We start from the raw sequence: 236,781 nt of genomic DNA, 5'->3' as shown, positions 1-236,781 counted from the left end.
GCAACATAAGTTGTAAGCATAGAACAACAGAATGACTGTCTCCAGAGTCTTTAGATGTGGAGCACTTTCAGCCATTAAGTTGCTCAGCTGTTCTCATCGCTGTGGTTGCATTAACTTTTTCATTGGCGAAAGAACAAAGAAATCCTTTATATTGCACAAGGACATACATGTTGTGTCAAAACTTCAGCCCCGCTTGTCATTCAGACTGTATGAGGCCTGGTGTGATTCCAGGTCTCGGTAATGACGTGTATGGGTCTCCTAATCTATGGAGTAGTCAGCTGATTTGAAAAGTCATACGTGGGTTGAGTGCTTCATGCACAGGGTTTGTGTGCAGCAGAGGCAGTACACTTGCCAAGACCAACCTACGAATCAGGATGATTGTGGATTTCATGTGTGGGCTCCACTCTGGGATGCTAAAATATGAAATAAAGATCAAACTTGCAGTTCATATCCTACAACATGCCTATTGTTACTCAAGACTTGTACATCTTGTTATCCGTCTGGGACTGATTGATCAATGCTCTGGTAATCAATAGAGACTTTTCATTGTCCTGTCCTTGGGAGAACCTTTCAACATGTCCTTTGAAGATTAAAATACTTGATCGATGAAATGCACGCATGCAACCAGCTACCTCAACTTAGATCTGATTTGTGTGAAAATAAACCACAACTGGTGCAATTTTAACAGCTGTTGGTTAAGAGGCACCAAACTATGTCTGAGCCATGACCTTGGCAGCCATTCGATTTGTTCGCTTGTTGCTCACCCACTTGTGTTTTTGTATAACAAAAAAAAAGGAAGAAAGTCCCTACAGTGGGTGCTTAAACAGCTGCATCATAACCTCCTGGCTTTACTTTGTCGCCACTGTGTTGCAATGAAATACAAACAATCTGGTCCAAGGTATTAGAGTCAGTGCAGCATGTCCAATAAACTGATCAAACAACACTAACTATATGTGGTGATGTGCTTGGACTAACATTGTCCCGCAGTATTATTAGCTCAAAAAACATATGCCACTCATAACATACCAATCAGCCAAATCGTTAAAGCCACTGAGATGTGAAGCAGATAGCATTGAGCATCTCACTGTAGTGCAACGTTCTCTTGGGAAACCTTGGTTGCAATCACGTGGCTCTTTCTTTGATACATAACAAATGCACCCACCGGTCCCACTGCAATTTCATCTGCTAACGGTGGGCTCCCTTAGCAGGATAGTGTGCACACACATTCAAATCCAATTCAGGATCCACAGAGGCTCAACTGTAAAACTCATAGGTTCCACAGAATCTGCCTGTCTGCCAGTGTCAGGACCCCAAAGGACTGGTGTCCATACCCTGATGTGTTTTTCAATTTTATTTATAATAGCGCCAAATCACAACAACAGTTCCCTTAAGGCCCTTTACGTTTCAGGTTACAGACCTAGCAACAATACAGAGAAACCCCCAACAATAAGACAACACTCCATGAGCGAGCACTTGGCGACAGTGGGAAGGAAAAACTGCCTTTTAACAGGAAGACACCTCTGGTAGAACCAGGCTCAGGGAGGGGCAGCCATCTACTGCGACCTGTTGAGCGCGTGGGGAAGGACACAAGACAAAAGACACACCGTGGACAAGAGTCAGAGATTAATAATACCTCATAATTAAATGCAGAGAGGTAAATAAAACACAGAGAGTGAAAAAGAATCAATCAGTGCTTCATGTGAAGTTCCCAGCAGCCTAGGCCTATTGCAGTGTAACTAAGGGAGGGTTCACCGTCACCTGATCCAGCCTAACTATACGTTTCATCAAAAAGGAACGTTTTAAATTTCTTCGCCTGTTCTGGTGTAACAAAGAGGGAACCTATACAATATTAGGCCGTATGACATCAGGGCTACATCCAAAATGCCTGCTCAAAACCAAAAGAAAAACGCGTGCAACCGGCCGTTCAGCCCTAGATGAGGGTAGTTAGGAGAAGAGCATGCCACAGAAGGCTTCCTGTCAAAGCAGGAGGACAGGTATGGTTGCCTTAACAACCGGTGCAACACATTCTTGGATATAGCTACATACATTACTGCTATAATTACTGAGCTTCCGGTCAGACAAACTGAGCTCAGAAGAGACAAAATCCTGCTTCAGATTGTTTTTGAACTACCTATTATACATCAAAAGGACTTTACGATCTAAAACTCTATACTTGAAGTGTCTGGAATTAACTATTTGATCATAATTTCAACCAGTGACCAGGGAAATTCAGATAGTAACGCTTTTGCATAAAGGCTCGTCACTTACACTGCCACCAATTATACAGGATATGTAATATTAGTCCCATCGTCCAAATGGTCTGCATTATCACAGGGCTATCTTAAACCCCAGATGATAAAACATCCCTTGAAGTCAAACGCTGATAAGTGATTTCAGCGGATAAGACTAAGCAGATAGGCAGAGGAACGAGAAACCCAATTTTCATGTGACTTGGAGATAGCTAAATTGTTCACGGTGTTGACTTTATGTTTCTCTTTTTTCCCCCCTCCTGCCTTATTCTTTGAATATAAGCGATGGAAAAAGTCATAGTCTTCTAGCATCAAAAAGAATCTGGCATTTATTCTGAGCTTTGAAAATGGGCTTAGTTCTTATCACCAACGGTGTGCATGGTAATTTGCACCTTGCCTAGCGCTCATTCTTCTGAGATGGGTCACATACGCCCTGTGTGTGTGCGTGAGTATATACGTGTGTGAAACAGCAACAGAGAGTTAGAAGAACTGAGCGAGACGCAGCAATAGCATACGTAAGTGTGTGTGTGTGTGTGTGTGTGTGTGCCCATGCATGCTTGTGTCTTCTGACAGCCCGAGAGTAAACAGAAACGATATTAATCCCCCCCCTTTTGCTCCCCCTGCCCTTGTGTTTTCGTCATTTTTAATAACACGGTTTCTATTCAACAATTAATCCAATTAACAAGGATCCAGATAATTAATGAACATGCGTTTAGGCCCTTTTGAAGAGAGGCTGTTAGCTCCCTCACAATGAGCTGTGAGAGCACCTTGGGTTCTCGAATGAAAGTATGCTGCTGGAAACAATCGAGCCCTCGGTAGGGCCCCTGCAGCTTTTCACGGCTTGCCTCGGGGGCCACAGCCACAGGAACGCGAGTCAGAGCTGGTGACTCTGTCGAGGCAAGGCTGTCTGCGATAAAGACTGCAGCTCTGGAGGAGGCGAACAGAGAGAGACCCACGGGCTCTGATAACACGCATACATACAAACAAGTACAACATCTCTCTCTTTTTCTACCGACTTGCTAGTTTGGGGACTGTGGGGAGAAACTGCCGGCAGAATCTGGGTCATTTACATTTTGAGGAAGGTGTGAGCACAACGAGAAAGAAATAAATGTCCTTCTAGCAACCACAGCACATACAGAGAAACGCATAATGCCCCTATTATTCATTTTAACTTGTATCATAGGCGTGACATGACAAATGCACTATTCTTCCTTGTGCATTGTTTCCCTCACACTTGTTTGTGCTTGGTGGTACTAAACAGTGTCCATGCAGTATTTTTTTTTGTCTTCAAATAATCACCTGATGTAAGCATTGGAGATACAATGGACAAAGAGTAAGCGAGTGTAAGTGAAGCAAAGGTGGGGCATGTTCAGATGACAGGCTAATAATGAACTTCCCCTCTAGGTATACTTTAGTGGTCTGTAAAGATTTGCAAAGGTCAATCAATTTACAACCTCTAAACTGCTTTGTAGGCACTTATTTTAAATGTCAATATTGCCACATATGTTGATATTTAACTGTATCTGTGTTTACCTCTCAGTAGCTCCTATCGCCTATTGTTAGGAGAAGCTCCAAACATTTCTGGACAGAGTAATTAAAAACTGCATTTTAGCAGTAAAAGTAGTTCTTAACTTTGAGAAGCTGAGAGGTAATTTGACTTTTTCTGGACAATTCTTCCAAAAATACAGCCATAATTTATTATGAAAAAATATTTCAATGGTGGAGAGTTACATTAATGATTAAATTGGGGCAGCATCACTGAAAATACTGGTTTGAACAGCCATTTTGCTACTAAAATGTGTTTCCAGTGCTGCTAAACATCTCTGCCATCTGTCAGAATTCTTAATGCTCATCAGACTCAATTTTTCCTGACAGTATAATAAGTGAACAGCAGCACCGGTTGCATTAAAACTGTTCTGCTAATTTACATCATCTTTTTAGTTTCGTGTAATATTAAAAATGCATTCACTGAAGCACACAGCATACACTATAGTTAAAAAACAAGAAGCCCTCTTAGCTCTGAAAAAGTGAAGCCATTGTGAAAGTAATGAATAAGCCCGATATCCTTCTAATGACCAACAGGGGGTGACCCTGCATGTTGGAGTCATAGATGGTACAAAATATGGATATGACACGCGGGCTGGAAGCTGCAGTCTATCTAAAGCCCAGCAGATGTGGTTGCAAAAAGACCTCTGTTTCTATGTGACATCATGCGCACATTGCTCAAGGGTTGTCCGCCATATTCGATGTGATGGAGCCAGTGGTTGCTAGGGAAAAATTATATTGGCAGAGGTTTCTACCTCTTGAAATTAATTGCAATTTCCCAGATGGTTGTGGACCAGTGTCTTGGCCTTCGTGACTGGGGGCCTTAGTCACTTGAACCTGTATGATTTTTAGATCCAAAATGGCCGACAAGTCAACGTCACATGGTCACGTGAATGTAAACCCCCAGTAGAAGGCTTTGGAGCACCAGTTTTCTTTCTGTCGTGACTCTGTAAAAGCTTTCCCGCTAGGTTTATGGGCTCAGCCGCTTATTTTGGGTCAAACTGAATAAAATGAAAGTTGCCAATCACAAGTTGTTAGCCAATGAGTTTCACAGACAGACCCACTCTTTCCATTCACATTTCGAAATGTTCAACTTGAGGCTTCAACTTGAGAGACCAGTGGCTGACGACATCATGGTTACATCCATTTTTTATACTGTCTGTGGCTGCAAATAAGAAGACATTAAAAAACGAAGACCCCAACTTTGACTATTGCGAAAGATGCTAATTTTGGGAATTATGTCCCCTTTTGGATTAAAATAAATGACAGACCAGATAAAGAAGGACATTTTAAGGAATCAGCTGCTGTTTTTCTCTGATAAGTACATTTTAAGTGCCTTTCCCTATCCAAAACTATCATGTCATTAATATCACAGGGAATCACTCATAGCCAAGCTAGCTAGCTAGCTAGCATTAGCTTTGGCTCAGTCTTCTTTTCCAAACATGGTCACGTCCCATTTCAACTGAAATGGCGCTGGCCAAATGCCAAATCAATGTGTAATGACATGGTGGCTGCATTCATCTTCTATCTACAGTCGATGACACATAACAGTGGACTGTCAGTCAGTCACTTCGCACATCAGTAGGAAATGAATTCACAAAGTATAATGTCATTCATGCTTGAAGGGCCTTTCCCTTTGCTTGTTTCATTCTTGTTTATTCTTTACTAATAGTTGCTCTCAGCAGCTTTCGGAGTATATCTAAAGAGGAAACTCATATAAACTTTCAGAACAGTTTACAATGATTCCTCTAATCTACAAATATAAACCCTGGTGCTTTGGAGTGGTTTCTATATATATATATATATATATACACTTAGCTAGACTGGTGTGAGTGCGGTCTCATTTGTGTGAATTTCTAGCTCGAAATACCTCGACTGCATGTCGCCCTGTGATCTATTACAGATGCGAGCGATGGGGTCAGAGACCTCTATACATCACGTTATATTTGACGCCTGCCTACTCAACACGTTATAAGGTTAGTAAAGGGCAAAATGCATGTTTTGAAACTTAGCTGACTTAGATTTGTGCTCTCTAAGTGGTTGCAGAATTCATGGACAGGAAACCAGACCAGGAAAATATCCATGTGCTAAAGAAAGAAAAGCCAGCTGCTGAAGTGCTAAAGCATGGGGCAGCATGAGGAAAAAAAAATCTATCACAATTCAATCTGACACTGCAACATTCAAGCTCTTGTGTGTTTCCACAGCCCCTTCTTACCCCCACCACCCCCCTTCAGCTATACACTATTTTCTATTTTGTTAAAGGTCACCTTGGGTGTTGTAGCGTAGATGGTCCAGTGGTTTGGCAATCTGGTGATGGAAATGCCTGTTGGCTCGCCTGTTGTCACTCAGACAGAGAAAGGGAGGGAGAGAGGTGTAGGACAGCTGGAACTACTCGTGATAGTGGGCTGTGGATGGGAAAGCATCGCCTCCAAACTCCCACCTTGAACCTGCTGATCATCAATCAGACACACAAAAACCACTCTTTACCATTTTGCAGGATGAGGCACTTGTACAGGCCGGAGGATATGTTTCGCAGGCCGCCCGCTCCTCGTTTCATTCCTCGTTGAGATCACACCGGTGTGAGCGCAGCTTAAAGAAGTCCAGCTGATGCTTCATCTGTCCGTACCAATTGTTAACAGCGTGGACTCGTTGCCGCTCCTCCCGAAGATGCCTGTATTTGTTTACTTGCTTTTTTGCCTGTTTGTTTGCACCTGCCAAACTGTAGCAGGGAAAAGAAATGAGTGTTTGTGAGTGATAAGACCTGTAGGAGAGGAAGAGGAGAAAGATGAACAGAGAAAGTGGGAGACGGATAGTAACGGAGGGGAGAGAGGCAGAGAATCCTCATTGATCACATCTGCAAAGAGAGGGATCGATCCCGTGCGGTCTGGGATATAAACACATGCGCAAACACACAGGATCACACTGGCAATCATGAGCACTGGTAAGAGAATCACTATATACATATATATATATGTTCTCCCTCTACACCCCCCCCAATTTTTTTGCACATGTTGAGGAGCGTGTCAGGCTACATTTCACTGTGTGTTATACTTGTATAACTATGCATGTGACAAATAAAGAACCTTGAACCTTGAACCCTTGAACACTTCAATCAGGATGTGAGTTTTTAGCATATTTTTATTCATATTTAAGGGGAGTTTTGTGGAGGGCTGCGAGAGGGAAACAGAATTTGAGCTTTAAAGTGTTTACATTATTTCTCCACTCTTGAATTAAGCCTGTGAATTAGACACCTGGCACATGGAGAGGCAGATAGATAAACCATTGTGCTGTCCTGTCTCGCACATGCTCAGTAGCTGCCCGGATGAGCAACGGAGTCTGCCAGGCAGACGAGAACAAGACGAATCATTCCCCGGGGGGCATTTATTTGTGTTGCACAGCACAATCCCTTCATTGCCGGTTCTAACAATCTGCCTTTTGAGACTATAACACTGCAGTAAGAGAGACAGGACATCAGAAAAAAAAGGGACCAGATGAAAAGAGGAAGGAAGTGATAAAGAGGAAGACAGATGAAGACTTCCCGAGTGCTTAATCAATCCTTCAGTGTGCACAGGGCTACATTACTGCATGCATCACCACAACACAGCTTTTTATCATATTAAGTGTGACCCACATGGCTGAATTATTTGATTTCCAACACGCGGAGATGTTGCACACAAAGTGGGACATTCGCATTCAGCTTGTTTGTTCAGATAAGGGAGCGTGGTGATGTTGTTAAGTGGCAGTTGTCGCCTCAATTCTCCTCTGTTTTTCACTTGCGAAGGGGGGAAAAAACAGACAAACAAGTGGTTTCTTCTTCGGTCTCTTATTTCTCTTTTCTGCAGCTGACTGCTCCTAAATCTCAGGTCTGGCTGGAGCTAGACAGCTCTCTCTACCAGGTGACACAACATCCCCCTTCCCTCCATTCATCCATCTCGACGTGGCCCACACAGCCTCTCTTTCCCTTCATTTCTCTGCGCGCTGGATTCATCTCAGGCTGCCCGTCTGTCTCCGAGCTCAGGTGCAACCAATCTCCCTGTCCTCCTCTTTATTCAGCGTGCTCTCTCTCTCTCTCAAACAGACAGCACAGGCATTGTCATGGTGCCTTTTCCTCTTCATAATTGTTCCCTTCCTCTTCCTTCCTCAGCCTTTTCTCAATCTCCTTTTTTTCCTCTCCGTCAACAAAACGCTATCAGCGTGTTTGTGTAGCTTTTGTTGCGCAGCTCACTGCAGTATAAAAGCCTTTGTTGGCCTGCCACCACTATGATGTGGCGAGACGGAGATGCACAAGGACAAACTTGAGCTCTGTGGAGCCGGCTCTCACGACGTCACTGTTCATTCTGAGAGAAGCGTCTCATCCTGCTGCTGCTGGGGTGCGAGCTAGACACGCACCTACTCACTTGACTGAGTAGTCAACTGTGTTGATCTGTGTGGCTGGATGACGTCTCTGTATGTATGGTCCCATGTCGGCGTACCGAAGTGTTTCCGACAGTGAAATAGCTCGCGCGTGCTCCTCGGTGGGAGTAGCTGCACGGCGGCGGCAGCTGTTGTGAGTGGCTGAGCTTGCTAAGCTAATAATAAACCTTGGAGCGGAGCGAGTGGCTGTGGGCCCCACACCATCTATGGTTGACCCGTGAAGTTGAGCTGTAACAGAGAGTGGCCATCAGGAGAGATCCTGGATTAGAGAAAGCCATCCCAGTAACATGTGACTTACTGGAGTCAACCTAGAGCCTGCAACGTAACAACGCAGCTGGACGACATTGTTGCTTTGACACTATGTGGTTCTGTCCCAGTGTAGAAAGTCGGGGTAAGTTTGTAAGGGATGTTTGATTGATGCTGGACCTATACAATTAGCTTTCATGAATTAGTTTCTCATGAAAACACGACAACACTTTGGAAGAAGAGACAAGCAGATATATGGACACATTTTGTATTTGATGTCTAGAAAAATAAGACACTTTTTAAAACATGCGAAGCAACTCTCACTGGGAAAAACACTAACTTCACCTACAATAATCTTATGATTTTGTCAACTAAAATTAGACTAAACTAAATGGTGTTTTGTTCAAAAGACTGTGATTAAAGCTAAATCAAAATTTACTGTCAAAATTAACAGTGGTTCAGAGGAATTTGTGGTTTTCATCCCCACTAAGGACAAAGGTAAGTGTGCAGGAATGGTTAATGTTGGGTTTGTGACACCTTAAAACAGCACAAACCTATAAAAAACATGCCAGTGAGCAGTACGATGTTTTTCCAAAATGCAGTCAGAAGGGTGTTAGACTTGTGCAGAAACTGGGATAAACACATCTAACCATGATTCAAACAGAATCAGCAGATTTCCCCCTCTATCTCTGCAGCTATCTCTGTTAACAACAACAGGATGGTTGGTGTGAGGTCGTTAAGTAACACGTTAGATTAATACCACTGACTCCACGAGCTATCAGCAAAATCTTTCAAAATAGACAAGGAATACCAAAGGAGAGCAACAAAACAATTCGGAAATCCGCTCAACTGAAAATAATAATGTGGCTCTATCAGCGGCAGATAGTATCTGCTGTAAGGAAGAGGAGCAGATTGTTGTAACCTGCGCTCTATGACTGGAGGAAATGCACCGAATGGGTGGCAATTTATTTCTTTGTGAATGTTGGTGCACCTGCAGTCATAAGATGATCAATTGCTTATTATGACTGAGGGGAGAAGGGTCAGCATATTATGATCAGGATCATTTCAGCTCCGTGCTAAATTTGTTGCCGCTGTGTTTTGTTTTGTTTTTCCGTGTCTGAGAACAGGACGAGAGATAAGGTGGGGGGGAAAGAATTCGGGTAATGTCATGCATGTCTTTCTGGCCTGTAGGTCTGAACCAGCCATGCGGCGATGCTTTTGATAGAGCAAATAACCTCAATGGCTGCCTTCATTCCTGTTCATTTCGCACTTCACTCTATTACTTGCATGAGCAATTACAGCAGTGTAGCTGCTTGGCGTTGGGTTGCCATTACTGCGTGTGTTCGTTTGGTTGTGTTACTCGGATTGTGGGGGTGTAAATATGTTTACACGTTCACATTGTGGGGAAAAGCAAGGAGATGATTCGATTTTTAAGGTGGAAGTATGATTTAAGGTTAGTTTGGGGTTAGATTTAACCTATGAAGATAAATTGAGTGTTTCTGTGCAATTGCAAACTCTGTGTTAACCATCCTGGTATCAAAATAAAGGTAACACTTGTGAGATCTCCTCATAGGTGTAAGGATCACAGCAGATGCTACTGTATCAAAGTAACTGAAGGTGGAACATAAAAATATATATAAGATTTTCTTCATATTTCATATCATCTAACACCTTTAAAAATATGTAGCTGTAGACCAAAAGCTCAAGAAATCCATGAATCTGCATACGGACATTATCTGCTGAAATTACTTGCTTTGAAGGTCATTTTTGCAAAAATTAAAATCATACCAGCAGTCACCTCGAGGTGCTTTATATGCAAGGTAAAACTCTTCAAGAATAGACAGAAAATCCCAACAATTAGACGGCCCCCTATGAGCAAGCACTTGGCAAATGTGGGAAGGAAAAACACCCTTTTAAGAGGAAGAAACCTCGTGCAGCTATCGGTTGGGGGTGAAAGGGGTTTAGGAAAGTAGAAGTTATGGTTAGGCTCACTCTGAATTGATCTTCTTTTTGAAACCATATTCTCAAGCGTTCCTTTCCACACTGTCCCCTTTCTTCCCGATGAGTATGATTAGCGCCTGTGATGTGACCTAATTGGAAAAAAAATCACATTGCCTGGCCCTTTAAGTGTGACAAAGCAAAGTGATCCGTATAATATCTCTTGCATGACACGGTGTTCAAAGATGGGAGGGGGCGGTGGTGAACAAGGGAGAGAAGTCCCATTTCTAAAACCAAGATTTGAAAAAAAGCTTAACAAAATTGTTCGCCCTGTTTCACTTTGTCCTTTTCTTCTAGTTCTCCTCTTTATCTCTAAGCTCTTTGCTGGCCAGCTGCTACCCTGTGGCTCAGTAAAATTGGACAGGTGAAGCGGGACAGCGGGGCGTCACTGATACAGTTCGACAGAACTGCAGGCTATTCAGAGTTCGATATGCTCATTAAGTGAGAACACGGGTGAAATTGTATGCCCCCCACCCCCTCCACAACGCACCCCTTTAAAAAGTAGTCAAGTGGCTATACCGTTGCTATCTTTGTTTTGCTATGCAGCTGCAGTTATTAAGGTGAAATATGTGCTTTGTCTCGAAATGGGACCTCTCCGCACTACCTTACGTCTTTCACTTCACAGATCAAGCACGAGGCAGGAGCAGCTCGACTTGAGTTCAGCAGTGTGGAACACCTATTCAGTAACGTTCCTTTCAGGATGTGCTGAGGTTGAAATATGAGCAATATGAACCTGTCTTCTGCTTGAGAATAGATTCCTCCGCAGGCCTGTAAAGCTGCTTTCGCTGGAGACATGACTTACAATAAGAGATGGCGCAAGTGTCCTTGCGAGTTTCAGAAATCAATTACGCTGTGTTTTCCCCCATGGGTCGCAGTGTTGTATATGTATATGTGTCAGTGAGTGTATGTGCATGTGCGTGCTGAAATATGGCTGCTAAAACTTCTGCTGCGTCTGTGAAGAAGTTTACAGCAGAGGATAGAGAGCGAGAGAGGGGAGCTTCACTCAGTGTGAGAACAGAGAGCTGGTTACTGAGTTACTGGCTGGTCCGGATAAACAACGAGGCAGGCGTGTTGTCATGCACAAACACCAACAAATAAGCCCGCATACACACCAAGTGTTCCCTAAGATCACTGTGGGGTATTTGAGTTCAAATATCCAACATAAATGCACGTTCAGACAGGCTGCGTCTCCAGCTGGGTTAGTGACAGAATGAGTGCAGTAGTACAATACGATACAAAAAAGAAAAAAAAAACAACCCCAAACCCCTCCGCAGTTTCTGCGTTACTGAAACCAATCTTTTCTATATCTCAAACAGTATTATCAGCTTTTCAAAGGAAACCTTTGTGGTGAAGCGATAACGGCTTTCAGATCTGGAGATATAAAATACTTTATATTTATATTTCGAAATATCATAAATACACACGTGCTTCGGAGACAGCTGCTGCTGGAGCTGTGGACGCCAGCGTAAGTCTTGTCGCTGTACATTGGCATCTTCTTTAGCCGACATAAATCCAAGATGGCCAACGCTTCAACAGCAACATAAGTGTTTGAAAGGCGAAAAAAATAGATTCTGCGGGATGATTTACTTAGATGCAACAGAATTTTTAATGTTTTCATACATTTTAAAAGAGGCTTTGAAACAAACGTCAGTATGCACCGAGGACTTTCCATCAGCTGTCTAAATAAGTCACTAAAGAAACGGGAACAGAACAACAAACTGATAGCACTTTAAACATGCCGCTGTAAATTAAATCTTAAAGACGTGGACATGGCTGACAGCCCCTTCCTCTCTCCTTAGTTCGTCAGGCAGGACTGATAGGTGGGGATCATGTATTTGATGTTTATATAGGCGTCCGGTCCTCCGTAGCGCTCAAAGATCTGGAGAGTCTCGTTGATCAGTTTGCCAATGTCCTCTTTCTCCAACTGGTCGTAGTCGATGCCATCTCCGAGATTTTCTAGGGGACGAGCAAAGACATAAACCAGACAGAATGAGGAGAAACAAAACAAAGATGGCGTATATTCTAGGAGCGCCCGGGTCATTTCAGACTGTGAGGCTGATGTCAGGGCTCACAAAGCACCACCTGTGGCCACAGCGCATTGCTTTGAGACTGCAGACCGAGTCGGCAAATGCCATCCTTCCATCTGACTTCAAACCCAGTGGACAGACTGAATTTAATTTACTCCTCTTATGCCGAGGGACCGAACGGCAAAAAGAGTTTTCAGCTGAAAGTTTAATGAGGCGGCCTGCGGAGGGGAGAGCGGCGGAGAGGACGCACGAGGTAGTGTGTGCTCTGCTGCTGCACAGAGCACGCGCCGGTGCACATGAGGCATGAGCAGTGAGCTGGAGTCATGCTCCAAAGGTAGGAATGTGCTCGGTGTGTGTGTGTTTGTGCTGTTATCTTCTTTCACTGATGTGATTGTGTGATTTTGATTTGGAGTAAAATCTGAGACAGTAAAAATCCTCAAAAACACACAAAGGAGCTGATCCTCTGCATTTCAGTTAGGACCCCTGCAGTTTATAGTTGTGGATCACGGCTTTATTCTGGGATGTCGGACACAGTGGGTTGCAAAGAGGCTTGCAGGTAATGCTCAAAATGACATTAGCTGAACTGGGATTGTAACTGACCTGGAGTCTTTGGTTTACTGAATTTAAATAAATTCCACAGCTGTGGACGTACATCTGTATGTAATTAAAACTCGTTCACTGCACGATGAAAAAATCTACATCTCTCTGACCCAACTGGACTCCTTTAATGCTACGCTTGGCTGCATGTTTGCATACTCCACTGTGATTAAAAATAAACTTGTGGCTAACTGAAAAGCAGTGAAACCTGCCCTCCACTATCACACACACACACACACACACACACACACACACACACACACACACACACACACACACACACACACACACACACAGTCACAGTGCAGTAAAACACATAAAATTACAACAGCCGAGCACACAGCGCAGGAAGAACTTGTTATCAGGAAAACATTCCTGAGGTGTCCAGGCTGCACTCCTCCTTCCTCCTTCCTCTTCACCAGCAGGCACACTTAAATGCGCGCGCGCACACACACACACACACACACACACACGTTGACTTTATCAGCACACAGCAAACTGCCAATCTCATGCCAGTGCACCGGAGGCTCAAAACACTTTTCAGAGGAATGACACACACACACACACACACACACACACACACACACACACACACACACACACACACACACACACACACACACACACACACACACACACGTTCAAGTTTGTTGCCAATTTAAGGCCCTGCTCAACTAACATATCCTGAAGAAAGAGTGTAGATTTTATTTCTGGAGGCTATAAAATAAAACAAAGAAAAACAAACCGGTCATTTGACTTTAGAGAGATTTGAGAAGAGAAGAGAAGAGAAGAGAAGAGAAGAGAAGAGAAGAGAAGAGAAGAGAAGAGAAGAGAAGAGAAGAGAAGAGAAGAGAAGAGAAGAGAAGAGAATCATCAGGATGTGATGTGAAAAATTAAAAGCAGCACTTAAAGGAGGACCCGGCAACCCCTTCTTTCACTCCTAATTAGACGTGGAGAGAGAAAGGGGACACTAAACCTCACGATAACCTCTTCCAAACACTCCATCCTTTATTCTTTCTCAGTCTTTTCTAATCACTCATCTTCCCTTACAACCCCACCAACCCTCACCACCCCTCCATCTTTCTCCTCTCCTTTCCACTCGTCCATGGCCTCCTCATTAAAACACAAAGACAGCCAGTCCCATAAAGTGGACTGTTAAGCAGTAACATGTCTATGATCTCAGTCTGCAGCTCTCGCTTTTTGATATGTGGGGGGTTGGTTTCCAGCTGTGCTTTGACCAACAGTTAGCCCAGATACACTTAAGATTTTTACAGCTTTGGCTTTATTTAGCAGCTATTTACTGTTTTCCTTTTAGAGATACAACAACTACAATAGTCGCATACGCTGAGGAATGCATCATTCGAGAAAAGCTCTTATTCACATCAAAACTCAGGCAGTGGTTCATTTTGGAGCGGCCCACAACACAGGCGTCCGCACCCTACTAGTTAGCAAAGTTTTAAATAGCATCTATAATGCAGCCAGTGAAAGAAAATCAGAGATGTGTGTAAGCTGGGCAGTGAGAGGTAATGAGTACAGTGACTCTTACAAACTTGCAGTCTGCTTCAGCTGCGTGTGTGTGTGTGTTTGCACAAAAGCATGTTGGTGTAGGTTACAAAGCCAAGTCTGTGGAGAGTTGCCCCCTGTTACTGTGGAAATGAGCAGCCAAAGCCAGCCCAGAGGGGGAGCTTGGCCTTCAGACAGAGAACACAGGGAGTCGGGGAAGAGGTGCAGCTTGGGAGCCAGCGGAGCTCCGACCAGTTTCCTGGGGCCTGGAGTTGGGGCAGAGAGGTTGTGCAATCTGGGGCCTTTCAGCCCATCCAAACACATCTCGCCTGGTGAGCTGTTGGGAGGCCAGTAGCATCTAAAGGCAGAGAGCAGAAGAATTTTCAGCGATTCTCAATATTTAAAGAGCAGAAAGGGGAGAAGTGTGTTTAAGCAGGGATGGAGGAAAAGGAGTGAGGAAGGAGAGGAGGGGTGAGGGTGTTAAAAGCAGCCTCTGCAAATGTCCTTCAGCAAAATAACTTCTCTTTCTACTCTTGCTTTTTTCCCCCTTCTCTCCCCTCCCTGCTTTTTTTCTTCTTCTTTCCTCTCTCCTTTTGGCAATATCCGCAACCCTGGGCAAAGAGCGAGACAGAGGGAGAGCGAGGGGAAAAAAATCTTTAAAAACAATCATAATAAAAAAAAACTCCCACCCCATGAACAGAAGGAAAAGGGCCCTAGCAGGAGCCGGCTCTATGTTCCTCTGAGGAAGACGAAAGGTCGATACAGAGGCAGACAGCGGAGGATTCTCGGTGCAGCGACATTTGCTACACAGAAGGTGGAGGAGGAGGAAACGCAAGGTGGCTTGGAGACGCCGCTTTGTTTCTGCCTTTTATGCTAAATCCCCGGGTTTAAAGGGGGCCTTTAGCACATAAAGCGAGGTGAGGAAGCTGGAAGGAAGAGGTGAAATTATCTATCTATCTATATATCTGTCGATGCCTCTCTGGCTCTGCTGTGATTTCTGCCAACCCACAGCAGACCAAATCTAAACTACACACAACAACAGCTGCAGCCTTCCTCCTCCTCCTCCACCTCCTCCTCCTCTCACACCCTGGTCTTTCTTCATCCCTCAATCCCCACGGTCCTAAACAACCTGTCTTCCCACATCAAGCTGAAGACGAGCTGTCACAGATGGAGGCAGCGCTCGCTGTTTCTCCGAATTACCTCCAAATGTACAGACAGCGGCCTTTCGAGGCATATTTACTGCTGGCAAACTGGGTCTAATGGGTTATAAGCAGACCTCCTTATTGCTTCATTTTTCCCTCTGAAGCTGTAACAGAGCTGCGCTCTTACCCAGCCCAAAGATTTCTGACTGAGGTTAGTGTGCATTATGTGTATGCTGTGAGGTTATAATCCCCTTCTCCCCTCTGCTGCCAGGGACTGAGTGACACACACAATGCAAAGGCTTTGGGAAGTTTAGCTCGAAATTCCAGTGCTGGCTCAACGTAGCATCATCCCACCTGCTTTGTTTCTAATCAACTTACGCCTGGTTATGGAGGTTCCTAATGAAAGCAGCTTAGAGAACAGACCCCCCAACACAATAGCCCTTTGATCATAGCAGCCAGATGCTGAAGAGACTCAATGAATGTGAGAGACTTGTTTTTCTTTCCTTCTTCTTCTTTTTTTTTTTTAAATTTCCTCTGAAGGGCTTTGGCCTTGCTGAAAAAGGGAAATGGAAGAATGCAGGTTATGAGTGTGATGGAGCAGCTTGAGTTCCAGGAATATTTTGAGCATTGCTGCACAGCTGACTGTGTTACAAGAGTGCATGTGTTGCATATCTTTCCTGCTCACAAACCCGATAGCACTCGAAGTCCATTTTTTCAGGCAGACTAAAGAGCGTTTTCATTCAGAAACAAAACCAAACAGAACAGAGTAAATTCCATGAAATTCAATTTTTTTTAAAAACCATCAATGTTTGTAATTGTTCTTTCATAGTTATATAGTCGCAGTTTAATGTGACTGTTTACAGAATTTGAGCTTAAAAAGGGCTAGAGAAAGGGGTCGTGCATTTTCTTCGCCTTCTGGGTACGGTGTTTAACGCCTTCAGGTCTCAAAGGACAAGGAGTGAAGAGAGCACAGCGGCGGTCTGTGTGCAATGGAGGGTGTGTGGGTTGGAGGAAGGAGGTGATGGGAAGTGGATGGGACCATTGGAGGAGGTCTGTGCTTAACAGCAGGGCTCTAATTAAAAGTGCCTCACAGTTGGGTGCCAGGCAGGCCTCGCATAAAGGGACTGTGGTGGAGAGTGTGAGACTTGATGTGTGTGTGTGTGTGAGAGAGAGTGAACGTATGCTAGTGTGTGTGTAACCACAGGTGTCTGTGAAGGAAAGGCAGAAAGACAGAGTGAAAAGGGGCTTGTATATGCTCTTATATGTGTAATTCTAAGTACTGTATGTAGTTTTATGAGTTTACTGCATGTGCGTGTAGATGACATAAGCATTTTTAAGTGATTACATGTGACAAGGACAGAAAGAGCTAGAGAGCAAGTAGGAAAAGGGTCCTTTCTTAAAAATATATACTTGCAAAATCTAAGAAAGGCTCACAGGATGTTCAAAAATACAACAAACACCACCTCACCCTCAAATACTGTTCTTCCCCTCTCACTGTGCCATTGTCCCCCCCCCACCACCACAATGGATTAGGCTAGGCTGATGGACAGCATAGCTGTGGCTCACATATACATCCACCTACACACACACACGCACGCACGCATACATATACATAAACATGCACGCACCTGGAGCTGGGCTCATTCCCTGGCTGTTGCTTTTCCATCACAACCTCTGTGTGTAATCAATAATAACATTTCAGCTTAACACAGCTAGCCCCAATGAGGGCTGCAGCTCCAGTGGCATTACATTAAACACATACACACACGCAAACACACACATGCACAGATATCCAGAGGAGAGACGTAAAACAATAGGCTTATGGTCAGCAGTAGTTTATTAAAGCCCCGGCTCCTGCACCGGCCCTCATCTGAGTGCTCGTGCTTACTGAAGTCTAACCTTTGCTGTAGGTCAGCGATCTCATTTTCCATGTGTTCACCCAGCCCAGCAGTGCTCAATCTATAGGCTAGGTGAAGCAGAGTACCACTTCAACCCTGTGAAAGTTGGACATCAGCAAAGCAGCAAAGCAGGCAGATGAGAAAACGTGTCAAGGTCAGGTTGCAGCCCAGAAAGTAACGCCGGAGGAGTGTGTAGACAAGGCCGAGACTAAGACGTAACCAGCCGAGGATGCTCCTGAGCTGCTCAGGTGCTAAAACTGTTAGATTCCTATTGATCTGGGTCCCACTGGCTTAGTAAACTACATCTGTGCGTGGATATACAGAAACTGAATTCCAATTCCACGCTTCCGCCAAAATCATGCCGTGTCTTCGGCTAATCCCAGGTTGTGCGAGGGATTGAAAGCCCGAGCGAGGCAAGGTGAGAGGCTCATCACACTTCCACACATCACAAAACCCTCATTTTACTCATTTCTTTTTCAATTAGCCCACACGACCTAGCCATGACCGAGAGCAATATCAGTTTGCACCATTTAGTCATGCTTTTAATGCACAAAGAGGGCTCATCTTAGATGATGGATCAATGCTATTTGCCAATCTGTTATCATGTCCATTATTGTTTCAATTACCACCACTCAGATAATGGTTATCCCAGGCTCATCGTATCCAATTTTAGCTTGATACATGCATCTCGAAATCAGCCCCAGCATGCTTATCACAGGTTTAAAGGAAAGAGCCATCCCATAATATGTGTGCAGGTACATTACACTGATGGGCAGTATATGTTTTAATTCTTTTTAGATCAAATTTCACATTGTTTTAGGCGCATAAGTGATCCCTTTTGGCTTGCTGAGGTTTTAATCTGGGCCAGAAAATATGCTTTTTACCACGAGTCTGGTTAGACAGTGGGTCATACATAACCCAGCACCGCCTACAGACAAATCCCACAGAGCAGCAGCAAAGCTACACTCTGAATTCAACTGTACTGAACTCTAAGAGGCTGCGGCGGCTCAGGCTTCAATAATACAGAGGTCGATCCTGAAAATTTGGCTTTCTCGTGGAAGAAGAATGCCAAACGTACCTGCCGTTCTTTTCAACATCTTCCACAGAGATTTTATAGTAAATGATTGTGGACCACGGACATGTTCACCCAGCTTCCGTCTCCAGTGAAAGGTTTCATAAACTGCAATAGGTTTTATAGAACAAAACAAAGCTTTTAACAGTATAGCCGACCACAAAGGACCTACCCTTTCCCACTCTGCCCGTCTGTGTCGCTCCCTGGCTGGGAGCTGAGTGTCAGTGCTGTCAGGTGTGAGTCAATGCCGTCAGATGTGATCTCATTACGCCAACTTACCTCAAGGTTAGCAGCGGGCTGCTAGCTAGGCACAAAATCGATCTGCACCAGGGACAGGCGTTAAAGGCCACCGCAGTGTGCAGTGCGAACACCCGGACACAAGCCAAACACGCACTGCGCTTTGAAATGCAAAGGCCACTTAAACAGGAGTAAGCACATAACATACGTACACAGAGAAACTGAATGTGTACTATAGAGTCTGAGCCCACAGGAATTTGGCGTAGCTTATATATAGATAAAAGAAAGACTTTATAATGGCTACTGTTAATAAATAATCAATTATTCATATCTAAAGTTTAGTTAATAATGATTTTATTATGAAAATAAAATAATAACAATGTTGCTAATTTTTATTAATGTTACATTTTATGATGCTTTTGCCATTAGATTAGTGCAACAATGGTTGCAATGTCAAATTATTATTTTTTAATTTGTGTGATACATATTAGCAGAATTAAAAAACAAATCTAAATCTCTGCAGCATCTTTACAATAGGTATATAAACAGTGTTTAAAAATGACGTACTAAATAAATAAAATAAAAAAGTATTTATTTGATTTAAAATTTTAATTTTAATGCAAAGAATATATATAGTTTATGGCTATTTTACATGGTTATCAGCCACCCCATAATGACTTTAAATATAGATGAATAATACTAACAATCTCTTTAAAAATAATTTCATTCTCAAATACTAAAATAATAGAAGCAATAATAAACTGGTAAGAAATCATTTTCAGAATAAAGAATAAATATTTTCAGAATAAAATAGCTGTTTCTAATCAGCTATGATACATTTATAAATATTTAATATTACACAAACTACTGAAAAACTGACATTAAAGAAATCATTAATAATTAGCAAAGATAAATAATATCAGTTTAATTGCCTGATAACAATTAAAAACAGACTACAATTGAATAAATTAAATAAAAAAATACAGAAGAATATGGATGGATTCACCCTTTTTAAGGAGTGGAGTGTTTGCCCACAATTTAAAAACATGTCCCCGCGCATTTACACATCTGTGGAGGTCACAACACCACGCATTCCTTACATCTCAGCATGCAGAGAAGTTAAATTAATCATGGTGCAAAAAATATACAAACAAAATGGAATAGTTTAATTCCTATTCAGGGTGGCTGATGACTTTCAGAATACTGGAGGAATTAATATTAATAGCAAACAGCTTGGCTCGTGCACTTTTGCTCTGGTAGCAGGTGTCTATATGTGGGGGATACAAGCGCCTTGCTAGGGCTACCTGCCTTCCCTTCCTCTCATTTACACATCTTAATGGGTGCAGAGAGCATATGCTTTAGCCGATCATTTTTTTAAAGATTTACTTTTTTTGAGAACTACTAAGCTATTGAATAAAACATACTGCACAGCTCGGGAACAGTGTGGCTACTCCTTTCCGTTAACACCTCCATGGTGAAAATCTGGATGCACAAGTATTACATTTAACCTCATATTATAGTCTATAAACACTGTGAATAAACAGATTAATACAATCCTATGTTTATGTCTCGTGGTTTATGTCTAAGGATAAGAGCCACACACACACACACACACAGACACAAAAGGGAAGGGAAGCTGAAAGAGTTTTCTAAGGTGCTGCTGCTTTTGATCAATTTAAACTGAATTTGTTCTGTAACAAACTGAATTCATCTCAACTTTAAAGGCATGAAAAGAACAGACTCGCCAGACCCACATCAAGGCCAACCATTAAACATCTATTTAACTATTTAACAGAAAAAAGAAGATGAGAGATATTTCAGTGGGAAAGGACAGTTCAGATGATGGAGCAAGCCCCTGGTTGTTACAAAACAATTCAAAGACGGGTCCCGGCACTCACTCACTTGGACACTAGAAGGGGGAATTATGTTAAAATGCTCTTCATAGACTACAGCTCTGCATTTAACACCATAATTCCCTCCACACTCACCACCAAGCTGGAGCATCTGGGACTCAGCTCATCTATGTGTCAGTGGATCTCCAACTTCCTAACTGGCAGACCACAGGCAGTAAGGATGGGCGGACATGTCTCAGCCTCCACCACTCTCAGCACTGGAGCCCCCCAGGGGTGTGTTCTGAGCCCCCTGCTGTACTCTTTGTACACATATGACTGTGTGGCCACTACCAGCTCCACCACCATAATCAAGTTTGCTGACGACACCGTCGTGGTGGGCCTGATCTCTGATAACAACGAGACGGCCTACCTGAAGGAGATTGGGAATCTGGAGAACTGGTGCCAGAGGAACAACCTCCTTCTAAACGTCAGTAAGACAAAGGAGCTGATAGTGGACTTCAGCACTAAGCAGGAGAGGAACTACCAGACCCCCGTCATCAATGAGTGCCCAGTGGAGAGAGTGGACAGCTTCAAATACCTCGGAGTTCACATCACGCAGGACCTGTCATGGTCCTGTCACATCAGGACCATGACCGTGAAAAAGGCCCGACAGCGTCTCTACCACCTCAGACGCTTGAGAGACTTCCAACTGCCCTCCAAGGTGCTCAGGAACTTTTACTCGTGCACCATAGAGAGCATCCTGGCGGGAAACATCTTAACCTGGTTCGGGAACAGCACCATGCAGGACAGACGAGCTCTACAGAGGGTTGTGCGGTCAGCTGAGCGCACCATCCGCTCCGAGCTCCCTGACCTGCACTCAATCTACAGCAGGCGGTGCTGGACCAAGGCCAGGAAGATCGTGAAGGACCTCAGCCATCCCAACAACAGACTGTTCTCTCTGTTGAGGTCAGGAAAGCGATTCCGCTCCCTGAAGACCAACACAGAGAGACTGAGGAGGAGCTTCTTCCCGCAGGCGATACGGTCTCTCAATCACACCACCACACAGTACTGACCCACACATATGGTTCTTACACACACACTGGACTTTCTGGACATTGTTTTTGCACACATTGTTTTTTTGCACAACACTGGTCACTATATTCTTCATTTCCGGTTAATACTTGTACAGCTGCTGTTATTGTGTATATATTTATTTATATTTATATTTCTTCATACATTCTTATATAGTTCTATATTGTGTATTGTGTATTTTGTTGTACAGTTATTTTATTTTCAACTTTAATTTATATATTTATCTTATTCCTTCCCAGTTAAATTTACCCTTCATTCTAATTTGTGTTGTACAGTTATTTCATTTTTAACCTTAATTTATATTCTATTCCTTCCTAGTTAAATTTACCCTTTTTAATTTTCATATTTATTTCCTATCTTATTCATAGCCTTTCCTTTTTTGTTTTCTTTAGGTCACGAGCAGTTGTCCAAGCATTTCACTACATATCGTACTGTGTATGACTGTGTACGTGACAAATAAAATTTGAATTTGAATTTGAATTTGAAAAATCAAAAAAATTGCTAAAACGGACTCGAATCAGAGGAATTGCGTCCTGTAAACGCAGCAGAAGTCCAGACGGCAGCCCGTGTGGGTTTCAGGCGGAAAAACTGACAAACAGAAAGCGATGGAAAGAGAGAGGAGGAGAGGAAGAGCGAGACGCAGAGGCAGGAGGTCGGGCGGTGCAGCAGATTCCAAGAGCATTTCCCTTTGTCCTCTTCGCTCGTCACAAGAGGAACATTTGAAGTGACGTGCAAATTTAAGTCAGTGACAAATCAAAGTCCTTCATTGATGTTACTCTGAAGTTTGCTGAGTATTCTCCCTGCACTTCACGTTTTTTGCAAGTCACTGAAGGAATGTGACTGCAGTCGAAACATTAAAAAAAATAAGGTGGGTTTATTTCTGTATTTTCTCCTCACACCTAAAATAGCACCTGTACAGCCTTATGACTGTACAGACACACACATGGACACACACACACATACTTATGCCCATACACAGTGATGGGCTATGTGCCTGGCTAATAAAATCACTTTAGCCTTCATAACCACTTTAGCCTTGGAAGCTGCCATCAGTGGAAGGACAAACACACACACACACACACACATTCACGCACAGGAACGAACAGTGAGCGGTCCAGCCCTTCCATTAGCCTAATGAAGTGGCTCCCTGAGATGGATGACATGACATCACCTCCACCACCAATCACAATATCACCCCTAAAAAACCTTCCACTAAAAGCCCCACCCCTCCTCTGATACCGCACCCCCCCACACCGTTGCTTACAGCACCAAATGGACGGCGAGCTTTCCAGGACCCATTCGGCCCGCTCACAACACTTTTATTGGTCTGGTTATTTATCTCTTTAATGCAATTGGCTGGAGCAGAGGCCTCATGGATGGGGAGAGCTAGTAAATCACGGCGGGTTGAGGGCAGCGGTGTGATTAAAAGAACTTTGGCTCAACAATGACAATGGCACCAAGCGGACGGCACTGAGTCCACTTACATTCTAAGCAGAAAGAAGCGCAGGGGAGGGGAAGCTGTTCACTGATGACATTTACAAGAAAGGACAACGCACATAAATACAAAAGTGCATTATTGTTTTTTTCTCCATGCAGACAGAAAATCAAGTTTTTCAGCCAGTGAAAAATGAGGATGCTTTCTCCTAATCAGATAAATGGGAGCTGCATATATATCTGTTGTGTGATATTATAAGCAGTACTTTTGGATGTAGTCCTGTTATGAAGCTTTGAGTTGCCATCTTGGCAAACCGTATGCTGTCCAGTGAGCAGCCAATGAGCATATCCTGAATAAAGGTGTCAGTATACCTGCCGCATTGGTCCAATGGTCTCTATTTATGCTCACCATTAAAGCGCAGTAAGCCACTGCAGCATTCTCCTGGACAACAGGTGTCGCAAGTCACACAATACCGCCACACCTGTTGTCCAGGAAGAGAAGAAGTTAAAACCCAAAACAAAGACATTTCTGAGAGTTTGTTTCAAAGTTTTTTCCACAAAGTCTCGTGTTTCCAAACTGAAATATTAAAATCATGGCAAAAATCTAGTGTACATCTACACTTGTGTCTTCAACTCAGCTGAGACCGGGAGTGAGCGGTAAGCACAAAAGCAATCAAATCCTCCTGACTCAGAATGAATAATTTACAAAATGGACTTCATTATCTATTCGATATGACCCGACACTAGGGAGTGAGTCCATGAAGTCATGAAGAAGGTGCTCGCTGAGGTCTCAGTGTGAGGAAGCTGTTTTCCCATATACGTCTATACAACCGAAAAAGCAAGCCAAAGGCTTTTGGCAAAAACAGGAGTCGCCCCCTTCTGGTTACTGAGATAAATGCGTATTTCTTGCATTTCTATGACTCTCCGCTTCAGACCTGGAGGTTAGCTCCATATTTCAAAATATCGATGTTCAATATCAAGTGTTTCCTTGCCATTTTGGAATGGGATGAAATCTTTAGTAGCTCTTAAGATGCTCTGCGTTAGTTGGTTAGAAAAGAACAAAACAAAAAACAGATGCTATCAGTGTCACGGTTCAAATGTCATTTACTTGCAGAAACTTACATGCCTCTCCACTCATTTAGAGTTTTATTGCAGATGGCAAACTATCTACCAAAACTACAGACAGGGAACACTTCCTGGTTAAAGTCACACAATCTAGTCCCCTTTCGCTCCCTTTCCTCCGTCCACTTCCCAGAAGGACAAAGGAAAGCGTTTATTGGTGGAAAGCTGCAGGTACAGGCATCCATAAACAGTCAGTGTTTTATAGGGAGTGGTAAGGCCTGGGGTTCTGTCACGGTTTATGACTCCCCAAACTCTTTAAAGCAGGAGAGTTTAAGTGTGGTATTTACATAAAACAAGCCAAGGTGTCTGTGTGAAGCAGACCTCACTGCAGCATGGGACATGCTTAGCATTTCTTACAGATCGATAATCTGAGCGTGACAATCACGAGTAAGAATATTACTCTATATTTATATTTTTCCTCTATTTGTGGATCTAAACTAAAATTTGTCTTGTTTAAAGAGTATGTTTTACACCTGAGCAGCTGTGTGTAATAAAGTGTCGCAACATTTTATACCTTTGTAGCACCAGCACATTCAGTACACAGTCAAACTTATTTCCAGCATTAATACGGCCTCATCACCTTTTTTCCAATGGCATCTTTGCCTCCTGTCAGCTTTCCCCTTTTTGCTCCAGCTTTATTTATTTACTTATTTATTATCACACTCCACATGGGAGGGAAAATAGGAGATGACTGATTAAAACACAGTAAACTCTATATAGCTATCCAACGGGCCTGCACAGGTATCTGTGTGTGCGTATGTTTACTTATTATTAGTGGATGTCCCCTACCTAGTGAGGAAGGTGCATCCCAAACCGAAGCAGAAGGGGAGAGTATAGGAGGCATAGGAGGATGCACATAGGGTGGCGGGATGAGGGGGTGTAGAGATGTGCTGGGACAGCAGTACCACCCTGATGTGAGTCATAGGACACACTGTCAGCAACCATCCAGCATCACACACTGAGTCATTACGCTACAGGAGAGAAGGCGACAACAGTAGCCATGATCAAGGAGAATGGAAAAAGGCCCATCAGTGATAGATGGAAAGAGAGGAAATAGTCAGCATCAGCAGTAATGGTGGCGGCCTGTCTGTCATCGTCAGTGATTATGATGACGATGATGGTGCGAACACTTTCAAATGTTTACAAGTGCAACGACAACATGGTAAATTATTGATGCTCTGAACTCCATTTCTTCTCCATTTTAGGTGATCAGATTAGGCTTTATCTCATTTAGACATATTTAATTTTTTTATTTGGCGACTGCCTTTCCAAGAAGCAAATGTCTTTGTTTTTTTTAAAAAACACCTTCAGGGTAAAGGAGGTGGATATGGGCTTTCACAGAGCACACTCTCACTTTTGATTTCTTACTGCCACTCAACTTTTTTTCTTCTAATCCAAGCCAGATTTTTTCCGTGACCCTAAAGAAATCATAATCAAGCCTTAATCACAGCAAGATGAGAAACCGGCAATGATTGCATCTTCCCCATCTGTGATTTGCAATGTCCTTTTTAGTCCTTCCAATAAGGTCATAAAAAACTTTCTTAAGGACTTAAAAAAGTGATGAGGACAATAAACAATTAACTGGGATATTCAATTAAAGGGAAAAAAAAGTCAAGCAATCTGCCTTTTGCTTTTTTTAAACAACAGTGGAAAAAATGAATCTTTGCTACATGTATTACGTACTATATTTATAGTTGGAGGGACTATAAATGCAAGTTCAGAAGAGCCAGATGTAGGATATTCTTACTAGCATGCAAGCAAAACTTGGATACATTACAACCAAATTTGGGTTAAAATGAAGCTAAGCTGATACACTTGTGTGAAAAAGAAGTCTTATGAAATACTAAGTATGCCGCATGATTCAATAGCATGTAGCATGTTATGTAATTGTTATCACTGGTTTCTGAATATCACCATTTTGGAAGGGTTTCCCTCTCATCTTTGCAACGTTGTTTCAGTTCATTGAGGTCTACAGATATTTGCAGAGCGCTCTTAAGGTCCTGCCACAACATATCAATCAGGTTGAAGTCTGGACTTTGACTGGGCCATTGCAACACCTTAATTCTTTTCTTTTTCAGCCATTCTGTTGTAGATTTGCTTTCGTGCTTGGGATCATCGTCCTGTTGTGTGACCCAGTTTAGGCCAAGTTTTAGCTGTTGGACAGATGCTGTTTGACTCTAGAATACTTTGATATACAGAGAAGTTAATGTTCAACACAATGACTACACGGTGTCAAGGTCCTGTACCTGCAAAACAACCTGTAGTCTACTGCGATTCATAGTTGGTTTGAGGTGTTTGTGCTCATAAACAAATCCATTTTGGTCTTGTATGTCCAAAGGCGATTGTCCCAGAAGTCTTGTGGTTTGTTCAGTTATAATTTTTCAAACAGTCTGAAATGAAGCTCTAACATTTTTTGCAGTTTCTCTGAACATTGCACAGTCTGACCTTGAGGCAATAGGACATGAACTCCTGGGAGGATTGTTCTTTTGAATGCTCCAGAACTGAACAAACTTCCAAAACGTTGCCTTTTATAGAGGTGCTCACACTCCCTGATCATCCTTTAACCAAACACATTTAATTAGCATGATCTCACTGCTACACACCCTCATAATTCTTATGAAAACAGCAATGGTGTACTTAGCTTTTCTGTAGAAAGCTTTTGCTTTTCCATGACGATGCCTAAAATTACAATATTCTACATTTTTCTCCATAAACGCAGACTTGCAAAATGACAAAAGAAAGAAGGAAAAACTCGTTTTATGTTTTTGATAGATAAACAGTATAGCAGTAATAATATATTGATGTCATGTTGTGATACACCCTGATAGCTCAATAATTATAACTGCTTAATAATCCCACCACCTGGTGCGTTGACAGAGGAGACAAATTCATAACATATGGCATAACTATCTCCAGTGAGAACCACAAATGAAATGTCACAATGCAACGGATTTTCCGGACTTGTTTAATTATGCAGTCTCCTTACACCTCGTTCTCGTTGACAATATTTAACACGCAGCTGCGCTAAACTGTACTACGTAAAATGCATTTTCTTTTGACATCTTGTTGGGTTTTTTCCCCCCTGAACTTCAGAATAAGACGCACTATTTGAAATATGTTGGCATCTATCGCCGATCTGCAAAGGTTATAGAGTGCTGCATGCGTATGAATATTAGCGTATATGTGATAGCGCTTTAGATGTGATTAGGGCTTTGAGATTTGAATTATCTCCCCGTTATGTACTCCTGCAACAGACACCTTCATGTCACATTCATACATCACCATGCAAATAGCACAATAAACATCCCCCCGATAAGCACTGTATTTGTCTAGGGATATGTTGACAGCTGACAGGCTTTATTCATAAGGTGCCTGTGAGGCTTGTGAGTTTTTCTCTTTCCAAGCGGACGTTTGTATCCATGTAGTACCCAGGCTAAGCACTGTCCTCTAGCCAAGTGGATAGCAGGACCATTAGGTCGGCATAGAAGGGACCATTTATTTGGCTCTTTTTCTGGCTGTGGCTGTATTATCTGCCATGATGCTATTTGTCTGAGACCAGCCAAGCCGCCAATGCGTCAGGAGTTGGGGGGGGGGTGTAGATGAAAGATGGCTCCAAGACTCAGCCAGTTTTGCTTCGCTGACAAACTGGGGCAAGAGCTGGAGGGCTGAGGCGATGAGAACGATGACAAAGAGCAAGGATGGAGGCAGGCGCAAGGGACACTCTGGGGTGGCCGGTTCACCAGAGGACACAGTTTAACAGCACCTGTATGCAATGATTGATCAAAAGAGGAGGAGAGAGGGCAATGGTGTTTGAGATACTGCATGATATAGGATGAAATTATGTGACAGACATACAGAAGAATACAGAGTTCGAGAGGTGTAGGTGTGGAGGAGGAACGTAAAGACGGAGAGGGAATAAAACAAACAAAAGAAAAACTACAAAAAAAAAACCCCCCACACACAAAGAGCAAGGGCCCCAGATGAAGTCATAGCAAGAGAGTGGGAGACAAATAAAGAGAAAAGGTCGCTGGTGCAGGAATGTGTGAGCAAAAGAGACAGAGAGAATATATATTTGTCCCCTGATGGGAGTGTGTTAGGAGTCCATCTGGGGAGAAATGAGATCAGTAGCTGACTTAGTGGTAGAGGAAGACTTTGCTGCCCTGGAGCTTACACAACACCTTCTCCCATTCTCTCTGCTTGGCTCTCTGGTCTCACACAACCTGCAGCGCATTTAATCTGCTGGACCATTTTGTGCATGTGCTCAGGCTTCTGTGTGTGTGTGCCCACGGACACCTGTGCAGTCTTATTACCCAGTCCTACTCCACCTCTCCATCAAATGACTAGGGCAGTCTGGCCCCCGCCCCACTCTCTCCTCGCTATCTTTTTCACTCCATCCCAGCTGAGACCACAGAGGAATCTCCTCATAGAATCACCCACTAAATCATCTATCCACCAAAGAGACACCTTGGCAAACACTCTTACTGCCAGCTTTCATTTTCAATCCAAACACACACAGGATAGACAGTGGGTGGGTTTGAATTTGGGGGGAAGATACGTGGAAGAGCTACTTTCATGTTTCACTTTATATATGGACCCCAAATGTATCAATTACAGGAAGTTATCAGTAACTGCTGTTAGCAATCAGGCTCTTTGGTGGCTCAGAATGAGCCTTTGGGGGTTTACTACATGTGCATCATGTGAGTAAATCTCAGGGTAATTTGGGGTTTTATTGATTTTTTTTGTAACTGTTCTATACACAGGCTCAAATATAAACTCACACTCCTACTATGTACCTTAGCAAGTTGCCCCTTCAAATTAATGTCAGGCTTGAGCTTTGGTAGTTCCTTGATTTCTCCTGAACATCCTAACCAAAATTTCCTCTCCTTGTGTACAATTATTTGAACTCATGATCTTGGAATGTATAGTTCTCCTCCTTAGATTTTCACTGAGTTCCTTGAACTTTCCCTTTGTTCCAAGTATTGGTCAATCCAATGAGTGCTGTCAAAAATATATTTTATGTTGCAAAGTGAAACTAACACTTGTAGTCAAGCATAACCACTAGGATAAGTTAATAGGCCATGGCTAAGATTTAGGTGAGTGTATATATATTTTTGAACCTGTGTGGATTAGTGGTTTGTCATCAAAGATGAATGTTGTACAATTATTCCAGCCTGGAAAAAGCCCCAAATTACCATGACATTCACTCCCATGATGAGTGTATTTATGTACTTCTGACCACAAATGTATCATAGTGATGAATGTGTGTGGTTCAGGTTTGGGGAAGACTGTTTTCGTATTTCTCTGTGTTTGGTTGCAGGTGGTTTGATCCCGCCTGGTTTCCGCCCTCGGATAGAGCAGGTTTGCTGTCACACACCTGCAAGCAATCTGCTCAGTGAAGGCTGTTTGTTTAAAGCTGCCTGTGACGGGCTCTGCACCAGACTGTCCTCATCACTGTGGTAGTAAATTAGATTTCTGAGTTGGTTCCTGTGCTTATTCATCAATGTTTAGTAACTCCTGTCTCCTGTGTTTCCTCCAGTGCCCAGTCACCTGATCAACCCTCTTAAGAAACTTGCCCTCTGGATCACAAATAAAATTTCTACAATCCCCCCCCCCCCTTTTTTTTTTTTAACCATACAGCTCCTGTATGCTGACCCACTCTGAACTTTGCCTCTCCTTTTTCACAGGCCCTCCCTGTGTGCCAGTGTTGTGTTTAGGGACAACTCGGGTTTTCTCTACATATGTTTCACAGTTGTTTTAGCTTCATCAGCAGCCTCTGTTAGCTATGAAAATGAATGTGTTTGTGTATGTGGAACCTGTTTTAACCAAGTGACAGTCTTCAGGGCTGCATATTGAAGCGCCTAAGACATTTGCTCTCTTGGCCACTTGAGGCTGACTCCACAGGCAAGTCGATCCCCACAAACCCCCCAGCTTCAACCATGAAACAAACTTCTTGGTACAAGAAAGGGTTTGATCTACAGGCAATTTCACCTGCTAGGTTCCGTTATGCTAGTCACATAACTGGACCTCTGGACTGTGTTTGTGGTGGTAATGCCTTCTGGAACACATTCAATGGAGTTACCTGAATCATAGTACGACTTTCTCTGTTGATGGTTATGAATGGGATTTGGTAAAGCTTCTCTCTCTCGTTCAAACTTAATCTTGCTTGCTGAAAAAAACAAAAAACAAAAACAAAAAATAAAAAACAGGCAGCATGGGATTAGCAAAAATGCTTATGCTGAGTCACAGTAGCAATGTAGTCTACACTATATTAACTTGATGTGGTCTGGTGCAAACAGGTGACACATGTACTGTGTGAGTCCACTGTGCAAAGGATCCTTTTTATACAGCATAATCACAGGGTGCACTCAAATCCACTGACGCATATCAACATCCCAGATGACACAGCACGGATCTTTTTCTACCCAGGAAGCCAAAGGAAGACAGAAAAAGGCTTATGTATAGTTCTGGTGACGCTGAGATGAAGTGTGCCAGAGGGGAACCAGATGAGGTAGGAGAGGAAGGGAAGCCATCGGGGAGGCAGATTAGAGAGCCTGGAGGCTGCTGAAGAGGGGAAAAAAGGAAAGAAAAGCTAGAAAAGGGATGAAACACAGAAGGAGCTCTGTGGAGGAGTTAGCTAGTGGTTAACAGTACCTGACAGAGATAACACTGCCGGTAGGCTTACCTGATTACAGCAGTGTGCTGGAGGACAATAAAAAGACGTATGCACATGGCGCGTCATGCACATACACAAACACTGCAAACACACACACAGACACACACACACACAGTGCCAAAGGGCTCAACAGGAAGCAGTAGCTGCAAAATTCTGGATAGATTCGTACATCAGAGTGGACTGTTTATATCTTCAAGTACTTCTGTATTGCATAAGGTGTGCGAGTGCATTACATTCAAGAGGAAGAAATACATCAGATGTATTAGCGAGTTCGCCAAAGCTATTCCTCCCCCTCACTCTTCTCTGGTTGCAGAGCAATCAAGCAGAGGCTCATATAATACAGTCTCTCCGCGCTCAAACTTTCCTCTTGATCTATGTTTCATGGTGTACGAGACCGAGCCGGAGCGCACAGCACTGCGGCAGTCGTATAAAGTCACAAAATTATCCTGGCCTTACAGGACGAGGAAGCGAGAGGAGTTAATTAATCACTAGTGCCTCATTTTCTCTTTATAACGCTCTCATTTACTCTGTGGCTCATTTCTGTGTGTCACTCTTCGCTCACTGTCTTCTCCCACTGCTGATCTGTGTAAGGTGTTTGATGAGGGTAGCAGTGGCTAAAGAAATAACTGATAGTTTTATTTTATTTTTTTGGTTAGCTCTAATGCCAGCTTTACTCTTTATTAATGGATGGACCCAACTTTATGCAAGCAGCATAAAGCTGAACGATTAGCTAATTAGCTGCGTGTGATATTTCGTGTCAAAGAAGTCGGTTTTCTCTCTACGCAGGCGGTTCTTTTAAGTAGAGATGAAATTAGTTTATCAACAGGAAATTAATCAGCAACTATTTTGATAACTGATTAGCCTTTTTTTTCTGTTTCCAAAAAAAAGACACATTTTCTGATCCCGGCTTTTTTTTTTTTAAATTAATTATCTAGAGGTCTTAGAGGCTGTTTGGCAGACAAAAACAACAATTTCAGGACACTGCCTTTTTACACTGAACTGAAAAGTTGATTGCTTAATTAAGAAAATGATCAATTATGGAAGTAATTACTAAATTCCTGGTCTACTTACAGCTGTTGCAGCTTTTTAAAAGCTTCGCCTAGAACTGAAGACGACGGGAAAATAATCCCTTGTAAATTTGATCATAATTGGGATTTTCTTTCTTTTCTTTTTTTTAATTATGCTACATGTTCAGAGAAACTCATTTGACTTCCTGGCTCAAGAGAGAGGGACAGAGTTGAGTCGATTAGTCATTTTTGGTGATCATTTATATTAATAACAAGCAGGAGTGTGTCTGCAGCTCTGCCTCAGCTCATGTTCCTGTGATGAATGGTTTATTAGTTGGTGTCCGATCTTTCTTGAATATTCATTATTAGTGTACACATATAGATTTTTATGCAGCCGCGGGTACAGTGATTCCTTTTAATCACCAGGAGTGTTATAAAATAATTAAACACTGAGAAAAGTTAACACATTCATGTGCAGTTGCACAAATCAAGGTGATATGTTGTTAACAAACTGCGACCAAAGTGAACAAAGTCAAAACCTCCCTGTATGAACTTCCTTCAAACTGCAATCTGAAGTTACTACATGACCCACGGGCCTCCTTCTGCGGTATCCTGCAGAGCCGCAGCTGGACATGGGCGTGAGATAGAAAGAGCCAGATGCACGGCGAGAAAAACACAGGAGTGGGAGGTGGAGAAAAGCCAGTCAAAAGTTATGAAACGTGCCCCTTGAATAATCAACGCCCAAATCAATTTGTTCAACGTCCAAGGGAAGCGGATGGACTACAGAGGAATGCGTGGAGTGGGCGGTCGCTCGGTGCATCCAAGTCCATATCTCAGACAAACACACAACAGCCAGAGAGACTGCCTGAGTGTAGAGAGAGATGGCCAGGGGGGATGGGACCGAGCTGAGACACACACACACACACACACACACACACACACACACACACACACACACACACACACACTCACTCTCTCTCTCTCTCTCTCTCTCGCTTCTTCTTCCTCTCATTCTTTCTCCAGTTTTTGATAGATACTGCAATGCACATAAATTTCCATATTTCTTGGATTAGCGAGCACTTCTATGTTCATACATTTTTAACAATACTTGCTATTTGGCCAAAAGTATGTGGACACTGACGCTGGAACATTTCACTCATTAAGTTTAAGACCGATACAACTTGGATATCTCTATCCATTCATTTTCTTCTCCTTATTCAAGTAGAGAGGAGAACAGCCGAAGTAAGGGCGTCCAGACCTCGGTCTCTCCAGCCACCTCTTCCAGCTAATCCTGAAGTGTTCCCGGGCCAGCTGAGAGATGTAATCTCTCCAACATGTCCTGGGTCTCAGTTAAATATAATACCATGTTCCCCGTGCCTTCACTGCTGGTCGGCAGTTTTGTTTCCCTCACCTCTGTCTGTCTGCCTGGGCGCGGCAAGTTGCAGTGCACATATATCCCTGGTCCTTCCATTCACTCTTGCCAGACTATTCTGCTGCTAGGGTGTAACGCTTAGGCTAATTCCTAGAGTTTTACTTGTTTGTTAAGTTTGAATTATCCTTGGCTCTTTCTCCTTGTACTCTCCTTCTTTTGTGCCAGCCGTCACATCACAGGCCCAGTCTGCCAGACTAACGCCAAAGAACGTCACCTGCCAGTCCACCCCACCCTGCCTCTGCTTTGGCGGCTAAAGACCTAAACATCATTTTCACAAATAGAAATCAAAAATTCCATTTCTTTAATTTATCGCCTTACCCTCCCACTGTTACATTTTTACTCAAAATGTCCTAACAGGGAAGCTTCATTGGACCGAACTGAAGTATGAGTACGACTTGTGGAGTTGCAGTGCAGTACAAGAGTAGAAAAGGCCCGCAGGCAGCAACTGGCCCACTGTGCCCCGCTCAATAAAGGCAGTCGTTTTATGACCCCGCCTCTTGGCATTTTGATTTTAATACTCTTCCTCTTTTCCTTGTGTCTTTCTCACTTCCCCTTTCACTGTTTCTTTTGTCGCCAAAAGATCTGTATTTTCCTTCACTTCTATTTGAATTCCTGCCTCGTCTCCAAGAACGGCGTGTCTGTCTACTGTCTCTGCCTCCTCGCTCCTGAACACTGGCAGAGAGGCGGCCGAAAGTGGCGGTGGGAGGGGGTGGGACAAATGCTGGCCTAACCAGATTAGCAAGTATCCTATTTCTTACACTGACAAATTAATTTCCGTACAAATTAAATGAAGGGACTCTCCCTTGATAATTCCCTTGGAAATTGAAGATGGTTTGGAAGAATGTAATAAAACAGCATCTTCTACAAGACACGCACACAAAAAAATCTAATTACTAGCAGAGAAAAATAAAGGTAGGCTAATAAATTAGGGGAAATATAAAGGCAAGAAGCCAGAATACAATATGGTCTCTGAAACCAAGTAATGTGAAACAGAGCGGTTACTAGTCAGGTGGAGTTAGGCTGAGCAGAAATCCAGAAAAGGGTGAGAAAAGAGAAAAACAAAGAAACAAAAACCAGCCATGTCTATTACAGGATCTGCTATATTCCTGCAGGCAATGGCAAGGCAAAGGTAAAAGACAATAATGAAAGTGAGAGGGAGAGGGTGGGTGGGATAACAGAGGATGGGGAAGGAGAGGAGAAAATAAACAGCTCCCAGACAGAGACAAAAAAGAGAAGGATGGATAAAGAAGAGTGTGAGTGGCAGGCGACGGCACAAGGCTGTCTGGGCTCCGGCTGTTCAGATCCACTGACATTTACAGAGTGGCCAATCGCTCCTTGCCATCCTACCCTTGAAAAGTTCAAACGCACACTGATCCACAGAGGAAATGCTACGCCATGTGGATTAACACACTCTCTCACATCTCTCTGCAGGCCTCCCCTCCGTCTTTGTGTGCTGCTGCTGTCAGTCTGTCTGTTTGCGCATCTGTCTGGTTTCACGTCTGTCTCTTACCCGTTTCTGCATTTTCGACAGCACAGGACCAATTCCCCCTCTGATTCAAAAACGTAGCAAAACTTTCCGTATGTGTGACGATGTGCTGCAAGCTTGTATGTGTGTCTATATTCTCTCTAATGCAACCTTTAACCAGCTTTTAGCACATTTCTTCGAAATAATCTCTGTCAGTAAATGCATCACGCTGAATGAACACGGGGGCATGTGTGTGCTGGTGTAAACAGGTAGCTATGGGTTGGATGTCTGCAGAAAACACTACAGAAGCAAAACAGCAATGGTATTTTTTTTTTTTGCTTGGACTGACAATGGAACTGTCACTGAAAGTAACACACAAGTGACATGGTGGAGAAAATAGATTAGGAGTCTTTGCAAAACAAATTTGGTGACATACCAAAGCTGTACCGGGAGTATTATCCATTTCCAGGACAATGGGAAAGGAGCTCCCACATAAGAAGGATTAATTTACAAAGGGTTTCTGAGCCTAGCTTTAATGTTTTGGCTCAGTTTCAATGTCAGGAATTTGGGAAGAGATAACAAAAGTCCCTTTTTTCCATAGTGTACCTAAAAGATGGACTGGAGATGAGAAATATGTAGGGTGCAAGATAAAGTTTTATCAATTTCCAGGTGAGCAACAGAAGTGACTACCAATGACACTGAAGAATACATTGATTGACATATGACCTAGCAGTAATTGCATAATAAGGTTCCTTAAGCAACCGGAGCCTGGAAAGTCCATAAGCAATCAGCTGTCAGCTGCAAAGCAATGTGGGACGAGTGGGCCGCTTCCAGTGTGGATGCAGCTTAAGATAGCAACAGCCAAAATCCTCAGATCGACGCTTCACAGGACCCGGCTAACAGATGGTTGACCTTGTGGTCGCTATGTCCTTCTTTTATAAACAGTCTATTGTTTCTGACAGTCCACACTAAAACAACTAATTCAACATCAAATAAAATTATAAGAAAAGAAAGTTAAACTAACAGAGAGACTATTACTTTGTCTTTGACACATTTCACTGTGTGAGATAAATGGGCCTTATGTATGGGCATTGCTGCTCTGCTGCTCATTGGGCCTGTAAGCAGGGGAGCAAGTCCCTAAAGTCCTCAGAAAAGTCATTGCATTACAAGTGTTGCATTGCAACACAGGCACTAAGCTGGCAACAATAACGCGTACTGAAGCGTGAGGTCAGTGAGAAGGATGCTAAGGGAATCCCCTAAATTTAAAATCCTACCCCCCAAAAAAACATAAATACAAAGGTATAAACATAATAAAATGTAAAATATTAAAGATGAAAACATTAGTTCAGAAGTACAGTGTGCATGAGGACCTGCCTCAGCTCTGATTGGCTGACAGACAGACAGAGGGTGATGAATGGGAACCCCCGGCTGCGGAAAGGTTACTAAGATAGGTCCAATTAGAGATGAGCAGTCGCTCAGGTTTTTACCCAGCAGAGGAACTCCCCAGCACCATATCACTGACATTTAACCCTCACACCCTAATCACCAACACACACACATACATACACACATGCACACAGACATATGTTTATTGATACTCTGATGGGTGGGCCATTCTCCCACGACAATGACAAGAGAAAATAGTTTTCCTATCACATGACGTGCACCTTAAACAGAAGGCCAAGCCTGTAATAGTTCATGTGAGATGAACATTTATAAAGATTAACATTAAATGGTGCAAACCTGTCTAAACACTGTACTTCTTAAACCTGCGCAACACGTTCTCACGTAGCGTAACATTTTACGCTAGGTGACAAATCGTCGACATATTACGCTTTCGGCTACCCACCACGTTCCTAAATGACGACCTCGGAAAAATGAGGAAATATGAGAACCGTCTGGACTGAATCTACACATGTTCGCTCTTTTTCTTCAAATCGCTTACAAACACGCTATTTAACGTCATTAAAGTCCTGGATAAGGTCAGGATTAAGGTTATCGTTAGAGCTAAGGATAAGGTTAGGTTTAGGGCTGGAATACAGGGCTGGAACGTCTATTACCGCGGGAGCGTCATTGCACTGGATTTCAGCCGCGTACCATAAGAACGCCGAAGGTCTCCTTTCGCGTTCCTGAGGAACGGGACGTGACAAAACGTCGGTATATTACGCCTCGGGAGTGAGAACGAGCTGACCTGCAACCATGAAAAAAGGCCACGTTCCTTGTGGTGTTAATATTTACCAGCTAACTTAAGCTCCTGACCACAGCAAATCAAACAATGCTTAAGCTTGGGAGCGATACAAGTGGAGCAGACGTGCGCCTTTGTTATCTGGCAATATTTGGATAAGGCAAATACAGACAACAGCTCAAAAGTAATTTTAGCGCCTTTGCTGATTATCCCTCTGGCTACAGTGCTTGAACTTTCAGTGCCGCCCCCTCCCAGGCCCACATGCATCCCAAAGTGAATCCACCTGTGGAGATGATGGTCGGCCTGCCCTCTTCATCACCTCTTAATCAGAGTGTTGGCACTGGCTGCCCAGAATTGGATCAACCTCTGTGACCCCTGCTGCTGCTTTCCTTCCAGAGGTCAGCCTCACATCGCTGCGCTCTGCGTCTGCGAGGCAGCGGCGCGTTCTCTTAAATAAAATCTTATTTCTCTCTCTTTCCGCCTCTTTGTCTTTATCTCCCTCTGGCTTGGTGTATTAACCCAGGCCTGATCTTTTGCAGCTCAGATTTGAGTTTTTTTCTTTTTTCTTTCCCTCTTTATTCGGAGTTTTGCGTAATAGCTCGTGTTAGTCTGGATAGAATGTTTGTTTATTTATTTATTTTTGGTTTTGAGTGCGTCAGTCGATATTACCACGACCAATATTTATGACAAATGATTAACAAGACAAGCTGTTCTTTTAACCACAGGTAGAGCAGGCATGCAGAGGCATAGCTTTCTTGATTGGATTCGATTGCAGGACAGCTGTAGTGTAAACAACACTGATTGCACATTGTCTGCAGAAACTCTTACTTAGTGTCCAAGATTAGGGTTTGTTCACCCTCCAAGGACTGGTAAACAATGACAGAAAATAAAATAAATAAACCCACCAGCTGCCAAGAAAAGTTTCACTGGCTGCTTTTAATGTAAATTTGTTACCCAGACGATTTGCAGCCAGAAAGTTAAGGACACCAAAACAACTACTTGTAACTGGAATAAATCTCTCCCGGTTACACCCTGCATTTAGCTTTAATAACTCTGACTTTCATTGGTCAGAGTAATTTTCCAGACACAGGATGAGAAGATGTTACGTCATGTGTGCTCAAAGTGTCAGTATCAGCGTTGTGTGAATATACAGCAAGGCTGCTTTTAGACATTAATCTGATGTCTTAATGGGGCATCTGCATGTGACATCTGCATGTCTAAATGAGGACCATAGTAAAAGCGGTCCCACCAACAAGCTCACTCAGCCAGACCTAGTCATCCCTATCATAATGGCACAGGTCTAAAATGCTGTCAGGGGTTGTGGTGCTAGAGAGAGGACACAAATGCACGGCTTGGAGGCAGACTGTATGAAAAATGAGCCTTTACTGGCCAATTAAAAGAAGCAAGAAACACAAAGCCCCAAAATGAAACAAAACATGAATCTAAAAAGAGGAGAATGACGAGGATAAACAGACCGAAATGACAAAGACAAAGGGAAAGACGGGATAGCGGGCTTTTCAATTTCACTAATTTGACCCTCTTTGTCTCCTCTGTCCTCAGGCCTCCTGCCTGCGACCAGGAAATCAATCTTAGTTTGCCATGCTGAAGGAGATCTCTTTCTGAAATGCATGTGAAGGACAGAGGAGGCTTGCTGGCAGAGCTATAATTGAGGACGCACAGGTGCATCCTTTGCAGAAGTGTGTGTGTGAATGGGTTTGCCTTTTTTTTATTTTTTACCTCAGACAGACAAATGAAGTGTAGCAAGAGGGGAACTCTAAACAGCTCCTTTTTATTCATACGCTGTTTCACTTAGGTAATCAAACTTGGCTTCATTTGAGGAATTCACGGTGTGCAATTTGGGAAATGAGAACAGATACAGAGGGGTGATTGGTGATTAGGCACATGTGGGAATGAAACACAGGTGAAACAAATGGAGAGAAAAGAGCAAAAGGTCAAGAAAAAAAGAAAAAAACCCCATAAAGACGCACAAGCGACCCCCCGAAAGTGAAACTCTTACAAATACAAATGCCATAGTGCCACAAAAATGCTCCTCTCCATACCTTTCAGTTACAGAACTGACACTGTGCCTCTTTAGTAAATTCAGCAGATTTTGTATGTCAAAATACGTTTTGTGCTTCTGCAGACGTTAGCAAATCTGTCCCAAAATGTTCCTGTTTCTTTAAAATTCCAACCTTTATAATAACGGGATATTTGTCATAGCATGTTCTTGTTTACATGACCCGCATTAAACAGCAAGGTAAGAGGACGCTGGTGAAGTAAGATGCACATTTTGTTTGCTATCTTCTGCTCACTGTAGTTTCGACACTGGATGGATGTCCAGGGTCACACGTCAGATAAGGTCGTTCAAATTCTCAGTGCACCGCTCTTCTCTTTTCCTAACTCCTAATCGAGTCTCCTAACTACCTTTCCTTGATCTCGATGACGTATCCATCTAGATCAAAGAAAGGTGGCTAGGAAAAGGATCTAGGACGCACCCTTACTCTTGTTTGAATGCATCCTTCACATTGTCAGAGAAGTGTTTCTGTTCTCACCTTCCTGTGTTCACTGACCTGCTTACATATTCAGTATAAACACTACATTTACGTTTCTTTTGCTTCTTAAAACTAACTCAACCTAAACTAAGAAGGCATCAATAACACATACACGCGCATGCGCACACACACAAATAATGTAAAACTGTGCTTTTCTTGACTTCCATTTTAGAGCCACATCCAATAAGTTGCCTGATGCTTTGCTCCTGAATCATTCCCCTCAGGTATGTAAGCTCTTCATTAAAGCTGTGGCAATCAGAGGGGGGGGGGGGGGAGTACTGCTCCTCGTAAAGAGAATAGATTACTTCCCCATCTTTCACAGAAAGCTGTTTGCAAGAGTAGACACTCTCCTCCATTTTCATTAGCGACCTGACTACTATATATTCTCCATATAATTGAGGTTGAAACCTTCTGCACTGTAATGGGTCTTTCCATAACAGTCTTTTAAAAGTGAAAGTCTGCCATCCTTGGGCACTGTGTGATACGGGCTTGTGTCGTGCAGAGTGCATGTGGAAGTGCGTTGCAAGGTGTGTGTGTGTCCTGTTATCAGACTCATCAGTCCTTCTTATGCCACTTTTCAAAGGCAGCTTTGAAAAAACAAAGGCACATCCTCACGGTCTGAGAACTAATATCGGAAAAAACTAGATGGACAGAGATATTTTACACACACATATGTGTATATCTGTCTTTGTCATGTGCAACCAAGCGTTTCAGCTGGTGCAATTTGGCAAAAATAAGCGTAATCTTCGAAAATCCAATTTTTTATGCATGAGTTTATGCATGAGTTTAAAATTCTCCTAATCATTATTTTATTGGACTCCTTTTATGTTGCTTTTATGTTCTGTCCTTTAATGAAGTTTTATGCCCGCTGTTGTTTTATGATAAGATGTTTGTGCAAGAATGAGATTATAATGTTTATGATTATTTTATACACTACAAACCACTTTATAGGCCTAACAGTAAGCAATAACTGCAGGGCTTTCTGAAAAACACAGGCTTTGATACATTCACCCACTGTAGCTACTAATCCTGCCTCTCTGCTCTGCATGCAGCGCGCTGGGCTAGTTGAACTCACGTGGCCAGGGTTTTATTCAAACTAGTTTCCTTAAATTATCAGGCAGGGGAGATATTACCGCACGGTGAGCTCAAACACAACGCAGGTGACACTTTCCCCTGTAATCTCAATTTTCTCTCTGTTTCTCAATCAGACTGAACATCTGAGAAGATGACATCTAAGGGAGACTTAAGCTGATGAAAGGCAGCTATCGGGAGTCGTATTTAAAGCGAAGTCAAGATGGTCAGCGGTAAATGCAAGGTAAATTACTCAGCTAGAGCAATTTAAACGGCTAATGAAATGAAACATGTCGAGTATGCCATAAAGCAGCAATTTTAGATCAGATCTCATTCAGGGCCTTGGATGATTTGAGCTTTGCTTTCCACTATAGATGGATAAAAGTATAGAGCAGACACTGTGCCATAATATGAAAAAAAGAATGATCTGCTTTCGCCTTCAAGTAGATGAAAGTCATATAACCCCCTCCTACTGCCCATCTGGCTTTAGCTTGTGGTATCATCATCTAAACCTTTGAAAACAAGTTCCTCATTATCTGAAAAACCCACCTGCACTCTCCCTGCATCTCTTACTTCCAGCCTATTAGCCTAGCTTACACCATCAAACCTTCTTTGAACGTGGACAAGTCAGCATCCCGAAGTTAGTGTGGGTGATTTGTAGCTCTGTGGAAATTGGAAGTTGCAGCCTGAGTCAAAGATGAGTCGTAAACGGGCGGGAGAAGAGGACGACAGCACTCAGATTCAGAGAGGGAACTGATGAAGGCCATCAGCCTCCCGTAGATCAGAAGCGCATTCTTAATAACCATCTCGTCAAAACACAACCCTCTGCTCACACCCCGGGTCAAAGTGTACAAAATAACAAATCAGAGCGTCTACGGGGAGGACTGACTTACAAACTGCATTTCTGTCCCTCTGCTGAGAGTAAACCCCACAATTCAAATTCTGCTCAAATTCTCTCAAAATCTTTTACACTTACAGAGTTTGTTTTACTCAAGTTCACCTGTGTGGCGATGTGGGGAATTCATAAAAAAGGAGGGTAAAACGATTGTTCTTCAATTATTTTTGAAGCCCAGCTTTTAGCTTATTCATCCAGGTTGATGTGGTGTGCAGTGAAGTGACGAGTTTGAAAGGTCACTGCTTCAGAGGTTGTGAAGTGTATTCAGACTGAGTGCAGAGTTAATTAATTTTTCTTCACTTTTGTTATTTTCTCTTATTGGGGTTTTTTTGTTATTTTTTTAGGGCTGAAGGATTTCAAACGTCTGCGTTTAAATGGAAAACACTGCAAGCTAGCAATAAACACACGGATTTAAACCAATCTACATTTTTATATAAACTGTGTATGGCTAATGCTCTAGACCCGGGAAGGGCAATTAATTTTCCCAATGGACCACCAATAAGCTGGTAAGAGCACACGCCACAATTAGGCACTGGAAATGTGAAATGAACCTAGTAAAAACACCAGCATTTATTATCACTGTTTAATCAATGTTCCTAAAATCAATTATGAACAAAATGTGCCTGTTTTTACAAAATCTGTGCTAATTCTATGTGCTAAGTGAGAGAAATCTGGTCTGTTTTGGGCTTAAACAAACGCATTAGAGTCAGGTTTAATGTCTGAGGTTAAAATATGAAGGACAGCAGACACGTGATCTCCACTGAGAGAGGATCTGAATCTGGATTTGTTAAACTTTGTCTTGAAAGAAACTGCAACCTTCTTGTGAAAGCTTCCACCTTGCCTTGCAGTTTGGTATTTAGCTCATTCATTAGTGCAGTCACATCAACAGCAAATGCAAGATGTGGTGAGAGCTGTTCCAACACATTTTCACATTGCTTTCAAAATGAAAGCAACAAAGTTGTATGATGAGTTGGCAATTCCGTTTTCTCATTGACCTCATGAAGTCCAGTCAGGGACAACCCAAGAGCCTCAACACACACAGATATCATCAATATCATTTCTGCTCCTTTTGGGCTGAATTCATGTCCAGTGAAAGAGACTATTAGTGTCTAACACCCTGCCTGAAAAGTGATAAACTTCACATAACACCTGCTCTTTATTAAGTTAATTAGCATATTGATAATCAGGTCATAATTGGGTGAAAGTGGGTTATGTTTATGTATCAGCATACGTGGTGTCAGGACTGTAAACCTATGCAGGTTAGAGAGACTTTAGAGAGGACATCTAACTGAAAGTACATTAGTGAAGAAGTCCTGCTCTCTTGTTTCACAGTGGAAATGACCCCAGTGGTTAAGAATGTTGCGTCGCTGTTCAAAAACTCTCCTGCACACATGCTTTTCTTTCTGCCTTTCAGACACTGAAGAGCCACAGATTAGAACAAACTGAAGATTTTACTCAATTTCATCACACACGTATCTTTACAATATTTGGTACTATGGCCATCACCCACATCTTTTAGCTTGTCTGTGTGTAAGAACGCCACCTTTGAAAATTCTTTATTGCTATAACCAACATGTCCTGAAGGACCGCCTTTTCTATCGAAATACAATATTTTCACTTAAGATTAGGGTTACATCTCTCATCATGGTCATTATATAACCTCCTACATCTCCACAAGGCTGACAAAACTATGCCATCACTGATCCGCATAAAGCTACACTGTTACCAGCAGACGTGAAATGCTGACTCAGACCAGGATCCCCCAGCTTATTCTGGTTTCTGTGTCAGAGGGTGTCTGTGTTTGCTTAAATTAATGCGCATGTGTGAGTACATCTTGCTTTTAGTCTCTGCATCTATAATGTATGAGGCAACACTGTGCATGTTATCGTGAGCATGTATGCCATTGTTTGTGTGTGTTTCTCTACAGTGATGTGATAATGCATCAGCATCTAAAATTGGTTGCGTATGTGTAAGAGTGTGTGTGTGTGTGTGTGTGTGCACGCGTGTGTGTGTTGGTAGCTGTACAACCTGGCCCTCCAGGGGACCATCAGTGTGTGAGTCTTTCAGAGAATAATAAATTTGTGCAGGGCGAGGAAAAGAGAGGCTGGGACCGCCAATCGATCCCACCACTGTTTCTCAAATTAGGAAGGAGGGATGAGCGCGAGAGACAGGAGGAAGAGGAAGACAGGAAGAAGAAAAAGTCAGACAGTAACAGAAAGACTAGGGGAAGGGGAACTGAAGTAGACAGTGGCAGAAAGCATTTTAATTTGAAAACGTACGAGCAGAAGGGAAGCACGTGTGCAAAAAAAGCATAAAGAAAGGAAGAGCAGCAGATGCAGGTACTGTTGCAGTGATTGAAGGAAGTGAATAAAGAGAAAGAGCCAAACAATGAGTCCAATTAAGTATCATCCCAGTGGGGAAGAGTGTCACCATCCTCCTCCATCCGGGCTACACGGCAGCAGCTTCCAGGGACACACTGCTGGTCACGTGGCTCAACACACAAACCTCATGACACATCCACTACAACTATTAACACGTACACGGCTGCACAATTTTCTCACAGCTGGAAAACACATATCTTAACGGATTGTTCACACAGAAAAGACATTTACACACACGCACGCACACCAATGTGCAATCGTGCACATCTCCTGAGGGACACAGCCTTTGGAAGACCTGGGGAAGAAGAGGAGCCAAAGATGGCTGGCGCCAGCAGCTACTGCTCCCAGGGTGCAGATGTGTGCCAGGGGCTAACCCACTCATCTCTGCTCTGCCCACCCACCAGCTGCTGCTGAGGGGTAGCAAACATGCTGCCCCAGAGTAAGCCAAATCGATTACAAACACACAAGTTAAGAATACACTCGCATACACACAAGGGAACGTGAGCACACACACAGACGCACACACACAGATTCATACAAATAATCTAACTCATGTCTCACACATAAACAGGCGATGGCCTCGGGGATGGCTTCCTGTCTCTTAGAAAGGCCAAGTTAATGAGTGAGGCCTCCGGCTCTACAGGCTTTGGACTATAGCAGACAGAGTGTCTGAATGACTGACTATGGCACTACAGTGGGATTAGAGGGATGCTTCATATTGACACAGAGAACAAATTGACATACTCTAATAATTCCCTTTCACATTCTGCGGCGGTGTGAGAGGAAACAGCAAATGGATAGGAATAATAGAGGTCGAGGCTGACGGTCCCCTGTGAGTGCTTTCACCCCGCTCCCCCTCCTCAGCACATCCCACGTTCAAACAGACAGATACGTTAATGCACACATCTGAACACATGCAAGTGCGCACACAGACACAAGAGACACACACTGAATAGAGACAAGTGATCCTTTTGACTGCAGGCACTGAGTCCTGAGTTACAAGAGAAAGACAGCGCGAGAAATACGATTTTTTGGTGGTGATGGTGGTGGTGGGGGGGGCGTATGAAAGGCTGAGCGAGGCAGACTGAATGGCAGGAGGGAGGTGACGAAGGAGGAATAGAAAGTGTAAAAGTGTGAAAAGAAAGCCATGTCTGCATTTCAGCATGTGTAAAAGGCAGCAAGAGAAGAAACCCTGCTTCAGATTTAATCTGGGCCTGGATGCAAACAACACCCAAAGCCCAGCCTCTACAGGGTGCTGCGTGCACAGAGAGTGTGTGTGTGTGTTTGTGTTTGTGCATGCAGGGGTGGGGGCGGCTGAAGGATTGGTTGCCAGGGAGATTCTGACATATCGGGCCCCACTCCCTGCTGCCCTCAGTTTAGCCTCGACAAGTCGGAGAAAACGCTCTGCGGCGGCCCGGCTAATTTACAATCTTTGTTCTTTCCCACCTGTCTCTCCCTCTTCCTCCTGCCGCTGTCTTCCTTTGTTTGCATCAAGGTTATATGATTCTCTGCTAAGAATGCTTACTGGTCTTTGTACTAGTCTTGACAAATTTTCTTAATCAGTTTTACCTGGACCACTGAACGATTAATTTCCCTTTCTCTTAGTCTTTCTAGCACCTCTTCTCATTTCTTCCTCTTCCTCTTCACAAGCCTCTGTACTCACTTTCCTCTATTCCCCTACTTTATTCTCACTCTAAGGTAGGCTGATATGGTCGGGACCTGTTGTTCTCATCTGGTGACAGCCAAACAGGGCCTGTTGTAATTAGTGTGGAATTCTAATGAGCTTATCAGGTCAAAAGCAGCTTAGTCCTCCAGGACCCTAGCAGGGTGGAAATTAGCCCTGCTCCCCTCCCAGACAAAACGCACACACCCGCCTGCACATTACACAAAAACACATTGTGCATACCGATGATACAAGCTCGATTCATTAACAGACACTCGCTGACAAATTCAGCCTCACTCTCTCCCCTCATAAAGGGATTAGCCCACTTTACATCAGCCGGTTAACAAAAAAGCGAATTATTAATGCGAGTGGCAACAACAATAAAGAAGGCAACAGCACTGATGTGTAAGGCTGTCACTGTGCAAAAGGAACAAGTAGCTGGAGGGGTGAATAAGTTATCTGAAGACAGGATTGTAGGCACAGATAAATAAACAAGCAGATGCTCAAACAGGCGCATGCACGCAGTAATTGCCAGCATGTACACAAAAGCAGTGCAACCTTTTCTTTACTTCTCTGTGATGGTGTGGAAAGGAGCAGCAGCTTTTAACATAAAAGCTCACGCTCTTATGGTCAGCAGTCTGCTGCTGCAGCCAGACATCTCCATTAAGTATCTCCACAATTAGTTCTGTGGAAGTTGCGCTGATATGCAGAAAGCAGAGGGGGAAAGGCGAGGTACATTGATTAAGCACTGCAACAGCTGCACCAACTGAATTACACTCAAGAATTTCAGTTGCACATTTCAGCCATCCTCAGATTTGATATTTCCATTAAAAGGAAGCCTATTTCAACTTGGAGGGCCTTAATAAGCCTAAAATGTGCTCTCTTGCTAAATTACTCTGTAAAACAGATGAATTGTTTTATAAATCCTAAATGTTTGACCCACAGAGTCAGCCATAACTATGCCAAATGCATTTTGGGTTAAGGATATAGGTGTTATTTCTGGTGGACTGAGGTAAGAAGTATTAACATTTTTTTCTTTTTGTTTTTAGTGAGCAAAGTGGGCTTCACAGCCAGAAAGAAAAAGAAACATGGCTGTGTTTTTGGTGCTTCTCTCTCGCATTTTATTGAACTAAAAGAACTCATAAATGCTGCTGTCTATAAGCAACGACTAAGATGTATTCTTCTTTTCACAGCAGCTCATTTTCCTCCATGTCCTCCTTCACTACATCCATGAACTTTCTCTGAGGTTTTCCTCTTTTCCTCCTGCCTGGCAGCTCTTCAACATCCATTGTACAAAATATCCACTATTCCTGCTCCGCACATCTCCAAACCAACCATCTCAGGCCTGCCTCTCTAACTTTGTCTCCAAACCACTCAGCTCGTCTTTTCTAATCCTGTCCATTCTGCTCACTCCCGAATAAAACGTTAACAACTTTAGCTCTGTCTTCTATCTCTTGGTCAGTTCCACTGCATCCAAACCATACATCATAGCAGGTCTGACTACCCTCTTGAAAGCCTTCCGTTTCACTCTTGCTGCTGTCCTTCAGTCACAAATCACCCCTGACGCTCATCTCCACCCACTCCACCTTGCTTGCACTCTCTTCTTCACCTCTCTTGTGCACTTTCCATCGCTTTGGATGGTTGACCCCAGGTACTTAAACTCATCTACCTTCTTCTTCTTGCATGTTTTCCTTTCCACTTGTCTCCCTCTGATTTGCCCACATACATACTGACTGACATGCTGACTTTCAGTCCTCTACTCTCCAGAGCATACCTGCACCTCTCCAGGCTCTCTTCAACCTGCTACAAAGACACAGTGCAACTCGTTCTGACCTCCTCTATACTTCTCCATCAACACTCTCAAAGCAAACATCACATCTGCAGTGCTCTTTTTGGGCATGAAGTCATACTGCTGCTCACTGATCATCGCCTGGCTTCCTGTGATGTAGAGTCTGAGTAATTTCTTGTAATGTATTTTTCCTAATTTACATTACACCCAGTTTCAAATTGAAAAGGCGGGACAGAAAACATCGTTATGGCGCTAATTAAACATTATTCTTACATAAACAGCGATGTTGGCCCATGAATTAAAGGATTATTTCAAATCCCTTTCAAATCTCTTTCAGTAACAATGTCTTCATAGTGGGGAAATCTGTAAAAAAAAGTATAATGAATGTACATTTGATACAGTGGTGAAATGGTTAAATGCACAAAGATCAGCTACACTACTAAAACGTTTGCTTGATATTGTGTAGATCCAGCTCATGTCGCCAAAACAGCTCCGACCCAGCAGGGCACAGACACGGGACCTCTGCTGGTGTCAGCAAAAATATTTACGTGGGTGGTGTGTGTCACCTTAATGACGGGACTAAAGGTTTCACAGCAAATGTTGCATTGTAATGAGATGATTAATGTTATCCCCTTTACCTGTCAGCGCTTTTAATGTTGTGGATGATCAGTGTATCATTGTATGTCAGTGTGTAATGGTGGGAGGCCAGAAGACAGTAAAGGATTATGGGAAAAAGGAGGAGGGGGGGCTGAATAAATCCATTTCCTGTGTTTGGTGCTGTAGCGCAGCCCTTCCATCTGTTTTATTCCAGACTGGTTAACATCCAATCACTTACTGTGATAGTCCTGGGTGTGTGTGTCTGTCTGCATTTCCGTACCAGGAGAAAAATGGGATGCAAAAACTCCTACACTCAAAATGCTTAGATCTTGAAAGCAGATCGGTGAAGCAATGCGTTTGAGGCAGAAACGAACGCTGCATTTCACCCTTTGCTCTCTCTGAAATACAGCACGACCCGCTGAAACAAGCAAAGCGTATCGCCAGGCACACGACACAGGAGATCATCAAAATGCAATCACACAGCCACGGGAAAATATTAAAGTCTGCAAGGTGAAAACATTAACCTACCTCTGTTAAAACAATAAAAACACTGAGACATTGTTATTTTTGTAAGATACAAATAGCTTTCTTTTCATGCTTTAGTCTTGGGTGCTACAGTCTGGATTTAAAGCGCATTAGAGGAGTCTAAATGGACCGTCTCACTTGCCTTTACTCTGTAATACACACATCCAAACGTCATCGTGTTATTTAAAACCACAATGTCATGTGGAAAGTTGCCCGAGTTATTACTTATAAATGTCTTCCTGTCAGAGGTGGGACCAAGTCATTATTTTGCAAGTCTCAAGTAAGTCTCAAGTCTTTATCCTCAAGTCTCAAGTCAAGTCTCAAGTAATGTCAGGCAAGTCAGAGTCGAGTCTCAAGTCACTGGTGTAAAAGTCCGAGTCAAGTCACAAGTCTGAAACTTTGAATTTCAAGTCCTTTCGAGTCTTTAAAAAAAACAAACGAAAAAATAATGTTGCAGTTATGCTAAATGTAAATATTAGACCATGTAATTTTAAAATCTGTGTTTTTCTCAACACATACAAAATAGTGAACTTAGAAAATATACACAAATTGTGAAATTGCACCTCTTTAAAATGCAGCTCAATTAAACCTAGCTCCAAGAATAATTTTCACCGACAGTTCTGAGATAAGCTGCATGTTATTCTTGGATGCGGTTGTAGGACCAGCTTTAAAATCGCATGACAAAAATATCATACACATTAAAAAAAACTGTATCACCAACGTAGCCTGGAAAACATTTGCTAGTTAGATGAAGTCAGCTATCTCATCTTAGCATATTTATATGCATATTTATAATTATACGGTTCTTGGAGTGAGTGCATACACTCATGAAGTTTAGTAACTTCCGGTCACTGCAACAAGCCCAGGTACAGTTTACCGACGGATGGGTGCAGGACCTTGAAATGCACCGTGTAGAACGAAAGACCATCGTACGTATCATAAGTTTACCAGTCTCACAAATCGTCTTCATAAATACACATTCGTTAACCGTTTATTAATATAACCTTTGAGCTCAACGGTAATTAATTAGTAGTGGAAATAATTTCTGGTAGCATCACAGAAATGTAGCAGTGACAATAATACTGTATGCTGTAATCGTACTGGACAATTGGTGATACAAAAAACCTGTTTTATCCTGTGAATAAAAGTATGTGTTTTTGTCAGTGTACCATAATAACAGAAGCGAAACGCAATATTGTGTCAGGACAATTTACTATTTATGCACAATAAATAAAGGAGCATAGCGCGACAATTTCTGTTCAGCGCCAGACTTGCTTGTAACCTATATCACCAATTATGTTAAGAAAAATGACGCATTAACTACAACAGCAGACTGACCTTTGTGTAAATGCTTGGAGCAGACTAACCTGTGAGCTGGAGTGTTCTAGGACGTTATATTTGATCTTTGAATGGCTGCAATCCAGTCGCCTCTTTGTTACTTCGGAAACATGGCTCGAACAATTTCTCTTCAACGACGTAATCCGATAACAACCGATCTCTTTACCCGTCGGCTTCCCGTGGCTGTCATGCGACCGGCTATTGCAGTTAATAATACAACAGCTTCTTGACATTTTTGTGTTTCTTTTTATCGCTGTGTGACTGATTTCAATTGAAAGCCTGCGTGCGCTAGTACCGCTTGCCACGAGTTCCCAGAATCCTTTGCGGTTCTACCCGTGAATGACGTCACATTTTCAATCTCCATATAATATGCATGTTAAATTTTATATTTGGGGTAAAATATCAAGTCTTTTCAAGTAAACCGGTTCAAGTCCAATTCAAGTCCCAAGTCATTGGTGTAAAAGTCCAAGTCAAGTCACAAGTCTTAGAACATTTTTTCAAGTCAAGTCTAAAGTCATAAAATTAATGACTCGAGTCTGACTCGAGTCCAAGTCATGTGACTCGAGTCCACACCTCTGCTTCCTGTTGGTAGATTAAGCCATCCATCTTTATGTAAGTGAAATTTACACATCTATCCAATACATCTCGCCTAGCGCCCCCTGTTATTAATGCAAATCCTGGCCTTAAAGGGGGACCAGAAAGGGCCAGACACAACTGAGAGCAAGAGGGAAAAAAAGAGCAAGAGTAGCAGTCTTCCAAGGTGAGCAACACAGTTAGCCACAGCGAGACCACATGGCTGTGGTCTCTGAGAGTTAATGAAGCAGTCCTTCCCTAATATCTCAGCCTGCATCCACTACAGCACAAGGTAAGAGACTGGCAGATAACCCTCTCCTCTGGCCTGAAAACTAATCCTGCACACAACTCATCCCTCACCACTCACCCTGTAAACCATACCTACCTCTGTCCCAGACAAAGGCATAAATCTGCTCTTGTTTCCAGGTAATAAAGAACTTCTGATATAGCAAGAGAGCAAGAGTGAGAAAGAGGGAACTGCAGTGGCAAAGAAACAGATTTATTATAGGAGTGAAAACACATCCTGACTAATGACGTGAGTAAAAGATTCATGGTGTTGTTGTCAAATGATCTAATGAGCATGGTGAGAGAGAATTACAATTAGGGAGTCTAATGCAATCGCATAGTCGGACAAAATACCGAATACCAAAAATCGAATGTTTTTCTAGGGGAATGTTGTTCAGAAAATAAGCAGAAAGTTATTTTGCCATTAAGTTGAAGCGAACTGAAATAGTTTTTATTGCACAATATTAAGTGCATAAACACAACAACAGTAACAAATGAAACAATCAAAGCTTTATATGTTTGAAATACTATGTTCCCATATGGAAAAGATATATATAAATCTTATAAGGTTTGTGTATCTGTCTTGTGTGAAACTTGTATGAAAAGCATACAAGAGTAAAAACAGATATAAGATCCCTTGAAAAATTATATAATGAAACTTGTATGTTTTGGATACTTACTAAAACAATATATGAAAGTAATGTGAAAGTGGCCACTTTCATGAGTAAATCATGTAAGCCTTATATGATTTAGTCATATAAGTTTATATGACATATAAGTCATATAAGTTTTTACTATTTCTTTTCCATATGGGTTCCTTCACGGGCAGTTGTATCCATGAAACACAGCAATGGATACGTTACGTTACTCCACTGATTAGCTTTTGACTGTTAAAACAAAGCTAAAAGAATCGTCTTTGATCAGGAACCAGTTAAAACAGCTCTCTGTGCTCTGTTTGTTCTGTCGGGTAAACTGACACCACAAATCTAATCACACATTTATTTTAAGATAGCATCACTGCATCAGTCTGGATTTATATAGTAGGAGTGGAAACTCTCTTTTTCTTTTACCTGAGTACCAAAAGTAACCTCTAACTCTATCATACCAACCTGTGATAATACCAATAGTAATAACAATGTCGTATCGTGATATATAAATGATTGTGTCTTAGGAAGTAGAGCAAATCATCTAATGATCAGCAGGTTGGTGGTTCAAAGCATCCTTGGGCAAGATACTAAACCCTGAGTTGCTCGTGATGCATTCATCAGAAGCGCTTTGAGTGCTCAATTAGTGCACTCAAAGCACAATAAGGAAATGGAAAGACCTAGTGGTTAAGCAGGGCTTGAAGGAGATGGTTAAAAAGCTTGACCCAAGATAAAGTATCCCAGGTAGAAAATATCCTTATTATGTGGCAAATACTGTTCAGCTTCTGAAGAGTTTCAAGGTTAAATTACTTTAGTTATCATTAAACTCAAGTGTTAGGCAGTTATTTTATACTTGTACTTTAAATTTCCATGGAAAACACTATCTAGGCCTAACATGTCATGTGCTGTGTCACTGTCACTGTATATAATAGTGAGTCACTGCTATTGTCTTATAAAGCTGCTGCTGGCACCTTGTTTCAATTGATTCACATTTTGAATTAGACATTCTGCCATCAGCGACAATCGCTGCTGCCTGCAAGTTACAATCACTGTGTATCTCTCTGTATTTTACTTTCTATATTGTCACAAATATCATAATCGTAAATAAATATCGTTATATAACTTTGAGGCTATGTCGCCCACCCTTTACCAGCATCTTACCTTACCTAAGATGCTCTTAAGTGCTACAGAGTAACTCAATCAACCTACTGTGGTGTTATTTTCAGTTAAAACATTACCTGCTCTAACCAAGGCAACCCAGAGGAAGCACCACAAGCAGTAACCGGGCCACTGGCTAACATCATTATTCTGACTGCCCGTCACCGGCAGCAGTCGACACTGTCGCTATGACTTGCCACCTCAGTAATGCCGGCGCGCCAGATGGAGGAACGCACAAATTAGTCACCGGACTTGTCTATTCCTGCCAGACTAACACATCTCTTGAACCAAGAGGGATAACGTTTCTGTATTTGCATTTCCAGACCCAATGTGCATTTTGTCAAACTAACAAATGTGTTTTTAATCGGAATATTTTTCTCTGTGTGCAGAGCAGAGGCAGCCTTAAGACTGTCAAACTGCTGAATGTGCTCAGGTTTTTTTTCATGGTGGGGATGGGAGCTGTGCAACCTTACTTAACTCTGAATAAATAAACACTACTTAAGAAAATGATTACATTTTACACGTTTTTTTAATAGGAAAACCCTGATGCTTTGTTGCCAAATGCTTTGTTGATTTGCTTGGGGTTCTGCTTTGGTTATAGTTGTGTTGGCTACCAAAAAGGTTAAATAACACTTACTCTTTGAGGTCTGCTTAAATGACTTGCTGGGATCTTTTCCTTTTTTTCCTTTTTTTTTTGAAAACTGCCTACAGCTATACAGAAGCCTTTCAAGCTGTGTGAGTGTCTGAGGATATTGCCTTACTACTGCTCGTCCCCTGGGAAGCCTGGGTTTCTGCACTGCCTCACACATTGTATCTGATAACATTTCCACTAATATCAATATTGTATAACTCAAATGCTTGTCACATCTCATTTTTCTCCGTTTCATCAGCAAAACAGACCTGACGAATTGTATTTCTTGTAATACGACAGCGCTCTTCACTTAATATATATTTGATCTGGATATTTGTCTTTCACACCAATGCACCAGACAGAGAGGGTGACTTTGTTATTGTTGTGTTTGATTTATGCCTATGTTGTGTTCAATTCAGGCGCACTTATACATCCATCTGTTTCCAAGAGAGTTTGTTAATTAATATCTTTGGTTCCCTCCCTGGTAGCTGCACCTGTATTCTCACCCATTCGTAGCACCTAGGATTTTACAAATCTGTCTTCAGCACAGTCAAGTATAAAGCAGAAATCAATGCCATCCATCCTGTTTCTTGTGGAGACAAAGTAAAGTAAAGCCATAAAGGTTAAGTCTGCCCGTCTGTCTGTCTTAATGGCAGAGTCGGTCCTCTTTAAGTAACGCCAGCTACTCAATTACACAAGAAAACTCACACAGGCAACAAAACAGGAGCAAACTTGTTAATGTGCACGTTTAGTTTAGTACATGATCGAATGATTCATCAGTTTTCAGGTTTTCCGTTGTTTCCTCCTCGCAATCTATTTGACTGTCAGTTGGCCCGCGGCACATTTAAGGATTAAATGTGCTCCATTTCCATTCCACCACGGCAAAAATCACATCTCATGTCTTGACGCCTGGCTGTCATTTCACAGCCATGCGTGGAGTATACCAGAGATCTCAATCTTTAATGCGGCTAATGTCAAACAGGGAGAAACGGAGAGGGAAGGGAAGAGAGGGAAGGAGGAAAAGACACAGAGACCAAGAAAGAGATGACAGCGGAAGAGAGACAAAGGCGAGAGAAATCAACAGTGATATTCTTGGACTGGATGTGAGGCGGTAAGTATGAGAGGATGGGGGGGGAGGGAGGGAGGGAGGAGGAGGAGGAAAATGTCACGGCCAACCTCTAATGAAGGGCCTTGCGGGAACTATAGTTAGATAAATTATTTAAAGGCTTTCATTTAAAAATGTCCAAAAAACTGTGCTGCGATGATTTGCGCAGGGGCTGGGGAAAGGTCAGCTGTGTGTTGGGAGTGCTTCATTAACCTCCCACCACCTCCCCACCTCAATTATTTCTGTCAAAGAGCACCTGGAGGGGAGGGGGGGGGGGGATAGGGAAGACTGGAGACAGGGAGGGAGCGTGACTGCTGCGGTCGAGCTGATACCACTCTGCTGCTGGTGTGGCTGCCGCTCAGGAGATGAGAGCTGAGGGGCTTCGACTATGTTCAGCTTATCTCAGAACCTGGTGGCGGTCGTTTCCAGGTGGAATGTTTATGTGACTTCAGTGTTATAAAATCCCCCGAGACGTGCAGGGGTAAAGGCTGGATGAACTAGTACATGTCCTAGTATGTCTGTGTGTGTGTTTGTGTATGTAAGTGTGTGTGTGTGTGTGTGTGTGTGTGAAGAAATGGGTTGGGAGGAAGCTGGCCTAGGGCTCGGGAGTGTTAAATGCTTTGATCTTGTAAAATGTTTTCTACAACCGTGGAGCTGACGGAGCTGCAAGGAAGTTTGATCGCTTAAACACATGCACACACACACACACACACACACACACACACACACACACACACACACACACACACACACACACACACACACATTCATATAAAGTAACTTTTTTCACATGTGTAGCAGGAGGTCGAAACTTTCTGCCATTTTTCACTCCATCACTTATCTCATCTCTCACGTTGCTCTTTTAACAGTCCATATGTTGAAAAACGTTACTTTCAGAGTAAAGTGTATGCGTTTATGAAGAAGAAGAAAGCATTTAATGGTTTAGCTGAATTATACTATTGGAACTGCACACAGTTTCAACAAACGTAGATACATTTGTGGTCCGAGGTTTACACACACCATACCCATCATCAAGGGTAGGACTGTCATGGTAATTTTGAGCTTTTAATGAATTCTTTGAACCGCTCTTTCTCCAGGGTGAAGGATTGTACAGCATACATATTTAATGTTTTTTTAAAGAAATGGACAGTTAAGTTTGTATTTATTTTGTATTTTCTAAAAAATACCTTGTGTTTTTATTCATAACCGCTTAGCAAGTGTTTGCAAACCACTTGCCATCTTCAGTATAAACACCATGGGACTGTGGCAATCTGCTCACGAACAAATCAGTCGCAAGGATGTTTTTGGTGTAGCACCGTATACGTCTCTTAGATAGCTTGCGTTAGATAACCGCTTTCAGCAATGACTCACAATTGGTCAGGAAATATGCCTTTTCTGTAGTGACTGGTGGTTGCTAGGTGGTCCTCAACAGATCTCTAGGCTTTACCTCATGATGTAAAATGGAAAGCCGTTCAATTTATATTTCCAGTTATCTACATGCCAGCATTATTGCTAACTACTACATAGTTTTATGTGGATTTGTTTGTGACTGATGATGTAATTTGGAAATGGTAAGCTAGATTATTAGCCACATCAGCACTGGATCTTTTACAGAGTGTTTTGCTACAAGACAAGTCTTGAAACTGGGTACTGTTAGCAGAAAAGCTAGCAATAATTAGCTAACATTAGCCAAAAAGAAAACCAATTTGATGCCAGCTTGGAGAAGAAGCTGTCACTAGCTGTCTCCCATCAACTTATTTTATCTTACCCTGCTTTTCTGGAATATATATGGCTCCATAAACAACTGAAATAATTGCATTAGCTTGCTGTAGGGTCAGTATAGCATTGCATATTTTGCCAGAGGGTTAAGATGAAGCATGTGAAATAAAATGTCACATACTGCTAAGGTCATGATAATGCTCCACTTTGGGAAAAAAGGAAAACCCTTAATAGGTGTCTTCAAATGTTCCCAAGGCAGGAATTTATCTTAAACCTGTCTATCTTCCTCTCTTTTGCTCTTTGTCTTGTTATTCTGATCCCATCCCAGTGAGGCAATAGCAGACTAATTGTCAGGCTGTTCCTCTAATGCCTGATTTCAGGGTTAGAGGGCAGCTGTCGGCTCCCCTGAGCTTGTAAAGATGATAGTACCAGGGGGAGAGACAGTGAGAGAGAGAGAGAGAGGGAAACATGAAAAAAGTAGATGGACAGAGAATCATTTTGCTTTGATTCCCTGAAATTTTACAGATTTTCTAAGAATCCACATGCAGGACTGACAACAGTCCAACAAGCTGCAATACATTCCAAAAGTGGCAATACGGAAGTAAAAAAAGTGTTGAAGCTTGGCATATGATGGAAGATGGTGTTTCAGCATTATGTATTATGAGCCCTATTCAGCTAGCAAGTGTCGGGCTGTCTTCTACTTAAGAGCCTTAATATAGGCTGCTACATCAAAGAGGTGACTAATCAGGCAGACGGAGAGAGGTGTCACAGAGTGTCAATCCTTCAGGGCCGCTGCACGTCTCTCAGGAAGCCCAGTCCATCAGCTTTGACCTCAAATACCCAACACGCAGCACATGCATGTGCTGTGTATGCAAAAAGCACACAAGCACACATAGTAGCGTGCAAACACAAATGCACATATATGCCCAAACACATGCATACGTCCATGTTCGTTTGCTAACATAAGCGCATACATGTACTGTAGGCATGCTAACCCAGCAAAACTCATTTAACTGCAAATCAATGTGAAAGATGACTTGGTTCAATGATAGGTCTCTGTTGATGAGAGCTGATTAAAGAGGTAAAAAATGGAAACTCATCTTGATGTATTTGGGTCAATTTCACGTCCACAGCCGTTGCTTGGTCAGGCCTATTTCTAGCAGAAGTGGTGGCGGTAATTAATGGGTGATAACGGACACATTTAATTGGCTGTAATCTATCCGATGAAGCGAGGAGCTTCCATTCTTTTGAGGACAAAGGCCCGTTGGGAGGGCGGAAGAATGTAGCTTCATCTTTAATGCTGCAGGCATACAGTGCAGAGTGGACCATACATCAGCATAACAATACAGCAACTCTGCAATGCCAAACAATTAAAAGCTACACTGCGCATTTAAGACATTGTAAATACACATCCTTCACTGCGTGAGCATGGCTGCATCTTTCTCCATGAACAAAGTGCAGGATAAAAAAGTCCTTTCTACTTAACATAAAACTCAGCAAATCAGTTCAAGCAGGCGATGCACTATATGTACTCATAGCTGTTTGGTTCTGCCCGAGAGCTCACTATACAATCTAGATCTTCCATATGATAGAGAAGAGAAAATGCAGTCTGCCAAGAACTCCTCCCAGAAGAGGGGTGAACACTTATTTGCATTGAAATGAACTGTCTGAGGCATGTGTGTGTATGTCTCTGCGTGTGGCAACAATACTTGCTCTGTGTGTTTTGTCAAGAGGGTGCTGGCTTGTGTGCATGGATCACTAGTGATGGGGGTGACTCTGCAATCTCACCACCCAGCCTCCAGCCCCAGGGGGACATGTGCATGTAGCTGTACTTACAAATAGTCTGTGTTTTCTGTCCATTCCAGCTCCACTGCCATGCCTTCTCTCCCCATTAACCCCCTATAGTACTGGCAAACATAGCAGTGTCAATGCCATTGAAATGACGGTATCATAGCTAATTCTTCACTCATCTGTAATTGTTCTAAATCAGATCCTAACCTTAATTACCATGGTTTGGACGATTTATTTTTTTGATTGGGGATCTATTTTATGTGAGAGGTCATGGGGATGTAGAGCACATATTTCACCTCCGGCTCTCTTATAGCTAAGAGACAAAACAGTGGATGCTGCAGCATAAGCCTTCTGTACCTTACATGTAGTTTTGCACAAGCCAGCCTAAATCTTTTAAGCCCCAGGTTTGCCACAACATTAGTTTGGAGAACATCAAACAATAGTTGATTAAGTCTGGCAGCAAATCTGCTACGGGGCATGGTTTTACTTAATACTCACAACAAGAGAGATTGTGTTATGATTTCAACTGACAGTGCTGTTATTCTAAGAAAATTTCTATTGAATCTTGCCAGTTTACACTTGGTCTCAATACAACATCGCTCTCCTCTTCCCCCCCCTCCCCCATACAAAATGAATACTCCATATTTTTCTCCACTGAGAGCAATCAGCTCAGATTAGGGATGGGTACCGAAACCCAGCATTAAACAAGCACTGGGGCTAAAACACTAAGGCTCATATTGATAAGCTCTGACATTATCAGCTCCGCTGTCATTACTGAGAAATTATGATGCATTTTTACTGTTCCCTCTCCAGCAGAGAGAACCCTTTCTTGGAGTCTGTGTACAAGGAACGGACGCAGCTGTCTTTCTTACAGGCTTCAGCATCATGCAGCAATCACACACACAAACCCACAGAGACCCTGCTCTTAGTTAGCGGGCTATATGTTTAAGAGGGTGGTTAAGATATTATAGCGATGGTTATACTTCTCATAACTGGGCATTATGCAGTATACTTATATGCTTCACAATCTGCCACACAGTTATATTGTAAATGAGGCCCAAAAACTAAATTGTTTGGGGAAAGCCACACCCCTTCACCTTAGGTCTGACACGTTTGGAAAAAGGATTTAATCAGCATATAGCCACTTAAAATATTATCAATTGATTAAACTGCCACTTATTTCTCACTCCACTGATTGTTCTGTAAAAATGGTTCATTAACCTTGTGAAACAGATAAACAATGAGAAATTTCTCAGTGACACAGCAGTCTGACCCATACTGTTGTTAGCCAAGCAAGAAAAGGAAAGAGTAAACTAGCAAAAACATTAAAAAAAAGTTAGTTTAGCTATGATCTTTAGCACTGTATTTTTATTAGTCATTGTGTGATAGCAAAAATATGTAAAGCAATTAAGATCTACAGCAGTAAAAACAATATATTCCAACATTTGCCTCAAAATTCTGGTGGACTACAATTATAAAAAACACTCAAAAGCATCTTTTGGTAGTAATTGCTAGTAATACATTAATTAAACCCTTTAACAGAACTAATATTTATCAAATGCGATAAACAAACACAAAAAAGAAAATAAAAAAGGGGGGAAATAATGTGGAAATCACAGACAGTCAAATCAATTATAGACAGTTCCAATAACAGAGGAGCATTTTTACCATTAGGCCTATGCAAACATTTTCTAGGGTAATAGAAAAAGTCATTAATGAAATTGCCTCTCTGCTCAACATTATATGGAAGACATTATGTGCGTTGTCTAAGATGAATTAAATTTAGGCTCTAATAGAAATTCAAGAAGGAAACTTTGTTTAGATTCATTCCCAGACTGATGTCGTCCTTTGCTCGGTTCTATTTTGTCACAAAGGCAAAGCTTGCAGTGGTCTTACAAACAGACAAGCACAATGTCACAGACTCACCAATCAATCATCTGTTTGTTAGCAGTAGGCCTCAGAACACATTAGCATAGCAACATTCACATGTAATATTGCTTTTATTTTTTTATTGACACAAGAATAAATGTATTTATTCTGTGTGTTGTTCCTGGCTCTGTGTGTATGTGGATGCCCACGAGTCTCTGTGTGTCTTATTGTCGTGACTTCAAAGCTCAGGCCTTATTGGTACGGTAGCTGAGCCCGCACTGATGTTCAAATTGAAAGCCCATTTTGTTACCACTCCATTATTCTGCCTGATTGCCTTCTTGTTAGCTGCTTTCTGTGGGAGGTTTTGATTTTGCCCTGAAAAACATGTCTGGCTGCTTTGACGTCATTTTTTTTCCAGCACTGAGGCAGCATTAGCAGGGATACTGCTGTTTGTAGCAAGTCCATATCCGGTCTATGACTATGTGGCTGTTAAATGAGCTACAAACTACCAAATAAATAGCAATTGTGTTTTAAAAATATTTAACAGCTGATTGTAAGTACGTTTAATCTCTTAAACTGACTCACTACCACTCTGCTGTGTACTCCTGCCTGCAAAGGCTCATTCTCCAACCTGTTTGCCAGATCCATTTGAATTGCTCAACAAAATTTGAGATGTGGCTGGCGATGCAGAGGTTTGGAACCAGAGTAAGTTGAGCCTCCCTGTGCAAAGCATTATCTATGGATCACAGCACGTCTCCACTGAGTGCTCTTTATAGGTAATCAATAGGCAACTGGCTTATGATGGCTCTCACTCATTACAACTCTTTAATAAAAGCCCACCCTGCGGTGACTGCGGCATTGAGCAGTATGAATACTGCCACATGGGAACCCAAGTCTCTGTTTACGCACAGGGAAGACTAAAACTCACAAACAAATATTGAGCACATCATACTTGCTAGCAGGCAGTTTAATCTAAATCATCTATAGCTGTTCCGACAGCATTAAGAAATCTAGCCCTTTCTTACGTATCCTGTTGGTGAGGACTTCTAAAGTATCTCTGACTTAATCAATATGCACATCACCCAATTGATAGGGCGCTGTGTCATGAGAGTTTCCAGGAGACTCTCGAGAAAAAGGTGGCGCACCCGCTTTAATGCTCCAATCAATGCACTGCTGCCTGCATTTATCAGCGACTAAACTGCCAGACTACAATTCTCAAGCTGAAAGCATCATTCTTGTGACCAAGAGAGCTGAGCTTCAATTTGCATGGTCTCACATAACCTTCAGCAACATATGGCTTCCTCTCTTATTCGCCCCTAAAGCTGGAGGTGTGTATCGTAGTAGCTATTTTCCAATGGCTGAAAAGCAGCTGTCCCATCTCTCCGCACATATGGAGCCAGGTGATGAAATTCATACTACACCAAAGTTGTTGTTTTTTTTTAAATCTCTGTACTTTCTAATGAGGGGAGGCCTCATGTTAATCTATAGGTGGGTCACTTTGTTATATATAGAGGGTCAGGGGAAGAGGTCCCGCATGGATCAGTTTCCCATTACTTTGCCTTCATATGTCCAGGAAACACAGGGAGACAAAACTAGAGAAGGAAGTAAGTGACCCTGCTTCTACTACTGCATACGTCAGTACTCAATAAGCACAGATGTTCTCAGTCTACCTTAAATTACCCTACAGCATCTGTTTCAGCTTGCCATCGGCCACCCACACACACATATGTATGGATGCAAATACACAGCATCCTAAATGAAAACACAACAATATAAAATTAGGGAAACCTACTGTAATAAGAAGTTTGCCTCCACTACTCTCTACTCTAAATACAAATATAAAACAATACAAAGCAAAGAGGCTAAAAATCATCAGCAGAGAACCTGCTGACTTCTTCTGTAGACAGTGTGCAGTTATGAGCATCCTTAAGGTGCCAGTATCCGAGGGGAAGATGACCTTTCTCTTCCCAGAATAGCAGGCCTGTGGGAAACAAAGACTATGGTGACAAACACAAGAGAGTGACTGTGACCCCTCAGGGGCCAACACACATGCTCTGAACACAAGCTCAACTCCAGAGCTTGCTCACCTGCGTGCAACACACACACACACACACACACACACACACACACACACACACACACACACACACACACACACACACACACACACACACACACAATATATATATATGCATGCTATAGCCTTAAAACTTTTGTTTCAAATCAGTGATTTCTTCAAAATTGGATTTCAATGATAAAATGAACAACAATCAGAGCTGAAATAGTTGAAGGAATATCTTTGTGGACCATGTTATGCTATAATAGTTTTGGCATTAGATGAGAAGAGTTAGATGAGTCACATAAGAAGTAAAACACCACACACATACGTTGGCAAATAAGCCACAACCGTCTCACAGGTAGCAAAACTTAACAGAAAGACTAAAAATCAAAGAGTGAATGATAACAGTAGCAGCATTTTTCTGTATTTCATTGCTTTTGAAGTTCACGTGGCTGTCTACTTCTTGACCGCCTATAGTGACGTCCGGGATTCTCGTTGTCATGGTGCGGTTGCCAGGCAACTCCAAGATGAGTGAGCTCACAAATAACCATGAGCCCTACCCAGTTCAGACTACAGAAAACAACGAAAGAAAAGAAAAAGTGTTCAAAACTTTAAGAGAGAATTGTGTTATTTTAGAGTCACCTCTCAAATAAAAGCCCCCTTCTGCCCCCAGGCCAGCAGATATCATATTACATAAATATTTTAGCCTAGCTTAAAAAATAAAAACAATTCAAATTTAACTCCATATGATTCATAAGATTATGGGTAGATTTATGTATTTAACCCTGTGTCTGCACCTCCTTACTGCTGCCTCTTTCCAGTGAGTTGTGTGTGTAGAAGCATCAGCTCCACCACATATTACACTTGCATCAGAGTCACTGTTGTTTTGTGAACTTTTTTTGTTGAGAAAAACAGATTCTCCTTGGGATGAATTGTACTACTACTTAAAAGATGCTGTATTTTTAGTAGCCTTGTACACCTCTGTTGAAGTGAAACCTTTAGAGTACTAGCTAAAATGGAAACTTATTAACTTGTCATTGGTCATTGAGTTACCTTGAATAAGGAAATAGTAAGTTTCCCTGGACCTTTAAGATAAAATGTCCCTGGTGTAGCAGCATATTTCCATATATTCGTTTTTGTTTTTTTGTTTTTTTTAAAAACAACCATGAAAGAAAAAATAATTTTTTGAAGAAAAATGTGAGAGGAAGATACTGAAACAGTTTGCTATCAAAGCACCGTGAGACCACATCTGTGTAGTATAGATGTGGTTCACAGTAAAGGAGAACATCGAGGCTTGTAGAGAAATGAGGCGAGAGAGGCTGGGGATTTGCTTCTCCATCCACGCAGACTAAATATTTGATGGGAGGAGGTGGTGGAGAAGACAGAAGCTGAGGGGAGAGGAGGAGAACCATGGGTGCATCTCCTTTGGGAGTAATGTAAAGTGTCCCAGGCATGCAGAGGGGTTGGCGGGTCAGCACGTTACAAGAGCTGCCACAAACCTCAAGGTGAATAATTCATCTATCTTGGGTCAACAGTAGAGCAGAACAAAGAAGCCAAGGCTTTTAGCACTTGGGCTACACTGAAGGAAAAAGCGAAAACTATGCATCAGCTCGGTTATGAAAAGGAGGACTGGGAGCAAACACGGAGCATAAAAGATAATGTTAAAGCCTTGGCTGGTACTGAAAGTCAGATAAAGTTAATTATGTGGCCACTGTTGCAAGGCGTTAGATGAAGGGTCCACCTTGCATTGTTATCACCAACACATACATAGAAAAGAAAACTAGGAATACTGGATTTGTATAAATCACCACAGCAGTGTTTTGTTTATGCTCCTAACATCTTTTGATCCTGTGTTTCCAAAGCGAAGATGTTAGAAAGTGCACAGCATGTGCAAAGCTTTCACCGCAGAGGTCAAGAATCTGCCTATAAAATATGATCCCAAGCAGACTGCATACTCTACATTCCACGTGACAGTGTGACGTAGACGTTGATGTTTATATCCCCTCTATTGACTTTGAAGGGCACAGAAAGTGTGTGTGTGTGTGTGTATCCTGCACTCACGCTTGTGTGACAGAACAGATCCTGAAAGTAAATAAGGCACTAAAGTGGGAATTTTCTCAGTGTTTGCGCAGCAGTGACAGTGTGCCCTATTGCACTCGCACGCAAGCACACACACATATCCTGATAACGGTCTTCTGTGTCTGTGCAACTGGTGTGGTAACAATATTATTTACAGATGAAGCTGCACTGAATTAATTATGCAAACAATGTGCAATGTGCATTCTAAATGATAATACTGTACATCGCCAGCAGCCTATTTAAATATTAATCTTTCCTTTATTAAATGAAATTTAACCATTAGCAATGTTGCAGCACTGAAAAGGCAACGCGCTTGAAGCGTATTCCATGGAGAAAAACATTTCAAGTGATGCTACTGATTTCTGAGCACACCGTTAGCTCGTAGCTGAATACTGAAGTCATGTGCTACATTTGAGAGATTTGTTTCATGTACGTCTTTAACACCGTGCAGCTTACAGATGACAGTTTATGTCAGGGAACTTATTTTACATGACAGGCCACACATAGCCCACTTTAATCCTAAGTGGGCAGAACCAGTGAAACTCTCCTTTCTGTAGACAAAACGAAGTTTAACTGCTAATTTGATCCCTGCAATATATGATTGCAAGAAAAAGCAGCATTTCTTTATCAGGTTTTTCTAGCAGATAAAGAAATGTTCCTGTATTTAAAAAAAAGCATCTGTCAGAATGACTCTTTGAGTTTAAATTGTGAGAAATTATTGTGTAAAACAACATAAAAGGTTTTGATAGCACATTGCTCGGACTGTTCTGTAATTATAAATCAAAAGGTTTCTGTTAATTCACAGAAAACAGCCTTTTAAAAGAAATAGTGGAACATACAGGACTTTTTCTGTCATTTAATTGTTAAATTGTATTATTTTATTACTTTGGTGCAGTATGAATGGCCATGTAGGGATGCTTTTATCAGGATGAAAAGCTGTAAAACTTGAAAATATATGAAAATTAAACAGTTAAAAGTCAATAACATGTGCTGTCGTTCACATTTTCCAAAGCCATCTATTGGAGTCTGTATAAGGCTGATTATTATGGCATTATTGGAATATGAATTCTGGAGTCATGATAAAACAAAAAAAAAAATTGTGAGTGAACCATGATCTTGACTGAACATCAGTTGATGAAGAAAATAATGGAAAAAAGTTCCCTCGAGCTGTAAATGAGGATAAGATGGACAGACAGATCAGACAGACTGACAACAGGAAAAAACAAAATAAAAAACAACAGAATAAAATAGAACCTACATGGTATAAGTAAATAAAATTCCAGTGTTCATACCACTCTTGTATGATAGAAACATGACAAAAAAAAGCTGTGTTATTGACTGTATGAGCAAAATACATCAGTTAGAGACAGTGCAGAGACTGGCTGGCATATGATGAGATAATGGGGTATATCTGTCAGTGAAATATGCCCAGAAGGGGCAGTAATGGGGTGTGGGTCTCTAAAGGGGTAGGGTTGGGGGGGCACACTGTGGCAGCATTACTCTGGCTTTGTTTGGTTCAGTGAGAATGACTATGGGTGACCGAGTGGTTTTCCTGGCCGCATTAAAGTGGAACTTCTGTGTGAAAGAAGACAGAGGTGACAAAAAATGACAGTCGCAGATGTAATATGACTGCCACAGCAGGGACGCCTGAAAATCTCAAGTGCTTTGCAAACAGTGACCTGTTTGAAATGCGGGTGTATCACACGAATCCAGACAGAGGTGATAAAATCTTTTTTATTCATTGTTTATTATGAGTGTCCTTGCCGGAGACAACAAAATCAGAAGCCTGTAGAAATGCCATTTGTTATTTATTTTGCAAAACTGTGCTTTTTTCTCTCTCTCCGTGTTCAAGCGGCGGACCCATTCGTGGAGGTGCGCTTATGAAAGCCGACAGCCAACCTGACGCAGGGTGCGAACGCTGATCCAAAGCGGGCCGGACAAATGTCTGCACACACACCAGCACTCTGTCGCTGCCTGCCCGCGGAGATGTCAAACACGATGATGTGGGAAGAAGCTGGAGGAGAGCTCTCTGCTTGCCACTACCAAGTCAGGAAGCCCAAAAAATTCTCATGCGAGGACGCGGATTCATACGTATGAATACACGGGAGCCATCGTCACACATGCACTCTAATCTGAATGACAACAAAGTGGCCCACGAATCTAATCCAGGCTGTGACTGGAACGATCACCTGTTTTTAGCAAACACAGCTAATGCTGGCCTATTCATCTCACTCTTTTGTCTGGTTTCGACAACTCGATAATTGTGTTACACATGTCAGGCCCCCGGAGCCAGGACAATCCTGCAAATCGTTTCACAGTGCCCCAAATTCATTAATTACAGAGTGTGTTAATCTCATTGAGATGGGAGGGAATCGGGTGAGGAAAGGACCCTCATAACTCATCCAATTAAGTAATTGGGTGCTTCTTGGATTTAGAGGGAATGAAAGGAGCAGCTCCACTGAAAGTGAAGACTTATGTTTCATCACTAAGGATACGGTACCTACACATTCATCTACAAAGCAGAAGTTACTGTGTTCAGTAACCCGATCTTAGCTGTCTAAAAGCTAAACATTCAGCTTTTAGAAGACTGATCTGGAGCCTAAATTCTTGTCCAATAAATATCCAAGATTTAAATTTTAGTGAAGATTGCTGAACTAGCTACTCCAAGGAACCATAGGGAAGGGAATTACTGTGGATGTATTTCTATAATGAAAAACACCCATTCTACTTCATCCATCAGCTTAAAAACATTTTCTGCATCTTCTGTTGCAGTGATTCCCAGGGTGTAGGCCAGGTTCCCCTGGTGGTAGTTTGTAATATTATTCATTACTCATTGCTCTGACTAAATTTGACATTTGTGTCCTACTGGCAGGTGGGTCACACATTAGTCTTAACCTCCTAAGACGCGAACTCTTCCACAGCATGCATTTTTAATTAGTGTGAATGCTTGAAAAGCATTCACAGTATTGTTCTTCTAATCTTTATTATTATTATTATTATTAGTGTGAATGCTTGAAAAGCATTCACAGTATTGTTCTTCTAATCTTTATTATTGTGTGGATGCTTTAAGCATCCACACTATTGAGTTCCTGTTTCTCTTTATTAGTGTGAATGCTTGAAAAGCATTCACAGTATTGTTCTTCTAATCTTTATTATTATATTTTATTCTGTATTCCGTACGTTTTTTGAAAGCCTACTCCTTCAAAACCGTTCAACTTAGAAAAACCATTCAAACATCGTTAGATTCCTATTATTTTGGACATGATTGCTTCTATTTTTCTCATTTTTAACATTTATATTTTTAATTTTATTCAACTTTATTCAACAAAAATTTCCCATGTATTTCAATGGGGAGACCCTTCAAATTCTCATTCAACTTACTCATTTTTAAACTCTTACTACTTCCACATACATTGACATAGAGCCACCATTCAAACTTTAAAACGAAGACAAGACATTCAACTATTCAACTTGTATTTATCTTTTCAATATCTATTATACTTTTTCTTCAGTTCCAGTTTAAGTTTCATGATGTTTTTTCACCCGTTTCAGAGTTTATAATGGGTGTGTATGGGACGGAATGTTGGGGCTAGAGTGAGGCAGCTCAACTGCTAGAGTGAGAGGAGCAAAAAAAATAATCTTAAAATCTTTTTTAAAACTGCTGCTGTGTCCGCAGCGTTTGCTCTACAGGTATGATTTTACCCTCAAAACGTAGCCATGGCTGTCCTCTTTCATCCAATGTGTTTACTATTGTCCTAGGTGTTATGGTTCTTTCATAAATGTCACCAATGCACAGCCTCCTCCCTCCAACTCTTCCATAGACTCTAATGTTAAAATGGCTCAGAAGGTTCGTTTGAAAATCAGAAGAGCATGGTGTCTTTCCACTGTCACCACGTCCATATAATAAACTCCACAGGCATGAAAACTGAGAATTAGGTAGACTAGACATTGCTGTCGCTCACGGTGAAAGAATTTCGTCAATACGACTTTTACTTTTCATTTGGGAACGATTTGTTTCGGCCTGACTTTTCTGTTCATTTTAAGCAGCAAAAGTGAGGCGCATGTCTGTGTACGTGTGTATGGAGCCATTGGGTGCGGTCACTATAGCAACCAGGCTCACACCTGCCTGCTTAACGAGCTCTCTCTGCCACTCTGCCAAAATTCATCTTAAACACTTCTCTTTCAACTGCTGCTGTGTCCACAGTGTTAAAGCCATCATTTTACCCTCAAAACGTCGCCATCGTTGTTCTCTTTCCAACATCTTGTCTTTCAAAGCTCAGACATTTAAACTTTTTAAACTGTGTGGATCCAAGTGGAGGGATCACATTTTAGTCATTCAGTGATTCAAAGAATATGACCTTTTAATATTCTTTCAGATGTTTTCTGACTCTAAATGTTCTTTTCTCATTTCTTAGGGTTTTCTAATTTACATTTAAAACATTTTCAGCTTTTTTCCAACTTCTTCTTCTGTGTAACCTTCAGCTTTTAGCAGTTCAGCACCTTTGTTTTCAGGTTAAATTCGTTTGTTTTTTTTTGTTTTTTTTTAATCTCATTCAATATGTTTAACTCAAAATTCAGCAATTAATTCATTTCAGTGCATACATTCAGATTCAAGCATTCACACTGCAGTTTCTTCAGAAAATGCACTTTCTAGTTCTTTATTGTGTGGATGCTTTAAGCATCCACACTATTGAGTTCCTGTTTCTCTTTATTCTTTATTATTATTATTCCGGGTGTTTCCGTACACTTTTCGCCGTTTAACTACTTCCACAATTTTTGTGCTATTTTCACCGTTCAAACTTTAAACTATTCAGCTATTTTTGCTAATTCCTGCTACGATTTTTGCTATTTTTAACTATTATACTTTTTAAAATATTAAGCTTTTTTCCTTTAATTTGTCCCATTGAAATGAATGGGAAACTTCTGCAATTCTGCTAAATTTTGCCTGTTTTTGAAACTTAACTACTTCCTCATATTTTCACCTAGAACAACCATTCAAATTTTAAAATGTTCACAAATTATTTGGCTATTCAGGTATGATTCAGCTTTTTCAAATCTTCTACTGTTTTACTTTTATGCCTCTTAAAGTTTTGAGTTGCAAAATTGTGATTTTTCACAAAATACATGTGTTGTTATGGTTGCTATGCTCTTGGCTTCCAGTGTGCCACTGAAGGTTTTGCAATTTTCACTTCATGTCCGAACAACTTCCTGCTACTTGCTCAATTTTCACTCAACTTCCACAAATTATACATCAAAACGTAGGTATTTTTGCTGGCTTTCAGAAAATGTCACCATCATTGTTGTGGGATTTATAGAATTTTTGCAAATCTCCTCAGACTAACACAAGGTCAGAAAACTCTCCATATAAAGTGAATGGAGAGCTTGTTCAAAATCACCGCTGGATTTCTGTAATGAGAGGCATATTCGAATCGTCATATCTCCTTAACGAAGCAAAGTTAAGACATGAGGCTTGTCCCCGAATATCTTCAGACACCCCTGACGCTCACAATTCAAGAATTTCTTTCTCACCTATTACCGTTCTGAAATGAGTTGGACTTGTTTGAGGGTAGGAAATTCGTCCTTCGCTCAGATTTCTTCAGATTTCAAACTGTGGAAATGAACCACTTTTTTCTCTCGTCATAACTTTTTGTTGGATTTCCACAGAGACCTGAAAATTTCCATGATTGTTCACCAAAGCCTGCTGTCTCTTACGGTGAAAGAATGATATCGATACTCCAAATAGATTTCGAGTTAGAAAGCGTTGTTTGAGGGCAAGTCAAGGCAGTTTTTGCTTCGCTCTACTCAGTTATGGTGCATTACAAGTCAAATATCTTTAATAATTCATATTTTAATGATAAATTGTAAACACTGGAAGATTCCCCCATCTCTTCTGAACAAAACGGTGTAAGAATGACCGCTCTAGCCCCTACGGTTTGGAAATTATGGTCATTTGTTTGAGGGGAGTCCTCACTATGAGAAATAGGCTGCAATAATCCTGTGCCTCTCTGTGCTGCGTGTGTAAAAAGAGGCACATGTTTTGGCGGGAAAAAGTACACAGGCTCTCTGATTGGTGGATTCAAATTCAGCAGCTCCCAGGCTGACCTAGAAACTTACTTCTCTCTCCCTGTGCATTTTTTTGCTGATTTTTTCATTTAACAAGTATATTTGAGGGACCCTCAGCATGTTCAGCATTTTTTCAGCTGTCCATTTTGCTTTTCCAATTTTTCTGTTTAACTTATTACTATTGTGCTAAATAATACTATTTCTGCTATTTTATAAGATTTGTGCCTAATATAGTATTTCTGCTAAATTACAATATTTCTGCTTTTTATACTATTTGTGCTAAAACATAGTATTTCTACTAAATGTAGTATTTATGCTTAATCATACTATTTCTGCTTTTTATGGGATTTGTGCCTAATATAGTATTTCTGCTTTTTATAGTACTTTTGCTCAAACATAGTATTTCTACTAAATGTAGTGTTTATGCTTAATCATCCTATTTCTGCTTTTTATAGGATTTGTGCTTAATATAGTATTTCTGCTAAATTATAGTATTTCTGCTTTTTATAGTATTTGTGCTAAAACATAGTATTTCTACTAAATGTAGTATTTATGCTTAATCATAGTATTTCTATATATTTCTGCCAGGTCCCCAGGCAGCCAATCCTCTGTGAGGACTGAGAAATTCAAATTTTCAAATCAAGGCCTGCACGGCTTCCCAGCCAATCATATATGTGTCCTGAGGCATTCAAATTTGCATATTGGGGCCTTCATGGCTTCTAAGCCAGCCAATCATATCTGAGGGCTGAGGAATTCAAATCCACAAATCAGGGCCTGCACAGCTTCCCAGCCAGCCAATCACATATGTGGTCTCAGGCATTCATATTTGCATATTGGGGAATTCGTGGCTTCTAAGTCAACAAGTCATCCATGTCATATATCTCTAAAAATTCACATTTTAATGATAAACTGTTAACACTGGAAGATTCCCCCATCTCTTCTGAACAAAACAGTGTAAGAATGACCGCTCTAGCCCCTACGGTTAGGAAATTATGGTCATTTGTTTGAGGGGAGTCCTCACTATGAGAAATAGGCTGCAATAATCCTGTGCCTCTCTGTGCTGCTGCGTGTGTAAAAAGATGCACCTGTTTTGGCGGGAAAACGTAAACAGCCACTCTGATTGGTGGATTTAAATTTGGCAGCTCTCTCCCTCTGTGTGTGTGTGTGTGTGTGTGTGTGTGTGTGTGTGTGTGTGTGTGTGTGTGTGTGTGTGTGTGTGTGTGTTTAGTGGGAGAGAGAGGACCCTGCCCTTATTTGGCAGCATGTCATTGTAGGATTTAAATTGAATATAGTTAGACTGGTTGACTGGATTAGAGCCTGTGTTTGTGTGTCCCTCTGTGCATTTGTGTTTCAATAAGTTATTACTATTCTGCTAAATCATAGTATTTCTGGTACTTTTCGGTACTTGTGCTAAATACAGTATTTCTGCTAAATTATAGTATTTCTGCTTTTTATAGGATTTGTGCCTAACATAGTATTTCTGCTAAATTATAGTATTTCTGCTTTTTATAGGATTTGTGCTTAACATAGTATTTCTGCTAAATTATAGTATTTCTGCTTTTTATACTATTTGTTCTAAATTATAGTATTTCTGCTTTTTATACTATTTGTTCTAAATTATAGTATTTCTGCTTTTTATAGGATTTGTGCTTAACATAGTATTTCTGCTAAATTATAGTATTTCTGCTTTTTATACTATTTGTTCTAAATTATAGTATTTCTGCTTTTTATAGGATTTGTGCTTAATATAGTATTTCTGCTAAATTATAGTTTTTCTTCTTTTTATAATATTTGTGCTAAAACATAGTATTTCTACTAAATGTAGTATTTATGCTTAATAATAGTATTTCTATATATTTCTGCCAGGTCCCCAGGTAGCCAATCCTCTGTGAGGACTGAGACATTCAAATTTTCAAATCAGGGCCTGCACAGTTTCCCAGCCAATCAAATAAGTGTCCTGAGGCATTCAAATTTGCATATTGGGGCCTTCATGGCTTCTAAGCCAGCCAATCATATCTGAGGGCTGAGGAATTCAAATCCACAAATCAGGGCCTGCACGGCTTCCCAGCCAGCCAATCACATATGTGGTCTCAGGCATTCAAATTTGCATATTGGGGAATTCGTGGCTTCTAAGTCAACAAGTCATCCATGTCATATATCTCTAAAAATTCATATTTTAATATTAAATTGTCAACACTTGAAGATTCCCCCATCTCTTCTGAACAAAACGGTGTAAGAATGACCGTTCTAGCCCCTACGGTTAGGAAATTACGGTCATTTGTTTGAGGGGAGTCGTCACTATGAGAAATAGACTGCAAAAATCCTGTGTCTCTCTGTGCTGCTGCGTGTGTAAACAGATGCACCTGTTTTGGTGGGGAAAAGTGCACAGCCTCTCTGATTGGTGGATTCAAATTCACCAGCTCCCAGGCTGACCTAGAAACTTACTTCTCTCTCCCTGTGTGTGTGTGTGTGTGTGTGTGTGTGTGTTTGTGTGACAGAGAGAGAGAGAAAGCCTTTAAATGGGATGATCTCATTGTAAGATTCAAATTCAATATATTTAGACTGGTTGACTGAATTGGATCTTGTGTGTGTGTCTCTCTGTGCATGTGTGTTTCCTCATGTGTACATATTTATAATTGTGTGGCTGTCATAAATTTTTTTGCAGATTTTTGTCATTTAACAAGTATATTTGAGGGAACCTCAGCATGTTCAGCATTTTTTCAGCTGTCCATTTTGCCTTTCCGATTTTTCTGTTTAACTTATTACTATTGTGCTAAATCATACTATTTCTGCTATTTTATAAGATTTGTGCTTAATATAGTATTTCTGCTTTTATAAGATTTGTGCTTAATATAGTATTTCTACTAAATGTAGTATTTATGCTTAATCATAGTATTTCTGCTTTTTATAGGATTTGTGCTTAATATAGTATTTCTGCTTTTTATAAGATTTGTGCTTAATATAGTATTTATGCTAAATGTAGTATTTATGCTTAATCATACTATTTCTGCTTTTCATAGGATTTGTGCTTAATATAGTATTTCTGCTAAATTTAGTATTTCTGATTAATTATAGTTTTTCTACTAAATCATAGTACAGTATTTCTGCTTTTTATGGGATTTGTGCTAAAACAAAGTATTTCTACTAAATGTAGTATTTATGCTTAATCATACCATTTCTGCTTTTTATAGGATTTGTGCTTAATATAGTAATTCTGCTAAATTATAGTATTTCTGCCAAATTATAATATTTTTGCTAAAACATAGTCTTAATTTAAAATTACAATATTCATAGTTCATCACAGTGTCTCTGGTAAATCACAATATTTCTGCTCTGTTGTACTATTTTTCTAAATCATAGTGTTTCTGTAATGTTTAAGTATTTTTGGCTAAATATATTCTTTCTGTTATCTTATACTATTTCTCCTAAATTCTTGTATTTTTGAGAAGTTATCATGTTTCTGGTAAGTTACAATATTTCTGCTAAATTCTGCTATGCTATTGTATTTCTGCCAAGTATTATGTTTCCTCTAAGATATTGCAGTTCTGCTAAGTTATTCCATTTTAGCAAACTTCTTTTGCTTCTGCAAAGTTTTTACAATTTCTGCAACTTTTCAGCTTTTTCAGCTACTTTTTGCATACAGCTTCAGCTTTAAAGCATCCACACTGCATTTTCGCAGGAAATGCAAATTTTTCTAGTTATTATTATTATTCCGGGTGTTTCCGTACACTTTTCGCCGTTTAACTACTTCCACAATTTTTGTGCTATTTTCACCGTTCAAACTTTAAACTATTCAGCTATTTTTGCTAATTCCTGCTACGATTTTTGCTATTTTTAACTATTATACTTTTTAAAATATTCCACTTTTTTCCTTTAATTTGTCCCATTGAAATGAATGGGAAACTTCTGCAATTCTGCTAAATTTTGCCTGTTTTTGAAACTTAACTACTTCCTCATATTTTCACCTAGAACAACCATTCAAATTTTAAAATGTTCACAAATTATTGGGCTATTCAGGTATGATTCAGCTTTTTCAAATCTTTTACTGTTTTACTTTTATGCCTCTTAAAGTTTTGAGTTGCAAAATTGTGATTTTTCACAAAATACATGTGTTGTTATGGTTGCTATGCTCTTGGCTTCCAGTGTGCCACTGAAGGTTTTGCAATTTTCACTTCATGTCCGAACAACTTCCTGCTACTTGCTCAATTTTCACTCAACTTCCACAAATTATACATCAAAACGTAGGTATTTTTGCTGGCTTTCAGAAAATGTCACCATCATTGTTGTGGGATTTATAGAATTTTTGCAAATCTCCTCAGACTAACACAAGGTCAGAAAACTCTCCATATAAAGTGAATGGAGAGCTTGTTCAAAATCACCGCTGGATTTCTGTAATGAGAGGCATATTCGAATCGTCATATCTCCTTAACGAAGCAAAGTTAAGACATGAGGCTTGTCCCCGAATATCTTCAGACACCCCTGACGCTCACAATTCAAGAATTTCTTTCTCACCTATTACCGTTCTGAAATGAGTTGGACTTGTTTGAGGGTAGGAAATTCGTCCTTCGCTCAGATTTCTTCAGATTTCAAACTGTGGAAATGAACCACTTTTTTCTCTCGTCATAACTTTTTGTTGGATTTCCACAGAGACCTGAAAATTTCCATGATTGTTCACCAAAGCCTGCTGTCTCTTACGGTGAAAGAATGATATCGATACTCCAAATAGATTTCGAGTTAGAAAGCGTTGTTTGAGGGCAAGTCAAGGCAGTTTTTGCTTCGCTCTACTCAGTTATGGTGCATTACAAGTCAAATATCTTTAATAATTCATATTTTAATGATAAATTGTAAACACTGGAAGATTCCCCCATCTCTTCTGAACAAAACGGTGTAAGAATGACCGCTCTAGCCCCTACGGTTTGGAAATTATGGTCATTTGTTTGAGGGGAGTCCTCACTATGAGAAATAGGCTGCAATAATCCTGTGCCTCTCTGTGCTGCGTGTGTAAAAAGAGGCACATGTTTTGGCGGGAAAAAGTACACAGGCTCTCTGATTGGTGGATTCAAATTCAGCAGCTCCCAGGCTGACCTAGAAACTTACTTCTCTCTCCCTGTGCATTTTTTTGCTGATTTTTTCATTTAACAAGTATATTTGAGGGACCCTCAGCATGTTCAGCATTTTTTCAGCTGTCCATTTTGCTTTTCCAATTTTTCTGTTTAACTTATTACTATTGTGCTAAATAATACTATTTCTGCTATTTTATAAGATTTGTGCCTAATATAGTATTTCTGCTAAATTACAATATTTCTGCTTTTTATACTATTTGTGCTAAAACATAGTATTTCTACTAAATGTAGTATTTATGCTTAATCATACTATTTCTGCTTTTTATGGGATTTGTGCCTAATATAGTATTTCTGCTTTTTATAGGATTTTTGCTCAAACATAGTATTTCTACTAAATGTAGTGTTTATGCTTAATCATCCTATTTCTGCTTTTTATAGGATTTGTGCTTAATATAGTATTTCTGCTAAATTATAGTATTTCTGCTTTTTATAGTATTTGTGCTAAAACATAGTATTTCTACTAAATGTAGTATTTATGCTTAATCATAGTATTTCTATATATTTCTGCCAGGTCCCCAGGCAGCCAATCCTCTGTGAGGACTGAGAAATTCAAATTTTCAAATCAGGGCCTGCACGGCTTCCCAGCCAATCATATATGTGTCCTGAGGCATTCAAATTTGCATATTGGGGCCTTCATGGCTTCTAAGCCAGCCAATCATATCTGAGGGCTGAGGAATTCAAATCCACAAATCAGGGCCTGCACGGCTTCCCAGCCAGCCAATCATATATGTGGTCTCAGGCATTCATATTTGCATATTGGGGAATTCGTGGCTTCTAAGTCAACAAGTCATCCATGTCATATATCTCTAAAAATTCACATTTTAATGATAAATTGTTAACACTGGAAGATTCCCCCATCTCTTCTGAACAAAACAGTGTAAGAATGACCGCTCTAGCCCCTACGGTTAGGAAATTATGGTCATTTGTTTGAGGGGAGTCCTCACTATGAGAAATAGGCTGCAATAATCCTGTGCCTCTCTGTGCTGCTGCGTGTGTAAAAAGATGCACCTGTTTTGGCGGGAAAACGTAAACAGCCACTCTGATTGGTGGATTCAAATTCAGCAGCTCCCAGGCTGACCTAGAAACTTACTTCTCTCTCCCTGTGTGTGTGTGTGTGTGTGTGTGTGTGTGTGTGTGTGTGTGTTTTTGTGTGTGTGTGTGTGTGTGTGTGTGTGTGTGTGTGTGTGTGTGTGTGTGACAGAGAGAGAGAGAGAGAGAGAGAGAGAGAAAGAAAGGCTTTTAATGGGATGATCTCATTCTAAGATTTAAATTCAATATATTTAGACTGGTTGACTGAATTGGATCTTGTGTGTGGGTCTCTCTGTGCATGTGTGTTTCCTCATGTGTACATATTTGTGATTGTGTGGCTGTAATAAATTTTTTTGCAGATTTTTGTCATTTAACAAGTATATTTGAGGGACCCTCAGCATGTTCAGCATTTTTTCAGCTGTCCATTTTGCTTTTCCAATTTTTCTGTTTAACTTATTACTATTGTGCTAAATCATACTATTTCTGCTATTTTATAAGATTTGTGCTTAATATACTATTTCTGCTTTTATAGGATTTGTGCTTAATATAGTATTTCTGCTAAATTTAGTATTTCTGATTAATTATAGTTTTTCTACTAAATCATAGTACAGTATTTCTGCTTTTTATGGGATTTGTGCTAAAACAAAGTATTTATACTAAATGTAGTATTTGTGCTTAATCATACCATTTCTGCTTTTTATAGGATTTGTGCTTAATATAGTATTTCTGCTAAATTATAGTATTTCTGCCAAATTATAATATTTGTGCTAAAACATAGTCTCAATTTAAAATTACAATATTCATAGTTCATCACAGTGTCTCTGGTAAATCACAATATTTCTGCTCTGTTGTACTATTTTTCTAAATCATAGTGTTTCTGTAATGTTTAAGTATTTTTGGCTAAATATATTCTTTCTGTTATCTTATACCATTTCTTCTAAATTCTTGTATTTTTGAGAAGTTATCATGTTTCTGGTAAGTTACAATATTTCTGCTAAATTCTGCTATGCTATTGTATTTCTGCCAAGTATTATGTTTCCTCTAAGATATTGCAGTTCTGCTAAGTTATTCCATTTTAGCAAACTTCTTTTGCTTCTGCTTTCTGCAACTTTTCAGCTTTTTCAGCTACTTTTTGCATACAGCTTCAGCTTTAAGCATCCACACTGCATTTTCGCAGGAAATGCAAATTTTTCTAGTTATATTTTCTTATTCCGTACGTTTTTTGAAAGCCTACTCCTTCAAAACCGTTCAACTTAGAAAAACCATTCAAACATCGTTAGATTCCTATTATTTTGGACATGACTGCTTCTATTTTTCTCATTTTTAACATTTATATTTTTAATTTTATTCAACTTTATTCAACAAAAATTTCCCATGTATTTCAATGGGGAGACCCTTCAAATTCTCATTCAACTTACTCATTTTTAAACTCTTACTACTTCCACATACATTGACATAGAGCCACCATTCAAACTTTAAAACGAAGACAAGACATTCAACTATTCAACTTGTATTTATCTTTTCAATATCTATTATACTTTTTCTTCAGTTCCAGTTTAAGTTTCATGATGTTTTTTCACCCGTTTCAGAGTTTATAATGGGTGTGTATGGGACGGAATGTTGGGGCTAGAGTGAGGCAGCTCAACTGCTAGAGTGAGAGGAGCAAAAAAATTAATCTTAAAATCTTTTTTAAAACTGCTGCTGTGTCCGCAGCGTTTGCTCTACAGGTATGATTTTACCCTCAAAACGTAGCCATGGCTGTCCTCTTTCATCCAATGTGTTTACTATTGTCCTAGGTGTTATGGTTCTTTCATAAATGTCACCAATGCACAGCCTCCTCCCTCCAACTCTTCCATAGACTCTAATGTTAAAATGGCTCAGAAGGTTCGTTTGAAAATCAGAAGAGCATGGTGTCTTTCCACTGTCACCACGTCCATATAATAAGCTCCACAGGCATGAAAACTGAGAATTAGGTAGACTAGACATTGCTGTCGCTCACGGTGAAAGAATTTTGTCAATACGACTTTTACTTTTCATTTGGGAGCGATTTGTTTCGGCCTGACTTTTCTGTTCATTTTAAGCAGCAAAAGTGAGGTGCATGTCTGTGTGCGTGTGTATGGAGCCATTGGGTGCGGTCACTATAGCAACCAGGCTCACACCTGCCTGCTTAACGAGCTCTCTCTGCCACTCTGCCAAGATTCATCTTAAACACTTCTCTTTCAACTGCTGCTGTGTCCACAGTGTTAAAGCCATCATTTTACCCTCAAAACGTCGCCATCGTTGTTCTCTTTCCAACATCTTGTCTTTCAAAGCTCAGACATTTAAACTTTTTAAACTGTGTGGGTCCAAGTGGAGGGATCACATTTTAGTCATTCAGTGATTCAAAGAATATGACCTTTTAATATTCTTTCAGATGTTTTCTGACTCTAAATGTTCTTTTCTCATGTCTTAGGTTTTTCTAATTTACAATTAAAACATTTTCAGCTTTTTTCCAACTTCTTCTTCTGTGTAACCTTCAGCTTTTAGCAGTTCAGCACTTTTGTTTTCAGGTTAAATTCGGGTTTTTTTTTTAAATCTCATTCAAGATTTTTAACTTAAATTCAGTAATTAATTCATTTCAGTGCATACATTCAGATTCAAGCATTCACACTGCAGTTTCTTCAGAAAATGCACTTTCTAGTTATTAGTGTGAATGCTTGAAAAGCATTCACAGTATTGTTATTCTAATCTTTATTATTAGTGTGAATGCTTGAAAAGCATTCACAGTATTGTTCTTCTAATCTTTATTATTATATTTTATTCTGTATTCCGTACGTTTTTTGAAAGCCTACTCCTTCAAAACCGTTCAACTTAGAAAAACCATTCAAACATCGTTAGATTCCTATTATTTTGGACAACATTGCTTCTATTTTTCTCATTTTTAACATTTATATTTTTAATTTTATTCAACTTTATTCAACAAAAATTTCCCATGTATTTCAATGGGGAGACCCTTCAAATTCTCATTCAACTTACTCATTTTGAAACTCTTACTACTTCAACATACGTTCACATAGAGCCACCATTCAAACTTTAAAACGAAGACAAGACATTCAACTATTCAACTTGTATTTATCTTTTCAATATCTATTATACTTTTTCTTCAGTTCCAGTTTAAGTTTCATGATGTTTTTTCACCCGTTTCAGAGTTTATAATGGGTGTGTATGGGACGGAATGTTGGGGCTAGAGTGAGGCAGCTCAACTGCTAGAGTGAGAGGAGCAAAAAAATTAATCTTAAAATCTTTTTTAAAACTGCTGCTGTGTCCTCAGCGTTTGCTCTACAGGTATGATTTTACCCTCAAAACGTAGCCATGGCTGTCCTCTTTCATCCAATGTGTTTACTATTGTCCTAGGTGTTACGGTTCTTTCATAAATGTCACCAATGCACAGCCTCCTCCTTCCAACTCTTCCATAGACTCTAATGTTAAAATGGCTCAGAAGGTTCGTTTGAAAATCAGAAGAGCATGGTGTCTTTCCACTGTCACCACGTCCATATAATAAACTCCACAGGCATGAAAACTGAGAATTCAGTAGACTAGACATTGCTGTCACTCACGGTGAAAGAATTTTGTCAATACGACTTTTACTTTTCATTTGGGAACGATTTGTTTCGGCCTGACTTTTCTGTTCATTTTAAGCAGCAAAAGTGAGGCGCATGTCTGTGTACGTGTGTATGGAGCCCTTGGGTGCGGTCACTATAGCAACCAGGCTCACACCTGCCTGCTTAACGAGCTCTCTCTCTCTCTCTGCCAAGATTCACCTTAAATACTTCTCTTTCAACTGCTGCTGTGTCCACAGTGTTAAAGCCATCATTTTACCCTCAAAACGTCGCCATCGTTGTTCTTTTTCCAACATCTTGTCTTTCAAAGCTCAGAGATGTGTGGGTCCAAGTGGAGGGATCACATTTTAGTCATTCAGTGATTCAAAGAATATGACCTTTTAATATTCTTTCAGATGTTTTCTGACTCTAAATGTTCTTTTCTCATTTCTTAGGTTTTTCTAATTTACAATTAAAACATTTTCAGCTTTTTTCCAACTTCTTCTTCTGTGTAACCTTCAGCTTTTAGCAGTTCAGCACTTTTGTTTTCAGGTTAAATTCAGGTTGTTTTTTTTTTTTTTTATCTCATTCAAAATTTTTAACTCAAAATTCAGCAATTAATTCATTTCAGTCCATACATTCAGATTCAAGCATTCACACTGCAGTTTCTTCAGAAAATGCACTTTCTAGTTATTATTATTAGTGTGAATGCTTGAAAAGCATTCACAGTATTGTTATTCGAATCTTTATTATTATTATTATTATTATTATATTTTATTCTGTATTCCGTACGTTTTTTGTAATCCTATAACTTCAAAACCGTTCAACTTAGAAAAACCATTCAAACACCGTTAGATTCCTATTCTTTTGGACAACACTGCTTCTATTTTTCATATTTTTAACATTTATATTTTTAATTTTATTCAACTTTATTCAACAAAAATTTATAATGTATTTCAATGGGGAGACCCTTCAAATCCTCATTCAACTTACTCATTTTTAAACTCTTACTACTTCCACATACATTGACATAGAGCCACCATTCAAACTTTAAAACGAAGACAAGACATTCAACTATTCAACTTGTATTTATCTTTTCAATATCTATTATACTTTTTCTTCAGTTCCAGTTTAAGTTTCATGATGTTTTTTCACCCGTTTCAGAGTTTATAATGGGTGTGTATGGGACGGAATGTTGGGGCTAGAGTGAGACAGCTCAACTGCTAGAGTGAGAGGAGCAAAAAAATTAATCTTAAAATCTTTTTTAAAACTGCTGCTGTGTCCACAGCGTTTGCTCTACAGGTATGATTTTACCCTCAAAACGTAGCCATGGCTGTCCTCTTTCATCCAATGTGTTTACTATTGTACTAGGTGTTATGGTTCTTTCATAAATGTCACCAATGCACAGCCTCCTCCCTCCAACTCTTCCATAGACTCTAATGTTAAAATGGCTCAGAAGGTTCGTTTGAAAATCAGAAGAGCATGGTGTCTTTCCACTGTCACCACGTCCATATAATAAGCTCCACAGGCATGAAAACTGAGAATTAGGTAGACTAGACATTGCTGTCGCTCACGGTGAAAGAATTTTGTCAATACGACTTTTACTTTTCATTTGGGAGCGATTTGTTTGGGCCTGACTTTTCTGTTCATTTTAAGCAGCAAAAGTGAGGTGCATGTCTGTGTCGTGTGTATGGAGCCCTTGGGTGCAGTCACTATAGCAACCAGGCTCACACCTGCCTGCTTAACGAGCTCTCTCTCTCACTCTGCCAAGATTCATCTTAAACACTTCTCTTTCAACTGCTGCTGTCTCCACAGTGTTACAGCCATCATTTTACCCTCAAAACGTCGCCATCGTTGTTCTCTTTCCAACATCTTGTCTTTCAAAGCTCAGAGATGTAAACTTTTTAAACTGTGTGGATCCAAGTGGAGGGATCACATTTTAGTCATTCAGTGATTCAAAGAATAGGACCTTTTAATATTCTTTCAGATGTTTTCTGACTCTAAATGTTCTTTTCTCATTTCTTAGGGTTTTCTAATTTACATTTAAAACATTTTCAGTTTTTTTCCAACTTCTTCTTCTGTGTAACCTTCAGCTTTTAGCAGTTCAGCACTTTTGTTTTCAGGTTAAATTCGGGTCTTTTTTTTATCTCATTAAAAAAGTTTTAACTCAAAATTCAGCAATTAATTCATTTCAGTGCATACATTCAGATTCAAGCATTCACACTGCAGTTTCTTCAGAAAATGCACTTTCTAGTTATTATATTTTATCTATTCCGTACGTTTTTTGTAATCCTATAACTTCAAAACCGTTCAACTTAGAAAAACCATTCAAACACCGTTAGATTCCTATTCTTTTGGACAACACTGCTTCTATTTTTCATATTTTTAACATTTATATTTTTAATTTTATTCAACTTTATTCAACAAAAATTTATAATGTATTTCAATGGGGAGACCCTTCAAATCCTCATTCAACTTACTCATTTTTAAACTCTTACTACTTCCACATACATTGACATAGAGCCACCATTCAAACTTTAAAACGAAGACAAGACATTCAACTATTCAACTTGTATTTATCTTTTCAATATCTATTATACTTTTTCTTCAGTTCCAGTTTAAGTTTCATGATGTTTTTTCACCCGTTTCAGAGTTTATAATGGGTGTGTATGGGACGGAATGTTGGGGCTAGAGTGAGGCAGCTCAACTGCTAGAGTGAGAGGAGCAAAAAAATTAATCTTAAAATCTTTTTTAAAACTGCTGCTGTGTCCGCAGCGTTTGCTCTACAGGTATGATTTTACCCTCAAAACGTAGCCATGGCTGTCCTCTTTCATCCAATGTGTTTACTATTGTACTAGGTGTTGTGGTTCTTTCATAAATGTCACCAATGCACAGCCTCCTCCCTCCAACTCTTCCATAGACTCTAATGTTAAAATGGCTCAGAAGGTTCGTTTGAAAATCAGAAGAGCATGGTGTCTTTCCACTGTCACCACGTCCATATAATAAGCTCCACAGGCATGAAAACTGAGAATTAGGTAGACTAGACATTGCTGTCGCTCACGGTGAAAGAATTTTGTCAATACGACTTTTACTTTTCATTTGGGAGCGATTTGTTTCGGCCTGACTTTTCTGTTCATTTTAAGCAGCAAAAGTGAGGCGCATGTCTGTGTACGTGTGTATGGAGCCATTGGGTGCGGTCACTATAGCAACCAGGCTCACACCTGCCTGCTTAACGAGCTCTCTCTCTCACTCTGCCAAGATTCATCTTAAACACTTCTCTTTCAACTGCTGCTGTGTCCACAGTGTTAAAGCCATCATTTTACGCTCAAAACGTCGCCATCGTTGTTCTTTTTCCAACATCTTGTCTTTCAAAGCTCAGAGATGTAAACTTTTTAAACTGTGTGGGTCCAAGTGGAGGGATCACATTTTAGTCATTCAGTGATTCAAAGAATATGACCTTTTAATATTTTTTCAGATGTTTTCTGACTCTAAATGTTCTTTTCTCATTTCTTAGGTTTTTCTAATTTACAATTAAAACATTTTCAGCTTTTTTCCAACTTCTTCTTCTGTGTAACCTTCAGCTTTTAGCAGTTCAGCACTGTTGTTTTCAGGTTAAATTCAGGTTGTTTCTTTTTTTTTTTTTTTATCTCATTCAAAATTTTTAACTCAAAATTCAGCAATTAATTCATTTCAGTCCATACATTCAGATTCAAGCATTCACACTGCAGTTTCTTCAGAAAATGCACTTTCTAGTTAGTGTGAATGCTTGAAAAGCATTCACAGTATTGTTATTCGAATCTTTATTATTAGTGTGAATGCTTGAAAAGCATTCACAGTATTGTTATTCGAATCTTTATTATTAGTGTGAATGCTTGAAAAGCATTCACAGTATTGTTATTCGAATCTTTATTATTATTATTATTATTATATATTCCGTACGTTTTTTGGCATCTCACTCCTTCAAAACCGCTCAACTTAGAAAAACCATTCAAACACCGTTAGATTCCTATTCTTTTGGACATGAATGCTTCTACTTTTCTCATTTTTAACATTTATATTTTTAATTTTATTCAACTTTATTTAACAAAAATTTATAATGTATTTCAATGGAGAGACCCTTCAAATTCTCATTCAACTTCCTCCTCTTTAAACTGTATCTACTTCCACATACATTGACATAGAGCCACCATTCAAACTTTAAAACGAAGACAAGACATTCAACTATTCAACTTGTATTTATCTTTTCAATATCTATTATACTTTTTCTTCAGTTCCAGTTTAAGTTTCATGATGTTTTTTCACCCGTTTCAGAGTTTATAATGGGTGTGTATGGGACGGAATGTTGGGGCTAGAGTGAGGCAGCTCAACTGCTAGAGTGAGAGGAGCAAAAAAATTAATCTTAAAATCTTTTTTAAAACTGCTGCTGTGTCTGCAGCGTTTGCTCTACAGGTATGATTTTACCCTCAAAACGTAGCCATCGCTGTCCTCTTTCATCCAATGTGTTTACTATTGTCCTAGGTGTTATGGTTCTTTCATAAATGTCACCAATGCACAGCCTCCTCCCTCCAACTCTTCCATAGACTCTAATGTTAAAATGGCTCAGAAGGTTGGTTTGAAAATCAGAAGAGCATGGTGTCTTTCCACTGTCACCACGTCCATATAATAAGCTCCACAGGCATGAAAACTGAGAATTAGGTAGACTAGACATTGCTGTCGCTCACGGTGAAAGAATTTCGTCAATACGACTTTTACTTTTCATTTGGGAACGATTTGTTTCGGCCTGACTTTTCTGTTCATTTTAAGCAGCAAAAGTGAGGCGCATGTCTGTGTACGTGTGTATGGAGCCATTGGGTGCGGTCACTATAGCAACCAGGCTCACACCTGCCTGCTTAACGAGCTCTGCCTGCCACTGTACCAAGATTCATCTTAAGCACTTCTCTTTCAACTGCTGCTGTGTCCACAGTGTTACAGCCATCATTTTACCCTCAAATTGTCGCCATTATTGTTCTCTTTCCAACACCGTATCTTTCAAAGCTCAGGCATTTAAACTTTTTAAACTGTGTGGATCAAAGTGGAGGGATCACATTTGAGTCATTCAGTGATTCAAAGAATATGACCTTTTAATATTCATTCAGATGTTTTCTGACTCTAAATGTTCTTTTCTCATTTCTTAGGGTTTTCTAATTTACATTTAAAACATTTTCAGTTTTTTTCCAACTCCTTCTTCTGTGTAACCTTCAGCTTTTAGCAGTTCAGCACCTTTGTTTTCAGGTTAAATTCGTTTTTTTTTTTTTGGTTTTTTTTTTAATCTCATTCAATATTTTTAACTCAAAATTCAGCAATTAATTCATTTCAGTGCATACATTCAGATTCAAGCATTCACACTGCAGTTTCTTCAGAAAATGCACTTTCTAGTTATTATTATTATTATATATTCCGTACGTTTTTTGGCATCTAACTCCTTCAAAACCGTTCAACTTAGAAAAACCATTCAAACACCGTTAGATTCCTATTCTTTTGGACAACACTGCTTCTAAATTTCATATTTTTAACATTTATATTTTTAATTTTATTCAACTTTATTCAACAAAAATTTATAATGTATTTCAATGGGGAGACCCTTCAAATCCTCATTCAACTTACTCATTTTTAAACTCTTACTACTTCCACATACATTGACATAGAGCCACCATTCAAACTTTAAAACGAAGACAAGACATTCAACTATTCAACTTGTATTTATCTTTTCAATATCTATTATACTTTTTCTTCAGTTCCAGTTTAAGTTTCATGATGTTTTTTCACCCGTTTCAGAGTTTATAATGGGTGTGTATGGGACGGAATGTTGGGGCTAGAGTGAGGCAGCTCAACTGCTAGAGTGAGAGGAGCAAAAAAATTAATCTTAAAATCTTTTTTAAAACTGCTGCTGTGTCCGCAGCGTTTGCTCTACAGGTATGATTTTACCCTCAAAACGTAGCCATGGCTGTCCTCTTTCATCCAATGTGTTTACTATTGTACTAGGTGTTATGGTTCTTTCATAAATGTCACCAATGCACAGCCTCCTCCCTCCAACTCTTCCATAGACTCTAATGTTAAAATGGCTCAGAAGGTTCGTTTGAAAATCAGAAGAGCATGGTGTCTTTCCACTGTCACCACGTCCATATAATAAGCTCCACAGGCATGAAAACTGAGAATTAGGTAGACTAGACATTGCTGTCGCTCACGGTGAAAGAATTTTGTCAATACGACCTATACTTTTCATTTGGGAGCGATTTGTTTCGGCCTGACTTTTCTGTTCATTTTAAGCAGCAAAAGTGAGGCGCATGTCTGTGTGCGTGTGTATGGAGCCATTGGGTGCGGTCACTATAGCAACCAGGCTCACACCTGCCTGCTTAACGAGCTCTGCCTGCCACTGTACCAAGATTCATCTTAAGCACTTCTCTTTCAACTGCTGCTGTGTCCACAGTGTTACAGCCATCATTTTACCCTCAAATTGTCGCCATTATTGTTCTCTTTCCAACACCGTATCTTTCAAAGCTCAGGCATTTAAACTTTTTAAACTGTGTGGATCAAAGTGGAGGGATCACATTTGAGTCATTCAGTGATTCAAAGAATATGACCTTTTAATATTCATTCAGATGTTTTCTGACTCTAAATGTTCTTTTCTCATTTCTTAGGGTTTTCTAATTTACATTTAAAACATTTTCAGTTTTTTTCCAACTCCTTCTTCTATGTAACCTTCAGCTTTTAGCAGTTCAGCACCTTTGTTTTCAGGTTAAATTCGTTTTTTTTTTGTTTGTTTTTTTATCTCATTCAATATTTTTAACTCAAAATTCAGCAATTAATTCATTTCAGTGCATACATTCAGATTCAAGCATTCACACTGCAGTTTCTTCAGAAAATGCACTTTCTAGTTATTCCATTTTATTAGTGTGAATGCTTGAAAAGCATTCACAGTATTGTTATTCGAATCTTTATTATTATTATTATTATTATTATATTTTATCTATTCCGTACGTTTTTTGTAATCCTACTCCTTCAAAACCGTTCAACTTAGAAAAACCATTCAAACACCGTTAGATTCCTATTCTTTTGGACAACACTGCTTCTATTTTTCATATTTTTAACATTTATATTTTTAATTTTATTCAACTTTATTCAACAAAAATTTATAATGTATTTCAATGGGGAGACCCTTCAAATCCTCATTCAACTTATTTATTTTTAAACTCTTACTACTTCCACATACATTGACATAGAGCCACCATTCAAACTTTAAAACGAAGACAAGACATTCAACTATTCAACTTGTATTTATCTTTTCAATATCTATTATACTTTTTCTTCAGTTCCAGTTTAAGTTTCATGATGTTTTTTCACCCGTTTCAGAGTTTATAATGGGTGTGTATGGGACGGAATGTTGGGGCTAGAGTGAGGCAGCTCAACTGCTAGAGTGAGAGGAGCAAAAAAATTAATCTTAAAATCTTTTTTAAAACTGCTGCTGTGTCCACAGCGTTTGCTCTACAGGTATGATTTTACCCTCAAAACGTAGCCATCGCTGTCCTCTTTCATCCAATGTGTTTACTATTGTACTAGGTGTTATGGTTCTTTCATAAATGTCACCAATGCACAGCCTCCTCCCTCCAACTCTTCCATAGACTCTAATGTTAAAACGGCTCAGAAGGTTGGTTTGAAAATCAGAAGAGCATGGTGTTTTTACACTGTCACCACGTCCATATAATAAACTCCACAGGCATGAAAACTGAGAATTAGGTAGACTAGACATTGCTGCCGCTCACGGTGAAAGAATTTTGTCAATACGACTTTTACTTTTCATTTGGGAGCGATTTGTTTCGGCCTGACTTTTCTGTTCATTTTAAGCAGCAAAAGTGAGGCGCATGTCTGTGTACGTGTGTATGGAGCCATTGGGTGCGGTCACTATAGCAACCAGGCTCACACCTGCCTGCTTAACGAGCTCTGCCTGCCACTGTACCAAGATTCATCTTAAGCACTTCTCTTTCAACTGCTGCTGTGTCCACAGTGTTACAGCCATCATTTTACCCTCAAATTGTCGCCATTATTGTTCTCTTTCCAACACCGTATCTTTCAAAGCTCAGGCATTTAAACTTTTTAAACTGTGTGGATCAAAGTGGAGGGATCACATTTGAGTCATTCAGTGATTCAAAGAATATGACATTTTAATATTCATTCAGATGTTTTCTGACTCTAAATGTTCTTTTCTCATTTCTTAGGGTTTTCTAATTTACATTTAAAACATTTTCAGTTTTTTTCCAACTCCTTCTTCTGTGTAACCTTCAGCTTTTAGCAGTTCAGCACCTTTGTTTTCAGGTTAAATTCGGGGGTTTTATGTTTGTTTTTTTAAAATTTCATTTAATATTTTTAACTCAAAATTCAGCAATTAATTCATTTCAGTGCATACATTCAGATTCAAGCATTCACACTGCAGTTTCTTCAGAAAATGCACTTTCTAGTTATTATTATCTATTCCGTACGTTTTTTGAAAGCCTACTCCTTCAAAACCGTTCAACTTAGAAAAACCATTCAAACACCGTTAGATTCCTATTCTTTTGGACAACACTGCTTCTATTTTTCATATTTTTAACATTTATATTTTTAATTTTATTCAACTTTATTCAACAAAAATTTATAATGTATTTCAATGGGGATACCCTTCAAATCCTCATTCAACTTACTCATTTTTAAACTCTTACTACTTCCACATACATTGACATAGAGCCACCATTCAAACTTTAAAACGAAGACAAGACATTCAACTATTCAACTTGTATTTATCTTTTCAATATCTATTATACTTTTTCTTCAGTTCCAGTTTAAGTTTCATGATGTTTTTTCACCCGTTTCAGAGTTTATAATGGGTGTGTATGGGACGGAATGTTGGGGCTAGAGTGAGAGAGCTCAACTGCTAGAGTGAGAGGAGCAAAAAAATTAATCTTAAAATATTTTTTAAAACTGCTGCTGTGTCCACAGCGTTTGCTCTACAGCCACCATTTTACCCTCAAAACGTAGCCATCGCTGTCCTCTTTCATCCAATGTGTTTACTATTGTCCTAGGTGTTATGGTTCTTTCATAAATGTCACCAATGCACAGCCTCCTCCCTCCAACTCTTCCATAGACTCTAATGTTAAAATGGCTCAGAAGGTTCTTTTGAAAATCAGAAGAGCATGGTGTCTTTACACTGTCACCACGTCCATACAATAAACTCCACAGGCATGAAAACTGAGAATTCAGTAGACTAGACATTGTTGTCGCTCACGGTGAAAGAATTTTGTCAATACGACTTGTACTTTTCATATGGGAACGATTTGTTTCGGCCTGACTTTTCTGTTCATTTTAAGCAGCAAAAGTGAGGCGCATGTCTGTGTACGTGTGTATGGAGCCCTTGGGTGCGGTCACTATAGCAACCAGGCTCACACCTGCCTGCTTAACGAGCTCTCTCTCTCTCTCTGCCAAGATTCATCTTAAACACTTCTCTTTCAACTGCTGCTGTGTCCACAGTGTTAAAGCCATCATTTTACCCTCAAAATGTCGCCATCGTTGTTCTTTTTCCAACATCTTGTCTTTCAAAGCTCAGAGATGTAAACTTTTTAAACTGTGTGGGTCCAAGTGGAGGGATCACATTTTAGTCATTCAGTGATTCAAAGAATATGACCTTTTAATATTCATTCAGATGTTTTCTGACTCTAAATGTTCTTTTCTCATTTCTTAGGGTTTTCTAATTTACATTTAAAACATTTTCAGTTTTTTTCCAACTCCTTCTTCTGTGTAACCTTCAGCTTTTAGCAGTTCAGCACCTTTGTTTTCAGGTTAAATTCGTGTTTTTTTTTTTGTTTTTTTTTTAATCTCATTCAATATTTTTAACTCAAAATTCAGCAATTAATTCATTTCAGTGCATACATTCAGATTCAAGCATTCACACTGCAGTTTCTTCAGAAAATGCACTTTCTAGTTATATTTTATTTTTCCGTACGTTTTTTCAAAGCCTACTCCTTCAAAACCGTTCAACTTAGAAAAACCATTCAAACATCGTTAGATTCCTATTATTTTGGACATGACTGCTTCTAATTTTCTCATTTTTAACATTTATATTTTTAATTTTATTCAACTTTATTCAACAAAAATTTATAATGTATTTCAATGGGGAGACCCTTCAAATTCTCATTCAACTTACTCATTTTTAAACTCTTACTACTTCCACATACATTGACATAGAGCCACCATTCAAACTTTAAAACGAAGACAAGACATTCAACTATTCAACTTGTATTTATCTTTTCAATATCTATTATACTTTTTCTTTAGTTCCAGTTTAAGTTTCATGATGTTTTTTCACCCGATTCAGAGTTTATAATGGGTGTGTATGGGACGGAATGTTGGGGCTAGAGTGAGGCAGCTCAACTGCTAGAGTGAGAGGAGCAAAAAAATTAATCTTAAAATCTTTTTTAAAACTGCTGCTGTGTCCGCAGCGTTTGCTCTACAGGTGTGATTTTACCCTCAAAACGTAGCCATCGCTGTCCTCTTTCATCCAATGTGTTTACTATTGTACTAGGTGTTATGGTTCTTTCATAAATGTCACCAATGCACAGCCTCCTCCCTCCAACTCTTCCATAGACTCCAATGTTAAAATGTCTCAGAAGGTTCGGTTGAAAATCAGAAGTACAGGGTGTCTTTACACTGTCACCACGTCCATATAATAAACTCCACAGGCATGAAAACTGAGAATTTGGTAGACTAGACATTGCTGGTGCTCACGGTGAAAGAATTTTGTCAATACGACTTTTACTTTTCATTTGGGAACGATTTGTTTCGCCCTGAATTTTCTGTTCATTTTAAGGAGCAAAAGTGAGGCGCATGTCTGTGTACGTGTGTATGGAGCCATTGGGTGCAGTCACTATAGCAACCAGGCTCACACCTGCCTGCTTAACGAGCTCTGCCTGCCACTGTACCAAGATTCATCTTAAACACTTCTCTTTCAACTGCTGCTGTGTCCACAGTGTTACAGCCATCATTTTACCCTCAAAATGTCGCCATTATTGTTCTCTTTCCAAGACAGTGTCTTTCAAAGCTCAGGCATTTAAACTTTTTAAATTGTGTGGATCAAAGTGGAGGGATCACATTTTCTTCATTCAGTGATTCAAAGAATATGACCTTTTAATATTCATTCAGATGTTTTTTGACTCTAAATGTTCTTTTCTCATTTCTTAGGGTTTTCTAATTTACATTTAAAACATTTTCAGTTTTTTTCCAACTTCTTCTTCTGTGTAACCTTCAGCTTTTAGCAGTTCAGCACCTTTGTTTTCAGGTTAAATTTGTTTTTTTTGTTTTTTTTTTATTTCATTCAAAATTTTTAACTCAAAATTCAGCAATTAATTCATTTCAGTGCATACATTCAGATTCAAGCATTCACACTGCAGTTTCTTCAGAAAATGCACTTTCTAGTTTCTCTTTGATATTTGGGCATATTGGGGCCCAATGAATGTAAAAACAAAGAATTACCAGATTTATTTATTTTTTTTACCTTTTTTTTTTTTTTTAAGAAAAATAAGAGTCACATATGAGAATATTCATTTAAAATTTTGATAGAACAGTAGCAGTATAATGTCCTCGTAAGTGGATATCAGGCCTGTGTAGAGCAAAATTGAGTATTTTGGTCTAAATAACCAAATTCTATTTCATTTTAAGCGCACTGCCAGGTTTTGTGCTTTGTTAAAGATCCCGTAATTCCCCTAAGTGCTTCACATCGCAAGAAAGGCACTATGTACCAAATGATGAACAAATCAACAAACATAAAGCCGGGCTCTTTCTGAGATGCTCCTCTCAAACAATTAGTAAAAGTACATTATGTGGCTTGATGGAACAATAGAGGCAGGCATTTATTCCGGCGAGAAAAGGGCACGTGAAATACATCTTCTTCTTCGTTTTCTGAGGGTCGATCAGACCAAGAGAATGAGTTGTGTATGCTGGGTGTGGATATGTGTGTGTGTGCATGCTCATTGAGCAGTCTGCCTGTCTGACTGCGGAGCAGCCCAGATTATGCATGAATCTGGCTGCTTATCAGCTGACCTTTAAATTGGAGCCGCGGAGTGACTGCAGGCCCAAGGGCTGACGCTCGCAACTGATTGGCTGCTCCGCCTCAGACCTGCTGACAATAGAAATTAACAGAGACAGGTGGGCATATCCGCAGGCGCAAGGAGTATTGGAGTGGAGGGAGATAGAAAGAGGTAGGCGGGAGGGGAATGGGGGGAGTGGGCGGCATTAATATAAAACCATATTTCTACTATTTTCCTCAACTTTGTGTCTTTTCTTAAGCTTTAGGAAAGAAAGAAAAAAAAGTCATTATGTGCTGTGAAGCATGCTAACAATGCAGCAGGTAAGGACAGGCAACTCGGTATACCTGGATTTCATCTCTTGCTCACTCATGCTATATCTTCTTCCATTTCTCTTTTGGCTCTCTGTTTCTCCCATTCATCTCGTATTGTAATGGCGGAGGGGTTTCGGCAGGATGTGATGGTTTGATAGATATCTCCAGTTGGAGGGGGGCTATGTGGAAAGAGGAGCTGAAGATGAGGTGTGTGTTCTGATGTCCACTGGGGGAAAAGGAGCTCTCCGTGCCTGTGGAAGATGATGGATTATAGTGGGGGCATAGGCTTATGTGCGTGTTTTTGTGTGTTTGTGCGAGCGCGGCTCCTCCATAGCGTTGCTATGTACACAACGAAAGCGTGGCAGTGAATTAATTTTTCACAACAGCAGCTGGAAAAGGTCATTAAATAAAGCAAATGTTTGTGACTGGGAATCCCCAGGAATTAGCTTCAACATCATACACGCCACAGTGCAGTGGTGTGGCAGTAAATGGGAGTATTATGTTGTATTGTGGACAGGAGCACAGGTGGTTGAGTACACAGGCATACGCTTGGCCTTCTGTCTTATTAAAATGAGCCGAGGAAAAAAAAAAGGATTTAATTTCCTTGTGTTTCTGCTCAAGATGGCCTTTTCTCTTAGTATCATAGTTGAACACAGTGGAATAGGTCTCCTTCCTCATGACTCTCCATGTCCTTGTATCAGGGTGTGATGGAGGGGGTGGGGGTGGCGGTTGTCTGGTGAACCACCTACCCGTGTTTATTTCCATTCAATTCCAAACATCGGCTGTAACTGAGCCGCCGTATAAATAAAAAAGGCCCAACGTGACCTGTGAGTGTGCCTGTGACCACGTCATGTGATACTCAGATAGAGCGCGGTCATGAGATAAGATACAGCCACAGTGCTGCATCTGTCACCAACACAAAAACCTCACCAGTTGTCCAGACACAGAAGACAGAGAGCCACTATCACAACTTGTAGAGTGTGTGTGTGTGTCTGTGTGTGTGTCTGTGTGTGTAGGCTCAGCAATGCATGTGGGCGAGACCCTATCATAGCTGGCCACATTCCTAGCAGAAAGATAAAAGAGGCTAAATGAACCAGATCACTGGTGTGTGAGCAATAAGTGTGAATAACTGTGTTTCTATGGGTGTGTGTGTGTAAGAGAGAGAGAGAGAGAGACAGCGAGAGTGCGCTTGTCAGTGATGAATAGGTGTTTAAGGACCTACACCTTACAGATAAGCGAAGAAAATTATCAGGGCAACAACAACAATGCTACCCTGGGAACCAGACAAATCTGCGAGCTCATGTTTCATTCACTGTGGCAGAGCACGCCAGGCCCTCCTCCTGGTCGTACAGATTTCTAAATGCTTAGTCTCCGCTACACCAAACACAACAGCTTTAATACGACAGCTGCATATAAAAGCTATATGATTGAGCAATTTCGATAAACACACAACCAAGATGCTTGCCACTGATGTGGAGCACCCTGTTAAATCCACTTTTGTCTCTATTAAAGGAGTTGGATGGATAGAGAAGAACAAAAAACTGAACTTGAAGACTTCATCTGAAGCCAAGCACCAACATCTGGGGCTGAAAAATGAAGCAAATATGAAAGTCCAAAAAATGCAACTTAAATAGCCACTTGAGGCTGGCTGTGAAAATAAGCCATCCCCAATAAACTCACAGTTTGAAATCCTTCGCTCTCGCCAGTCCTTCTTAGTTTGTCCTTATTTTAAGTTGTATCTTTTCCCTTAATAACCAACCGGTTATAACAGAGGGCTGCCCCTCCCTGCACCTGGCTTTGTCTTCCTGCCAAAACAGAGTTCTTCCTTCCCACTGCTCCCCAGTGCTCGCTCATAGGGGATCATCAGAAGTGCTTTGAGATGGCTGCTACTGTAAACTGAAAACCGATGTTAATTTTAATTGAATTATAAATGCACAACTTAACAGCAGAAATGTTTAGGGAGTATACTGTGGGGTGATTATTTAAATAACCAGTCTGTTGAATTGTTTTAACGTCCCAGCTATGCTTCGAGCACTGAAGTGACCATTTTTGGGTCCCACTAGAAGTGATTTGTGTCGAAAAGACACCATGTATTTTTTAAAATTTAAACTCGAGTTAGTGTTCATAGTTTTCTTTACATCTGCTCAGCTCACCAGGTCCTATTTATCATAAGGTAACATAACCGACTGTGAAAAAGTGGAATTTAGTAATAAAGAATCTGTATTCACTGATCTAGCCAACATCTAATCTACTAAATAAAATCAGTACTGGCATACATTTCATCTTCATTCACAACCCCGCAATATATTTTCGATGTTGTTTACTCCGCTGCAGAGTCCCTTCCTGATATGATATACAGTACGTCAGATGAGTTCCCATCCTTTGAGCTCAGAAGAGGAATTTGCTGGATGAGGGAGCACATCTCTCCTTCTTAAGGAACATTGTTGCATTTCATTAGGGATAAGATTCATCACATCAAGAAAACAAGAGAGCCATGCAAATCGTATTGGAGAAATTCCTACACTGTCCTCAACATTGTCTCTAAAACACACACATGCACACACACATGCACACGTAGACAAATACACAAAGAACAGTTGATAAACAAAAGACACAAAGCAAACAAAAGCTGAGAGCGTTGATTCAGGAGACAAAAGGGTACATCAAGGATGGTGATACTATGTGATTGCTCATTATTGTGCACTTCAAAATGACGCATTACTGTGACAGTGGGAAGAATGGCAGCCAGCAGCCTGGAGTTAAACAGGCATATTTTTCTCTCTTTGAACAATGACAGAGGCCTGGACCCCAAAAAGACTGAACATGTGGGTTGGTGGGTTGTAACGCTGTTCTTCTGGTCAGAGGGCCAGCGCTCTGTCTGAGTGAAAGGACACCCGAGGGTCCATTCTGGAGATGGCTGTTAAGTTCCGTCTCTGACCTTGGAAAAATGGCTCAGATAAGGGCTGTATACAGACCAATTTAACAGGTCACAACCCTGTCTCAGAGTGGGAGCGACACAGCGGAAGCATGGGAACACAGCCTAAGGGATCTGTCCCGCCATGAGATGTCGGTGATATCTAACTGTGGCCCTGACCCTGCAGCAGTGGCTGTCAGCCTATTGATTTGGAGCTCGAACAACTGGGCAGACAGAAACAGAGTCAGGTTGTGTAGCCTCATCTGGACCGGCGTGCAATGGTATATGTGCAAGTATATGTGGGGCATGTCATAGATGTGTAGTAAAGCATTGTGTGCCCAAGGCTGGCAAACAGACAACAGTGAGCAGGGAGAGACAGAAAGCACTGAAGGCAACAGCTGCATATGGGATACAACAGATCTATTCATGACAGACGTACACAAATGTGGACACAGACACACACATTTGGCATGAAATGGACAGTGGTCCCGTTGTGGCGCAGGAGATAAGAGGGATGCCATGCAAGCTCTGTGAGTTACAGTGTGGGAGTTACCACACACAACTAGCCGGCCTTCTGTGCCTTCTACTGTATTAACACAATGATCGTGCCTGTCTGCTAGAGGCTCGGTCTGAGGCACTGAGACAGCCGACTGAGTGTGGGATGGACCTGGAGGTGTATATAAGTAATATTAGATAATAGATGGACTTCAATGAAAGCTTTGATATTGATATAAACAAGCCATAAAACAGAAGAGAGAAACAAAGACAAAGGCACACAGAGAAAGACTGTGAGAGAACAACAACCCTGAAATATTTGTGGATTAGGCAGAAAGAACTCTAGTTCTAGTTCACACCGTGTTTGTTCCCCCCTCCCAAAAGGGAAGCATCTATTCTCTGTATTTGAAGTTATATCTTTCTCTGCTAGAGGGGAGTGGGTAGAACAGAACATGAATTGTGACAGCTCATCTAAGGCTTCAGACGGTGATCGGGGGGGAAACACAAGGAAATTATCCAGCTATCTATGAACTTACAGTATATAGACGCTCGCTTGCACCGACATACTTTACTTTGGTAACATTTTCAGCCTCAACTCTCGTCAAACTTTACAGGAGAGAAACGCTGCCGGATGCCTATAAACTACTGAAGAGGAAGCTCTGTCCTTGTTTAGCAGATTGGGCCCTGTGCTTTGGCAGCTGTATGGACCTCTCTCTGGCAGAGGCTGGTCTCAAGAGGTGGATAGCAGAGACGCCTGCCAGGTGAGAGGTTGGCTCGGATTTAATCGATGCCTGCCAGAGGAGGAAAGAGGAGCAGTTGAGGCAGGTGGACAGAGCGCCACGGTAACTACCAGGCAGATATATTCATGGTGAGGTTCACCGGCTGACTCCGGAGCTTTTGGTGTGGCGGAGAAACTCGCGCTTCAAAACAGTTTAGGGGATTGATTTGACAGCTAATTTACGGAGGAGATTTGCATAAGGCCGTGCGCTAATAAGGCGGGCTTTCCTGTTCCCTCCTTTGTCTTTTCTCACTATCTCAACAAACAGATAAATGTAAGCGAATTAAAGAGACAACAGATTCAAATTGGATATTGATTAAGAGACTAAAGCCTTGTGTTTTCTCCCGTTAAAGCTTGTGTTTAGATGATTGATTCACAATGTCAGTCTCCACACCCTGCTGTGGTGTTTGGGGCTGGTTGTGCCTTTAAGCCTTCAATGGGTCCACATCATGTCACACCATCCTAAGTGCTTTGACACAGCCACACAAAGAGCCCTGCCTATCTGATGCCAATCTCCCCAGGTCCTGGTGTCACCCAGGTGCAGCCTTTCAGTGAGAGCAAGGACAAAGTCTCCTCCTCAACAGCACTGCACAATGCCGCCTGACTGACAGCAGAAAAGACAAAATTGAGCTTCTCTGTCAAGTGGATGCTTAAGTGGAAGGAGGAAAAGTAAAAAGGACTCGAGGGCAGAAGCTTTGAGTCTACAGCAAAGAAAATGCAGAAAACAGAATCCCTTTTTAGTTGGACTCAAATAAAAAGAGACACTTAACCTCTACGTGGCATTTCTCAGGGCTGTCAAATCACCTGGTTCATGCCCCTCCCCCCGTGACTGCTGCTCTGCAGTCATGCCAATATTAGAACAAGCTTACACAAGATCTGCTCCAAAAGACAAACACCTCCCACATCATCTGTCCTTGAAACACTCCAGAGCTTGGTGCCTGAAACTCACTTCTCTTGTTCTTGAAGAGGTTAAAAACGGTGAGGATCTGCCTGAAGTAGGGCACCAGAGCTTCTCCCACCTTGTCTGCAGACATCACCAGGTGCTGCAGGACTTTCACGGTGGTGCACATCACCTGATGGTTCCTTGTGTTCAGGGCATCTGAAGGGCAGCAACATAATTTGATATCAGTTAGCAATATCAGTTAAATACAGTCAATTTACACATTGTTTCTTCATGTAAGTGAAGGCGATGATCTGCGTTGGGAATGGGTTTAGCAGACTCCCTTTTCCTTGAAAGAATTTTCCTTAAAGCAGAGCTTTGATTTAGACTAGCTTGTCTGCAATCAGTGATTTCAAATGCACTGGGGAGGCAGGAGTAAGTGAGAGCCAATCACTGGGCTATTTGGCCTACAGCTGCACTTAACTCCATCTCCCACCGATAGAGAGAACAAAAGAGAATGATGGTGGGAGAAATGGAGAGCTCGTGATCCAGAGAGACAAATATGGAGAGGAAAAAAAGGGGGAGAAAACAACATAAGACAAATGTCAAATCAGAGATTAAGATAGATGAAAGACAGAAAGGAAAGGGCTAGAAAATAACTTGTTATTAGCCTCTAAGACTGGCATATTCATACTTGTTGTTTTATTTCGGCTGCTTTGGATTTTATGTGGCCCTTTGAATGAGCACTGGTAATTCCCTTTGTGCAGTCTAAAACAGTATATCCCCACCAAAAAAAGTTAGGTCTCTTCATGAAACCTTTAACTGTCATTTGACGCCTACTTTCACAAAAAGGGGTTTGCAATACCATCACACTGACTATTCTGCCTGTAAGCACTTAGAAAAACAAATATGAAAGGCATGAAAAAAAGAAAAACCTTTTAAAAGAAATAGTCAAAAACAAAGAAATCAGCTACGGAGTGCAAAAACACTGAGAGCCTGTGGTTGATGGTGAGGAAAATAGGAATAGCAGAGAAATGCCGCTATTATACAGTTTCAATCTGGTAAAAGATACTAGGACACGGCAGAAGTATTAAAGCCAGCCATTTGACTTTAAAGATGCAATGAATGAGGATATCAACTGCTCCACGCTAATTTAGAGAAACCGTAGCCACAGGTTTTGCTTCGTGGTTATGCTACTGACTTTGGTTAGTAAAGCTGTCGTAATATTAAATGCCACAGAACAAATGTCAGTCGACAGGCAAGTCACTCAAGATAGGAATCAAACAGGTTTGCCTTTCAGTCATGTTGATGATGACAACATTCAAACACAATAAATTGTTTGTTTAACGTGAGGTGACACAAATTCACAGGAAAGCTCTTTCGTCATCTTGGCCAACTGGAGGTATCTGGTTCCTCCTCTTCATAAACTGTTGATGTTGCAACTAAAGAGATCTTTGTTTCTGTTACAGGGAACAAAGGCCACAACTTAATGACTGACTCTGAATCGACTTTGCTTTGGAGATCTTTTTAGAATTTCAGCTTGATTATCTGTTCAGTGTGGACTGGTTGTAGCAGTTTTCTTTAACAGCAGGTCTCTACCATTCCCTGTCGCGGGTGGTAGAGGCTAAAAACAGAACTAAAAGGCAGGAAATACTTGACATTCACCAGAAGCCAGAAAGCCGTTCTGGGAGTCCATCAACTGCTTATTTTTAGTGAAAAAATGCTATTTAAAAAAAAACATTTAAAAACTAGGTAATAGACAATCCTTACAAAACTACTGCAATAAATGGCATCCCTCTCTTCCTGTCAACATGGACCGCTTACCTGCAAACCCACATGTGAATGTTCCTTAGCACTTAGACAACATGAAAGCTGGGGGTTCCAAAAATTCTATTGAAATGTTGAACCTGTTTATAAAGATCATCAGAAACATGGCTAAATGACAAAATGAGTGGCACAGTGCTTCACACCAAAAGAAAAAGTTTGCTAAAAATAAGTTTTAAATAAAAAATAAAGGTGAAATTTCTTTTCACTGCCCTCGAGTCACAAAACCTAACGAAATAAAAAAGGTTTCTGGATTATTACCCCCATATCAGTGGTTTGTACACACACACACACACACACACACACACACACACACACACACACACACACACACACATACATATATATATATATGTACACACACACTGATTGGACAGTGTTGAAACAGCACTGCATATTTGTGGAGGAGTTATTTAGGCTGTCCTTCGTGATAAAGTCTACAGATTATCATAAACATAAGCAGCTCTGAGTTTTGTATTTTTAGCACAAACTCATGAACACAATTTCTACCGGCAGCACGTGTGTATATACTGTACACTGTAAAAAAAAAATCCTAAAAACACAGTAATGTTCTGGCAGCTGGGGCGCCAAAATAATACTATAAAATAACAGAAAATAAATTTTACATAGGATTTTACATAGGATTTTGCCTTTTTCAAGTGCTTTTAAACATTAAATTAGGAACATTTGAATGTGATTAAAATGTTAAATAAATGGTAAATGGCCTGTATTTGTATAGCGCTTTACTAGTCCCTAAGGACCCCAAAGCTTTACACATCCAGTCATCCACCCATTCACACACACACTCACACACTGGTGATGGCAAGCTACATTGTAGCCACAGCCACCCTGGGGCGCACTGACAGAGGTTTATAGGTAATTTCATTAAACAATGAAATTACCTATAAACAAGGTCAATGAATGCGGCAATATGAATAATAATACTTAAATGTACAGAAATATACAGTTAACAGTTGGTTTAAATAATAATAATGGATTGCATTTATATAGCGCTTTTCGAGACCCTCAAAGTGCTTTACAATTCCACTATTCATTCACTCTCACATTCACACACTGGTGGAGGCAAGCTACAGTTGTAGCCACAGCTGCCCTGGGGCAGACTGACAGAAGCAAGGCTGCCATATCGCGCCATCGGCCCCTCTGGCCTCACCAGTAGGTGGTAGGTGAAATGTCTTGCCCGAGGACACAACGACCGAGACTGTCCGAGCTGGGGCTCGAACCGGCAACCTTCTGATTACGAGACGAAATGCCAACTCTTGAGCCACGATCGCCCTAAATAACATTATTTGATGTAAAAAAAGTTTATAAGAATCATTTTATATATTTTTCCATAGCATTACATTTGAATTTAACAGTTCAATCTTTCAAATAATGGACAGATATTTGTGAAATTATGATACATTTGTGAATGTATTTTAACAATCTAAATATGCATATGTACAGACAAATATATTTAAAAAACAAGAAAATTATGTTTTATTACATTTACAGTGATTTTATGTTATTTTACATTTGAAATGTAAAATCACAGTCTATTTATGTAAATTTAATGATATTCTAGAAAAACAGTACAAAACTGTAAAATACACAGTAAAATACTTTTATATTACAACATTTTTTTTACAGTGTATGCTTCAAGATGAGTACAAAATTGATTGTAACAAAATTGATAGCAACACTATATGAATAGCCCTGCATGTAGCTCAAAGGCTTCCAGAAGTGAGAATAATGACTAATTAACTTCCAGAAACTGCTACTGTGAGTCCCTGTCTAAATGAATGGAGCCTGAAAGTGGTTCTACCTGCCTCGAACTAACCTGTAACAGTAACTAACCCAACCAGTGGGATTACATGTTTGTGTGCAGCCAAGTTAAACCCTTTGTCTTTCAGAGGAATTGGAGGGACATTTGCGATCTCTGCCATGACAGAATTCTTCCATGAATCTCTATTCATTCATTCATGGATCTCTGTTTTTCTGACTGCTATTTAAGTCTTTGTACATTAGAATCAATATATATTTCAAGTCATTAGTAGAAATAGTAATTTACCCATACCTAGCTGCAGCACCTTATTCGAACTCACATAAGACTAATCGAGAAAGAGGAAAAGGGCACCAGCCCTAAAAGATTGTGTGTGAGCAGCAAAGAGAACAGCGTACTGCATCACTCAGTGCAAGTGTTAAAACAGCTAATATGCAAACATGGAGCAGTCCCGAGCACACGGAGCCACACTCTCATACACCACTCACACATCACACACACAAGCGTACCCGTACGTGTGCGCGTACATGAGTGCACATTCCAGTGCAAGCATTTTACAAGCAATGGGACAAAAATGTCAGCCTCATTCACGAGCACAGGCAGTGCTGAATGTGGCAGTAACAAAACACGAACCAAGTTACGCAATGTTAGAAGAGTCACATAAACAACATGAGGCTCAAAGGTTCAAGGAATATTGCATACGGCATTCATAAAAGACTATGTGAACCAGGGCCACTGCTTTGTGTCCATCTGAGAGCAGGAGAATGAGAAGGAGCGTGACTTTATCTGTGTCGGCGACAATGTGCGAGTGTGTGAGTGAGCGAGTGAGTGAATGAGTGTGTGCTGAATGAGCAAATGTATTGTGCTTCACGCCATCTCTCCATCGTTGCCTTAGTGTCTCCCCCGGATAGACAAGCGCAGTGATATCTGCCATCACCGAGATAAGGTGGAATGTGGAATGATAGGAATTTCAAACCTACATAACAAACAATGAAATTCTAATTACCAGCCAGCGCAAACAATTTTCCCTGCTGTGACATTTGGACCGCGGGACTGTTCAATTATTCATCAGCACTCTTGCCTCACTGCAAAAAAGAAAAAAAAAGAAAAAGAGAAAGGAAAAAAAAATTAAAAGAGCCAGAGTGGAAGGCAGCCGAGGGCCTGATATATTAATGCTGGTTTAAAACCTGTGTTGGGACAAATCTGAATAATCATCTATTCATGCTAAGGCCTGCTTCGTATTGAGCGTGGAAATAAAACAACGCTGACCCCGTATTCCGCTTCCTGTGAAATGTCAGAGGCAGGGGCGACACCTCGGAGAGTTTAGCAGTGAATTGTTCTCGCTCGGGGTATAAATACACTTCTGAGATCAGATGAAGATGTTCTCGTGCAGAGGCGTAACTGAGGATCTCCTTGTAATGAAAGTCTCATTTTAGTTCAAAGCCGAACAAATGCTCTGCCAATCAACTGCACGCAGGCATGGCTCAGAATCTTCCTCCTTGTTTAAGGACGCCAGAGAAAGCCCAAAACAACGGCGTTTCAAAAACATTCTGCCTTGTCTCCTGAGTCACCTTGGATCTGTTTGGCTGAACAAAACCATTTTTTACGACTTTACTTACACAAATTGATGTTTCATAGCAAACCATTTGTCATTTCAAACACACACCGGGAAAAAAAAAGCCTTCTGAAATGCGTCAACGCCACAAAAATATATTAAATGCTCTCGCCTCTTTTCCCACAGTAAGGTTTTCTTTCTAAAGCAAGCAAAAGGGAGCATGGTGTACAGTAGGAAAGAGTTCAGTCTTTAAGTCACTGAGGACAGGGGCCTCAGAGTATAATGTCAGCCAGAGCCTTCCTCATTGTGTATTCTCATTGGGTAACCTGCAGTCATCATCAAAATTCACCAGGGCCTGATGTGGCTCAGTCGCTCTGCAGATAAGAGTCTGCCAGCCACATTGAAGATGTATTAACGTCAGAGGAGAAAAATATATATCTTGCCATTTTAAACTGTGGATGGCTTTTTACTTTCTTCCTCTTTCTGCCATCCCTCCTTCTTTCCAACGCCATAGAAAAGTAATTAATCTGCAACAGAGACACGGACTGGCGGTTTTGCCTTGTGGATGGCAAAACGGGACTGATTTTTAATAAACGAAAAAGTTAATAAGGAGCAAGCCATTTAGAATTCCATTATCAGGGCGAAGTGTGTGTTTTCATTAGGGGCATAACCATCACCTTTGGTCTGGCCTCCAGAAGGCAAATGGCCAAAACTGCTGAGCGGTTTGAACTTATAAAATGCTGTCTGGGTTACTGAGTAGCCAAGTACCACTGTGTATAATGATTAGTTGTGTGTAAAGTGAGTGCTTCATTACAGAGGGCCAAATAGACATTTTGCTTTCACGTGCCTGTATAGAGACTTACAATCTATCTGTGGTGGTAGAGGAGGTTGCAAACACACTTGTGCAAGCAAAAGAAGGCAAACCAGTGCTTAAATTAATTATTAATATAAATACTTATTGACAAAAAACTTTGAAGCACTGACTGGTTATCTCATTTATCAACAAACTCCAGCTGAGCGGGGTTGAATTGCAGCTGGTAGTCCTTGCTCTGCTTAGTGTAGTGGCATCTCATGAACCAATTCTCCACCAGCTGCAGGTTTTGGTTGGAGTAACCCTCAATCTCACAGCATAGGAAAGGAAGGGCCATCTTCACCAGCTTCAACACGAGAAGGTGGATTTGAACAAGAGAAAAAAAAATCAATCAAAAGATTCAGAGAATCTGGAGAAAACTCTGTGCACAAAGGGCGAGCTTCACATTCAACACCAGATGCCTGTGATCTTTAGGCCCTTAGGTGGCACTGCATTAGAAACATGGAAATCACTGCCTGAAATCACAGTTTTCTGTGCCACCCAAAAATGTAAGTTGAAGTTCTATCATGCAAAGAAGAAGCCACAAAAGCTGCATCTCAGATGGAAAAACAAGCCTGTACATCTGAAAGCCACCGTCAATCCTGAGCTGTAAATACAGATTTTAAAGCAGTAACATGCTCACACCCAGGTGGCTTTTTCAGGAATGAGCTAGCATATTTCAGCAAGACAATGCTAAACCACATTAATCATAACAGCATGGCTTTGTAGTAGAAGAGTACAAGTTGCTGAACTGGCCAGCCTATAGTCCAGACCTTCCCACAAGTGAAATGTTTGTCACATTATAAAAAGAAAACTATGACAACAGAGATCAAGGTCAGCGGACCAGCTAGAATCTTACATCAGACCAAATTTGGGACAACACTGCTCTCCTAAAAGTCCACCAACTGGTCTCCTGAGTTCATTTATTGTTGTTAAATGAGAAGGCGATGCTACACATCGAAAAACATATGCCTGTCTCTTTTTCTTAAAATGGTAGATTTTCACATAATCATTTGATAAAATATTGTTTTATGAAATTTGCAAATCACTGCATTCTGCTTTTATTTACATTCCACAGAGCATCCCAACTTTTGGGAATCTGGGTTGTTATAAAGCAGTAAAGCGTACGCACACACGACACTTCGGAGTTGTTACACTGTATGATGTGAAACAGTTAAGACCGAGCAGCTTGTGCTCAGTGCGACTTTCTGCCAGGGTCAGTCTGTCACCGTGTCTCTGTGTCTCCAACAGCCCTGCCTGGTGTTGGCCGTCATGCCCCTCTGCCTCCACAGACATCCAACACCCACACATAAACAAGAAGCACACACACGTACACACCCCCAGCCAACTGCCCATGACATGAACACTACCGCAGGCTCACTGGGCGCCACTTAAAGGCTCCGACTTTGAAACTGACACGCCACTTGGCAGTGGCGCCAAACAAAAGAGTTTCTGTGTGTGTGTGTGTGTGTGTGTGTGTGTGTGTGTGTGTGTGTGTGTGTGTTTGAGACTTTGTGCCTGTGCATGTGCTGAAATTCTTTCAACAAAGCCACACTTTGCATTCCTCCAACTTCTTCTTTCCTTGTTCTTCCTTGTTCTTGCTGCACATGAAACCTTTCCTGTTCGCATCCCTATGAATTCCGAAGTCTATTTTTGAAGTCGTACACCACTTCGCCCTCAGGCACAACCTTTCGTGAGAGAGACTGTGCGCACGCGTGTAAACGTGTCAGCCTGGAAAGGTAAGGAGGCACAGCATGATGACAGAGTTAAATGTAGCATGTCATCACATTCATTGCAGATTATCAGGCATACTTTTAGAGCCAGCGTCTTCCGGCAAATGAAAAATAGAAAAACAGAAAAAAAAACAAGGACGCTTCACCCTGAGGGTTAATGCAATAATAGGAACTGTATGACAGCGAAACCAAATTAGGACGCCACATCAGGACTGGTTGTATAATATTAGAAGCGGCTGTAGCAGCAGACTGCAAGACAGGTGATTCTTTTCCTGGTAAAGCATGTTCTATTTTTGTTGCATCGAATCTCCAAAGCAAAGTCTGAGAAAAGTCTAAAAAAGATATGTATGTAAATATAATAAATATATATTATCTATAAAACCAAAGTGAGAAATCCATTTTCATTAAGGTCAGATTCCTTAACCCTCTAACTCTTGCCCCTTACTCCTAACTATAACGTTACCAGGCCCTTTATTTGAGTGATTTTCAAATGTGAAAGTTAGATATTCACGGTTGGAAATTCATTTTCATGGTCCCAGTCTATGACCCAGCTTTTGTGTTTTGACTTTTGATTCAGGTTTATTTAATATTCTGTTCCTAGTATTTCATTATTATAGTTGTGATCTCCGTTTGTAGCCTTAGTTTGTTATCTAGGCTTTAGGTTTTCTGTTATCATTCCTCTCTGTGTTCCCCGTCCTCTTGTGTCTAGTTTCCTGTGTTGTTGTAGCGCCCTGTGATGTCTGTCTCTCTCTCTTTCTTGTCCCTTGCTCTCTCACTCTCTGTCTTTAGGTCATGTCTGTCATGTGATTCTTATGTTCTAGTTTGGCTATTGCTTGCTTCCATGTCTTTTTATCCCCTGTAGTGTAAAGCTCAAATGTCCTTGTCCAAGTCTCAGTGCTCTTGTCACTTCCTGTTTTATTCTGATAGTCACTTGTCTTGTGTGCAAAATGTTCAGTTTCTCATCAGCAGTGTTGGTCAAGTTACTTGAAAAAAGTAATCAGTAACTGATTACTGATTACTTCCCGAAAAAAAAGTAATCCTGTTACTTTACTGATTACTTATTTTCAAAACTAATTAGTGACTTAGTTACTTTTTAAAACAGGATTTACACCCTAAATAGGTAATAAAGCAAGAGATCTTTCAGCCCAATTCTACTTTTTCTGCATAATCCATCATATAAAATGCAACCAAATGAAAAAGTCTCTTTTTAAAACTTGTTTCATTAGTTTTAATCTTTTAACTTTATGCATCAAGCATACATTAAATTATATGCAACATTCTCTGACTGGAAGAAATTTGTTTAATATTTAAACCTATTTTCTGCACATTCCAGCACATAAAATAAAATAGTTTTTTGTGTTTACACTCACTCTTTCAAATAGATGCAAGTAAAACACAGCAGAAAATAAATAAAATCAATGACCCAGCGGTCCTGTTGCTCTATTTTCACCTGTATAGCAGGAGTGGGGCAGGCGGAGGTTTGCCCTGGTGCAGGTGTGTCGCAGAGATCAGTGGAAGGATACGGCAGTTTCTCTGTGAATTTCACATTCCAGTGGCAGTGCACTTGGTGCTTGCTTGGAAGTTTAGGGTTTTTTTTCGCTGTAAAAGGTTTTCTTCCCACGCAGTGAACAGCGGACGGTAATGTTTTTGTCACTTTTTACAGAATTAAACTCTCCCGCACTCATTATATTATCCATTTTTGATCTGCACACAGCTGTTGCCACTAACGTCGCAGTCGCTTACGTCATTGTCATGAGACACTCTTGCAAAAAGATCAGTTTTAGTAACGCAGTAACGCAGCGTGCTAAAGGGAAAGTAACAGTAATCGAATTACCTTTTTTGCAATAGTAATTCCTTACTTTACTTGTTACTTGTTACAGTTTTAGTTTTGTAATCTGTAATTCCAGCAATAAAGCTGTGTTTTGAGTTCAGTTCCGTCTCCGAGAGTCCTGCATTTTGGGTCCTTTCCTGCCTGCTTCCCACAGCGTAACGGCAGATATAGCCTCCATGCCCGTATAGTGAAGCCAACATTGGCTGTGATTGCAAAAAGACCTCTGCTTACGTAGAAGCAGAGGCCTTGCAGTACAATGACTCTCTCCTCCTGAAACCTCAGTGAACAATTTCCTAGCCAGTTCATGGGTTCAGTAAAAGGAATGCCTTTTAGTGTCAGAGATCATAAGCTAATGAGGCTGCCACCAAATAGTGAATAATGAAATAATGACATGCAAAAATATTTATTAAGGCTGCAGTTCAAGTCTGAGATGATTACTCTGCTGTCTATCAGTGTTAAAATAATAATAATATTTACATATACAAAGGTTTGGAAAAGTAATGTAAATGATGATGAAGATGATGAGGACATTTTGTTGCCAAAGCTAATTGAAAGGCTGCTATATTTTAACATCACAGAAAATTGCCATGATAATAACTCTGTGTGATTGCAAAGCAGACTTTAGCCCTGAAAAGTAATCATTAAAACCGTCAAGTTACACATATTTAAAACTTCATCTGTGGTTTCTCTCTCCTTCTAATTAGCTTTAAAGATGTGATTTTCACGTTAAATCCGGCTCCTCGCTTCTACTAACACTGTAACTGACTTGGATTTGTCTCCAGGTGACTATACATTTCCCTGAGAAAACGAGAGAGTGAAGCGAAGGTAAAATGACATGACACACTGGGTCACGTGAGAGAGGAGCTCTGTTTTGTGTGGTTGGTAAACCGTGAGTGCGGGCACCCTCCCAGACTTACTCCTGATGGGCATGATGAGCTGGGGGATGACAGGCAGGATCTTGGGGCCTCCGCGGTCCAGCATGTCATGGATTCCCTGGCGGGCGAAGAGCTCATACGGAAAAGCAGTCTCAGTTAAACCATCAAAGAACAGTGGCAGGTAGTGGTGGTAGTCCAGTGTCTCCACGTCCACCTGAGGACAGAAACACACATTTATATCACAGGTAACATTAGCTCCCTATTAATCTTACTATTAAACTTAATAAAAGTACTTAATCTTAAGCTTGTCTCATTAAAGCTTTGGGTGTGTAACAGAAGGTTATAATTGTAAAAGCTCAGATTTTGAAATTTAAGTCAAATTTAAGTCAAAACTTTAAATAAGCCACTCCAAAACCTTCATTTTGTTTTGTTTTTTAGCCATTCAGAGATGGACTTGCTAATGTGTTTTTAATCATTGTGCTGCTGCATAAGTGTGGCTGAACTTCAGGGCACAAACTGATGGATGGACATTGTCCTTCAGGATTTTCTGGTACAGAGCAGAATTCAGGGATCCATCAGTTATAGCAGGTTGTCGTGGACCCACACTATCACACCAATGTTCTTTGGACTGATGAGACAAATGTTGAATTTTATTTGTAAACGCTGCGTCCTGCTTGCGACGGAACTACCTCAACGATGCCATTTATTCCTAGTGTCTTTCTTATTGCTGAATTGTGAACTCTGACCTAATTGAGGCGAGTGAGCCTTGCGTGTCTTTAGATGTTGTTCTGGGTTCTTTTGTCACCTCCTGGATGTGTTGCTGATACACTCTTGGAATAATTTTGGTAGGCTGGCCACTCCTGGGAAGGTTCACCACTGTCCAAGTTTTCTCTATTTGGGGACAATGGCTGTCACCATAATTCACTGGAATCCCAAAGCCTTAGAAATGGCTTTGAAACCCTTTCCAGACTGATCATGCCAATGATTTTGTTTCTCAGCTCTTTCATTAGATGGTGGTTAGATGCTTCTCCTTGAGATCTTTTAGTCTTCTTCACTTTGTCAGGTTATATTTAAGCAGTTCAACAGGTCTCACAGTAGTCAGGCCTGCTTGTGGCTAGTGAAATTGTTTTCACATAAGATCAGGAAGATTTACATTTTTTTCACTTGATAAACGAATCATAATTTAACACATATTTTTATTTATTTGTCTTATCTTCGTCTAATCTTTGAAATTGTTTGATGATCTGAAACATGCAAGTGTGACCAAAACCGCTTATCCTTGTCAGGGCTAAATGTGATCAATATGGGAAAAAAAAGCAATCGGGAAGGGGCCAAATACTTTCTCACAGCATTGTTATATTCTGGATTACTCCCTTAAACGTAAAAAAAGAGTAGTGTGTGTTAAATGTGAAAGAGGTCCTGATTAAGTTTCAGGATTCGGTGAGCTGGTGAATGTGTTGCTTACAGCCGTGAGGCCCCCTCTCATTCTTTGCCCTTTCTCTTTGTTTGTCCTTGGCTCTGCACAAAACTAGGGCTAAATCTCCTCTTGCCCTCATTTATAACCCTCACAGTGAACACATACACTCACTTACACACTCTCACACACACGCACACACTGCTAGGGGACAGCTGTTCAGAAGATCATGACACCACAGCATGTGGCGTCCTGTGGGGGCTGACATGTTAACACCTGTTTACACCATTTACAGGACAGACAGAGAGACGTGCAGAAACAATCAGGTGGTAGATGAAGACATTTGTCCGGCTACAGGCTGCTGGCAGACTTTGATGTTGTTCAGCTGTGTTTGTGTCTATTGCGTGACACGTGAAAGTGAAGTCTTTCATGTGTAAGAAGCTATTGGGCTAGAGCCACTCAGGCACAATGAACTCGAATGCACAGGTGATCCAAAGGAAGCTGTCCTTGAGTTACGAAATGCACGCAAATCTTACATCTAGCCGTGGCTCACACAGCATGTGCACCGAGGTACCAAGTGTGTATCAATATATGCTTTAGTGCACAGGCAAAAAAGGCTATAAGAATTACAATAAAGTCACCTTCCTAAAACTCCAAAGTACTGAAATAATTTTTAAGTGACCACGTGCATGTTCACATGAATTCTTGTGACAATGTGCTCTGTGTTATTCACTTTATCTGTCAGTGGCTTTAATGTTGTTGATGATTGGTGTGTACAGGCGCACCCTACTGGGCCACGCTGCTCTGTGCTGAAATGTCACCCAGGCAGTGACACTGTGTGCTTTTAAGTCCCTCGCCCCACTGCCGGTCAGAGCCGAGACTTCAAAGCAGGGCTGACCGCCTTTACCTCGCTCAAGCTGCCAAACCTCCCTGTCGCACAGCTAACTGCCCCCCCACCCCGGGTAAACACAGAGATGGAGGAGGACAGACTAAAGATGGAGACAGGGCAAAGATGGCGACAGAGATGGAGAGTTTGCGCACAGTTTGCGAGAGACAAGGCTGATTGCTTTGAGGCAATTTGCAACCTTGACCTTTCCCCGCGTTTGGTCAAGATGATCACCGTGAGTCAGGCTGACTGGAGACAAGAACAAAAGCAAACACGAGCCCAGAGAGCAGGGGTGGACAGGGGATGAGAGGGTGAGGAGAGGCGAGATGACACTACATCACCGTGCTGCTCACTAGCCAGTGGCAGTCAGTGGTACACAGGGACACGTCATGCCATAAGCAGCTTTTCTGGATGAGGCTACAGAAATAACACAAACAGCAGACACAATAAAACACTATCACAAAACCCCTTTTTAACCAGTACACTTGGCCTTGTAGAAGCAACTTTAAAATCCTTAACTATTAACACTGGACATAGCAGGCAGTGAATTTCCCAATGTATTATTTAAATACTGCTACATTAGAAACAATGCTAGACATAAAGTAGGATATTTCATTCAGCTGTAAATGAGATAAATTGAATTATTATTATGGAATTAAATAACATAAAAAGGGAGGAAAAACACCCTAATTTGAGTAAATGGAAAAGAATAATACAAAACTACAGCCTATAGAAAAAAATACCCACAAAATGCAATTAGTTTAAATGTAAAAAGATGTGAACTCTACACCAAAATGTGAAAACCTATGTGATATCTTTCCCCCCTAGCTTTAAATTATGCTTTAACGTAATATGCGACTTTTTAAAATGAATTCTTACTTGCAGAAACAAAAAAATGACACACAGGAGAGGAAAAAGTCAAAGTAATACCTGGGGCTAACAGAAAGTGGCACACGCAGTTTTACTTTTCACTGTTAGCACATGATCTGCTCTCACACGACTACATTGTGAACCTGCGATGTTGCGTGAATAATTACCTGAAGCATTAATTTGCTGCTGTTGTGAACTCTGATGCTCATAATCAAAATCACATAAACAAGCACTTAGGGACTGACTGAAGATTCCAGTTAGCACCGGCAGAGTGAGGACAATCAGCAAACACTCCTGCAAGCTCGCACTGTTTCACATAAACACATACATTCCTGGGGAATCTTAATCAGACACTGTGCTGAGCGCTAACTCTTCCATCCGCTATTGATTGTCCGCCCAGGTTTGTTTGTCTTTGGGTGCCTGAGGGAATCCCTCCGGAGTCTGGGGAGTCAATGAGAGTGGAGCACAGAAAGACTATCAGCCCAGCAGCAGCAATTAGCCCTGGGACTCAGACCTGCGTGTCTCCTCTGGTCAGCGCTGCAACGGCAGACAGACAACAACAGAAGCAGGCCAGCCTCTGCTCATTAAACAGCGGTATCAGAGGCCCCTGACAGCCACAGGAGACCAGGAGGAACAGAAAACAGCAGGTTGCCACTTTAAATACATAATACCTGGACGCCATTTGGTGTGAGGTGTGTGAATACATGTACATGCGACTCCATATGAAGCCCGGGAGTGTGCACAGACATGATAAGCTGCCGTTTTTCAGTGGCAGTATTATTTCTGATACACACTCTGGGGACATAGAGGCTATAGAGGGAGTGTGAAAGTGACACGGAAAATGGCGGGGGGTTGTTTTGGGGGGTTTGAACCTGAGGTAAGTGCCGTGGACTATGTCACATGTGATCTGATGTAACAAACAACACGCTGACACTTCCCATTACATCGACTGTTAGGTTGTGGGTCCAAGGTTTTGGAGGGGGCAGGAGTTGCTGTGTGTAAACTTACATTTCCAAAAGAGCAGCAGCAGACATCTAATCAAACTAAAGTAGCTGATCAAATCCTGGCCTGGTGACGCACTGGTGTTGTACCTGCAACTGAACTTTTGCGCGGAAACAAAAAAACACTGTCATCTTATCTTGCTGTCTTAGTGAAGCCTGCCTCATAGAACAGGCACGAAACAGCCTGCACTGCAGCTGTTTGACAGTGATGCTATTTTAATTGATGATGCCATAATGACTTGACCTGGATTCTGCCTCCTGTTAACACAAGTACAGGTTGCTGTATTTAGATGAGCTGCAGATGAGGTGCTGTCAATTATTTCAGCTTTAAGAGGAGAACAGGTTTCCTATTGGAGCTGCTAACACTGTGAGTCATTCACCGCACAGTCAGAGTAGCCAAACAAGCATCCATTAGTTCTGCCGTAAATGTATTACACAAGACCAAAAAAGAATACAGAGCTCACACATGACAGAAAAAAAAACAGTGTGCGTGCATCTAAAAGATAGGCCCAGGAGAGAAATACACCCTAGAAGAGCTATCAGTCATGAGGGATGCAGGAGGCAGGTGTGAACCAACCGGCACTAAAAATAACCACACACAGCACAACAGTGTAGTCTGGGCTCCACCATGTAATTAACTAACCAAACACTGACTGTACATTGTGTGTTGGTCAGGGTTTTTTTTCTATAACCTGTGTTGTTCGGCAGCTTCAGCAAGCAGGATCATGATCTGTTGAGCCAAACACTCTTGCCTTGCTCTATGAACTCTCTATAGATGCCTCTTCTTAGTCAATTTCTTTTTTTATTCATTTTAATAAACAGATAGTGTACCGATGCCAAAGTTGACAGATGGGGAGGGTCAGATTAGCAAGAGAAAAGAAAAAGATGATGATGATGAAAGAGATGACAAACTGGGGAAAAGATAGAAAAGATTAAAAAAAAATAAGAGAAAAAGCACAAATAAAGTCAGATTCTGTTTCATTTTTATATGCATGCATTCTTCTTTGGTAGATCTCAGATTACAGCACAGTCAGTCTGCAGCCACATCATCATGACTGAGCAAATTTTCTGAAATTTTCTTACATGAGATTTAAAAAAGGAAATTAAATTAGTTGCAGAGTTCAGTGTATCTGAGTGTGTGCAGAAACATTTATCTCCTGATTGGTATTTTGTTAAGAAGTCTTGTTGCTATGATCATAGTAAGCTGTGAATAAATTTGATATCCTCCGTGTCTTTTTGCAGCAATATAACACATATCACATATTTACAAACCTTGCTAAGCATACTGAGGACGGCTCAGGATACCGTGTTTGTCAGATTTTGTCCGTTTTTGTGGTGAACAATCCCAAATGCAAACTCTTGGGCAGATGAAACCACCTTTTACTGAAAGCAAAACAAAATACATGCACATGTCATGCAGTGCAGGAGTGCCAGGAAAACACAGGAAGTTCAGAAACAGAACTCGGTACACAACATGAAATTAAGGCAAGCTGAGGAAATAAATGCACAAGAGGTAATTAGGGCAAAGGGGACACAGCTGGGAACTACATACAGCTGAACTAAATCTGAATAATGAGACACGGGAAGCAAAAGCACAGACACATGTCTATCAAAATAACACAGGACGTAACTAATGGCCAGTGACATCCTCCAGCATGCAACGGCATAGAGCAGGGGTGTCCAACTCCAGGCCTCAAGGTTTTAGATATCGCCTGGGTCAACACACCTGAATCAAATGATTCGTTTATTACCAGGCCTCTGGAGAACTTCAAGACATGTTGAGGAGGTAATTTAGCTATTTAAATCAGCTATGTTGGATCAAGGACACATCTAAAACCTGCAGGACACTGGCCCTTGAGGCCTGGAGTTGGACACCCCTGCTCTATGCCGTTGCATGCTGGAGCAGCAGGTTGTGGGTCGCAGATGACAACAGACTCAGTAAACTGATCCACAAGACCAGCAATGTTGTGGAGCTGGAGCTGGACTGTCATGGTTTGCCGGGGCAAGCTGTGTGGAGTGAAGAATAACGGACCCAAAGCCTGGCACAGGCTGAGATGCAATGAGGGAGCTTTATTGACATGTGGTGGAAGTACAGACAGCAACGGTGGTGACGAGGACAAAAACTAAGACAAACCTAGACTGGGAAAAAACTAGCAAACGAAAATGAACCCTAAGCTCACGGGACGAAACACAGGATGACGCCAGGATGAGACACAGTGACACAGGGAGGTGACACAGACGGACCGACAATGAGCATAGGTAACACACACTATATATACATACGGAGGGGAACGAGGAATGCAAAAGAGGAGGGAGGCACAGCTGATTCTAATTGACAGCTGTGCCTCCCAGTCACAGCAGCAGTGACAGAGAGTGTCTGTCAAGGCTCTGTCCGGCTCCTAATGGGATGTTCTTGTTGTTGCCAGCGGATAACTCTCATCCTGTGTTCTGGACTAGAGTTCAAAGAGAGCCTGGACTCTGCAGAGCTCTTGGGGCTGCAAGGACGGAGAAGACAGGAACAGACGACAGAGTAAAAAGTAAAACAGGAAACACAGAACACAGGGGAACACATAACAAAACCTAGAACTAGAACTCAAGAAATACTAAAAGACTAAGGAGCTAGACAGCGTGAGAACGAAACCAAAAACAAAAAGTCCAAAACATTAAAATACACTGGTCACCGACCCAGAACCATGACATGGACTCCCTTAAAGTGGTGTCGGAGAGGTGGGCCTTATCTAAGATAAGGACACCTCCCACCCACTCTATGACGTGCTGGCCAAACACAGGAGCAGGTTCAGTGAGAGACTGAGGCTACCCATAATGCACCACTGAATGGCACAGGAAATCATTCCTGAGAACACAATAGGCAAACTAAGAATCAAACTGCAGACGATTAATAATCACTAGAACTCAGGATAATGACAATGTTACACTAACTCCGGGCATTAATGCGATGTGATTGTAGTAATACATCAGTGCTCCCTGTCATTGATATTTCTTTAACCAGAAGCCCTGGAAATTCTCCACCACTTACTTTTTCCTTTTAAAACATGATTTAACACTAATAACATAACAATAAAAAAAATAACCTTTTTTACCCAACAAAATAATAGTAATTATTATACATAAAATAGAGTACGTATATTCAGAGTTTTCTCTAGTAAGCTAGCAGATGCCGTGCTGAGCGGAAGCACTGAGAACATTTTATTAGACCAAAATTTCAGCCACTGCTTTAACACATCAAACCAGCTCATAAAAATATAAAGAAGTTTAGAAAAGGAATAAAGAACCAGACAAATCTTGTGACTTAGAACTGTTTTACCGATTCATTCAACATGTCCATCCACTAAATATCTATTAATTACAGAATATGATCTTTGTATGATTTTGTTTATTTTATCAATGGAAATCAACTCAAAGCGTCTTGCTCTACCTAAGAAGGTCTGCTGCTCTCCAACAATTAGGATTATCACTAAGGCTAATCTCTCTGTAACTCCAGAGTGGTACAGAGCTGGTATTCCTTGACCTTTATCGCATCATAGGGGTTTGGCTTCCTAGATTATCAAATAATAGGTACATAAAGCATTGGATTAAATTGTTATTCAGGGGGAGCATTTCCCAGTCATTGTTTAAATCCCCCCCGAGTGTGGAGGCCGAGGTTTTTTTATGAAGATCAGATGAATCCGCCATGACACAAGTCAATAAGTAGGAAAGGTCAGTTCACCATCAACATGACACATACTGTGTGGATAGCAAAATCACTCTTACTGCTATAAATGCATAAACTGTAAAGTCGATACTAACGTCAATAGTTGGCCAGAGATGCTCAGCATGTTTAGTTCGAGATTCATCTTATATATAAAAAAAACATGAATTCAGCTTTCAATTTTTTTCCACACACAGAACAAAGATAACAATACACATAGGAAAATCGTGCCTGAACAGATGTGTGCAAACGTTTTTTTTCTGTAGAGGTTGCTGAGTTAGACAAATCCTGAGAAATAACAGCTGGTGCCCACCTGACTGTAGGTTGCTGCTAACTTAAAATACCACTGAAGCACTTTTGTACATCCAGCTTCCTGTTCTCTGTGAAACTGTTAACACATGTTGACGTCTCCTCATTAACTAAATTAACACAGTGGCAGCAACATAAGTTCTGGCTTTGACATAAATATTGTCTTTTATTTTGAACAAAACTGTGTTTGGGTGGATGCTGCACCTCTTACACACAGCTTTTTTTTCTTTCTTTTTTAAAAATAAGCTGTTATAGCAGCACCTCTCCAACATTTCAGAAACATTTCGTGAGCGCACAGCACAGACAAGTAATAATTTATTCATACTAATCCAAGCTTGTTTCCAACTGTGCCACAGGTGCACAGCACACCTGTGGCCACAATGTTTCCAAAAATCAGTCGGCATGCTGCGTGAGCTCACTGCGAATACGAGACAGGGGGGGGGAAAAAATTAAAGGGAAAAGGATGAGAATATTTTGACTTCCTTGTGTCATGGTCCTGGGCCATGTGGGCCCAGTATTCTTAGTTTTCATGTATTTTTGTATTTTGTTCTTTATTTAGGCCATGCTTCCTGGGTTGATCTGTTACGTTGTTCCTTATGTGTTTTCCCTTCGTGACTCTCACCCCCTGTGTTACCACCTCTGTGTTCCGTATTCCAAGCCATAGCTTTTCCTTAGTTTATTTCCAGTTTAGGTTTTCGTTTGAACGGTTACTCTTATGCTGCCTTCACTCTGTTTTGTTCCTTTTCATCAGCCATAATAAACGGCTCGCTTTTGTTTAAATCCACTCCTGCATCCTCGCCTGTGTTCGCACCTGGGTCCACCACACACGTTTCCGCACGGTCTGCCTCCGCAGACCCTGACAGTACGACGCGACCATGTCGGACCCAGCGACACAGAGGAGGGGGATCGTCCGGACAGTGGAGTCTCTATGCGACAAGTGGCTGCACTGTTCCAGTGAGGAGGAACGAGAGGAGTTCGCCCGCCAAGTAGGGGTGTGCGTATCTGTGTTCCCCTGGTTATGGGAGACGCTGCACCCCCTCGTCAGCGACTTTCTCGTCTCCACCCTCCAACTCTGTCCGCAGGAGCAGCGGCCCGGTGGGCGTGCACCTTCACCAGAGCCGTGCCGTTGCGCCGTTTCCCCGCTGTCTCATGAGCCAGTAGCGGTCAGAGTTGGAACAGTGAGGCTCGCCACAGACACACCTTCCGCCCGCACCCCGCCGGCTTCCGCGTCTTCACCGCGGTCTGGCCGCACGGCGTGGTGCACGGAGACAACGGAAGCCATAGACTTTGGCGAGGAAGAGCGGCAGCAGGTGTTACGGGCTTATCGGGAGGACGAGCTCCGGTGGAAACCCTGGCTCATCCCGGAGGAGGACCTCTCACCTGCTGCACAGCCTACCAGCCGCTCGCCGTCTCCGATCCGCTTAGGCTATTTTTCGCCTGTCTCATTTCTGGCAAGGATGGGGGCGGACGACGGGGAACTCACCACTACGTCACCCTCTGTGTTGGCGCCATCAGCGCCCATCGCGCCAGCTTCCTCTGCTCGAAGGAGGCGGCGCGCCCGCCGCCATAAACCGGACAATGCTAAAACTACAAAACATGAAGTGGACGGCGGGTTCATTTTTGATAGAGCTATTTTTGTCGACCCTGAGTCTGCCATTTCTCGGACTGTTTTTTCTGAGCCTACTCCTTTTCCTGCTCGTGTTTCTCCTCCCAGGCCAGCTCAGTTAGCTCCCTCGCAGCCCTTCACAGCTCAGTTAGCTCCCTCGCAGCCACCCTCAGTTCAGTTTCCTGTGTCCCCCTCAGTTCAGTTTCCAGTGTCCCCAGTGCCACTTTCAGTTCAGGCCCCAGTAGCTCCTGTGCCGCCTGTAGCGCAGGCCCCAGTAGCTCCAGTGCCGCCCGTAGCGCAGGCCCCAGTAGCTCCAGTGCCGCCCGTAGCGCAGGCCCCAGTAGCTCCAGTGCCGCCCGTAGCGCAGGCCCCAGTAGCTCCAGTGCCGCCCGTAGCGCAGGCCCCAGTAGCTCCAGTGCCGCCAGTAGCGCAGGCCCCAGTAGCTCCAGTGCCGCCAGTAGCGCAGGCCCCAGTAGCTCCAGTGCCGCCAGTAGCGCAGGCCCCAGTAGCGCCAGTGCCGCCAGTAGCGCAGGCCCCAGTAGCTCCAGTAGCCCAGTCCCCGATAGCAGTACGGTCCGCTGGTCAGCTTAACATTCAGCCAGGGGTCCCAAATCTCTCTGGCTCTGCATCAGCTCCTGCTGGGAGCTCGGATGAGCTCATCCAGGACTCCGCGGCTCCCACGCCGCCATCTACCTCGTCAGCTGGGGGGCCCGAGGAGCCCGTTCAGCCTCCCGTCTCCGCTGGAGGGTCCGAGGGGCCCGTTCAGCCTCCCGTCTCCGCTGGAGGGCCCGAGGAGCCCGTCCAGCCTCACGCCTCGTCAGCTGGAGGGCCCGAGGAGCCCGTCCAGCAACCTTCCTCGTCAGCTGCGGGTTCAGGAGAACCGCACCAGCCTCATGCCACGTCAGCTGGAGGGTCCGAGGGGCCCGTTCAGCCTCCTGTCTCAGCTGGAGGGCCCGAGGAGCCCGTCCGGCCTCACGCCTCGTCTGCTGGAGGGCCCGAGGAGCCCGTGCAGCACCATGCCACATCAGCTGGAGGGCCCGAGGAGCCCATCCAGCCACCTTCTGCTACGCCTGGTCCAGCCTCTGCTTCTGCTACGCCTGGTCCAGCTTTGGCTTCTGCTCCTCCCGGTCCAGCTCCGGCCTGTGCTTCGTCTGCTGCAGCTCCGGCCTGTGCTTCGTCAGCTGCAGCTCCGGCCTGTGCTTCGTCAGCTGCAGCTCCGGCCTGTGCTTCGTCAGCTGCAGCTCCAGCCTGTGCTTCGTCAGCTGCAGCTCCAGCCTGTGCTTCGTCAGCTGCAGCCTCAGAGCCTTCATCCTCTGCAGCCTCAGAGCCTTCATCCTCGCCCGGTCCGGCCTCTGCATCAGCTGCTCCTGCTCCGCCTGGTCCGGCTCCGGCTTCAGCCTCAGAGTCTTCGTCCTCGCCTGGCCCAGCCTCAGAGTCTTCATCCTCGCCTGGCCCAGCCTCAGAGTCTTCGTCCTCGCCTGGCCCAGCCTCAGAGTCTTCGTCCTCGTCTGGCCCAGCCTCAGAGTCTTCGTCCTCGTCTGGCCCAGCCTCAGAGTCTTCGGCTTCTGCTCCTCCTGGTCCAGCCTCAGCCTGTGCTTCGTCTGGTCCAGCCTCAGCCTGTGCTTCGTCTGGTCCTGTGCCCACCGGGCCATGGCCAGCACGCCTGACACTGGAGAGCCGCCGCTGCCTTCCGCGCAGCCGGCCTCCTGAACTGCTCCGTCGTCTCCCTCGCCGCCGCCGCCGCCGCCGCTGCCTTCCGCGCGGCCGGCCTCCTGAACTGCTCCGTCGTCTCCCTCGCCGCCGCCGCTGCCTTCCGCGCGGCCGGCCTCCTGAACTGCTCCGTCGTCTCCTTCGTCGCCGCCGCCATTGCCTTCCGCACGGCCGGCCTCCGGACCAGCTCTGCCACCTGTGCCACCCGCCTGGTCGGCCCCCCGACCGTGTGACCCGTGAACTCTTGTGCCTGTGGGCTCTGGGTCGGCCCCCTGAACCTTATTTGGACTTCGGTCATGTGCTCCTGTGTTTTCTGTTGTTTGTTTTGTTTCCCGTTCTGGTCCCTCCGTCCTGGTCCCCCGCCTCCCGCCCTGGGTGGGTTGTTTTCTGTTTTGGTTTTGTTTCTCGGGTTTGGGCTGTCGGGTGCCAGCCCTTTAGGGGGGGGTGATGTCATGGTCCTGGGCCATGTGGGCCCAGTATTCTTAGTTTTCATGTATTTTTGTATTTTGTTCTTTATTTAGGCCATGCTTCCTGGGTTGATCTGTTACGTTGTTCCTTATGTGTTTTCCCTTCGTGACTCTCACCCCCTGTGTTACCACCTCTGTGTTCCGTATTCCAAGCCATAGCTTTTCCTTAGTTTATTTCCAGTTTAGGTTTTCGTTTGAACGGTTACTCTTATGCTGCCTTCACTCTGTTTTGTTCCTTTTCATCAGCCATAATAAACGGCTCGCTTTTGTTTAAATCCACTCCTGCATCCTCGCCTGTGTTCGCACCTGGGTCCACCACACACGTTTCCGCACGGTCTGCCTCCGCAGACCCTGACACCTTGGAGGTCACAATAAGAGGAGCAAGACTGGAATAGGCAAACGATAAGCGAGGGAAAGAGGAGTGAGTCACTCTCGCTATCTCCCCTGATAGCTGTTTCCATCTAACAAGCATGCAAGTATGCTCAATTCAAAGCACTAGTAGCCGAGTGCATGGTGTCAATTGAAATGATACCTAACACAGGCTGGATGAGACAATTTCGTGGCTTCAAAGATAGTTCAAAACTGGGACATAGTGAGTTATGAATTTTATGTGAACCAACCGCTCTCTCTCGCTCTCTCTCTCTCTCTCACACACACACACACACACACACACACACACACACACACACACACACACACACACACACACACACACACACACATATAAAAACATGCATACAAGTACATGCTGAGATGAAAAGAACTTTATTTAGGTACGCAGTCGTCTTAAATGGGGTGTTGAGGATTAAAAGCAGGAGGTTGTTATTAGTGTAACAAACATTAGCCAGGCGAGCCGAAGGAGCGACCCTGTAAGACAGTGTTTCCATTGAGAATCTGTTTCTATTAACACTGTTGTTAAAGGTGACGAATATTCACGGTAGATGTTACAAGCTGCAAACTGTTGGAGCGTTTCCATTTTTCCCGATAAAGTCTTCATCGCACGGTGAGAGAAAACTCAAATGAGTGTTTTAGCTCTCATTTCACTAGCAGGAACCACATCCTTGGTAACGATGGGCGATGAGGGATGAGGAGTGTGAATAGTGCTGCGGTTTGGGGAAGGCCTTGAAGGGGACTGGCGACGGCTCTCGGGCCAGGCAGAACCCCATGTACTAACGAGAAATAGAGGGAGGAAAGGAAGAGAGGAGATTACAGGAGAAGAGAGGAAAGAAAAAGGGGGGGGCAGGGTGGGGCATTTTTTTTTTTTTTTATTTAACCTTTATTTAACCAGGAATGTCCCGTTGAGATCAAAGACCTCTTTTTCAAGGGAGTCCTGGCCAAGAGGCAGCACATTTCAAGACAAATACATACGAACAAACAAAGTTAAAATTACACAAAACAATTACACATTATTGAGGCAGCCTGTAGGCCTTTGAGTTTAGTTTTAAAAACATTTAAAGACAACAATTCAGTTAGTTTCCAGTCTTTCTGTAACATGTTCCATGAAAAAGGCGCAGAGTGGACAAAGGCTTTCTTACCCAGCTCTGTGCGGACAAGGGGAACAGACAACAGCAGCTGATCATTTGAGCGCAAGGAGTAAGAACCACTATTTGTCCTTGTGACCAAAGTACAAATATAAGGAGGCAGCAATCCAAGCATAGCTTTGTAAATAAAAGTGTACCAATGCCCCTGTCTTCTAATGGCCAAAGAAGGCCATTTTACTCTTAAGTACAAATCACAGTGATGGGTCAGGTATTTACAATTGGTAATAAACCTCAAGGAAGCATGATACATCGTGTCCAACATTAGAAGACATGAAGAAGAAGCGTTCATATACAGAATGTCACCATAATCTAACACAGATAAAAAGGTTGCAGTGACAAGACGTTTTTTTACTGCAAAAGAAAAGCACTGTTTATTACGGAAGAAAAAACGAAGTTTAAGTCTCAGTTTCTTTACTAGTCTCTCTATATGTGGTTTAAAGGTGAAGGAGTCATCAATCCAGACACCAAGGTATTTATATTCATGAACTATCTCTATGACATTTCCTTCAAGGGTGGACACCACTGGAATAGGCTCCGGGACCTTCTTTGACTTGGAAAACAACATTAGCTTAGTCTTGTCAGCATTGAGAACTAATTTTAGCTGAATAAGTGAATGCTGGAAAGCAACAAAGGCTTTCTGTAAAGTTTCAATGGCCTGAGCAAGAGATGATCCATAACAGTAAATAACTGTGTCGTCAGCATAAAAATGCAAATTTGTGTCTGAGACATTTTGACCCAAGTCATTGATATATAAAAGGAACAGAAGGGGACCCAAAACTGAGCCCTGTGGCACCCCCTTGTGGACAGCAACAAATTTAGAACAAAGACCTTCAAGTTTAATGCACTGGGTTCTATTTTTCAGATAATTTGAGAACCACGCTAATGCATGTTCTGACAATCCAAGGCTGAGCAGTCTGTTTTTTAGGACTGCATGATCAACAGTGTCAAAAGCTTTTGAGAGGTCAATAAAGAGTGACGCACAGTACAATTTCTTATCAAGTGCCACAATAATATCATTTATCACTTTCATAGTGGCAGTGTTAGTACTGTGTTTTTTCCTGAAGCCTGACTGAAATTTGGAGACAATATCATTAGAGTACAAAAACTCTTTCAACTGGTCACAAACTAGAGATTCCAGGATTTTGGATAAAACACACAAATTTGATATTGGCCTATAATTAGTCAACACCGATGGATCACCTCCTTTCAATAAAGGCAAAACGAAAGCTGATTTCCAAACCGCTGGAATTTCTTTGGTTTTAATTGAAAAATTAAATAGAATTGAGAGTGGTTCTGCAATAAAATCAGCTGCCAACTTCAAAAAATAAGGTTCCATCAAGTCTGGACCAGGAGGTTTTCTGTGATCCAAAGCCTTTAAAGCTTTATGCACTTCATAAACACTAAAAGGTACAAAGTTAAAACGGTCTCCAGAAAACATAGAGAGTTCTGGGCAAGTATTTGTTAAAAAAGTTTCTGCAGAAGCAAACAAGGAACCCACTGATAGAAAGTGTTCATTAAAACAATTCAAAATTTCAGTTTTATCATTAATTGAGACTGAATCTTTTACAACAGATTTAGGAAAGGTTTGAGTCATTTTATTGGCGGAAAAAGACTTGATTACTTTCCAAAATTTCTGTGGATCATTGAGGTTCTCAGTGGTGACAGACAAAAAGTATTCAGATTTGGCCTTTTTAATAAGAGAAGTACATTTATTTCTAAGCTGTTTGAAAACAGACCAATCAGTGGAAGTATCTGTTTGTCTCGCCTTGTCCCATGCTCTATTACGCTTGTGTATGCTATCTGCGAGTGTCTGCGAAAACCAAGGATTTTCTCGACCTTTAATTCTAACTTTCCGTAAGGGGGCATGTTTATTAACAATTCCCATAAAACTTTCCTTAAAATATGTCCAAGCTAGCTCTACATCTGGTAATAGTCCGATTTTTTCCCAATTAACTAATGACAAATCATGATGAAAAGCCTGTTCATTAAATTGTTTAAGATTCCTTTTGCACACTATGCGTGGCTTACATTTTGGAATTTTAGCATTTCTGCAAACAGCAACAACACAGTGATCACTTAGGTCATTACAGAAAACACCAAGTGAAGAGAATTTATGAGGTACATTTGTTAAAACCAAATCAATTAATGTAGACTTTTCAGGGCATTTAAGATTTGGCCTGGTAGGAAGATAGACTAGCTGGGTAAGATTAATTGAATCGCAGAATTCTTTAAATTCACCAGAAGTTGCATTTAGCCAGTCCCAGTTCAAGTCTCCAGCCATTAGTAGTTCGGTATAATTTAGTTTAGCCAAAAGGTGCTTTAATGAAGATAATGCCTCTTTTGAAGCAGATGGGGGCCTGTAACACCCAGCAATGGTTATCGAAAAAGTATTAGCAATATCTACATTCAAGGCCAAAAACTCCATTTGTTTGCATATCGATTGGGACAGAACAATCGAAGCATTAAATCTTGATTTGACATAAATAGCTACACCGCCTCCTTTTTTTGGCCTATCAGTGCGATATACATTGTACCCATATATGTTAATGTCTTCATTAGTAATAGATTTAGTTAACCAAGTTTCAGAAATTATAACAACATCTGCATCTGTAGATTTAACCCAAATTTTGACCATGTCCATCTTCGGTAGTAGGCTGCGCACATTAAGATGAATATATTTGACACCAGACATTATTTTAAAATCAGAAGGAGTCTGGGAATATTGCAGTTCAGGGCCAGGATTTGGTTGCACATTTCCTGACAAAAGTAGAAGCAAGACAATCAACAACCTCTGTTTCGCCTTTGATTTGGGTTCAATGCTTTGATATGTTGAACCCGAGCTGAAACCTCCATTAACTGTCTGGTTAAAAAATACGTTAAAAAAATTAGTTAAGAAATACGTTAAGGCATGAAAATGAGAACAGCAGGTATTGAAGAAGGGGGGTTTTTATAGCCTGAGCCCGGAGGGGGCATGAAGGAGGAGTGGTCCCGCTCCTGAAATTCAGATAATATCTCCACAATGTGTCATTTGAATATGTAGCAAAAAAAGGGAGGAAAGAAATGCTGCAGGCTTTTCTAAAACAGGCATATTTGCACAAACTGTCATCGTGAAAATCATTACAAAGTTTGTGCTTCAACAGTTTTTTTGTGTGTTTACATAAGAAACAAAGAATAAATTTGGCTTGTTCTCGCAGTCCCACTGAGAGCCCATCACAATTATTCCTCTCCAAACGAGAAAGGAAGTAAACCAATTAATTTGCCACATACATTTCAAACTTGCCAGCAGAAAGCTGGTAATATCCTCCGGTGGATGTGTTTACCAATTTCAATCAGCTCATGCCATTTGTGTTGAACAAAACATACACTGCTGCCTCTGCAAGCTGCACTCGAGCTGCCAAAACATATCAGGCACTGTACGACTGCAGCGGATGACAAAATGTAAACAGAGTGACGCTGATGGAGGAGTGGAGGGGATTGAGAGCAGTAATGTTAGAAGAAGCTGAGAAAACGGTGTGGAAGCTGCTCCAGTTTTAAAGGTGAGGCAGCTAAATAAAGCTCGGATTAGGACTCCGCTCGGTGTGCGGGACCCTCTGCCACTGCGATGGAAGTAGGCCAGAAAAGTGGAGAAAAGCTGGAGGGATTCAGGAGGCCGTGACAGGAGTCGTGGAACAAAATAAATGTGATCAAAGGTTTCGTTAGAGTTATAAAAGTCCAGACCTACACGTACGCTTGCATGTGAGGTACAGATATTTAAAACAATCTAGCGGTGTGACCGTTCCTGCATCTTGTCTACCAGAGCCACAGCGTCTGCTTTTAGCTTCCAGTGATTACAGCTCAGCAGCCGAGCTTGACAACACACGGGCAGAGTGTAATCAAGTCGGAGAGAGCGAGGTGCAATCAGCATTTCGCCTCCAATCAGCCCCAAAATCACTGTTTCTAATCTGCAGCCAGCCATTGATGGGTTTGATTGATAGGATGGATTTGTTATCTGGCTGTGGGGGTCTGCAGGGAGCAGAACAACAAGCAAGAGACACAGTCAGCTTATCAGCTATCGCTACATTTGTTACCACTCCCCTTGTTGAGCAAGCAGAGCTTTTCCTCACAGGCTACAACTGCAGTTCTCCTCTCATTTATCATACAGAAGAATTAAATGTGGACACTTCAAAGTACTTCCACACACAAGGGTCCCCGGGGGCATGTGTTTTCTCCCTGTTTAAAATGGAAAAGGCCTATCCATCACCGGCTGTTTGTGACGGAAACAGAAACCACAGCGAGTATTTCTCCTTGTGTGTGCGTCTGCGCGTATGACTTTGCAAGTGCATGTGGGGTATGCATGCATTAATTGCTCACGCATAAGTGTATGTGTCTGTGATTTGTACGTGTCAGACGCCTTGGAAAGATATGAGGACAGAACCATACTTTTTCTGCAAGCAAATACCGTGACTGCAGCATCTACTGTCTGCAGTTTTGATAAATCTTGCTCCTCTGCCTCAAACTACACAGACGAATCCTCACAAATGTTCAAACAAATATGCTCATTTTCAATGAGCATGTGATGAATGAGCTCCATTGATTTTGTGCACAAAGCCAAAACAATAGAGACCAAGACGAATGCTTGGCCTGTTTAAGATAACAAAGGAGCTTTACCAGGTTGAGCGACAATCTTTCAGTGCGTTTCAAGAAAAACAGTCAACAAAGACTGGATAAAAACAACTAAACGGGTAGTTTACATATGTGAATGTGACCTTGACTCTCTGTTGCCAAGATGGTCAGTTGTCTCATACAGTGAAGTAGGAAAAATTAATCAAAAAAATAATCATTTGTATGTTTATACTGGTTTATAATGGATTTGGCTTTCATTTTATTAAACTTCAAGTGAGCAAGAGGGGTCATTTGTGACCTCAGCCGTATATTTAAATGTCCCGTTGTGATATTTTTAACTGTTGCAATAGTGCCAGATGGAAAAACAGAAAAATGGGGGAGGTTTGCATCAGGATGGGCACAAAGATAATTTGTGGATGTAGTGAAGGAGGGTAGGTAGAGAGTTAGTGTGACAGAGGAGGATGCTAGGCTCAGGGACAGGGTGAGATGGAGGCAGGTGAGCCACTGTGGCGACCCCTAATGGGAAACACTGAAAGAAAAAGGTTTTGCCTGTTGCATTTTTCTGTTGTTTTTTTTAGTGATTCTGTAAAAAGTATTTAAATTATTACACATCTACAAGATGTTTGTTTAGATTTAGTTTTAAATAGAATTAGAGAAGTAACAAAGGAGGAAAAAAACACTGTGATGCATTCAGTGTAATTTGTTGTTGATCAAAATATTACTGATCACCAGTTGGTGTTAAAATGGTGCTTGCATAATGTAATACATAATTTACTCAAGAATACCTCATTCTTAGCAAGAAGAAACATACAACTTTTGTTCATGTTTAAGTTTCAAGCTTATTTGTATAGCATCAAGTCACAACAACAGCTACGTCAAGGTCCTTTTTGCTTCAAGATAAAGACAGAACTACTAGACAGTAAAGACAGTCGTGGGTCATTCCATCTCAAATCATCGTGGGAAATCACCACATGCGATTTTATGGTTCCTTTTATGGTTGTATATGTTACATTTCTTGGAGCTTTCATTTTGCCGGCTATCATCCCAGTCGCCTGGCCCCTGCTTGCCTGTGGCAGGTGTGGCTTTAGCGTTTGGTTAGGTTGGGGTTAGGACTAATGGATGGTTTTAAAAGTGTGATGATTTGAAATGGAATAAATCTATTACAGTCTCAAAGCGAAAACACCAACAATGAGATGATCTGCTACGAGCACTACTAGGTGACAGTGGGAGGAAAAACTCCCTTTTAACAGGAAGAAACCTCCATTAGGACGAGGCTCAGAGAGACACAGCTATCTACACTAACCTTTTGGGAGGTTGGTGCTAGGAGAAAAGAAAAGGGAGAGCATAAGGAGAAAAAAAAACAATTTAATGACATGCAGCAGTGGTATACCGTATGAACAGCTGGGGAGTAAAAAGAGGTGCTGTCACGGCTGGGGCGGCAGTCGTGTGGAGGGTGAGAAAGGAGGATCCAATAGCAGACAATGGCGGAGGTGCAAGTGGGTTTATTTACAGTGCACAAAACCAAGGTGTGAGCAGAACCGAACATAAACCTAAACTGGGAAAACTAATGCAAAAGGGAGGACATGAAACGAGGAGCAGAGAGACACTAGGAAACATGGAATAATGCAGACTACATGGAATTAAACAGACGACGCAACAGAGAGCACAGGAAAACACAAGGCTTAAATACACGGGGAGTAATCAGGGAATGGGCCACAGGAGGGAGACACAGCTGGGAGCAATTAGGCTAACGAGACAGGGGAGAGGTAAAACTGAACACACTGACATGAGACAAGAACTTTCAGAATAAAACAGGAAACTAACAGACACAGAGAACCAGACAGGACACTGAACTTGACAGGCAGACTCATGAGCAGACACAATAACACCATGGACAGACAGAGGGAACACAGAGAAGTGGGAGCAGGCAGGCAAAGAACAGAAACCTAACAAATGGCAAAATCACAACAGAATACACACTCGAAATGAACAAAAGCATAAGGAAACAAAACACTGAGTCCTCAGACTCAGGACCATGACAGGTGCATGCTCAGTGCCCATAGCAGCCACAGTCCTAGCATTTTAAGTCTAATCTTAAGAGTAGAGTGTCTGTACTCTGAATCCAAACTGGAAATTGGGTCCACAAGAGAGGTGGCAGATAGGAAACTCAAAATTTGGAAACTGTATGAACCACAATTAAGCCTGCAGTCTGAGAGCAAAGTGCACTACAGAATAATATGTTACGATGGGACCCATCATAATAAAATATAATGGGACCTGATTATTCAAGGCTTGTATGGGAAGAGAAGAATTTTAAATCCAGTTATAGACTTAACAGAGAGTTAATATATACACCGTTTCAGTATACCAATATAATACCAACACCTTTATCTGAATAGATTATTTTGTGTATTTTGTCTCTTTTTGCATAAAACTAATTTGAAATAATAATTAGCCGCATTAGAACATTTTAAAATATATTTCATAGATAAAGGAAGCAGTACAGTTACAACAGACACAAAGTAAACTTGAAAAAAGGATTTCTGCACAAAATATCATGAAGTTATAAAGGACCCAAATAGCTTGGTCAATTGAGGGCTAACTAGGCCCACCAATTCCTTTTAAAACCCAGCTTTTACTTCCACCACATTTACATTTTGGTGTTGAATAAATGTCTTTCTACAGAGAGAATAGATTCGTGTTCAGTATTGGCCTGAGCTGTTCATTAGACTGCACTACATGGAGTAAAGTCTGTGAGCTAGTTTCAGCTGGCAGCTTCAGCTGCACGGCATGATACACTTCTAACATGCCTCATTATCCTTATGACCTGTGCCAAACACATCTTCCCAATTATGCATCATATTTAAGCTGCAAAACATCTCACATCCAATCAGAAGGAAGCTGCCCTCTACCAATACAACATCCATTACTTATCACTCTTCATTTTTAGATTTATCATATCAGTGGAAGGAGATGGCCTTGGGGTGTAGACATATATAGATTTTAAATCATTTCAAACTTGACTTGTCTGACTGATCTGCACATTATGACATGTAATGCCTTAAATCAGGCAAAAGAGAGATCGGCACAGAGGTCGATTTCTGTCTGTGTCACGTGTAAAATGGAACTGTTGGCTGAAAGATGTTAAATAATATCTTTGAAACAGTCACCAAAGTGCAAAATAGGTCATCTAAATGGACCTTGGGGAGAAATTGCGTGATCAAGAGAATATCCTGGGGAGTACTTGCCTAATTTAAAGTTCCAAATTCTGCTAAGACACCTTGAACCAGGGACCCAGTCAAAGTTTCAAAGCCACAAACACCAATGGCTGTCACATCCATGACTAACCCAAAAAATAATTAAAAGACTGCATTTTAAAATTTTCGATTCAACAAGTGAACCTCACTTTGAGCTTGTGCGTCAAGTGTACTGAGCCAGTAATGCCCACCCTGAGCTACTAAGGAGCATCGGTAGCAGCAGGCAGTGTGCTTTTCGAGCCGAGCCGCTGCAGCAGCAGCAGCAGTAGTCACAGCAGCAGTGACAGAGAGTGTCTGTCAAGGCTCTGTCCGGCTCCTAATGGGATGTTCTTGTTGTTGCCAGCGGATAACTCTCATCCTGTGTTCTGGACTAGAGATCAAAGAGAGCCTGGACTCTGCAGAGCTCTTGAGGCTGCAAGGACGGAGAAGACAGGAACAGACGACAGAATAAAAAGGGTAAGTAAAGGGTAAAAAACAAGAAACAATGAAAGGAACGAAGCACAAAAACAGGTAAGGACCAAAGCAAGGAAGAAAGAATTGATGAATAAAAAGAGAGAGAAAAAAAGAAAATAAAAATTGTGTCCCTTTGTTCACCCTCACAGGCAGATTATAGCCCATTCTTTTATATATATATTTTTTTGCTTCTATCAAGGTGAGGGGAAAGAGACGAGGAAGAAAAAAAGATGAAAGGCAGCTATAAAAGTCAAGTGGGACTGTGGTGTTTTATTTAAACCTAATCCAGGAAAGCTGGGAGATTGATAAGGCTGTGGGCAGTAGCCCAATGTTGGGACTGCACAAGACAGCATCACTCAGAGCAGAGGTTCCCAAAGTGCGGGGCCCGCCCCCCATTGCGGGGGGGGGGGGGGGGGGGGGGGGGGGGTGCAGTATGAAAAGAAAAAAAAGGAAGACACTGCTAGCATAATGGACAGGTTTTTGACGGGGCTTCCACACAAACGCAAAGCAGGAGATGAAGCATCGCCAAATATGTTTCCAAACCAACTTCCTTCCAAGCCAAAGACTAGAAAATATGGTGAAGCATATCTACCCTTTGGCTTCACCTGCACAAGTGCCAAGGTAGGTCTCCCCTGCAGAATTGGTTTTCCCTGCGTCCGGAGCACGCGCTGGGCTCTCCAAATCACGGACAAACAGTATCCCACATTCCTGATTTTTAGTTCACAAACACTTCTTGTAATGACTAACTACTCCTGACATTTTGGAGATGTTAGCTCTTTATACAGTAAAGTTACAGTGGGATACAAATAACATCAGGCTGATCCTGCCACGATTTGTTCCCCCGGTTCAAATCACAGACAAACAGTATCCCACAGTTGTTTATGTTTTTGCACAGAGAGGCATTTTTTGAAAAATGCATTGATAGCAATGTTGAATATTATTACACAGGAAAAAAACAACTACACGTAAAATAATGACACTGGGATGCCTCTGCCTTTCTAAACAGAGGGACAGTAACTGCGTGTGTGTATAAAACCTGAAGATAGAGACAAAATACTGTTACTGTTAATCTGACTATCTGCCATTCTGCAATTCATCTCAAGTAAACAATAACGTGCCGCACAGCGTGACGTGAAAAAAGGCACATACCTTTGACGTTGCGTGACGAACTCTGTATTCCTCGTCCACACGTAAACGCAAAAAAGGAGTTTTTAAAAATCTCTGTTTCCAGTGATTCGAAACACTGTTTACGTGAGGACGAAAGGCCCAAACTCATAGAAACAGCTGCGTTTTCAAAAATACCTGCGTAGGTGCGGACGTAGTGTAAAAGAATTAGCAGTATATTTTATTACTACCTGTAATTTATTGCAGTTTACTTGTATTTGCTTAATTGTTTACTAAATGTTTGAGGTGTGAAATAAACCGCAATGGAGTTTGAAAACAAAATATGGGTGTGTGTGGTTGGAGGTTCTTACCTTTCGAGAGTCAGCCCTGCAAAACAGAGTCATGACTCCACAAATGTGGCATACTTGCTGGGTCAGTAAACGCTAACATGGAGAAGTGAGGCGTTGTCACATTCAAAGCTGACCAGGGTTTTACCATGTGAGCACATGACTGCCCTTTTTGTCAAGGGTCAGTGGTGATGTCAGCGCAAAGCTCTTTGTCAGATGACATAGAATCAGCCTTTTGAGTTATGAGTGGCAGCCAGCTGCAGAGGTGATGGTCCAGAAATCAGAACATGGTCGCGTGCGGTGACAATCAAGAGCGGGGAAAAAAGGCACTGTGATGGTCGGCCAGCAAAAGAGAAAAAAGCCCTACTTACAGCGTTACACACAGAAAGAAACACACACAGACACAAACACACAGTTCGTCATCCACCTGCGGGGAGAAAGATGTCTTTCCCCAGTGCTGATGATAGCATCTTCCGCCCTGCAGTTCAACACAGTCACTCAAGACCTTTGACAGAAGGACTGAATTCAAAGAAAAGGATTGTTTCAGAGAGATTAATGCTCTCTACATGCAGGGCTTTACGAGTGGGATGAAAGGAAGCTTTTGAAATAGAGCAATGCACCAGTACACATGGAATTGCTGCTGCTGCTACTACTGCAAGATTCATATTTTGGGACAGCCGGACCATTATCTTTTGATAATCATATCAATAACTAAATGGAAAGCAATTCCCAGCACTACTGAAAGGACAGAATTTTCTTCCACTCTTGCAAGCTTTCATACAAAAAGAAAATATCAAAGACAAAGAAGTTGGAAGCTAAAGACATTTAAAAAAGAACTATATTGCCCACCCAGTTTAAGCGAGAGATTATAGCTGATGAGTAGCCATTGCTGTTATAATATTTAAAGTATAGATGGAATTATTTCAATCAGACTTATGCCTAAAGTCTGCTTGTAGGGTTCACATGCAAAATGAACTTTCTCTCCAAAAATGTCACAGAGGTCACAAAAAAGCCTCAGACACCCAGGTACAATCTGATGATGAAATTCAGGCCACTCAGACCTAAGCAAACCCTTTCATAACAAAGGACAAAGAAACTATAACACCTGCAAAAGATACTCTGATCAAGAACAGCAACCCAAATCTCCACACAGAGACACAACTACAAGAATGCATAAAAGAGCATTAACCTGTTACATTTTAGTTAAGATCTATTTATTGCTCATTTCAGGAAGGCCAGGCAAAAATACTCTGCACACTGAGTATTTCAAAGATGATACTGATACCAAGGAAACAATTTATACTCAGCACCATTTATGATACCACAGGGTGGAAAAAAGAACAACAACAACAACAAAAACCCGTATAAAATAATATAAAGACTAAAACGATATAAACAAAAACATTAATTAATAACATTTTTCAAGTTGTCTGATGTAATGCAATGAATACATATTTTTAGGATGTCTGAGGTAGTGCTGTGCTTCTGCTTACATTTATCTATATTTCTGTTGCTAATCAAATCAAGTTGCTAAGAGAGGCTGCTACTTTTTCCATCCAGTTAATGTAACACTTTTTAAACACAAATAACTTTGCCATCCTGTGACGTTAACACCATCTATTAATATTACAGATGGGCAGAACTGATATTATTTGCTTCCTTGGTTCCCACATTAACATTATTGTTTTATTATTAACTACAGCTGCTAGCTGCTACCTTGATGATAACAGACGACTGCTGTGGCTAATTGCTAATAGTTGAACATATCATGTTCAAGAGTGTGCTGGCTAGGGTAACGTCTAAGATAACTGTATAATACATCACTGTTGCTCAAACAGGAGTTTTAGTTTCACTGATCTCTCAAAATTTCTGTTAATTTAAAGCAAAGGATTACTATAGCATTATGGGTACTGAAAATTTAGCAATACCAATTCCTTATCATTATTACTTATCGATTCGATTCCTTATCTCAGTGGGTTCTCGTTGGCTCTGCTTTGAGAGTCACCACCATCACTAAGCAGCATATCAGAGACATTACATTTGTGCAAATTAATTGCATGCTGTGTGGTAAATGGTTGTGCATGTTGGAGGTATTTCCCCTCTTTGTTGTGATCAACATTAGAGTCATTACTATAAAAAGTAATGTATTACACATATTACATAGAACATTCTAAACTTATAGGCTACAGTCCCACAGACCAACACAAATCCCTAACCTAACAAGAACAGAAAGATCCTTCTCTCATTGTTTAGGTATAAACACAAAGCACCACACAACACAAAGGAACGATGAAAGCACAAACAGGCACAGTGATTCTACTTTAGAAACACAAATAGGTAGAAACAGAAGCTGCACCACCCATCCAGACTACTCATCCATTTGCTACCAGTTGAAGTTCAGGGTCTGGCTAATGGGCCGGGGGTCAGCATTCACTCGTTCTTAGCTACCTTACAAAGAGTTGAAGCTGTGTTAGCAGCAAAATACGGTTGTTTCTGTCCTGGCTGTGTTTTGGTCTTAACCAACGCACTCTCGTCCTTTGGTGCAATAAAAATAAAAGTAATGAAGTGATGTTCACATCCACACTGCAGACCGGCACTCTAACTGAAATTAGCTGATTGTAGCACAAGTGCAAGTCGAACCGATATGCGGAATCAATAAGCAACCAGGAACTGAACTAATGGGAAACTGTTCTCCACAAGTACTGGTTCTCATTTCACACTCCAACTCCTGGCCTGGGAGACAAAACTAAGTAGACTGACATAACATGTGGATCTTCTTCATGCTGTTTCATAAAACACTCACTTGTCCAAAAAATAAAATACAAATAAACTACTTGCAATGTCATAAAATCTCTTTTCATCACTGCAAGCTCAAAAATACAGGCATGCACACACACAGCTGGAGAATGCGAAGATTGTCTGTTTCTGGGAAGAAAACAGTGGACAAATATATTCTACAGTTCGTAGAAGACAGTGAAGAGTCACAGTAGGGGAACCATTATAGCCAGTGGAGGGTGGCACTACAACGGATGGATAGAATAAAGATATATGTACTTGAAAAGCCAAAAGCCTTTTTTCAATTTAATGTTTGCTTGGATGTAAGAAAAATAGCTGTTGCCCGGAGATGGTGTACAGGGAATATGCTTGTTCAAACATCCCCAGCACACACACGCACACACCCATCTCACTCCTACATGCATGCATGCACATACAACCACAAATGTATTTGTTATTTGGAAGAAGAACAGAGTGTGGGGAGCAGAAACAGTGCAGTGAAGCTGATGTAATTACAAAAGGCAATACAAGCGGTGCGTCCCCAAGTCTCTCTGACCCACATGGAGGAAGTAAGTCAGAGCTTATCATTTTGCCACAGAATGAGGAAATCTTCTAGCAGGGGTGGGTGAGTGCTCCCTGCTCTTTTCAGAAGTGACACATTGGGAAGATGATGGTAGTGGTGGTGGTGGAGAGGATAGCAAATAAGGAAATGGTCCCTCCTTTCATTTCTGATAGGAATTTTTTGCCAATTTCGCTCCGAGAAAAGTGATATGAAGCTGATAAACAACAGCAGTCAAACTATCACATCAGGCACAGACAGGTTTAGACAGGTTTTGAGTTTTAATAGTACTGCAAAAAAAAAATTAGTGCTTCTTTTGCTTGTGTTCTGCTGTTTGTGGTGTGAGGTACATCTCTGTGTGTGTGTGTGTTGGAGAGCATCATTTCTGCAGGAGTTGTCAGATGACAAAACAAACAGGTAGGAGATGAAGATTGGTATGCTTCTGACAGGTTTATTGTTAAAAAAAAACAATAACAAAAAAAACCAAAACACGTAGGTGCAACCTGCTAGGTCTGGATGGTGCCCTGCAGCTACAACCACATGCTCCCAATTGTATGCAAAAAGCAGATGCCATCCATACACTTGGTCTCCCACAGCTACTTTCTACCTTTATCCTAATCTTCGGTATGCAGCAGAGGGGAAGATAATGAGAACAATTTTGCAGAGATTCAATCAATTTTGGTTTAAATTCTGCTCATCAATCCTTGTTCTTACTGCGATTTGGTTGTCACTCTTGGCACATTATTTTCTTGCTAGAAATTAAACTCAAATAACCTGCATATGCTGCCCTAAACTTTAATACAGAACAAATAGCAAGGATGTTTTTTTCATGTTTGGTTAAGATATTCAAAAATAGTCTTTTGGAGAATATATATGCTACGCACTGTGCACTACTAGAGATACATCCATAGATACATTTACAACAGGCGATGTCACAGAAGTATTAACAGGTCCAAAATTGACTTTCAGCATGTCCCGGACCCCTGGAATAAATAGCACGGAGCATTGAGAAAATTGAAGAACAACCTCCTCACAGTGCATTTTGCCTCCAGAATACAGTCCCCATTACCTCTGCTGATTCACCGGAGGTAATCACCAATATAGCACTGGAGAAATCGGAAGGATAAGGAAAAGGGGAGTGGGGGGGGGGTCTGTTAAACAGAAAGAATGAGAATACATGGTAGGGCCTTTGAATGAAATATGGCTTATATTATTTTTTTCTGCTCTCCAGACAGGACCGTCTGTCATGGCCGGGAAGGGGCCAGAGAAAGTGGGCTAAGTGGCCGGGCCATTTCTTCATGCCTTTCCAAGTGGCTGAATAGATATTAGGATTTTACAGGCTATTACACATGATAATTGCACAGCATATTGAATTTTAGGCAATTTTCTCACACCACCTCACCCTTTCTTGCCCCTTCTTTTCTATAAATAAACATTTTACAGTATGCAGAGTATCCATCATATGCATTATGATTTAAACATTGTTTATGACACACAAACAGCATCTGTGGCATTCATGCAAATTCAATAACAGCGGTCTGCTAATTGCATGGCTTAAACCCAGCTTTAGCTCTTTAGATATTCATCTAAGCCAATTAAGTGAGAGGCAGGTTGGGGATGGGGCATAATCCTTGTTCGAATGTTAAGAGTGCACATTTAAGAGCAATGTCAGAGGAAGACCCAGCCAACTCTAAAATAACTGCATGATTGCCGGAAAAAATTTCACTCCACAGAAAAACACGCACAGAAAAAAAAAAAAAACACTTTCTGCAAGAGACTTTTTAACAAACCACAGAAAGAGAAATGGATTATTAAGAATTGATAGTTAAAGTTATATGCTATTCTGTTTATCTACATTCACAAAGGACTGTCAATCTCAGTTTACAGCATGTATGTGTACTTTGTGCCATTATATAATTGTTCCAGATCTCAATAAATAAAGGAATCTCAATTTGTGTTTCTATCTATGTATTTATCACAGAGGTTTTGTGAACATTTAACCTGTCTGCACTTTTCAACCCTAGTGGTAGCCCTATGAAATTGTGCTACTATGCAATCTCTTTATGTGTGTCTGTTTTCTCAGTAACCAATTTTCTTACCTAAATCACAGTTTGTAGGTTTATTATTGAGGATCTGTGGAAGTGCAGTGTGACTCTGAAGATCTTTGGATGGATCCTCATGTAGTTAATGTGAGAATAGCTCTTTTCTCTTAGTTTTTTCATAACCACCAAGTGCCTGCATATGATCCATTTAGGAAACCTCAGTAAATTGCACCCCCCCCCCCCTCCCCCCCCACACACACACACACACACACACACACAATATGCACCACTACAAGCAGAGTTTCATTCTGTGGTAAACACTGCTTTGGCACAGTGATCCAAGAACAGATCTCACCACATACAGTCCACAGTAGCTATTTACCAATGTCTGCCTCAGTTAGCTTATTCTGTTCCTCAGGATTTCTTCAGGCTTTTTATCTTCATTAGCAGCAGTGTTAATTAGCATTAGCACACACTGCGTGTGCGTGTGTCTTCCTCAGAATAGTAACATTACGTGTGTCCTTTCATAACAGCTCAATGTCAGGCATTCAGGGAACATCTATAAATTGTATAGTTCAGCGGTCCCAAACCCCCAGGCCTCGGACCGGTACCGGTCCGTGAGTCGTTTGGTACCGGGCCGTGAGAGTTGAGGCTCGGGTGTGAAATGTATGGTTTTCAGGTTTTTTATCGGTTTTCAGCGTTATTTTGTTATCGTTTTTATCGTTAACTCGGTTTTCCTGGGTCTTTTCACGTGTGTTATGAATAAATCTTTTTTTCAGTACTGGTACTAGTTTTATTTTGTTGTATTTATCCGCGACACCTTAAAGGCCGGTCCGTGAAAATATTGTCGGGCATAAACCGTGGTGCAAAAAAGGTTGGGGACCGCTGGTATGGTCTACTAATAGCCTACATTTAAGGTACTGCAGAATGATCAGTGAAGTGTAGTTCCTACAGATTGCAGGAGCTGCTGCATTCTGTTTTATTTCTGTAAATTCTGTTAAAACAATTACTTGAGTAACGCTCTCGCCTTTGCAGCTAGTAGTTACATAGTAGTACAACCAGTACGACTTGAATCGAAGCAAAGTGTCTGTTTAACTTTAATTCTTAGGGGAAAAAAATGAATTTATAGGAAATGTCAGCAATCTTAGAAAAAGTCAGAATTCCAGAAAATGTTTGAATTCTCAACAGAAAAAAAAATCTCGGAAAAGTAAGAACAAAATCTGAAATCTGATAAACAAACTGAGAATTTTGAGATTAAATTCAGTTTGATTGATTGATTGATTGATTGATTGATTGATTGATTGATTGATTGATTGATTCTGTTTGATGAAAAAACAAAACCTGTTGTTGGGCACTGACATTTTTATATGCAGGAAAAACATTTCTTACATTCAGAAAATATGCAGCAGTCCTACAATCTATTTTACCACTACAGCAGTCGTGTAAAGACAATGTATAATTACATGTACTCATTCCAAACAGGCTTGTTTTGAACCAGCACTTCACTACTCTTTACAAAAGGAGACTTTTTGCTACAAAAAGCAGAATTATGACGAAGGCAAATTTTTTGCCATGACTAAAATTAGCCCCCGTTCCTGCTGCTTTAGGCAAATAAAGGAGGACACATTGACACTGGTCAAACAGCCTTCTCACTAAAAAGTATTTTTTGCATAACTGTGGCTAAAAACATGTTGAGTTGCACAACCTTTTTTTTTTTTACATTTTAATTTAACTGCCCACATCATTTAACGTAGGCAAAGACTCCTCTTATTCTTTTAGTGGCCTGTGGAGAGACTTGAGTTCTAAGAGCCTATACAAGTCAGAGTTCAAGCATGATGTGTATGAGTATTTAAGCACCATTACCATTTGCATCAACCTGCACACTGGCACAGCTTAGCCATGATAAAAGAAGAGAGTGAAGACAGATTATGAAATGCTGATGGAGTACCCTCAGCACTACCATTTATCAACATAATTAACCATAATCAGCGCCATCCTCAGAGAGGGAGAGAGAGAGACAGAGAGAGGTGGATGATGGAGGGGGGGGAGAAGGCTGTTAGTAAAAATGTATTTAACATGGCAGAGCAGCAAGACAAAAATACTTTCACATAAAAAAAGTACATGGAATGATTATGGTTGATTGTGTCTCTTTTTTCTGCTGAATATCAGTGTACTGCGGCTCGTGTGGCGTGGCTGTAGCTCAGGTAGAGCAGGTCATCTACTAATCGGGAGATTGGTTGTTCAACCACTTGCTGCTCCAGTCTGCATGCCAAATATCCTTGGGCAAGATACTAACACCAAGTTTCTCTCTGACGCATTGACGATTGGAGCGTGATTGTCTGTGAACGTTAGAAGCACTTAAACATAGAAAAAAAAGGGCTTGTATGAATGGGTGTGAATGTATGAATGAGGTATATTGTACAAAGTGCTTTGACTGCTCAGGTAGAGTAGAAAAGCACTACGTAAGAACCAGTTGTCCAAGAAAGGAACAGAAGGACCAGGAATAGGATTTTGGGAGGCCAAGGCTCACTGATGCATGTGGGGAGCAAAGGCTGGACCGTGTAGTCCAATCCAACAGACAGACTACTGTAGCTCAAATTGCTGAAAAAGTTAACGCAGGTTCAAATAGAAAAGTGTCAGAATACACATAGCATTGCAGCTTGTTGTATATGCGGCTGCATATCCGTAAGCCAGTCAGTCGGCAACAATGGGTGCAACAACGGGCACGTGAGCATCAGAACTGGACCACGGAGCAATAAAAGAAGGTGGGCTGGTCTGATGACTCATGTTTCCTTTTACATCATGTGGATGGTGTGTGTGTGTGCCACTAAAATGGGGAACACCAGGCGCCAGAACTATTGAAGGAAAGAAGGGATCTCGCAACTTACAGGACTTGCTAACTTGCAAGTTAGCAGCTTGCTAACTGTTGCTAAAATCTTATTTCCTAATACCACAGCATACTTTCAGGGGGCTATTGGAGTCCATGTCTTGATAGTTCAGGGGTATTTTGTCAGCAAAAGGGGGACCAACACAATATAAGACAGTTGGTCATAACGTTGTGCCTGATCAGTGTGTTGCATTCAGGCTGCTGAACGGCTTTTTGAGAGGGCTGGGGCGGGACAATCACGGTCTTGCTATTACAGAATCTCCTCTTCACAAAACAATTTATATGTTATGATCTTTTTCTAACTGAAAAATAAAATGTCTAATCCATCCTCAGAGTCAACCACTTATAATGATATAATCTACTATGTGTTTATAATGCATTTAAAAGCTGAACAACCCCCCCCCCCCCCCCCGACACACACATACACACACTGCAGGTTGTCAGGTTTTGTTCCCATCAAATGTCTGAAGCTCATCTTGCATAATTGTAATAACTGGTCGCCGGGGTCAGCCGACATTCTGACGAATCATCTGAAATGCCCCGTCAGCTCGCGCCACGTCTTCAGCCAAGTTCCCATTACACATGCTGATCTGTTCGTCTTCATTCAATATTAACAGCCAAATGCAGCCGGGGCCATGTAGGCCACTTTATGGGAGTTTAAAATTTAAATACTTCAAAATTTCTGGGTAATTTGGATGATGACCTGACAGCAGAAATGTGCCTTACTGCGTACAATCTCAGAGGGACTTGCAGCTAATATTGAAGTGACAGCATTAAGGCTTTTGTCGGTGACTCACACTCTGCATGCATTCAGCAGTTATTACCATTGAAGAATTACATGTAGTGTTATTTGAGCATAATACTGTTACCAAAAAATGAAAGGGAGGGAAGTGTAACCATAAATAGGGCTGGTAGGTGTTCATAGAGAAAAACAAAACACTTGGAAAGAACCCAAGCACTCTCTCATATAATAATGTTTAATAATCTTTAATTCAAGTATAGAATAGTCATGAATAAAAAATTACCTCAGATCAGTAGGAACTAATATTTATATTCAAACTACACTTTACAGATTTGATAACAATCCAGAGCTCATTTTTAATACTGCATGAGGATTTGAAGTTACTTCGAGCGTAGCCACCTTTTTAAAAAATTATCTCTGTGTATGTACGCAGCATTCTCAGTATTAGGTATTTCACGAGCAAGCCTGCCAGAAGCCGCTCTCGTATGACCCTGACCTTTTCAGGAACTAATAGAATTACAGCACACTGAATGCCAATTAAATAAGCACATAAATGGAAAACAAAACAGGCAAAGAGAGCACAGGAGTGTAATTGGTATAAAACCCCTTAAGGTAAACACATGTTCCCGCAGTCGGCAGCCTCAATGAGATGGCGGGACGGGGAAAGGCGAGGGGGAGTGTGTTTGTGCGTGTGCAGTAGGCAGAGGGGGGAAAAGAAAAGAAAGCAGGGGAGGAGGGTTTCAAATAAGTGAGGCAGGCCAGCCAGTGAATGTGTTGTTAATTTAGCCATGTTTTAATTAGCCCTTGTGCCAGAGAGAAGCAAAGCAGAGGGGGCCCTGAAGATCTGGGCGGACTGGCAGGACCGAAAGAGGCCACCAGATTGGCATACCGACTCCTGCTCGCCTTCAACCTGCCGCAGGGAACACACATAACCCCACAGCTGTTCTACCTACCCAAAGGTAAAAATATAGAATCCACAAAAGAGCCTGACAATAACTGCACCCACACCCACTCACTCGCACTACTTTATTAACTTAGATGCCCCCCCTCCCCATCATATTTTCATTCCTCCTGTGCCCTCTGTCTAGCTTTAATTAAATCATGGTCTGCAATTTTTTTTTCTCTCTACTTAACAATGCAAAGACAAAATCTGACAGTTGCTTATGATAATGTTCCTTCTTCTCGCTCTCTAAGGGACAATCTCTGTTTACAGAGTTCACACTTCAGCTACGTTGAAAACTGGGTGGGTGTCTGCTCTGCGTATATGAGGCCAGCTGATATTTAGAGAGTCTGACTATTTCATGAGTTTTCAGTCTTAGAACAAAAAAAAAAGGAAAAAAGAAAAGGATGGCGGATGGAGACAATCCCCTCTGAGCAGCAAACAGTGCGTGCCCTGACGGAATGAGCAAATATGAGCCTAACTGCCTTAGTTTTCTAAGGGGATTTATGACATGCCGTCTTATTATCTGTAGGTCGGATTACTGCCATACGCTCCACTCCAAAATAAAGAGGTTCCATGCCACATAAAGCCCAAAGTGTTACACAGTCCTTTGCACTTTCAGCACAGATTTAAGGGATGACTACACTGTTGCACTTTTTCGGCTGACGATGAGTTAGTCAGCACTCGCCGCTTCTCATGTTTGCCTTGGCACTTGATGCATCACGACAATCAGAAGGTCAAGAGAACGTCCATTTTTTTCCTTAGTGAGATCACCCTGATGAGACCTACACTTGAAATGGATAGTAATTGGTTGGTGAGTACCCAAGTAAAGCAGCAAAGCTCTCAAGTTAAGACAGATTAAGCTACCTGCAGATGGAGATTGAGCAGGGCCAGGGGACAGGAGGGAACAGGGTCTCCTCTTGACTTTGAAGACACACAGAGAAGATGGAGAGCTTGAGATGAAGGAGGCTGATTAACATATTGTGAAGGAGAAAGTGCCTCTATCTACCAGTCAGACGGCGTCTGGGGAAATATGCAGCAATCGCCACAGCTAACAGGAACGAGTCTGTTTGTGGTCCCGTTAATTAACAAGGATGCAGTTAGGGCTGTAAAGATACATAGTATATGAAGTCAGGGAGGATGCAGGAACAAATCAACAGTGAGCAATGACAGCATATAAACACAAGCTTCTCTTCTCAAATAATAAAGACAAATATTGTTGGTCAGCCCCTTTAACAACCTTCCAGTGAATGGCTGGAAATTTTCCCTGCATCACACCTGAGTAATTGCTGGGTGTGAGCAATATTTCCTGAAGCCTTGGGATAGGTAACTGAGTTGTCTGCCAGTTGGGTTGTTTGATCTGCTAACTTTGATCATACAGAATGTAGAGTTGGGCAGTCTGATTTGACTCCATACCAGAGTGTGGAAAAAACGCTCACAGTATGATTTTTTAATAGTTTTCTTCTCTCCTTCCATCTCCTTCTCCTCTGAATTTTTACATTTATTTCTTTTAAATCCATTCCATGGATCCATACTGCTTTCATACTACTCCCGGTGCATTTGTGCTCTAACTACATAGCTGGTCTAAGCAGACAATATCCACCCAGCTCCCACGGCACTGGACTCATTTTATGCTACTTTGTTTGGCACGGCAGCATGGAGACAAATACTCAGTGAAATATAGTAAAAATAATACCAAAAACCTGGCAACCACTGTTTGGTATCATATCTGATCCCCAGAGAAAACAAGGGATTTTTTTTTTTTACACAAAGCTTCTGGGCTCAAAGCCCCCAACAGTCATTTCCATAAATCATATGTCAGCCAGAATGTAGTAATGTTGAACACCAAAATAGAAATAATGGATTTCCTGGTCTTTCTTTTGTTTTGTTTTTTCAGTTATCCCTTCTCATACAGTACCTGCAAACAATCCACCTACACAAAGAGAAACAAACAGACACACACACACACACACATAGAGGTCTGGCCTAGACCAGTAGTATCAGAAGACTGCTAGCTGCAGGCTTCTAATTGGCCCCATTTCTCCTCCTCTTTTCTCTCCCTTTGTGCTCGCGAATGCACCAGCTACTCTGTCTGATGCATGTTTCTGAAAGGACGGACACAGTGTACCCTGCTCTTATCCAAATACAACAAAACTGCGCGAATTAAAGTAAAGAGAAAAGACAAGGCCAGTGTCCTGAAATGTATCTGTGAGAGAGAGTCTGACAGAATGGGGATGAGACGGTGGACAGACACAGGGAGAATGTGCGCTGGCTACAAACTGTGAGCCATGAAGGACGGCCATTGAGGGATCTGATGCGAGCATCTCACAGAGAGGACTGTGAGCGTGACAGGGTCCAAGACAAAACAGAGGACTCTTCAGAGCTGACTGTGGCATGCATCACTTAGAGCTTGTGCATCCCACCCACTGTCCAGGCTAGCCAATCAATGAGCCTATTGTTGTGATGTATGCGGCCATAGGTTTATGGGTGTCCATGTGCTGCAGTGTCTGTCTAGCTCTAAAACTGTTACAGCTGATTATAAAAGACCGCTGCCGCACACTCTCACTCTGACTCCCTCTCCCTTTATTCTTCCGTCTACCGCAGAGCCAATTTGCTAATGGATGCAGCAACCTTGTGATTTATTGTTGTCAAAGATATGCTTCAAGTAAAATGCACTAAGTGATTTAAGTTTGCAGGCAAAATTTACATTTGAAAGCCTGCCCACTTTGGAGAGTGCCTCACATCAAATATGCAAAGTTGATTATGTGGAGCATCTATTTAGTTGCTCTAAATCATTGTTCTAGACCTCTCAGTGATATTAAACTCTGTATAGATAGTCTGTGGTTTGTGTCTATTCTTGGATTCAGAGGATGGGTTGGAAATTAAAATACCAGTACTGCAGCACTGTCCATATACTTTACTGTCTGGCAACTTCAGTATTAAAGCTGCAGAAAGGTCAAAGTAGTTTTACTGAATGTTACTGGAAATTTCTACTTTGGTTAAAACACTGTGGGCCGTATGCTAACAAAAGAACAGGCTGTGTTGAATATAACAGCCTGTGCCCAATTTTACTTTTGATCTTTTGGTGTCTTTTTTCAGTATTCAGTGAAGACCGTAGGCAGACGGCGAGTTCTTTGTCCTCTCGCTTGTTTAGGCAAGCCGGATCTATATTGCTCTATCTGACACTTTTTAACCCCTGTCAGCACAAAATTATTGCAAAAACAGACCTGTAGGAATGTCTGCGAGTTCCCTGGGGTGTCGAGCCGCAGCTGAAACCAGCTGCTGCTCTGAGAGCAAAAATGCCCTCTACAAAAACCCCCAAAACAAAACAGACACTTCATAGCTGTAATTTAAAAACTTCGTTTAGATCCACTGCAAACTTTATTGAATATGATATTGTTCATTAAGAGTAAAGCATGCCAATAGCAATCCCGATCTGGCTTAAAATGTTAAATTGTAAAATAAATAAATATTAAACTGGCACATAGCACTAGAAACTGTGAGTTTTGGAAGATCAATGCACCAACACCTCCACAGAGACTTTCTCTGGCCAGACTGTGTCCAGACTTTCTCTGGCAAACGCAAAGTGTCACGACATTAAAGCTAACAATGGACTCAATTATACTTAAATTAAACTTTAATTGTAGTTGTTTAACTTCAGACACAAGTAGAACTAGTTGCTTACAAAGGCTGGACAGTCCCCATTAGCCATTCCTTGATATATGAACTACACATTAGTATCAGCATTGCTAATTTCAGCTTATCTGCAAAGAAAAAATAATGAAAAAAGACAGACATCTCACAATTGATTTGTCTCTTTGTCTTGAGTAGGAAATATATAGAGAGAAAAAATAAGCAAACTGAAGAAAAAAGGAGAAGCCTTGTAGAGATCATGCAGGGATCATTAAGCCACACACTGGACTGGTCTGCCTGTGTGCTTGGACACATGCATGTATGCATTATGCTGTGAGCTTAACCTGTGGGCTTACCTGTGGCTTTAAGGCCAGTACTGAGACAGATTTGGAGGCTGTCAAGGACATGTTAGAACCCATTGAGCAGCCCTCGGGCAGTGCCTTGGGGTCTCCCAGCAGCTCAGTGACACAAATGGACATACATACACTCAGCATGAATCCACTCTGACTTAGAAGTGCTGCTTTCACCACAGGGAGAACAATGCTCTGTGCTGTAAAAAGGTAATTTGCCCTCTATGCCTCAGCACAGACCCAAGCACTTTTCAAATGTCATTAGTCATTAAAAACGATCTATTAGTGATCATATCAGCACTTGCAGATAAATCACAGCACATTTGACACTCAGGGCCCATTTCCATTCTGCACCGATGGAAGTCAAGGATGGTACGCAGGCAACCTGAGGTGCTGTTTCCACGCTTGGTTGAACTTGCTCATCTGCTAAAATGTATTTCACTCCCGCGTAAAATCCAAACACTGACTGATAGAAATGAAAACATCATGCAGATGAAAAATAATAAAGAAAGCATGAGAAAGACCTGAACCCAAGATTGTTTCCAGGCCTAAAGCCTGGTACGGTTATGAAATATTTGTTAAAGGGTTTAATTGGAATAAAGGCAAAGCACAAAGTAGTCATTTCAGAGTTGAATTATCAGATTGTTCAAATTGCTAAGGCAGAAGGGGCAGAGACTCATGCTAACCTTTTAGTTGGTGACGCACCAAGGCTGTGTGGTTCATTCACCCTTTACAATCATTGCAAAGGCTTTGAGCATCAATTGAGTCATCAATATAGAAAACTTACTTTAACCCACTTTTAAAATGCTGTGGATTTATGCAGCACACAGCAGAAAAAAACAAAGGGGGGAAAAACACTCGAGCACAAGCGGCACATGACATATCTGATTCGTATCTGGCATTTAAAATCCTTCCCTGCTTTGCTCTGCTGTGCTTTACTGGGACTAGGCCTGCATGTATGATCAAAAAGAAAGATTTGGACAACTGACTCTCTTCCTTCTCCTTCACACTGTGCCATGCTGAAAGGCTTCATTAAAGCACAGGGCTGAAGATACAGTATCAGAGGCAATTTTCCATGCCTTTTCCTTGAGAAAAAAAGAGGATCACATTGTTAGAAACAGAGGGAGAAAAGTCTGTCAGGGCCTTTAGATGAGATATAATACAGAGCACCACCGCCTCTGTGTTATAATCTACAGTGATGTGCTTGGGCTAATGGGAGTCTGACCTGCAATGGAGCTCATTGGGAGCCATGCAAAGAGGCAGAGGAGAGGAAGAAGAGAAAAAAGAGGGGGTGGCAGGAGGGCAAAAGAAGAAAGAAAGACAGCGAGAAAGCAAAGGAGGAGTAAGATAAAGAGAGAGGGATGGGGAAGAATGGTTTGAAATTTTCTGACAATGAAATGTCTCCAGTAATTGTTCCTGCAGTGATAAATGGTGTCCCATTGTACGGCAGGTCTCCTTGTCCTTGGGAGTCAGAAAGATGAGGAGTGGGGAGGGGATGAGGGCAGGGGAGGGAGCAGAAGCAAAGATGGACTGGCAAAGCAGCATTTAACTTGGCTTCAGCTGTGTGCAATCAACTTTCGGTGTGTGGGACGTGTACAGTGCTTGTGTGTACCGTCTGTCTGTGGCTGTGCTTGTTTGTGTCTGCATGTCTGTGTGCTGCATATGTCGAAGCATTTCTGTCTAAGTGAACCAGCAGGCAGCACAGTTGTGAGTGGGGTTCCTGCCCTTGGGGATGAGACTGACAGAATAAAAACACATCATAACACTGCAGTAATATTCCCTTGACAACATGCTCAGAGCACTTTGTGCCCCGGAGACATTTTTTCCGTCATCCATAGGGAAGAACGTCTACCATGCTGTGATTTCTTTAGCAGACAGTCTTTTAGAGCTCTAATCTTTTAAATGACAACGCCACCATGATTTCTGATTTTACCTTCTTTTTTTTTTTTTATTTCTTGCATTATTTGATAGTTCTGTTTAATAGGTTTAATTCATATGTAGAGTCCAAGATTAAAGTCGTTAAATCTTGTCGGGCTTATGCACACCATTAGACTGGAAGAAAAAGTCAATGGCCCACTGCAATAAGCTTTGAAAACACAGGAAATGATGTACAGTGACTAGTTTAAATCTCAGCGCACTAACAGACAGCTACTCTACAATCTCAGTATAGAAGAGTCATCATCTTTTTCAGCGATGCCAGATTTGACTTGACTTGTATAAGTATAGCAAACAAAGCAAAACACCGAAATTAAAAGTTGTGTGTAAAATATCGAAGTGCTCAATTTTGTATTTTTGCTGTGTTTTTTTTAGTTATTTGACATTTACAGTCTGACTGCTGCAGATGTTTGACGTGGTTTCCACTGTCTGTGTAGCTGAAAAGCATTAAGGTTTAACTAGCACTGTACAGCCTGGAATTCATATAGCGATTAACCATCTGCATCAAGTTGGTTTTTAAAAATGTTCAGTATAAGCTACAACTTCAGCTGTGCACACAATGGAAGTGAGTCACTTGTTGCACATCGCTTTACAGCTTGCAGACTCCCCAGGCTCCAGTTGCTTAGGTAACTATAAGTCATTTAACAGTATTTTTCACTCTCACTGTAAGTTCAGGAAACTTTATTTCAGGTCCCGCCCACTTCCTGTTGTCGATGGTAATTTCACCCAAAGCGGCATTAAGTCGCGTTCACTTTCACTGTCTTTCATGTTTCAGATTTGGTCGCCACCTTGCTTCTTAGTTAAATCTGTAACTAAGATTACAGTACGAATACAAAAATTACAACACAGTGGTGAACAACCACCTTTTGTTTTTTTACAGCACAGAGTAATAAACTTTTAAAATAAAGATGTTTCACTGAAAAGACACCTAAAAAAGGTTACAAGAACGGTTTGGTTAATGCTTTTGAAACCCGATCATTTCTCTGTGGTTTGCTCGTTGTGGAATTTTTTTGCAAAGACAGCTGTTTTAGATGGTTTAACGTCTATGCAGTCCATACGCGAACAAGTCATTTCCAAAACCAAAAAAACCCCAAAAACACCAACATATACTGTGGTTAAATAAAGAAGGAATTGACAGAGTATTTTAGTTACTTTATAAGAAGAAGAGACAGGTCCCGTACAAATTTGTTAACATTGGTAACATCTATCATTGTGGGTCTAAGAAACAAAAGTAGACCAGCAGATGTTATCTACTGCGTCGAGACACAAGGAAAGAGCAAAAGAAGCTGTTCAGGCTTGTGAAGGCAAGAGGAGGAGAGAGCCTCACACTGTAAATGCTAGAGAGACTGCAGAGCCTGGAGTTACCCATGGCACACCTTAATCACTGGTGGCCTCTACGCTGCATACGAATGGGTGGTGATGATGATCCTCCCCTCTGCACCACAATCTTACCTACAGCTGTGACACAATCACAGACCCAGGAGTCACATGAACGTCTTTCTTTTCCTCTCTCCCTTTCCTGTTTTTTCCTATATTTGTTTCTTGCATTATCTCATGTTATCTCCCTCTTCTCACCCTTACTCCTGTCCCCCACACAGCACGCCTGCACAGAGGCATTCATCTTATCTTGCTCTCACCCCATCTTTGGTCCCTGCTGGCCTTGGACAGGTCCGTGCCAGGCAGAAAGCAGGTGGCTGAAAGAAAAAGGTTACGCTCATTATACAGATTAAACCTGTAAATGCCCTGTCATTGGTGTAATCGATGTGCCACTTCATTGCAGTGACTTATTGATCAATCTCTTCTGGGGGTCGCACACAGTGCATCCTTATTGCATTGGTAGTAGCACAGACTGCCTTTCTTGAACAGGCGCTCACTCTTAATGGCGGTCTACTTCAGGACTCCAGGATCCTTGGCCTTGTAGCAACATCACTATTCATACTATATATTCATTCACTCCATTTAATACTATTCAACAGCAGCATGAAACTACAGTGCCACGAAAAAGTATTTGCCCCCTTCTTGATTTCTTATTGGTTTGAGTATTTTTTATATATCCTACCCCACCAAAAAAATAAAACCTATGAGCAAGTCCACCTTTGAATGGCTCAAAGAACAAAATGAACATTTTGGAGTGAAAGTAATGCTTAAATCAGACTGAGATTCTTTGGCATGACCTTAAGCATACTATTTATACTTGAAAACCCTCCAGCATGGCTAAATTAAAACAATTCTGCAAACAAGACTGGGCCAAAAGTCCTCCAGAAACAATTCATTGCAAGTTACTGCCATCGCTTGATTGCAGCTCTTGCTGCCAAGAATATAGCTAGCTGGTAGCACAACCAGTTATTAGGTTTAGTGGGTAATTACTTTTTCACAAAGGGGCTTGGAAGGTTTGGATAGCATTCACCTAACAAATGAAATCTTCATTTAAAGATTGCATCTTGTATTTATTTGGATTGTGTTTGTCCAGCTAGCTCCTGTGTTCACTGAGATATTCAACATCTCTTTATCTCAGTCGGTGATCCCCACATGCTTCAAAGAGTCCATCATTGTTCCTGTCCCGAAGAAACCCCACCCTGCTTCTCTCAATGACTATCGCCCTGTAGCCCTCACCTCAGTAGTGATGAAGTGCTTTGAACGCCTGGTCAGAGACTTCATCATTTCTTCACTACCAGACACACTGGACCCACTACAGTTCGCTTACCGTCCAAATCGTTCCACAGACGATGCCATCTCTCATCTCCTCCACACATCACTCACTCACTTGGACACTAGAAGGGGGAATTATGTTAAAATGCTCTTCATAGACTACAGCTCTGCATTTAACACCATAATTCCCTCCACACTCACCACCAAGCTGGAGCATCTGGGACTCAGCTCATCTATGTGTCAGTGGATCTCCAACTTCCTAACTGGCAGACCACAGGCAGTAAGGATGGGCGGACATGTCTCAGCCTCCACCACTCTCAGCACTGGAGCCCCCCAGGGGTGTGTTCTGAGCCCCCTGCTGTACTCTTTGTACACATATGACTGTGTGGCCACTACCAGCTCCACCACCATCATCAAGTTTGCTGACGACACCGTCGTGGTGGGCCTGATCTCTGATAACAACGAGACGGCCTACCTGAAGGAGATTAGGAATCTGGAGAACTGGTGCCAGAGGAACAACCTCCTTCTAAACATCAGTAAGACAAAGGAGCTGATAGTGGACTTCAGCACTAAGCAGGAGAGGAACTACCAGACCCCCGTCATCAACGAGTGCCCAGTGGAGAGAGTGGACAGCTTCAAATACCTCGGAGTTCACATCACGCAGGACCTGTCATGGTCCTGTCACATCAACACCGTGGTGAAAAAGGCCCGACAGCGTCTCTACCACCTCAGACGCTTGAGAGACTTCCAACTGCCCTCCAAGGTGCTCAGGAACTTTTACTCGTGCACCATAGAGAGCATCCTGGCGGGAAACATCTTAACCTGGTTCGGGAACAGCACCATGCAGGACAGACGAGCTCTACAGAGGGTTGTGCGGTCAGCTGAGCGCACCATCCGCTCCGAGCTCCCTGACCTGCACTCAATCTACAGCAGGCGGTGCTGGACCAAGGCCAGGAAGATCGTGAAGGACCTCAGCCATCCCAACAACAGACTGTTCTCTCTGTTGAGGTCAGGAAAGCGATTCCGCTCCCTGAAGACCAACACAGAGTGACTGAGGAGGAGCTTCTTCCCGCAGGCGATACGGTCTCTCAATCACACCACCACACAGTACTGACCCACACATATGGTTCTTACACACACACTGGACTTTCTGGACTTTGGTTTTGCACAACACTGGTCACTATATTCTTCATTTCCGGTTAATACTTGTACAGCTGCTGTTATTGTGTATATATTTATATATATTTAGATTTCTTCATACATTCTTATATAGTTCTATATTGTGTATTGTGTATTTTGTTGTACAGTTATTTTATTTTCAACTTTAATTTATATATTTTATCTTATTCCTTCCCAGTTAAATTTACCCTTCATTCTAATTTGTGTTGTAGTTATTTCATTTTTAACCTTAATTTATATTTTATTCCTTCCTAGTTAAATTTACCCTTTTTAATTTTTCATATTTATTTCCTATCTTATTCATAGCCTTTCCTTTTTTGTTTTCTTTAGGTCACGAGCAGTTGTCCAAGCATTTCACTACATATCGTACTGTGTATGACTGTGCGTGACAAATAAAATTTGAATTTGATTTGATTTGTCTTATAAGAAATATGCAAAAAAAAAAAAAAAAAAAACAAAACCCTAAGAAATCCAGAAGAGGGCAAATACTTTTTCACAGCACTGTGTATAAACAAGGCAGCAGCTCTCTTTGTGGACTGACAGTTTAATTCTATTTGCATTGCATGTTTTATGTCTATAAGCTTTCCAATAAAAACAAGTTCACCTGCTGGAAGCGCTTTTAATGGGTACATTTATTTGTTTCAGATGAAGCATTACAAAAGAGTAATAAGCACTTCTTGCTGTTATTGGTCATTCAATAAACAGAGTAAAAACCACTGCAACTCTTCATGTTCTGTGCAAATCCACTTCCTATTTTTTAAGATGTCATGGTAACAAGAAAACACCGAAACTCAAAGTAAAAACTCAAAGTAAATCTAATTCTGTTGATGACGGCAGTTAAAAGTGATAAACATCTAAAGTACTGTTTCCTTTACCGGTAATTGTGTTTTTCAGCTATACTCATGTCTCCAGATCTGCCGGTTTAAGAGAAAATAAAAATGGTTTCAGGAAAATTCACCGGGATACACGTATTTCTACTCAGAGCCATATTTTCCTAGTAAAATAAAGATAAAAATAACTGCATAAAAAGCAACAAACAGCAAAATCCTGGATTCAGCTGAGACACATAAATGAATCACAAAACGGCACAGAAAACACACAAAAACATATTCATGCAGCTCCAAATTCCCGAGAAAAGGAGAAGAAAAGATATTTGTGGGAAAGTCATCCTAACACCTGTTCAATCTTATCTGAAGGCTCAAATGAACTACAGTGACTCCATTTTGCCTAGCTGAAAGGGGATACATTTGGCTCCTTTGAAAGAAAACCCTTTACTGCAGGGAGGGAAGAAAGGAAGAGCAGCTGCCTTGCCTCACGAGATGCCTGCCTCCCCCAACACACAGATCACACCAACCCATAGCTACAAAGGACATCAATTTGTAATTACAAACAGCAGAGCTTGTCCCCGGAATCAGAAGGGCACTGCCCCATACCACCCGTTGGTCGTCTTTAGATGTCTTCTCCCCCTGCTGCATCAGTCAGATGAGGAGAGGTATCATGGGCACCTTTGGATTGAAAAAATAATTGGCTTTGGTAAATGGATAGATAGAAGTGTGTGTCAGCTCAGTTTTGGAAGCAGAGTTTACACGCTTATCGTGCTGCACAGCTGCACACTGCATGCTTTCTTTGTTTTACGGCGCTTTGCAAAGAAGAGCCTTGATTGCTAGTGAGACAGATTATGTTGTGTTGAACCGGCGGCGGCAGCGGAAAACAGCTCCAAATACATAGACTAAATCCAATATTGTGAATTACTGACACCAAAGAAGGTCTGTTTCAAAAGTTAATACTGTTATCTAACCTTTGGACCGAATCATTCTGTGCCTTTCTTTCAGGGAATCAACGCAATTGTCTACAGGGAGGTATAACAAGAGGTTAATGCATAGGACAAAAATGACTGAACTCTCTCCTAAGAGGCAAAGTCTTTATGTTAGGCAGCTTTCCTTTAAAAAAAATATGACACACCCTCCCTCCAGCTGGTAGAATACCACAGTTCTGCAAACAAAAATAATCAGCTGAGCACCACATCACTGACAAATGCGTCATTTTTAAATGGTGAGTATTTGAGAACTGAGCACTGTGCTGAGGAATTTGCCACAAAGTTGAGAGTGCATGAGTCTTGCTTGCCACCGCTTACTAGGAGTAAGCTCCTACAGCATCAGGATCCATATTAAAGTCGCCATCATTCACCATTTTTTTGCCCTCACCTTCAGTTATGGATGGAAACAGAGGACCGGGAAATTGCACCCTGTCTGACAAATGACAGGATGGCATCGCTCCACGGGCTGCCCACTGGCAAACTGCTGCTACTGAAGGAGAGGACGTGAACAAATCGACTCCCGCTGCTCCAATTACCGAGCGTGCTCATCTCACAGAGGGACTGCAGTCAACTCCATAGGAGGAGGATGGAAAAACACTGGCTTGTGTGAGGGCACACAATGATGGGGGTCAAGGGTAAGATGACATATAATTCCAATCAGCCATCAGCATTAATGTGTTATTTCACTAAAGTGGGACTCCATCAGACAGGTGAGGTATGCAGTTAGGACACTGCTGCATAATTCAAATCGTTAACTGGTATTATAGTGCTGTCTGCTTAACATAAAAGAAGAAGCATGTCATAGCAGTGCTTAATATCTTATTCTAGGCTTTTAAAAAGAGGAGACTCAAGGATTTTCTGTCAGGTTAGGATGTGATATACTTGAGCTCTGCAGTGGGTTTGGCTATTCTCTATTAGCTTGAAGTGCTCCTTAAGGGAATGAGTTCCTAAGTTTTAAAAATAAAATCGGGGCAAAGCAGAGATGGAGGGTGGGTGCTCTTTGTTAGATTTAAATGCTGCACTATGTTCTCTGTGACAGGCTGTTGGTAATTTACTGCCACAGCCATTACGGTTATTAGAAAACTCACTCAGGAAGACAAATGGCAGGCTGGCCGGTTGTTGGTCTTCCGTCAGGGCTGACAAGGGAGACGTGGCACTCTTTGCTATTGACATTTTCACACCTAAAGCCAAGCCCTGCGAGCTCTGCTGCAATTCAAACCCCAACTTAATGAGCTAAATCATCCCTGGCCTTGGCATACAACTTTTCCTTACTTCTTTTATTAGAGGAGGAGTGTTCCGGTCAACAACAGGGTGCAGCCTGTAGGGACAAACATTTCACGGGCAGATTTTTTACTCCCCAGACTGACAGATTAAAATGAATCTTCCCATAAATAACTTCTATTACAAGGAGCCATTAAGAGAGACCGTTAGGAGTGTCTAAATTGAAGCCATTTCTTCTGTATGACTGAGAGTGCGGAGGAAAGAAAGGAAAGAAGGAGGAGATTTGAGACCAAGGCAATGTGCTTGTTCAAATTCAACATTTCTGAGAGCTATGAGTCATATTTCACTCAGTGGCCCAGAAAGAATGACAAATGATTCCAGTTGTTTTGCAGCAATTGAATGTGAAAGGTGACAGGGCTATCAGTGAGGGCTCCAGCCTCACAATAACACCATGTTCGGTAAAGGAAAAGAAGTGCTTTAAAACAAAAGGGGAAAAAACCCCTAAAAGTATTCCTCAGTACTGTTTATCCTCAAAGACTTTGGGGCCTTTACATTATATTAACTTTACAAATATTTATTGCATGCATTAGCTGAAAGTTTTTCATGGAGATTTTAAAATTAACTGCTGACCAGAGCATGCATCCTTAAATACAATGTGCAAGGTTCTCTTTTACAGTAACAATCATATATAACCACTTATATATATAAAAAAAAGTTCATAATCCAAAATATAATTCGAAATTCTTGACTTGTTAATAATGCTAGATCGACGTTCCTTAGGGCCCACAAAAGCAAATTGCAAAACAAAAAACTAAATACACCTTAGACTACTGCTTCCATTGGAATTCAGAGGGTAAGTAGCAGCCAGGTGCTGATAATTAAATGCACTTAATTAACTGATCAGCAAGTGTGAGTGCTCCTGTAAAAGCAGAAATTCTGGCAGCTTGCTCGTCTGAAGCATTCATGTGTGTCTTGACACAATTGCACAATCTTCCCAGGAGTGGACACCCCATCCCATCCTTTCCCATGTTTGAAACTAAACATAGAATTTCCGTACAAACACCTCACACCAGCTGTCAAAAAGGTGGGTGGAGGGGCGATTGTCCGGAGCTCTTTTGTAGCCAAAGAACTTGGGCACGTTGCAGTCATGGAGTTGACCATGAACTCCTCTGTATACAGGTCAAAGATCTCGAGCAGCAAATCTACCACAGAATGGCTGAAAAAAAAAGAACCAAGTTGTTGCAATGGCCCCTTTTTCAAAGCCTAGACCTCAACCTGATTGAAATCCTGTGGTGGGACCCTAAGAGACCTGTGCATAAATGAATGTCTGCAAACTTCAATGAAGCGAAACGAAGCTCTAAAGAAGATTGGGTAACAATTCTTCCGCAATGTGAAATCACGATAACGTCATAAAGAAAACAATTACTTTATGTTATTTCTGGTAAAAGCAATTCTCTAGACTACTGATTCATGGGGAGTATTCAGTTTTTCACCAGACTGCAGAGGGTCCTATCAAAACTTTCATATGACTGTAAATGGCCAGTGGTTGCCAAGATATCTTACTCTGCAATAAAAATGCAATACAAACAAACTGACAGAAGGACAGAGAGCCAGGCTGAAAAACAAATAGGCCAACACTGAGAAAAGGGCATAATAACTAATAACAGTGTTTAGTTGTCTTTAGAATATCAAATAAAATATCATCACAGACTGCATTTAACAGATAAAAGTTGCCCACAGGTTTTTACAAAAGTGTTTTAAGAATTTAATTTTCAGCATTTTGGCTTTAACAATCTTAGTTTTTCAAATTCAGACTAAATTCAGACAAAAGGCTAATATTACTGAGAAATCAGCTGAGGCTGGCTAAATGACAAATTATAACAAATTATATATATTTTTTAAATGGCTCAAATAATCCTGAGTAGAAATCTGAAGAAGAATTCTGAAACACTAAAGATGGTGGCTGTCCTGCCCCTTTTTCCACAAAGCTAATCAACAACCAAAATGGCAAACATAAAATGCATCAATCATACTGTTGCACTGACATGCACGCAGAGGAAGTTTAAAATCATTTCAGAAACCAGAATAGTAGGAGCATAACTTGAGGGGGAAAGAATATAATAAGAATTCTATAAATGCAGACCACTGAAATTACACCCAAGCCTGGTTCTGCCAGACTTTCCTTCTGTTAAAAAGGACTTTTTCATTCCCACTTTTGCCAAAGCTTTTGCTCATAGGCAGCCATCTGATTATTGGGGCTTTCTCTGTTCTCTTTTTGTAGGGTCTTTACATTACAATACAAAGTGCCTTGAGGCAACTGTTGTTGTGATTTGACGTGATAAATAAAACTGAATTAACAACATACTACTTATAGATATCTATGGGTTAATGCCTTGCAAGCCTCATTTCGAGGAATGGCAGCTTTTGGCACTTTTCAGCCCTGGACTTGACCCTTGAATTTCACTCATGAAAGAAGCAATCTCCAAATGTCTGTGTTTACTTTACACTTGGTGGTTTTATTATCTTCTTCAAGGATGTGCAGATTATTTGAACTTAGTTAGAAGTTACCAACTGTCTGCATATGGCTCGGGTTATGCTGTTCTCATCTTCAAAAAAAAAAAAAAAAAACCCCGAAAAACTGTCTCTTAGGTCATTTTACAAACATGATATCGCTGCACTGATTAAGATTGCCATTCCATTTCAAAAGCTAACCTGTGCTCTGTGCTGGTGAAATGCTGGATACATGAGGTTAATACGGAGACTGTAATACATAACACATAGCCAGGTTCCATTACCTTATGTCAGTAAACAGGGAAACATTTATTACATTTCAAACAGTTGCCAGTTTTACCTGTAGCTCATAGCAACAGCGAGGCTTTCCTGGTCATAAAGGCAAATTATTTCATTCTTACTTCACGAGGCAGGGTAGAAACAGATGTAGGCTTACTCATTGGGATGTCTGCATTCTTAGTGCTTGGCCTTTATTGAAAATATGTATTGGTTTAGTGAAGGCTAAAGTTCAGGGCAGACTGGGGTTAACTACCCTTCCCCGACAGCACAGATGAAAAAGTGATGCGCACAGTGGGAGGTTACTGTGTGTCAGTCTGCCAGCTAACACTGGCTCATTGGGAACCCGGCACGCTCCATTTAACTTCACAGGGCATCCATATAGTGCGTGCTCCCCCTCACACAAACACACACACGTCGAGACTCTTGCTCCCCCTGCCTCTCCTGCATGGCTTTGCTGGGTTCCCTGCCTCCCATACCCTTCCAGGAAAGCCAGAGTCACTCTGCCTCATTAGGGTAATTGAGACAGGTCCTCCCGGGACTAAAGAGCTGCTGAATTGCTACCCACTCGCGCATTTAAAAGACCACTTAATCAAGACCTTCTGTGTATGGTTTTATTCTCTTTCTTTCCCAGCACTCCCCTTCTTTTTCTCGTCATACTTTTCTTTCATTCCCTTTTTTCTTTCCTCGTTTCTGTCAGGTCTCTCAAACAGTGAGACGTCTGTGTGCTGCTAATTGCCAGCAAGGAAATGATCTAGGGAGTTTCCTTCCCTACTACTATGCAGTCCCTTGATACTGAGAAAGCATCTGGTCCGTGGAAGTGTGAATGGGTGACAGCAAAGAAAAAAAAATTGCTGACCTGTGGATGCTGTGAAGGAATAAAGGAGGGAGCGGGGGGGTTGACAATGAGTGAGGAAGGAGAGGAAAATCCACCACCTCAGCAATTCTGGAGGCCGAGCTGCTACGAGCTGACAAAGACACCCAGATTGTGGCCAGAGGTTGTCTCAGCGAGGCGAGGTGTGCCAGAGCACTCGCCATGTAACAAGTCAGATTTAGCAATACTGCTGGGTCAGGTCAGACTCAGACTGAAGTAAGAGTCACGGCTGCCACCGCGCTGCTGTCCTCTTCCATTGCTCATCCATCTGAACACAAATTACCGAACCTTCCCACTTTCGCTAAGAAATATAGACTGGAGTGTGTTTTGTGAGGGTGTGTGGTTGCACTTTAGTTACACACACACACATAATCAGAATAAAATTGACAACCCGAAAGACGCCCGAGGACGGCTGAATGCTCAGTGTGTATTTTCTCTCAAGATTTGCTTACAATATTGTAGCCCAGGTAGATGAGGACAAAACAGATATGGTGTTTATCTGCTCCCAGGAAAAAAATGACAATGACAACAACTTATATAGCACAAAACAGAGGAGGGGGTGGGGAGGGTGTCACCACAGAGACCCTTCTCCTTAATCATGCCCTATTTCTTCCTCTATTTCTGCCTTTCTCGGTTACCTTTTTTACTACACCTCTCTTTTTCTTCTCATTTTTCTTCTTTACCCAGCTTCTGCTCCCTCCATTCCCTCTTATCAGTGACAGGCTGGAAACAGAAGCGAGATAAGGAGACGCCAAAGCCAATACAAGGTGCGGTGGTCGAACACCCGGGGAGATTAGTCATTGACATGTTTGTCAGTTAACAATGGCATACGTGCAGCTCAAACTGGTAAACGGGCACAGAAACAATGAGATGAATTTCTCCTCATAATGCATTATATGCCTCGCAACTTTAACAGCCAGATCCTGGCGCATAGTGTTCGTTCCCTGAGGTATGGTGGGACAGATTACTAAAACGGAGCTGCCACTGCATACCTTAATCAGTTCCTGTCACTCACTCACTCAGACAGACACACAAGTTACATTTACACGCATACATGAATTCAGCTGCATCTGCTTCTGATCTAAATAACAGAGCCCTTAACAGTCGAGTGAACCAACAGTTCTTTGTGCACTTATTTCCTTTGAGTATGTCAGTATTACTGATTGTCTGCTGTGGTGCTCGACGCTGTACGGATATAGCATAAGTTAAACATCATGCCCAAAATATTTTCGGAGAAAAAAGGTAAGCGGTATTTTCAAGGAATGATGATTTCATGCAGACTGCCTCTTTGAAAGTTAATGCACATGCAGCTGGAAATATCGCCAATTTGAGGCAATAGTTCGAATAGCGTGGAGAAGGCATTAAGTTTTAACCCCCCACTCCCATCTCATCCTCCTGTTGAAAGAAGTCTTCTTCTATTTGTATTACTGTATGATTAAGGTACAGAGTTTTTTTCATGAATAAAATGTGAAATTTCTCTGTGGTCATTTAAAAAAAAATCAAGATTTTAAAAGAAACTATTTTTGCTTTTGTGTCTTAATACACTATAAATGTTTTCTCCTACTAGGGAACATTGTAAAAAAAAATTGTAGCATTAAAAATTCTCAAGACTGAATAAATATTTTGACCCTTGAATTTTGCCATGACTTTGCATGCACCGTACACTCCAGGTCAATGATGTGAATTGGTTGCACCCCAGAGCTATTATTTCTAACAGTCCACAGTCAAAGAACGCCACACTATGCTGCCTTTGATTGCAATTTTCAGTCCACAGGAATCAAGAGAAGCGATATTAGGCTTCAGAGCTTTCCTGTCAACAAAGAAAAGGAGAAAAGAGTGCGAACAATGTTTGTGGACAATAACAACTTCCGAAAGACCTAAGGCATTTCTCCCCTTATGCATTTCAAAAATGAAAAACATGTCCTATATTATTATAGGGCATTAAGTTTTTCAGATTAGCAAATATAAAAATAAATCTGCTAATTAGAAAATATAAAAATACATTTACTAATTAGACTTTCTTTTATTTTTTTGCGTAAACCATGTGAGATACCCATTAGAGAATTTCTGAATTTTTGAACATGTGTGTGGAGCACAACTTTAATGACTCTGCAAACAATATTTAAAAATTGTTATGATTTGGCACCACAGTTTCATGACGGATGGATAATGTTGGATAAGCTGTGTGCTAAATTCCTAAATTAAGTCTCCTCTGAGACTGACAGAGATGTATTCTCGCATGTTTTAAATACAAATAACTGCTGCTACTTTGTCTTCTACAATTAAAGCCAGAATGTTCTGCACCACTTCTGCAGTAATGTGTGCAACGGTTTGTTGAACCCCATTTAGCTTACATTCACTGCCTTTCCCCACTTTTCTACAGTAATCCTACATTTTGGCTGCTAAGCGGTATCTTCATAGATAAAATTACTGCCCAAAGCTCACAGGAAAATTGCTCCTGTTTGACATAAAAAGCCCAACATTTGTTGAAGTTCACCATGACTAAATATATAATGCTGTTTTCAAATGTATGTCTTTTACCATGTCAGAGCTCAAGATGCTCTAATTTCCATTTTGTGATCCCCACAATATTGGTTGAACTTGAGTATGAATATGAATCTCCAAATCATGATCTACAAATTGCAAGAACATGAATTTTGTTTAATGAGCATTCTGACTAGAGTTTAAATTGATCAAACTCTGAAATATCTAAGGAATTAAAAGCTCTGGTCTCTGATTAACAGTTGATGAACATGTTATTGACTTTACCGCTGTTGAAGTCAACAAATAATATTTTTTTTCATATAAAAGCGCAAAATGTGTTCCAAATGCAGGGTGCTATGCAACCTGCTTTCAGTCCCACTGGCACAGTGGGTATAAAATTAAGCCTATGTCTCCACACGTGTGACAGAATGGGTCATTCTAAAGAGCTCAATTAATTCAAGCTCGGTATTATAATAGGAGGCCACCATTTGAATAAATCCATTTGTGAAATCTTTGCCCTCCTATATATTCCACAATCAACTGTAACTGGCATTAATGCAAAGTGGAAGGAGGCTTGGAACCACAGCAACTCAGCCATGAAGACTGCATAAAGTAACAGAGCAGGGTCGCTGAGTCCTGAGGCGCATGGTGCATAAAGTTTCATGGGGAGCAGCTTCTGTAGGTGTCATGTGCAGGTGGCCCAGTGCTTTTTCCCCCCCATATATTGTATTTGCAAAGAAGCTTTTTAAGGTATGAAGACTTGTAGGATATACTATGTTTTATGCACACTTTACTAAAGTGTGCTTGTGGGTTTCAGGTGTCACTTCCAGAAAAAAGTCCACAAAAGACAAAGGGTAAAGCCATCTTCTTGCACTTGCCAATTTAAATGGCAGTTAAATCAAGAGAATGGCCACGAGTCCTCTACTCCCTTAAAACGCTGCCATTTAGAATTATTTCTGCTTTAAGGCAGTGAAGGCTAGATCAGAGCATATAGAAGCATATAGTAAATCCAAATCTTGTGTAATACTGTCCTTAAAACTATGAGGGAAAACAAAGGGCCTTTACATTACAGCACTGGCGATTGTGTCCCTCGGTTCCGCAAAGTTTCTGTTTTTCTCCCAGACAACTCCCGCTGGCTCAATTAACTATTGATCAGATTTGTGGAACCGAATGTAAATAATTAACAGAAGTGGAGATAGCATCTGCAGCCCTGTAAACAACTTCAATACACAGGCCTCTGTTTCTCTGATCAATAGGGCGTGGACAGCATGCACAGCAGCCACTGTGAAGACCTCTGCAAGGTGGCCATGGAAACAGAGAAAATCACATTTTTATCAGAAATCGCAGCTGCGTCAGCAAAAAAAAAAATGAAGAAAAAACCCATCAACACCAAAGCAGTAATCAGGCCCTGGCTGTTTTATTGTAAATACAAGTGTAGGAAAAACATTATCTTCTTGACATTTAGATGTCTAATTAATTTTCTGATAGGTAATAGTTAAATGAATTTTGAAATCACTGCTGTTGAGGCCCCAAAGTGACTTTCGTATACAGGGACTACACTGAGAATGAGGTGGCCCCAGTAAAAATCTGTCATCCTTATAAGCAGCTCTGAGGGAAGAGATCCTGGTTATGCCCAACAAAGCCCATGTAAGAAAAGCTCCAACACTACAGAGAGAAAAGCAGGACGCTCTTTGGGGGAGCAAGTACTATATGGCACTGTTCAGGGGAACTGAGAGAAGGCCTCTAGGTAACCCTATTTGAATATCAATGCCTCCTGTGATCCACATCAAGGGCACTGACAGGGGCACCTCTATCTACAACTACCTCCAGCAGATGTAGGCGTGTGTGTATACGGATCACTCTGCGCAGTCATCAGCCACCGCATTATTCCAAGGTACTTTGTACAGTGCATTAATCACAGAGACCCTTGAGCGCTTCCATGGATCCAAATATTCCGACCTTGAGGTTACAAGAAAGACATTAGTCCTGATCCATTCAAAGTATTGGAGACAGGGAGGGGAGGAGAGGGAGGAGGCAGAAAAGCTTTCAAGGTAATGAAATTCTGCCATAATTTAAAGGAAAAGACTTGTGGGGACAAGCCAGAGCTAGAGTAAGAAAAAAAATTAAATTGGATTTTTTTTTTCCTTTCCCCCCTTTATTTTAAATTAGGCTTAAGTGCATGTGGGGGGTAGTTTTTCTTTCTCTTTTCTTTTTTTTTTTTCAAACAAAAGCATGATAACAGCATTAACGTTGAGAATGAATCGAATCATTTCCAAACCAATTAACCTTTGACAGAATGGATGAGTGGACAGGAATAAGAATGGTGCAGGGGAGAGCGGGAGGAAGAGAGGGGTGGGTTGAACAGAGTGGGCAGCGTGTGTGCAGAAATATGGGCTTGGCAGGAAGGGGGCTAACATTTCGAGGTCACTCCTGACTTCAAGCAGGCAGCGAAGGGTCTGAGTGTAAAGGCTATATCTGACTAACACAGACATGCCAGTACTGTTGGCGGTCAGTCTGAATGGGGAAATGTCATATTGTCGTAGACATCGCTACTGGAAGAATGGCGAAGAAAATCAGCACCAAAAAGGAAAGGTGGACACTGAGGAACGGGGAGGACATTGGTCCCTTCAGTCTTACCTTCTTCTCTGTCCTGGCCCGCCTGACTGATTATAGAAGGGGTCTGCAGTTAACCCCACTTATTCTTTATGCTGGCTCACACTCCCTCTCTACCCCAATCTATCTATTTCTATTCCTCCCTTACTGGCTCGCACACAGCTGCAGCCGGTCCATTAAGTTAATTAAAGGCTCCATTTTGAGCTGGAGCCCGCTAGCAAATACGAGTGCCAATCAATAGATCTCTGGCTTATTTTGTGGGAGGGAGGGGTAACGGTGCCGGTGCTGCATTCGGGGACATGATTTGTAGCCTTGGCAGACACACCATGTCCCTCTCTGTCTTGTCCTCTGTCTCTGTCTAATTTGGTAGCCACCCTGCCCGTACCACAATCTCCTTCCCTCACTTCACTGTGATGTCATCTATCACCTCCCTCTCCCGTCTTTACCCCAAGCTATCCATGGCTCTTCCCATCTGTCTAGAAGGAATCACAATCCTATGTTTCCCTAAGAGAGTGCGTGGGCATTTGTTTTAGTCACCATCTGCACAGGGAAGCCAGCTGTGTGGGGTTGCATCTGGTGCTGGAGGCATGGGAGGCTAGGGGGGAAGACAGTAGCAGGGCCGGGATCAATAGGGTATCCACAGGGATGATGTTAGCTTGGAGACGAGGAAACGAGCAGTGGGCCAAAGGGGAAGAGATTCTCAGTGACTCCAAAGATCACAAAAATGAATTAGAAGTTGATCGAGCCACTCTAAGACATAATCAGAAAGGATTTTTGAAAGTATTTGTAAAAATATTTGCAAAGTGTTTGCAGTATTTGCAATTGTGACATTGTCCACATAAATTTGTCCAAAAGTGCATACATTTCAGGAATAGAAACCAGAAAATTACATAAAACCAGGTTAAAAAACACTGTTCAGTTTTGTTGACACATTAAGCTGAATGCTTTTACAGAGGAAATTTTGGAAATAGCGTTTATCACTTAGAAATCAAACGTGTTATAAATAAGGTGGTGAACAGTATGCAACAAGCCTCTCTGTAAAAACTGTGGGAATATAAATGGGTATAAAACTGGAGAGTTTAGAGTAAGTGGTGCTGAAGTGGACATTTGTGGCTCAGAGTCTGAGAAAAAATACATTTTGAGATGACATCCTTTAGAGATATGTATTGTTAAAATGTATAATTTCACTGGAAACTAAAAAAAATGAATAACAAACATCACTATGAAACATCTCCAGATAATTTCTTGCATTGCATGATTTCTAAATATTTATGTCTAACCATGCAAATAGTAACTTATTAAATATGTACAATCCAGCAATTTTCTTAACTACTTAATTTAGGGTCTCAGGAGAGCTGGAGCCCTTCCCAGCTGACAGGTCACCAGTCAACTGTAGGCAAATTATGCACTGACATTTGTGAACTGAAAAAGATCAACAGACAAAGCCCAGTAAAATATAATACACATGTGAATTTTGGATTTCTTTAATTTTATAGCCCAAAATTAAACAGTGCATCTAAAAACAATGTTTTAATATTTTGGCTTACATTTGCATGGCCATACCTCTGAGTCCTGTATAGGACCCAGAGGAAGGACCAAAGAGCTAAACAGCTTTATACTGAGTCATATTGTAAGTCATCTTCTGAAATAAAAGTATCTCCAATGATCCACCATTTTCTCCCAAAATTCATTTTTCCTATTGTCTCGTATCACAGCAAGAGTGGAAGGCCCACAGGCTAAACAACCATCATCAGCTTCACGTGGCGTTCGTCTGCTATGAGTAATGGCTCAGGGCGGCAGGCGGTGTAGCAGTTCAAGATCCACAGACAAGCTCTCTCTCTACTGGATGCCTCCATTCCAACAGTTCCCCTCATTCCTGCAGTCACACCAGCAGCATGGAAGTGGTGCAGCTCATCGGGCTTCTTCCCAGCAGTCATTCGGCAATTCTTTCCCTCCAGGGAGGCAGCCCATGCACATCTTGATGGTTAGTCAGCGTTGTTGGTTGGAGGCCTTTTCCTTCCACCTCCTTCATCTACTCCTCCTTTCTCTTCTCGTCTCTCATTTTTCAGCGAGGATGCATGCTGCTTTTTCCACTTCTCTAATCTAAACTCCCTCTTTCTCTCTTCTCTCAGTGAAAGCCCAGGGGGGCTTGTTCATATTCTCTCCTCTTATTGTGTTTCATCTCTTTCCTTATGACACAGAACTATCCCCCCAGAGTATCCAGCTTTCAGCCAGGGAGCTGTAGAAAACGCATGGTTAACCCCATTTTATTCTGTCTATTCAAAGGTTCCCTGACAAAGCTCTAGTGCCCACAGCAGATAAGACATCATTGCCAAGGAGCAGAAAGGGAGGTATGGTATGTATTCACCAAAATTAAAGAGAAGGTCATTTTCTGCAAAAGGAGCAGTATTTCCAAGCAAGATGTTGCACCATAATGTGCATCTTAAAAAACAATGGAAAAGCCCACTTGCTGAAGCTTATTTATGAAACAGCTGTTGGGGAAGTGCTTTGCTGCCGTACTTCTGGCTGGGAAAAGTATTTGCTCTTAGATGGGTTACTTTAAGGTTTCTAATGTCTGAATAAAACTTCAGTGGATAATTTTAGCATCATGCTACAGTAACCTTCTGTCAATGATAATCTGAGACATGAAAACTATGAATCATGTAATAGCTAATTTAGGTGCGAGACAGTGGAACAAATGCCATAACCTTACTGCTGGTGCACACGCAGACTGTGTTTCACTTTGCTATTAAATAAGTGAAAAATCACTCGAAAGCAGTAGTTTACTAAATTGACTCCCAAGAACAAGAATACACCGATAATATGTAATACAGCTGTCAAAAAGAGGGGGTCATCAACTATAAGGTATGACACATAAAAATGCAAATAGTTAGATGGTATAAAAAGAGGATGTGCAGGGAGGAAGGCTCCTTTCCACTGCTGTATCTGCAATGACCTCATCTCTCGTGCACCCCACTCTTTTTCCCGTGCTCTTTTTTCATTCTCTGTCTATCTTTCATTTGTATCAAGCGCGCACTCCCACTGCATCTCTCAAGCACATGCACCCTCATCCTCGGTCACCCTAACCACCTCATTTCTCCAGCCCTCCCTCTTCTCCAACTCTCACACTGTGCGTAATTCAATCATCCCAAGGAGATGGATATCCGTCCCCTAGGAGCGCTTACGCTCTCCATTTCCTAAAGCGCTTGATCAGATTAATTGATTGTCCCCTCCCCATACCCACCACCAGCATCTCTGCGCCCCCTTATACTGGCCAAAGTCAGTGTGGTGGCGGAGGACGAGCAGAAATCCGGTTTGCATTGATATTTTTATAAAATGGCTTTTTCCTGCTGCCCCTAAACAGGCCTTGGACAAAAGGGAATAGATAAAGTAGATGGGCTGGGAGAGGGGAGGGGGCTGACAAGCATGATTTAAAAAAAAAAAAAAAAGGAAAATAAAACAACAACCTGGAAGCATACAAGAGAAACACAGAGCTGAACATAAGATCAAGGGACAAGATAAAACAGATAAGCAATCAATGAAATGAAATATACAAGTCTGTTTAGGGGGTTTATAGTACATGTGAGGTGAACGCGTGTGCATGTATCTGAGTGCCACGATGTCTGCCTGTAAGCCTGCAGAGCACAGCGGAGGGTAGAGATGGGGAGTCAAACCAAGCCCCGCAGGGAACGCGGGAAGACCTCAACTCATCCATTATAACTGAGAGCCAAACGGCTGCCATGTCTCCTGATTGCTGAGTCCCTGTGGAGCTCTCTCTCTCTCTCTCTTTGTCTCCCTCTCTCTGTTCCCTCTCTTTCCCTGTCGCTCTCTTTTTGGCACCAGGGATCGCTGTAGATTACACTGCTGTTCCAGGCCTTTGGCTGCTACGTTATGGCAGTGGCCAAATACAAGCACAAACCATACAAGCACTCATGCACACACACACACACACACAAAACACGGCACACAAACACACAGGCACACAAAAACACATAGACAGGGATAGGAACTCGCTCGACACTCTCTTATCTACCTGCCGCACATGTTCCCCATACGTGTAAAGCTTTTACCTGAGCGCCCCATTACAGCTGAGGCTTTTACCTCTGGAGAGCCAAATTACCTTTCAGATACAACCTTCCCTTTTTCAACTTGCCCTTGACATTTGGTTCACTTGCTTTCCCCCTGAACATATAGACTCAACCACACATTATAAAGCCATACATACACCGGCAAGCTACACATACAGTCACAAAGCCACACGTCTCTGTGATCATAATGGATCACCCGTGCCTAATAATTTCCACGCATTTATAAGAAGTTTTGTTCTTCAGTTACCAACCAACTACTCCTTAAAAACCCAATTACACACTTTTTAAAATATGAACATTAATTTATATGAAGACCTGTTAAATTATTTGGTTGGTTTGGAGCCCATTCCCCTGTGAGTGAACGCTATAATCTGCAGTTATGCACAGCAGTGCTCACAATTCCACACTGCCCGCCCAGCGAGATGTGGAGGAGAGTTTTATCTATTGAGTCACTCTTGAAGAAAGCATTTAGTGAGTGAAAGAGACATTCTTTTAGCGGTACTTGAACCGACTAAAAGGAAAGCATGAGTGAATTCTGGTCTGACATTTCACAGTTAACAGTAAAGAAGTTTCCAAAAGTCAAAAACACCAACCTGCTTTATTTCACAACCATGTGTAAAAAGTAAGTTAGAGTCTCCTCTCTGATTTCTAACTGTCAAAGGAGTCACATGCATTGTTGTAGCATAAAAGTACTCTAATTAGCTGGCTAAATAGGGAAAATCCAAGTTCTAATAAAAATGTAAAAACAACAACAACAAACAAACAAACTAAAACAACAAAGAAGAAGAGGTTAAAGGCAAAATCTGAAATATTTTTTTTCAAATAAGCTTCATGTTCACGATGAACAATCGCACAAAAATGTCTGATCACAGGAGCAAAACTGGGAGTAGTTATTGTTTTATTCTGGATTTATACATGTAGGAAAACCAGTAGTGGGAATAGCCCCTTCTTCGCTGCCACGTAGCAATGTTTCGGAAACAAAATGTGTTGCCAGTAAGTTATGACATATCTGATTTTCCACCAGAATATTAACTCGTGCAACTGCCTACAGCCCCAGCGTCGGGCTACTACACTGTAAGAGGAGAAATGTTAATAACGTGTAGCTGGTGATTCATTGAGAGGCCAGTAACACATGCTGCTCACCCTGCTGCTCAGAAAGACTATGACTATGTACTGTAAGTGGAAATAGGGAAAAAAGGAACTACCTGTCTGCACCTTTACAAGCGAAATGCTGATATTGATGGCAAAGATTTGTTTGGCTGTGCATGAAGCCTGTTTGTCTATTTTGTGGTCAATTTGAGAAGTGAGTGGCGTTGATGTTTGCTGCTTTGCAGAGGTAAATAAGCATAAAAAAATCTTTGTAGGGGGCTTGAACTGCTGACCTGAATGCACACACTAATCAGGTGACAGTAAAAGCAGATATGTACAGCATACACATATATGCTCACAGTCTGTATACATGGGCACACAAGCTAAATAAACATACCAGTCATTTTTCTTTGCGAAAGGCTCTCTCTGTTACTTACCTTCCCCAGACTTTTTATTTGCTAGGGGGCTGTGTTTTCAGACCGGGATTGATCCTGAGCTGCCGTCTTGAACCCCTGCCCCGAGGGCAGCTCAGTGCAAACACGCAGCAACCCCTCTCCACTTACTCCGATCATAGCTGCACTTTTTGTTACAGTATACCCACACATACAGTGCAACATGGGCTGCCTCCAGTAAACAAGAGGCTGGCTAAAATGAGTCATATTCAGCAGGTTTCCCAGACATGGATTAAAGCTAGTCCTGGACTAAAAGATCACTTCAGGAAAGCCAAAACGAACATAACCGCCAAAGATGCTTCAAAGTGCAAGCCCTAAGTGTGAACGAGCACCCAGGAAAACCCTTCTCTTACCGAGGATTTAAAAAATGATGAGGCTGTGTGTAAGTGCTGGGAGGGAGGATCAATAAGCATAACAGCAGCACTGAGTATGACAGCAACAATTACATACACCACATCCCATTTACTGAGTGTTTTTTTCATCGGCAAAACACAAAAGAAATCCATTACTTTTTTTCCAAACACATAGATTCATTTGAACACTTTACATAAATAATTCATTCAAAGGGAGATGCTTTTACAGTGTTTTCACCTGAAGACAGACAGCTAACTAGCAAGAAAGCTCACTCACTCACCCACCCACCTCTCCTTCTCCCTTTGAAGTAGGAAAAAAAGAAAGAGGAAGGGGGCATAATTTTCTTGATTCATTTATCATTGCTTACTATGAATAAATGCCATTAAGCATAGCGGCTGCATGCAGTTGTGAAGTTATGGAATAGCTGGCAGCATAGTGGGAGCTGAAATAAAGCAACATGGTGATTAGAAAAAAAAACCCAAAATGCATCAATTCTACCCACGCTGCAACGGTTCAGAGCGGAGTGTTGAAACACACATATACAATAAACTTGCAAATGCATACACAGTCACTCCCTGAGTTTTTGCTGCGACTGCCCTGAGTTCCTATGGAGTTTGTGATTGATGGATTCTCTGACTGGTGCTGTGGGACAGGTGAAGCCTTTCGAGTGAGCTAATCTACACTGCCTCCTACAGGATAACAGCCCACACTGGGCCCGTGAATATGTGAGAAACTGTCATCTTCACCTCAGCCGAGTCGATAATGATGACGATAAACGGTGTTTGCACAGCACTTATCAAGTCTTCAGATTCAACCGTCACATGTATTTGACAGCAAGGATGGTTTGAAACGTTAGACAGTGCAAAAAAAAAAAAAAAGACTTTAGTTGTATTTCATTCCAGAATTGAGATTGTTGGGGTTATTATCAAAGGATGGCCTTGCTGAGGTTGTCAATACTTTAATTTGCTGCTATTAGCTTTGTATTGCTCCCAAAGGTTATTTAAAGTATCTTTTTTTTCTGACATACAGCGTTACAGCCTTTGCTTCAATACATTAGATTGTGAAAACCACAAGGATAAGTCATCTCTTATCAGAGTGTAGCGTCCCTACCTTCCATGCAATACTGTTCCCTCGGTTTTCATGTTTCACTGCAATCGGAAGCTCCCCACGCTCGTAGTATTTGCGGAATGTGCTTGGTTTGGCAGGGCACTCATGAAAAACCCTGGAAGCTCTGGGACCCACCACCTGGTCAGGCAGAAAAGAGAAAATGGTAATTAAGAGAAAGGAGCAAAATAAAGATTTAAACAGAAGGAGACATGCACAGTGAGTGAGAGTGTTGTTTTATGAAATCAGAATTGACTGTGTTTTCTCCTACAAGAATAGAATCACTCCCACTGCCTTTTCTTTAAAGTAATTCGGGGAGACACATGTGCCTGCTTTTCTGCTACTCCAAGGAAGGCAAAACACAGAGCAAGTGTGTGCGTTTGTGTGTGTCTGCATTGACCATGTAGCCAGAGGCACTGCCAGAGGCATTGTTAGGATCATCTTTTCTCTGCCTCCATATTGGATATGTGCTATTACTGTGCCACTGAAAGCCAATGGGACTCCTAACACATCAGCCAGAGTGTCTGCCACTATTGCTGTGGGATCCATTGATGGTGGCGCCACATAAGATATGTAAGTAAATGCAACACCCCTACAAAATAGAGCAAGTAGAGAAAATTATTTTTTAACAATTTCCATGTAGACCTGTGCCGGTGGATGATGATCTCTGGGGACTGACCATGCTTGGTGTGATTGCAGATAGCTGGCCAATCACAGCAACTTTCCCATTAATCCATTCAGTTAAGATTATCATTATTATTATCAGATTAAAATGAAATGTAATATGCCTGACTGTAGTCATTTGTGACAACGGCGTGGACACACACGGTAACACGCTCACACCTCTGCGATCTTTGATGTGTTCCCCTCATCTCAAAATGAGAGACAACAGCCTTTCTGTCCTGTGTCTTTACAGAGATGCTAGTTTAGCCCAACTACTAAAGTTTGTTCCACCGAATGTGTGTGTTTGAAAGAATAGTAAAGAGTTTTATCACACCAATATAAAAACAGGCTGAATGACTTAGCGGTACTATAGACCTAAAGACAAATAAGCATAAAAAAGCCATGTTTAATATTATGACTTTACATGGTCTTTCGATATTCATCTGTTTGTGGTCACTAATTACAATAGACTGAATTGCTGAATAATTCATCTCTGTATGTGAATGGGGCTCTCCTGCTGGTATATCCTCACGTGTTTCTCATCACGCTGAAAGTGGCAAATAATCTCCCCATGGTCTCTCTCTTTCTTTCTCTATTTCTCTCTCTGTCTCTCTCTCTATCTCTTTCTCTCTCTCACACACACACACACACACAGGCTGTGTGTGGGTTTTCTTGTGTTTGGGCTACACACTGTGTATTATAGAGGGTGGGTAGTGCTACCATAATGGGTAGAGATTAAAAACATCCCCCTCCCTGGCAACACTAGCACTGGGTACTGGTGATCACACAGGGGGGCGATAAGGCTATGAAGGAAATCGCCCCAGCCCTAGTCCCATGTTACAGTACAACTGGGAAACAAGAAATTGAACTTTTTCATAGCCTATTATTGTTTTCATAGGTGACACATATTTTGGGGACTTCCAAACATCATCTCAGTGATATGAGTGAAGAGACTATTTCAGCTGAAGCAGCTAGATTTGTTAAATCTTACAATAATGATCGCTGTATATGTATGTGTTTGTATGTATCCTGTCTTTCTTTTATTGGATGGGCAAATCTGAACAAAACTAACAAATACTGTTAAACAACATCTGTAGGGTTTAAAAAAAAATGTGTTATGATTCCAGATTTTTTGATTTTCATATATATTATGTTCATCTCATTACCTCCCCTGTGAATGATTCATTTTTTGATTGCATTTGTTTGTTTATAGTTAAGACTAAAATATTACACCTTTGCAACAACACAGTGTAGTGGATGAATGGCAGAAAGCCAGAGTCACTATTTTCCCCATCTGTGTCCCTTGTGTGCATTCCTTGCCATCTGTGTCACACTGCCACATGACTGTCAGATGTGTGGATGTCATTAATCCTCAGATTACCACTCTTGGAGGAGCTGAATTATGCCACAGAGACCCACACACAGAAAAGTGGGTCTGGGATGCGTTATCTTTGGCAGGACATCCTCAGATGGCTGTCCAACTTGACAGATTTTAAAGAGGATCCGAGCTATTACATGCTACTCAAAGTTTTCATGTTACATCACTCGCTAGTGTTGCCTGTTGGTGACTTGAGTTCAATTTAAATACTAGAAGGGCACTAGGAGAGCGTATCCTTTACCAAGGCCAATGAGTTCACCAAGCTTCACGAATTTCAGCCTGGTAGGTTTTGCATAATCTTGCTGACAGACAATCATCGCGATCGTGGCTCAAGAGTTGGGAGTTTGCCTTGTAATCGGAAGGTTCCCGGTTCGAGCTCCTCCTCAAGTTGTGTCCTTGGGCAAGACACTTCACCCGTTGCCTACTGGTGGTGGTCAGAGGGCCCGATGGCACCAGTGTCCGGCAGCCTCGCCTCTGTCAGTGCGCCCCAGGGCAGCTGTGGCTACAATGTAGCTTGCCATCACCAGTGTGTGAATGTGTGTGTGAATGGGTGGATGACAGGTTGTGTAAAGCGCTTTGGAGTCCTTAGGGACTAGAAAAGTGCTATACAAATACAGGCCATTTACCAAACTGCACTGAAAACATACCTCTGCCTGGCTCTCGCTTCGGAGCAGGACTATAAAAAAATTACAACTCCAAATGTATCTCAGTAAAACTGCCACCAAGGAATGACGCAACGTGGATCAAACTTTAAGCTGCGCGTGCAATACGATGTAGTGGGTGCCAGGATCAATAGACTCTGGAGAAACAAAAAAGAGAAACTACCGTGAGGGACCCCAGGTGAGTGTCGTCGAGCGCTCAGTGCATTTAAACAGCCCTAATGCACCGTGGGATTGCAGCACAGTCATTTCAAATGAATCCGTTTGGAGCATTTGTTTACCATGCCAGGGAATACTGAATAATATTATGCTGATTAATAGGCACAGGTTTGTATACCTGCAGGAAAAAGACAACCCAAACAAAATGTCTGTGACTAACAATGCATGTAAAACACAAGAAAAGGCACTCTGCAGTACCGTTGCTCTACTAGTCTTAAGGAATCCCAGCAAACATGTATACCTATTATCAGGCTGTTATTTTGAGTTTAAACTCAGTTACATTACCATAAATGTTACCTATCGTTTCGAATAATCCCATCAACAGTGCCCTTATAAAGAGACTTTTCCTTTTTATTAGATTCAAAACCAATTAGTCTATAATTGCTTGGATTGCTTTAACTTAGCATTTTCATGAATAGAAAGTGTCAGCTTGCCTCATTAGAATTTTATTTCTGCCTTGTCACATCACATAAGTTAATACAACACTGGGATTGTTGTTTCATTTAGACTCTGAAGCACACACCACTATTATCTGTTTGCCTTCTCTCTCTCTTTTTTGTGTGTTTTCTCATTCTCTTCATTGTTGGAGTTTTTTTTTTTTTCCTTTTTTCCAGCTGAGGAAATAGCTGAGGAAATAGGAAGCTGTAAGGCTTGCAAGATCACTGCTGCTCCAGCCTGCAGGAGTGACAAAGCCCTCATATCCAGGTAGCTACGGCGGTGGTTGAGCCACGCTGCACGGGGAGGCTAAAAATAGCTCAGACTGTCCAGCGAGGAGAGAATGAAGCCAGACTGCATTGACTGGCTGAGCAGCTTTTATGGTCAGGAATGATGACGCTGCAGTCAATTCAGTGGCCTGTGTTCATAGCAGAGGTGTTGCAAGCTTCAAAGTCACCTCCCTGTTTTCTCTTCAATTATCATCACCGGCAGACAGTTCACGTCAACATTCATATGCATGTGTGCATATGAATGTTGTCAAACACAGAAGCCCCTTCCCCTTTGTTGCTGATGTAGGCCACCATTCCCAGCAGCTTACAGAGAACTATAAGAGGAATAGCGTTGTGGGGAGATTACCACCTGCTGTCTTCCAGATGTCATTCCTGTTATTTGCCTGCTGCTTTTCTGCCATTTTTCAGAAGTGTTTCTAAAGCTTTTGCATGCTGTGAGGAAACCCACAAAAAATAACTAGCCACTAACTTTGTTTATCTCAATTTGACTCCTAACATATACTCTATGAGGAAAGCTATACAATCCTCACTTAAGCAACTTAAGCAACGTCTATGTGTGAGAAACTCTGTATATCTGCGAAAATGTGTTGATAAATTGTAAATATTAGCCTGGTCTTTTCTTCATTCTGTGATTTAGGTTTATCTTGCAATCAAAGTAAAAATAGTCATATAAGAACAGGATTTGATGTTATAGAAAATGTGAGAAACCTTCTTTGCAAACCTAAAATCATCCCTGTTCTAAAACACTGGCATAAACAGAGAAAAAAAAAAGAAAAGGCAGACAACTGCACAAGAAGATAACCTCCCGCCCTTCTGTAGAGGCCATAAAGAGAGTCTGCAAGACAACAGACTACAGAACAGAGAGAGGTGGTGTAAGGCAATAAGTGTCTGTTTTGTGTGCCCCTGGAGCACATATCAGAGAGTCATAACAAGGCAGTGCTGGTCAGATGAGCTCCAGGCTGTCATTTCTCTCCTTCGTCTTCACTCTGCCTCCAGATCTGTTTCCTCCCTAATGCTGTTGTCCGCTCCAACTACATTCACCGTAAACCTGGCTGCCGTTAGAACCACCGAGGCAGTAAAGCACAAACACGCGCTCGCACACCACACATGCTGAGTTCCCCACGGGCAAGCCGAGCAGAGGTGTGATTGAACAGCAGCAGGGCCTTGTGCTCCTGTCATTTATAAAGGTGTCATCATGAGAAACAGAGATGCTCCCTCTAACCTTATTAGTATGGTTCTCATAATGTTGACATACAGAGTGAAGTCGAGCACCCAAAAACAGGCAATATAGCAATATATGCGATATTGTATATTGTATAAAAATTATTTCCCAAGACATTTCTCAAATGGAGGTTATTTTGGTTCAGGAGTATTATCATTTTTCCTTATCAAATAATCAGAAAAAACAGGAAAATGCATGGATGCCTGTCAAATAAGCTGACGCACTCATGGGCTTTATTGTACACAAAGCAATCGTGCTTACTGTTGCATCGCCTCTCAAAGGGCCGTTCTGAGCCGAGAAAAATCCCAAAAATGAGAGATAAAGGTGACGCATGAGACAGCTACTGAAAATGCTGGAAAGAACTGGAATAAGAAAAACCAGAAAGACAGAGAAGAATATACGGGATAGAAGCAGGAAGCAGGGGAAGGAGATGGAAGACTTGTGGATATGATAGGAAGAGGGAGACAGGGAGACAATAGGTGTGGCTCATCAATTCTGAGGGTGAGTTCAGCATGGCGGGGCTGCCGCAGCGTGTAGGTGATCCATCATTTTGCCTGGGCCTTCAGCTCCACCGCTCTCTCACACCTCTCCATCTCCAACACCACCTTAAAACTCCCTTGAATTCTTCTGATAGATGTCTGGTGAAGGCTTGTCAATTATTGACAGCTCAGGATTGCCTTTGCTATTGCACTTCTTGGAATTCCTGAAATGTGGCTCATCTCCCATCACCTTTCTGCAATTTGCTGGGGGGAGAAAGGTATTTTGCTGCCTTGCATTTGTATGGGGAAAAAGGTGCCACTGCAACTTGCATCACCTGTTCACTGAAGGGAGTTAGGTAGTTGCTAGCTTTCTCACTTGCTCTTTCTCTCTCTCTGAATTTCCTGAGTGAGAAGTTATTGAAACCTACTTCCATGCACAAGGCCGCTATTCCCGATGGAGGGTGCGGGGTAAGTGAGTCACAGAGGATGGAACAGAAAGGCAGAGGCTCTCCTGATAAGGTCAGCTTGCACATCGCTGCCACTGGCAACAAAATTAGCTTGGTTTTTTTACAGAGCATTTTTCGCCGCCATATAGCCCAGCCGACTGCCTGCCCGCTGGTCACAAGGGATGCGACGCTGGGTTACACATGCATACTTTAGTCTGAAAATTTAAATGAGCAAGAAGACAAAATAATGGAGGTATTTAGGCTGTTAGGGAGCCAGTGTTACACAGCCATGTCCAAGCAATCATTCAACACAATATTTCTGCTAACTCATTCCCTCTGCAGGGCAAAGCACAGACTGGTGGGAGGCAGATTCCTTTCAGAAGAATAAATGCACAATATTTGTGCAACACTTCATTAATTTCTCATGACCAAACAGCAAGTGCAGTGAGTTTCATTATGTGCAGAAATTAGCCGTGTTGCGAGAGACAAGGTCGGATGAGAACAAATGGGTAAAGCGGCCTCACTGGACGGGAAAACCACAGACTGATGAAAGGTAACAGACTCTTTTGTTCTGAGTCACAGGTACATAGAGGTGCTGCTTTATTGTCATTGTGTCACAGGCGTTTGCGTCAACGATATTGTGCACACAGGCACAAGGGCAGGGATGTTAGTAATGAAAAATGACGACACTGCAAGGTAAAGACGGCACTACACGCCTCATGTCACTACAAAGACACGAGGATGAAACAGGTGACAGCCACCTACTATTGAACTGTGCTCGAGAGGGACAACTTTAAAGAAGAACTTCAAAAAGCATCGTCAAGCATTGAAGAGCGCCCCACTGTTTTCTGTCTCCTCTAGTTTAACCCCATCACTTAAAAGAACAGCACAGACACGGGGAGACGTTAAGGGGATGTGAAAGAAAGAGTTTGAGGTAGGAGTGCGAGAGGACGAGTGTAAATGAAAGAGGAGCTGTGCGAGGGAGAGAAAAGAGAGCGAGCGAGACAGAGCAAGGGAGAGAGAGAGAGGGAGGGAGAATGCCCTGAGTATTTTCCATCTTCTCTGTGTGGCCCACTTATCAGCCAGGCAGCAGGGCAGCCTTGTGCTTACGGAGCCCTATTGGATGATTCATATCACCAAACCACAGTTGAGATGATGGCACACAGTGAATAAGCCTGCATGGAAAAGGCAGAAAATGTTAGCTCCTGCTCCTTGTTAAGTGAATGGAAAACCAAATGCACTGAGCCTGGGAGGTTAAACTTTAGAAAGGAAAGACCACATGAATACTTATGGTGCAACACATATGCACAAGAGGTGTTGAACCCACATAAACCGTCATGCAGATGGACTCAAACAACTTTTATTTAAATAGATCTTTTAGTGCTACTTCTCATTTTTGCACTTTAGTGTTTGTTTCATTTGTTTAGCAAAATACAGAATGATAAAGATCAAGGGTGCAATGCTGATCAGACTGATGCAGATGATTTTCTGAACATTTAATAATACAAGTGTTTTAAAATGGAAGGCAAACAAACAAAATTGGCCAATATCTGTATCATCCTTTCATCTGTTTTCCTATTCACTTATCCAATTCAGGGTCTTAATGTTTAGTATTCCTTTTCATGTTTCATGTGTTCATGTTTCAGTATTAATGCCCTTTTGACTACTTCCCATTTCCCACCTATGTGTAATGATCAGTCACTCCTGTGTGTGTATATATAGAAATGTCTTCCCGTTTGTTCTCTGTTTGCAGTCTGCTGAGCTACTTTGTTTCTGCTCCTTTGTTTGTGCATCCCCTTGGTGAATCTTAAGCTCCTTTTGTATGTTTTGAACTCCTGTTTCATGTTCAGTTGTGGACTTTGTTAAAGTTTTGATTGTTGCAACATCAAAATGAAGGGCTTACGTTTTGTTCACTTTGTTTGCATCCGTCTCGTGCATGTAGGGCCACTCCAGCTTAATGCTGACATTTTCTAGCTATTTATTTCCGCCTGTGTGCCACTTTATAAATGTTTGGATCCTTTGCTCATACCAAGGCTGCTGGCTTGTGGCTGGCTCTGAGTTGTGTATGTGTTTTAAATGTATGAAACTCATAAACAGAAATATATGAGGCATCCCAGCCGGTAATCCGGCTGGATCAAGCAGCTGGAAATCAGCCATTCCCTCACAAACAGTTTACCGTAAGTCACATGACTGCATCGACTTTTACGTAACTGAGTCACTGTGACCACATCATTACACACACATACATGGAAACAAGCATATAAACATCTCTGTAAGACAAGCTGACTTTTTATTTTATTTCTGACTGTTAAAAGAGCAGGACATGCGCTGATCCAATGCTGTGAGTTTACAGCTCCAATCAGTAACAACACCTGAAGGTATTAAAACACAAATCAAATCAAATCAAATCACTTTTTATTGTCACATCACATGTGCAGGCACACTGGCACAGCACATGCGAGTGAAATTCTTGTGTGCGAGCCCCACAAGCAACAGAGATGTGCAAACACAACAACACAAACGAGCAAAATACAAGAATGGCCAACCTGAAACTAATAAATATATGTACAATATATAATAGTGTATGCATTTCTGGATGTGTATACTAAATATTTTCCTACGTGTGTGTGTGTGTGTGTGTGTGTGTGTGTGTGTGTGTGTGTGTATGTATACACATTTTTACAAATTAAATAGTAAAAAATAAAATAAAATAATAATAATAATAATAAAATATACAGAGTTGAATATGTGCAAAACAAGTGGCATTTATATACAGTGTGGAGTGCATAATGTTGAAGTTCCAGTAGTGAAGCTGAGGTGTCTATGACGTGTTCAGCAGTCTGATGGCCTGATGGAAAAAGCTGTCTCTCAGTCTGCTGGTACGGGACCGGATGCTGCAGAACCTCCTTCCTGATGGAAGCAGTCTGAACAGTTTATGGCTGGGGTGACTGGAGTCCTTGATGATCCTCCCCGCTTTCCTCAGGCACCGCTTCCTGTAGATGTCTTGGAGGGAGGGAAGCTCACCTCCAATTATCCGTTCAGAGCACCGCACTACTCGCTGGAGAGCTTTGCAGTTGTAGGCGGTGCTGTTGCCATACCAGGTGGTGATGCATCCAGTGAGGATGCTCTCAATGGCACAGTGATAGAAGGTCCTGAGGATGCGGGGGCTCATGCCGAATCTTTTCAGTCTCCTGAGAAAGAAGAGGCGCTGCTGCGCCTTCTTCACTGTTTTGTTTGTGTGTACTGACCACGTAAGATCCTCAGCCAGGTGTACGCCAAGGAACCGGAAGCTGCTCACTCTCTCCACAGCAGCGCCGTTGATGGTGATGGGGGTGTGTACTTCTCTGCACCTCCGGAAGTCCACTATCAACTCCTTTGTCTTTGCGACGTTGAGGGTGAGATGGTTGTCTTGACACCAGTGGTTCAGGGCGCTGACCTCCTCCCTGTAAGCCGTCTCATCACCGTTGGTGATAAGACCCACCACTGTAGTGTCGTCCGCAAACTTCACAATGATGTTGGAGCTGTTAGTGGCTGTGCAGTCGTAGGTGTAGAGTGAGTACAGGAGAGGGCTCAGTACACACCCCTGTGGAGCACCAGTGTTCAGTGTGATGGGGGATGAGGTGATGCTGCCCAGTCTGACCACCTGGCGTCTGTCAGACAGGAAGCTAAGGATCCAGCTGCAGAGGGAGCTGCTCAGTCCTAGATCCTGCAGTTTCCTGTCCAGCTTCGAGGGAACGATGGTATTGAATGCTGAGCTGTAATCTACAAACAGGATCCTCACATACGTGTCTCTCTTCTCCAGGTGTGACAGGGCAGTGTGTAGTGTCAGGGCTATGGCATCATCAGCTCAAGGCCGTGAAATTAATGATACACACAAGAGGACCTATAGATCCCTTCCATTGCCACTTCTGCTGCCGAGAATCAGGAATTTGACTCTCCTTCCAGTTTTACTCACTGAATAACTAGCTTCTTGTCAATAACCATCCTCATAACTGCATTTAAAAGAGGACTAACTGAAAACCACCTCACAGAAACTTAATGTTCATGAACTCAGTATAACAACACGCTTTGTTAGTTGTGGCCAAAGCTCAGAAACATCTGCATGACTCATCCAGAAGTTTAAACCTAACCGCGTGTCTTATTTGCAGGCAGTAAGAAGACAGCCACTTCAGCAGATAAGGACGCATTAGTGGAAATTAAATAGCCAACCAGGGAAATGCTGAGATGTGCAAGAAGGCTAGAAGAAGCCTAAGCTAGGAGATGAGGTGATTAATGGTGAGACCAGCCAACAGGTAAACACAGGTATGACCACATACTTTAGAAAGGGAGCGGCATGTTAGCGGTGGAAGGGTTATTAACAAGCCTCCGGGGGCAGGGACAGGAAAAGAACAGACCCAGAGCAGCAGGAGACCATCGATTTCACCACAGAGATGCAGACAGACAGCCATAAAGATGAGACAGGAGAGCGCAGGTCAGTCTGCAGCTTCATCCACAACACACCACAGCCACATACACACACATTCCCAGGTGTCACAGGTAGCCCAGCACTGACAGATCCCTGAGGAGCATTGGGAGGCGTGAGGAGATAAGCAGGCTGCACATGGTAAGCGATACAGGTTCTACCTCTGATATGGGAATATTGTTTAACACTGAAGAACATTATCTAGGTGATTAGTATGTATTGCAAAACGAACCCCAGGCCCTTGGTCTTATCGCAAGCCCAGTGTGACTTTCTATTCCTGGAAATCAGTCTTGCTGCCTGTAAGGCCGTCTGTTAGAAACGAAGCTGGAAGTTTGCTTACAGAGACCAGAGGTCTGAAATTTGACCTTTATACAAATTAAAGGGAAGAAAGCACACTGAAGGCTACATCACTGCGACCAAACACCCTACACGGTCAGCTTGCCAAAATCAGCTGAACTCATCAAGTCACACAAATGCATCTTAGGCAAAAAGTTTTGTTTGGGTTCTAGACAGTGAAAAATAAAAGACCAGAGGGCTACTATTGTGACCTCCTGCAAAGATACTTCTTTGAATGGCAGTCCCTCCAATACAAAAGAAAAAAATAAACATTTTGCTGCCCAAGTGCCTTAAAAACAGGCACTCTCCATCTTCTCAAATCACACACTGAGCTTGTTGCTTCAGCAGCTCTCTCAGAGAGAGAGGCAGCACTTTTAGTTGAGCTACAGGGAGGCAATAACACATGCAGACAGTCAAACAAACAAACAAATAAAAAGAAACTAAAGCAAAGCCATACCTCAAAGCCTGCTGTGCCAGCAACACCTGGCTTTTGAGCTGATTTATTCAAAAAACACAATTTCTACTAAAGTCATAGAGATTTACTTCAGTATCATTCTCTTACAGTGCGATCCATTCATCTAGCTACCCACCTTCTATTCAATCACTCCTCCTACTTCTCCACCTCTTGCTCTGCATTGCAGGTTGCTGATGCTCTGACAGTGAAACAGGTGTCTAGGCTATTAGTATGAGTCTTGCTGCGCCACCTCCTCTATCTCACACCTTTGATGACAGGCATATATCAAGGCTGTGTGAATGAGGAATAGTAAATAACGGGTTTGCTACAATAGCAAACTGTGTGCCTCCAGTCTTGTTCTCAAACACCAGTGATTTAGCTTACAGTCAGCATAAAAGATGTCAGAAACAAACCACACCAGCGCAATCATTGAAGAGATTATTTTCCTGTTCATTTAGCAACAGCAGAAGTTCAATCTGAGCAGCACATTCTCCTTCACTCATAAAACACTTACCCATTACGGGATGTGCTACGTCATCCTCTCCCTCTTGAATTTTATCACTCTTCTATATCTTTCCCCTCAACTGCCTTGAGTTTCCTCTCATAAAAAGGCTGCCTGACTCTCCTTGGCTTGAATTTTTATGTCTTTCTCTGGCCCATCTCAGAGGAATATTGTCAAGGTAATATGATGATGACCCTTAAGACTCCTCATTAAATCACTCAGTATCAGAGCATCAACTAAAAGTCTAAAGTGTTATCATAAAAGTACAACCAAGACAGTCCAGACGACCTCAAAAAGAAAAAAGGCGGCAGGGAATTTCTTTTATCTTTTATAACTGAAGGTCTTAGCCACAATATCTTACATTAACACTCACATCAGCATCCATGTCACAACCTTATTCAGACAGCCAGACAGACAGTCCAAACAAAGTCAGTTAGATTCAACAACACTAAAGAGATGGGTGTCAGAGTGGCAGATGGAAAGTTGAGCATCTGTCACTGTGCTGAACCATTTGGCTGAAATCAAAGGGAGATGAGCTCCTTCAAAGGACAGGCAAAGCCTTGTCTGAGGCCAGACATGCTCTGGTGTGCTCCGAAGATAAGGGCCAAGAGGTTATATTGCTTTTCTTCTGTCTCTCCCTTTGTTCTCCTCTGTCTTAAGGGAGTGGGAGGGATAGAGGGAAAAATACAGACAGAAGTAGAAGAGAGAGAAAGGTAGAGAAAGGCAGAGAAGGAGAGAGAGAGAGGGGGAATGAGTCATGAACAGGTTGCCTGTCTTCTTCTGCTACAGCTTGGCGTGTTGATCAAACACTCGTTAGTGGAATTTGCTTGGTGTTTCCGGACGACGATCGTAATGAGCAGAAGTGGCTGGAGCAGAGGGGGGTTGCTGGGCCGTGATGTGGATCACTTCTGACAGTATCAGAGTACTTTTCCCTTCCAGCTCTTCCCTTTCCCTGCCTTCTCCAGCTTGCTGCAGCAGAGCTGTTGCCTCCAGCACACCTTCAACTGGGAGCACTTCAGCTCAGCTGGATGTAAGGCATGAGCTAAATAGCAGAGTAATCCTCAGTGGAATTTCGAAGGGAACATACACACTGCTTCTAATCTCAAAGGGTTTGCAGGTTTACTTTCTTGGCACCGGGTGAAGAACACCACAGCCCTGGAGCACCATCTATGATGTTGGCTGCTGTGCTTTTTAAACTGCATCCATTGCACTGCTGGTGCTGCTTTGCTCTGCCCTACCATCCCTTTTCTCTTTACAGAAAGCATCTAGTTAATAAGCATTGTGACAGACACATTCTTTTACATTTAAACACATTTGTTTTCTAAAAATCATAACATGGTTTCAATTGCTGTGTTCCACTAATGGATAGCAGATTTTGTTATTGTCCTTGAGGGGTTACAGATAAAAAGGCATTTTTGGTCTCTGTGCTGGTCAGCAAAATTCAAAAGGTCAGGCCAATGTTTTAGCGAGATGGAGATTTTCAAAGTAGGGGGTGGCGAAACAAAGGCCACCACTTGGTATTATTGGATTGGAACAACTGCGTTTGTCAGATACATTGATTTTTTTTGCCACTGGTCCCCATTATGTTGATGTAGGCAGTATGCGAGCTGTCACATCTGACCCTGTAGTCAAGTTCATAACGCACACTTAACATCGGACAATTAGAAGACTCAGAAGAGGCCATTCTCCTCTGGCAAGGACAAGTCAGTGCGACGGGTGATAATGATGGAGGATGTGTGTATGTCATCTAATATCTCATCAGTGTACCACACTTGATCGCATCCTCATTTATATTAAAGTTTGTCCCTGTCACAAGCAGGTATATTCTAAATGCACACACACATAACAGTATGACTTAATGTTGAGGTAAAATTATGAATACTGTTTTCAGCTATGAAAGAGTTCTTAACTGATAATGAGCCAAAGCACACGCTTAAAAAAGATGGCAAAATGCAGACAAACTGGATTTAAAAAAAATTTGGTCACAGACTGAAACTAATAGTAGTTTAATGGGCACACAATGTACACCACTCAAATCCTGCTGAATGGAAATTAACTATTTGGAGCATTTCTAATTATGATTTTAAGGACTGGTATTTAGGTCATATAAGTCACATAAAATAGATTATTATGGTTTATGAGTAGCACCGGTATATGCCTGGAAATGCTCTGACCATGCCATTCCTCATGACACCAAAGATGAAGGACTTAAAGGAGTGAGCAGGGACTGCGGTGCGACAATACAACCTTGTCCAAAAGAGGACACCGGAGAGAGGGTGCAGCTTCTGAAATACTGTCAGTATAACATTTTGGATGGCTTTGTGCAAAGGAATGTAGCAAAAAAAAGAAAGTGAAAAGAGCACTGCGATTTAAAAGGTTTATTTAAAAGGATTTATTTCTTGCTTCCTTACTGTCAGTCATTTTCAGATGTCTATCATGAAGTAAATATTTTGAAAGCTGCTCAAAGCACAGTATAAGCCCAATCAAGAAGGTTTATTGCATAAACCAAACAGCAACTCAAACAGAAAAACACATTACGTGAGCAAAAGCTAGCATTACGCGACATGTTAAAGTTTCACAGTCAGCCACCTTCACTCTGAACCACCACACACAAGCCTACTCATTGCAAAATAGAATTCAAATCACTGATTTTTTTTCCCCCTCAGACAAACCTGTAAATCTGACTTGCTTATGTAATCAAGCAACCTTGCAACTCTAGGCAGTAGCATGAAAGGTTCTGGAAGTGGCTACTTAGTGTGGTTTATCCATTTGCTTCACATGTGAAAGATCCTTGGTTTGATACTTGGAAAAAAAAACCTAGTGCTGGTCCCAGGCCTTGATAAATGGGAAGGCTGGCTCAGGAAGGATATCTGGAGTGAAAACTGTTATTGTTTATTGTTCCTGAAGCACAACAAACATGTGGTAGACTCAGCAAAAACCTGCCAAAATGGGCCAGGGACATGGTACTATGCAAACAACAAAGACTGAGTTATAACTATAAGGAAAAGGGATTTTATTTTATGGCAAAGTCTGCAAAATTGTTTTTATCAGATTTTATATATACGGTTTTGGGGATGGCTAAAACAGTTATTAAATAATGTTTTAAATGAATTTTCCACAATTAAGTGTGAGCAAGGTCTTAAAGATGACTGTTAAGTGACAAGGACTTCTAAAAATACTTTAGTTTATCCTAGGAACCACAAGTAAGCAGTTTGTGTCTAAAAAATAACTCCAATATTCCTCACAATGTGACTGGAGGCCAAGGTAATGCCTTCCAAAGTAAGCATGGTTAGAGGTCCTGCAGGCCTTAATGTCTTTAAGATATTCTTGTAACCTAACTAAATAGAAAGACAAAGCTGGGTATAATTTGGATATCAATGAAAATATATGTGTGAAATGATCAGGACCCACACAGTGTTCAAGTGTCACTTCTAAGCACCTTTATTTTTAAATACTGCGTTCCCACTGCTTCTGCACTGTATATATTCCACCGCAAGGCCAGCTTCCCAGCTCTTTTAAACACCACACACTAAAAAGGGGCAGAGTTCATTAGTTGTAATCCCTCTCACCTGTCCCCACCGTCTTCCCGGCACAGCCTCATGAGCCTACTGTACCACCCCTCCACTGCCGCAGAGCCAGAGACCACACCCGTGCCATGCCTATGTCTTCTAATAATGCTACCTAAGCTGAGCATGTACCATGTAAACAGAACTGGTTCTTCTGGTGACCCAGTGGTTATCACTGACTGATTTCTAGGCCTGCTTGATTGGGGTTTTATTAATCAATTTTACAGTGACTTCCAGCAACTTCCACTCACAACCATTTGGGAGAAAATCAATGTGAAAGCTGTAAAATACCCTGTCTTACAGCTTAGAACAGACTTCACTGGCAACATATTAAGCAAAATATGTTAAGAAAACACATTTTATGGTGATTCCTGATCATTTCTAGCAATTTTGTACCTAACGAACAAAAAGAAAAAAAACTGGCTGTTTTTATACAAGGACACTGCTCATAGAAATGGCGTAGGTCTAAATGCCCTCAGTGATGGTTATCACATGACATAGGGCTAATTAACTCTTGAGCCGAAAATAGGGGCCCTGCAAGGAGCAATAAACATTCGCTATTAAACGCTATCTAATTAGAATTCAAGCTACAAGGGCATGAAGGAGAACATAACAAACACAGAGGCCAGTATAATTGTCAACCAAGCTCAGAGGAAGGCAAACATAATAGATATAATCAGCTGAGCACTTCCTGTAAGGTCATGATAGAATGTTGTGGAAATACTTCCACATATCTGACTGAAGTTTACTGACGGTGTTTTTCCTCAATCGCGGAAAAGGTCACAGACATTTCAGCAGACGTGCAGTTCAGACGCCATGCTATCAATTATAACCTAATCTATTTGTTGATACCTGGCGAGAGAACATGAATCAGAGAAACTGCTTTTTGTAAGTTCTGCCAAATTTACCCTGAGCAGGAATGTAGATTTTCAATGTGATCTAAAATCCAGGATCAAAGCAAAGTTTCAAATGGGCATTGCAGAAGTAAACTTTTTTTCTCTTTTAAGGTGACTTTAAATTAGCGGCATTTCATGGATTTCATCTTTATATAATGCTTAAAATGTATTGTCATTTCTATGCAGTATTTCATGCAAAGAACAACATACTAAGTTATGAGGAAAACTGTAAGATGTCCAAGTCAGCCAATGTTTTGTGCGCTTAAGACCTTTAGGCTCCGTGGTTGATCGATAGTAATGGAAATGCCAGCAGGCCTCCAGAGTCTGTTGCCAATTTAACCTTTTTTGTACCATGACTCAATTCTTCCTCAAATAACCCAGCTGTTTGCTGGGATGGACTGCAGGCTTGTGGTGCTGATAAGATGAACACACGGGAGCGAGGGAAGGGAAAGACGGATACGGAAAAATAGTGCATGTGTCCCTACAAGTACTGCTGGTTTAGAAAACATTTCCGGGAGGCAGTTCAAGTGTGGCGGCCAAGCAGATGGGTGAGGACATCCAACTTTGCTCAGTATGCCTTGCCTTGCATAGGCAAGACACAACACAGACACAAAATACCTGATTGTGCTGCATGGGCAATTTATGGCTCATGCTGGGCACATTATGAGTCTCTGTGTCAGTAAACGTGTTCAGAGTGATGGGGAAGAATGATTTTGATGGCAAGTGAGAGTAGTAAATAGGCAGATTCATCTTCATAAAAAATTTCAAGGATTCAATCTTGGTCAAAAAGGAAAAAAACTGCTGCTATCGTTTATCTGAAATAGCCTCATTTTTATTTCAGACTCTTATTGTTGTCTTATTGTGTTTGCTATGATTATTCCACCCTATGGTGTTTTTCAGTGATTCGGGTTTAATCATTTTAAATCAAGCTTTAACTAATGCACATAAAGCTATTAGAAAAACTTTGAAATCTTCTAAACAAATCAAATTTGAGACAGCATTTTAACCAAGTTTACATCACATTTTTAAAGTGAGATTACATTTAATCGAGTTGTACTGAAATTCTACATTCATTTAAAGCCCTAATCAAGGATCAATTCGAAGCTGTCACTTGTTTAATTTGTTCAGATGGATTCATTTATTACGATGACACTCTGGCGCTAGAGCATCGAAAACAAATAGCTAAGATGTGCATATACACATCTCTGACACACTCTCTACAAAGCATCCTTCCAAACTATCCACTAAAGCAAATTACTATGATACAATACAATTAAATCAAAATGCATCTATGCTCTGTTGCTTTTTAATTTACTGTCATTATTATTTAATTGATTTAGTTTACGATTTAGAGTGCATATGAAGTAATAGTCTGATAGCCCATTGTTTCTCTACATAAATGTTTTCATCTCCAGAGTGCTGGCTGGTTGAATAAAGGTTCTGAAATGAAAGAAAGAGAGAACAAGGGAGAGCAAGAGAATAGCAGGGGAGACTGTATAAGGGGCTGAGACATCTGCTCAGGTATATAATGATTATGCTGCGGGGGAAGAATAAGATATGGAGGTCACGTTTGCTGGCATGGAGTATCCTATCTGTCCCCTGAGGTTAGTGGGGTGAAAAGGCAGGATGACGGCAGGACTGGGGGATTGGAGTTAGCGGATAGTGGGGAGCCTTGTATGAGTCTTGGGGACACTGTTTGCTGGCCTTGGTTTTACCACAGAGACCAAGTAAGCAGTAAATGAGTTGTGATTTTTCAAAATCTATCATCTCAGCAATCTGCAGAGCCTTGTTACACAAAAGTTGAGGTTGGGCTCTAGTGTAGATTGTATCAATTTGCCCTCTAAGGTGAACTGTGCAGCAGAGCATGAGAGGGTTGTGTTCATGTACTTGAGCATGTATTACGTTGCAGAGATTCAGACAGGTGACATATTACAGGAAAAACCAACATTAACTGTCGCTGTAAGGTGTTGGATGACCACATGGATTTGAGCCCCTTGATTCTTCTTCTACTTGCAAGGATGCAACACATTGTTTCCAAAAGACATGCCATCATTTTGTGTTTCATATGTTAGCCAAAAATTAAAACTTTTTAAAACTAGGTGGAACTGTAGGGACACACTGAAGATGCAGCTGGTTATTGTGCTGTTATTTCTTTAAGTTTATGAAGTATTAAGTATTAGTTAATCTGAGAAAGAGTGGTTGCACCTAGGGCTGGGCCATATCATACCGTTCATGGTATGATATGGCCCGGGGGGGTTGCACTAATAAAGTTGTGGAGTAGGGTATTTTGTCTTGCGTCAATTATATCGTCAGTTATATCGTTATCGCAAATTTTCAAATATATATCGTGATAAATATTTTTGGCCATATTGTCCTGCCCTAGTTGCACATCCTTTGGCACGTCCCTTGGCACACGAATCTCCAGATTTAGATCTTGATTTTGTGCAAATGTAAAAAAAAAAAAAAAAAAAAAAGGTACCTCCAAAAATTGCCTGGTGCTTTTTAAAAAACTTTATTGCTCATAAAAGAATCATTACTTTAAAGCAGGGGTGTCAAACTCAAATACACAGTGGGCCAAAATTCAAAACTGGAACAAAGTCGCGGGCTAACGTTAATATTTATTGAATTATATTTATTCCTCAAACACGTTTTGCTAAAAAATTGAATATGGAACAAGCAAAGCTTAATACTAAACAATATATATATTAGCTGTATAATACCAGTAGGCCAGCTCTGATAGTAATTTGGTATGGCTTCGCGGGCCAAATTTAATTAGGCTGTGGGCCAAATTTGGCCCGCGGGCCAGAGTTTGACACCTATGCTTTAAAGGTATAGCATATTATTTACTAAGACTATTGCAGACTATTATATGTAGAGTGTATGAAATATGAGTGCAGAAATGTTTGAAACTTTCTTTTATCACCTCAGAAAGGAGGATTTCTCTAGATAAAGGACTTTGTGACATCTAAGACCTTGAAAGACCTCAGAGCTGAGGTTGGTTAAGCATAAAAGCAGTACACACAGAGAGGAAACATTGCAGGATGTGTGATGGCAAAAATCCAACAAATTACAGACTACATATATCAATCTCAGGGCATGACAATCATCAGAGGTCATATATTCTACTCTAATTTAATCTTCAGTATTCGATAAATCAATACCCAACCCAGAAGACAGATCTGTGAGCTCAATAGTTATTGACCAATGTTTTTATTTTCAGAATGGTATTCATGCAGCGAGATGTAATAACATGCCCTGATTAAACACCTTTGACTGGTTGCCCACATCTCTGACTCTGACAACTCAAACAAGGTTGACTACAGAAATCTGCTTCTACCAAGTATATACATAGTTACTTAGTTTTGTGAATCTCCAGAATTTCACTGCAATACTTGCTCTGTCATTCCATTCAGCCACAGCATAGGTGATGAACAGGAGCTCAAAGTTGAACCAAAAACACCTGAGAGGAGGAATTGACTGTCCTCCGGGCTCAAGCAGCTTCTCTTTATGACAGGGAAGAAGGTGAGGCAAAGGTAACGGGACACTCTGCCACTCAGAACAACATGTGCCACAAAGTTTGGAATCATAATCCCAAATACAGTTCATAGCTCCACTGTGCGAAGCATTAGCGCTAACGAGCCAGATGCTAACTGTGTTTTAAAACGGTTGAACGAAAAACTAAGCTCTAACTGTTAAGGACTGATTACACCTGTGCCAGATATATATAAAGATATATGTAAAGAATGTGGTGGAAGAGTATATTAATTATTGTTTTCATGCTTTATTTCTCTTTTATGACAATATTTTATGACAAAATATTTCCATACGATGCTGAAAATAATTTGTGATGTGTATCATTCACTCACACCATTTTTGGGGGCATTACTTTCCATGTAAAGTGTGTGTAGACATATCCATTCATTTTTCTGCACTGCGCAGCTGTTTGCAGTCGCTCTCCAACCTGTTATTTTTTTCTTGTTTTTTTTTTTTTGTTTGTTTTGGGTATTTCTTTTTGTCATCAAGCCAGAATAAGCCTCTGACACAGAAAATAACAGCTTTGTTGCCCTCTCTGTATGAAGCGTACAGTGACGACCTCCCACCAGAATGTAAAGTGCATCTTGTTTCTCTTTAAATGCTTGAGGATGAATCACTGGAAAAAAGAAAAAAAACGGTGGAAGGGTTTCAGGGGCCTGTGCTATTGATTCAATTTCTATAACCACAAATACTTTAAAGCATAATAAGCCTATGCTTCAAGTCCCCATACCCTTTCAAGGCTTGAAATGGCCTTGTCGTTACCTACAAATCACAGCTCTCCGCAAAGCTGCCCTCTCTGGAGTGAAATGTCCGTGACCACGGGGGACAAAAAAAAAAAAAAAAACAGGGAGCAAGAGACACAAGCAAGCCCCTGAAAAATGTAATGGTTTTTGTTGAAGATTTAGCCAGTGGTATGCCGGTGTGCGCGCATCATTCATGTTCCAGACACAGCAGATCCTCTGGGGAGATGGTGAATATTAAAGGGCTTTGCAGGAGCCTTCCTCATGAAAGCTCTTGACAACAGATTTGTTTATGACCTTCAAGAAAGGAAGAGCGAGTCAATGATAGCTCTACACAGCCTCTTTTGCATCTCAAGGTGGACGCGGCTACAAAAAAATAAAAGGCAGCTGTGGCTTCAGGTTCAAGTATTTGTCGTTGTCATCAGAAATGTGCAGCCCTTCTGCAAATATTCATCACATATAGGCAAGATGTCTCAGACCTGAGAACCAAAAACCTTCTGACAAAATGTTTTAAAATGATGCTCATATTCATTCAAGAATGCCACACTTTCCAATACAGTACCATAAACGGCCATGAACCAACTCAAAGCTGTCAACATAACAGCTTTACAACAATAAATCTAAATGTAAGGAATTCTTTGAACTTACAGATGAAAGAAAAGTTTTCATTTTTTTACTAATTCAGCATGTCATTCAGCATATTGTCATGTTTTTTAGTATGCACCCTTTAAGAAATAAGCTCTAATGAAGAGCTTTGTGTTCTCTAGGAAATAGGGCTAATTGTCAGAGCGTTTGGGGGGAAAACAGTCAGATTTAAGCAAAATATAAACATTGTGGTTGCCTCTGACATGCTTTGCCTTTAACCAGCTGCCACTGCCTTTGTGCCAACCGAGAACGACTGTAAAGGCAACAATAGCCCTTTGAAAAGGGACAGGTTTTGTTTTTTGTTTTTGATACACCCTGTATTTACAATGACAGAGCAGACGCTCCTGAAGTCAGGAGGGAGGGGAAGGTTGTGGGATCATTTGGCTGTTTGCTTTCAAAAAATATAGTTTACTCTTGTTGGCTTCTACAAACGTACACCCTACCTTTAATGATCCTTTTTGTCTGGCAGGTAGGCCAAGACCCTGACTTTTAACAAGCTGGTTAAAGTGCAGCCTGAGCACTGAATCATTCCAGTTAATCTTCCAGCCTTGCTTGACTCTGGAGACTTTTCGTGGGTGAACTGGAGCAACTTTTATTAAAGCTACATTTAAGTAATCTGACAATGTGTGACTATGACACCACTGCTTGTGTTTAAAGAAGACCTATTATGCTCATTTTAGCTCTGAATTTTTATTGTTGGACTAGAGTAGCTTTGCACTCAGCATTCAAAATGAATCATTACTTATGTTGTGCTGGTCATTGGTGCAGTTTATCCTTTGTGTGAAACACACATTCAGCCTTTTACCAACTTCCTTTACATTTGCTTCCATTTGTAAACAGAAGGCTTGACCAATAAGATCACCCTTTTTGGGATTTCTACCTTTTTTGACATAATATGGACCCAAGAGTAAAAAAAAAACTGTAAAGTGTTAATTCTGGCCTCATTCTTTGAAAGTTTGACAATGTTTTAATTAAACAAGCATAAATGCATATGCATGGCTATATGTATACCACATACGTTTGGGTCATTATTATGCATCTGATTAGGCACACTGTTCTGCATATAGTTAAAGCAATGAGTCTATCTGCTTTATCTGCTTAACAGAAGTCTATGCATTTCACTGTTATTTCAGGGAACTGATAAAGAAAAGTAATTTAAAAATGTTTAAAAATATTTTAATACACTGTTTTTTTCCTTTGCCGGGCACTGAAATTGTTTGTGATGCAGTAAAACCCCTGTATATGTCACTGAAATAAAAGGAAAGACATTTAAATGTTCAATGTGAGACATCCCAGAATAGCAAAGCACAGCATAACTTTACTCCTCAGACACAGTAGTTTTTGGAAAACTCATTAAAAAGACTCCAGTAAACTATAAGTTATTTAAGTAAAATGATATGGAGTTCTGCACAAGACAGCAGTCAAGCCCAAATAAAATTAGATTTGGATTTAAAATAATAATCTATTTCTGGCCAGACAAAAACTAGTTTTACTGACCAATCAATAAAGTCCATGAAGTCAATAGAGACTAATGTCTACTGCCATACAACCTATTACACGTTCCTGATCCATCTTCATTTGCAGTAAATGAGAAGAAGAAAGTCTTTCTTTGGAAATTAGTCAAGCCCTTCAACAGTTTAACTACACTTGAGGTCCCAAATAGGGACTTCTCGACAAGGAAATCAAGATTCAGGAGGTTTCTTGTTTTTCTCAGTGTAAGACAAGAGGATGTACAAAAATAAATGCAGTTCCTTTTCTATTTGTAGCAAGGCAATCAAAAACAAAACTATAAGCTTTTAAGCTCAAACCACGTGCTACACACAACTCCACCACCCCACAAGCCCGTTAGTCTATAAAAGGAAAATGCTGTTATAAAAAAACAGCATTTGCATTTTTCTTAGCACACGGTTTCTGCGTTTCATAGCATCTAATCATTGCCATATAGCTTCTGAATGGGCTTTATACGTGTCATTTTAGTCCATAAATGTTATTGGATAATTTTAGAGTTCCCAAATGTCCATGTTTGTGTGAAACCCACTCAGGCTTGTCTGACCAAAAGGGTTAGGCACACACACACATACATAGAAGACAGATACAGTAGAATAATGGTTGAAGAGTTTGTTCAGGCATTCTGATTTTTCCTATTGCTACCTCAACTCTCTGGGTTGATTTGCGCACAGATTTTGACGCAGAGCAAAAAATAACAGACCATGCAATTTCTGGAAAAATGGCGGTAGGATTGTTGCTACCACCAGTCTTGACTCTGTGGCTTGCTGCAAAAAAGTTGGAGATAAATAGGTAGACTGAAAAGCTGAAGAGAGATAGCACTTGATATTAAAAACATAAATCAATAGGGGGTATTTATTTTGAAAATCTGTACCCCCTAAAGTGGATAAATGTGTATAACTGAGGTCTGCTGTTTTCAAAATTATCTGAGTATTGTGTTCATTGTCTGAAGTTAACTGTGGCTGCTTTATTTTTCTTTTAAATTTCACAGCATGAACGCATCATGATAACATCCACTAAATAACTGAAGACATTTATTTAGAAAAGGTGAGACTCCTGTTCAACTCTTATACTTATCCGGGCTGTAATCAACAGCAACGCTTCCTGTGTGAAACTGTGGTTTTTTTAGTAGATTACAAAATTTTAAAGCATATTGGCTATTCATTAAGGGCTGCAATAGGTTGGCGACCTGTTTAGAGGGTACCCCTACCTCACACCCCTATGACAGCTGAGATAGGCTCCAGTCCCTCCGCAACCCTTAAATGGCTCAGTGGAAGAACATGGATGGATAAAATGGTCTTCTTTTGATCAACTGTGTTCTTTTATTCTGAAAATTTGACAGTCACCTGTTCCCTGCTGTTAGTCACTGCCAGGTTCCTTACTGCTAGTTGTCCATCAGTATGTGTGTGAGAAAGAAGCAGACAGGAGGCTCTTTGAATTGTGAATGACAGCTTAAATAGTCTAAAACTGCAGTATGATCTCAGCTGGAATTAGATCAATATCTTGAAAACATTTGTTTTCTTTTCCCATAGCATTTATAAATAACTTTAAATTGGTTAAAATGTGTCTAACACCATTTCTAGCAGATCCCTATAGTCATATTTAAGCATTTGTCAGACAGAGACAAACATTTGTCAGGAGGTAGTGCAGATTGTCCACTAATCAGAAAGTTGTGTTATGTTTAATGCTAGACATAGCATTTAAAAGGATAGAATAAAAGCAGTGTGTCAAAGAAGTGCTCTGGGTGCTCAGTTATAGCAGAAAAGCGTTATATAAGTACAAGTCCATTTACTATTTAATGTAAAGAAACATGACAAGTACAAGCCAATCGCGAAGAGAGGAGATTCAACTAGCCAATGAGGTGAATTAGATTCAGTTACTTCCTGAATATAAGACTATATGCCAGTTCTCTCCAGCTGTAGCAGGTAAAGTTACAATGATAATGACATTCAATGTGACTAACTGTAACCAGCTCTATACATTCTTCCGTAATGGGCTTGGCACTTCTCTCACAAAATTGCTTATAAAATGCAAACCGTAAATTCTCCATCCCTGGGCTTCCAGGATGAACGCTCCCCACTGCTATTATAGCTAGTGCTAACTGAAACAACTACACTCACCACTGCGTTCTTCAAAGTGGCCTTTACGGTGAAGCCCTCTGCGTTTAGCTCCGTCTTCCTCCTCATCGACATTGCCACAGCTTTTATTGGTGGAAGTCCAAATTAACGAAGGGCAATGTTGCTGCAATTACTAATTATTCTACGCGGCTCTAAAAACTTGACGCCTGTTGCGTTCTGTAGTGGTTGCTATCAACTTCTGAGACGCTTAGACCCGGTTGCCCCGGAGACGTGTGCGCCTCCTTGTTACCATAGAAACTATGGGGCGCCGCTGAAAATATGCAGATCAAAGTGTCGTGGTTAACCAGGGGCTGAATATTCACAATAATAGATTTAGGTTTTTTTTTTCCCTTAGTAATATATAATGTTATTACGATAATACTGTTACAGCGACGAAGGAAACGAGGCTACTTGACCTTACTGGAAACTCAAAAATAAAATAAAAATGAGCTATTCTTAAATAACTTATTTTTAGTGTGTTTTTTTTTCATGATGGACATTAGATGGTTCATTTCAAGAGCATGCAGATATAGTTTTTCCATGATTAGAAAACATGTTTGTTTGTTTTTAATAAAACAGAGTTTTTCATGGTGAAGTGTTGAGGATGAATTCAGTCGTTGTGAAAAATTCTTATAAAAGATACTGCTCGATAATTTTAAAGTCCTTCAGGCTCAGACATCTCTCATCCTCATTAATGCTTTTATCTGTGATGTTCTGGACCTGTTGCAGAGCCTTGGGTTGTATGGGCTTGTGATGTCTACAATTGCCATGACTTTTATTCCTCATCTATGTTAAAAACAACTAAAATGATCAGCCTTGGTTTCCTTAAGAGGTGGGGTCATGTCTGAGCTTTCTTACACCAGTGTGTAGATGGGATGGCAGCATGACTGGTTCTTTACTATTCTGAGCCTCACCTGTTCCATCTCAGCCATACTGATGCAAACAGGGGTGTGTATCTTGTCCTCCTTTCTTCTTAGTTCATCAACCAGCCTCTCAGTTTTGCTGATGACAAGCAGTAAGTTCATCAAAAGTTATTGATTTGACAAACTCTTACCACTCTTTCTGGTTGATAGGTTAATCCACAGTCTTCAATATAAAGGGATAATGCATAGTAAATGTGCATTGAATGGGTCAAACAACCCGTCAAAAGATCTACAATGTTGTTGATGTCAGTAAGTCAAATTGGTGTTCTCATCGCTTCTTTTTAATCTACTCTGCTGCAAATGTCAAAAAGCTGACCTGCACTCAAACAGGATGACCTGTCTTTTCTGTGCTCCTGCCACAACTCCCAGGCCACTTCAATCTCAGACACACGGGATCGATAACACCCTCAGCTCATCATGCAGTAGACGGTCATCCAGAAGTAAATACTTAATGATGCTCTTTGTCTGGCAGGTAGACCAAAGCCCTGACTCCCAATAAGCTGGTTAGAGAGCGGCCCGAGCACTGAATCATTCCAATTTAGGGATGTGGCACTTTTAATCTTCCAATATCGTTTTTGCTTCTGGAGACTTTCTTGGGTGAACTTGTGCAACTGTTATTAATCTTCAGTGCACAGGCAATTTCTCTAAAAGCCCCTATTTGTTTTTTATGGCTCCATTGAGAGAGGAGGGTATAGCAGCAGGGAGGGAGACTGTAAACAAGGTATGCAGGGTAGGCAAGTTATGTCCCTGTCAGCATTCAATGCTGGTCTCTCCTTCTTTCTCCACTCCCCCCTCACCATCTCACTACCTCACCACCCAGAGGATTAAAAAGAGGAAGAGGGGAGTTTTCAGAAAGCAAACTGAGCAAACTGGAGCGTCAGCATGAATTCAGCTGGACTGAGAAATGATTGTTCAAACAGCGCTGGCTGCGCTATCTCACTTTTCTGAGTGTGCTGAGAGGACTGGAGCTGGTCTTTTTTTTAATTGTAGAAACAGACCTTTCAAGAAAGGAGCATAAAAAAGAAAAATATTGCTAGTTCATCTTGGTACATGTATGTAAATGTGCATCTGGATGTCAGGCTAACAGTGTGGATCAATACACGGGTCAAGGTAATATCTCAGCTTCTTACACCCTGTTCAAGGACACACACACTGACTGCAGTGACATTGACTGACACAGAGAAAGCACATTTGCATTTCTTTTTTACACTAATGATGCATTGTGGATAACCATATGGTTTGGCTGGTAGGGAAAGAATGAGGGAGACACATCAGCATTAAAAAGGGACCGCAATACATTCTCCTTTGATGAGTATGTCTTTATTTTTCATGCATCTGCACTATCTTCATTGTCGTGGTGTCCCCGGTTTGATCTCCAGCTCATTTTCTAGGCCACCTTCAGGCTTGGCAACCATTGTCCACTGTGTGAGAAAACAGCAATTATGATATCATTAGAGAAGAAACTGGTACCTACAAAGCACAGGACCCAGAGGGGGCCAGCAGACGAATCTCAGTAGTAAAAAGCGACAGCAGAGACTTTGCTGCATTGTCAGTTGCCCCCCAATTACAATGAAACAAGACAAACAGCCATTAGAGTAGGCCATTAGGCAGTAGGGGAGAGCGCCCAGGGCCTTGTTGGGTATAACACTTCATCAGGTTGTGAAAGTCACACAAAGCATACAAGGTATGTGGCTGAGATAAATGCCTTCCACTGTAGGAGTGAATCTGGATAGTTGCATGTTCTATTTCCCACCGTTACATTTTTATGACTATTAACTAGACATGAAAAATACAACCCAAGCTATATTTATGTCCTATAGAAATACTATAGAAGAGATATATTAGATATTAAGACCTAAAAAAAAAGCGAAGTTCAATAGAACTGCACTATTTTAATAACTTGGTTAAGTTCAATAGATAATTTAGTCCTCCCAGTAGGAATATCATTAAAATATTGCAGTGATTTGTGTCCTGATCTCTGCCACATCCTTACTTCTTTCCCCTCATGTTCCTGGTGTTTCTACCTTTGTTTCCAGCATGGCCATGTGTGTATCTCTCCCACAAACTGTGTGTGTCTGTGTGAGTCTGTGTAGTAAGGACATGGCAGAGAGCAGGACACAAATCACTGCAATATTTTAATAACATTCCTGCTGGGAGGACTAAATTATCTATTGGACTTAAGAGTGCTATTAAAATAGTGCAGTCCTATTGAAATTGATCACAAGTAGAGATTTTCAGCTTTTAATAAGTCTAAGAATCACAAGCCCAGAAGGTTCAGAACAAGTGCACTGAAAAGTAAACATCAGTAAATATACAGTTTTAAGCACCAGAAGTCCTGCTTTTATATTCCTCTGCTTTAATAGTGTTATGAGCTGTATGTGAAAACAAACACTGATAACTTCTTTGGCAGAACAGTGTCCTAATGGCCACTGAAACCCCAGTCTGAAGCCAGGTGGTTCTGTTTGGAGTTTGCATGATGCCAAATGGGCAAGTCTATTACCTGGTTTCTCTCAATATGGAGGGCCACTGTGTTTACTCGCCAGGTGCCCAGTGTATCCTGGAATAGGCTCCAGCCCATGACCCTGACCTTGAAAAGTTTAGATATGAAATGAAATAGTACGACTGACTGACTCGATAAACATCCATTCTCTCACTCCAGAGGAGTTTTTAACGACATGTAGATGTGTTAGAAAAATCACTTGCATAATGTAATGTGTTCTTCTGGACATAAGGCTTCACAATAAATGTACTTATGCATTACACCAATTTTGAGAGGTAGGAGATGAACAAAATGTATTCCACTGAAAATAGCTGAACATAAATGGGTTTCATTTCTTGAAGATAAAAAATAAAAATCTTCAGGGAATCTTTAACTAATCTATGCTGAGCGTGGAGTGTCTTCAGTGTAATACAAAACTGTCACCACACCAGGGGAAGGGGGGTGAACTGCTTTTGGAGAATGTGAGAGAAGCAGATTTGACCAGCTTTGACTGTTCCCAGTACTTTTTTCAGCCAGCACCGGGACTGTTTGATCACTTTATTCAGTAAAGACATTAAAAGCACACAAGTGAGTTTGTGTATCATCATTGTAGTCAGGTTGTGTTTGACTATTACTGTGAACTATGAAGATCAGACCACACTTTTTTACTAGTCTTTTTCTTGAAACTGTAGCTTCAGATGTCTGATGTGCTGATACTGCCCAAGCTTCCATTATGACCATGACGTAAAAACAATTTATAAAAAAATAGATAAATAATCCAATAAAAACACCAACCATATTCTTTAATGGGGACGCTTTAGAGCACAAAGTTTGGAGAAGCGATGGATTACTGGTGTAATGCCCCTTTTGTTCTGATCTCTTGAAAATGCCTCTCTGAAAGCCATCATCAAATACTGTCGTAAAACTGCAAATGTCAGAAATACCCTAAACACAGCACTGCGAGCTTTGTTTTTGTACCAAACAATAGCAGTTTGGGTATCCAGCCTGTAGTCTGTTATCCCCAGAGCCCTGATAAATCCAAAGGCATAGATCTCTTCAAACGGCGGGGCAGTTGCCGAGAATACTTGATATGGGCACAGAGTTGCAAGGCCTCAGTCACAAAGCCACAGTGTATTGATCTTCATGCATTATAGAAGCAGCTTTGAGGCCAGCTGATATTGGAAGTCATGGCTTGCATCCCCGAAGAGCATACAATCTAACATGCCCACTGGACCATCCCAGCAATAATCGGACACATGCCCAGATTATAAACATATGGGTAATAAATTCTTTATAGTATCAAAGCACTCTGGTTGATAAGTGTTCTCCTGATTATTTTTCTCGTTGGTAATACAGATTTTTGATTCACATGTGGCATGTTTCTCTTTGATACTGTCAAACATCGACAGACTTTAATCTAAACAGATTCCGGGTCACTGGGTCACAGCGGGACTGCTAGACTTTTTCTGCCTGAATCATTAAAGTAAATGCATCAAATGCCACATGCCTCACAGTGTGACCTCGCTGGTGGTGCTTTCAGCAGCCTTGGCAACACCTAAGTCTCCAGAGAAAGCAGCTTCACTGTCGCCCACAGGTCAATGTCACATGAACCTGAATGTGTGAACAGTGACACCAATGATCCCACCGGGACAGCCAGCTTCTTCTCCCCACCACTCCACTGTGGACTCAGTGAAGTGCGGGGAGTGAAAGAGAGCGAGGAAAAGGGATAAAGGAAGTTTGATATTGACAGAATCTGCTTTTGAGAGCTCATCTTTAAGGGTCAAAACCACCAGCTTAATGTGAATAGAAGGCCAGGGTGAGTGATTTCAAATGTATTTTCACTTTTGAAATTCTTGCTTTATGCTGGCGTGTGAATGTGTGGGTGAGGAAAGGTGAGCTTTTTTTTTTGTCAATACTAAAAGCCTTGCCACTAACTGTCAGATGATGAAATTTCAAGGATCATGCCTGACATGCATTGCAGTTTTCTATTTTTCTTCCGCTTTGTTTTGGTTAACTAGTGGATGTTGAATGTAATCAGATGTAATTGAATGTAGTCGAATGCAGGCAGGCGTTGTGTTTTTAGAAAATATGTTGAGTTTAAGTCTAATTTGTAGCATAAAAACATGTTTAGGAAGCGGAAATTGTGTCGTCTTGTTACTGAAAGATTTTCTTTTATCTCTTTCAGAAGTCTATGAAAGCTTGTTTCTGTCACTGATTGTTATTATTTATTTCATTGCATTTATTTTTTGTTTTCTACCATTTATACATACGAATTTTGGGTTATTTCACATTAGACCACCACCAAATAATATAAAAATTATTTCTAGTGTTTTTGTAACGAGTATGTGCAAGCTATTTAACTAAAAAGATATTTTAAATGGTAAAATTTCTAGAATTTCTAAAATATTTGTGTTTTATTTTTATTTTTTTATGTTAGATGGTCTAATAAGTGTGTTAAGCTCTAGATTAAGTTAAAAATGTAAAGATGTTAAACCCAAATTTGGGTAAAAAGGAAAAATCAGTGGTCAAAGCTTACTTAGAAGACGGCTGTTTCTGTAGATCATAATGTAAGTCAACTAAATGTTCAATCACCTGCTCTTCCTGTGGGTCTGAGGCTCTCGCAGTCTCAGCCTGCATGTGTGTGCAAGTGCTGGTAGCAAACAGAACGATATGTCACTCGTTATGCAGTCTGCCAACTGAAAAACAACATAATCACAGTGAAAGCGCGATGTGACATGGCCAAATCAGCTTTAGCAGATCCTGACTTTAATGCACCATTTTGTTTGTGAAAGAAGAAGAGGAAATGTAAATATTGACAGCAAACAGTTCGATAATGATCTAAAAACAGGATTGTGGATGATAAAACTTTTCCGCCCATAAATTACATTTTCAGATTTATCCGCGTTTGCGTAAGTCTAACACATTGTAAACAGTTTGATAGTCTACATTTTGTTTTAATCAAACTATTCATATGGATCCTGCTCTTCGTCATTCACAACAGCACATGTGCATACAGAACATCCCCGTGGCGACAAACTGCGTACGGCGGAGCAAATGCAATTTGGTTTAATTTCGGAAAAAAATAACAGCAGCCTTCTCATTCACCTGACTGATCTGCCTGTGCTCGCTGTTTAAAACATTCAAATGGAGAGAGACAAGCATTTTATAAGGCCTGTATTTTTAAAAAGCAGATTCCCCTAAGTAAAGATGATACTGAGAATCTCATCAAATAAGGGCAGATGGAGGTAGTGAAAAGGGGACAAGAGGAGTGTGTGTCCCCCCCGAGAGAACTGGAAAAGTCATCTCTGCTCACATCACATCTGCCTCTCTTTTCCTGGAGCAGGAGGCTTAAAGCCTTCCTCTCTGGTGTTTCTGACATCTTGGCTCTGTTAATTGCAACATTTGCAGCCGTATTGGTATTCAGGTTAGACCCTGGGAACAGATGGCGTTTAACTTTAAATATTATTAACACTTCCCAGAATTCACGGCACTGGGTGTGGGGGTTATGAGGACAAGCAAACATGCAGGTGAAATGAGCACAATTAATCTACCAGCATCAAAGAAGAAAATACAAATTGGGGTTATTTTCCAAGTGTCACCACTTGCTTTGATGCTTTTTCTTTCACAACCACCAGCGTTTCTATTTTCACATGTTTAATCTGTGCATCATTATTTATGTTAAGAGTAATTTGTTATCTAGAGAAGGCAGCAAATATTGCTGATGACACTGAAGAGATCCCTTTAATTAAAGGAATAAAAAAGTTACCTTTTGGATAAGTGAATATGTCTTCTTAGAGCTAATGGGGAAAAAAAGTGAAATATTTTATTTGCCCACTTTGAAAGTCACAAAATCACGAGTACACTTACACGCTACGCTGACAATGAGAGCATGACATTCAAAAATGTCTTATTGAAGGAGGGAAAAACGACTCCGAAAAGCCACTGTTACTTTTACACAGTGTAGGGCAGAGTGGCTGCTTTTGATGACAGCCACAGGGGGAGTAGAGTGTGTGTACCTCCGTGTGTGTGTATTCATGCAAGAGTGAGTAACTATATTTCCCTGTTTGAGTGTATTTGTGTTTCTGTGTCTGCTTTTGTGAGGAAGACAGAGTGAACTCCTTTTTTTTTGGATGTATGTGTCTGTTCCAGTGTGTGGGAGTGTTTGTGTACCAAGGAAAGGAACAGAAGCAAAAAAAATAATACACCAATATGAGTGAAAGAGGGCGATGTTCTTGAGCACGCACTGACATGTCACATCGTATTTGTCACATTTGAAGGGAGAGCACCCCGTAGTCCCTTGTGCCTTGACCCTGCAGAGTTGGGTAGTGTTGTCTTGCTCCAGTCACACAACAGCCACCATCTCTGGGACTGCGGGGCTGCAGATCAGTGACCCTCAGCAACCCCACTGGCATTACTGTAACGCCCAACAACTGTCTTCTTCTCATGACAAATTCACTGAATATTGAACTGCGTGACCTGATATCACCCTGTTGGTGTTTCTGCAACATCATAGTTAATTCAGATCCATTAGTACAATCAATTGATCAGCTGACTGATATTGTGACTTGAGGGAAAAACAACAAACGTGGGAAAAGTGTGTTTTTTAGGGCTTTCTGGATAAATGGTTTTCCAACATATAGTTGTGAAACATTGTAACAGGGTCGAAAATTACTCCTGAAATCTGAAAATCAGTGAAAACAGTCAACAACATCCAAAAATAGTAAATCAACTTTTCTATTACTTTTGACCCCAATTTCCTGGGTAAAAGTTTTTCCACCCGGTCTCCAATTTTGTTCGTACTTTTACTACTACCATATTGTATTTTTATGCTCTTTTTCTCTGAATCACAGAGCTGTGAAATCAAAGGTTATTGGTCAGTTGCAATTACAGTATTGTGCAACATTAATATAAAGTTGCAGGAACAACCTCAAAAAAGTCAGAAAAAATCAATAAATACAATATACGATTTTTGTTCGTCCTTGTCTGTTTTGTTTTCTTGTGTTTCAGTGACGTAAGTTTTGCTCTCTCAGACAGAAAAAAATATTACTAGCTAACTAAAATCTTCAAAGAGGGCTGGTGGTCACACCCCTAAAAAAAAAAGAAAAAAAAAGATGTTTCAGAGGACTACAAGGAGACAGATAACTAAACATGTAGCTGATGTTTTATATAATGAGATGTCAGTACGCTTTCTGTTTCAACTACAGAAGCAGGACACCTGTCAATACATTCCTGAAAAGTCATATCAAAAACATACTAATTAGGCAAAACTCAAATTCTATGGACTTGCTATTTAATAGTTTAAACTTGGGAGACAGTCCAAAATAAATGGGGCCCTATGCAGCTGCAGACCGGAAACAGTCATCAACAATCAAACAGCATTGCACACCCTCTACATGCTGGTCATCAGCTTGTTCGCACACTGCTGTGGGATTGCATCCCATTTGTTGTAAGTCAGCCAATGTGGTTGTGTTGGTTACTTTGGCATGAAGAACATGCTCAAGTTGATCCCTACTCCCAAATTCTGGAAGAACTCCCTGCTCTGTGGGGGCGAGTTCAGTCCCAGACTCATATGGGATTGTCACTGGTTGCAGAATCTCATCTTGATATCTCTCTATACGTAGATTGACCCCAGTGATGACAAGCCTTGTTTTTGCAGTCAGGGAGATTCTGCAGATCTGTAGAGGACTGCCTACAGTTCCTGAAAACTCACAGGGTGGAGAAATTGTCTTCTTGTTGTGTCGTCTTCTTGGGACTTTGCAGCCTGTCTCTGACATCCCCTGCTAGAAGGAACGTGACCTTTGAGTTGGTGATGGTACAAGGGCTCACTTCAAATAATTCTGCAACGTGGTTTTGCAGGACACCAGTTTGAAGTACCTCTATGGCATGGGCCTCATCCAGATCAGTCAAACATGGCAGCAGATTTCAACTGACCACTGTAGTGGGGTCCATTTCCCACTGGTGTTGATAATCAGGTGCCAGTCAGGCACCTAGTTGTCAGCACCTGGGGTACCAGAACCTAAAAACAAGAGTCAATAGCGTAATAAGCTGTTTGGCATTGGCAGAGAAGATTTGGCATGTTTTTTATGCTTGTTACCCACATGCTCAATTCTGCTGATCAACCCAGAGATCTTATAAATGTGGCATCATTTAATGGGAAATAAACAGGTTTTCCAATGGTATAAAATTTTTTGCATTGTTACAACAAAGATATAACCAAACACAAATTTGAAAACAGCAAAACATCAAATTCCCCATCAAAATTAGCAATCATTTTCAGCTAATTGCTGAGCAAGTACAATGCTGTTTGAGCATTCCCCGTCAACAATGCAGAACACCCACTGAAATGCTGCCGGTCTAGAACCATAGGAGGTTATTAATCTATGAATAGAGGTGATTGCAGTCTGGCTTCAGGTGAATCATCTGCTCTTCCTTTTCAGTTCTTAACAGGTGCAAGAGTAACTGCTTTAGTTACCCTGGAGACAGCGATTTTAAAGGGCAGACGAATCCGCTCCCAGATCAGTCGGGTTAATGGGAAAAGGCTAAGCTTTGCTGTAAAGTGCATGCTGCCACAGCAGAAAATGACATTTTGTGACAGCCTTGAGCTTCACATGAGACAAGCAAATGCTGCTTTATGTTTATTTCACCTTATTGGACATTTATGTGCAATCTTTGTATCAATTTCCACAATAGCTGTATTTTAAAGCTTAGAAACCTTGTGCATTAAATGGACTCTAAACAATACAAACAGACGGTAGCTCTGTGCCTCACCTGAATTCTCTTATGCTTAGCTCCTTCCCCAGACTCATGTGTTATTTACTGTTCAGACTTTATATAGGCAAAAAGCATCTATTATTCTACTTATAGCTTCATACTGTAGGCATCTTTGATATGTCAATTTACAGCAATCACTGTGTTTAAGCTGCAAAGTGGTGCTTAGACAGTATGCCTCAGTAGCAAGGCTATTACTGAGCTACTGGAAAACAATGAAAGGCTGAAAGTTTCCTTCATAACTTGAATCCTTGGATCCAGAATCCTGATCCAGATCTTGGATCATGATTACTTTGTGATTTTGTGTGTGTGTATGTGCAAAATTCCTGAATCCTAATCCAAATCAGCTCCAAAGTTTTAACAAACAAACACCTTCTTCTTAGAGGTGATATTGTTTTACTGTAATCAGATTAGAGTTCAGATTTTGCCCATGGTGCAACTTAAAACAACTCACTACATTATCATATCAGTCAGTGCAGTTGGATAAACAGACTGGACAATGTGATGTTTTCTCTGGGCCAACCTCTGGGCTCCTTGTCAAAGTAATTACGCAAATCAGCCTCTGCAGTTTATCCTTGTGTGCAATGACCAGACATGCCAGATACCTTCACAGTTCTAATTGATAGAAACATATTGCAAGCTCTCGCCTATTATCACCACTGCCTCCTACTCGAGGCCCCCCTCGTAAAAAGTGGCTGATGTTTGTTTTCAGTGCTTTTTTATCCTTTATTTCATATGTGTACATCAGTTCTTCATTAACTGCCTTTTTATAGACAGGGGGTTAAAAGCTGTTTTCTGGTGCGAATCAATAGTCCGACATGTGCTGTTACCATACGTGGCTTTAATTTAATTAGCAATAATCTGTAATCTGCGCAGCACAGTAACCAACCATGCATGCAACATAATATACCAACACTAGTCAGATGCTACATGTGATCAGAATGTTAAGTTGCACTATCCATGAAGTTACACAGACCTAGAGACCTGCTGGCAACCATCTGGCAATCACCAGGTGCTAGGGAAAAGTATGTTCCAAGACCAATTGGCAAGTGATCGCACCAGTGTGAAACTGGTCAAAAAGGGGTGTACAGTGCAGCTCCTTGCGAGTACTTTGGTCACTTGTCAAAGTAATTACACAAATCAGCCAGCAAACCTCCAGCTAGACATTGCTGTGGTTGCCTGTAATTTGCATGGAAGATTTTGTCTGCAAAAATTCCAAGCTGCTTACCAAGCAGCACTGAAATTGTGAAAAGTGCACTGCAAACCAGAAAAAGAGATATCAAAGTGAAAGTTGCACCTCTTGAAATTTGTTGGCTGTAATTTTTAATCTGAAAGTGAAAGTGATTGAGTCACACTTTTTCAAATTCCACTGCAGCCTGGAGATTAGAATGGAAAGTGTTTGTAGACAATTTGGCATCTTCTATAAAAACTATGGGCAGCTGTGACAATCTACTGGAGTCCAATGCAATTACAAGAAGGTTTTGGGTGCATTGTGTTCTCTATGGCCAATTTTACCTGGAAACAACCAGCAACCTCCAATACTGGCCGATAGGTTAGGGAATAAACATTTTCTGATATAATAGTAACAGTCCTCCCACTGTTTTTCAATACAAAGTCCTTTTTTGATTATATGCTTGAGGTTCTCCTTCACTCTAAGAAACCACTGATCCTTTAACTTTAATTTAGAGGAAGAGGAAAAAGTTGCAGAACTCCAAATAGAGGGAATGTAGAGGGGATGGTGAATTTGTTGGTGTGCAGAAAACTTTCAGTGCATGCTTCTGTTCACTCTTGTGACCTGATGTGTGGCCTCTTAGCTAAAGGTGGTGCAAAGACCCACTTCTCATCAACTGTCGTGATCTTGTACAAGAATTGTGTCAGTTTGATACGAGATTTCATGTTTTGTCCTTGGTAAATGAAAAATATATGAACATATGAGCTTAATGAAGTTGCAAAATGTTTTCAGGTTTGTATATAGGAGAGTTACAGAATTAAGACAATAAATTTAAGATATAGTACGCAAAGTATAGCATTTAAATAAGAAATTGCTTTACCTATTAACTTTGAAAAGCGATTATATTCCCACATTGCATTTGCAGCTTGTCATCACTTTTCAGTTTATGGGAATTTCAAGCATTTATAAAGGAAATAACCCAATAAAGATACAATGACTATGACTTTGATTTTGAGCTTTAAAAGAACAGCGTTTCACTGTCGAATGAAATTATATACACTGGCAGGTCGATACTTAAACATCCTGCATTGTTGTGTAAAGTTGCTTCTTAAGAAATGTATACAGAGAGAAGAAATACTATATTTCCTTTTTGATTTGTGGTAGGATTTAAGGGCATGCATATTGGTCATATATCTGCCATTTATCCTGCCAATAATTCCATCACAGCAAAAAATAATTCCCTGTAGGATGATTGACTTGTAATTGTAGCCATGACTCTTAGTGTGTCCCTCTTTTCAGGACTTGACTGAATAATTTATGCATGAGTAAAACGATCAGTTGTAAAGCTTTTAGATCCAAGTGCAGTTTCCATTTTTGCAATAGCATCCTTCAAGGGTCATGGCCTATGTCTTGTTGTACGATACCAACTTGAAAGACTGAACGGTGGATGAAAACAGAATAGTAAGGAGGCTTGGAGAGACAGTCAAGGGGGAAGACAGATTCAGTGTGAACAAAGGGAGTAAAAAAACAAAAGACAGAGTGACAGAACGGTGGGAAGTATATGCTGTTTGTCAGCATAAGGAGAGCAAATTGTCAGTTTTTGTGCTGCATCAGTGAGTGATGGCTGCCATTATCCCACCCAATGGGCATTAGCAGGCAATATTAGCATACTCTTTCCACACCCAAATGAAACAGACAGATTTCTCCACAGTGAGAATACCTAGAGCCAGCATTGGAAAATGGGGTGTGAAAGCACACGAGGCATACAGATTGGCTGGGGTATAAAAAGAGAAGCTTAAAGAGACTAGGTTAGGAAAAAAGAAAAGAAAATAAAGAGAGGAGGAAAGGAGCAAGTGTCACTGCACAAAAAAGACAGTGCCTTCTTGGCACTGTCTTTTTTCCTCTCAGAGAAAGAGAGGAAATTAGAACAAAGGAACCGAGTGGCCCTGCTGTTTCAGAACTTCCTACAGTGCTTTAAATACAGTGGTCTCTCAACATAGACCACACAGTGAGATCTGACATCCATTGAACAAAGTGGCTGAGGCAGATATGGTGGTGTGGGGCATTGCGGTGGGATGTGCATGATGAGAGTCGTAATTATAGAACAAGAACACCTCAGTCGCTCTCTTAACACAGAGGGAAACTACCTGTAATTGTTTTGTTTTTTTTGTTTTTTTTCTCTTTTTTTTTTTTTTGGAAGTGACATCAGAAACAGCAGCATGTGACATCACGTGATGGCGGAGCTTCAGTTCATCCTTTGTCATCCTTTTTTTTTTTTTTTTTTTTTTAATAGGACAGGGGGAAAGAATGAAAGAAAGAGGGGGAGAGGAAGAAAGAAAACCAAAGGGGAGAAGAGACGGTGAGAAGGGGGGGAAGAGAGAAAAAAAAAAAAACAAAAAAAAAAACTCCTGGGTCACCTGTATGGAGAGAAAGAAAAACAAAAAAAACAGGGGAGACAGCAAACAACAAAGAGCAACATAATAATAATAATAAAAAAAGCACCATCACAATAAACTAGCTAGTCATAGATATCAATAGTTACTAAATAATAAACGATATTGTGCAGCACGCAAGATAGACAGCGCACAGTGTGCTTTGAGGCAGCAGCCAAGAAAGCTGTAGTCCGCATCTGTGAATACCCATGTGTACACCTGTGTGCATACCTGTGTGGATCAGCATGCTTGCATTCCAAAGGTTTCTCCATGTAATGATCTGCTAGAGAGTGTGGGGAGCCACAGCCCTGTCCTCTATGGTATCAAGCAGGTATGGAGGAGATCAAAACTCCAGACATCCAGAGGCACCCAGAACACAAGAGACCAAGGAAGACCCACAGAGGGGCAGCCGCGCCACTGTCCCAGTAAGAGCTAAGGAGAGTCCCAGATGAGAGCTCATTTAGCAGCCGCGGAGCAGAAGCCAGGGGGAGTTGCAGTGACGCGCCCGTGAGCTCCGCCGGCAGCCAGCTGTGCCTGAGTGACCGAGCCCCAGGCCGAGAGGCCGGGGGCACCCCACCTCCAAAGTGGCCCGAGCGAGCCCCAATAAGCGGCCGCCAAGGAGTGAGCCGGTGTGTACCCGGACACCCACCCCCAGATACCACCAACGCACCGATACCTGAGGGAGTCCGCCACCGGCAGGGGAAGTGGTGGTGGGTGGAGATAGGCCTCCAAACCTTGGAGGGCCCGAGATGTCCCCAGAGAGGTGGCGTCTGATACCCAACCTGACATATAGACACAGACATACAGGCACACACAGACACAAACATCCATTCCCACCCTCATGCTCTCATATGTACTTCACACTCAACCGACGTGGAGACAGACATAAAGGGACGCTGTATACACGATCACACTCCCCAAGCGTACTCTACTAACCGGGTCTAGGTACCCTTGCCCCTCGAGGGGGGAACTGCACCCAGACCCAGGTGGTGTTACCCTTTTCCCTGCGGTGGGGAGAGGCAGACCGCCCCGACTCCGCAGCAGCAGGGAGGCCCCAGACCGCAGTCGGATGGCCCACTCCTCCTAGCCCCCCCGCTCCAGTAGGCCGCAGAGAATGGGGGTGAGAGAAGACTCCAAACCTCCCTCCACCCGCTCATTGTAGTGTTGATGCATGTGTGTTCTAAGGTGCAATTAAAACCCAGGAGGGCATAGCGCTACCTGCGAGAGAGCAGCAGGTAAGCGCATAGTCCCTCCTGCTAGCCCTCAATGTCTACATGTATTTAAAATTGAGAGGTGGGCAACGACGCCAGGGGTGAGGCGTACACCCTGATGGTAACTTGGACTCCGTGTATCGTGCCCACCCCCAAGATCCTATATGTATGTGTAATGAGGGTGTGAGTAATGTGAATGTCTAAGTTGTGGGATAAAATTGAGGCAGAGGCAGCCAGAAGGGGACAGGGGGGGGGGTAGCCTCCTCTGCATCCTGGGAGGCAGCTGGAGATGGGGAGGGAAGGAAGGGGGGGGCAGGTGACCCCTCCCTGGGGCCAGCTCCCCCGCTGACCCCAGTAGGCACTCCCACACTCCGCGACCCGCCAGGGAAAGGGGGGCCCAGGCCCATCCAGACCGGGGCCCAGCGCAGCAGCGCCCCCCGGCCCCACAGAGCCCGGGACAGTCCACCCAACCCCACCACAGAGAAAACTGCACCCACCCCACCATCCACTCATCTTCCAGACTACATGAGACAATAGACGCCCAGGCTGAGATCTTCCTCCACCTCTCCTGTATCTCCCCCTCCTGCAGAGAGTTCCTGAGGGGAAGAAAGCTCCTGCAAGGTGTAACAATCTCCCCCACTGGTTGAAGAGCCCCACAGGCGACTCGACACGCCGGCGGCACCCTGCGCCAGGGATGGGCTCCCATGCACCCACCCGCCCACAACCCCGGCAACACACAAACCAGGACCCAAGGCCCCGAGGCCCAGCCAGGGCCCCGGCCCAGAGATGGAGCGCCCCCAGACCCTCACGCCCATCCCGGACCCACCCAGGGGCAGACAGGCTACCAGGTCAGTAACCCACGTCCATCACCACAGACCCTCCCCTAGCCCCGCTGCACGCAGCCACGAGGAAATGGTCAGAAAAAGGCCCCCAACCGGACATGACCGCTACCCCGGGTTGAGCCCCCCAAGGAAGATGCCTCCGGGGAACCCCCCGACGCCCTAAGCCTGTCCCTGCCCCCACACCAATCACAACATTGAAGGCGGGACCAAACTATGACCCCCCACCCCCACTAGGTGATGGAGCCGATCAAAGGAGCCCAGAGCAATTGATCTGATGTGGTGGCCGAGGCTGTATCAAAACTAATGTAATCTAATAGATAATTTCTATATTGGTTAGAATTAAGATTGTTTTTATTTTTCCAGTTCATGAGGACAGTTTTCTTGGCTATGCATAGGGCAGTGAAAACCATATGGGCTAAATTGTTTTCTGAGGTGACATTACCTGTAATTGTTTTAGCAGTGAGAATAAGTGTGTATACGTGTGTGTGTGTGTGTGTGTGTGTGTGTGTGTGTGTGTGTGCGTGTGCGTGCGTGCGTGCGTGCGTGCGTGCGTGCGTGTGTGTGTGTGTGTAGAAGAAAGATGGTAATGTACTAAAAATCCACTTTGCTGAAGATCAATTTAATTCTGGAGACTATAGCAACCCCGACTTTTGGAAACTTTTTTGCCTTTTACTTTAAAATATTGTCAGATAGAAAAATATAAAAGTAGATTATAAGACAACCTGGGAGATCACAAATTAATGGCTTTGTTTGAAAAGGTTCATCATTTGAAATTATTACAAACTGCTGCACTGCCTAATTAATAATCTCCTCCCACCTGTAATATCTACAATATGTACAGTCCAAAACAAATTGTTTATCCCATTTCTGTCTCTGTAGGGACCATAACAGATGTTCATTAATGATGCATATTTACAGTCCCATTTGCAGTATAGCAAACACCACAGAGACTTTTACTCCCAGTTGTCACTTTTGTTTTTCCAAGCGATGCTATCATGTACAAAGAGTTTTCCCCCCAACTAAGCAATTGGTACCGTTCATGTGCTCAAGAACATTATTACTGTGACTCAAATCATGCATATCTACCTGCTATTTTAAGTGCACAAGTGTGTGTATTTACAAGTGTTACACTACTAGCTACCTGGATGGTGTTTTTATAATAGTCTAAAGGTTGAGGGTGGAAGGCTGATCTCCATCCAGGCAGTGATGCAGACGGGGAATGATCACCAATCCCTTTTCTGCTAGTAGGAGGAGGTTACACTGTCATCTGCAATGATGATTCCAGTGCTAGCAGGATTATTAGCTAGCTAGCTAGTTTAACACACTGTGTTTATGTATATTAATTATTGTCTTCAATATAGACAAATTACAGAAACAAACCAAATTCAGAAAACAATCTGGGACACTGTAAAATCAAAATATAAAAATGTTTAAAAAGTAAGAGGTACAAAAAAGAAATGACTTTAGGAAAATTGCACGTAATCAGGTTGATTAGCAACAGGCCAGCAACATGACTGGGTATAAAGAGCATCTCACGTAGGCCGAGTTTCTCAGAAGTAAAGACGGGCAAATTTCATCATTCTGCAAAGATGGCATCTACAAATTGTGGAACACTTCCAGAAATTGCAAATGCAGGTTAAAGCTCTATTATCCAAAGAAGAAGCCCTATGTGAACATGATCCATAACTTCATCTGTGTGAATGGAATTGGCTGCTTGGGTATCTGAAAGAGCACTATCAGTGCTCAAAGCAACAAATGCATTTTCTTATTTTTAAACATCTGATGTTTTCTACCTTCTATTGTGAGTAAAATATGGGTTTTAAGAGATTGTTAAATGCTTGACAAGTTGTAAATGTTTGCTGCAGCAAGTGTGTGAGTCAAGGTCAAATGTTGGATATGTCATCTTAGACAACTTCACAACTTAGACATCACACATGTGAAATACACCCACTGTGCTATTAAGTGTATAGTGTCCAAAATGAGACACAGTGAATCAATATGTCTGTATCCAGCAGCCCATACTAACTGGGCAAGATGTTGGCCTTTCATTGTTTTTATCATCTGTCTGTGGAAGCAATCATCTTCTCAATGGGGCCCCCTCTTCACATTTACATTCGTCCACTGGTGTTTTTCTAAGAAGAATAATTTGTGTCATCCATCGCTGGAGAAAGTTGCAGTTTGTCTGACACAGTGTATGACAAAGCTAGCAAATTAAAGAGCCATTATTACTGAGTAAATGCCCTGTATAGGTTATATCCTCCATATTGATCAGTTTCCCCAACTGGTACAATCCAAGCAAGCAGTCATAAGGGCCCAGGAAATTATAGTGATTAAAGCTTCCTGAGAAGAGTTGCTATAAAAGCATTTTATTTTGCCATAGCGGTTTACTGGTCGAGGCTGCATATTTTGGCAGATAAATACATGAGTAGGCATGAAATATAATGGTTGTGGTTTTATGAGAAACTAAAGTGCAATCTAGAAAGCATGACAAATTAATGGCAGAGCTGTTATTGATCAATAACACTGTCAAATAGTCTATCCTATGATTATTGTGTGATTGGACGGTAAAGAATATATTAAAATCTTATTGTCTGGTCAGTAAACTTTATGGCTAAAAAATAATGTCTGGTGCAGAAATACTAAAGCTTTTTACTCAGAGGACTTTACTTCAATTTGCAGTGTAGAATAATTTAACGTTCAAGTGAAACAAAATATGTTTTCCAGACACTCAGAAATGCCATTATTTTTGTGGCACAAACAGGACAACATGCTGGCACCTGCATGTGACAAGATGAAGCCGCTGAGATGGATTTTGTTCAGTAAGTGATTCACAGTCCCCTGGGCCTTCAATCAATGTTATTTTTCCTCTGAGATTTGTAATGGCATGCATAATGACACTTTTTACTCACTTTTTTTTAATGTCAGAGAAGCTAAGAGAATGACGCAGGAAAGCAAACCATTATCAAAAAATGGCATGCTGAGTCAGATGTAGAGAGGGCGTTTGTGCACTCTCAAACAGTAGGCCAGGTACGAAAATCTCTTCAAATGCTGCACTTTCTTTGTCAGTCATGTCCACACTGGATTGCACAGACTATGGCTGAAATAGCAGAGAAATTCAGACAGTCTTAGCCGTTTCAAACAGAACCGAGACATAATACAGCCGACAACTACCCAGACGTCACCGGCTGTGGCTCACCTACTCTGTCATTCTCTCTTAAGTGTCCTTATCTGTATAAAGCAAGTCGACAATATGAAGGCTGCAAAGTAATCAAAACAAAGCCCTAGCTGTGTACATTTGATCAAGGAGAGAGGCGAGGTGACGAGAGGTGAAGCTGAGAAAACTGTAATTCTGGGCTTTTTTTTCTCACAGGAAAAGTAGAAATGAACTGAAGATGCCAAGGTGTCAGCACCGAAAGGAGATTATTTGTTTTCAGAGCCGGATGAGGGCAGAAGCACAAGGCCCGCGTTAAGAGGCAGAGAGCTGATGCGGAGATGCCAGGAAAAATCATTTTCTTTTCAGCCTGTTTGTCTTCACTACAAGCACAGGCACAGCTACAGATAGATTACTGGAGGAGCCTATGGAAACTAGAGATGGCACGATACCACTTTTTTATGTCCGATACCGATACCGATATCATAAATTTGGATATCTGCCGATACCGATATGAATCCGATATAATGTTTTTTAATCAACAAAACTGTTTTTTAAATATCTTGCTGCATTTTGTATAAGTTCATACTCAAGTTTAAAACAACAACTACACTAAAGCTATTCTGTTATACCTGTATGCAAAAAAAATATTTCATAGTTCAGCAATACTGATCAATCTAATAAACTCAAACCTGCACCATCCTCCCTATTCTGGTATTTTAAAGAGTACTTAGCATAAATATTAAGCAACCTAACTAATAGGGTTCCAACTCCCAGCAACAACAAAAATAAATAAATAAAAAATAGGGAACCACCCCTCACGCTCCACCTCATGATGCTTAATCGACGTAATCAACCTTAATTTGATGCAGTGTGAAAAAAAAATGCACAGAAATCAATTATTTTTCAAGAAATATTAAATAGATTCAACATCTTTCTTCAACAAAATTGCAGACTGCACAGATGGTACCTTCCCAAAGGAAAAAGTACTATAGCTTACTAGGGTATATTAGACTTAACAGTTACTATATACAATAATGGACTTCTATACATTTTACATCAGATTAAAACTTTGGGTGTAAGATTCAGATAAATATTAAATAATTAAAAGCTCGACATTTTAAATGAGAATAAGAAAGAAAAGTATGTCTTTGTGCCCCCTTTTCCCTGTTAATGCCCTATCGGCCCCCCTGGCTAAACTTTGCTAGATCCGCCCCTGCACAGTTACCAGCGTCAGCTACGTAGAAAAAGATCCTGGAGTAGAAAGTAATATTAAATAAATTCTAACAACAGCTGATCAAGCTTAAACGTGCTGCTGTTGTTCAGCCGCTGGTTTCCTCTTTCTGGTGCAAAGTGGGCCAAAAACAAACAAGAGACACGGACTTGCGACAGAAAAGCCGATCAGCTGATCATTAAGCAGTTTCATGATTGAAGTAGCAGCCGGAGAGCGAGAGGCAGTCGCTAGTTAAGCTTAACGCAGGAATGCTTTACAAACATTCAGAGATGGACTTACACACTTGCTTTACTTCTCTCGGGGTAACTTTGTCAGAGATGAAATGCTGGGTTGCTAGCGAAGCTCCACATGCTATCCAGACCACCGACAGGTCCCGCATGCCACAGCCGCTCTATCACGTGATGCATACTGCTCCGACGTGCTAACGTTCTGAGGTGAGTTACGGCGTGTTGCAAGTTTTGTGAGGTGCTTTCGTGATATTTAATGGATCGGATTACATTTTTTATTTTTCTCCGATATCCGATCCAGTAATTTAGGTCAGTATCGGACCGATACCGATACGTAATATCGGATCGGTCCATCTCTAATGGAAACCAAGGGGTAAGGGAGCGTGTGGGCCGCAGCCTCCGTTTGAGACGAGAGGTCAGTGTAACAATCGCAGTGTAACAGCCCAACATGAACTACAAAGAGATACAAAACAGCAACAATTCAAAGACACGAAAAATGACTATACAAAGGCAAAAATACAGTTTGAAAGAGACGCAAAATGTCATTGTCACACCTAGTGTCTTGCTCTTGTGCGTCTGGGTCTGTGCACAAGGGTTTGTTCTTTCATAATCTGTCTAGTGCACAGCACATGCAAACACACTCTTTGGTTTTTCCAATAGCAACAATTCAGCAACAATACTGGTGAATATAACGTGTCAGAGGGAACAGGTAAGATTCCACCTCCAGTTAGCTCTAAACCCCTATACTTTTGTGTGTTTGCCTCCTCTCCCGCTTTGTTTTTTATTGGAGCGGTGACAGCTTGGCAAGGCAGTGTGAATCAGATTGCAGGAAATGATTGTGCTTTTCCATCAACACAACTGGTGAATGCGCTCATTGTGCCCGTGATTGTAAGAGCGCTGACAATTGATTTAAAAAGATCTTTTCCCTATTATGTCTGCAAAGCCTGGAGTATGATGCTATCTCCCACCTATTCTCAACCATCTTTTAAACACCTCCTACAGACATTTCTGTCATTTTTTTTGTCCAGATTGAACTAAATGAGAATAGATGTCACGGAGTTACATTTTTGGGAAATGGGGACAGCTTATGACTCTTATTCTAAATCAGCTCCATCAGTTCAGTGAACTCCGCTTCTCGCCGTGACAGCAGAATATGTGTGGGTGACAGTACAAACAAAGGTGAATCGATGCATTTCCCCAAGGAAGGGGGGAAAAAAAGACAGGTTGAGAGGAAGACAGAGTGAGAGCAAGTGAGGGAGAGAAAAGACTGAGAGATGAAGGTGGCAGCGTGACATAGGGAGTGTGACAGTGTCATGGAGACTGGTTTCATCGTTTCTCCCCAGCGCCCTAGGGAGATCATTAGCTCACAATATGGAGTCTATCAATCCTCACAGAATACCACTCTCCCCTCCAGATACATGTCCCGTCTGTCTACTGCTCTCTCTGTCTATCTGTCTGTTTGTCTGCATGGCGTTCATAGATGTACGTTCGGCGTCATGAAAATCGGGTTAGTGGGAAACGCGTGGTATTTTATCTAGCCTTTGGCGCTATGTCACAGAAAACGGAGTAGCTAAAAGAGTAGTTATTATCCTTTATGAAAGCTGGACTCCCACTCTGTGTGTGTGCCTGTCAGAGTCCTGCCTTTTTTCCTCTGACTTGGGTGAGTTTAAAGAGTTTATCAACCATATGTTGAAGAAAAAAAAGAGATTTCAAATGCCAGAGCATCATGGACAGTTACAGTATAGCACACAGTTATTATTACGACCGTCTGTCGCCGTTCAAGCACCAGATTTGTTTTGGGAGCGCTTGCGAAGAAAATTAAAAATAAGAACTAATACACATGTACGGTTTCTTTCAGCCTTTGCAATTAGGAGGACAAAGTCATTTGCAATTTGGGAAAGGTCATAAGATAAGATGAAAAAGAGCCATCACGTCCTACACTGCTTACATTTTCTTGATATATCCTTGTTGGGTAAGCATCGGGCCATTTTAGTGTTTACATTCGACTGCACATCTAGGCAAATACTTGAGTGATTGTTATCTGATTGCCTAAGATGCCAAGAAAAAAGTATAAAGTGGGACAGAGAGGCACAGCAGCTGAGGTGAAAGTGTCTTTTACCTATTTTCAGATGTTCAGCTATGTATTCTTTGGAGTATCAGCTGTGTAATCCACTTCTTACTAGAGGTGAAATACCCCACGATGCAATATTATCACAATACTTTACTTGCAACTATTCCCAACTATGGGAATATAACCATGCAACCAGAAGGCAGCCAGTTAAGTTGAGTTCCCTAAAGTTGTGCTCATTGACAAAGACTCATCCAGACAGATCAGCAACATTTATAAATTAGACAGCAGTTATTTGCAAATCTCTCTGAGATTCCTTGCAGTTGGTCCAAGTGAGAATGGGACTGTTCGCAGAAAGTTCGCCTCCTATCAGGTGACCTGTGCACCTATCTTGCAGTGCTGCATGAGTGCGCAATACCCCAAACCATTTAGTCACCACACATTGCGGTTGATAGCAGAATGTGAAAAAGTTAAATATAATCACCAGCCAGCTACTGAGGAAGTCGCTGTCCTGTTTTTACTCCTGTAAAACCAAGATAGCCATTAGCTTGCATAAGCTTGAATAAGGAGGTAGCGTTGCTGCTAATTATTTAACTGTTTCAGGATGGCTTATGAGATGAGCCCTCCTGTTTGTAATATTCCTAGAGTATTTTAATTTATTTAACATAAATATCAATATTTGTTGCGTCATTGATTCCCCCCACCTCCCCACCGCTACCTTCTGCTCATGCAGTGACAGGCTTCAGCCACAACATACATGAAATTCACTGAAAAATACAATCCCAGTCCTGCTACTATGCATGCAATAGTATCGTGTGTTTTTTTGTTTTTGTTTTTAAAGAAATAGTAGAGCTGTTAAATCACAGCTTTACTATTTTTACTAACCTTAAATGTAAGGCTTGTTCAACCCAGACTCTGTATAGCCTTGTACCATCTTATCTCAAAGTGCACACACTATGTATTAAAAATACCTGAACTGACCCTGTCACATTGTTTGCTCCAACATTTAGAAAGTATGCAGCGATAGGGCTGTGGAAGATAATGCTCTAATGACCCTGGTGGCAAAGAGAGGAATGTGTCCCTAATTGGAAGGCAATGTCATAGACACACACATGCACACACACATGCATGCATTCACACACTCATGTGAGCACACACATGCACACGCACCCAAAGAGACCCTCTGGGAGGTAATCTCTCTTCCTGTTCCGGCTATGCCTGGTCAGCCAAGCGGAGCTGCCACCTCATTGTGTCCTTCTGTACCAAGGCTCTGTATGGTCTTTCTGCAAGCAGAGAGAGAGGGAGAGAGAGGGAGAGTCTGTCCATCTCCTCCAAGGCACACACAACACACACAGACGCACAAAGGGCCGCATGGAGCCCGATGCCCTCCAGTACAAACAAAAAGATTTTACAACAGCTGCAGCAGCTGATTCATAGTCTGCCATTTTCTGTGTATGTGTCTGTGTGGTGTATCTGCGGTGGTTGCTTGCATGTTTCATTAAAAATCTATGGCTAAATTATAGAAGTAGAGCTCAAAGTTAATAATAAAATAAACAACAGAGTCTGGTGTGCAGCATGTAACGTATTTGGTCAATTTGGTTGTAATTTTCAGTCCATAAAAATACCCCATGTGTTCCTTGTAATACTTTAGCTGCTATAGCTTTTTTTGTAAATTATATTTTAGAAGAAATTAGTATTTTATGTAAAACATAAAACCTGCTTTTATTTTAGAGAAAAATTATTTCCTCTTCATATGTTGTAGTGTTATTAAGGATGTGGGCTGTATCAGAGAGTATCCTAACATCCCCTTTATATATCTTCATTTTACATTATTTTGGTTTTGTTTGGTCAGTAATGTAAAATTGAATAGATCTTTTTTTTCTAATGCTAGACCGTGTAGACTATGTAAAAGATGCTACTGTGCCGTAAATTGATATATAATGCAAGAAGTGGAAGCTAGGACAGTCTATTAAACAGCTGTTATTACAAATTATAAATAATAGGATGAAACATTACTTTTTCTTTCATCTAAAATATGCAGAAATAATTAACTTAAAAGCATTAACAGTATAGTGTACATCACAGCATAATCTTTGTTTTGTAAAACCATTGAAGCACTCATTTAAAAACAATATATAATTTCTATGTCCTTTAAAAAAACAAACAACGAAAACAAAACAAAAAACTTGGGTAATTATTCATATATACTGAAAATTACACCATACAGGGAGTGCAGAATTATTAGGCAAGTTGTATTTTTGAGGAATAATTTTATTATTGAACAACAACCATGTTCTCAATGAACCCAAAAAACTCATTAATATCAAAGCTGAATGTTTTTGGAAGTAGTTTTTAGTTTGTTTTTATTTTTAGCTATTTTAGGGGGATATCTGTGTGTGCAGGTGACTATTACTGTCCATAATTATTAGGCAACTTAACAAAAAACAAATATATACCCATTTCAATTATTTATTTTTACCAGTGAAACCAATATAACATCTCCACATTCACAAATATACATTTCTGACATTCAAAAACAAAACAAAAACAAATCAGCGACCAATATAGCCACCTTTCTTTGCAAGGACACTCAAAAGCCTGCCATCCATGGATTCTGTCAGTGTTTTGATCTGTTCACCATCAACATTGCGTGCAGCAGCAACCACAGCCTCCCAGACACTGTTCAGAGAGGTGTACTGTTTTCCCTCCTTGTAAATCTCACATTTGATGATGGACCACAGGTTCTCAATGGGGTTCAGATCAGGTGAACAAGGAGGCCATGTCATTAGTTTTTCTTCTTTTATACCCTTTCTTGCCAGCCACGCTGTGGAGTACTTGGACGCGTGTGATGGAGCATTGTCCTGCATGAAAATCATGTTTTTCTTGAAGGATGCAGACTTCTTCCTGTATCACTGCTTGAAGAAGGTGTCTTCCAGAAACTGGCAGTAGGACTGGGAGTTGAGCTTGACTCCATCCTCAACCTGAAGAGGCCCCACGAGCTCATCTTTGATGATACCAGCCCAAACCAGTACTCCACCTCCACCTTGTTGGCGTCTGAGTCGGACTGGAGCTCTCTGCCCTTTACCAATCCAGCCACGGGCCCATCCATCTGGCCCATCAAGACTCACTCTCATTTCATCAGTCCATAAAACCTTAGAAAAACCAGTCTTGAGATATTTCTTGGCCCAGTCTTGACGTTTCAGCTTGTGTGTCTTGTTCAGTGGTGGTCGTCTTTCAGCCTTTCTTACCTTGGCCATGTCTCTGAGTATTGCACACCTTGTGCTTTTGGGCACTCCAGTGATGTTGCAGCTCTGAAATATGGCCAAACTGGTGGCAAGTGGCATCTTGGCAGCTGCACGCTTGACTTTTCTCAGTTCATGGGCAGTTATTTTGCGCCTTGGTTTTTCCACACGCTTCTTGCGACCCTGTTGACTATTTTGAATGAAACGCTTGATTGTTTGATGATCACGCTTCAGAAGCTTTGCAATTTTGAGACTGCTGCATCCCTCTGCAAGATATCTCACTATTTTTGACTTTTCTGAGCCTGTCAAGTCCTTCTTTTGACCCATTTTGCCAAAGGAAAGGACGTTGCCTAATAATTATGCACACCTGATATAGGGTGTTGATGTCATTAGACCACACCCCTTCTCATTACAGAGATGCACATCACCTAATATGCTTAATTGGTAGTAGGCTTTCGAGCCTATACAGCTTGGAGTAAGACAACATGCACGAAGAGGAGGATGTGGACAAAATACTCATTTGCCTAATAATTCTGCACTCCCTGTAGATTCAGCAAAATTACATGTCAAATGGGCAACTGTTAAGTGAATGCCAGCAGCACTGTATCTGATCATCACTGTCTTCTACACCAAAAAAATTAAACAGAGATGGACACATTATTCCAGAACAAAATTAAATCAGTTGCTGAAGAGGGATTGTGAAATTGTGGTGGTGGCTTGTTGAGCTGAAGCCTAAACTTTTACACGTGCAGTGCTGTGAAAAGAGATTTTTTTTTTGCATATTTGTCACACTTAAATGTTTCAGATGATCAATCAGATTTTAATATTAGAAAAAGACAACCTGAGATGCAAAATGCTTCTTCTTTTTTTAACGATGACTTCATTTATTGGAGGAAAAAAAGCCGTTTAAACCTTCCTTTCTCTGTGTGAAAAGTAATTGCCCCCTAAACCTAATAAATGGTTGTGCCATTCTTGGCAGAAAGAACTGCAGTCAAGCATTTGTGATAACTGGCAGTCAGTCTTTCAGTTCACTGCGGAGGAATTTTGGCTCACTCTTATTTGCAGAATGGTTTTAATTTGGTCATATTGGAGGGTTTATATGCTTGCATGGCCTGTTTAAGGTCATGCCAGAGTATCTCAATCTGATTTAAATCCAGACTTAACTAAGTCACTCAATTTAGATATTGTAGGCATTCAGAGGTGGACTTGGTGGTGAGTTTGGATTATTGTTCTGCTGCATATGCTGGACATTCTCCTGCAGGATTTTGTAGTAGAGGTTCCATCAATTAGAGCAAGTTGTCCAGGTCCTGAACAGTGTTGGTCAAGTTACTTGAAAAAGGTAATCAATAACTAATTACTGATTACTTCCCCCCAAAAGTAATCCTTTTACTTTACTGATTACTTATTTTCAAAAGTAATTAATTACTTAGTTACTTAGTTACTTTTTAAAAACACGATTTACAACCTGAATAGGTGATAAAGCAAGAGATCTTTTAGCCCAATTCTACTTTTTCTGCATAATCCATCATACAAAATGTAATCAAATGGAAAAGTCTCTTTTTAAAACTTGTTTTATCAGTTTTAATCTTTTAACTTTATGCATCAATCAAAAAATAAATTATATGCAACATTCTCTGACTGGAAGAAATTTGTTTAATATTTAAACCTATTTTCTGCACATTCCAGCACATAAAATAAAAATTTTTTTGTGTTTACACTCAGTCTTTCAAATAAATGCAAGTGAAACACAGCAGAAAATAAATAAAATCAAACACTCAGCGGTTCTGTTGCTCTATTTTCACCTGTTTAGAAGGCGGATGTTTGCCCTGGTGCAGGTGTGCCGCAGCAGTCAGTTGAAGAATCCACAAGTTTGTCTGTGAATTTCCCATTACGTGGCAGCGCACTCAGTGCTTGCTTGGAAGTTAAGGAATTTTTTCACTGTAAAAAGAGGTTTTCTTCCCACGCAGTGAACAGCGGACGCTAATGTTTTTGTTACTTTTTACGGAATCAAACTCAAAGTAAGGTCAGTACTTCCACGCTTTAAACGCTGCACACTCATACTCTCTCCCGCACTCGATGTATTATCCATTGTTGATCTGCACACAGCTGTTGCCACGAATGTCGCACTCGCTTACGTCACAATCATGAGACATTCTCACAGAAAAAATCAATAACGCAGCATGCTTACAGGAAAGTAACAGTAATCTAATTACCTTTTTTGCAATAGTAATCCCTTACTTCACTCGTTACTTGAAAAAAGTAATCGGCCATCGCACCACCTCCACCATGTTTGACTGTTGGTAAAGTGATCTTTTTATGAAACGCTGTCTTTGTCATTGAATCATACGCTCTGACATGAATTGACTCAAATGAGGCGTGCAGTCCTTCAGATGTTTTTCTGAGTTCATTTGGGTTAGTTTGTCAGACAGTTTGTATCGAAGCCATTTCTTGATTCAACATGTCTGGTAGTAATGGGGCCTTGGTGTGGATAGTGAGATTGAACTCCTTTTCAAAACGTAGAGAATTAAATTCATGATCCCTTTATGAAGGAAATCATCATTTAAAAACTGCATTTTGTATTTACTCAGGTTATATTTGTCTAATTTAATAAAATGTGTTTGATGATTTGAAACATGTAGGTGTGACAGAAAGAAAGAATTTGGGAAGGGGTGAATATCTTTTTCATAGCACTGTATAAAAAAAAATCCTTACAATTTTTATGCAAACATTCATCCTCTTTTTATTGTATGACTACATAATATGTTAAAAAAAAACATGGGAAAGTGGAGATGCCACTAATGTGACTTATGTATTCATTTTCATTCCAGACATGCAGCAGTCAAAAGGCACTTGGAGGTCAAATAAAGGGAAATGAGGCCGGCAATATGAAACACAAACTCACAACACATCAATACATGTTTAACAGATATCAACAACGCCATAAATGTAAATTAAAATGATATGTGGGGAGCAATAAATATGATGTATAATGGCTTCGCTTCTCCAGAAGGACCAATATTTTTTTTAACTTCCACCCTCCCTCTCTGCTCACCCACACATTTACACATTTACATACAAAACAATTTCATCACCAAGACTGGATGCAGACAAAATATAAATAAATTTTGCATTTTTTCCATATCATTTACTTCATAATCTGTATGTGGCATTCAGCACTCTTTTAGTTTACTTTCTTCAGTTTTTCAATCTGTTTCACCTACCAGGTTTTTAAAAATTCATTAACGTTTTGTGCAAAACACTCCTGGGAGTCTCTTATTGATTTCTTATTAATAAGTTGTTTTTCGTAATAAATTATTTCACTCTTAAGGCAAGAAATATGTAAAGTTGGAATGCACTTGGCGAAAAGAAATGCCCTGAGGTGCCACAACCAGCAGAGAGGAAAAATATGTCTTTATTCACTTGCTGAAAAAACAATGTTGAAGCAATCGTTAACTGTCATTTGCTACAACTCATAAATTTATATTGTCGTGCTCAATCAGGTTATAGTCAACACAAGCACAGACCTCTGGTCGTTAGGCTTTACCCAGCTGGTATTCAAACCTTTTGTTTGAAAGGGGCAGCCAGTGAGAAGAAAGCTAGCTTAAAAGTAGCATAGTCTTAAAAGAAGAGGAGCTTTAATGGTTTGTTTAAAACATAGATGAACTGAGAGGCTGTGCCAAGGCCCAGTGTGAGATAACATACAATTCTACTCTAACAGAATATAAAATGCTTGAATAAAAATACAATATGGATTTGATATATAGTTCCCCCTTTAAAATTCACATATTTCTCCTCTTCACAGTCAGCAGGCTCTGCAGGACCACATTTTCCTCGCGCCACATTATTTGATCATTCTCTTAATAAATACAAAACTTAGTTTCTTTCCTTCTCTGTGTTGCTAACCCATGAGCCAGAGCTGCAACATATGGGGTCTCATCCGGGATCAATCAGTCAATGTGCCATGTGACTTTGTAGCATCTGCAAAATTAAATGAATGCCAGTTTTAGTGAAAACAAATATAAAGGATGAGAAGAATAAGTGCTTTCATAACTGCATGGTAAACTGTAGCTTTTACCTTGATTTCTTTATTTGAACAGTTTAGCATTACACTGCCAGACCCCAAATTTATCAAAGAGACACAGCAGAGCCAAAGACAGGTTTGTTTATTCTGTACATTTTTCTTCTTTTGTTTTTTTTTGGGGGGGGGGGGGGATTCAGAATGTTTTTATGCTGGAGCCTCAAGCCTTAAACAGAAATGTGTACGCTCACATGAAATACTCTTACATTAAACATACAGTAGCATGTCTTGTGGCAGCAACTCTTGTTAATGTGTTATTAAAGCTGCCATTCGGATTCACTCTATTTATTGCCTTTTTTTTTTTAAGTTTGTTTACTGCAGCTCATAAGTCATGTCATCAGCAGACAGATCATTTCTATCTTCTGCACGTATAAAACTTTTACTGGGCTAGCAAACTGCAGCCGTCGACAGGTACCCTGGTGGGCCAAGGATGGGAGGGAGAGAAGAAAAAGGAAGGATTTATAGCAGCTTGTAAATGTGTCCATCAAAGCTTCCGTTCTTATCGGCTACATTTGCGCCCTTTGGCTTCACAGCTGTTTAACTTCCACTGTAACCCTTTAAACAAGGAATATTTAACTTTAAATGAAAGGACGTTTTATTTTTGGATGCGGGAGGAGGAAAAAAATAGTTTCCAAGCTTCTATAGCTGCTATTTCATTGTTTGATGGATCCTGTTTCACACATAAGTTGGAATAAGTGGGGTAAATGAAAGGTAACAGAAAAGGGGGCTTAAATGTGGTGACGAAAATGTATGCAAAGCCACAAAAAAACCCAACAACACACCTTTCTGCTGGATGAGAATCCCTCTCATTAGCTTTATGAATTTAACACCATGGCAGAGAAAGCCACAGCATTCAGCTGGCCTGCTCTGTTTGTTGGCAAAGCTAGTGATTATTGTTTATTACCTCAATAAAAACCATACAATCCTCAGCCTTCCTGTGCCCATCTGGTATAATGACAGCTTAAATATTCAGAGCTGCGCAGCCATAAAATAAAAACAGAATGTGTAAAAGATAAAGTGTGTGTAGTTGCTGGCTAGCTTTCCCTTTGGGTTTCTTTTTTTTGCCCTCATTCACCTCAAGTTTGAGGTTGAGAAATGGACTGGCATTTAGAATCAGCTGCTTTCCTCCTTTTCAGCGGTAACGCACGAGGGATAATCTTTTATTTACCTGCATGCATGGGCATATGCAAGTGCACGCACACACCAGTAAAGATATATTCACGCGCTGGCGTGCACACGCCAGCTCAGCAAGTATACACACTAATCACATGCCCAGAGGACATGATATAACGAGATAAACCACAATAATTTTCCATGCACAATAATTACAACGAAGTATCATACATACACTGTACCAATTAAGCTAACACAATTAACTCCAGGGCCATGGAGGATCTAAGAGGCTTGGTGAACCTTATGAGGATTTGTAGCAGGTCCCAGTAATTTCATATTATTTTTCCATGTATCAGGTAACCGTCTGCGCTGAGCACCTGTGGAGTATTAGGAGGGCCATTTGGCTCTGATTACATCCTCTGTCTCTGGTGAGCACTGTGTTTTGTTGTCACATTTTCTCTGCCAAACTGTTTTGCTTTTGTAGGAACACTTAGCTCACCGTAGAAGTCTCCCTAGCTCTCGCTGTACAAACCTCCTCATCAGCACCCTCCTCTCTGCATCACCTCCCTCCTCTCTCTTTGCTTCCCGTTCACATCCACACCTCACTCTCCGTGTCTTTCTGTCTCTCTCTCACTCGCTCCCTTTCTGCTGTGAGGGAGACCACTGTAGGCGATCAATACCTGACAATATGGCAAAATCATATATTTTTCCTCTTCTTTAGCAAATTCAATTTGGTCCTTAACATTCCAGTGGCTTTAATTAGATGCCCACGGAAGCAAATTGCAATTTACATTTTTATAGTTTTTCGAGTTAATTAGCTTGCTCACTCAGCCAGACCTGACTTGTTTATGCTTTCTCCACTTCCTTTTCTCATTCTGCCCCCTCGCCTAATGTTTGAGGCCTCTGCATATGTTGCATTTACAGGGAGAGGGGGAGGTGGAGCGCTCATAATGTCACACAATTCTTTCTCAATGAATTAAATAAAACGTTAAGTCCACAACCACTTCTTTTATTTGCCATTAGGCTGCCACTTATTGTGTGTTGTTTTGGTTATATCAAAAAGTTGCGGCCCATTGCGCAAAAAACATTTTAATTGTTGTTTTTATAAGGACATGTAGGTTAAAAAAAACAAGTAACTTGTCCTGTGTGTTTCCTGTTTAACTCCCTGTGTGATATTGAGTTTGACCTCTTTTCTGTGGCAGCGACCTCTTTGTCCAAAAGTGCCTTTACAAATACATACAGTGCAACCTTATTTCACTTCAGTTTCTGGGTCTAAGCTTCTCTTTAGACTTAGCTTTAATTTTTTCGAGTATTGTAAAGAAAAGGACAAGACTGACAAAGTCAGTCAGCAAGACAATCAGCTGAGCAGACAGGCGAGTCACCTCTACTGTCAGTCACCACCCCCCCATGTGACCAGAGGACTAAATGAAACAAGGACTTAGATGTCCTCCATGTTGTGTTCTGTTTCACCCTCTTCTGTGATCGCTCTTCATCTTTTCAACAGACGTCCGACATTTCAGTCATGCAGCCTTGGAGAATATGGGACTGGCTGGGGGGACCGAGGGGTTGGTGGCTGCCAAGAGACCATGTAAGCAATGACCTCCATTACAACACAATTAAATGACTCGTGTCCTCCTTCAAGGTAAGAAAGCACTTCCTCCTGTTCCTTACATGTTTTCCTGCTTCCCACCCTCCTCCATCTCGCCTGTCTCGTCCCTTTGCTCCTCATTAAAACATCACATCTATTTAGTGGGGTCTAAACTGACATATTGAACAGAATTGTCATTGTTTGACCAAGGCTATTTCTTTCAGGGCTTCGGGAAGGCAGAGGGGTTAGACAGGGGGCTAATGTTCATGTTAACCACTAATTGGTGATTTTATGCTGATAAAAAAGGTCAAATAACAGCCCAAAGATCCCCGGATGCTCTAGCTGGTAGCAAAACATCAATAGACAATGAGCTATAACCTGCTGCTAAAGGACGCAATGATTGCTGAAATGGGGCAAGTCGAAGCTTTCCATCACATGACAAAGAGACAGTAAGAGAATCAGTATTTGAACATCAGCTGTCAGATCATTTCATGGTACAGAAACTGGGGGCGCATTTATTCTTCCTGCGAGCCTTTAAATACCACCGAACAAATGAATGAATCAATCTTTCAAGAAGTCTTTGTCAATTTAGAAAAGACAAATAGCCCTGACTTTTTAGAAAAAGGAAAAAAATATAACAGGACCATCTATCCACAAGCTAAACTAAAAGAAAATATCTCGCTGAGTGGGTGGGCTTCTTTTAAGTTTTGAAGTACTAAGAGTGCAGAAAAAAGAGCTTAAGTCTGTGGGGATACCTCTAGGCCCTGCAGGCTGCATCATTATAGGCAATATTTTGGTGGAAAACATGCCCAAGGAGAAGCTCCTGGCTCTGAGCGAACACTGTTTGAAATCACACAGAATCTTTGAAAGCAAACTTTTGTGTTTCTTTGGACTTTCTGGAATCACTGTCTTTTTCCTTTTTTTTTTACTTAACCCTTTTAATGGACTATGCGCTCACCTCAATCAGAATTCACCAATATCCTCTAATTATACACTTCTTGTTTTCCTATAAGTCCACAGTGCCTTTGAATTCTGAATGTTATTCATCTCATTTTCCTGACAGCTCGGTCCTAGTTGTGTTTTGAAGTGCTTTTCAGCTATCCTAACCTTATTTTTCTCCACGCAAATTGCTATTGCTGCATCTATTCTGTCCTAAAAACTGATAACTAGAAACATAAACACAGCCAAGACATCGGTCCAAAAAAGCGGCATAATCTCTGCCTGAGGGAAAGAGGGTGAGTGGATGAGTGGTAGGGAGAGGAGGGCCTCTGACCTGATGTTCTAGCCCCTATCTGCTAATTAGCTCTATTCGCTAACCAGATGCTTATAATTAAATTTACACGCAGTGGTGAATAGCGGGATAAAAAAGAACAGATCCATCAGATGGCCGTGAAGGAGGCATTGAGCGACCATCGCATGGTGTGTAAAATACACAAGAACATAAAAGGCTCATTAAAAGAGACAATAAAGGGAAGAGAACCCCGGAGCACTTCAAACACCATCTTGCGCCGTGCCCTGGAAGCATCCACCCACCTTCACCTCTTTTCTCCTCCTCTTTTCTTCCCGCCTTTCCCCTCCTTCCCTGTGTCATGCTTTCCCTCCCATTTTCCTTCAGTTGTTCATCTGTCGTTTCAATCATATTTGTGTTAGCCTGTCCCATCCGTTCACTCTGCACCTGCTCCGCAGCAGGGTTGTTTGTTGTCACACAGGTGATGGGGGGCTACCAGAGGCGGCCCCTTTCTCCTCTGGAGATGTTCAGAGGAGACGAAGAGGGGGAGAAAGAACAAGCTCCTCTTTAATGCAGTGTTGGCACCATGCCCTGGCGGATGGAACGAGCTGCAGAAGCAAAACAACAACAACACACCACAACAGAAAAAAGCCTTACTCAATCACTTACTCCCACTTTGATGCTCTGGCTAGTTAATTATTGCTCGGAGCTATTTAAATACACCTAATTAAAACAAATGTAAAGTAGATCATTAGTTGAAAGATGTTTGCTCCCCACTGAAAGGGAACTGGTGTTGTGGGCAAGCAATCAACAGGGCACCCTGGATTGCTCTGTGGTCAGTAACAACTGAGATATTCAGGGCCGATGGAGGATAAACTGGCACCAAAATGCCTGTCGATCTTAAAAAGCTGAACAATGGTTTACGTTCCATCAAACCGCAGCGGCCAGCAGGCTGCGAGCCAATCAAACCAAGTACATATAGAGGGCAGCCCATCAAAAGTAAATATCAAAGGATCTGACAGCCAGAGGTCTAATTGCTGTTATTTCCCATGAGGAGCTCTTGTGTTCTGTAGATAAATAAACCAGAGCACGGTGAAGAGAAAGTGGAGGTATGGAGAACTCACAAAGAGCACTTAAGGGATGCGAAGGAACATACATTTGAGAGGGTATTGTTCAGGCAAACATTTTGATGTGTCTTAGCAGGGAAAACACAGGGGTAATTAATATTGGCTGAATTTAATGTGGATGTTTATGCTGCTTTATTGATATGGTTTAGAGAGACATGAAACGGAGCCATCTTTAGTGTTATTATGCTGTTCATGCTCCGACAAGTCAAAATATCTACTGTGAAAACACCCCGTTGCTGTGAAGGTTTACTGCTTATGTATTTACAAATTCTAACACCTTCAGCCTACTACCAATTAAGCATATTAGGTGATGTGCATCTCTGTAATGAGAAGGGGTGTGGTCTAATGACATCAACACCCTATATCAGGTGTGCATAATTATTAGGCAACGTCCTTTCCTTTGGCAAAATGGGTCAAAAGAAGGACTTGACAGGCTCAGAAAAGTCAAAAATAGTGAGATATCTTGCAGAGGGATGCAGCAGTCTCAAAATTGCAAAGCTTCTGAAGCGTGATCATCGAACAATCAAGCGTTTCATTCAAAATAGTCAACAGGGTCGCAAGAAGCGTGTGGAAAAACCAAGGCGCAAAATAACTGCCCATGAACTGAGAAAAGTCAAGCGTGCAGCTGCCAAGATGCCACTTGCCACCAGTTTGGCCATATTTCAGAGCTGCAACATCACTGGAGTGCCCAAAAGCACAAGGTGTGCAATACTCAGAGACATGGCCAAGGTAAGAAAGGCTGAAAGACGACCACCACTGAACAAGACACACAAGCTGAAACGTCAAGACTGGGCCAAGAAATATCTCAAGACTGGTTTTTCTAAGGTTTTATGGACTGATGAAATGAGAGTGAGTCTTGATGGGCCAGATGGATGGGCCCGTGGCTGGATTGGTAAAGGGCAGAGAGCTCCAGTCCGACTCAGACGCCAGCAAGGTGGAGGTGGAGTACTGGTTTGGGCTGGTATCATCAAAGATGAGCTCGTGGGGCCTCTTCAGGATGAGGATGGAGTCAAGCTCAACTCCCAGTCCTACTGCCAGTTTCTGGAAGACACCTTCTTCAAGCAGTGGTACAGGAAGAAGTCTGCATCCTTCAAGAAAAACATGATTTTCATGCAGGACAATGCTCCATCACACGCGTCCAAGTACTCCACAGCGTGGCTGGCAAGAAAGGGTATAAAAGAAGAAAAACTAATGACATGGCCTCCTTGTTCACCTGAGCTCAACCCCATTGAGAACCTGTGGTCCATCATCAAATGTGAGATTTACAAGGAGGGAAAACAGTACACCTCTCTGAACAGTGTCTGGGAGGCTGTGGTTGCTGCTGCACGCAATGTTGATGGTGAACCGATCAAAACACTGACAGAATCCATGGATGGCAGGCTTTTGAGTGTCCTTGCAAAGAAAGGTGGCTATATTGGTCGCTGATTTGTTTTTGTTTTGTTTTTGAATGTCAGAAATGTATATTTGTGAATGTGGAGATGTTATATTGGTTTCACTGGTAAAAATAAATAATTGAAATGGGTATATATTTGTTTTTTGTTAAGTTGCCTAATAATTATGGACAGTAATAGTCACCTGCACACACAGATATCCCCCTAAAATAGCTAAAAATAAAAACAAACTAAAAACTACTTCCAAAAACATTCAGCTTTGATATTAATGAGTTTTTTGGGTTCATTGAGAATATGGTTGTTGTTCAATAATAAAATTATTCCTCAAAAATACAACTTGCCTAATAATTCTGCACTCCCTGTAAACTCAAGATTGTCTGTTTCTGGATAATTATGTTGGTGATGAATAGTAAGAACAGACAAAAATATCTGTCAAATTAAAAAAACTGATGTAAAATATTTAAAATCACTGCAAACAGAAGATTCGTGCTACATGAAGAAGACAATCAGAGTGAATAAGCCAGTTTAAAGAAGTGCATTGTGAGACAGGATTTTAAAATTGAGCGAGTTAATGCTGGAAATATCTGGTGGGAGGGAATTCCAGGGGGGAGAAGCAGAACAACTGAAGGCTAGACCACATAGTAGATGTAGGTAGGTGAAATGAAGAGAAGAAGGAGAAAAAAAACTGTGAGTATTAATGGCATTTTGGAGAGGTGCTGCAGAATGAGGTTATGGGTTCCCATAAAGGTGAGGAGCAGAAGTTTGAAATCATCACAATAGTTAACTGGAAGCCAATGGAGCTGCTGAAGGACAGGCGTAATGTGAATAATGGAAAGAGATCTCGTGATGCAAGCACCAAAGTTCTGGACCTGTTGAAGTTTATGTATGGACTTGAGAGCAAGACCAAAAAGAAGAGAGTTAAAGTAATCAATCAATGTGTAATCAACGTAAGATGGACAGAGGTGATTAATGTTATGAAGATGGAAGTATGAGGACCCAGTGATGTTACTGATATGCTCTTGAAAAGAGTGCACGCTGTCAAAGATGACACCTAGACTCTTGACCTGAGGGGAAGGAGAAATTGAACAGTTGTCAACTGTTACATTAATACAAGGTGCCAATGAGGACGACCTTGGTTTGATCACTGTTTAATTTGAGAAGGTTACATGAGAACCACAATTTGATTTCTTGGAGGCAAACAAAGAGGGCAGTGGGTGGTAGAGCACAGGTAGGCTTGATACACAGGTAGAGATGGGTGCCATCAGCATAATAATGAAAACTGATATTGCATTTATGGAAGATATGACCAAGAGGAAGTACATAGATGAGAAATAAAAGAGGGCTCAGTACAGATCCCTGGGGGACTCCAGTAGTAACAGGAAAAGGATGTGGATTTTACTTTTCTTTAGTTAAATTAACTCTAAAGTCTAAATTTATGTAGAAGAGTGTGCTTCTTGATCGGTAAATGTGTGCAAAACATGAGAAAGTAACTCTCAGAAATACATAAGCTACAAGGTAAGGTGGTTACAAAGAGTCAGCTCTCGTACTGACAGTACGATGTTTTTTCCTGGTAATTTTAATCAGTTTTTTTTTCTTTAATTATAAGTTTGTGGCATTAATTCCAGTCTCCCGAATAACAGTCAAACATGCAGAATGCACACCCATCCTCCATCATGACTTACCATTTGCCTTCAGACATGAAGGCTAAACTATTAGGGCAAAGTCAATGAAATTTTACAAATGTGTAAAACATGAATCATCAGCTTTGGATGTAAACTGAGTAGCTAAGTCCCTGCAGTGTTATTATTATTATTATCGGTGAGCAGAAACTAGTTTTAATAAGTTGTATGAAACCAGAAATTACCATAAAATTAAAAGTAAAAAAAGAGAAAGTGAAGTAAATCAGAACCGTTCCACACTCCAGGAGTATGAAGGCTCCTCTCTTGTGTCAGCCTTTAATTAACTATTGACCGTGCCACCAACAGAAACCAAGAAGCAGCAGACAAAAACCCCAGAAGGCTAATGGCCTGAGAACGTGATACATCCCTTAAAGGCCTTCTCTGCGCCCTGCCCATCCTCTCTCCCAGATTTAAGCAGCGTTTCAAATCCTTGCTGAGATGAGCCTGCTGCAGGCAGCACACACCATCAACAAGTTCAGTCTTCCCAAAATCTATGAATTTGTTTGATCCAAGTCTGATGGCAATTACACACCCACACAGATACTGCCAACACACTCATAAAAGCATCTGCCGACGCTGCGTGCACAGAGACATTTTCTGTTTTTGTTCGCTTGTTTTTGTGTCAGCGGATACGCTGCTCGTGTATACCTGTTTGACTGAACTGGCAGCCAAGACAAAGAAAGTCAAACAGAAGAGAGCTGCAAATGTCTGCGAATATGGGGGGATTTGCAAAGACATAACTGCAGGCAGAATTAGCAGTCGCGGCATAAGGACACAAACATACACTCACGCAAACACAGTACATACAGCGAGCCACAGGGACCCTGTTTCTGCTGCCCACAGTATGACAGGGGGCCATATGCAAAACACATACACCCACACGCAAATTATATATGCACACAGGGAAAGAAATAAAACATCCCTCCAGTTATGTGCTGCAGCACGCCAGGGTCCAGCCCCTATGGACTGAGAGCCTGAACCACCAATCTTAATCTGGTAAATCAGGTTAATCTGAAAACCAAAATCTGATGTACTGATGTATTTTGTTATTGTAAAATGCATATATTATTTATAGTACACTGAAAATAGGAGGTAATTAACAAACACAAGCAGTCAATCATTATGCTCACTCATTAGACGTAGCCACCTGATAGAAAGTAAGAGTAATTGAGGTAGAGCTACTATATTTATCTCACATGTCCATTGTTGTCTGTCAATCACTTCCATTTATGTATGAGATTAATTACCACCTGCAGCACCGATAGTGTACAGATCTCCTCCATACCTATAATTACAGAGAGATAATGCCAAGCTGAATGTATTTCCACATATTTGACAGAAGTGCCTGTTGGTGTGAGCCATCCTCCCACTGCAGCGGTACAGTATGAGCAAGCACACAAATAGTGCACCGTATGTGCAGGCGAGGCTGGAGGATGAGGCAAGATAGATAATTCAAAGGTGTTCGGAGACGACATATACTTGGTCCGCTGTTTCTCCTTGATATTGTAATGAGTCTCCACGGTCTCCAAACATGCCCATAAATTTTCATAACTGGTGGGTGGACCGTAGTTGGCACAGAAAGTGAACAAATGGCTCAGTCTCAGGCATCATGAATATCAATGAACGATGGGAAATATGACTGTCCTGACAAAGCAGGCGCTGGGCAAGCAAATCTCGGGCACTTCCAAACCATAAACTGGATCACAAAATTTCCCAAGGCTCATGATGACTTTTCCCGTTTCATTCTGCAGTGTGTCTTAATTATATTTTTCACAGTCTTTACGACAGAGCCCTAATCAAATGTGAGTTTATGGTAAGCCTAGATATAGAGAAGTAATCAGCATCCTGCTGAGATTCAGTCAAATTTAATTGTGTTATATTATATTGATTTAAATGTTCAAATGTTAAATCACTTGACTGCAGCCTGATTGTAGTATATCCTCCTTCAGAAGACAAAACAAATAATTTAGCTTTAGTAGTCTCAGTCATTGCTTAGAAGTTTGACAATGTGATCGGGAACTTTTGTTAAGGTTTTTGCTGAAAATCTGCAAATTTATTTTAAAGCAATGTGGAAAAGTGGTTGCTGTTCTTTCTTCAAGGCGAGAGCAAACTCTCTGAGAGGTTATCCCACCGGCAAATGTAGGTTAAAGTTAAAGGCTGATATGGAAAAAGAAAAGAAAAAACATCCGCTTTCTTTCATTGTTTATCCTCTATGCACAATGGAAAACCTGTCACTGAAACCTACTGTTGAATTATAAAGTTAAGCAATGTCAAATGTGAGAATATTTTAATATTTAATGTGCAGTGATCTTAACACAGGATGAAACTTACCAGTCTAGCAGACTAGGAGTAAGGAGGTACAACCAAAACTGGCTTTACCTGTGTAAAATCAGATTATTTTCCAGTATATAATATAAATTTATATGAGTTAATGTTGATGATGAACAGCACAAAGCACAAGTTATGTACTAGTTTAGACAAATATCAAATATTACCTTATCATACTTCACTATTTAAAACTTCTATCTATCTATCTATCTATCTATCTATCTATCTATCTATCTATCTATCTATAGGTGATGGCAAGCTACATTGTAGCCACAGCTGCCCTGGGGCGCACTGACAAAGGCGAGGCTGCCGGACACTGGCGCCACCGGGCCTTCTGACCACCACCAGTAGGCAATGGGTAAAGTGTCTTGCCCAACCGCGACTGTCGGAACCAGGGCTCGAATCGGCAACCTTCCGATTACAAGCCGAACTGCCAATTCTTGAGCCACGATCGCCCTGCGATCAAACTTACCTTAAATGCAAGGCTGTAAAAAACAGACTCAAAGACAAGCAAATAGTGAGCAAAACTTCCTCCCATACATGTTTTTACATCTGGCTGAAAATCTGTCCTTCTTTAGGGCAGCTGGACATTGTTGCACTATATTACACTTCGTTTCAGTTATACTTAAAGGGTTAATATCATAAAGTAGAAACAAAACAACCAATATATTTTCGCTGAAGGACTTGCTGGGACCTGATAATGTGTGTTGTGATTTTTTTCCAATTTACCTCAAGGTGACTACACAATTTAACTATTGATTATCATAAGCTTAATTTTGCCTTGAAGATACCCTGAGGATACCTGAGTGGTTGGTTCATTCCAGCTTGAACCAACCGCTACACGGTGTGCCAAACACAAGCTAATGACCCACAATGCACCCGTACAAGCTCAACTGTCCCTGAATCCTGCTGTAACTCAGGACAAAAGCTTCTTGTTAAGGCTGTGGATGGATTTAGAGTAGGGCTGCCACAAACGATTATTTTGATAGTCGACTAGTCACCGATTATTTTTGCGATTAGTCGACTAATCAGATCATCATCCATTGGACGTAAAACTACAGCTTATTGCACCAGCAGCATCTGCTCTTATATAACTATCATTAGCTTACAGCTTTAAGTGTTTAAGGTCTGTGCTAACTAAAAATAAAGACAAGATAGTTTATTAAATTTTAATGAAATTTGCAGATTGTTTCGGTGAAGTTTAATAAACTCCTTGCTATCTAAAATATAACAGGACACCGGAGTATATTCTGGAGCATCTCACACTTCTGATAATCAGTTGTCTGCTTGACGTTTATTCAGCTGTGTAAAAACTATAACTTTAATCTCAGACAAACTGATTTACTCAGGAACAAATAAAATACAAAAAAAAAAGCCAAACAATAACATTTTAAGTTATCTAAGTGACTCATATATATTTAACCTGAGTAGCGAAAGACGGCGGTGGGTTTGAAAACGATTTGCGGGGAGTCCGGTGTTCTCACGGTGCTAGTGAGCCTAGCCCCCGGCTCGCTAACGAGCTAGTGGGTAACAGATGTCTCCGAAAACGTTGGAGCGCTTTTGAAAATATGTGGTGTCCTGATAAACTGAGCAGATATTTGAGGTTTACACAGCTACATTCTCGCCTGAAAATATGTTAAACGTTTAATTTGTGACCCAGAAAGAATAATAAGAGTAACATTAAAACTAACTAGCTGCCGCCATTGTTGGAAACTGCGCTGGGCCGCGCTATGAATTCTGGGACACAGCTGCTTCTTCTTCTTCTTCTTCGGGGTTTAACGGTAGCTGACATCCTTGTACATGCAATGCTGCCATCTTCTGTTTCAGTCCGTTATTACACTCTTAAATCCTGCCACTTATTCCTGCGTCTTTTGTGATCTTACAAAGCTTCAAACGACGCGTCGACTATTAAATCAGTCGTCGACGATTTTGATAGTCGACGTAATCGTGACTAGTCGACAAATCGTGGCAGCCCTAATTTAGAGGCAAGAAAACATCTCTGCATGGCTGCTGTGCTGCTAGGAAAACCCAGTGAGAAAAGGAAAGACATCTGCTATTAAAAAAAGAAGCTGTAACCACAGAGCACTGTTGTAAAAGAGCTCTGTAAACTCTCACCAATATTCTAAGTAATACTTGTTAAATTATTAACACATCAAAAAGGTTCCAAAAGAGCTGTTGATGTATGCTCGATGTCGTCTCACAGTAGAAGTCAATGAGTTTGGTGGGTGAAAGTGAACCGAGCCAGGAAGAGGGATTATAATGAGCATGTGCAGAGGACCAAACAGACAGAAGGAAGCGAGACATGAGCGAGACACAGTCAGTCCTCAAAAGATGCAAGTGTGCTTCTGTTGTTTGTCCAGGAGGTCAAACAACACATTTTCCAGCTTTCAGTGAATTAAAGTTAAACTTAGATAGTAAAAACTTTGCAGTCTCACATATCATATTTTGAGTCTGTTTACCTTGCAAATCTTCTCTTCAGCCATCTAACTCTCTGGTTGGAAT

General features: G+C 41.3%; 1 protein-coding gene across 5 annotated transcripts; it reads right to left on the bottom strand.

Moving 5' to 3' along the window:
- Nucleotides 1-12,033: 12,033 nt before the first annotated feature.
- pacrg (PARK2 co-regulated) lies at nucleotides 12,034-194,228 on the bottom strand. 5 transcript variants are annotated; one of them, XM_086274373.1, is made up of 6 exons: nucleotides 194,003-194,225; nucleotides 169,457-169,591; nucleotides 107,644-107,815; nucleotides 97,223-97,372; nucleotides 30,487-30,573; nucleotides 12,034-12,407 (listed from the first exon to the last, which is right to left on the bottom strand). In XM_086274373.1, the coding sequence occupies exons 1-6, from the start codon at nucleotides 194,072-194,074 to the stop codon at nucleotides 12,247-12,249; spliced, it is 777 nt and encodes a 258-aa protein (XP_086130499.1). In that variant the 5' UTR covers nucleotides 194,075-194,225; the 3' UTR covers nucleotides 12,034-12,246. The 5 variants fall into 5 exon arrangements, 4 of the variants coding, with proteins under 4 accessions (XP_086130499.1, XP_086130502.1, XP_086130500.1 ...); XM_086274374.1 differs by lacking the exon at nucleotides 30,487-30,573 and adding an exon at nucleotides 92,120-92,337 and having other exon boundaries at nucleotides 12,274-12,407; nucleotides 194,003-194,227; XR_015126354.1 differs by lacking the exon at nucleotides 30,487-30,573 and adding an exon at nucleotides 14,622-14,936 and having other exon boundaries at nucleotides 12,285-12,407.
- Between the last annotated feature and the right edge of the window lie 42,553 nt (nucleotides 194,229-236,781).

Source organism: Aulonocara sp. 'chitande type north' Nkhata Bay, linkage group LG19 (assembly GCF_057382095.1).
Source record: "Aulonocara sp. 'chitande type north' Nkhata Bay isolate Kocher_YH1m ecotype deep benthic linkage group LG19, A_spYH_male_GT1.1, whole genome shotgun sequence".
Taxonomy (NCBI): domain Eukaryota; kingdom Metazoa; phylum Chordata; class Actinopteri; order Cichliformes; family Cichlidae; genus Aulonocara; species Aulonocara sp. 'chitande type north' Nkhata Bay.
The sequence above is the reverse complement of the archived record's forward strand: the minus strand, read 5'-3'. Positions and strand labels throughout refer to the sequence as shown.

Bases quoted from the DNA above. Each gene is read 5' to 3' on its own strand.
- pacrg (XM_086274372.1), bottom strand. From the start codon at position 194,074: ATGTCGATGAGGAGGAAGACGGAGCTAAACGCAGAGGGCTTCACCGTA. The intron at 107,816-169,456 runs GTAGGGACGCTA...TTCTGTCCTCAG, and splicing joins GGAACAGTATTGCATGGAAG to GTGGACGTGGAGACACTGGA. The intron at 97,373-107,643 runs GTAAGTCTGGGA...GCTGCCCTTCAG, and splicing joins GCTCATCATGCCCATCAGGA to ATGCCCTGAACACAAGGAAC.